Below are 288,358 nucleotides of genomic sequence, written 5' to 3' on the forward strand. Positions count from 1 at the left end.
GTTTTCCATCTGCTACCAGAAATGCTGTAGCTTTTATCAAAAAAATTAGAGCGTGAAATAAAGCAAGCAATACACACAGGGAACTCAATTTATTGGCAGTAATAAATCATAGCCGAGAAGCTGAGATACAAGCAAAGAGTCAGGGTAGGAAAGGGGATGAGAGGAAGAAGATGAAGGAGAAGGACAACTACGAGTTAGTTAGAAGAAGACGAACGCAGTTTCCTGTTTGATAACTTCAACGCTCCGAGTGGTTTTGTATTAATGAAATTTGTATTTAAAGGTATCCCAAAGAGTTTTGCGCCTCACGTTGTTTCATTCATAAAATCCAAGCGAGTATTTTAAAATTTGAGGCACGTGCAACGTCGCGCTATTTGCTATGGAAGTTGATAGCATCTCAGAAATAACAACAGAAAAAAAAAGTCAAATAAAAAACGCAGAGAGAAAGACGCATCATAAATGAAACAGAATTTAAGATAGAAATTAAGAGAAGGAGTCGAAAAAGGTGCGGGAGTAATTGAAATCTCGAGAAAAGTGAATGAAAAACTTTTTTTTTTCTCGTTTCTTTGGTTTTTTCGGTAGGTGAAATTCAGAGCGCGTGCTGAGACAAGATTGAAATCAAAGTGGAATCAACATGAAACCATCATCGTTAGCCAAGAGAGCTGAGCTGTTCCCTAGACTTGTTAATTGTCGCGCCCAAAAGAGATGTTTTCATTCATCAGAAATTTGCTTGCAGGCAGGTAAAAGATCTCTGATATATGTTACCAAAGTTTAGATCATCAACAGTGGCAGCGGAAACGGAGTTAATAAAACACTATCGAAGTGTGATTTAGGTGAACGAATCTTCAGATATGAAGTTAAAGTAACTATCTGCTGAATTTAAAGGAAATTCATAGTGAGGTTCAGGATGTGGCTTTAGTATGATGAGGTTAGTTTTGGGAAATTGAATGGAGTGGAAGATATAACTTAATAATAAATTGTAATGATAGTTCATTCTTTTATTGCCGATTTCAATGGAAACGTGTCAACAAAACCCTATCGATATGAGATGTAAGTCCATAAGTCTTCCTATATCTTATATCTTAAGGAAAATTCATGGTGAGGTTCTGGATTTGATTTTAGTGTAATGAGGTTAGTTTCGGGAAACTGCATAAGAATTATAAAAAAAAAAACAAAATACACTTTACAAGGCTATAATGTAATTTGATTTCATGATAGTTTACAGATATGCTATGCATAATGAACTGATCCTGCAAACGCTGAGTTCAACGAAAGCTGCTTAAAAACACACTATCGATATTGGATTCAGATGCACGGATCTTGAGATATAACTCCATAGGAACTATCTACTTAATTTAAGCAAAATTCATAGTCAGGTTCAGGATGTGGTTTTCGCCTAATGAGTCTATTATGGAGAAACTTCCTTAAAGAGCGAGAATGCAGAACGCATTCTACATTCTCTTGATATCTTGTATAGATAAGCTAAACAGCAAACTTTAATGAGCAGATCCTACAAGATAACTCTTCAGAGTTATCAATCACGATCTGCATCGTAACATCGAAGTAGCTCCATTTCAATTGTTGGCCAAATTGGGCTGAAAGTGCGTACGTTGGGGCGGCTAGAGAGTTTCCATAAATTAAAATAGAATTCCACGTATGATCGCTGGCATCCTTATAAGCTGATTGGCGTGATCGAACCATCTAGGGATTCTCTTTGCCAGACCGAGACGGAGACAGAGACAAAGTCGGGAGACAGAGAAGGAGGGATCGTCTAAAACTGGCGTCCAGCGATGGACACGTGCCTAGCCGCAGCTCTGTAATTTAAATTTTAATTTCCTTTTTAATTGCATTCAATTAGTGAGACGAACTGCATTTGGATCGCTATGGATCCAGTCTGACTGCCAATCATCGTCATCATCACCAACAGCGGGGCTAATAAACTGTCATAATGCTTGTCAAATGGCATTAGCTGGATTGTGATCGAGGTGTTTTATCTATGTGATTGGGAAATCATAATCTGAAGAAAATATAGCAGTAAACATTGAGAACTTACTTATATTTGTGAATAGTAGAGAAGTGATATATATGACATATATATATGTACATATATATTTTTATTCTTAAACCTAATTTTCAATATATGAATATTTCGTAAGTGAACTTAACTTATATTACAAAATTTCATAAACAGTTGAAAAAAATGTAGAAAAAAAATGTAAGAAACATGAATTTATCTTTTAAATTTAATTTCAGATTCGGAATTAGGAAATTAATGCAAAAATTTCATTCGTTCTATATTAAAAGTCTAGTTATTAACTGATTATTTTAATATATCTGACAATGCTTTTAAAGACAGCATTCGAAGTATAAATATAAAATGTAGAATTATATTCAATGGAAATTTATTTTACTTTAGTTTTGAAAATAACCCAAAAGTTACATCATTTTTTTAAGAAACTCTTTAGTCCAATGTTAAAAACTTTAACTGAAGTTTTGCCTGTGACTTCTTCTTGCTCTTCACCTTCATGTTCATCTTCAATTCAATCAGTTTTACCTGTGTTTATCTGTTGTTGTTGTTGTCGCTGTTTGCTGTTCGCCGTTTGCTGTGGGTTGTATCATTCTATTGACCATTTATGGTGCGGGACATGTTTTTGCCTTTGGTCGTGTAATGTGACTAATTGGAACTGCTGCAACTGGAATTGTTGCTCATTGTTCAACATAATTACCCAGCACTTGCAACCATCCAACCATCCATCGAACAAGTTTTCCACTGACTTTGACTCTCCACTATCGACTTTGATGTTGTCATCTTGCAAAACTGAATCACAAATGAGATTCAGTTCAGTCGATCAACTTTAATCAACTGCTCAAGGAACTTGTTACCTTGCTGTTCAGGTATATTCTCTTTTCCCCTCTCTCTTCTGTTCCTTTCTCTGGCAGGTGTCTCTGGACATTTCATTTGGACTGAATTTTATGACATTATTTTGTGTGCAGTTGACCTTTCTCAGAAAATCATCATTCGGTGGCTAACTGTACAAGATGTTCTCACAGCATGAGATTCTCAGCCTTATAATAAGTGTCATAATATTAACAATGCCATCATAATAATCGCAACTACACAGATCTTAACTGTTCCAGTAGGCGCCATAAGAAAGACCTTTTTTGGATAAGAAATCTTTATTTTCTTGTGCCATATTCACAAGTCTCAATTGTGCAATATGTTTTGGGAAAATTCGTTTTAAATTAAGTATTTGAATAATTTGGAAATTTATGAACAGGTTGCGGACTCAGCTGTAGTTGAGTTACGGCCGAATTGCGTGCAAAACCTTTTTTCTGGGCCCTGGAAAGTAAGCTGAGGCAATTGAAGAGAAAATGAAGTGTACTCAGATCCTTTTGTCAACATTTTAAATGCATTTTTATTGAGATTCATATCGCGAATTCGCAGACTGTGCAAAGAATTCAATGCGACTTTGAATTGACTTCAAATTCCTTAAATTATTGCCTACCCCCAAAAGAATATATACTTCTACTTCTATACTCTAGATTCTAGATCCCTTCCCATAGGAGCACATATGCTCACTACGGTTGTCGATTGTCGTTTTGCGATTCCAATTGCGATTGCCTCTGTTTTCTTTTTCTTTCTATGCCAATTTTCAATCCAAATGCCAAACACTGTCGTCTGTCTACGACGAGTTTAAAATCGCTTTGGCAACTCGCACGTTTTATGCGAATTTGAACGGTAATAATCGATCCCTGCGGCATTTTAAAAAATAAATCCAACTGCGAGACTTTCCTTTGCTCTCTCTCTTCTCTTGAGGGTGGTTGAGACTGTGAAACAAAGAGTGAGGAGGGGAAGCGGAATACTCTTTGAATTATTGCACTTGGCTTAGTTTGGCGAAGCACACATGGAACCCAAGCAAAGTGAAGTCGATACCAAGTCGAAGCGAACTCGAAGTCGAATCGAGTGGAGGCCAAGTTTTATGCGTTTCTTATCGCAATTTGATTTGGCAGCTAAACTGCACTAAATTAAAAAGTGCAAACAAAACACTTTTGATAAGCATGTCCCGAACTTTATGGCGCTCTTAAACCTGAAACCTGAAACTGAATCCGACAACGCCAACACGCAGCTGCTTAATTATGTTAGAGAGAGATGCTAGATACCAAATGTTACACAACTGGGATATAACATACATATTTCGATTTAAAGCCAAAGTGGCATTTTTTATACAGCAGAAATAAATGTTTGAAATAAAAGATTGTACAGCAAAGAATATATTATATGTGGACTTATGTTAAATATAATTTATTTAAGAACATTTATCAAACAATGAAAGAACAATGCGAATTAAATTACAAATATTTAATTAAACACACCTGATTTATACTATTTCTTTCAGCAACTTAAACAAGTAAGAAAGTTACAGTCGAGTGTGCTCGACTGTGAGATACCCGCAACCCATTTTGAATAAAAGAAATATATTTTACGGTATTTTTCCCAAAATATACCTATTATACTGCAAAAATACTAAAAATATACCGAATGGTATATTTGGTATATCGTATTCAAAATATACCATAGACGGCACAATATACCAGATTGCCAGCCAAGGCAACTAAGACCCCTAGTAAGTAGGCGATTTTGCCCATACAAAAGTATTTCTTTAATAACTTCCACAATTTTTATCTGATGGCAACCAAATTTTGAGGAATAATAACTACTGTAGTAGTTATTGTATATACCAAACAACTCTAGCTTTAAAATTACGCTTGTTATTCGATTTTTGATTTACGGGGGCGGAAGTGGGCGTGCCAAAAAATTGAAACAAATTTGATCTGCGTGCAAACATAACAAATACTGTCGAAATTATTATATTATAAAAATAATATATAGCTCTATCTCTTATAGTCTCTGAGATCCAATGTTTCATACGGACGGACGGACAGACACACACACGGACTTGGCTAGATCGTCTCGGCTGTTGACGCTGATCAAGAATATATTTACTTTATAGGGGCGGAGATGCCTCCTTCTACCTGTTACATACGTTTCCTTCCGGCACAAAGTTATAATACCCTTTTACCCTATGGGTACCGGTTATAAAAATGAATGAATTTATATATTTTATCGTAAAACAGAACAAGTTTCTAAAATCAATCTTAACTCTAAATATAGTGCTTATCTAAAGCTTTAAGAATAACATTCATTTATTTTTAAAATTGTTTCAGTTTATGTTATTTTCACTGTAAAGAGCTCGGACGGAATTCATGGAATTACCCATATGTATATTTACATACAGTTCTTTGACTTGACTTACTCACTTACTGACCGAAGTAACAAAGCCCGGTAAATGCTAAGAGGCAGCCATATCTTCATTAGCCGACCATATGCATTGCAATAATTATGTTTATAAGCTGTGGGTCAAGACTGAATATAAATATTATGTATATAGTAAGTATTCAGATAAGTCTCATTTAACTTGCAGTGATAACAGCATCGGGTTGCAGCGCGTGAATCAGTTGGTCACTCGATGTTGTTCTGAATGTTATTCGCATTTCAATTATATACCAGCAGTCGAAGTGACCAGACGTGATTCCAGTTTGGCGCGTTTTTCAATGCGGTTTTACTGATCAGTAAATCAGCAAAAGGGGAAACCATATCACCCCTAAATTTAGAGTGAAGTGATGATTCCCGTGAATACAATTCAATATCTTAACCTTGAAATTTCTATCTAGTGCATTGATACTACAAATTTAAAAACTGTGTAATACTGTGAGTAATCGACAATAAATAACTACCACACACAACAAAAAAAAAACTAGTTAGTTTGCCGGCGTATTACTTTTAACGAGTTTAAACTACTTGCTGAGCACGTTAACTACTTTCCGACAATAATAAATCACTTCATGTAAATCTGTTACTTGAAATTGAAGGTGTTTTTCTTAATATTCGTTAGCTCGAAAGATCAGATAATGTTGGGCATTGGGAAGCGATATAAATCGTTTCCATGTAATTCCGGTCTTAATTTTGTACCCTTCATACCAGTGCGAATTTATAAACAAACAAATTCGCTGGAATAAAATTGCATATGGGAAAAAAAGATAAACTGATACAATGTTAACAAGTAAGAAAGTTACAGTCGAGTGTGCTCGACTGTGAGATACCCGCTACCCATTTTTAATAAAGGTAAAATATTGCGGTATTATTTTAAAAATATACCGAAAATACCAAAAATACTAATAATATACCAAATGGTATGTTTGGTATTTCGATATAGTGCACCATTCAAAATACACCATAGACGGCACAATATACCAGATTGTCGGCCAAAGCAACTAAGACCCCTAGTAAGAAGGCGTGTTTGCCCATACAAACGTATTTCTTTAATAGTAGTTATTGTATATACCAAAATTTTTTTGATTTGCGGGGACGGAAGTGGGCGTGGCAAAGATTTGAAACAAACTTGTTCTGCGTGCAATCATAACAAATGCTGTCGATTGAAAATGTTAGATCTATCTCTTATAGTATCTGAGCCGGGCATGGCTAGATCGTCTCGACTGTTGACGCTGATTAATAATATATATATACTTTATAGGGTCGGAGATGCCTCCTTCTACCTGTTACATACATTTCCTGCCGGCACAAAGCTTCTACCCTATGGGTAGCAGGTATAAAAATAAGAGAAGGTTATTTTTATAGCTCTAGATTAGTACTTTAATTAAAAGTAAGAATGGTTTTGGAATTTTAAGAATAACCTTTAAGAATAACCTTCAATTAATTTTAAAACTGTTTTAGTTCATGTTTTTTTCCGCCATAAAGACGGTCGCATGCGACAAACTCCATCAGAGAATTCCCCATATTTCTATAAATAATCTTTATCTAAAACAAAAACAGAATGGATCAGAATGTCGGTTGAATCACATATCCTCATCCATATATAATTTTGTATTTTCTTAGAAAGTTTATCAACATTTGTTATACTCACTCATGATTTGGTAAATATTCATGTATTTATGATTGCTTATCAATTCTTTTTTGAATCATGCAGCATTGCAGAACAACATTTCGTATACGCCATGTGGATATTATTATTAATGATTGCTCTAACCGGCATCAATGCCGATATACCCGATTGTGATTACTATGACACAGTGAGATTGTCGGAAGACCAGAAGTTACTAAATGGTTCGTACAAGTATCAAAATATCATAATTCCACCGGAACTAACTGGTGAATATGATTACGAGATTCGTATGGACGGAGACTCCGAGAAGGTTTCAAGGCATCTGCGCGGTTGTGCTTGTCGCTTAGGCACTTGCATACGATACTGTTGTCCCAAGAACCAGAAGCTCGTTGTCGAAGAGCGCAGATGCAGCGAGGATATTCCGGAGTTAGATGACTTTGATGGCTTTGTGGATTTCGTTTGGAGGGATGGCACCGAAATGAAGATGCCAGTCTCCGATGACTTAATCATACAAAGAGATCTTCCGGTGCCTTGCTCAGAGCATATCAGTATTAACGGTCAATACACATGGAAACTGCTGGAGGTGTGGTTTAGAAACTGTAAATTGTAAAGCAATGCAATAATAACATTATTTTATTTTAAGAATGGAAATATCTCATACCTATTTGTATCAGATAATTCAAGTAACCACCGATCCAAAAATCAATATTGTCTACAGCCTCAGCGATTTGGTAACGAATCAAGGATCCAACTGATTCCACAATTTTGCCCAGATCCGCGAACTATATGGCCAAGCGTAACGCGTATGCTAATCTCATGTTTGTATTTGATTTTTGTTATTGAAAAGTTTCCTTTTTTTTCAGTGCTTATACTGAGTATTGTTTGCTCCGTTTTTACGATCACTGTCTATATGGGATTGCCAAAATTACGAAATCTTCATGGAATTTGTTTCATTTGTTACTTGTTCATGTTGGTAGTGGCTTTTTTGTTGCTACTTGTCATCAACATTTCGCGTATGTCGCATATGCAATGCAAAGCAATTGGTAAGATATATTTGCATATTTATACTTAAATCATTATTTAGAATAGGATTTTTCGATCAGGTTACGTTGGATACTTTACTGTAATGTCGACATTTCATTGGCTCAGTGTTATAAGCTTCGATTTGTGGAAGAGCTTTCGGGGCACCAACTATAACGAAGATTATACAGTCGCATATCGGTTCACCATCTATAGCATAATTGTCTGGACATCTGCGGCTGCTTTAACCCTAATTATATTTATTATTGATAGCACTTTGGATCCAAATGATATGGATGAACTACCTTGGATGCCAGGAGTGGGAATATACTCCTGCTGGGTCAAAAGTGAGTAGATCAACAACTCTAAATGATTAACTCTGATCTCACTCTGAATCAATAAATAATTCCCCACAGCCCATGATTGGTCTGCAATGCTCTATTATTATGGGCCTATGTCAATACAAATTATTTTCAATACGACAATGTTTGCCATGACGGTGAGTTAATAAGTTATTATTAACGAAATTGAAATAACAAATTCTAATTGACTACTTTTTAGGCGATTAGAATTTTCAAAGTGATGGATGAGATGAAGAATTTTCAAGGGCGACTATCATGCAATCAACGTGTCCAGTCGAGGAAGGAGTAAGAAGAGATGAAAACATCGATCAATTGTAATTGAATTTAATTTGTACATTTTTCCTGTTTTTTTTAGGTATGGTTTATTTTCCCGACTTTTCATTGTTATGGGAGTTCCTTGGACTTTCGAGATACTTTCGTATTTTGCACAATCTGATGGCGTTCTCAAAAGAATATTTTTACTTTTTGATTACATCAATTGTGGTCAGGGTATTCTCATATTCATATTGTTTGTGCTAAAGCGTAGTGTTCTTAAGCAATTAGCAAATAGGTAAGTATTTCTAGAGCTAAAGAAACCGACGAAAGAAACAAAAAACTATTTGAATCTTAAATTTTGTAGCTGGGCTAGGCAATTGTTTTGTTGTTATTATTATTGTTCTTTATTTTTTATACCCGCTACCCATAGGGTAGAATGTATGTAACTGGTAGAAGGAGACCCTATAAAGTATATATATTCCTGATCAGCGTCAACAGCCGAGACGATCTAGCCATGTCCGTCTGTCCGTATGTCCGTCCGTCCGTATGAAACACTGGATCTTAGAGACTATACGAGATAGAGCTATAAGTTTTTTACGACAGCATTTGTTATGTTTGCACGCAGATCAAGTTTGTTTCAAATTTTTGCCACGCCCACTTCAGCCCCCGCAAATCCATAAAAATCAAATAACATGCTAAAGTCGAATTTTGGTATATACAATAACAACTATAGTAGTTACGATTCCTAAAAATTTAGTTGCGATCAGATAAAAATTGTGGAAGTTATTAAAGAATTACTTTTGTATGGGCAAAAACGCCTACTTACTAGGGGTCTTAGTTGCTATGGCTGACAATCTGGTATATTGTGCCGTCTATGGTATATTTTGAATACGGCACTATATCGACATACCAAATATACAATTTGGTATATTTTTTTTAGTATTTTTTGCATTTTTTGTATATTTTGAAAATAAATACCGGAATATTTTGCATATATTCAAAATGGGTAGCGCGCATCTCACAGTCGAGCACACTCGACTTTAGCTTTCTTACTTGTTTAGTATTTTTGTAGTATTTTTGGTATATTTTGAGAATAATTTAGCAAAATATTTTGCTTTTATTCAAAATGCGTAGCGGGTATCTCACAGTCGAGCACACTCGACTGACTTGTTTAGTATTGTTGTAGTATTTTTGGTATATTTTGAGAATAATATTGCAAAATATATTTCTTTTATTCAAAATGGGTAGCGGGTATTTTACAGTCGAGCACACTCGGCTGTAGCTTTCTTACTTGTTTTTAAGTATAAGGGGTATAAAATCATTATCCGATGATGAAATTGAAGAAGTTGGTCTACACGAAGGGGAATATAACTAGCAGAAAAATCCAAATATTTTCACACAAGCAATTGAATCGTTACTGAATTGTTCACGTTCTTTGTTCTTTGGTGTTGGTGTCTGTTGCATATTAATAATACTAACCACATTAGAATGTTTGAGTTAGTTTGGGTTGAAAATTATTAAATATTATATTTTAACTTATTATGAATGTATTTTAAGCTTGTTCTTATAAACATGTGATCTAATAAGTGTGTTCTTTTTTTTAGTGGTTGGAAGCAGCAGAATTCAAAGTCGATGTCATTGAAAGTAACACGATCAACACGGAATTTATCCTCCTCTGTATATAAACAGAAGGAATGCAATTGATTAGTTTTTTATAGTATTAAATTAAATACTATAAATACTCTAAGTATATAAATTAAATAATAACATGTACTATTTACTTTATTTCTTTGAAGACTAAGCATAATAAAATTGTATATTTTTGGAGAATCAGAGATTGTAGAACTTAAAAAAAATGACTGACAGACATCATGTTATACTAAGGAATGATTCATGACCACTTTCAGTGGGCATAATAATAGGCGACACGTCTAAAATAAGTATATATTATAAGGTTAAACATAATCTTGTTAACACATTCGGCCTTCTTGTTATAGGTAAGTACTTCAATTATATGAGCCACAAATGTGATATAATAGCTTTCTTAGACTATTAACTTCTGGTATCACTATGGAAGTCTAAAGGAAATTATACGCAGACTAAGAGTCATAACTCACGTCTGCATTGTAAATATCACATATTCTCTCAGTTGATTAAATATTTGCAGAGCAAAACACTTTCAACGTCTGGCTTTGGATGCAGTTGTAAGTGTAAAAAACTTCTGCTAAAAAAATCTTCAAAATGGATATGCCAAAATAAATCTATATTTGGTATAAAGATATACTATTACATTAAAAACAATTAAGAAAGCTACAGTCGAGTGTGCTCGAATGTGAGATACCCGCTTCCCATTTTTAATAAAAGCAAAAAAATTGTGGCATTATTCTCTAAATATACCAAAATAATATACTGTAAAAAAGCTTAAAAAATAAGCCAAACTGTATATTTTGTATATCGATATAGTACCACATTCAAAATATACCACAGATGACACAATATACCAGATTCTCAGCCAAAGTAACTAAGTAGGCGTTTCTACATAACATAACAAATGCTGTCGAAAAATGTCAAAAAATCGAATAACAAGCGTAATTATAGGGTAGAAGGGTAACTTTGTGCCGGCAGGAAATGTATGTATTTAACAGGTAGAAGGAGGCATCTCCGACCCTAGAAAGTATATATATTCTTGATCAGCGTCAACAGCCGAGACGATCTAGCCATGTCCGTCTGTCCGTCTGTCCGTATGAACACCTAGATCTCAGAGACTATAAGAGATAGAGCTATAATTTTTTTTCGACAGCATTTGTTATGTTTGCACGCAGATCAAGTTTGTTTAAAATTTTTGCCACGCCCACTTCCGCCCCCGCAAATCAAAAAAATCGAATAACAAGCGTAATTGTAAAGCTAGAATTGTGAATTTTGGTATGTACAATAATAACTATAGTATTTATGAATTTGGATGCGATCAGATAAAAATTGTCGAAGTTATTAAAGAAATACTTTTGTATGGGAAAAAACGCCTACTTACTAGGGGTCCAATTTGCTTTGGCCGACAATCTGGTATATTGTGCCGTCTATGGTATATTTTGAATGCGGTACTAAATCGATATACCAAATATACCATTTGGTATATTTTTAGTATTTTTGCAGTATAATCAGTATATTTTGAGAAAAATACCGCAAAATATATTTCTTTTATTCAAAATGGGTAGCGGGTATCTCACAGTCGAGTACAGTCGACTGTAGCTTTCTTACTTGTTTTTTTTTTTAAATCGTATTTACAACAATTATAAATAACAAGTAAGAAAGTTACAGTCGAGTGTACTCGACTGTGAGATACCCGCTACCCATTTTTAATAAAGGCAAAATATTGCGGTATCATTTTCAAAATATACCGAAAATACTAAAAAAATACTAAAAATATACCAAATGGTATATTTGGTATATCGATATAGTACACCATTCAAAATATACCATAAACGGCACAATGTGCCAGATTGTCGGCCAAAGCAACTCAGACCCCTAGTAAGTAGGCGTTTTTCCCATACAAAAGTTTTTCCTAAATAACTTCGACAATTTTTATTTGATCGCAACCAAATTTTCAGAAATCATAACTACTATAGTTATTATTGTATACACCAAAATTCGCAACTCTAGTTTTAAAATTAGGCTTGTTATTCGATTTTTTTGATTTGCGGGGGCGGAAGTGGGCGTGGCAAAAATTTGAAACAAACTTGATCTGCGTGCAAACATAACAAATGCTGTCGAAAAAAAATTATAGCTCTATCTCTTATAGTCTCCGAGATCTAGGTGTTCATACGGACGGACGGACGGACAGACGGACAGACGGACAGACGGACATGGTTATATCGTCTCGGCTGTTGACGCTGATCAAGAATATATATACTTTATAGGGTCGGAGATGCCTCCTTCTACCTGTTACATACATTTCCTGCCGGCACAAAGTTATAATACCCTTCTACCCTATGGGTAGCGGGTATAAAAATTGTGGATTTTATTAAAGAAATATTTTGTATGAGCAAAACCACCTGCTATGTATGTATTGTATGTATGCGTATACGTATATATATGCTCGTCTATATTAGCATCTGTATGCATAGGGTGTTCATAAGCAATGCGATAGCTCAGGTGGTAGAGTGCAAGCCGCGCATGTGGTGAAGTACAAACTTTTTTTTTTTAACCACCCGGTCGGTGGTGCTCGATTTCATTTTCCGATCGAAAATACATGCATATTTATTTTTAATATTTTGAGATTATTACCGTAATATTTTGCTTTTATTCAAAATGGGTAGCGGGTATTTCACAGTCGAGTTGTTTTAAAGCTAGAGTTGCGAATTTTGGTACATACAATAATAACTATAGTAGTTATGATTCCTGCAAATTTAGTTGATCAGAAAAATATTGTGGAAGTTAGTAAAGAAATACTTTTGTATGGGCAAAAACGCCTACTTACTAGGGGTCTTAGTTGCTTTGGCTGACAATCTGGTATATTGTGCCGTCTATGGTATATTTTGAGTGTGGTACTAAATCGATATACCACATATACCATTTGGTAAATTTTTAGTATTTTGCAGTTTATTTGGTATATTTTGAGAATAGTACCGCAAAATATATTGCTTTTATTCAAAATGGGTAGCGGGTATCTCACAGTCGAGTACACTCGAATCAGCTGGTCACTCGATGTTGTTCTGAATGTTATTCGCATTTCAATTATATACCAGCAGTCGAAGTGACCAGACGTGATCCCAGTTTGGCGCGTTTTTTGATTCGGTTTTACTGATTAGTAAATCAGCAAAAGGGAAAACCATATCACCCCTAAATTAAGAGTGAAGTGATGATTCCCGTGAATACAATTCAATATCTTAACCTTGAAATTTAAATGAAAATCTGTCAAGTGCATTGGTAATACTGTAAGTGACAATACAATAACTACCACACACACAAAAAAAAAAAAAACTAGTTAGTTTGCCGGCGTATTAATTTTAATGAGTTCAAACTACTTGATGAGCACGTTAACTAGTTTCCGAGAATAATAAATCACTTCCTTGAAATTGAAGGTGTTTACTTAACATTAGTTAGCTCGAAAGATCAGATAATGTTGTGCATTGGGAAGCGATATAAGTCGTTTCCATGTAATTCCGGTATTAATTTTTTACCCTTCAGACTAGTGCGAATTCATATCCAAACAAATTCACTGGAATAAGATTGCATATGGGAAAAAAAAACATAAACTGACACAATTTAAAAAAAAAGAAAAGGTTATTCTTATAACTTTGGATTACTTCTTTAATTAGAGCTAAGATTTGTTTTTGAATTTCTTTTTTCTGTTCTGATAAATGTAAGAATTAACAAATTCGTACGCAAACCAAGAAATGAACGAATTTATATATTTTATCGTAAAACAGAACAAGTTTCAAAAATTAATCTTAGCTCTAAATTTAGTACTAATCTAAAGCTTTAAGAATAACCTTCACTTATTTTTAAAATCGTTTTAATTTATGTTTTTTTCACCATAAACTCGGTCGCACTATAATTTTGTATATTCTTAGAAAGTTTCTCAACATTTGTTATACTCACTCATAATTTGGTAAACAATTATGTATTTATGATTGCTTATCGATGGTTTCTTTTTTGAATCATTCAGCATTGCAGAACAACATTTCGTATACGCCATGTGGTTATTATTATTCATGGTTGCTTTAAGCGGCATCAATGCCGATATACCCAATTGTGATTACTATGACACAGTGAGATTGTCGGAAGACCAAAAGTTACTAAATGGTTCGTACAAGTACCAGAATATCATAATTCCACCGGAACTAACTGGTGAATATGATTACGAGATTCGTATGGACGGAGACTCCGAGAAGGTTTCAAGGCATCTGCGCGGTTGTGCTTGTCGCTTAGGCACTTGCATACGATACTGTTGTCCCAAGAACCAGAAGCTCGTTGTCGAAGAGCGCAGATGCAGCGAGGATATTCAGGACTTAGATGACTTTGATGGCCTTGTGGATTTCGTTTGGACGAATGGCACCGAAATGAAGATACACGTCCCCGATGACTTGATCATACAAAGAGATCTTCCGGTGCCTTGCTCAGAGCATATCAGTATTATCGCTGATTATAAATGGAAACTGCTGGAGGTGTAGTTTAGAAACTGTAAATTGTAAAGCAATGCAATAATAACATTATTTTATTTTAAGAATGGAAATATCGCATACCTATTTGTGTCAGATAATTCAAGTAACCAACGATCCAAAAATCAATATTGTCTACAGCCTCAGCGATTTGATAACGAATCAAGGGTCGAACTGATTCCACAATTTTGCGAAGATCCTCAAACTATATGGCCAACCATAACGCGTATGCTAATCTGATGTTTGTATTTCATTTTTATTTTTGAAAAGTTTTCTTCTTTTCAGTGCTTATACTGAGTATTGTTTGCTCCGTTCTTACGATCGCTGTCTACATGGGATTGCCAAAACTACGAAATCTTCATGGAATTTGTTTCATTTGTTACTTGTTCATGTTGGTAGTGACTTTTTTGTTGCTACTTTTAATCAACATTTATAATTCGTTTATGTCGGAAAATCAATGCAAAGCAATTGGTAAGATATATTTGCATATTTATACTTAAATCATTATTTAGAATAGAATTTTTTGATCAGGTTACGTTGGATACTTTGCTGAAATGTCGAGATTTCATTGGCTCAGTGTTATAAGCTTCGATTTGTGGAAGAGCTTTCGGGGCACCAACTATAACGAAGATTATACAATCGCATATCGGTTCACCATCTATAGCATAATTGTCTGGACATCTGCGGCTGCTTTAACCCTAATTATATTTATTATTGATAGCACTTTGGATCCAAATGATATAGATCAACTACCTTGGATGCCAGGAGTGGGAATATACTCCTGCTGGGTCAAAAGTGAGTAGATCAGCAACTCTAAACTCTGATATGACTCTGAATCAATGAATAATTCCCCACAGCCCATGATTGGTCTGCAATGCTCTATTATGTTGGGCCTATGTCAATACAAATTATATTCAATACGATAATGTGTGTCATGACGGTGAGATAAAAGTTATTATTGTTATTATTGGAATTGATATATTAAATTCTAATTGAATACTTTTTAGGCGATTCGAATTTTCAATGGGATGGGTGAAATGAGGAATTTTCAAGGGCGACAAAAACGTCATCAACGTGTCCAGTCGTGTATAAAGAAGTAAGAAGTTATGAAAACATCAATCAATTGTAATTGAATTTTAATTTGTTTCTTTTTCCTGTTTTTTTAGGTGTGGTATATTTGCCCGACTTACCATTATTATGGGAGTTCCTTGGACTTTCGAGATACTTGCGTATTTTGCACAATCTTATCGCATTCTCAACAGAATATTTTTATTTTTTTATTACATCATTTTTGGTGAGGGTATTCTCATATTCATATTGTTTGTGCTAAAGCGTAGTGTTTTTAAGCAAATAGCTAATAGGTAAGTATTTCTAGAGCTAAAGAAACCGAAGGAGGAAACAAAACACTATTTGAACCTTAAATTTTGTAACTGGGTTAGACAATTTTGTTGTTATTATTATTGTTATTTATTTTTGATACCCGCTACCCATAGGGTAGGGCATTATAACTTTGGAAATGTATTAACACTAGGAATTGTATGTAACAGGTAGAAGGAGGCATCGCCGACCTCATAAAGTACATATATTCTTGATCAGCGTCAACAGCCGAGACGATCTAGCCATGTCCGTCTGACTGTCTGTCCGTCTGTCCTTATGAAACAGTGGATCTCAGAGACTATAAGAGATAGTTGTTAGATGTTATGTTTGCACGCAGATCACGTTTGTTTCAAATTTTTTCGCCCCCGCAAATCAAAAAAATCGAATAGCAAGCTAGAGTCGCGAATTTTGGTGTATACAATAATAACTATAGTAGTTATGATTCCTGAAAATTTAGTTGCGATCAGATAAAAATTGTCGAAGTTAGCTTTCCTACTTGTTTTTAAGAATAAGGGGTATTAAATCATTATTCGATGATGATATTGAAGATGTTGGTCTACACGGAGGGGAATATGTAACTAGAAGAGAAATCCTTCCAAATATTTTCACACAGGTAAAACAATTGGATCGTTACTGAATTGTTCATGTTCTTTCTTCTTTGGTGTTGGTGTCCGTTGCATTTAATATTAATAATACTAACTATATTGTCTATTTTTAATTGGTTTGAGTTGAAAAAAAATTATTAAATATATTAACTTTTTTATGAATGTACAATATTTTAAGCTTGTTGTTATAAACATTTGATCTAATAAGTGTTTTCTTTTTTTTAACGGACGGAAGCAGCAGAATTCAAAGTCGATGGAATTTATCCTCCTCTGTATTTAAACAGAAGGAATACAATTGACTAATTCCTTATAGTATTAAATTAAATACTATAAATACTATATGTATATAAATTAAATACTAACATGTACTGTTTACTTTATTTTATTGAAGACTAAAAATAATAAAATTGTATATTTTTGGAGAATCAGAGATTGTAGAACTTAAAAAAAATGACTGACAGACATCATTTTATACTAGGGAATGATTCATGAGCACTTTCAGTGGGCTTAATAATAGGTCACAAGTCTAAAATAAGGTTACACAGCATCTGGTTATGACATTAACACATTCGGCCTTCTTGTTAAAGGTAAGTACTTCAATTATATGAGCCACAAATGTGATATATAAGATTGTCAAAAAAGTCTTGCTGTATTTTTATTGAATTTTCAATTGTTCATAAAATTGGTTATAATAATTCGATTTAAGTCAAATATGCGCCGTTTTGTTCGATGACGAGTTCCCAACGAGATGCCAACTTCATAATGCCCCTCTTATAGAAGCTCGCTATATATTGCCTATTGGCAAAAAACTCGAAGTGCCAATTTTCACAGGACTCTCTTGTGGCCAACTTCCGACTACCAAGCTCGTGCGCCATGGACAGAAATAGGTGGTAATCACTTGGTGTGAGATCCGGACTATACGGTGGATGCAAAAGAACCTCCTATACGAGCTCCTGGAGCTTCTGGCGCGTCACCAAAGATGTGTGTGGCCTGGCGTTGTCCTTATGGAAGACAATTCGGCCTCTGTTGATCAAAGATGGACTCTTCTGCATGAGTGCTGCATTCAAGCGGTCCAGTACAGGTCCGAATTGAGCGTTTGGCCATAGGGGAGCAGCTCATAGTGGATGATTCCCTGCTAATCCCACCAAACACACAGATGACCTTCCTGGCCGTCAATCCAGGCTTGGCCACCGTCTGGGCAGCTTCACCGCTTTTCGACCACAACTGTTTGCGCTTCACGTTGTCGTAAGTGATCCACTTTTCATCGCCAGTCACCATCCGCTTCAAAATCGGGTCGATTTTGTTGCGATTCAGAAGCGATTCGCATGCATCCATACGGTCAAAAATGTTTTTTTGCGTCAAGTCGTGTGGCACCCATACATCGACCTTTTTTTTAATCCAAGCTTCTTCAAATGGTTTAAAACGGTTTGATGACTCATGCCAAGCTCTTGGCCGATGGTACGGGTGCTACTATGCCGATCTCTTTCGATCAATTCGGCGATTTTATCGCAATTTTCGACGACAGGCCTTCCGGACCGTGGCGCATCTTCGACCACCTCCGCACCAGAACGAAAACGTTGAAACCATCGTTGTGCGGTGGAAATGGAAACTGTATTGGGTCCATAAAGTGCACAAATTTTATTGGCAGCATGAGTTGCATTTTTGCCTTTATCGTAGTAGTACTGTAAAATATGCCAAAATGGCAAAAATGTGAAACAAAAAGACAGACGGAAAGACGGAAATCGTTATATCGTCTCGGTTGTTGACTCTAATCAAGAATATATATAGTTTTTGGGGTCGGAGTTGCACCCTTCTACATGTTATATGCATACCCTGCAAGAACACAGTTATAATATCCTTTTACCTTATGGGTAGCACGTATAAGAAGGATATTTAATAATAATTTTGAATCTGAATATCCATTTAATTTAAACATTTTGAATATTATTCGGCGAGTTGATTTCGTTGTTTAGTTTCAAGTTAGCAAATATTTATATCACACTGGTATTTACAAAGTAAATCTTGTCCGGATTGTGGCCAATCAATGCATTTGTTTCTGCTGAATTTCAATTGAATCACCACTTCAGTTGCCTTAATTCGATTGCAGCAATGTTTGTCTAGGTAATTAGTACAAAATCCAATCACAATACTACACGAAAGTCAAAGCTAATGAATGCCAAGCAATGTTGTCAACTTCTGTTGCCTGCTTCCTGATTGTCCTTGCTTTCCTCTGACATGCAAATTCGGCATTGTTCACATATTGACACCCGGAACTCAACCCTTGAGGCAAAGTCAACCCTTTTTTAACAATCGAATCGAAGATAAAGGGAACTTTTCTTTGCATAACTGTGAAGAGTGTGTGTAAACAATAATTTAATTTTGCACTAATGCAACAAATTAGTGGTTTCTTCTCTGAAAAGGGAAAAAGTATTCTCAGAGATCCCCAACTGAATGCAAATGAAATCGCAAGAGAGAATTTCCAGTCTCATTAATGTCTTCGATGCGGCAATTAAAATACTTTTTGCATACAAATTGATCACGTTCGATGAAAATGTGTGTGTTGCAATCATATTGAAGATGATGTCGGGATGTAAATCATGATTATCATTTTATTGCCGACACATGTTTTCATTAACAGTCCCAAAGAATGGGGTCAATAGCATCATCATCATCATCATCGTCATCGTCATCCACCAAGCAAAAGCCGATGACAAATGATGTCCTCTCGGCCAGTTGCCAATTTTCCATAATTCCGCAATTCTGCACACTTGCTGCAACAATCGGTGGAGGGTCAAAGGTCAGACTTGATTTACATAATCTGCTTATGGCTGCCATCAATCACATATTGCACTATGGAGACTCATAACAGAGCAAAGCAGAGCAGAGCAGAAAAGAAAGTGCTGAAAAATAAAGGAAATGCCATAAAAATCGTGTTGTCCGTTGTGCTAATTAAACAGCAGGCAAGAGTTGCCACCAAATGTTGCAAGTGTTCAATGCGGCGCAACGAAAGGGTTGTTGTCATTAGCATTAATTGGCAATTGGAAAGGTGAAATCGGGACAGTGGCTGCCAACAAAATGTTGCCCCAGGGACAAAATAAAAACTAAAGTTGAATGCTTTAAGGACGAATCTTTGAAGTGATAGTACACAATAATATGACAAGTCATAATATTGATTACATGCGGCCAACAAGATTTATGCTTCACATATGTGTTCTTGAGGTCCTTTTTTTCTATTCGACGGGGTTTTTAGCCTGCGATTATGGCTTGTAATCGAACTGTTCGACAATGTTCGCCCATAAATCTTCGACTGCGGCCTGTTACATTTTAAATCGAAATGGAGGAAGATTTATTTCCAGCCACAAGTGCAACCCCTGCCCCCATTCCCCTATCTCAAGTAGTAGCATATGTGCGGCTTTTCATTTCTCTTTTTTTTTCTCTTTCTTTTTTTCTAGCCTCACCCTTGACTATAGGAAAAGGGTTGCTTGAGGAGATTTTCGCTTTAGTTGAACTAATTTCGTGCATTTTTTAACAGTTTTCATTTGCTGCCTTTCACAGACGATAAATTTAACGCAATTTCTCAACAATTGTTTGCTTCGCTTTTTTATTCCTTTTACCATTTCTTTTTTTTGGTATAAAACGCCTTGGAATTTATGCAAATGGGCGTGAAATAGTCGTGGAAATGCTCAAAATAAAAGAAATTAACAAACATAAAATTAATGTTTGCACCCAACAAATTTTTTTCTGGCCAGGACTCGCCGTGTCCTGCGAGTGTTGCACGTGTTCGATTCCATTTCCAGCATTTTTGGCATTAGCTGAAATTGTTTGCTGCTTCTTGCTGCATATCTCCATCTCTCTCTAGCTCGTTCTCTTTCTGAGTTAAACTGTCAACGATGTGTGATAGAAATCAGTGAAATGCTTGCTCTAGAGTCCTTGCTACCTGTGTGGCATGCACATCGCAATGCGCAGATTGTGGCCAAGTGCCAATAAGAGCGTCAGCTGAATTGGCCAAATGTTCAGATAACTAGAAAATGTCCAGACGATGCAGCAACACATACATATAAATAAACACACATACATATAGAGATACAACTGTAATGGCGTTGATGGGATTAGCTCGATGACTGCTGACAATCGATAAATTTGAGCGCTATAATCGAAATTCAGCAGTTACTTTAATTGCTGTTAGATTGAACGGGGGTCAATCTTCCTCTCTCTCTTCCCGCTCCCTCTCTTAATGACCACGCAAACAGGAAGTTCGTTAGTCCTGAGCCAAAGCGTTGAATTTTTCTTTATTAAATTTTGACTTGCAGACAAAAGGAAAATTGTTGGTCGGAAAAACGAAATGAGGAAAAATGTGTGAAGGCGTGCAATGAATAATGCATGAAATTGTTTCAACAAAGCCTTTTAAATGTCTATAGACATAGTTGGTTGTGTGTGCGTGTGTGTGTGGAGGGGAGTGAGAGGGCGACTGGCAGTGATTATCTGTCTACAAATGTGCGTAAATGAGTTTACATGTGTGAGTGTATGCGTGTGTGTGTCATTAAGCGTACCTCTCTATTACTCACATTCCCTGTTATTGCTCTATGTGTGTGTGTGGGTGTCGTTCCTATGTCCACATTTACCCAGTCGAAAGTGTGGTATGCATGCGCTCATTTACAAAGTACAAATGTGATGTAGCTTGAAAGAGAGCAGAAGTGGATCGTAAGCATGTTGATCTTACAGACGGTCTGTCTGCAAGTATTTGCATTTAACTCTCCCACCCTACTTCTGCTGTCTCAGACACACAGTCACATTGCATTAGCACTGTCTTCTAACTCACTCGCTTTCACACTCTCTCTGCATGCACATTCGTACATATATATCACCTTACAAACCCACAAATAGAAGTATTTGTGCTTTGTATGGGCGTCCACATCTAATTTGCGCTCTTTTCTTTCATGCTCTCCTTATGCGCGCTTCAAATTTTAGCATGCGTATTATTGTGATCCACACTTCACACCTACGTACATGCATATGCTTTGTATTAGCACCCATAACTAAATTGCATTGCCGCTCTCTCGTACTCTGCACTCTACTCTCTCGTTCCCCAAAGCTGTTATTGTATTTGCCTGCGCACTCTCTCATTCCATATGACACTTGCTTTTGAATAGTACCTTCCAAAAGCGTCCACATCTCTGCTCTCTTCTTTCACGCATGCACATTATTGTGATCCACACCTCACACCCACGTATTTGCATATGCTTTGCATTGCCGCTCTCTCGTACTCTGCACTCTGCTCTCTCGATCGCTGTTGTTGTATTTGCCTGCGCTCTCTCTCATTCCATATGACACATGCTTTCGACTAGTACCTTCCATTAGCATTGTTATTGCTGCCTCTCCCTTCAATTAGCCACAGAGCAGGTTCCGCTCATCAGCTGAGCGCGCGCTTTGTTTGCACAAATTGACTGACACTGATGTTTCCCTTACCTTCCCCTTCCACCCACAAAGCTAACTGACAGCAAACTGACACCAGTCGAACTTGAGTTCCCCGCCCCCTCACGCACACACACAGATAGACAAACACACACATGTTGCCATCTTTGTACGTGGCACGCAACTTGCAACTTGGCGTTTGGCTCCCCATCTACATATGCTTTATTAGTTTATCCAAGTTGAGGGTTGCTCGCAACATTTCTGTTGTTGTTGTTGTTGCGGCTAATATTAATTTATTGTCAATGTTGCCAGCTGCCCCTGCCACTTGCTACTCGCCACACACACACATCCAGTGATATGCATCAAAATGAAAAAGGACAATTTAATTTCATTTACCAACGTAACCACACAAGGCGAATTGGTGGAAGGGAGCGTGTGGCAGGACAAATGTGCCATTATTAACACTTGCGACCACAGAAAGTCGGTCAAAAATGTGGCAACAGTTTTTGTGGAGCCCGAAAACTCTAATTATGAAATGATGAATCTCGTCTCGAGGCGGCTGCACATGTGGCGCCATCTACCAACAACCCCTCGAGGTGACTGCGGCCAGTTTCATAATTCATTTTGAATACTTTTTTGCGCTTATCGCTGAGGGAAAGATTTATGTCCTGGCAGCCAAGAGAGGTAACCCGATCTACCTGGGGGCAAGTCTCAACTCCTTATCCGCTCGGCAAATGATTTAATGCTCACTTACAGCATCAGCTACTGTGACTGCTCCCGTTTTGTGCTTCCGCTCTTCGTTCGCTGCTTTCTGTTCTCTTCCCTTGGCGCTCTCTTCTTGTTCGTTTGCCATTCCCTGCGGCGCCATTAAATCTCATTAAAAAGTTGGAGCTGAAGTTGAAGCTGAAGTATGCAAATTATAAATGTTTGCCGCATTTCGTTGACACTGCAACAAAGCGAAGAAAAACTTGCACTACTTTTCACGCTTTTCATGGCACGCTCACAATTGATGTTGCCATATGTGAGTGTGTATTGTAAGCAATGGAGTGTGGACTTCATTAGCTATGCATGAAATTCAAATGGTGTGGAACGAGAAACATCATTGATTTGCAAGTGACGAATGAGCTTTCCATTACAATGTGCGTGTGTGTGAGGGAGAGGGGGCGCAAATGACAATGGAATTGCGGAATTGAAACATGCGTCACTGTAATTGGAAATGAAACTGACTCAGCGTCAACGTCAGCGTCAAAGTCAACGTCAATTCTGTTGTTTGCTGCCGTCCGGCTTTATTAATCATTAATAAATGTTTTCTTTATTATTAAAAACGCAGCGACAGCACATAAAATCAGCATAATAAATCCACGCACGTTGCCCCCACCTGCCCCTCTCTCTATGCCAAAGACAAAGACAAAAGCAATGCAGAATACGCATACGAAAGTCGTGTGTGAAAGTATGTGTAAGTATGTGTGCATGGCCACAAAGAGAGAGCGCACTTTGCTGATAAGCAGCAAGAGAGCATTTTGCATTAAAATTTCAGTCACATTTCAAACGAAGAACACAGCAACACCAACAACAACATAAAAAAAGGCAGACGAGCATACATAGAAAGGCAGAAAGGCTGACAGACAAACAGACCGCCCAAAAGTAAATAAGTAAACAACAAGGAGCAGCCAGAACACACAGCATAATAGTGCAAGAGAGTGTGGGAGAGAGCGAGAGAGAGAAGTGAATGGAGAGTATGAACTGTGAGCGACGTGGGAGCCATGTTAACGCTACGTTTTACATAAGCAAATAGAATACAAACTTTATGCGCATTCCAGCGAGGGGCAAAACGGGCGAGAAAAGGACGGCGCATACATTACATACCATCCCAATGCTTATATACACCAACACACTCCTAAATATGTATGCACGTATGTATGTGTGTATGTACAAAGCTCAGTCACGTCCCGCCCATTCACTTGGAAAGTCGATGCTCGATGTGACTGATTACTGCGTCGCCAGTCGCTCTGTTGTTGTTGCTTCTGCTGCTGTTGCTGCTACTGCGAATGTTATTGGGCTGCTGTTGCTGTTAATGACAAACAATGTCTGCCATTTTGCCAATAGATCGAAACTTTGCCAGGGGAAAAAGTCCTTTTCAGCTTGTCATAAGTAAAAGTGGAAGGTCAAGTATAAAACTTATAACAATGTAGGGGAGAGAGAGTGAGGGTATAAATAAGCGCTTTAAGATTTATTTAAAGCTTAACATTTTTGGAACATTTTAAATATATTTTCAATACCAAAGATTTTCAAAACCAGAAATAAGTGTTCTCAGAGGTTTCTAAAAAGTGTTGTTTTAAAAAAGATTTTACATTTTATTTTACGACCTAACAAATGTTTGACTTCTAGTACTAAAACGATGAGTATCATAATATTGTTTAACATTTTAAGCCTTAAAATTATTCCTTATACCCCTAACATAATAATTTCTATAATTTTAAATCATATTTTCACATTTTGTTATTTTCATTAAAACAATTTAATGAGTTAAACTCAAAATGAGAATAAAACGTTTGTTTTCTTTTTCACATATATAAAAGTAGATTCATTTAAAAATTCATATTTCATTTCAATTGGATAAAATCAATATAAAATTATATAAATATTGCCAACTTTTTCCAAGAACTTTTCTCTTCCTTATAATTTCTATTTCTATTCAAATTTCTGAAAAAGCAAAAACAAAACCAGAGTTTTCTATTATTCACCTGACAATCAGACTATTTACCCAGAAATATATTTTCCATAGCTTATTTTGAGACTGTTTTCAGAGGTTCAATAGCAAACTTTGGATTATTTCTTGAGAAATAATTGTTGCTTTTTAATATGTAGGATGCGTGCGTCGCTTTTTTCTCTTTTTTTTTTGGGTCTTCATTTGAATAACTACCTTTTGCTTTGTTCCCTGATTCTCAGTACATTGCGGTAATTTGTCTGCGGATCAAACAATTGTTGAATCAAACACCGAAAGCAGTCAGAACTTTTACGAAAAAGGTTTATGTAAATGTGGCATGGAAAAAAAAGAAGACAAAAAAAAATGAGGCCAAAAGCAGGTGGATACAACCGCAGCTACAATTGTGTTAATGTTAATGCTTGTTGTTGTTGTAGTTGCTGATTTATTCAGCAGGCACTCGACACTAATCAAGTAAAGTAACTTGCCTAGAAGTTGCCAACGAAGGAAGGATGCGTGCAGTCCTTGTACAAAAAAGGAATTATGCACTTGGCCCGACGCAAAGCGAAAGCACATAAAACATTCCGTTGCATAATTGAGCAAGTTGGCAGCACTGCCGCCACACTGCGGCAGCCCAAAACGAATTTATGGCAGCACCCGACCATATGTCTTGGGAGACTTATTTGTTTTTGCCGGGGAGGGGGTGTGAGAGGGGAAGGGAGGGAGGGGGAGAGACAATTGTCATCCCAGTGGCAGCTCCATGACAAGTTCCCTTTGCATTAAATATTTTTATGGCCCTTGCCACTTGAGCTTCATTGTTTTATTGTCCTGCTGCTCATCAGCGGCATGAATATTTCAAAAATCTAGCCAACGACTCAACTCAAACTCAAACTCCACTCGCATTTTTTGCATAGAAAAACTTAATCTTTTTAAGTAAATTCCTTGCTGAAATTAAAGTACAAGCTGAGCCGGATGAGACTGATGAAGGGGGCGGAGTGCTTGTAGTTGTATTACACACACACACACGCACACTTGCTACGCACTTTGAGTGCTGCATGCAACGCTCGTAGACAACATTGATGGCGGCAGCAACAGCAACAGCAACAGAGGCAGCGGCAGCTCCTTTTGCCAAGAGAGACAGAGACTAACGTTCCGCGCACGTGACGCGCATTTCCAATTAGATTTATGATTTTAATACTTCGTATTTTTTCATAAAGTCTTTGGAAAAACACCAGCAGCAGCTCCAAGAGTTCCTCCAACAACAAACAGCAGCCAACAGCAAAAGTCTTTGGCTTGAAAATTATGGCTGCTGCTTCTGGCGATAGCATGAAATTTCCTAGTTAAGCCAAGCGCGCGAGCAAAAGTATTCATTTAATGCGAATGTGAATGCGAATACGTATGCGAATGTGAATACGAATGGGTTAGCTGTAAGTAAAGACGCTTGAGTTTAAGGGTATTTCTCTCATATATGATCAACGCGCGTCTAAAGAACACTTCGTATATGGTCACACTTATTATTTACAATCCCCATTTGTCATATTAAAAACTGTTTAAGCTCGGCTTTAAAGGCATTTTGAGCGTTAGCTCACTGAATTCCGCTTCGATTATTAACCTCCATAAGTATAAGTGGCTAATTGATTAAACACTTAACTCATAAAAGTATGAAATTCTTCACTAAGTCATAATTTCACACAAGAAAATTGATAATGGCAGAAATTTATTTGTTGTCTCTTGTTGTAAAATATAATAACAACAAAAATAAAGTACTTCTTCCTATTAAGTTAGGGAAAACGGTTCTCAGAGTGTTATCCATGTATTGGAATTTGTTTACAAAATAGAATTCGACATTTTTAAGTTCATATTTCAAATTTTTTAACAGTCTGAGCAATTTTTAAGTTAAAAATCTCTTTTAAATTAGTACTCTAATCTTTGTTCATCGAAAAAATAAGTTAATTTATAAATAATTTAATGAAAATCCATCAAATTTGCTGTTATTATATTACGAGTTGGACAAAAATAGTTCTTAGTTTGACTCTTTCTTATAAACTATACTATTGAATATTCTAAAATAAGAAAAAAAGTCTGGAAATTGTTGTGACAAAACATTCCTATAACTAAGAAGTTAAAATTCTTAAATTTATTCCTAGAGAAAAGTTAATTCCAATGATTTCTTTGATATCAATAATAAATTGGTCAACAACGAAGTTTATTAAAGTTTGAAATAGATCTAAATAATTTTTGAACTGATTTTAGTTTTTAAAAATTAATATTCAAAATGCCAAAAACGAGAATAATAGTAAGAAAATGTTTGAAATCTAAACCTTAAACTAAAATATACGAATTTTTATATAATTTAAGGATTGAAATTTATCTTTAAAACTAAGATTTACGAACTTAAGGATTAACTTAATTAAATTTAAAAAATTTAAACTAATGTTAAGTTGCAAAAGATCATTAAATTTAAAAAAAAATCGAATTCTAATAAAGTTTGTCATCATCTACTATTAATTTATTTCAAAAATCATTGCTTCAATTAAATCAGTTCACAGCGTCTTAGAAAATTTCCACTTCTCAAGAATTAGTGTTATTCAAACACTTCTTTCGTACTCCATTAGAAATCCGTCATCTAATAGTTCTCTTTGCGACTTCATTAAGTTCAGTTGCGAGCGATGTTAATCTCGAAGAAACAGTTCACATAAGTGCTTTACCTATTTTGGAGTTTAGTATTGTTCAGCAAAAAGATTCAAGATCGCTTCAACGTACTTGATATCTGTCCCCGTCCGACCCTCTTTAATCATTGGCCTCACATCGAAGGGGTCATAAAATTTGTTAATTTTCCACAGCAGAAAAAAACCCCGAAAACTGAAACTCGAAAAAAGAGAAGAGATAAAAATAATAAAACAGAAACAAAAAGTCAAAAAATCAGGGCAAATCTAAACGAGAGCAACTTTAGAGTCTGTCGTCTCTCGGTCAGTTGTTGGAGGTTTCTCGATGGGTTTTTAACGGCGAAACAGAAGCACGAGCACAGTGGGTAAAGTAAGTTATACCGCACCTTATCTCAAATGGGAAATCATTACCGCGTTTTTATTGTTTTACAGTTGGCCAGACAACAACAAGAAATCGGAGCATTTGTTGTTGCTGTATTTGCTTTTTTTTTTTTTGTTTTAATGTCGCAACTTTTGCTGTAAAAATATTTTTAACAGCATTTCACGTAATTTCAACAACAAAATAATTACATTTTTAAGTGCACTTATTGTACAAAGTATTTCTCACATTTGGAATGTTAACGTGAAGAAATCAAACAACCAAAAACCAAAGTAAAGATTGTCCGACCTGAAGATATCCTAGAGAGAACTCTCTGCTAAATGTTAAATGTTAATCGTATAACATCAAATCTAAATTTCCTAGAAAATCAAAAAGAGAAAGAACTCTCTGCTAAATGTTAATAATCGCATAACATCAAATTAACATGATTCGAGTTCAAAGTATTTCTCACATTTGGAATGTTAACGTGAAGAAATCAAGCAACCAAAAACAATGTAAGGATTGTCCGACCTGAAGATATCCTAGAGAGAACTCTCTGCTAAATGTTAATAGCATCAAATCTAGATATCCTAGAATATCAAAAAGAGAAAGAACTCTCTGCTAAATGTTAATAATCGCATAACATCAAATTAACATGATTCGAGCTCGAGAGGGGAAAACTGTAGGCAAATTGCAGTTTTATTTAAATATCTCAACGACGCCCCGAAATTGCCAAAAACTGAATAATACGCCGTGAAATTGTCATTGCTGTGGGTGGTTCAATTTTGTCTCGAGCCGATTCGCGACTTGATAAATTTGCAACAATTTCGCACACTCGCGACAATTTTTTTTTGCTCTTGTTTCCGCTTTTTTTTGTCAACAGTTGCCCGGCGGAAATTGGTGACAGTTGTTGTTTATTGACATGCCCGCAGCCACCGTGAAAACATTTTAAAATTTGTAAAACATAAAATCAAATCACAGTGCGCTCAAAATAAAAACACATCCCTCCCTACAAAGCGCCCCCAACAACAACATCAAAAATTTCGCATAATATTTCACACCATTTATTTTTGTAGAGCTCGAGGCGTGTTTTTTGTGTTCCTTCTAAGTGGCAAGGAATTGGGGGGGGATGAAGGACGAGGACGAGGAAGGAAGTGCCGCATAGATAGATCGAGGCATATGTTCCTGATGTGTAGCATGCCGCAAATTGTGGCAGAGTGTTTGACAATTTATGGTCGAATATTTGATATTTTATTGGTTTCTATTCCGAAATACAAAAAAGTGGTTTTCCTTTTATTAATTTTTGAGTGATTTTCAATGCAATTGTGATTTGGATTTTATGAAAATTGTTATCTAATAAATAGATACAGTTAATATTAAAATTTTAGTATTATATCTATTACAATTCTTGAGTTATATCAGAACAGAAATTATTAATATTGTAGTAAAGGGATATACTTGAGTTTTTTTTGTTAAATTTAAATTTACATTCTGGAATTGTAAACAAATACATTTATATATATTTCACCATACTTAAAATGGAAATATAATCTAAAAATATAATCTAAAATTAAAATTCTAATAAATCTAATAAATAAATTTAGTTATATGTATATTAAAATTTCACTATCATATCTGCTTTAACTACTGAGTTCTCTCAGAGCAGAAAATACTAATATTTTATTTTTAGCAATTTTTAAATGGATTTATTCAAAAGTTAAGAAGACTCCAATCAAAATGATTTTCATTTATTTTTCTGTATTCTTCAGAATATTTTACTTGATCATTGCCATTTATAGCTGTACATATGATATTTTATTAATCTTGTATTCTAATACATTGATTTAGTGATAAATAAAAGATTCGCAATCCTGTGTTTAAAAATTATTCAGTTATTACAGCAAAGAAATTATTCCTTTTGCAATATTCTCATATTTCATGTTTCGGTAAATTTTAATATGTATTAATTTATAAATATTTATTTAATATTTCCTTCTGAGCTTTTTAAATAAATATTTCTACAAAACCATTAATGATATTTCCTTATTAAAATCTACACACTTTCAAGGGGTTGACATCTCAAGCATATTAAAGTCTCCAAAATATCTCGAAATATTTTGCTTTTAAGCTCGAAATATTTTGTGAGCCATAAAAAAGTCATTAAACGTATGAGAGAAGCAGCAGCATGAAATTCTTTCGTCTAATGGAAAGCGAATTGCGCTTCTCACTTACCTAGCTCACATTATGCTTAGTCTTAGGAAAACTTTCATCAAAGATGTGCATGTCTTACGCTCACATGTTGTTTTTGGGGGGAAGCCTTTCAATTAGAAATTTGCGCAGAGTCAGCACTAAAGGGACATCGAGTCCTTGCTGATGCTGATGCTGCTGCTTCTCATCAGACTCATCACTCGGACTCATAAAGCGTCAAGAGAGAGGGGAAGAAGGCGTACAATGTTTTTGGCCTCAAAGTGCGTGACGAGTTGAATTCAGTTTCGGAGGAGCTATGAAACAATTCCCTCGGGCTCTCAGCTGTGACAAAAGCAAACTAATGGTCAGGGACAGGCCAGGGAAAGCGGGGTGGCTTTTGGGTCAGCAGAAGAGTAAGACAGAAATACAATTTATATAAGAAAGAAACTATCCCAGCACAACTCTATTACTAGACTCTTCGAAATCGAAGTTATAAATCGCTTCAACTTGCTTGAAATAATTGCCCTACAAATTTTCGGTTCTTCTGAATAATTAATTTCAATGGTCCGCTTAAGGTTTACATCCTGGTCAAGTTATTTATGTGCGAAGTCACAGCACTGATTTGTGGTTTACAGTGACAAACAAAAGTCAGTGTACCGTGTGACCGCAGAGGTCATTTAGATGCAAGATTAGTTTTATTGCCCAACTTCTTGCAAATTGTTCGCATAATATGTAAATCGTGCGTACGCAACTTTGAATTATTTTAAACTACAAATAGAAGATGATTTACGATCTTGAAACTAGAAATATTTAATCCCCCCAAGATCCTAGACCGATTTCTCAACCATGTTTTTCTTAGCTTGAGTCGCACATAAGAAAAATTTGCATACGTTGGCAAATCAACTCGCCGCACTTTGATGTTGTTTGTTTTTGATGTGGAACGCATCACGAATCTATAACTAGCTCCGCCTCACTTATTATCTCTCAACTGTCTCCGCCTTATCTCTAGAGAGACAGCCTTAGCTTCGGCTTCGACTTCAGATTTGAGTTTTGTTTATTCGCCTCTTTTTTATTGCTGCAGATTAGCTCGATTATTGGCCGCAAATCCGACAGCTAGCCTTTTACATTGATTGACCCCTGACCCCATCTAACACAACAAAAATGGAGAAAAAACTCATATATGCCAGCGGCAAGGAAGCGTGTGCGGACAAGTGAAGGTAATTTGCTGCCTTCGAGTGCCTCTGGCCAAAAACTCTCCATGAAGCAAAGTCTAATGAAGCGGAAGACATCAGGGCAGGGGCTGAAAATCCGGCAAATCTCGCTCTCAATTCACCCGAGGCAACAATAACATTATTGAGAAACAGTTTGACAGGCTGTTGATTAAATAAGCACATACCCTATACTCGGAAAAAGGGGTAAGCTCAACTGAGATATGCTCTAAGATTCTCTTTACTTATTGTTTTAATTGCTGAAAAGGTATGGAAAAGTGACAGCATATCTCTCTCAATTTACTCGATAACATAAGTGAGAAACAGTTTGACAAGCTGTTGATTAAATAAACATATACCCTGTAATCAGGAAAAGGGGTAAGCTCGACTGAGATATGCTCTAAGTTTCTCTATTCTTACCGTTGCTGTTCAGCATTGGAAAGTACCTGCATAACTGAGAATGCAAATCTTTTTCAATTTACCCAATACAGGCTGTTCATTAAATATACACATACCCTGTAATCAGGTAAAGGGGTAAACACGACTGAAATATGCTCTAAGGTTATCTTTACTTATTGCTTTAATTGCTGAAAAGGATTGTAAAAGTGACTGAATAACTGAAAATGCAAATCTCTCTCAATTTACCCAAAAACATTAATGATAATCACATTGAAATGCTGTTAATTAAATAAGCACATATCCTGTAATCCGAAAAACGAATAAACACGACTGAGATATACTCTAAAGTTTTCTTTTCTCATTGCTTTAACTGCTCTAAAGAATTTCAATATTGACTGCCAAACTTTGACTGCAACTGCTTCTCAAACTGTGACTGCTTTGCAAACTGTGACTGCTTCTCCAACTGCAACTGTGTCTGTCAGTTGCTCTGGCAATATGACAAATTGAGTTATTCGCATCTACATACAATGTACAAGACAAAGAGCGTGAGAGGAAGAGAGTGAGGAAGGGGCACTCGAACTCGTAGCGAATATATTTCATTAGTATTCTTGACGCTGATTGCATTTTAATTAACACGGCGCCAGTCCATGGACCCTGCCCCCTTTTGTGAGGGGGAGGAGGAGGAGGAGGAGGCGGAGCACAACCCGTTTGATTCAATTCAAAATCCGAGAAGCGAGCACACGAAAAATTGAAAGAATCTCTTAATAACTTAATTTGCCGCATTTTGTGGCTGTGTAGCTGGTTATTAAATTGCTGGCGAAACTAGCTAACAATTTGTTTATGAAGTGCGCTTTAAACATGTTCTGAGATATTCAACTTTATGATAATGAGTTTAATCAGTGAACTCCGGCTAAAGAACTACGCTAAGAATAACTTGCAATTCCCAACAGCTTAAAGCATCAAAGGTATGATGATGATGATGATGTCGATGATGTCGATTCCTCTTCACTGTTTATTGTTATTGAACATTCACAGTTTGGACGATGACCACCAAGTGAGCGAAAGAGAGCGAAAAAAAGAACATCATCGGGTATTCGAAATGTTCGAACTGGGAATTTCATCGATCATAAAAATAAAATGGAAATTGCTACTTCAATTTATTTGCGGCATTGCCACAGCCACATAAAACAGTCATGAATTATTAACAGGTATGTGTTAAGGAGTGTCCGAGTGTCTCGTTGGTCATTGAACCGGTCAAGATGAAGCTCTCTTTCAAAAGTAGGCAACAACAAAGGGAAAATGGAAATGAAAAGAAAACTTAAATGAGTCATTTATATCGATTTATTGACAAAAGAAATTGTATTGATATTTAAGGAAGAACAAAAAACAAACTTTATATTATTCAATTGGAAAAATTCTTTATTCAGTTAGATTTTATAAACCACTGAGTTTCATCTACAATCTTAATGAATGATGATTTGAATACCATTATAAAAAAAGCTTCAATTATAATATTTATTAGCGATTTTTCGTACCTACAATAATAACTACAGTTCGTATGTTTCCTGAAAATTTGGTTGAGATATGATAAAAATTGTAGAAGTTATTTCACAAATAACTTTTGAAAAACGCCACTAGGATCTTAACTGATTTGTCTGACTATCTGGTATATTTATGGTATATTTTCGATATTCAAAATAAGGACTTATGTTTACAATTATGTTAATTTTATTAACAAACAACTAAAAAAATTCGTTATTTGGTAAGATATTTCATACATGACAGATTCTTGGTTTAACTTTTATTCAATATTTATTATTATTCAACATTTAGCGATTATAAATGTAATTCCTTTATTCTCTTTAATAAAAGAACTCTATATTCAATGTGGTTTATCTTTTGTATTCCATTTATACCATTATTTCCTTTATAGGCCACTTAAAAATCGTGTTTGTTTTACATTAAGTACTTCCCAGGACCTTCCATCTCGTTGCCTGCTAGAAACAACCGTTTATCATGCTGAAGAGCGAACCATTCTGATTGTTGTTCGATAAAGGGCAAACGCCCCTATGGACAATGCCCAAAACCGAGACGGAGACGGAGACGAAGACAGGATCGGGATCGAGATCTAGTAAAATGCTGTGTGTTCGTTTCAGGTGTTCCTTTTGACACTTTATGAAATTTATGACATTATTGGCCTTGTTTATTGCTGCTTTCCCTAGAAAGTGAATCTCTTCGGCTAACTGTAAAAACCTGCTCAAGGACACACTGGCAGGACACTCTCAGGACAACGCATTTGAAAGGTCAGGCAGTCAACGATTGTGTACGGCGATAAGCGATGGAACTCTACCTTCTGTCTAAATACGAGCATTATGCCGAGTGATATATTTCTCTATTACAAACGACAACCGCAACCGTTTTGGCAGCTGGCAACTGGAACTGAAACTGAGCTGGAGTTGGAGTTGGAGTTGAAGCTAAAGTTGAGGCTGAAGAGATCGGAGATCGCTGATCCGAGATGTGGATGGACACTCGAAGCTCTCAGCTCTCAGCTCTCGGTTCGCGGTCTCAAAGTCGCCGCTCGTCGCCAGATTTGTTATCTACAAAAGCGCGCCCGCTTTACGAGCATATGACAACCCTAAATCAAAAGCGCCGTCGGCAACTTTCATGCAAAAAAGCCTCTTCGTCTGGAGCCTGGCATGAGGCGGAAACCGTTGAGAAGCCGCATAAATTATCAGGCGGCATGAATCTAAATTAAATATAAACAAAAAACAACGGCAACAACTGCAAAGAAACAACATTTGACATTTGCCAACGCAAATCCTTTAAACACAAACAAAAAACAATCAAAAACGCAGTGTCTCGATTTTCAATTTTGCCCTGCCGAAGGACGCCCGTTGTTGTGGCAAGGTGGAAAGGTGGCAAGGTGTGTGTGGCGGAGGCAAATTGGGGAGAGGCAGAAAGGTTGCGACAGCAGACTTTGGCCTGACGATTGCCACTGTGCTGCGTCTTACAAGGATTCACCATTAAAAATGTTAATTAGTTGCGCAAACATTGCAAACATTTGCGATTGAGCATCATCCGCAACTGTTGCGACCCAAGCACAGTGGTACGGAATCTAGTGAAAATTTGAGAATAATATTTGATAATCGGTAAAATAAATTAGGAACATCTGCAACAGATTTGAGTTATTATTTACAGGGAAAATAATTTGATAATCAATGAAATATGTAGATTACGTACAGCTGAGTGCGAATTAAGTAATACTTTAAGAAATATATAATGGGACGTTACTTCTTTAACTAATATAATATGCTGATATGGAAACTATATTGAAAAATATACAAATAAAATGATTGGGAAGTTTATTAAATTTTGTAATTTTTTTATAGTAAATAGTAAATTGGAAATAAATTTTATTTTCACCTACAAGAAGCTCAAAATAAACATTTTATTGAATAAGGAATATGTCCCTTTTCTTGAATAAATAAAGTTGCTATATTCATAACTGAAAATACTTTAATTACTATATACACTAAACATAAATCCATGTAAAATTTGGAGCTATATTTAAAATTTTGACAGTTGTATTATATTCCAAATCTATTCTTTTTAAATCCTAAAATATTTCTCAATTACAGTTCTTCTAAAATGTAAATTAGGAATAAAATATTTAATTTTTTTAATAATATTAATGCATGAAATGTATGAAAATATTAAAATTAAAAATATACTTAATTGACTCAATAACAAACGTCGGAAAAAACAAAGAAAGTAAATAAATGATTTTGCTTAGAATCTCAAAGTACAATTTAAATATGATTTAACATACTAAATTTTTTATATCAATGTTACATTATTAATACAACAATAATTTCTACACAATTTATAATATTATGTTATGTTTTTAAAAGATGTTATAGAACAATTAGTTACATATGTTATTTGAACTAAAAGTTAATTTTGACAAACACTCTAGACTTTTGTTTAATTTAGATTATTATTCTCATCCTTCTTGAACCACTGTGCAAGAATTTAAGAACGTGGCTACGAGTGCGAGTGCGATGAGAGCATCGCGTGCATGCAAATCGCAGGCGGGATACAAAGATTGAACGCCAATTAGGATGAATGTTTTGGCTTTTGGCGCACGCCGCTCTCTGCGAAGTCAGAGTTGGAGTTGGAGTGGAGAACGCCCCACAGTTCCAGACTGCATGACGCCTCGTGCCGCAGTTGAGGAGACGCAAGAGGAGGTGGAGCAGAGAAAAGGGAAGCTGCTCTGAAGAAGAAGAAGTGGCTCCCTGTCTTGCACGCCCAAGTTAATTGCTAAAAACTGTTCACACGTTCCGCAAACGCGACTTTTGCATACAACACCTGAGACGACAGTCATGAGAAGGGGAGAAGAGAAGCGAAGAAGATGGGAAGCTGCGAGGACCAAACGTTGACCATCTGATGGTCACACTTTGGCCATTGGCCAGTTTCAAATGCTGGTCACGTACTCATCAAGTCGCTGGACTCTCTTTCGGAGCAGGAAATCAATATCAAGGGGCCTGGTTCGCAGCCATCAGCTTACCTTTCCTCCCCTTCCCTTCCCAACCCCTCCGCTGAGTTCACGATTTCCGTTGCATCCCTTACAGATTAAAGGCGCATTTCTTTTTATATATTTTCGTGTTTGGGAAAGTTTCTCGCATTAAGCATGTATGGTATGTCTGAGACCCAGTTATGCAAATCCAAACAACACTCATAAATATCGGCAATTCTACGAAATTTTTATATTGTCACCGACTCCAAGAGAGTCGAAGTCGAAAACGACATCGAAGACGAAGTCGGAGTCCAAATTCAAAGTCGCTGTCTCAGGGCCTCAGTCTGTGGTCAGGTGTGCGCTTTAAATGCACGGCATCAACTACCGAAATTGTAGGCCCAACTTAGCAAGTACCGAACACTGAGCACCGAGAGTATTATCCAAGTCACCAAGGCGGTATTTAATATGATAGACACGTCGAACACAATCCAACGGTTAGGTCGTTAAAGCCGCGACAACGATTCGACTTATTTGTTTGTTTCTCTCCGTCTCCGTCTGTCTGTCCGTCCATTTTAATTTCCATTCGACTTTCAGGCGAATCAATCAGGGAAGGTCTTACAGTTGCCTGATCCCAAAGATAAAGCTGTCAAGCTCGACAGGTGAATAAATCAAGTTCGTAAGTTTCGTCGCATAGTTTTAAAGTTTCCAAATGAAAATCGCCATACACGAGATTTCATTAAACTTTTGTGCAAAGAGAAAATCAATACGAGAAATTGTAATCCTGACGTGAAGCTCTCGTCTCACGGCTCACGGTTCACGGCTTTCAGTTCTCTCTCTCTCTCTCCCTCTGTCTCTCTCAGTAGCTTTTCACACACAGAGTTTTCCATCCAGTATGCTTATCACGTGCCAGCGACAACGTTGGCAAAGTTCCCAGCAAATATCCCATCAAGAAGTTTTGTGTACTTTTTAGCACATATTTCGAGAGTTTGTCTACTGCTCGTCGTTACTTCACAGCCGATATGCCAAGCATATCCATCTATATATTCATATACTATATATAACATATAGTATGTCTGTGTGTGTGTATTATGGCTTATGTATTTCACTTACATGCAACCATAACTTAATCGCCCTTTGAAAGTTGCGCTTGCAGTTCCTGCTTTTGAGTTAGTTCTTAAACTAATCATTGAGCAAAGGAAATGAAAAAGAGTTACTTATTAAAACCAACTAAAAGCATTGGGATGAAAGTTGTTACAAATTTTCCGGAAAGTCCATCGAATATTATTGAAAAATATGCTGTAGAATGATTAAAATTTTGATATATTAATAAATCTGTTTAATCAAGGATTAGAAAATGTATTGAGTACACGATAATTTTTAGCTTCAAACCTGCAGAACTTTTTGAGTTTGAAAAGATCTTAAATCAAGATGTGCATTCTTTTTTTTAATCTAGAATAAAACTTTTTTGAATCAAGATTTTAAGGTTGTATTAAAATGTTTTTAATCTTAAAATGCAAATTTGGCATTAAAATCTTGATTTGAGATTTGTTCAAACTTGTTTTGAAGATCGAAAAAATCTTAAATCAAGATTCTATTTATTTTTCATTCCAGATTCTTTCTCTCTGTGTACTTGTTAATTCTAGTATTTTTTATAATATTATATATAAATGATATATAAAATAAATACAATCAAACATTTGATTATCTAATTTACATCTTCCCATGAAATACTACTCTTCAATCAATTAAATTATATGAATAAAATGAGTGAAACATATGAAAAACATTGAATAAAGTGTAAACGGCTGTTGCAGTTGCGTCTTAGTTGCTTTGGTATATATGGTATATTTTGTGATATATGGTATATTTCGAGTATTGTGGTATATCGATGTGTATGTGTATATATAATATTTTGTATATTAGGGAATAATACCGCACTGTTTTGCTTACCAGATAACAATCTGGTACATTTTACACTATATGGTATAATATGAATATATTAGTATTTTGCATATTTAAGAATAAAACCGCACTGTTTTGCTGTTATTGAAAATGGATGACGGGTATCTCACATTTTTCTTATTTGTTTTGTAATTAATTTATTTATTTTGTTACAACAGCTTATATTATAGAAAATATTTTGATATTTTGCTATTTACTTTATAAGAACAACGAGAGGCAAATGTTGTTTAACTTAAAAAGTGTAAATTTCAGGACAAATAAAAACATGAATACGATAATTTAATACTACTTAGAGCAACAAGTATTTAACTCGACAAACTTAAAACTTATTGATCGTTTATATACTCGACAATAAGTTTGCTCAATTATATATCTAACATTTCCACTACTTATACTACACAACACTTGATTTGATTTCACTAAGCGAACCGTTTAAAATTCCTTACATAATTGAAACTGATATTGCACTGGCATTTCATACTGACACCCAGAGGCAACTAAATGCCTATTAAGATCTTAACATTTTTATGTGCCAACACTTTGATATGCGACATTAAGAATCGCGTCGAGTCGATGTCGATGTCGATGCCGATTAATGGTAACCCGGGTTGACTTTACAGTCGAGTAGCTAAAGTAGATATCATTTTCATTACAATAAAAGGTCAGCAACGATTCGTATGCCGGGGGCAAGGCCTCATTTTGTGCTCTGAGGCGCAGCCACAGTCGAGAGCTAAAGTTGGGGCAGCAGCACGCTCCAAGTACATTTGCCATGTTTAGAATTAAGACTTTAGCATCGTTGAGCTGAACTCAAATGAAATGAAACTGGCGACAAACAATTCGAGCCAAACCCAAGGCGAAGTCGCAGCCAAGTCAAAACAAAACAAAACTAAAAGCAAACTACCAAATGCAAGTCGCAAGTTCTCGATACTCAGTTGTTGTTATTGTTGTTGGAGCGAGCCTCAGGCCGAGTCATGTTACTCACGTTCCAAACGAGCTTTTGTCAACTTGTCTAAATGATTTTTGCACACTGTAAACAAGCCAAGACAGTGGGACAACAGAGCCAAGCGGACAGGGGACAGACGGACGGACGGACGGACAGACAGACGGACAGAGGGAACGACGTTCAGTATTGACGTTGACCCTGCACGACTCACATACAGAAGTTTCTCCCTCTTTATCTGTGTGTTTGTGCCACAAGGATTCTCGATGCTGGAGTCGTGTGCGATTTTGCCGTGGCAAGTTAAGGTAGAAGCTGCTGAATCAGAATCAGAAGAGGCAAAGAAACTGCTGCGACTTTGGTTCAGTCCTCCTCAGTTCAGTTTGTTCCCCGTGGGAGTCTTTTGTTATTGTTGTGGTTGTTGTTGTTGGCTGATCTTCGATTTTTCGTCGACGATATTGTCGTGTAATCACGAATTTATTTTTATTGAAAATCACTTGACAGGTGGCGCCTTATTTAACTAAGTTGTCAGCAGATTGGCCCCTCAGCGGGAGCAACAACTGAAACAACTCTGAGCGGGGAAAGAGAGGCAACTGCAGAGGCAACTCCGCAGCCTGAGAGCCGGAATTGAAAGGAGCTTGGATTTCATTATTATGAATATATAAATGCGGTGTTCGAGGCTGTTGTTTGATTATGGCAGCTATGGGAAAGCTATAAGAATTGCTTCAATTGTGTTAATGCATCGCTTAGGAATTTGATGAGAACAACAAACATACAAATAATAATAAAAATAAACATATTTGAGCAGCAAATAAATAGAGACACCGGAACAATCAGGATAAAGACAATTCATATTTGAAGAGCTCGCCAAATATTATAATTATTTTTTAAATCCCAAAAATAAGATGAGAAGTAGGGATAACAAGTTTTAAGCTCAGAAAGAATATACAAATTAATGAATTAAGCAATAATATTTAATTTCAGAATTAACGTTGCTTTTAACGCAACAATATTATTTCAAAATAACCATCAATCCTATTAAGCAATTTCAATTTTTTACAGAATATAATAATTAAAAATGAATGTTTTCTCTTTACTTAGACAATTCTTAAAATCGTAAATGATTACTATTATTATTATTTACAGTCTTTAATTTTACATAAGATTGCTATAAGATTCTTAAAAGTTGCTAATATTATGTAGTTTAATTCAATTTATAAAATCAATTTTTTAAAATGTCAACATCTCATAGTCAACATTCAATAAACAAAATAAAAAATAAAAAAAATACACATCATAAAACTTGTTTTAAACTACTTACTTTTTATTTTTCCTTTCACTCTAAATATATAATTTTGTATTTTTTAGATGCTATTGAAAGACTGCATTTTTCTTTAATTGGCACCGACAAAAGTTTCTTCATTTTAGATCATCCATATCCATATATAAATTATGGTATAACAGTAGAAACACTTTTAAGCTAAGCAAATATAAATAACGTAAGAATTTCATTGATTTCGTCTATTATTTATTATTTCAATATTACATATTCTGTTAAAAAATAACAAAATACAATACAATTGAATTCGAAATGAGGAAGCGAGAATAATATTAAAATTCACGATAAAAATAAGAATTCAAAGCTTTCTTTTTATGCATATTAAATATGAAATTGGCCTTAAAGTAAAATATAACGAATGATGTTATATAAAAGATATATAGATAGCTCATATATCGTTTATAGAAGTACATATATTGGAAAAATGCTAATCAACTACATTTTAATCATAATCGACAAGAGAATTGAATAAAAGGAGACGTCGCAAAGAGTTTCTTACTAAATGCCACAATCGATTAAATAGATAAATTAAACTACGATCGCAATAGTTAAAGACCAATAAAAAACACAATTTTTCATCTCCCGTTGCGGTGGCTACTGCGAAAAGCCGGCATAATATTTTATTAAGATGCCATATTGAACAATTTAGCAAATTTCAGCAATAATGCAATTCCCACAAAACCCAAAAAAAATACTCGTAATATAAGAGGAGCGAGAAAAAAAGAACCGCAATCGTTGAAATGACTCCCCAATAGGTTTGCTTATCGCCAAGAACACAACTCAATGTTTGCTGTATCGAGGAGGCAGCGAAATCTCCAGAGGATGCCTGCTGCGGCATCCTTGGCTACCTGAGAGTCACACACAGAGAGAGAGAGAGAGGGAGAGAGACAAAGCGAGAGAGAGAGAGCAGGTAAGCAAAGGTAAGCAAGAGGGAGCTCTGAGAAGAGGGGAGAACAAGCTGCGAATGCGTTTAAGCTGCAGAGTTGTTGTGGCCATAAACATGTGGCAAGTGTTGTCGTTGTTGTTGTTGTTGCTGTTGTTGCCGGGAGAGTGTCTGCCGATTTGTGCAACACTTTGATGGCAAAAACAGCAAACGCAAAAACAATAAACAAAGCCAAAAAGGCAAGGCTTCAACTGAGTTTGAGTTTGAGTGTGTGTGTTGGATGCTGCTGGGATGTTGCTGTTGCTGTTGTGGTTGCTGCTGCCTCTGTCGCTGTCGAGGTCGACGCAGCGGGGCCGGCCTGCGAGATTGCTCTCTGAGGCTCTGATGCTCCGATGCTCCGATGCTCGGTTGCTCTGAGGCTGTTGGCTGCGCTCACTTGGGGGCTACGACACAAAACCTGCTCCACCACCATTTGCAGCTTGCAATCGTTGTTGCAGCCGCAGCAGCAGCAGCAGAGAGATGACGATGAGGCAGTAGCAACAGCAGCAGCAGCAACAGCAGCAGCAGAGGCTGAGACAGAGACTGAAGGCAGAGACTGAGACTGAGAGGCTGAGGCAACAAACCCGCAGACCAAAACGACCAAACCGTCCAAGCGACCAAGCGACCATGTTTCCTGATGCGAGGCGATAGTTTATCGCCAATTTTCGTGCCGTGCAGAGGTGAACGCGGACCAACAACGTGCGAAAAAGCCCAAAGCCGAAACCGAGAGTCGAAACGAGTCGAAGCGCAAATTCGTGTCGAGTGTCGAGTGCCGAGTTCGACTTTCGTCCTGTTAGCAGGAACCTACTTTATATATACATATATACATATACTGCATGTGTATTTCTCGCTGTGCGAATTCGCCGTCGGTTCATCGTCGTCGTCGTTGTCCTCGTCCTTTTGTCGCGGCCATGCGCGTTAACGGTAAATAATGGCCGCCATCTTGGCGCGAGTTGAATCAAATCACAGCCGGCTATATAGCCCACAATAATACATAAGATCTCTCTTTCACTATAAAGTATATATATTGCATATCGTATCGTATATTTATTGCAATTCTTGTGTGCAGTGTGAAACGATAAACCGATAAACGATATCGATAACAAGCGCGCATCAGCATCATGGAGCATCACGGCAGCGGTTTCGTCGCCTCCCCCTGGGCAGCGGTCCTCGGGCATCATTCGATGGCTTCGGATGCGGGCTTTGCAGCGGCTGCGGCTGCGGCGCATGTCCAGAATGTGGCAGCTGCCGCACATCATACGCATGCCATGCATCCCGGCCATCCGCATCATCATCCGCACTCGCATCCGCATCCACATTCGCATTCGCATGCACATTCGCATCCGCATTCGCATCATCATCATCATTTGGCGGCGGCAGCGGCGAGCGGCGGCATGCCAATGGATTTGCATGTGCCCCAGGGATTCCCCTACTATAGGTAAATACCTCTAGCTAGCCACCACACAAGGATACTCTATCAATACACACACATTTACACATACACAGGTGCACTCTCCATCTCTCTGAGTTTGTCGCCTTTTGTTTTGGGGGCGTTGCCGTATTCAAATTGTCCTGCCAATGGCACTGAATCAACTTGTCCCTCTTCCTTCCTTCCCCTGAGCTGCCTGCACTCTGCATTGCACATAGGAAATTATACCACTTAAATCTTTATATACCAAAACTAACGGCTTCCAGTTCAACTCTATGTGTGTGAGCATTATATCAAGAGAATGAGAGAGAACGAACCCAAAATAAGTGCAAATTGCATATTGATTGGGCTTTAATTGCTAGTAAATAAATTTTGCAAACTATGTGCACAATATAATATAATATAATCATTGAATATAATATACCAACTGAGTTGAGGAAGTGTCAAGTCATAACCCTGATAGGATTTATAAAGGGATGCATAAAAACTGTCATATGCCTGACATTTTAAATTTATTTTGGAAGTTTATTTTGACAGTATTATCTAAGCTATATTCACATCCAAAGTATCTAAGTCTTATCTTTCAAAACTGTCTCATGTTAAAATACTAATATCACAGCAATATACTGTATATGCTAATTTGGGAAATACATTGGGGAAACTTAAATTAAAAGAACTCAGCGCTTCAAAGTATAAGAATTACAGATATTATGTAATATTTAAGTACTTACATTTTAGTAGACATTAAAATATATGATATATTTATTATATAGATTTCATTTTTATAGATTATGCAAATAAAAATATATAATTTGCAATAAATTAATTTTGCTAATAGAAAACCAAACCTATTTAAATATCCGATTCTTACAATCGAAATCTAAAAAGTCATAATATCCTATAGTGTCCAGTATTTAAAAAAAAAGTATCAATCTAAAATTATTGTGGAAAATTGATCTTAATTTAAGACCTCGTTTCTTGCGTTCAATTTGAGCATCATACATAGCATTGTGATTATTGATTTTAGCGCTTTTCTTCTCTGGAAGAGTGATATATTTAATATTTAAAAATACATTATTTCTATATACTGATTTCTACTATAGTATATATATATACTATATTATTTATTGCAAATATTTTGCCAGCTGTATACCTAACATATTTGATGACATTATATATTTCTAAACAGAATCTATAGACTGAAAACCCTCTTTATATATACAGTATAATCCCTAGAGATTAAATAGATTTGGGATTTTATGGTAGTATACAAAGCTTATTAGATGAAAAAGAAATCTTTTCTTATTACTATTCTATACTTTACTTTATTCTGTAAAGATTAAGAATGGAATTTTTCATCATTTAAAATAAATTATTTTTATTTAAATATAACAGAGTATAAATATATCGTTCGTAGTATACAAAAATTCTTTTAGATGCAAGTTAAAAGAGAATAAGAGTCTTCAGATTCATATTTTGCTGTAGCTTCGAATATTATATTGAATTCTTTCTTATTATGCTCTATTTTCTATGAAAATCATACCGTACATTAATTAGACATCACAAAGTGCAATCTTTGTTAATCTTTAAGCATAAATTATATCGATTTAATTTTAATTATTTTCCGATCCTCGCTGAGCGTAACCCGTAACCTCTTGCTGATTGGAATATGTTGAGTCGAGGCAATTTCTCAATTTACAGTTCAATTTAATGGGCTGTCGAGTTTGGCCAGAAAGAGAGAGAGAGAGTTTATAAAACATTTAGCTTAACTGGCTGGCCATCGTGACCATCAAGTTACCTCACCCACATAATCATAATCAGCCAAGCACTTTTCCTCAACTAAAAGAGGAAAGCCACCCAAGACCAATTTTGTAGGATGGCGATAAACTTAAAAATGAGTTCAGAAACTGCGATTGAATTGCAAATTGCCCCCCAAAAAAAAGGAGGTGAAAGGCAGAGTGAGAAAAGAAGGGGAGAGAGGAAGAGAGGATGAGGAAGCGAGACCGTTACAGAGGTGCCAACATCGATGAAACTTGTAATTAAACTAATTGAATTTACGTGACAATAACACTTTCAACGATGTACTTGAAGCACACAGATTGTCACGAGATGATAACTTGAACTCTTCTCTCACAATGTTCTCTCTCTCTCGCTCACTCTCTCGTTCTGTCTCGTTGGGTGTTTCTCTGTGAGCATGATTCAGTTAGGTTGAAGCTCGGCTTAATGCATGGTTATTTTCAATATCGAAAAATGAAATCGGCATCAAAGAACATTTTGCCGCAGTCGAGAGTCGAAGTCAAAGTCAAAGTCGAGAGTCGAAGCTCTTTGCAGAAGACATTCCCATAACAATATGGCGATGGCGATGTAATTCATGAACTGTGATTGGTGGCGCGTCCATTAACTCAGGGCCAGCTTGAACACCGAAGACGGAGACGGAGAGCTACCAAAACCGAAACGAACCGAATCCGGACTGGACTGGACTGGACAGTTAGTCAATCTGCCGCCGCTCGACTCGAAGTCGACTCGAAGTCGCCTCTCAACTCAACTCTTGAGTCTCAACTCTGAAGTCGACTCTTGACTCCAGTCGACACAATAAGCGTCTATCAGCATTTTTCAATTATATCGAAATAGCGTTATCCGTGGCTGGATCGCGTCAGAACGCATAATTACTATAATCACCTGAGTTATTACCTTGGCGAATATTGGCGAAGACATACGAAAAGCGCCAAAGTAATATTAAAAGCAACAACAACAAAGACTTGACTCGACTTGAGTTGAGAGACTTGAGTCGACTCTGAATACAGAAATCTAAACTGTGATTGTTTGTGCCCCTCCGTTTGTGGCTGCCTCAATTTCATTTTACTCTTTTTTTTCCCATTATTTTCATACAGTTCTTCTTCTTCTTCATCAGTTCGTCTCCTTTAACTTTTCTCTCTTTGCACAATTCGTTAAAGCCGCGCGTATTTTAAAATTACACTCAGCGAAAAAGATTCTGTGTGTTGTGTTCTAACTGGAAAATTGCTGCGACGTTTGTTTTTCATTAAGAGTTGCAACGCCGCGACTGCGGCTCTGCCCCTTGTGGCAGCAGCACGAACGGCATTTTCATTCCGTAAAGCGATCGCCGTAGAGCAACAACAGAAAAAACAAAAAGCGACAGCGCCACGCAATTTTCCACGGCGTTGCCCCCAAAAAGATGGTCAGCAGCATATTTTGCGGTTTCGAGGTCGACTTAACCATCAGCAGTTGGACCCAGGGGAAGCTAAGAGAGAGGAGCAAGAGGGAAGACTGCAGCAACTGCAGCAGAAAAACCATCATTTCCACAATTTATATTTCGAACGTGATTGGTGGAGTTGCATTGTTTGTGGGGGGAAAGAGAGGCAGGGGGGTGGAGAGACAGTGCAAGTCGGCCATTAAGAAATTGCAGCAAAGCATAAAGAGCAAAATGAAACCGAACAGCGACCGAAAAGCAACAACAACAACAACAACGCGAGAAAATGAAATAAAATGCTGAAGATTATGATTGCGATTATGTTGGAAGCTCAGCGAAATGAGCTTTTCAAAGGAGCAAGCGAGAGAGAAGGGAGTGAGCATTGAAGGGGAAGAGCTGGCTTCCACATATGCTGGGAATGAATGTGTGTGAATGTGTGAGTGTGCGAGTGTGAGTGGGAATTGACCTCATGGGAAGCGTTCACAATCGATTCGAGTGTTGCGGCCTATTCACAACTGAGCAACGAATATTCGATTTTGTATTTGGTTGTTGACTACTTTTATGTAGCTAGATTGAAGTGCTAAAAATTGCAGTACTTTTGGCTAACTAATTGCTATATCAGTCTGTGGGGATGCTGCGGTGAACATACCAAATAAATTTAAGCAAAAACTTGCATACCTCTAGTCAACCTCAAAATTGTAAATGAATGCTTGTGCTAACAATTCATCTTCAGATTTTTTAATGAATACTTAAAATGCAATTGTGAAAGACCCATAGAGTAGAAGAGTATTATAAATTTGTGTCTGCAGGAGATTTATGTAACAAGCAAAAGGAGGCATCTCCAACCCTAGAAAGTATATATATTCTTGATCAACGTCAACAGCCGAGACAATATTTTAAGGTATTCAAAGTTTAAAATATTTGACGCAAGAATAGCATATCATAACATATAATAATCAATGTTCTGATATATCATCGAATGATGTGCTTCTGGCTTGTCATATATTTAACAACAAAAAATTGATTCGAATTTTTCGAATTTATTTATGACTTGAATGAAATCTAAAACGCAATAGTTAGATCGATCGATAAATAATAGTTAGCGAACAAACGAACACATAAGCAATATTAAGTATGAATAAATTATTTTATTTAAATGTGATGACCAAATAAAAATTTCGGAATATTTGTATTTGCCATATTAACTATACAATAACAAACCATAACAAATAGTAATAACTGCCAGCAATTGAAAGTAAACTAACTTTAAAGCCTTCGTCGGAGTATTATAAAACATATAAAAAAAAATATTAATTAATAATTCATACCTTTAAATACTCACTTAGTAAAGTACATTTGTGTTATTTACTATCTGCACATAAATCTTATAATATAAAAATTTCTTGTAAAACATAATCAAAAGTGCATTAAGCTCGCCTTTGACTTTTTACTGAACTCCAACAAAAATTATTCATCTTATGGAAACTATTATAATTATATTATATATTATATATATATTATTATTATATTAATTTTTGTTGTTTCTCAAAAATCAAATTAAGTCAATATCGATTGCTTAACTCCAACTAAAATGATTTATCTTAAAGAAAATTTGAATTTTTTTGTTTCTTAAGAGTCAAATTTAAGCAATTCCTTTTCAATATCGATTGCTTAGGTTTATATCAGGATCAATGTCCTCTGCGATTTTGCTGTTGTAAAAATTTTAAATATAATAGTAATAAAATGATAAATTTCAAAAATATATAAATAATTTTCTGCAAAACTTTCGCCAGCTAACGGTGCAGCCCTTTTCCATTTTCCATTTGCCCTTTGCCCATGTTGCAGCTTCGCTCATAAAATTAAAGGTGTTACAAGAGTCCCACCCCAAATGCATTACCAGCTACACTTGTTTCAGCTGCAAGTGCTGAAGAGAGACTCGATCTGAGTCGAAGTCTCAGTCGCTGTCTCAGTAAAAGTCTCTTAGCTCGGGGTCCAGCCTACGTCACATTCAATTAAATTATGTAAATGAAGCGCAACACTTGAGCCAGGACAAAAGTCCGGCACTGCAAATTGAGTTTGCCGAAAGATCTTGGCCAAGACAAGAGTAGAGGAAAGATGGAAGAGAGAGAGAGAGAGAGTGAGAGAAAGAGAAGGAGAGAAGAGGAGAGCAGACCGATACTAAAGCCAATGCCGAAAGCAAAGGCAAGACACTCCACCCACTCCGCCAGAGGCTGTCTTGACTTGCAGGTTGCCATCAAGTAGAGTAAATTACAGCTTTGTTGTTGCTGTTGCGGTTGTTTGTGTTGCATTTACCGCGGCTGCCGTGGCGGGTTTGCAGCTTGATGAGCTTGATGTTCACACAGCCGCCAGGCATGAAGCTATTACACACACACACTCACATACTCAGACTCACTCTCAGTCTGTTCACTTACATGTAGACAAGCTGGCTGGATGATGTCCTTGCTGCCGGCAAATTCAAAGTGAGCCAACAATTTCATCAACGCCAAGCGACGACGGCGACGATGGCAACGTCACCAGGCAACTTCTCCTCCTCTTGTTTGCTGCCTTTACTGCCTTTACTGTCTTCTGGTAGCGCGTAAAATTAATTGAAATTCATGCCGTGTTACAATAACAATGATTAAACGGCACACACATGACTTCCAAGTCTCAGTGCCAGGGCTGGCCCTTGGCTCTGAACAACTCCTCCTTTCTGCTGCCGCCCCCCCCCCCCCCCCCCCTTTTTGGTCTACAAAGTTGCGACCGCCACCTGACCACCACCTGGCCTCCAGTTGCACTTTTTCTAACTGCAACTGGCAACTGTTGCCACCGCAATGGCAACCGCAACGGCAACAGCAACACACACCCAAAGTGCAAAAGTACAAATCCCTGTTTGGAATACAAAAATATTCAATTACATTGCCTATACGTTAATACTTACTATAAGTTCACTGTGATTAGCGCTGATTCATAAATCGCATTCAACGCACATTGAACACACTCGAAAAATACAATTTTCCTTATCTTTTCTCTCTCTTATTCTACCGACAAAAAGGAAAGTTCGCGATCAAATAATTGAGATAAGTATTGAAACAACCCAAAAATGAAGACGAATATAAACTAGCTAAAGCTCAATCGATTTATGAATACTCTATATACAGATATACTCTTTAAAGTTAGTCTTTAAGGAGCATCAATGAAGTAAAAGAATACATCTTGTATATTTTTATTAGTTATTGAAAAGATTATCTACATAGTCTCATTATGGCTTATGAATATGCGATTAAGCACTTATCTTATTTTGAGGAAGAGAAAATGCATCTTTGTATTTAATAGATTATCTACTGTAACACTAAGACTTGAATATTTGATTATAGCATATATTTATTCAAATATGGGGATTTGAAAGTAATTGAAGAGTAATGTTATTTCGTATTTTTCTAAAATACATTCCTCAAACATATGTTTACTTTAAAATAGTTGGCCACCTAAAGATATCAAAGGAATATGCTAGTATATTATTCAATAAATATTTTAAAATTGATTTACTAATTAAAAATGTATTTAAAATACCATTTTTTAATCATTCTTTTTTTAGTATTAAAAATATGCTCTAAATTATAGTTAGACAAATTTAAGTCTATTATAAAATTTGCAAACTATAAAGGATAATTGATAACTTACCGATTAACATATCATTCTATTCTTATTTGATTGTCAATATCCGTTTCCAAGTAAAATACACAATATCAATTTAGTTTTAAATATTTATAATGAACTTAATTTTCGTTACGCGCTGCGCAGTTAAAATCAAGTGTGACTATACAACAAGTGAAGGATATTTTAAACTAAATACGGTAACAATTCTTTTAACAGAATTAATATAATTTGTTGAATTATATTATAATTTATTACTTAAAAGATAATGAAATATTTCTGCGGATAATCTCTGAGTCTATGAAATAATCAAATGGAAATATCAACTAATGTTTAATAGTAAAAAAATTGCATAGATACGAAGTTTAAAAGAAAATCTCATAAAAAGAAACTTTGAAAGATTCTAAAATTTTTTCCTTTATGTACTAAAAATGATAGATAAATATTTTTTGATTTGTTGAGTATAAGTATTAAAGTATTCAATGTTCGGCTGACGAATACTTCAAGCAACCCCATGCGACCTTAGCAGCAGGGTATAACCGCAGAGTTGTGGGCAGAGCTTTACGCTTTTCGCAAAACTTTGCCAACTTATAAATATGTATGAGAAGTTTCGAAATTGTTGGAATCCCTGCCGACAAGCCACAGACAAAAAAAAAACAGCAACAAAAACCAAAGAGCAATAACACAAGGTCGGTAAGAAGACAGGCGGCGATCGGTCGATGATCGTCAGAGTCGATCAGTCGATCAGAGCAGCAGCAGCAGCAGTTCGTCAGTCAGTCAACGACTCGGACTTCAACTTCAAAAGCCAAAACGACAGACAGACTCGAATGTTTCCAAAGAGAGGGAGGGGGAAAGACACTTCGAGTTGAAAGAGGGGAAGGCGAAAGAGGTTCGCGAGGAGTGTCGATGCAGGAAGGCAAAAGGCAATCATTGATCAGCGGAATTTAGAGCGAAAATTTGATATTAAGGCCAAGAACCAAAAACGAAAAAAACAACAACAACACAACACAACAAAAATTACGGCAAAGAGGAAGCTAAAAACAGAAACAAAAAAAAATCGAAATTGTTAAAATAAAATTAAGCAGAAATAAACGCCCCAATATATAAAGCATGAGAGCATGAGACTTTGCCGCAATTGATTGCAGCTGGAATTGCACTTGAACTCGAGTGCCACAAGTTGCCAATTCCCCTTTCTCCCATCTCCCCTCTCCCCGCAAGTTCCCTTAACTTTATCTAGGTTCTCTACGTGTATCGAAGAGCTATTCCCTGATCGCGCAGCGTCTTTCGCTTTAATATAAATAATTGTTTACGGCAACCGCAAGTGGATCTGTGGCAGCCACAAAGTGGATCTGCGACACACACTGCATCTCTTTTGGGCACAATCAATAATGATAGATCAGCCAATTGGTTTCCCTCTCGCTTCCCCCAAGGGAAGACGACTCGAAAGAGAGAGAGGAGAGGAGATCGTTGCTGTCAACAAAGGGACAGCGCGTGCGATCAACGTCTGACCGCAAATCGCTTTGGGTGCTTTGACAGCATCATTCAAAAAGTGGAGAAGAGCTGTTGAGCTCCCTGTTTTTGTTCATACAACAAGTACACACAGTGGAGCTAGTTAACAGAACATTGATATTTAATTATCACACTTAACTTCTTAAACAAATTAGAAATGCTGCATATCGAGCACAGATTCACAACTTTCGTTGGCTCCAATGATTTTTTAATAAATATTGAACTAAAGAAAGAAACACTTACTTGCCTTTTTATACAATGAGAATACTTAATCACAATAATTCAATATTACTAAGGGAAACATTACTTAAATATAATATAATAATAAATTCATTGACTCTGGAAATATTTTAATAAAACTCTTCTCTTTTGATATGTGTACTTTTTATTAGATTCTTTTCATATCTTAGTCATTCTCCGTATTTCATAGCAATCAGATCATAAATATAGTGCATATTTAAGAATGAAATACCAACAAAATATTTCAAGACAAAACTCGTAGTTTTAATATTTTTAACTAAGAATAGAAACATATAATTATGAAGAATTAAATCCCCAATTTCTTTAGAACAAGATAATAACACAAAACGTTTTTTCAAAATGTAATTTAAATAAGTTAAGATGAAAAATACTCCTTTATAAATAAAATTTTTCAGACTTAAGAAAAATGTATTACAATTAGTTTTAGCAGTAATATAATGAAAAAGATATACTACTAGGCAAAATTTTATATTTTAGATAAAAACGAAAACTTATACTTATGCATAAAATAAATTCCTGATTTCTTTCTATAAAGACAATTATAAAGTATTTAACTATTTTCTCGAAATAGAATCAACATTATAATACCTCATAGCATAAAATATTATGAAGCTTTACAATAAATCAGTACTTCATATATGTACATACTATATTTTCTATATTAGTCATAGTTTTGTTCAATGAATGAGTAACCATTTTATGCAGATATAATAAATAATACACCTCTTTGTATATCTTACAAATTATATCTTCTCTTATAAATGAGTATTAATACTACGTAGATATAGAAAATAATAGACTTCATCGCATATTTTTCAAATTATAACTACATTATAATGCCCCTTAACTTGACTTTATGAATGTGGTTGACTGTAGTTCATTTGGCTGCCTTTTGATTACTCGGCACATGAAATGTTCTTCATCTCGATGATAACTTCTCGCATAACTGCTCTAAAGTATCCTCAACAATTTCAGTAATCAGAGGAGAGGAGGCAACTGCATATGGATGGTTAGTTAATTGGTTGCACATTTCGTAGCCTAGTTAAATGTGGAGATTACACACCTTATTATTATGAAATATGTTCCATAATTATGGCCACTTTGGCTGTGCGCCGTGTTTGTGCAGCGACTCTGGGACAACCTCTTAATAGTCAGTTGGTAGCCCCCTTATGTAATTTTAACTGCCGACTGCTGACTACCGAAGAGCCCTCTAGCCCTCTGCAGAGGCAAGGTGGCAAAGGGGCATGTGGCAAGCAGACTGTGCGCCATATATTGACAATGCCCGGCGTCTTGTGGCTTGGCGACAACGTCTCAACGACGTCGCAAAGCTGTCGATGAAGACGATGACGATGACGTTGTTGTCTCCTGCTCACTCTCTCTCTCTCTCAATCTCTCTTCTCTCTTTGTCTCTCGGAAGTCTCTCCTGTCGCTGGACTTTGTCTCTGTGACTCTGGCTCCTGTTTTCCTCATGCCAATTTATTTATGGTGCGGTACAAGTTTTTACGCACTCAAGTGCTCTGAGACTAATTGGGCACGAAACGCAATCAAAGTGACGACGACAACGTTCAGCTCCACACAGAGAGAGAGAGAGGATGACTGAGAGACAGAGAGAGAGCGAGAGCGATGTAGAACCTGAAGAAATACAGACAAAAAGCCAAGCGATCGACGCGGTATCGCGAATCGATCACTTGAACTTTATAACGCTGATGAGGCTTTGATTTGTGGCTCGTTTCCAAGATCGCATTCAGTCTCCAGCCCCAACAAACTCCACATAGTTGTGGCAAAATAGTTGGGCCATGTTCTACACAATTATCTGTTATTATCAGCGTTTTCAGTGGTCTCTCTCATCTTTGTTTTGTGCACAGCGACAATGACATCTCATTGTTGACTGCTGTCCTGCCTCCTCTTCCCTCCTCCTTTTGCCCATCCCAAGTAAGCCGTTTAGGCCAACTCTTAAAAATAGCTGCCTCTGGAGATGCAATTGCTGCTCTAAACATTCGAGAGATCGATCTGTTGTTGAGGGAGAACACGTGTCTTGGTCAAACTCAACTGCCACTTACAGCTTACAAGGACTGCAAGGACAGAAGCTGTTCACTCTGTTTCGACAAGGTCCAAAACATTGTAAACTCAAGCGAAGGAACTGAAGAGTCTGTTGCTGCTTTCAAATTTAATTAACTTATGAGGAAATTGAAAACCAAAGGCAGCTATAATTATCGCAGATCAATTGTAGAAACGAGAACTTGAACTAAACATCAAATTAAGTGAATGATATGAAATTGAATAAACTATGGGAATATCACTCAGTTTGAAAACCTAAACGATGTGAGAATGAAGAATAATGCCAAGAAGCTTCGAAACCAAAGCAAAGAATACAGTAATTTAGTATTATATATTGACATTAAAGAATATAGTAACATAGAATGATAGGGAAATAAAGTTTTCAGCAAAAAATGTTATTAAACTCTTTCTATACTAACTTAATGCTAGACATTATTCCAATTATGATATACATTTCCATATATTAAGGCACTTCTTGATTTATAGAATTTTAAATTATAAAAGAAATCATGCGAATATTAAAATTTACTTAAAAGGCATTTCTTAAATTCAGGAAAAATTTATTCTTGCAAATTCAAATCAAAGATCAAGATTCTTCTTTGAAAAACCATTTATATATAACACATTTATTTTTTGGAATCAAAATCTATGTTAAAGTAAATATTAAATATTGAAACAGTTATAATTTACTTAAGTAATAATAATAAATGATTAAAAACTTTGGTACTTTATGTTTTCTTTGTAGCTGTTACTTACAGTCAGACACAACAGTAATGATCAGTACCAATATATAATTAACAGATATTTATATTTTGAACATATCGTTGTGGCTTTTACTATGCAATTTCAAACATTGAACAACTTCATTTGAGAAAGTGAGCGAAAAATTTTAATACAAACTAAAAAGTACAAACGAATTATTTCTTATTTGCTTAATAGATTAAACTAAAGAGTCTTTAGTAAAGACAGACAAAGCACAGAACTGAACAGTATAGATTGTTAGAAAGTATTTACTAAAAGCCCCAATAAGAAAATCTATTATTGATATCTGTACAATAACATAATATTTGATGTCTTTTCGAGTTTTCTTTAGTATAACAATATGTATTCTCATTTTCACTTCCGAAACAATTTAAGATAACTGTTCTAACATCGTAAATCACTAAAGCTACTTATTAAACCTTTGCAACAGTTCTCCAGAAACTTGAATATTTTGTTAATACTTAATTGATGGCGATGAATGAAACAGCTTCTTTGTTGGGCAAGTGCTTCCGCTTTTGAACCTAATAAAAAATAACAGCAGAAGAATCTTAGCCAAAAAAGCAGTTGGCAATAATTGTTTAAAGCTAAACGGACTTGACCTAGGATTGATAAACTGCAACCAACAAAAAAGGGAAAAAGCAAAACAAAAACGAAAAGCGAAAAGCAGACGAAACTTATGAATATTATTACAATTTTGATAATTGGCATGGAGCGTTGAAGCAAAAGGTTTCCCCCCTTTGTCCAGCTCCTCCTCCGATGCTCAATCACTGTATCGATCAGAGGGCGATCGATTTAGGGTCAGAGAATTCGCGGTTTCGCGACTCCAAAACGGGACAACTTAAAAGGATCGAAAGTCTGGCACAGATTTTGGTTTTTTTTTTGGGGCAATGATTTACGGGCTGTTCGACGGCTATGACGAAAATTGTCTGGCGCTGTGCGGAGAGAGGAAAGACAGCGGTAAAAATCAATAAATTTTATATACTCATGATGCACTTGATTATTAAAGCTTTTGGTCGATAATGCGCAGTTCTGTGGCAACTTTGAAGTGCAATTTGCCACAGATTGTTGTTTATTAGACGATCACAACTTCCTGTTGACCTTCTCAAAACAGAGAGAGAGACAGACAGAGAGAGTGTGAGAAAGAGAGAGAAACTAATCGCTTAAATTTCTGTTTGGTTTTTATTCGCAGGTATCGCGAGGATGCGCTTTGCTGGGGCGACAGGTGAGTTTTCTGCCACGGCTGCGAACGCCGATAGCCGACACATTTATCGGCTAATTTAATTTATTTAGAAAATGTCAACTTTTTCCTCGACGCGCTCGCTTAATCGAATATTCAACAGGCTCGCAAGCGAAATGTATCTCTGTGTATATCTCTCTGTATCTTTGTATCTGTAGCTGTATCTCTTCTTCTTCTTGTGTTTCTCTTCGCAGAAAGTCCATGGAGGAGATCGGTGCTGCACAATCCTCGGTGAATGCGCGGTAAGTGTTAATGTTACCGTAAACGATTCTCTGCCCCCTTTTTCCCTCCCTTCGGGCTCTCTCTCTCTCTCTGTGGCAGCTTCTCAAGCAGCGCCACTTGGCGACGCATTTGTTAGCATAAAATTATTGAATGCCAAACCAAAGACGTCGTCGTCGACGTCGCCAACATCGCCGCCAGACGTCAAAGGCGCATGTCGCATCTATGAGATACTCAAACTCAGTCTCTGACTGAAGCTCAGACTCCGACTTCGACTGCGACTTGGACTTGAGACTAAGACTGAGATGTGTTGTTGTAGCCGCAGCTTAGTGGAAAACCGTTGCTGTCAACGTTAATGTGATGATCTAACTGCAAGTGTTGAAACTTTGCTGTTCACTTTGCAATCGCAGTTGGATTAAACAGCGACAACTTTTCAGTCTGCAACTGAATTTGTATAAAAAGTAGAAAAAGTATTAAGCAGAAAAGTTTAGATTTTATCTTTAAAATTTTTGCAAAATAGTATTAAGAATAAATCTCAAATATTTTTAGAGAAAACGAAGCAGATTTATTGAAGATTGAATTGTAACAAATACAAAATATTGTAATGTATTAATGAAATACTTTTAATATTTATAAATATTTCAAATGTGTTACTAAAATCCAATCGAAATATAAAATATTGATCTCTATAAATGAAATACTTTTAATAACTATTTCGAATTAGTTACTAAAATCTAAGCAAATGCAAACTTCTCATGTAGTAAACAAATTTTTTGTCAACACAAACTTCTCATATATAAGAAAAATGTTGTCAATACTGATATTTTACAATTGAAATTCCATAGAGATAACTTTAGGTTACAAATTTAGTGAAGGTACATTTATGGAAACAATTAAAATAATTAGTTTATTTAAAAATAAACAATAACAATAAATTAAAAAAAACAAAAATAAAGTAAATAGTCAATAACAACAATAAAATTGTTAAATACAAATATTTTAGAGCAGTCAGTTTTATTCTGCTGCACCAATTTTTAATTTAAAATGTCATATCTTCGTAAAGACTGCAGCTAACTCGTTTAAATTTTGCATACATATTTTTTAGCTACTGTTTAATCAGCATACTAAATTTCAACAAAATCGTTCGACGTGTTCACAAAGCTTACACCTATTACTCGGTTATTTAAGCGTATTATACGCTTCGGCTAAGCTCAGAGCTAGTCATAATAGCTACTGCTGTTGCTGTTGTTGTTGTTGTCGCTGTCGCTGTCAGTTGCTGCTGCTGTTTGTCTGTTGTCTTGTTCTCGTTGTTATGACATTTTACATTTTTAATGGGAATTCTCACATAAAAAGTACAAATATCAGACTAATTGGATTTATCTCGAGGCTGTCGCGCGTTGTCACACTCTTTTTGCCATGCTTGGAGCTACTTGCCGGAAGATGTTGCAAAGGCATCAAACGAATCCTAAGACATGTTTCTAGCCTTAACTCGCAACTCTCTTCGCTTCTTTAGCTTGTTGGCAATTAGCACAAAACAGGGGGAACGAATGGAGGAGAACGCACCCAGCGAAAGCCAGACTCAAAACCCAAAGGCACATTTCCAATGAATCGATCAACAACAACATTAACAACAACAGCAATGACAGAAACAACTGAGCAATGTCACAATGAGGCAAACTTGCATTGCTTAAATTAATTTCTGCAATTAATTGAACAACGCAAATGACAAACTGAAAGCAACTAAACAACAACAAAAACTTTAGCAAAATAAACAAAACAAAAAAAAAACACTGCACCATTTTCCACCACCATCATCAACAGCAGCAACAAAAACAGCAACAACAACAACTATGCGAGGAATGCACTTTGCTCCCGAACACGCTTCCAGCTCGCTTCTGCAGCAGACATGCCACATGCGGCAAGAGAGCAAGAGCAGCAGTAGGCAAGCAGCCGCTTCCTTGCAACCTTTTTTCCTCTCGCCAACTTTTTTGTTGTTGTTCATCCTTCGATTTTTGTTAAAGTTTTGCTTTTTTTGCCAACAGCTGTCACGGTCATGTCTGGGGGCTGTTGACTCGACTCAACTCGATTCGACTTGACTCGACTCGACTTGGTTCTTCTCCAACTTAAATTACACTGATTCAATCAATTCACTCAATACTTAAGCTAACTGCCAATTTTAATTCAATTAAAAATTTGATTAGTTTGGTAGATAAAATGCTTTCTCTAGGAAATATAGTATTTATTTTATATAATGAAATATGTTAAAACAACGATATTAAAACAAATTGCTAAGAGTTTTGTCGACACTGACATTAAATTGCCAAATTCGAATGCGAAATTTGCAGAGTATCAAATTAGCTCATATATAATATGATTTTAATTTTAGAGAGAGCTATTTGAGTACTTGTTATTTTTTCGTTATCAAATGTAAATATTGTAAGAGCCATAATCACATAAATTACAATATTATAAATTGATTTGTTTAAATAGCGCATTTTTCATGTGTCCAAAATTAGCAATTACTTTTAGAGTTTACAATTTTTTATTCAACTCGAATATCTGAAGTTCATCATCAATATTTAAAGTGATATATTAAAACGAATAAATCAATTTTCTGGTCTCGAAATACTAATTTTTTTTAATGTATGTTATTAGAAAAGAAAATTTTTTATATTCGTTTTTTAAATATATATAAGAATATAATTTATTATTTATTTATACACATATATGACGTTCAAATTGAGCATAACTGAGTACATGCGAGTTTATTTGCTTTTTTATTTCCTAATGAGACCAATTAGTTTATTTTCTTATATTTTGTATAAGAATTTGTTAATAAATATTCAACAAATTTGGGTTCATTTACTTTAATAATAACTTTTTTATACGGACCCAAAGACAATAGACTATATGTACTCATCCTTACACGCCACTGTATATATAAATCTATTATATTTTCATTATCGTATTTAATAATATTTTATAATATTTTTAATGCTTCAATTCTTTCATTAAACTCTCATATTTAAACGTTATTGAAATATTAATTTTAGCGAAAATGTATTTGGAGCTATTCAATTTTATTAAAACAAGAATACGCTTAATGATTATCATATTTTTCTACTTTTCAATTTGTCCAAGTTTATTACAAATCCTTTAGTCATGTAATTTTGAAACTACCAAAAAATAAACTTTTTTTTTTAATGCATACATTAAATGTATACATTAAACTTTTATATCTGTATTTAAGAATTTATTTAACTAAACATATATTTAGTTTGAATTATTTGTTACAATTATTTTGAATGAAATACTTATTCAGCTGGGACCAATGTGCAGGTTGGCCTCGATGCCTCTTCATCGTCATGGGCACGGACTGAGTTCTGAACTAGATTTACGAGTGAAGTAGAATGAAGTCGAGTCGAGGTGACGATGGCGAAGACGACGGCACAGTTTCGGAAGGTGCAAGAATATTAATTAATAATTCCGATCACAACTGCGCACTTTGTGTCGCCGCAGTTAACGGCTACGGTTTGGCATGCGAATTATTTGCTAAATACCAGAAAAGTGAACGACAAACAAGCAGATCGCCACTTGCAAGGAGGGGCAACTACAAGTGGAAGCAACAACCACAACAACAACTCCGCCTCTGCCTCCTCCTCCTCCTTCATCTCTTGTGTATTTTGTGTGCCGCAAACTTGAAGTTTGTTTTGACTTTTCAAAGCTAATTTATGGCTCACATAACGGCCAAGTAAATAATAAACAGAGAGTCAACGATCGCATCTGATCGCTTTCAATCAGGCGATCAATCAATCAATCGACCCAAAATGGCACATCTAAATTTATGCTCAGCTTCTAGAATAACGCAAAATAAACAATTAAAGTTGATTGGCTCATTTTGGGCATTAAATTTGCTTCGGAATGTGCTAAAAATAAATTATTTCATTATAAAAATTTAGCTATTATATTGAAGAATTTGTGCGCACAATTATTCTGATCGTGGTGGAATTTTTAAGTTGCAATACACATTTTGTTATGAAACCAATAATAATGTTATGAAATCGGAAATAATGGACATAGTTGCTTTGAATTAATATTATATGAATATGAATTTCAATATTTTTTGAATAGTCTTTAAAAATGCAAAAACTATTCGGTAAATTTTCATTGATCTTTTTCAATTCAGTATTTTATTTTTTAGGTTTCTGACTTATACAATTAATTTCTATTAGGTTTAAAGACATGTCTGCATTTGAATAAACTTAATATGAAAATAAATGTTTATACTTTTTGCAATGAATTTTAAAATGCAAATAATATTCAATTTATTTAACTTTTTTATTATATAGCTTTCTGTCTGTTACATTAATTTCAAAATTCTTTATGTAATAGTCTTGTGATATATTGTTTTTATATTCTTTTGTATTAATTGTAATATTTGATTAGCATTTCCGAGATGATATAGTCATATCTGTCTGTCCGTCTGTCTGTATGTCCGTCAGAGACTATACGAGATAAAGCTGTACTTTTTTTCGAATTTATTGTAGAAGTTATAAATACTTCTGTCTAAGTCTACTGAAATCTGTTATATTTTGATCTCTATGGTATATTTCGAATGAAATACTTCATCGATATACCAAATATGGCCTTCGGTGTATTTTAGTATTTATGAGGTATATTATTTAGTATATTTTAATATCAATACTACATTGTTTTGCTATTATTCAAAATGTACAGTGCACTGTATTTATATTTATTTGGGATGTCTATTAATCAAAATTTTGTTCATATTCCAAAAATAGTTTCATAATTTTTTCGATTTTATGCCGCACTCGGGGCCAGAGTGCATTGGGTAAATATCTTTTTTACTTGTTAAACATTAATTTTTATTCTTCTTTATATTCAAACACTTTTACTACCCATTCCACAAATATTCAGTTTCAAAATGATTGATTTATTATTTCGTTCATTCTTAAAATCCACAAAACATATTCCATTTTAATATCCCAACCCCTAAAATTTCATTCAATTCTCTAAAAATGGTCATAAAAGTAGAAAAAAAAATTCTATTCCTTGAAACTCCTTAACTCCTGGCTGTAACACAAGTGAAACTGATTCATTTCAGACTAAGATCTGTGTAGTAGTTAATCATAAATGTGGAATAAAAATAATTACGCCCCTTTTGCTGGAGTCATCAAATTTGTTGTGGTAGCTGCTGACCAAACGGGGGAAAATGTGTTTCATCAGAAGCACGCACAAGGCGATAATAATCTAACTGCTCCTCAGCTCCCGAGCTGCACAGTCTCCGATTACAGCAGTATTATTGCCATCTCACTCTCACGTAGTCTATTGCTGTCCTTGTCTCGCTTTTATTGCTTAATTGTTTGTTTGGGTTCTGTGGTCTTGTTGTTGTTGTGAATTATGAATCGTTTTGTGTGTGTTTCGATTGTGTAACAGTGCCCAAGAACAGTTATGCTACCTTTCACTGCGCCATAAAAACAACCAAAACAAATAATACATCCCTGACAGATCCTACACGCTGATAACTCCCATTTCTCTGCTACTCGAATAAAAAGAAAGAGATGACCAAAGAGAAATAAACGAATCATCTCGTTGTGTTATTTTATCACCTGTGTCACTTTTATTGCTTTCTCCTGTGGGCAACCAGACAACTGGCAACTGATCGTGACAGATCAGCGATCGCGGTTAGTTTATTGCTTCCTCTAAGCAAACTGTCTCCTCAACTGGCGCTTCAAATCGGAGCTGCAACTGGAAATGAAACTGACACTGGAATTGGAATTGAAATTGGGATTGAAATTGGGATTGAGATTGCGATGGGATACGAACATTTCAGATAAATGTTTTATGGCTTCCTACTGACGAAAACGAATCAATCGATTATCGAGAATATTTATCTAATATCCTTTTCAGTATTTTTCTAAAAATTGTGTACAAAATTCTTTGCTGTAAGTTGCTTTGGCTGACAAAATGATATATTTTGCACTCTATGGTATATTTTGAATGTAGTACAGTATCAATATACCTAAAATAGCTTTTGGTATGTATTTAGTATTTTAGTGGTATTAATATCGGTATATTTCTGATTTAATACCGCAATATTATTATTTATTCAAAATGGGAATTTCAGTGAAATGTTTTATGGCTTCCTCCAGACGCATACGAATCAATCGATTATCGAGAATATTATTAAATCCTTTGCTCTAAGTTGATTTGGCTGACAAAATGGTATATTTTGCACTCTGTGGTATATTTTGAATGTACTAGTACTGTAAAAATATACCAAAAATAGCTTTCGGTATATTTTTGGTTTCTTCGGTATATTTTGAATGCAGTAATACTGTAGCAATATACCTAAAACACTCTTCGGTATATTTGTAGTATTTTTGTGGTATATTGAATCGGTATATTTTAAATTGAATACCAAATTTGTTGATGTTTATTCAAAATGGGTAGCTGGTATCTCATAGTCAAAGTTTCTTAATTGTTTTTATCAAGAATAGAAAAATCCTTCGCTATATCTAATCTACAAATCTACAAACATTTTAAATAGAATTACAAAAAAAAAAACACACAAATGATGATGAGGAAGTGTAATGTATTGATCTGAAGTTTTTTTTTTCGTTATTTTGCTTAACTAATTTAATAATCATTCGAATTATTAAAGATTTCACTAACAATTATTTTCTAATGAAGTTCTTCAAAGTAGTTTAAGAATATTTGAGGAAGCCCTTAGTTTATTAAGTTATTTTTTCAAGCTGTGGATTATGATTTTCAATTGCTTTTTGTACTTCTGTATTGTAAAACTTAAAAATACGCTTCAAATAGCATAAACAAGAAATTTATATTTAAAATGTTTATATATTTTGTATAAAAATTTAGAATACAAAACATAATATATTTCATGTTGATTTCCTCGTCATATTGTTTTAAGCTACTTATCAATCGAAATAGTTGCTTGTATAGTATCTGATTCATCAATAAAGTTGGAAGTTGTAATTCAAATATCAAGATTTTTGTGTGCATAGCATCTTTATTAAAAATCTTAATAATATTATATTGTGACTTGAGATAAGTATACATAGAAATAAACTCATCATACTTGTACATTTGATGCCGATTTCTGGATGTACTTTAATATATTTATACACAGAAAAACTTTAATCACGATTTTATTATATCAAAATTAAACCAAGGAGAGAGTATAGTGTTTTAAACTGCAGATTCATTAAACTTTCTGGTCTAGAGGTATATTTATTTAATATTTCTTCCAAACATAATCGTTCTACCACAATTAATTAGTTAATTTAATGCCAATTTAAGAAACATGACATCGATCTTTCGTCACGTGTCTAATAAATTAATTTGCTGATATGCATGGCTATTATAGAAGCTAAAACTTGAGCTGCAGCTGTTGCATTCTTGCACACGCTTCGCTGAGAACAAACGTGTTATCGCTTTTGGTTTATCGATCGATCGTGGGCGTCTTCAAGTTGGCCTAAAGCGTTCAGCGGCCTTTTCGTATTTGTTTTGATTTTTCGCAAATCACGTTGTTTTGCTGCTGCTGCTGTTGCTTCGGCTATTTGAAATGGACGCCTCGTGTGTCCGAGAAAACGTGATGGATAACAGGCAAGTGTTGTCTCCTTCCCTCTCCCCTCCCTCTCTCCCTCTTTCTTCCTCACTCAGTTGTGTGTTGTCTCTTGACCAGTTCACTCTCTTTGCGGTTCTTCCTGTGTGTGTGTGTGTGTGTGTGGCAGGAGGAGGCATAAGAAGCAAGTGGGGGAGAAGCAAGGGGGGGGGAAGTGGGTGGCCAACTGATTAGAGAGAGGCACTTGCATACGTGCCGGCGACTGCGAAACATTCCATTCATAAACTCATGCAACAATTGGCAGTCGACTCCTGACTGGAATACACATTTTGTGTGTTGTGTGTGTGTGCGATATATTTTTTTGAAAAACCGAAACCAAAACAGAAACCGAAACAGAAACAGCAACTGAAACTGAAACCGAAATGAAAACTCAAACTCATGTCGAATATAGTAGAAGTAAGTTGTAGGTCCATCAACAGCCGCAGCACGCACTCGACTCGACTCGGCTCACGCACCTTTATATGGCAATGCCTGACTGACTGACTGACGGACTCGACTGTCTGTGACTCCAAAGTGGTATGCTTAGAGGGGGGTTGGCACTGTGGCGCTCCGCACGCAGCGCATTGCATGTCCACGTCGCAGTCGCAGTCGCCACGTCCACGTCCACATCCATGGCCATTGTCCTCGAGGCATCCACACGCATCAATTTCCGACCTACGCTCGCCATCAACAGCAACAACAGCAGCTTCAGTCACCAGACCCAATTTCAATGTCTGGCCGGTGTCTGCACGTGGAAAACGGGGGAAACGTGGCAGCGTGGAAATGTGCTACCCGAAAAAAAGAAGAAGAAGAACAAACCGGAAACGGCTCAGCGTTTCACGTTCACGTTCGATTTTTATGGCGACGCTGGCGACTCTCAAACTGGCAACTGGCGTTGAATTTTAGTTCCTCATTCATTGTCTACGCCTTCACCTACAGTCCACCCACACACACACACACACACACACTCACATCCCGCGGTTGCCACTTGGCACGTTTCCTTTTTAAAATTCACAATTGCCGCCAGCGACGCGTAATTGTGGGAGAATTCGCTACGCCAACTTGTCTGCTTCTGCCTCGCTCTCACTCGCTCCCTCTCTCTGCATCTATCTCTTTCGCTCGCATCCCTCGACTGTCCACGAACTCTACAAGAAATCGATCACGTTTCTACACATGTTCCAGTTACGTTACGTTGCGCTTACGTAATGTCTTTATACCAACCGCGAGAGACTCGAGACGCGACTCGAGGATGTGGCGACAAAACAAACAAACGAAGCCAGTCATTGGGTGCTCCAATTAGAGCTCCACAGCAGTCAATCGATAACCAAGCAAGCTCCCCAACTCAACTTGCAACTTGCAACTGGCAACTTGCAACTGGGAACTTGCAACTGCAATTTAGCGAAAGTGCTGCAATTACCTTTAAATTCCCATTAGCTTACGACTGCTCCAGCTTACAGTTGCTTCATTTTCCACATTGTTAGTTTTTCACATGTTTTCCACATTAATCGAACATTGCTGGGAAAATGGCTGGGAAAATCGTGAATTTAGTACGCAGGATATTGCGTCAAGTTAACGTATAAATTAAGAGATTATGAGCACAGGATATTGTGATGAATTTACTTAGTAAATTTTACCATAAAAATGATGAACTTATGAGACGCGATTCAACGGAAGTAATATATATATGACCATATTTTAGCATAGGTTCGCTTCATACATAATGATAATTAATGGAACCTTACGATTTTACCATGAACGATACGTATGCGTAATATATATTTAACATTAACATCCAATTGACAAAATGGTTAATATTCATATTTATATTCATATTAATGTATCAATTACAATATAATATGAAAATAATATTTATATAAATTTTAGCCTCAAGATCTAATGTACTTCAATATATAAAATATATTTTATTTACACAATCCTCAGTCTTAATTCAACATGTGTTCTATTTATTCGCTACAAATCTGTTAATGTGGAAGATAAATTATAGGAATTTTTAGAAAATAATATTTTCTATAATTGTTTCTCATATTTAAAAAGATTCTTTTGAATTTAAAAAGCTAAAATCTCTGATGCATAATATAATATGAATCAAAAATACAATATATATGACTTAAACTTTATTCTTAAGCAGTCATATTTATAATACAGGTAAACAATATATTTAAAATGAATTCCTGCTAAGCACAGGCATTAAAAAGTAATTTCTTTGTACACAAAAATCTAATTAAAGCGAGTGAAACAAAGCATTTCCAAAGGAATCCAACGTAGAAAGCATATTTAAGTCATTCAGGACATTCAGGACACTTGCCAAACACTCTGCGACATTTTATTAAGTGTGTGCGATGCTGCCTTTTGAAGGTGACAGACATGTTCGAAGCGAATTGAAGCTTTCGCCAGCTGCAGAACAAAATGGCTGCCGACCGAAAGACTTTCACAATTTTGCGGTCGCCCTTTAGGCCATTGATGAAATTAAACAATTTCTGGGATTGCTTGAAAATTATTATAAACGCATAATAAAAGCGAGGCGAAAAAGTAAAACTCGTCGGTCTGCTCGGTCGCTGTCTGTGCGGGTTCGGAATATTAAAACGCCCCCTTCTACTACGCTACGGTAGAAACCGATTTGTTGGAAGGCAGAAGAAAAAGCCCTGATATACAGGTACCCAAGTGCCACTCCCCCTCTCTGTCCCAAGTCCACAAGCTGCTGCTCCTGGCAAAGGTTCGGGTTCGCTGTCTCTGCCGCTGCTTTGGGGCTCAGTTTGTTGGCTTTGGCCTGTTCCACCATTGGCATTTTGTCATTGGCATTTCGGTCACATACACAAACACACATAAAAAGCGAACGACAGACAAAACTCCCACATATACATGCAGACACATAAGCATTGCGCGAGAGCGAGAGACAAAAGCAGCTGAAAGAGCCGCTAAACAAATTCCCAAATGTGTAAAGAAGTAAACTAATTGCTGCGCGTGACGCAGCTCCAACAACAAAGCTGGGTATCCACTAAGTATATAATAGAGTGAGAACGAGAGAACAACGCAAGCAATGCAAAGCAAATGCTGCATGCGCAAGCGAGAAAGCAAGCGAAACCAGTTTTAGTTTACGTCTGCACGTCCACACATACACACACACGCCGACAGACATTTATAGAGTTGCGCTCTTTTGCTCAGCGTATGCTGCTCTTTCGCTCGCACACACAGTCGGGCTCATTTGGTATGCGCGCTATGTTGATTCCGATTCGACGGCAGTCACGTCCCGCCCATTTGCACGCACACACACTCAACACACACACACACAGGCATATACAGACACCCGCACAGCAACGGCGAAGCGAGAGAGCTTGCGGCGAATTGGAGCGTGAGGCTGCTTAAAATGCTACTGGTGCGCCCAGTACATGACCAGGCGTAGTGTCAGGTGCTCACACACACACACATACACACAGAAAGACACGCATGATGCTGGCGCCGCTGCTGCTCACGTTCGTTTAGCCGACGTCGTCGTCGTCGTTTTCGTCGTTGTCGTTGTCGTTGCTCGTTCGCTTCACTTCGTGTCGAGTCAAAGATGTCACCCCCAAAAATTGTCTAGCTGTGTGCGTGACAAGCTCGCTCGCTCTCTCGCTCACACTCGCTCACTCTCTCCGACTTGCTGGCTCGCTCTCTGCTGCGAGTGTGTTTATTGTAAGGGGCAGCGCTGCCTTTTTTTGCCTTACTTTGGTTTTGTTCGTGACGTGAACGTGACTCTGAATTATTCTGCACGTATTCGTCGCCCGCAACGGACGTACAACGTACAACGTAAGCACATCACATCACATCACAGCACTCTCGTGTGGCGCGCTTCGTTCTAGTTCTTCACGTTACTTTCCCATCGTCATCGTCGTCATCATCATCAGCGCTGCAGTTTTCACGTACGCTGCCCGGCCGTGCAACTGTAACAACCCGTATCCCGTATCCGTATCCGTGTGTGTGTGTGTTTGTGTGCGTGGCACCGTGGACGCCCTGTGCGTGCGTAATTGGCGCCCATTTGTTTGCAGGCCGCGACGCGCCACGACGTAACGCAACCCGTACCCGTAACCGTATTCCGTATCCGTTTTGCCGGATTCCCAAATCGCAATCGCAATCACAGTGCCAACTGCTCAGTTGGAAGCTGCAATTTTCGCCGAGCGACGTGCCAAACGCGTCTGACGTGATCCGTGCTCGACCAAAATAACAAAAAAAAAAAAAAAACGAAGAGAGAGAGAAAAGAATTAACTGGCCAAAAGTCGATAGCTCGCTAATTTGAATGCCAATCGAAGCGCTGTCTGCTGTCTGACTGACGCTTCCCGACGTTAGTTTTCCGTGCGTGTTACGCCCACGCTCCGTGACTTTGTCTACGTGTGTGTGCCTGTGTGTCTGTGTGTGTGTGTCTGTGTCCAAGGATAATTGAAGACAGCAACTGACACGTACGCGTGCTCCAATTGCCAGACACACAACAAAAGGATGCGTCGTTGACCCCCAAGAAAAAGTGTGCCAAAAAAAACCCAAAACCAAAACCAAAACAAAACCCAATCTCTAAAGTGCAATATTGGATGAGAAAATGTGCCAGTTCTAAAAGTTAAAGTCTTCCAAGTGTTACACGCACAACATTTTTCCACTTTTGGCAACCGAGTCGAGAGCACTTTTGTGAAGCACAGACATGATGCCCTATCAGGCGGTGGCCATGGACTATGCCGGCTATCAGCGGCAGCCAACGCCAGGTCATCCGGGCAGTCACATGATCGGCTCCCTGGGCATGTCAGCGGTCCCATTCACGCCCTCGTGGATGGTCCCCGCCCAGGACCTTTGCGGCATGTCCCCGTACAACAAAATGCCCAACCAACATCAGCCGGGCGCACCCGGAATGCACTCACAACAGCAACCCATCGAACCGGGGTTAGTTGACACGGGGTAAATTACAAACCATACTCGTATATAGCAAATCAAGTGTCGTAACTAACAATGGTAGCATTAAATAGGTATAGGTAGCATTAAGGGCAGCTCTCAATATTGATAAGTTTATAAGAATTCTACTAAGAAGCGAATCATCATCTATCTTAAAGCACCCAAATAAATAGTTCAAAGACTTAACTTCCAGGAAACAAATATTTTCATATTTTCTTCTCACACTCTCTATATTTTATTTTCTATGTAAACTTATTAAATTAATTTAACGGAAAGGCTTAACAATTGACGAAAAGTCTTTTCCAAAGTCGCCTTCAAAAGTCTACAATAACTTTTAAAAGATTTGAAAATCGTCTCTCTACTTTATTTCCGCACCTTATAAGAATGTTATTACTATCTTGTACCAACATTGTTTATGAATATTATAATATCTTCTTTAAAAAAATATCGATATTTTGACATTTTTTTATAAAAATCACTTTCAATTAATGCTAATTATTAAAAATTTATATTTAGTTCAAAATCTTTGCCACTTTTTTTATTTAAAGTTTATATCGTATCAAAACTTCTTTGTACTTATTATAATACTTAAGAAAATTTGGAAAATTTCTAAAGAAACATATTGAATTCTTGCTAATTATCATATAATAATAACACATTGCATTTTTTCAACATCTTTGTCATAACAAAGATTTTATATTTAAAATTTCAGTTGATATTTATCATGTTTTATTTTTCGCTCATCTTTCGCTTTCAATTTGACACATTTTGGAACACTTTTTATGAGTGTTTTGTCAACATTTTTTATTTGACTTTTTTCTGGGAATTACGATTACATAATATCAGCTCTACAGACAACAGTTAGAGTCATCCCGCTGCGTCTTGTGTGTGTCTTGGCAACAAAGAAGAACTGATAAAGCCATAACGGTACTGCACACAGACCATAAACAATGGCCTGCTAGGAGCACAGTTCTTATCCTTTTATGTTGACAGTCTTTCTTGTGTGTGTGTGGGAAAACAAAAAGAAAATCACTGCAGTCGCAGTTTTCTTTTCACTTTCTTACCCTCGTATCTTGATCGAATGATTTTTGCGTTTGATTGGCAAAAAATCATGTGCCAAAAAACCGCAATATTAGGGAACTTGTAATCCGCTTTGGTTCTTAATGCGATCAGACGACAATATCAAGCGCTAATCCCCAAAATACCTTTACAATTCAATAACATTCCCAGCCAATCAAGTGGAAACAAAACAGAAGCTTTCACACAGACACGTCGCATGCATAAGAACAACTTTTACCTCCACCGCAGTCAGACAAGCAGAAGCTTTGAAAGCTCACCAATACACAGACATCTGGTCAATTTGCTAATGACGAGCAATTTATACGCCCGTTAGCGGTAAAATTGCAATTTGTGTTTTTTTTTTCTGTTTTCTGTTTGTGTGTGCGAAATTAAAAAGAGCACAAGAATCATTTATCAAGGCGACACCTTTGACATCGCCTTTGACTGACGACAGTTAAGGGATATCACGTCTTCGGGGCTAATTTGAATGCTGTTTATATTGATGTCCGGAAGATTGATGCTTTCGAATGTTTTTTTTAGAGAAAAATGTCATGTAATTTCGCACAGCGGAACGTGTAGCGAATTATTTGGCAAATTGCTATGCGTCTATGTACATACATAGTGTAGATTCGTTTGGGTTCTAACAGTTTCCACGCACATTTCCATAGGTTCTTTGAACCAGGCATTTTTATGTGGAAACCAGAGCCAGGTACTTAATAATTTCATGGGCAACACACACTCATCTCAGATTTAAACAAACTAATTAAAGTTTTGTTATTCGGAAAGCAAGTGGAGTCTAAGCTTGTAAAGAAGTAAAGGCAAACAACACAATAATAACAAAAAAACACACAAAAAAGGCAAAAAACTGGCTTGGCCCGTGGCAGACGCATGTTGTACGGGTTTCAAGTCGCGCTCTTTACGCCGGTTTCATTTTAATTATCCAAAATATTTTTATAACCCAACGACGTAGTCTCAGATAAGCATCAGAGATGAGCAGCAGCTCTCGAGTAATCCCCACCAGAAATGCGTTGAGCGCGCAGAAGCCGCCGCGACTCAAATAAAGTTACACAAAACGAGGCTCGACGCTTGTGATGAGCACATTTACAGATGCCCCACAGACATAAAAATAAATTTAAAAGCCCACAAAATGTTGCCAAGCCAACGCAAAGATCACTTAGGGCATGGGAGCAGCCTTAATACTCTGTAAATTTGCGTAGGCAGCGGCTTCAAGCTGATGGGAAATATCTGCAAAATGCTAAGGGAAATTTTCGAGGGAAATTTATATTTTGGAAGTAAAACGTAAAATACTCTGTAGAACGAAAATGAAAATTCCCAATTAACAGTGATTCTTAGAGATAAATTATTAAAAATTTAGGAATTTGCATTAAGTAAATACAAATACAATATTCAAAAGAATGAAAATTTAAATTTCCTATTAACAGCATAATTTAATAGGAGTGATTCTTAGACATAAGTTATCTTGTCGTAAATTTTCTAATAATTTGCCTATCATTTTTTTTATAGAGCTAAAGCTTTTTCTGTAGTTTCTATTAAAAATATATATTCATCAACTACTCATTTCTGTATTTAAGATTTTGTATACTTTCCCAAGTTATTCAAGTTATAATACATTTAATACTCAACCAACAAGTTATTTTTGTTACCAAGAATATTTAAGAAAAACTTCTTGGTTCAACTTCTTTAAACAATAATTGATAAGATAAGAATATGTAAAGAAAACTTCCAAGTTCGACTTCTTTAAGCAAAAATTGAAAAGTTCATTAAAAAAAACACACAACTTGTTACAAAATCAATGAGCTTCAAACATTGTAGAGCACTTATAAATTTCACTACAATAACGAAACGTAAAATTAAAAAATGAAATGGGGGAAAACAACGAAAACAAGAACTGAGCGAACGAAAAAGCCGACGACAACTGAAGATGACAACAAACTTAAATTATGAACGCTTAAAGCACAAGTTTCTGACGAAGATGATGGCCAGATGCTTGTGATCAGATAGCAGACGAACTGACTCCAAGCTAAAAGAGACTTGGCGGTGTTTTTGGCCTTTTGTGGCTTGTTGCAGCAACAGTTTTGCTGAATGAAAAGTCTGTGCATTAAAGGGAAATAAAAACGCAGACCGCGACCTCAAGTCTGAGATCGAAATCAGAGTATCTGAGAGTCGGCATCTGTAATGCAACTTTGTGAGGGAATTGAGAAAGAGACAAAGTCTGTTCGGAGACAATAATACAAATATCAACTTGGCAACTAAATGGACAATGGAAAATCTGTAGCGCATTGAAAATGAGGCAATTTTTCTTTAGCTGGTGGCTAGAACCGATCGTCAACTTGACTGTGAGAACAATATTGTCATAGCAAAGACAGAAAGAGAGAGATAGAGACTCGACTCTAGGGTTCGCCCTCGTTCCACTGACTGTTGAAAGACTGACAAATGTGCGGCAATTTGTTTGGACTGACACCATTTCATCACAATGAAGCATAGCGGATGGGGCAACAGTCAAACAAATTGCCAAATTGTCTACGCTGACAGCTCGCACGACAGGTGAGAGTTGACAAAGCGAGGGAGAGAGAGAGACAGGGGGGGAAAAAGAGAGGGAACTTTGTAGGATCCTCTTCGGCCATTCGTCAGTGTCTACTTACAGCTTATATCAATATTTATTGCCACAAATTGTTGTTAATGTGTCCATTTGTTTGCCTCTCTTCGCTTCTTCTTCTTGCAGCATTCTTGAGCTGCGCAAGGAAAAGTCACGAGATGCTGCACGCTCGCGACGTGGCAAGGAGAACTATGAGTTCTATGAGCTGGCCAAGATGCTGCCCCTGCCGGCAGCCATAACCAGCCAGCTGGACAAGGCTTCCATTATAAGACTGACCATAAGCTATTTGAAATTGAGAGACTTTTCCGGTCACGGAGATCCGCCATGGACCCGCGAGGCATCGAGCAGCAGCAAACTCAAAAGTAAGTAACGAAGTTATATTCTTAATTTTCAAATAAATAATCTAAGTAGTACATTAAATAAGTTATAACTTAAAATTGAAGAGGAATAAGCTTACATATAATTTTCCTCTTTACTTACCATATACACATGTTTTGAATTTATATAAATAAATTAACAAATTTATAAATATAAATATAAAATAAATAATAAAAGAATATTATAATTAGTGAAATATAAAAGAAGGATAAAATAATATAAGAACATAAAACTATCTTTTCATAAATAACTTAGCAAACTACTAATAGTAATACTTATAAAGTCAATAGATCGATTCCTTAAGAAGGTATTAAGAATATACATAATTATCTTTAAAATGAGAATCAATAGTTTATACATCATTTTCAAATTAAGTTTTAAGTCAATTTTTCGCTTTAAACATAAGATCGTTACCAAAAAAATGTATTAATTATGTAATCATCCTTAAATTAAAGATCAATATCTTATTCTTCTTTTTCCAATTAGGGTTTAAATCATTTTTCGGCTTGAACATAAGATCTACCTTATTATTAATAATACAATTATCTATAAACTTAGAATCATTAGAGCATATTTTATTTTCCAATTAACTTTTAAATACATTTTTCGGTTTCAACATAATATAAAGCAATTCAAGTGACTTATACCATACAAAATACTCATAAAGTTATTTAATTGTTTTACCAATGTTAATAGTTATTTCTATTTTTATGAATATTTGTTATAAGCTTCAAATTTATTAAGTATACTTTTTATATATTTTTGATGATTTACTAGTTTTATAGGCTCAAGTTGAAATCAGTTTGAAATATAAGTAAATTTTGCTTATTTATATTTATCAATTTTTACTGATTCAAAATTGACATATTTTAATTTTACTTGAAAATGCTTCAACAACTTGAAATAGTTTCGATGATATAGTGACAGATAATTGATCTCATTTTTTACTTTTTTTTTAAATCAATTCATAATATAAAAACCAGTAATAGAAATAGGTTTGTTGTAGTCAAATATAAATATTAAATATTCTATTAGTGTTAATATATTTTATTATATTATTTGTTAGTCTTCTTTCCTCAATTTTGGAATACCTCAATTCTCTTTTCATTCACAATATTCATGATCTAATGAGTCTTTCCTCTACACAAAATATACAAAAAAGTTATTGTCTCTGTTGCCAAGTGAATAAGTTGGCTGTCTTATCAAGTTTGCTCAGCGAAGTGAGGCCAAAATTGTAAGTGCAGTGAAATTTCCGAGCTAATTTGCATTGACGACTGTACTTATCATATATTATACGTAGTACAGTAGTGTGCGTAGGTGAGGCAGCCATATTGGAAGCCATTGGCGAAGCGGGGAGCAAAGTGAACGGCAAAGAATGAGCAATAAAACCGAAAGCAGGAAACACATTCAATAAGCGGGGAGCTTTACTTTTCGGATGCCTTCAGTGAAATCAAAATTTGTCAACTTTTCTATGCCAAAGCAAAAAACAAAAATGAAAAATACAAAATACAAAATACAAAAAATATGCGCGCGCACCTTAAAAACTGTTTAAGCCAAGTTGACAAGCGACCAGCAATTTATTGGTATTATTTTGTTTTGGGCTTTAGGACTGACGAGAAGGTGTAGGAGGAGGAGAAGAGATGGAGGAGGGGGTGGAGGTAGGGACGTAAGCCATGACGATGGGGGCCTCGAGTTGCCGATTTGCATAAAATATCGCTATTAAGCGTAATTTATTTTATTTGTCGCGCATGCGCAGCCATTTTTTTTTTATTTTGTATTTTGTTTTTTTATTATTTGTTGTTGTCGTTGTTGTTGTTGGTTTTGCTCACGTCACTGGAGCATTTTTATTGTCATAGTCGCAATTGTTATTGTTGTCATTCATTTATTTATTTACTTTGTAGATTTTTTTTGGCTGTAGTTGTCGCTGTCGTTGCTTTGGCTGTTGCTGTTGCTTTGGCTGTTGCTGTGTCATGCGAGTGGCTGCCATTGTGGAATTTCAGAAGGCCAATCAAAGGGGCCACACAAATAGTTAGCCAGGTAGACAGTTGGCCAGCTAACGCAGCCAATTTCAGACGTAGAGCCCATTAAATTTAACTAAATGCGGTTCTACGATTAACCCATTTCGGCAGCTATCGATTAAAGTCGCTGACAATCGCAAATGGTCAACAGCTTTCACAATTTGTCGAGGAAATTAACAGTTTACGATGATGTGATACAAAGTTGTTTAGTGGGAAGACTTGGAGTGTACATAACTATTTTTTGAAAGAAGTTTAATCCTAATGTAATTCAATGTTTGGATTTACCTTATTTATTTTTTTCGTAACGTTAATAAAATTTAGTATTTACCTTAAATACTGTATATATCTTTTGGAACAGAAGTAACTAAAGGTTAAGATTCGATTTTAAGTTCAGAATCAACAATATTTCATAAAATATGACAAAATACAAACAAATTTGATCTTTACTCATATCAAAACCACAAAATGGCATTACATTTCAAACAATCAAACACTTTTTTCTAAGATAGAAAGAACGACATATAGATCTTATTGATGTTAAAAGAACGAATATAAAAAAAAATACTCAAAAAGTTATTTAATTTTTGGGCACTCTCCTTTCTGTAAATTAAATGTAGTATTTAATACTTTATTTAATATAGTAGCCTATCGCATTAATTCCTATAGATGTCAAAGAAAAGCTCTACTTTTGAAAGAAATATAATGCATATTTAAACAGTCCTTTCCAAAGTTTTAAATATCGGTATAGTTCAAAAAATATAAAAATCTTGAATTTTAAAATTCTGTAGAAAGTTTGTTCAAGTGTTTATATTAACTCTAATTTATTTTAAAACTAGCTTAATTTTAAAAACTATATTTACTAGAAAAGATTTTTCATTACATGCTTTTCCGATTTTTATCTCTTTAAAATCAGTAAAAGGATTGTTTCAGATATCATATATCAAATATTAAGACTATGTTGATCTAATCAATATTTTTCATTACAAGTATATGTGAAATATTTCTGAGACTCCTCAAATTCTGTTAATATTTGAAGTGTTTTTATAATGTTTTTTCTAAAATCCAAGATTAATCATATCGTTTATGCCAAACTCTTTAAAAAACCGAAATTCAAAAAGCCAATAACAATTTCTTGCCCAATTTCCGCTGTCGCTATGCTTTTAAGTTAACTTTTGCAATTTTACCTTTAAGACTAAACATGGAAAACCCAAGCAAAGTGTTCGCCAGTGAAAAGTGCCAAATGTTTGTGGAAGACAGCTTGAGGTGGCAGGCAGCATTGTCAGCGATTGTCGATTGTCGCGTCATGGATTGTGCATCGTTGGCCACGTCAACAACAGCAAGTTATTGTCACGTCAAAAGCTTTCCAAGTAAAGTGAAGGCAACAGCCAAAAGCATGACCAGGGCTACCACTTGCAGTATTATATATATATGTATATAGTGCTATAGTCTGGCAAGAGAAGCTATTGAATGGCAGCTGGCAGAGGCCAAAAAGGTAGACAAGGCACTAAAAAATAATCCAAAATCAATGGGGCGTTATGGCAATAGGGGAGGCGTATAAGAAGAAGAAGAGAAGCGGGGGATTGGCTTCCACTGAATTGGATTATTATGCGAAACTAAACCCAAAAAAAAGGCAGCAACAAGCTGCGGGCAATAAAAAGCACTTCAATTTGACCACAGCCACACAAAAAATAAATATTAAGCCAGCAAAAAAAAAATATCAAATATATATACATATATGAGTATTTGAAACCAAGAAAGGGGGCAGCTCCGAAGGTCATTAAAGAGTGAGAAAGAGAGAGAGAGAGAGAGAGAGAAACCCCTCCCACAATGGGCAACACATATGGTCAGCGGAAGCGGAAACTGTTTGCCAACTTAGCAGGCATTGAAATCGCTGGGGATTTGCCACTCGCAATGGAACAAGAGAAGGGTATGAGGAGGGCATGAGGGGGAGGCATAGAACGAGACTAAAGCGATTTGCACTTGTGCGAATTATGACCTGAAGTTGGTCAGCAGCTAGCTCAGGGTTGCTCTCGCTTCCTCACCCTTCACTCCCTTTCCCCTGCTCTCAGTCTGGTTATAATCGTAAAATTCAATAATTGAATTAAATAAATATGCTCAAATGGGCATCAGCTGAGAAAATATTGAACTCAGTCTCCAGCTTTATGACTCTCTCTCTCTCTCTCTATGACACTGCGGTTCTTCGCATTTTATCCTCGCCATCATTTATGGCTTTCCGCCCAGTAATAACAACATTCCATCCACTGGTCAGTGAGCAGTAAGAAGTGAGCATCCATGACTAGCTAATGAAGCTGCAAGGATGCGCATCAGCTTGATTGTTTCTTGGCGGGTTACGAACACCAACAGCGTCAAGATTTATTGCTCAAACTTGTAGCAGGTTTTAACAACTTATGAGAATATAATATTAAACATATTGAATTGACTATTTTATTGTAGAAACATCTTTGATATGGTTTCACAAAAACTCTTCATTTTCGATAGAATATATAATGCTTAAAAGCTTAGAATTAGTTATTGGTTATCAGTTATTTTCTTTTCAAATTTACTTAAAATCTCTAATCAGTAAGTAACTTTTTTATTTTAGAAAAGCTAGTTTGATACAAAAACTAAATACTCTTCAGTTTCTATAGAATACATCTTGCTTAAATCTTAAATATAAGAGTTGAAATTTTCCGAGATCTCTTTAGAAATTTACTTAAAAATTCTACTCAATATTGTTTCGATATTTTCCCAAATTTATATTATTTATTCCAAGATTGCAATCCCTTCCTGAATTGCCTCGAAAGTTTAATACATTTATAGTAAATAATATTAATATTTTAATTATAGTTCTCTTGTGTAAAGTTATATTTATTTACATAAATAACTTAAAAAAATGTCAATATTTTCAATGTGCCTTTATTATAATATTTCATTTATTTGTTTATGGTTTTGTTAAAGTTGACAGGTTGTCAGTTCTCAAAATGAGGTCCAATTCTATCAAAACTAGGATCAACTTACCCAGCTATAGCTGATCATTATAATGTTGCATACCAAACATTTCAATGCATTACATATTCACCAAAAATCTAAAAAAGTTGTATTTTAGACGATTCTTATAAGCATAAGTATTAATACCATGAACTAACTTATTTGGCAAAAAATACAACATATATCAACGAACAAATCTGCAAACTTTCCTTTTATATAATGGCAGTTTTTATAAGCATACTTTTTTATAGAAGTAAGATTATAAAGAACCTCATCTAGCAATACTTACAATAATATTCTTAATAGAAGTTAGTTTACTTTTATTCATAAGATTATTCATAATATTAAATTAAATATATTTCCAAATATTTTCATTTTTAGAATATTTATTCTAGAAATTAAAATTATATTCATAATACACAATACGTATTTACACATTTATAATACAGGTTACAAATATACACAATTACTTACTTACTTACTTACTTACTTACTTAGTTACTTACTTAGTTACTTACTTCCTTAATGATAGAGTATTTGAAATGCGGACAAGCCACGCAAATTCTTTCAGCTTGTGTTCACAAGAATATTTCTCGGTTGTTTGCCCAACACTCATCAGCATTCGTTTTGTGCTCATTTCCAGGTGCAGCCATTCGACGCAGTCCCGCCGTTGATTTGTTCGAGCAACATCAGGGCACCCACATACTACAGGTAAGCAAAAGAAGAAGAAGAAGAGAGGGAAAGAGAGTATTGAAAAGAGAAAGACAGAGGGAGATAGCGAGTTGCAGCCATGTTTAGACTGTTTATGCAAATGTCTGTTTAAAAATGGAATTTATTTTACTTTCAGTCGCTGGATGGCTTCGCTTTGGCAGTGGCAGCGGATGGTCGCTTCCTGTACATATCGGAAACGGTGTCCATCTATCTGGGACTGTCGCAGGTGGAGATGACCGGCAGCAGCATATTCGACTACATCCATCAGGCGGATCATGCGGAAATCGCCGAGCAGCTGGGTTTGAGTTTAACCAGCGGCGGGGGCGGAGGAGGAGGCGGTGGCGGTGGCGGTGGCAGCAGCGGTAGCGGTGCAGCAGGCTTGGCATCGCCAACATCGGGCGCCTCCGATGATGGCAGTGGCACACACGGTACGAACAATCCTGATGGTGAGTCGAGTCCGAGTTGTTGTTCCGTCTAAACCTAAACTGATCTTTAGTCAACCTATGATCAGCCAGTTACCCAAGACTTCATCACTCCACTATCAATCCATAGAATCTTTTAACTAACTTTTCAATATCTTTACAGTTGCTGCCTCAATGACGCAGGCTTCCACCAGCGGCTACAAAGGCTATGATCGCAGCTTCTGTGTGCGCATGAAATCGACGCTGACAAAACGTGGCTGTCACTTTAAATCCTCTGGCTATCGGGTGAGTCTCGTTTATCCTTCCTTCGTTCCTTCCTTCCTTTTACATAGTATTTCCCCACTCACTCAGTTTGTAAGCTCTTAACGGTGCCATGTAGTGTAGTGTAATATAATGCGACGTTTATCGTAGATCCACGCACGGTTTTACTTTTTATTCTTTTTTTTTTGTTTTCTATGATTTTTTTGTTTTTGTTAACATTTGTTATCATTTCGACTTTTGAGTTCGTAGTGCTGCTAACCTTGTTGACATTTTGTTAGCTCGTCGGGGCGTTAGACTAAACTAACCTGTTCTGTTTTGGTTGAATTCAGTCAGTAAGCGATAATTGTGCTTTTATTACGTATACGTATTACCATCCCATCCACTGCTTATCTACAGGCCAGCGATGCAACGAGCAATTGCAACGGTAACAATAACAATGGTAAAAATGTTAAGAACCCGGCCTCAAACTATTCGGTACGTATCAATTGAAATCAGTACGACAAATGCAAATGCAAGGCAAACAAAAATTTATCATTTTTATCAAATTTTGGGGAGCAGCTGCCCCCGCCAAAAAAAAAAGAAAAAGAAAAAAGAAAACGCAGTCTTTTATTTTGAACAATTTCGGCCATATTCAGTTTGATCCCAAGTATCGTAAGGCAATGCAAATAAAACTGATTTTAGATTGATCAGTATCGAATATGAACACGGCACTCAGACACACTCACGACTCTCTCAGGCGCAAAGGGTCCAAGCTTTTTGAATTTAAGGCCAACTTCATCATCAACTGCAGCCTCGCTTCATTATCAGCAATCGTCAATCATCATTATCAACTTCATGTTCATCATTAAACATCAGCTGCCAGCAGACAGCGCTTTTGTCAGTTTACCGAGAGAGAGAAAGCTTTCCAAAGCTAGCAGCTGCAGCTAAGCTGTCTTTAAGCTGGCTGCTATAACTAAGAGTGCACTTACAAAGCTTACAAATGGCAACCACCTCCCCGTAAGCTGACAAAAGCTGCTTGATAGCCGCCATTTATCCTAGCTCTTAAGCTCTTATTTCTTTCTCTTTTCCACTCGATCGTTTGCATTTGTGCTAAATTGCGAGCTTTTCTTTTTGTTCCCTTTGCAGGTTGTGCTACTTCTCTGCAAGCTGCGTCCCCAGTACACCTTCTCGCACACCCGCAAATCGCAGCCGCCCCTTCTGGGCATGGTCGCATTGGCGATTGCGCTGCCGCCGCCCTCAGTCCATGAGATTCGTCTCGAGTGCGATATGTTTGTCACCCGCGTAAACTTTGATCTGCGCGTTGCGCACTGCGAACCAAGGTAAGTCAAGAGAGAGTAAAGCTATTCCTCAACGATCTTTATTCATTCCGTTACCTACTTTACAGAGTTTCGGATTTGCTGGACTATTCACCCGAGGATCTCGTCAACAAGAGCATGTATTCGCTATGTCATGCTGAGGATGCCAATCGCCTGCGTAAAAGTCACACAGATTGTAAGTAGCCACTTTGCAGGGCATTTTATATAGGAATTGTTATCCGTCTGCCCGTCTGTCCGTGTATTTCTACTTCAATTATACACTCATTTTTTAAGCTATCTTTGTTAAACTTGACAGAGAAGCGTATTCTTTATGTAGGCACTATATATGTTAAAATTAAGGAGATTTAACAATTATATCTTATAGATAATATAGGAATGATCGCTAGAAGGTCAAGTTTCTTTATGAAAAGCTTAAGCTACATTTTAAACTTACTTATATTACCCAAAAAGTGATAATATTGCTACTAACAATTTTGCAAATCATTTTATAAAGCAATCGCATTCCGCCTGCCTGTCTGTCCATCTGTTTCTATTCCAGTTAAACACTCATTTCTGAAGCTATCATAGTGAAACTTGGTAGAGATGCGTATTACTTATGTGGGAACAATATATGTTAGAATCGAGTAAATTGAGCAAGTTTATCTTAAATTAAGTTTCATTATAAAAACCCCAATTTTAAACTAACTTATGTTAATAAAAAAGTGATATTGTCTTTACCCAACTTGCTTTAATCCAGATTATGAAAAGTGATAAAATAAGAAAGATAAAATACTTAAAAAAACAATTGAATTGAAAAAAAATAGAATTGACTAGATTAGGAAGATAGGAAGATTAGGAAGATGTCTATATAAAAAACGATATTAACTTCTGATATATTTATTTATATATATTTATTTATTTCTTTATTTCAATATTAATTGTGATTTTCCTCAATTCCTGTAGTGATCGAAAAGGGTCAAGTGCTGACTGGCTATTATCGACTGATGAACAAGAACGGCGGCTACACTTGGCTTCAAACTTGCGCCACAGTTGTTTGCAGCACTAAGAACGCCGATGAGCAGAACATCATTTGCGTTAACTATGTCATCAGGTAAGACTCGATGGATAACTCATTTAAACAGTAACTAATCCTATACTAATTCCTTCAGCAATCGAGAGAACGAGAACCTTATACTGGACTGTTGTCAGCTGGAGCCGAGTGTGGACAGCATTAAGCACGAAGAGGGACTGGGAAATGATAAGAGCAGCGGTTCACCTGGAGGTGATGCTAATGTCGATGGCAACACGCATCTCAGTGCTGGGGATATGAAGCTGGGACTCGGTTCCCCCAAGACCGATCCCGAGGGACACACGCAACGCGGTCGGGGACGCAATGCGACGACGGCGCATGGAAGTCTCAATAGTTTGGCACTGATCAAGGACAGTCCGACGCCGCTGGGCGTGGAAGTCGATGGCGTGCTGCCCGCCACAGTGGCCACGCCCGTGCCCACGCCCACGCCCACCACGAGCGGCACAACGAAGCGCAAGCGGAAGAGCAAGGCGGCACAGCAGGCGGAGGAGCAAGCGGAGCAACAGCAGCAGGCGGAGCAGCAACCGCTGAGCAAGTTGCCAGCACTCGAGCAACGAGATGCAGTGCAGCAGCCAAGGAGTCGCCTGCCCTCGATTGTGGACGAACAGCCGACAGCTGGAGCTGCGGACTCGGCTGTCAAGGATCTGGAACATGCCATGTCCAAGCATCTACCTTCACCCTCAGCCAACAACAACAACAACAGCAACCAGCCCAACACAGACTTCAGTGCGGATACGCTGCTCAAGCAACAACAGCAGCAGCAACAACAACAGCAACAACAACAGCAGCATGATCCCAACGAGAAGAGCAGCACCATCCAGTGGATAGGTGCTCCGTATCAGCAGCCACCGCACATGCCGGCCACAGCGTTGCTCCGTCAGCTGCACGCCGTGAATCGCGAGAGCGTCATCCGGGCTACGGCCAGGCAAACGCCCACCGGAGTGGGCGTGTTCTATGGGGAGCAGCAGGGTGGACCGCTGCCCACGCCTCCGGGCAGTGAATCCTCGTATGAGAATCAATATCTGCAACTGCATTCGGCGGCAGCGGCGCCGTCGGTGGCACGTCCTGGGAGCCAGAAGGGCGCCAATCTCTCGGATGCGTTCACCAATCTGGTGTCCACCTACGGTGGCTATCACAGCTCCATTGACTACCACAACGCAATGACGCCGCCCAGTTCGGTGTCTCCACGCGATAGCAACAACTCCGCCAAGGCGCCTCCTTCGGCTGCTCTGGTCGTCAACGGTGGCTACGATTATGCTGATCCTCTGCGGGGTCAATATGCCACTCCGGTGGATGCCTCCTCGGCGACTACGTTGCCATTGAAGCCTCAGGCGTATACGGCGGCAATGCATCCGCATGCGGGGCATGCCACAACGACAACGGAGGGCGGCGTCACCTACAGCAATCTGGATCAGCCGCAGTACTTTGCACCGCACTCGAGCTTCCATCTCTATCACAAGGGCAGCCCCGCCAGCGGCTGGTACTCCACACCCTCCTAGGCTCTGGATGAATCATCGGGCCAGCAGTTGCCCGATTGTCAGCATCAACATCAGCATCAGGAGCGTTGGGACTTCGTGGGCGCTCTTGGCAAAGTGGCGCGAATGTTCTTCAGCGCACGCAAGAGTAATTAGCGCCATCTAACGGCGGGGTGTGGCACACAAGTTAACGTCATTTAACGGCGAGTGCGGCAGCCAAGCTAGCGCCATCTAGCGTTCGATTGTAAATATCACTCACATTTTCAAACCTAATTTAAAGCTTAATTTAAAAAGAAAACAGCAAAAAAACGGAAAAAAGAAAATTCTATAAAATTGTTTAGTAATTTTTATATACTATTTTTTGGCTAAATGCAAAATGTTAAAACATTCAATGTTGTTAAATAATTTGTAAGCTTGTACATGAAACATAAGAAGAGAAGCGAAGGAAAAAAAAAACAAAAAAAAACTCACACCCATTGAAATTCTATTTAAAATACTCGGCATAATTGCAATTAACTAATTAAATTAAATTAAATTAAAGTAAATTAATATACTCTTGCATAAGACTTGGATAGTGTGCCAACAACAACAACAAAAAAAGCAACCACAACATTATATAATAATATATAATTATAACTATAAACTATAATGAGATTAATTAAATAAATTAACTTTAGCATTAAATTTAAAGCACTCGTAAATCAAAACCGAAAAAGCAACAAACAAAAAAATCAAATGCTTATTCCCATAATTCTAATTCTTATGCTAATTGTTATTAATTATTTAAATTAATTGTATTGTACATTTCTTAATAATTACCTAATAACTATGGGCATATACTTATTATAATTAACAACACATTTTTACAACATATCAAATGCTTCCTCTTCTAGATTACACCTACGATTACGATTATGATAACGATCAAGCATTAAAAAAAAAAACAAAAACCAAACCCAAAAACTTGATTCTTTTTGTACAACTCCAAAAACATAAAGCACATTTCTACTTTTCCCCTCAGAAGAGAGTTAATTAAATTAATTTTACTACACACTACAAGTAAAATAAAGTAATGAGAAAATAAAATACCTCTAAGAGTTTTGCTAAAGTTTTTGGTTTTGTGTTTTCTGTTTTTGCCTCTATGAAAAATAAATGAAGGATAAATCTAATATATTGTATGTATTATATTTAAAACGAGTCTATCAAATTTTTAGCTATAATGTGTAATTAAATTTTGTATAAACAAATTCCATCAAAGGCTTAAATATTAAATATGATGATAAACAAAACTCGTCTTATGATATGGGTTGGGTCTATGACATCTCTAAACTGGATTTCTATATCTTTTATATATATATTTTTTACTTTCATTTACATATATAACTAAACAGATAAAAATTCCATTAAATCCCATTACATATATTCATATATTAAAAGTATATGCTATCTATTCTTAAATTGATCTTAAAGATCAAGCTTTTAGCTCGCACGATTACCAAAGCTTTAAGCTTTTCAGTTTTTACGCTCACGAGAGCGCAACTCTTTCTGTTTCTGGTTCCTTCTCTCAAGAGCGTAAAAATAGCAAAGCTTACGCTCTCGAGAGAAGGAACCAGAAACAGAACTCTTTTCGTTTCTGCTTCCCACGCTATTCTTCAACGTTTTAACTACAACAGAAACAGAAAATCGCCTTCCATCAAGGTGGGATTAATGCAATAAACTAACCACATGTCCCATTCTGACAGTCGCACATCAGGCGCAATGTCCATTAGGTTCGTTTTTGATTAACATAAAAAACGCATAAAATTCCAATTTACCACATTTGCTGCGCTCAATTCCCGTGTCCGGTTGTTTCCTTTATTCGGGTTTTTTGCACAAGGACTAACCCTGAATGCTGCACTTGGGGATAGACTGAATGTCACATTTTTGTGATGGCTTTTTAAGCGAACCGATTGGCTGACCACAGGCAATTAATCATCATTCAAGAATGAAAAAGGAATCATAACTCAATTTATTGCAGCAGACGAGATGAACCAAAACATTTATCATTGACTTTAGTCAGAGTGTGCGTATATATTGGCAGTCAGTGTAGACAACTTCCGGCTGACATTTCGCAGGACATCTCACTTGCCGCCCTTTTTACTGGACTTTTGTGTCACCTTCTGCTTGGCCGCCTCGAGAGCCTTTTGTTGCTCCTTCTGCTTCTGCTTGTGGGCCACATCCTGTTCGTCCAACTCCTTGGCCTCCTTTTTGGGCGCCTTAAGAGGTTTCTTCTTGCCACCTTCACGACTCGCCATCTAGATGAGATTTAATTTAAATTGAATGTGGATGTTGAATCTTCAAAGTGTGATTACTAAACATAAGTTTCTAATACAAGTGAAGTTTTAAAATAAGTTTACTCTGTACAAATAAATTGACTCTTTAAACTAAGGTTACTTACTAAACATAGTGATATCAATATTATTATTTTATTATTTCAATGTCATTTATAAAATTCATGCAACACCTGTTTCATTATGTGCTGAGCAACTGTTCCCAAAAACTCGACATGTTTACTTGTGAATGGCTTTCTCGAAGTGAACTTGATACGTTCTTAAGATTAATATAAATTTTTTAATCCAATGTAAGTTATTATAAATTATGAATATAATTCTAGAATCTTTTTATTATTAATTAGAATGTTTTAGTAAAAGCATTCAGGATTTTTTTCTAATGTATATGTATAATAAAATACTAATCTGTTTATCCCGATATTTTTACCAGAAACCTTATCTATATTTATTTTCCTAGTGCATTCGTATTGTCAATATTAAAATAAGTTTATTTATTGATCGATTTACAAAGTAAAGCCATTTTCGAATGTTATTTTAAATTATTTCTTCTTTAAATTTCTTCAATTTGAATTATATATTAAAGTAATGAAATATTAAAATTAGTTATTTGCACTCAGAGTCAATCTCTCCTCTCGCACTTTCGTTGGCAATCGTTCAAATTGCAATATCTATTCATATTGCCTCCACATCCAAAATAAACCATTTCCTGGCAGGTTCCATTTCTCTGCTCATAATACCACATTCCGTTATTAGAATTCTGATTACAAACGGTGCCAAACCAATGTCCTTCATCCTTTGATCCTTCACAAGTCTGATGAACTATAGATAACCCATTTATAGACCTTTAATATAATTCTAATTAATATTATAAATGGAAGTATTACCAGATCGAACATATCCACGACAAACACTCTGAGCACAAATTTGTATTAAGCAAAGTATTACTGAAATCCCGAAAATTATATATTTCATGATGGAGAAAACTTTTTAACTGCAGAGTGTAACCTGATTTACTGAAATATTACTGATGTTATAGCTGTTTATATAGAAGAGTCTCGGGAAATTTATTGATACAGCTGTTTGGAATCCATTCAAAAAATTAATGAATGAAATATGTTTAATACTTATTTATTATATACTACAGTAACATATCGAAAGAAATAATTTTATTTTATTTATACAAATTTGCCTTTAAATTGAAGTAAGCAATTTCCAATCCAAATCCTATCTCTTTTTCAAATCCAGTTTTTGATCAAGGAATTCTTTCCTTGGATTTCTGCACTATCTAAAAAATTGAAGTATACTTTGGGGCGCTTTCAGTAAATGTCTATTGTGAACGTTTATATCAGGCAGCTTTTGTCAGCAAACTTGCATGCCGCTAACCTTTTGGCTGCTATAAAAACAAATTATTAATTTTAAATAAAAAGCATAACAATTATTTATGTATATGCATAAATCTCAATATTATAGTTTTTAATATTTTGCATATCATGTTTAAATAAGATATGTCGCTATTTAAATCACTATTTCTGAGAAATTGCCTTGATTGGAATATGACCAGTGTGCTAGTAATAAAAGCAAAATACTGAAATTTCTAGAAAGCATTTACTCACGGTATATTTGTAAATACAACTTGCGGTCACATAATAATTTTCACTAGTATATTTTGAAATTCAGCTTGCGGTCACGCTGCTCGTTCGGTTTCGGAGAAGAGAAAAATTAAATTTATTTTAATTTTTTGTTAATTTTGTTCGTTATCGAGTGCATAATTTTGCTTGCGGTATAACAATCTTAAGATTTCGTTTCAAGTGCGGCTACATTGTTGGACAGTTCTATACATACTTTTTTTGTTTTATTGTTTTCCTTCCAACTCGCGTCCCTGTTGTGCGTGTGTGCGTGAGCAGCGGTGTTTTTGGTGACCAGTCAATGAGTATGTGTGTGTGCGTATGCGTGCGTTTTTACTTATTTTTGTCAAGTTAACGAACGAATGAAGGAGAATTGTAATTTACATGTGTTTTTACTGCCCCATTGGCAAACAGTGAAATAACGAAAGTGCATCAACAAAATATACATACATAAATCCATACATACATATTTACATATATGTGTACAAAAGATACCAGCGCAACAAGGTGAGCACAGAGATCTCTGTCAAAAGCGGTTCATTTAACTCTTTGCTGTGAGCGTAATTGTATATATATATATGTGTGAGTTTGTGTTTCTGTGTGTATGTGCATGCTTATCTGCAGCCGCAGGCAGAATCAACGCCACCGCACTGCTGCCCTTTGATTATTATTATTATGCTGTTCTCCTTATGCTCGCTCCAGTCTCAGTCTGCTGTCGTTCTTGCTCCCTCTAACACTCCCGCTCCCCTATTTGAAGCATGGACATCTCAAGCTGCCGCCTACTCAACAGCATCGTCTCTGTTCTGCTTGAAAATCACAGAGCGAAAGAAAGAGAGTGCGAGAGCGAACTCACACACACAGTTGCACAAGTGCATCCTACATTAATGCAACGTAGAGGAAGAAGAGAAGCAATGCAATGAAGAAACAGATAGCCTGCATAAACACACAAACACAGCCACAGTCACATATGCATACAGTACTCTTTGTATGTATGCGCAATTAATCATTGCATTGTGTTTACAAATCGTTTAATTAATTAAACTAGTTTTGTTCTCGCTCTCAATCCGTCTCCTTCTCCTCTTTCGGCGCATTAAGCTTAGCACAGTTTCGAACCAGGTGTATGTGGTGGTTGACCCTGCTTAATCCCCACAGGGTGAGTTAGTGGGGCAAAAACCATTAACTAGTCTTGAATTTCGTTAGACCAAAGAGCATTAAGAATATCGCAAGAGCAAGAGCAAGTGTGCGTGTGTGAGTTTTTGTATATGTGTATGTGTGTGCGTGCCGCCCGGGGCTGCCTTGGGTCTCTGAGCCTGGGGGCTGTTGTCGCAGCCGTCGCAGCCTGTGCATGTGAAATGAACACAAAAATAGCATAAGAATTTTCGTCGTTGTCGGGGTGCGCAACGGCAATAAAAATTAAAAGGCAAACAACGATAAGCGGGGACGCTGCTCTTCTTCCACTTTGTTGCCCACCTAAGCTCTACTCGACTCGACTCGACTCGACCCGACTGTGCGTGCACATGGCAACCCTGAAAGCATAACGATAAAGCACCATAAAACCAAACAAATGCAAATGCATGGGGCAACAACATTATTGATGCGTCGCTGGCACGACAAATTCAATTGCACTCCTCCTGCTCTGCTCCCACATTCACCCCTCTCTGTCTTACTTACTCTTTGAGCTTTGACTTTGATTAGGGTTGCCAAGTGCTGTTGCTGCTAGCTCCTGTAAGCTTTTTGATGGACATCATTGAGTGATGTGCCCTAATTGAAATTGAGTGGCAGGCCTGCCTCCTCACTTCCCCCTCCTTCCCTCCCTTCGCTTACCTGTCCCCATTTGTTGGCCCCTCATTTAGTTGGCAGCTGTGTCACCTTTTTTTTGCGCTGTTTGTGTTTGGTTTATGCGGTTTGCAATATCATATTACGCTTCCTATCGCGATGTTTGACAAGTTCAACGCCTGCGGTTTCAATTACGAGCAACGAGTTCCGAGTACAAAGCTCATTCCATTGGATATCGCGACAAGCCTTACTCCTCCAACAAAAACACACATTTCTTCTTCTTGTTTCGCTTTAAAGCAAAACGAACAAAAAATTGTTAGGAATGAGCACTGTGACCTCTTGAGAGTTTGACAATTGCCGTTTCCATGCCGCCCGTTACCTCGTTACCTATCAAGTTGACTCATCTCCATCTTCCAACTTCCCATCGCCATCGCCGTCATCATTATCATCTTTCACATCTACGCGTATCTGCACCAAATCTACGTGACTGACCAACAAACTGGCTGACTGACTGAATGACTGGCTGCCCAGTTATACAGACATCAAAGCACAGTTTTGCTAGATGGCAAATTCTCAACCGGTTCACTTCGAGAGCTTCCACCACCTCCACTCTCTCTGCTCTGCTCTGCTCTACACTCTACACTTCACTTAAGTTTGGAGAGCATCAAGCCAAGCCAAATTGGATTTGCTTACGTTCCCATTTCCCCCATTTACTCAGCGGGTCACGCGAACAAAGAAAAATCACAAGTCGCACATTGGTTTGCCACCTGCTTAAAATGCAATTTCATTCCACTTAAATGCTAAATATATTTGCATACTTCAATTACATATAATTATGGATTATTAATTGCTTGTAAGTAATGCAATTATTCACGCTTCCTATTCAACACTTTTTACAGTAAAGTTCTTTCTAGTGAAGCTTCTTCATTAATTAATTTAATGAGGTTTTACATAATGAATTCTATTCATTATTTAATTTGTATTTATTACATATCACATATTTCAAACAACACCAAATGTGAGCAAATTTCTTTTGAATTAATAAATTTCAATTATTTATAATTGTGAATTATAAATTTCCTATAATTAATGTGATTATTCACGCTTCGCATTAAACACTACTGATAGTAAATTTCTTCGAAAAGAATTCTGATAGTAAATTTAATACAATCTTCAAATTTTAGAATACTTTTTATTCCTTCTTTCTTTTTCTTTATTCTTTATATGAACATAGATCACTATTAATTCTATTGATAATATTCACATTTTGTAATCTCAATATTTTCAAATGTAAATGCCAATTTAGCTTCGATATTTGTATTTATCACTCCGAATTCATATTGAGCTGTGTTTTATCTTTAATGTTTTTACACATTCCTATTGTAATTTGAATAAAATACTTGTTTTTGTACCACAGTTGCTGGTAACGGAAGCTGCTCCAAAAGCATTTCCAGTTTCAGAAGTGCTCGAATAAACAAAAGCAAATCAAATCTGCATACAAAAACATAAACATATATACACATAATGTACAAATATATATACACATATGCATATAGCTAAACATAATAAACAAATTGGCACCATGGTTCCCTTTTTTGGTGAAATGGCTAGGGGAAGGGAAGGGAAAAGGTGCGGGGAGCAAACAGCAACCAAAAAGTCGGTCAACGAACCAAAAAGTTTTGCTGTTGTTGTCAGGAGAATGCAATTTAGATAGAATTCTCTCTGTGTGTGTGTGTGTGTGTGTGTGTGTACTTGGCTTTGTTTATGCAATTTAAACAATACAACTGAGGCTTTGTTGTTGCTGCTGCTCATTTCGTTTTCAATTAATGACAAAACAAATAAATAAATATGTAATAAATACAAACAAATAAAGTTGCTTCCCTCTCTTTCTCTATATCTCTCTCACTGTCCTCTTTCTCTGTCTGCCTCCCTTGCTATCAACCGCTCATTGACTTGCATTGTCCATATAGAGAAAAAGGTAACTAATTGACTCGACGGCGTATTACAAAAGTACAAAAGCCGTCATAACCACAACGCCAGTCTATAAGGCTTCCGTTCGAATATGGCCAACAGTCGATTCGTCGATTCCCTGAATCAGTTGACAACTTACCCAGTTAGTCGAGGTAATACTACCAGAGGGATTGTGGAGAGTGGAGAGGTGTGGAAAGGTGTGGAGACTTGGCCTCGTGGGCGTCAGCGACACAAAATGACGCAACCTCATTTTTCTGTTCACTCGTTCTTCAACCTGTTGAGCGCAATCTACAAAATTATCGACCCATTACAAAACGAGGTTGGGGGGCATTAATACAAATGCTTCTTCTTCTCAGTATGTGTATGTGTGTGTTTAACAAATTTGCATTAATTTGCTGATAACGAAAACAGTGCGGCATAAAAAGCCTTCAAATGCTGTCTAAGCAGCTTAACCCACTGTGCCTCCAACTGAGCTCAAAGCTGTTCTATCGATTGTAATGATAGTTAAGAGATATTGTAAAATGGTAGGTTTATATCTAATTGCATTCCTAGGTTAACGTGAAAGTTGGAATATCGATTACTCGAATTCTTTTGTGATCTACATTCGTTAAATGTTTAATAACTGATCTAGCTCACAGTTCTTTACTGATAATTGTAAATAACACATGGGCTGAAAAGTCCCGGGCCTGACAAAGAAAACTTGCTTTTTTTGGATCAAAATTGGCGTTACTCATCAATTTAATCTTTATCAAGAGCATCGCAATCATTCCAGAGCCGCTGTAACATTTCAATATAAATTTTTTAGAACGATTTATTTTTTGCCTCAAAATAGGCTTCAATTTCAGTGATAATCGTATGAAATTTTTTAACGGCGAGCATTTTTCCAGGACTGCTAACCTCCAGAAGTCGCTGGGAGCCTAATCTGGCGAATTAGTGGATGTGGGCGCAATTCGAATTTAAATTCATGTAGTTTTTTCACTGTCATTGAATCATGAACACATTCTTGTTGTTGGTCAAAAGTGAGCAAACGCGGCAGCCATTTTGAAGAGATTTTCTGATAGTCAAATGCTCATGCAATATTAAGCCAACATGTTCTTTTGATATCTTTACGATGTTAGCTAACTCACGCAAATTTAATTTTCGATCATTCAAAACGATTTTCTGGATTTTTTTGATGTTTTCTGGTGTGACCTCCCCATTTGGACGTCCACTGGGTTCTGCATCATCGGTGTCTCTACGACCATGTTTGATGTCAGCAAATCAACGTTTTCTTGTTGTTTCTAATGGAGAGGAGTCCCCATAACACTTTTCAAGCCAAAGCTTTGCTTGAACGGTATTTTTTCCCATCAAGAAGCATTGTAAGATTAGAAGACGAAATTGCATTTGATCCATTGTTGTGAAAATAGAAAAAGTAGTGTCACTTTTGGCTCAATAACTTACAAAACTAATGAATAGAATATCATGAAATTTTAGCAGCTGTCTTCTGAAGGATTGTATTAACTGAAAAAAAGGTGACTGCAATAAAACTAGCACAATCTATGTGTAAGGCCCGGGACTTTTCAGCCCACGTGTTATAACTTCAGATCCTCTTTTTGTATAAATCCAGATCGCATTATTTTCTTCTCCACTATTGGGTTTAACTTTTTGCTAAACTTTGCAACTGCATCATTTCTTTAGAGTGATTTCGTCATTCTATATTGCAGGAAATAATAATAATATCTGATTATTTGAATTGTTTGCTTCCCCGTTTTGCGATAGCAATCAACAAAGCAGAGGTTGAGCCCTATAAATATTACTTATAGTATATGCAAAGTTTTGTTATTGCGCAGAAATTTATGTACTTGACTTTTTTCCCCCGATTGAATTTGTTGGTTTTGTGGTTCGGTTCAGTTCAGTTCAATTTGGCTGCCAGCCGGAAATTGTGTATTAATATAGAACAGAGAAACAAAAATATCTTTATCTGTCACATGTACACGCGAGTGTAGTACGTATAGCAACATTTGTATTTGCTATAACTAATAGCATGTATATTCACACACACACTAGCACACAGGCCTAAGTAGCTGAGTGTAAGTGTGTGTGGGTGTTTATATTGCTGTTCAATACAAAGAAAGAGTGCAGAAGAAAGCACAGACTAACAAAGAGCGTGAGTTGCAGCCTAAGCACAGTGGTTAAGGCTGGGAATGAATCAATCAATTTAATTTAAAATAATATTACAAAATTTATCAAGAATGTGTCATCGAATTCTTTACTAGACATCAGTTGAAAGAAATATTTTGTGACCGAACATTTTATGTTTCATTAAAAGATGATACATAAAATACAATTACAAAATATTAGAATGAAATGAGAAATGAAGTGAAAGAAACTTTGTTGCATTTGATCGATATATTTGGCGATCGATCAGCAGATATTTCAGCTATAAATTAGTATTATTATTATGTGTCATTAAAGTCTTATTAGTAACTAAATGAACTAAAAAAGAAAAGGTTCAACAGAGTTCTTTTTTGATCGATCTACAGATATTTCATATTTCGAAAATTAAAATGATGTTTATTATAACATATTACAACAATGTGTAATCAAATGCTTAACTAGAAATGAGTTGAAAGAAACTTTGTTGCCTTTGATCGAGATATTTTGCGATCAATCAGCAGCAAACGATAAAAGAAGATGCTATTTAATATAAAATATTACTATTATGTGACATTATCAGTAACTAAATGAGCTAAATTATGTTGAACAGTGTAACTTGTTGATAGATCTGCAGACATTTCATATTTCGAAAAAATAATATATAAAATATTATTACGAATGAGTTCCATGGAACTTTTCTGCATTTAACCCAAATATGTTTTAATAGATCAACAAATCTTTCATATTTCGACAAAAGATGATATTTACGATAAATATTATTACAAAATATAAGCATGTGTCATCGAATGGTTATTAGTAACTATAAATAAGCTGAAAGATGTCTTTCAGCATTGACCAAAGATGCTTTATAATCGATCAACAATAGAAGATGATAAACGATGACAATAGATAATGCAGATAAATAAGAGAGAATGCCGTAAAAGGCAAACTAAAGCAAAAGGTGACTGTGAACACAAACATAATTCGATATTTATAACTAGTTCGTATATCATTTGAAAAAAGCTCTTAAGCCAATTACACGGTGCATCAATCATCAATGAAGAAAGGTCTCTATGTATGTATGTGTGTGTGTAGGTTTGTATGTGGGCCAGTGTCTTATCTACACACAAACACACTCACACACATTCATGTATGCTTGGCTTTGACAGCGTTCCGCTGATTCAATTGCGGGGAAAAGTCAAAAAGGAAGTCGACAAAGACGTCGCGACTTCGAAGACGATATTAGTCACTCTGCACTTGTCGATGGCTTCTCCACACCAGCCATATAACTGTGTGTGTGCGTGTGTGTGTGTGTGAGTATCTTGCTCGCTAGCGCGTGAAGCTATGCGCCCAGTTGAAGACCTTTAGGCCAAACGTTGTCATGTGAAGTGTTTTTCCCGCACTCGCACACACCTGAGCAATAACCGAACAAAGGTAAACAATGGCCATAGACAAGTCAAAGGGAATATACTAACAAGTTTACAACTCTGCAACGACCAACAGATACTCTTAAAAACGGTGTTAGATACTAGCCTAGGCTAGGAGATCATTTTACACGAGAAGCTACCTCAATAACCAAGAGATAAGGAATGATAGAGTATCAGGTTGGAACTCAAAGTGATCGATGACGTTTCGTTAACAGTTTTGTAAGCATAGCTTTAAACATCTAACAGTTGACGGTTTACATTCAGGAGAATAATATAGTAAAATAGTGACGTCAAATTTATGAATGTGGTTCATTATTTACGCCAATCTTCCCACATTGTTGCTATTCATAAGAAGTTGTACAGCTTTGTTTTCTATCTAAATTATTTCTCAGTGGAACCCGCATATTCGCGTGCCAAATTGCGTATTTCAATAATGTTTAATTAGCTACAACTAATTCGTGTTCTAGATAAGCAGTGGTTGAAAAACTTGCTATGATTTGTGACATGAATTAATGAAGAAATAATACCCATTGAAAACTGTTTTGTATAATTAAAATGTCTTTCTTGGAAATACTTGTCATTGAAATTTTTATTGAATGATTAGGTGCATTTTATTATCGTAGTCTTATGGTCTTTTGGACTGTGTCTTGATAGTTTAGTCTATTTGGACATTAAGTTTAATATTTATTTTATTAGTAACTCAGATAAACTACATACAATACTTTAAAGATGTAAACTTTAAAATAACAGTGCCACCAAAAAAAAAAAATTAAATGGTTTTTTTGCATTTTCCTATTTGTTAGTTCATCCCTGGCACTTCATTTTTGAAAAATGGAACATAGAGATAGGAAACAATCAAAAACCCCGTTAAATTTGTTCAGTTTTAATAATTGACTTATTTAATGTTTATTTTATGTGTGACTCACAGATTAATAAACTACATACAATATTTTAATAATGATATTAATATTAATATTTATTTTATTTGAAACTTAGATTAACAATCTGCATATAAGTCTTTAATATTGATAGTTTATTGATTTAATAATGTTTCATCTTAAACAACATTTAACATCTTTTCTATTCTTTTTGCAGAGCGAACACAGCCAGCAACTAAAGCAAATTGCAGGAAAGAGCATTATCCATCCAAAGTCTTAGCCATAACGTGAACGAGACACGTCCAAAGTCAAAGTCTTGCCATTTTATCGAATAAACAATCTCAACTGCCAGCCAAGGGAAAGAAGAAGAAGTCTTTCATCAAAAAGGAACCACAACAACAGCAACAGCAACATAATAAAACAACGTACAGAACACATAACACGAATACGTTTAGAAATTAATTGGGGGCAGTATGGAGCTGGGCCATGTTTGAACGCTTTCGTTTAGGCAACCTGAGCAGAAACTACCGATTACGCGGAGCGTCCTCAGAACTGGCGCGCGACAAGAAACAACAGCGGCAGCAATGCGTCACCGTCCTGTTCCTAGATGACATCACGCACACCTTTCGGATCGAGGTGAGTCCTACTTTCTTCTTCTTCCATTGGCCTGCCTCATTTTATTCACGTTCACGTTGCATATTCAATAGTTTTGCTAGTTTGCTCATTGAAATGCGCATAATCAAAGCAACATCAGCCATAATAATAATCGCACAAAATGTGTAAGCGAATCAAAGACCCCACAAACAATGATGCGATGCATAGAAAGTGTGAGTCGTAGTCTTCGTCATTATTGTCGTGCATTGCGTGTATATTATCCAGCCATTGTTTGTTGTCTACTCATCTTTCAATTCAAAGCTGCCATGGCATTGCACATCTTCATCTGAATCTCACTTTCATCTTTTTGGGCGGCACAAAGCAGACACAACACGCACTTGTCCAAAATGCCAAAAACATGATTCGTTCGTTTCGCTTTTCCAGCCGCAGCTTGCCAAGTTGATGATGAGATTTGTCTACCAAAATTTGCAAGCAAATTGCCATCATTTCATGCCATGGGCATTTAGTCAACTGAAATTTGAAAAACTGAGGGAAATTTAAGAAATCGTAGCAAATTTAAGGCAATTAAGGTGACAGAAAAGAAAAGAAACTAAAAGATAATAATAATAATCTTGTGAATATGCTTTAGATATTCTTTTAAACAACGTTTCATTAACTTCATCTATTAAAAAAGAAAAATCTACAATTTATAGGCCAATCCCCGTTTATTTGATTTCGAAATTATATTATCTATATGTATTTAATGATAGTAAAACTTTGAAATAAATACGCATTCAAACATCGTTTCTTTAAGGTAATCTAAATTCTTCATTAGTAAAGACATATATACAAGTTATTGTCCAATCCCGGCACCTTTAATTTCGAAATTATATAGTTCTCTTTATGTAGTTTATGTTGGTAAGACTTGTAAATGAACTTTTCATATTCTGTAATTTTAATTGTTTACTAGATAAGAAAGATCTAAAATCCATAGGCCAATCTAGTTAGAAATTATATATTCATCGGACTCTAAATAACGCACTCTCATTTCTTCCAGAAACGTGCGAAAGGCTCTGAACTCTTAGATCAGGTCTTCCAGTATCTCGAGTTATCCGAAAGGGACTATTTTGGTCTATTGTTTCCACAGAAGCCAGGCGACGTTGTGGTAAGTGAATGAATGCATAAGTTCTGAAATTCATAATTGATTTAATATTTTATTATGACATACATATGTTCTTATCTTTATAATTGCTTTAATGCTTCATTTTCAGAGATGGGTTGACGCACAGAAGCAATTCAAGAAGCAATGCAGCAGCGTCTCGCTCGACAATGATGCCGTTCCATTATTAGAGTTTAGAGTTAAGGTGGGTGAATAATCTTTAGTATTTAAGCTCTCCCTTATACTTATTAACACCATTTTCTATTGCAGTTTTTTGTAAGCGATCCTAGCCGCTTGCAGGAGGAGTTCACACGCTACCAGTTCTATCTGCAGATCAAGCGCCACATTCTGCTGGGCCAATTGCCCTGCTCCAGCAATACCCAGTGCCTGCTTGCCAGCTACACAGTGCAGTGTAAGTAGCTTAATTAATCTAACTAATCACATCTATTAATAGAGGGCTTTTTATCTTTAATAGCGGAGCTGGGCGACTTCAATGCCGTGGAGCATCAGCCGGGCTATTTGAGTGGCCTGCAGTTGCTGGCAGAGCAAACGCCGGAGGCGGAACGCAAGGTCTGCGAGTTACACAAGCTGCATCGCGGACAGTTGCCAGCTGATGCAGAATACAATTATCTGGAGCATGGCAAACGCTTGGAACTGTATGGCATTGATTTGCACAAGGCCACGGACTCCAATGGCAAGGAATTGCAGCTGGGCGTCTCGGCGATTGGTTTGCTAGTGTTTCAGCATGCGTTGCGCATCAACACCTTCTCGTGGAGCAAAATGGTCAAGGTGTCGTTCAAGCGCAAGGATTTCTTCATCCAGTTGCGTCGCGAGCCCAGCGAAAGCTACGACACTTTGCTGGGTTTCGGCATGAGCAGCCACAAGCATGCGAAAGCGCTGTGGAAATCGTGTGTGGAGCATCACAGTTTCTTCCGGCTGAAGCGGCCGCATCGACTCTCGCGTTTCCTCAACATCAGTCTGGGCAGCAAGTTCTACTACTCGGGTCGCACCGAGTTGCAGGCAGTGCAAGAGTCCAAGCAACGCGGTCGCATACACAAGGTGTTTGTGCGTTCGCCTAGCAAGCGTTTGTTGGCCGGTGGCTCAGGAGCAGGCGGCGGCAGCTCGGCGGATGGCACTCCACAGCTGTTGCATAATGGCACGGGAAGTGGCTCCGACAGCGCTGCCTCGCACAATGGCAAACCGTCCGCATCCACCATACTGACCATCACAAAAACAAGCCGTCCACAAGACAAGTCTAAGGTGACATCGAAGCAGGCCGACGCTATGCCTCGCAAGGCCTGGGAGCAGCACAGCGACGAATACGACATTCAACTGTAAGTGACGCTTAAAATGAAGTTCTGTAAATTAAATTGTAATCTGACTATGCTTTGCAGCGATGTGGGCTTCATCGAGCAGTGCACGCGACGGTTTGAGTCGGGCACACCATCACCGATGCCTCCTGCTTACAGCTCGGGTCAGCACAGTCCGGTGCTGCTGCCAACGACCATTGCTGACGCAGTGGGTCAACAGCAGCCGGATAGTGGCAGCGATTTGATCACCATGCGACTGCTCGCTGACGATCAGGGTCGCTATGGCTTCAATGTGAAGGGCGGCGTAGATCTTGGCCTGCCCGTGCAGGTGTCCAAGGTTGTGCCGCACACCCCCGCCGATCGCTGTTCGCCGCGTGTCTGCGAGGGCGACGAGGTGCTCATGATCAATGGTCGCGACGTGCACGGACTGCGGCACGAGCAGGTGGTGGCCATGATACGCGACTGCCGGCATCAGTCGAGTGGCGAACTGTTGCTCACCGTGCGGCCAAAGCGCTCGGCGCCGCTGCTGCTCGAGGAGGAGCCGCTGTATCAATATGTGCCCGAGAGCGATGAGATTGGTTCGCACTCGAATCTGCTCGATGGCGATGCGCTCTTCACGCAGAGTCTGTTGTTGCTCAGCGATGGTCTTGCCTCGGGTGCTCTGCTTGCCCAGTACGAGCTGATGTATCGCAAGAATCCCGATCTGGCAATCACAGAAGCTCGCAAGCCAGCGAATGCGCCCAAGAATCGTTATCGCGACATTTCTCCCTGTAAGTTCGTGACACATTTCGACATTGCTCAGCTAGATTAATTTATTATTCCATATTTCAGATGACTGCACGCGCGTTTCTCTTGTTAACTCGCTAACTGGCGACTACATCAATGCCAACTATGTAAACATGGAAATACCAGGCGGCGTTGTGAATCGTTATATTGCCACACAGGGACCGCTGGCCAGCACTACAACCGACTTTTGGCGAATGGTGCAGCAGGAAAGCAGCCATCTGCTTGTGATGCTGACAACTGTCATGGAGGCCGGACGCCAGAAGTGTCATCAGTATTGGCCTGTGACTGGCGATGAGCTGCAGTTGGGCGATGGCTTTTCGGTGCGTTGTCTGAGCGAGAAACCCGACGAGACGGGCAGCTTTGTCTTTCGTGAGTTTGTGCTGCGGGATAAGCACGAACAGCGGCACATACATCACATGCAGTATCTCGCCTGGCCCGATCACTGCGTTCCCTCCGATCCCAATCTGTTTCTCGAGTTCACAGAGCGCGTGCGTGCCGCCCGCAATCGCACGCTGCTCCAGGAGATTGAAGAGAGTCTGAAACAGGTGCGTCTGCTTGACGCCGATGCCGATGAGAACGGCGGACTGATGAGCGAACGGAAATGCGCGGCTAGCAATGGTGCCACACCCGAGGACGAGACACCCGTATCCACCAGCGTGCATCAGTGAGTTATTTGCGATCTATTCCAAGTGACGAGATATTAATGTGTTGTTTTAGATGCATCAGCGCTGCGAATCCGCCAGTGATTGTGCACTGCTCTGCGGGTATTGGACGGACTGGAGTGCTCATACTCATGGACACGGCTCTGGCGCTAATGGAGGCACGTGAGCCCGTCTATCCCCTAGATATTGTGCGGACCATGCGCGATCAACGCGCCTGCATGGTGCAGAATGTGGTAAGTACTTGGAGCTCTACTTTTGCTATCTTCATTCTAATGCACCTCGTAATATTTTCAGAGTCAATATCGCTTTGTCTGCGAATGCATTTGTGCAGCGTACATGAAAATATCAAGAAGCAGCGCTGCCATCAATGACGACGACGATTAACCAGCCGCCAGACCCACATTCTTCCATCCCCTTCCCCTCCAAGTTCTACTAGTGGACAATCTATTACACACATCTTCCTGTCTATAGATATTTATATAAACACAAACATATATACCTACAATATATCCCGTCTAACAATGAGACGTCTTTGATTATTCTCAATCAACCAATCAATGAACCTTTATCAATTATTATACTATATACAAAAAAAAATACTTATGAAATCAATCTTATTGTTAGTAAAACCCGTAGACTTATGTATGCTTGCAACCATTATGTATATCATTACGATTATAATTATATTCTTATTATGATTATCATTATTGTGTCTATACTACCGTACTCTATATATAATAATCAACTGATAACTCTGTATATGTCTGTCGCAAATGGGCAATAATCCACGCAAGTGCTGCTGAAGAAACTCTAAGGAATCAATTCTAAATTTTACACAATACAACAAAGTGAACAAAACTACCTAATTCAAACGTATACAAAACAAGCTGAAGCTAAACGCGATTGCTATTACGAATTAAATGAATTGCATTATTTATTAATCCCCCAAGTGGAAATTACAGAGAATATATTCGAAAACAAAACAAATAAACAACCAACAACAATAATAAATTCGTGCTTAGATTTAAAAATAAAAACTAAAAGGAAAATGAGAAAGTAAAAACTGTTAGTATTTTAGCACCAAATTCAAATCGTATATGTATATGTATTTATGCTGAAAACAGAATTAAATAAATATATTAAAAATGAGAAAACAATGTATTAACTTTATTCAATCTTATTGTTTCGAATTCAGCTAATGATTTTGAATCAATCTTAACTTATTTTAATTGTAAGATGGAAAACGAACCATTACATTTTTTAAAAATACACTGATTCAAATGTTTCGGTGGTCTCAGTTTTTACTGGGTGGCTTCTTCTTCGGAAAACTCTTTTCTTTTGTCTCTGTAATGCCCTGCGCAACTGATCTTCCGAAGATCCGGTTCCACATGTTGCGTCAATTGCCTCTGAAAATGTATTTTAATAAAATATGAAGAAATATTATAAATTCAATATGGTCATACCAATAAGAACGTCATATATATTTTTATACGACTTAATCGATAATTTTCCCTGGAGCCCATCTACATTATGCTCCATCACAAAATCATCAGATAGAACGTTTCTCAGTTGTTTCTCAACTCCATCTGGTTGGAGTAAACACGTTATAATTGAAGTCTGTAACGAAATATAATTATGAATTATTTAAACTTTTTTTCTTTTCAGTTATGCTTACATATTGATTTTTATTTTGGCTGTTTATTCCCATATCAATTTTTGTCATATCTTCTGCAGATTTTATAGGAAACATGGTAAACACAGGAATATCATCACGTTGCTGAAGAGTCATTTTAGACTCCTTTTCCTCTACCACTGCTTGAAGAAGAGCTGAGATTTGCGGTTGCATTTCATTATTTTGTTCTGAAAATATAGATTTGTATAAATTGAAATGCAGTTATATACGTATCGATATCAAATCGAGTTCCATACCTTGAACGCTATCTATTTTGTTGGATATATTAACCACCAGATCAGTCAATATTTTAAAACGATCCTCCAAATTTTTAGCTGCTTTTGCACAATCGCAATCACAATTGCATTGACGATCTATGGTACGTAAGATATGTATATTGTAGATACATAATCAAATGTATGCATCTGTATTTTTACTGTATGTTAAATCAATATAACTTACCATTAGTAGCCTGGAATCTTCGTTTTGCAGCTCTGTCCGACATAATGATATAAATGACAATTCTGATACACAAAAAAACAAACGCAATCCCAAGATATTGTCTGGTAAATAAAATAATAAATATATTATTTATCAAAGATTTATAAAAAAAATTCAATGCGATCGCACATGAACTTTAAATGTAGTTCCACAACTTAGTTGTCACTCCTTATTGTTTTGAAACCCGATTCGGGCACACTGGACTATAGCTTTCACAGTTATTTTTATTTATTGCTGACTAGCTAATCAATTCAGCAATACTGATTAACTAAGCAAAGTGAAGTTTTAAAAAGTACTTACTAATTACGCAGGAATAGTTGTAATCAACACAATCACAATACTGTACACAAACGGTGTAGCCCACAACTGTATACAAAGAAGATAGTGCGTGGCTAGTCCAATGAAAACAATGCTTACTGGCGCACTAGAGAAGGTATTAAGTTGTTATCGATGCAAATATCATTTCGCAAATATCGATTAATACATTATCGATGTTTGCATAATATGCCGCTTTCTTTTAAACTGTGACAAGCAGTTTCTTCTAATCAATCTAAACATGAAGAACCTGCAGCAATAAATAATCTTGTAAGATATTAGTAATAACTTTTAGTATTGTATTTAGTATCAAATTGGTTTGACACTGAATTAAATAAATAAGTAGAAAATAAAAAGCAACTTGTGAATTATATTCAATTTAGCTCTGCTGATAAATGCACATACTATCTTCATACATTCAAAAGAGACGTAGGGTTTGAGTTCACTGGGGATAAGCTTTTATGTTTATTTATAATGAGATTGTATAACAATTATGGAATTATTTAAAAATAATCTGATGAAAAACTGTCTGACATTTTCTGTTTTTTTAAGTCGCAGCTCCTCTTTTTGAAAACTCTCTTTTTCTGGAGTTGTAACGCCCTGCGCAGTTGATCTTCTGCTGAGTCGGCTCCACCGGTTGCTTTAATGGCTTCTGAAAATGTATTTAAATAAAATATAACCTCAAAATGCAATTCAAATAAATTGGTACATACCAATAAGAACTTCACAAAAATTTTTATAAGACCTAATCGCCAATTTGCCATGAACGCCATCTAAATTATGGGCCATAACAAAATCATCAGTAAAAATGTTTCGCAGTTGTTTCTCAACTCCATGCGGTTGTAGTAAACGCGCCATAGTTGACGCCTGTAACGAAATACAATTTATAAATTGTTTGACTGAGGAGATTAGTTTTGTTTTTAAATATAAATACTTACAATATTTTCTACATCTAACATATCTATGTTCTTATCAATCATCTCCATTTCTTCTGCAGAATTAATGGGAAACTTGGGTTTCGTAAAGACTTTATCATATTGCTTGTCCGCGATACTTTCTATGAAGTTGTCCTTCTCAGCTTTTTGATTCTGCAGCGCTTGAAATACAGCTGTGAGTTGCGATTGCATTTCGTTATTTATTTCTGAAAGAATTTAAGTATGTATGTAAATATGAGTTTATATCAAAAACGATTTGTGTTCCTTACCTTGGAGAGAATCTATTTTATGGGATACAGTAACCACCAAATCCGTCAATAATTTAAAGTGATCCTCCAAATTCTTGACCGTTTTAGCACAATCGCAATCGCATTGAGGAGCTATAAATAAAATATGTTATACGTATGTACTTTATATTAAATAAGTATGACTTACCGCTTGTTCTGCGAGATCGTTTTGCGGGCTTGTCCGACATGATGGTACAAAGATATTTCTAGTGAATTACACACAAACTAATCCAATTCAAATGGAAAGTTATTTTAAATCGTAACAAAATTAAACTTTATTTTTGACGATTTTATGGGACTTGTTACATTTAATGGGAACTTATAAAGTAACTGATTGAAATCGAAAGTTCCGTTAGCCGGCTTGATTGTTTTGACCATATCTTTGCCTTGCTTTCCTAATCGGGCACAATGGATTCCTTCTGAATTTCTTTTTATTTACTTTTTAAGTAAGTAAATTTACATTTATTTGCTATCTTTGATTACATAGACCATTTAACTTACATGGATTTACAGTAATCAACGTTATCTGTAATTAATGTAATTCACCAAACTCACTAATATACTCTACACCGCAGCTATCTACAAAGCAGCTAGTGAGTGGCTAGTCCAAAGAGAACAATGTTCACTGGCTGCGTTTGTTTTGGTCACACTATTGCTTTCCCAATCGGGCACACTGGACTATTGTCATCTGAATTTGTTTTTGTTTACTTCTTACATACTTGTTTATTGCTGTAAAATTGATCTCTGATCTATCTATCTATCTCTGATTACACTGAATACTTTACTTACATGCGTTTACAGTAACCAGTGTCAGCTGTAACGAACACAATTGCCCACACGAAAACTCTACTCCGCAGCTGTCTACGAAGCAGCTAGTGCGTGGCTAGTACAATGAAAACAATGTTTACTGGCGCAAGAGATGGTATTATGTTGTTATCGATGTTTAGATAATTATCGATATTTTTCGTTACACAGTGCCGCGTTAACTCAAAAGTAAACTATTGTACTATCTACATATGTGTTTAAATTTAAAGGAGTTCTTTCAACGCGTTTTTACAAAGATAGATTAGTTAATATCTTCCTAACTGATTTAATACAGTTTTAGATTCACAGGATAATATTTTTGTATTATTAATAAATACTACACACATTATTTATTATATCCACAATGGGATATAATTACTTCGTAGATCATGTTGGCTTGGGAATTTCTATCTCTACCTAGTTTAAATTATTATTAAACAAATGTTCGAAGCTAATATATTTTAAATCACTAGTAAAAGATTAAAAAAAAAAAATGGAGACTCCTAGTAAAAATGGATCCACAACCGAGGAAGTTGAAGTTGAGGAAACAGAGGACTTTCATGATCTGGAGGAGTTCAACGAGGACGACATCGCCTCCGGCAGCAATGGTCAAAAGAAGGGCGAACGTTTTGTGGTTAAGAAGTGGGTGGCACATGCCAACTGGTCGTGGGATGTGGCGGTGGATAACTGCGCCATCTGTCGCAATCATATCATGAATCTGTGCATCGAGTGTCAGGCAGATCCCAATGCCAACAAGGACGAGTGCACCGTGGCCTGGGGTGAGTGCAATCATGCGTTCCATTATCACTGCATTGCACGCTGGTTGAAGACGCGTCATGTCTGTCCATTGGACAACAAGGAGTGGGTCTACCAAAAATATGGCCATTAGATAAAATTCCGGTTCGATTGAAGTGAATAAAATTATGTATTTGTATTGAACTTTTTTTTGGATTAATTGTTGAAAGTTGTAGTCAATAATGAAAATGATGATGGCGCTGTTGACTGTATTCCTAGGCCTGCTGTGGCTGCATTTCCTGATCCGTACCGAGCAGCTGCTGAGCTGTGGGTCGCACACCAGATAACAGCTCAATTTGACTAAACAAAGTTTCGCGCTGCTCGGCCAGATTGGCGTATTTCTGTTGCAGCTCCTTCTCACGCTCCATTTGGCGACGCACATCTTCCTGCAACGCTTCGAGACGTCGTGGCACCGCAATGGCTTCCTGTTCGCCCAGAAACCGGAATGTGGACAACGACAGCGAGTTCTGTTCGATCTGCGCATACGTGTCCTGCAGCTGCTTGATCAGTACCTGTGCACGTGCCTGATATCCACCCGTTAGGATCTTCAGTTTCTTCTCAATCTTGCCACAACGCTTCGCCTCCTTCGCCATGTGACGACGATTCTGTTCGAGTCGCTTCTCTGCCGACTCCAGACGATCCTTTTTACTGGCCAAATTGGCCCGCGTATAGCGATGCTGTGAGGGCAAATAGAGCACCTGACCCAGACACTCTTGCCACACCTGAGCATAGACATCCAACGGAAGTTCGCCGTGTGACATGCGCTCTTTAACCACTTCCATTTCATCGGCAAGCATTTTCTTGGCATCGGCCAGTTCCTCCGGTGTAATCTCTTCATAGGGATTCGCTTTGAAGTAGCTCTGCAGCTGCTCCAGCTTGTGCTGCGACTGTCCGGGCACCGGATCCTTCACAGAGTCGTACACTAAAAGGAAAAGGGATTAAAAATTTCGATTTTTGGCAGAATGTTATGCCTAGACTCACGCTGCATGGTGATCATTTCATGCTTGATCAGCTCTTCTGCCTGCTGCTGCTCTGTGAGATTCTGTTTCTCGGATTGCGGTCGCAAAATCTTGGTGTTCACTTCTGTGGGACGCGGCAAACTCCGTTGTATGACCTGCGAGCGTTTGGCAAGCTCGCGTTTACGTTGCGCCTCCTGTTCGGCAAGCAGACGTGCATCCACATCCGCCTGATCCTCAATCGCCGGCTCTGTACCTGTTTCTATGGGCTCGCTGTCATCCTGCTCCGGCACCACAATCTCGTAATCGTTGCGTGGCGCTGGCAGCGTTGATAAACCTTCGCGCAGCGATGACTTTAGTTGCTTCTGATAGTTCTTGTAGAGTGCTGGCGTCTCTGTGACACTCATGCTCTCCTCGGCATTGATGCTCAGCTTGTCGCGCACAAACGCCGGTGTGTTGGCGCTGCCCACGGCACCGGTTTTGTGCACCGGCACCAAAGCACCCGATGCTGGCGTGAGGAAGCCAGCAGGCGTGGCTGCACCGCCGCCCTCGCGTTGTGTGCGAAAAGGCGTGGCAATGACCGTGTTAGGCGTAGCAATGGCCGCCGCCTTAGGCAGCACACCCGAGAAGTCCGATTCGTGCAGCGGCGTATTGAGACCACCTTTGAGCGGCGTCTCTGTGTGCGTCAGTGCCATCATGTTCTGCGCCTCCTGCATTATGCGATCTGTGTATGGAGCCGGTGTGCGTGGCGTGGCCACCACTTGGGGCGTAATAGAATAATCCGCCAGCAACGCATCTGTTGTCTCAATGCCGCTCTCGCCGGCAATCTCCTTAGCCATCTCGCTGGCACGTCCCAGCTTCACGACCTGCTGCAGCTCCATGTCCGATATTTGTGGCGTGGGCAGCACCAGTTTAGAACGCTTACGCTCTGGCTCCGCCGCCTGCAACATGGCCGTTGGCACCTCGTTCTCCTTGCGCTGTTTCAGCTTTTGTTTGTCTCGTTTGCGTTCACGTTCCTCCTTTTCAGAGCGCAGTTCCCCGTCGAGATCCTGTTGACGCATCTTATTAAAGTCGGGATCCTGCTTTTGCAGATGCTCCTCCGAGGTGTCATAGAAACCAGCAGCTGGCCGCTTTTCAAAGGGAATCTCTGCATTGTAATCGATGCCCTTGATGCGTTTGCGATTCCCGCTGCCAATGCCAGCGGCACGCAGTTCACGACGCTTCTGGAGCGTGGCCAGGCGACGTGCTTCCTCCAGCTGCTTCTCGCGTGCCTTGCGTTTTGCCTTCTTACCTTGCGTGTTGGCGAGACGGGCACGCGCCTCCGACAGCATTTCCAACTCATCCTCGTCCATGTCTTTGGGATCCGGTCGTGCTGGCTTAGTCTCAGGATTGGGATCGATTTCTCCAGGCTTCAATTTGCGTGGATCGTCCATGGCATCTTCGCCATCCTCCTTGCGTTGTGCCTGATCACTGTTAAAGATTGCCAAGTGAATTTAGGTCATAGATGGAAGGATTGATGTTTACTTACAGCAGATACTCGTAGCGCTCCAAGCATTGTGCTGCAGTGCGCCCAATGATGGGTGCTATGGTGCGCCACTGCGTCGGCATCAGTTTGGCCAGATGCAGCAGTTTCTCGTCCTCCTCGCGAGACCATTCCGTTTTCTTGATGCTCGGATCCAGCCACTCGTACCAACGTGCCTTGCACTGCTTGGCCGACTTTCGATGCAGCAGCGACGCAATACGGCTCCATTGATTTTTGCCATATTTCATGACAGCCGCTTTGAGGATTTCATCCTGAAAAAAAACATGGAACGCGTGGTTTTGATTCCAGGCTGTTATTCATCTTTTTAAACTCACCTCAGTGTTGCGCCAGACGCCGCCTTTGATCATTATACGCGGCATGTTGTCGCTTTATTTGTTATTACACTTTAATTACAAGAAAAACACATAAAAGTCATTAAACAAATTTTCTGCAGTTCTTTTGCACCGTCGGCGGCCGCTATAAACAAGTCAGTGTGACCGCTCGTCCGGTAAAATACTGTGAATGTTACATGCTCAGCAACCCTGCGATTGATGACCAGCGTGCTTGTGACGTCATAGTTGATGTTTGGTATTTTAAAACAATTATGCAGCTGTTTTCAACGATAGTATATTTTTGTATCGATGCTGTGCAATTGTTTCATTGTTGTTGTTGTTGTTATCAGATGTTTTGATATGATATCAGAAGATCAGTTTTCGCCATTGCTTTTTGTCAGCGAAATGCGAAGTTAACACAAAATGCAACAATAAACAAGCTGCTTCCAAAATGCATTACACGATGAATGATGCGGATGTGGCCTTCTCGAGCTTCTACAGCACCGTTGGCAACCAGGTGAGCACACTTTGTTCAGTTTTGTTTGGTTTTGCTGTCGTTTGGCTGTGTCGTATGAATTGTAATTGTTATTGTTGTCATTGTCGCTGCCAAGCAGCTGCAATTACAGCATGCGGAACTCTCGCTGTCCACACCTATTCACTCGCTGGATCACGACAATTTCACCGGTTTATTCGATGACGACCAAGCGCTTCTCTCGCTTTCCTTGCCCACTACAACAACAACAGCAGCAGCTACAGTGTGCGCACCATCAACACACAAAGGCGACATTGAGACCCCCGCCTGCATTCCCTTTGTGCAGATTCACACGACGGATTTACAACAACAATCGGAGCAATCGGGTCGCAGCTATCGCAATGGCTTTCGACGCAAGACCGCTGAAATCAAATCGGAGGCGGAGCTCATTAAATCCGAATTAGCCGAAGCTGCAAAGGAACGCACCAATGCCACACCCACACCGCCTACGGCCAAAAACATAGCTGGCGAGTTGCACAAGTGTCCCAACTGCCCGTTTCTGAGCTTGTGTCATGTGAAGGTACAAAATCACATCAGCAGCTGCTTTGGCCTCGATGTGCAGCGACGTCTGCAGTGTCCAGGTAAGCTACAAGTCTATGTTCAGCAATCCCTTTGTAATGTTATTCCTCTTGCAGGCTGTGCAAATATATTCTATAGCTTAGATGTGCTGCATTTGCATCTTGGAGAGGACCATGAACTGGAGCAGCAGGAGATAGAGACGCTGCTGCAGGCGTTGAAGCTCACGGACAAAGCGAAGAAGACACAGCCGCCTGAAAAGAGTCGCATCTACATAAAGAACGTCGATTGTTTGCGGGAACCGTTGCGTGAGCAAGTGGACAATCAATTATCCGACTTTCTGCCGCTGTTGACATCGCCGCCAGACAGCACCGCTGGCAATATTCTCGATCTGTTAGACGATGTAACCGATGTGACGGCGGAGACAACGCCGCAGCCAATGCAAAAACCTCCTGGCCAAAAAATATCCATTAAAAGTGTCGATGTGCTCAGAGAGCCTGCCCTGCTGCCCTTTGACTTTCAGCTCCCGAGCGCTGTGGAACATCAGCAGCAACAGCAACAACAGTTGCCGCCGCTGTTGCTGCCCAGCAACATGCTTGATGTGGAGCCCGCGAAGCCGCGTCAGCCAAAGATCTACATACGCAACGTGGACATTCTAAAGGAGCCCATGTTGCTGCCGGGCATGGGCTTCAGTGATGTGCCCAGCTCAACAGTGGCCAGTCCGGCCGTTGAGATATTCCCTGCGGAAACGCTGCTAACGCCCACGGGTCCCAGTGGTCCGCTGCCGAGCTTTGAGCCCGCTCTGGCTCCACTGGCCAACATGTGTAGTGAAGCCTTCAACTTTGAGTCGGTGTTAAGTGCTGCAGGCAGCGCGAGCAGCGGCGGCATTGCCACCAACAATTTCAGCGCACTCGACCTCGACTTTGGCGTAGACTTTGAGCACAGTGTGCCGCTGGTAACGGAGCCAACACCGCCACCAGCACCGCCTCCGCCACCGCCACCTTCGTTGCCTCCAGCCCCAATGTCTGGCAATGCGCAACTGGCCGAATTGTCCACAATTCCCCAAGACGAACTGTGCAACACACAGCTGGCCAACTACTTGCCCGTGAACAACACAGCTGCAACGGCAGCGACGTCCAAGCAAAAGATCTTCATCAAGAACGTGGACATCCTGAAGGCGCCACAACGTGGCACGCTGCATCTGCGCACTGTGGATGAGCTGAATCTGATGAACCGCAACGAGGTGGAGCATCTCATTGTGCCGAATCGTGAGCCGCTGCCCCTGGAGTTGCCACTGAATGCGGCACCAGCTGGAGCTGGTGCAATGCAACCAACGCTGCTGGACTTCCATCAGCAGCCACAGGCCACGGCGCCAGCGGCCACATTGAGCTACGACGATAGCTACGACTTGGCTGAGGATCTGGAGTGTTGGCCCTGGATGGAAGAAGCTGGCGCAGCCATGAGCAGCACAGTTGGCGTCGAGTCGGAGCAGGAGAGCACACAGCTCGAGTTGCCGCACAATGCAGAGGACATACTCATCAAGGACTTTCCACAGTTGTATGCGCCACAGACGCCAGAGGTGGTCACGGTGCCCCCGCTGGTTCCGGTGACAACGACGCCGGGCACAGCAGCCACTGCAACAGCTGCAACTGATAATCTGAGTGCGCTGCCCGTGCCGCCTTTGGTGCCGCTGGCAACTGAAGCGGCGACAGCTGTCACTGCTTCGGCACCGGGTCCAGCTCCAACTGCAGCTGCAGCTCCCATTACTGCTGGCACTGAGAAGCCAGCACGCATTTATGTGGCCAACAATCTGTTGCCCGCTGCCGTGGAGCCGCCGCTGGCTGGTGGCACCTCAGTTCGTGGTCGTCCCTATGGCGCCAAGCAGGCTGGCGCCCAAGGCAAACGTCGTCCCGCCCAGGGTGCTGCACAGCCGCTCGAGGGCGGGAAGTGTACCGTGGAGGGTTGCATGTTCCGCTTTAAGTCGCCATCGACGCTGGAGTATCATGGACGGTGTCACAACGGAGCGCTGGGCTCGGCACAACCGATGATCTGTCCGGAGTGCCGATCGACGCAGTTCAGCAACTGGAACTGTTTGCATACACATCTGTGGCGCACACACGAGATCGACATGGAGCTGTACTGCTGCCAATTGTGCAGCTTCAAGACACCCATCTATTCGCGGCTGGTAAACACGCATGCCAAGATCCATTCGGAGGAGCGTAACTACAAGTGCGAGCAGTGTGGCAAAGGGTTCAAGAACACCAAGCAGCTGAAGAATCATCGACGATTGCATCGCACCCAGGGTCTGGGCATGGCCAAGCCAAACAATAACACCTTGAGTGAAGAGCAGGCAGCGACGCCAACGCTGCATCGTTGCGAGGATTGTGGAGCTGCTTTTAAGCATCGGAAGACTCTGCGCGAACATCTCTGCAAGCAGCGCAATGAGCAGCCACAGTGCAGCAGCTGTCAGGTAATGTCTGAGATCCCATCGAGCAATTCAATGTGTCATCCCTTGATTGTTACAGCGTGTGTTCAGCTCCAAGAGCAGCCTCAAGTTGCACATGCGCAGCCATCAGGCGAACAAGCGCTTCAAGTGCGACAAGTGCGAGTACGAGGCAAATGATCACAACTCCTTTCGACGTCATCTTGCCACACATCGGGAGCCCAAGCGTTATGCGTGTCCGCATTGCGACTTCCGCGCTATTCAGAGCACCGCCTATCGGGTAGGTTCAAGTCTTGGCTTGCTTGGGTTCAGGTCTTGATTTCAAACTTCTGTCTTTCCGTCCGTCCGACACTAAAAACGCTTCAATTTTAAATAGTATAAGAGCTAGAGCTGCTGAATTTGGCATGTGAGCAGACTTGGTTGTATTTTATTGCTTCACATATTAATTAATAACTTATCCTAAAAGAAAATCATTCAAACTTAAATTTTTTGTTCTGCCCACAGATACATCTGCAGAAACGGCATCCGGAGCAGGAGCTCTCGAGCATCATCTACAAATGCAATGAATGCAACTTTTCTAGCATCAATCGCGGCCTGTTGCTGGTCCATCAGGCCAAACATGACGCAATTCCTCCAGTCGAATCCTCAAAAATCAAAGTGAAGAGCAACCTTCTGCTCGCACATTCCAGATCAAATGCCAAGGAACATAATGAAGTGGCTTTTATGCCACCGGACAACGCTCTGAATACCTAGAAGTTCCGATATATGCGCATATTACAAGTTTTAAGATATGGTTTTGTACAAAAAGAAAAAAAAAAAACAAGAAAAAGAAAACAGAAACACACAAAGTGCCGTCGTGTCACGAGGTTGTCACAACTTGAGTGTAGTTTGTAGATAATTTTATACCAAAATTTCATATACCAATGTTAGTTATGTTTAAAAAACTTGTACAATCTTTTCAAACAATGTTTGTTTTTTTTTTTTATCCACATTTGTTCAATCTTTTCCAAGCTCAACTCTTAATTTTGTTAAACTACTATAAGGTGCAGCAAATTTCTTTATGATTTCCATTTATATTTCATTTCAATTAATGTTTGAAAAGATTCTTTCGATCTTCGGACAGCACCGAAGCTAATTTCGTTTTTATTTGATTTTCAAAATCTTTTGAGTTTCCTCTGAACCATCTCTATATGTAAACATGCATTAATGTGTGTATATGATTTGGTGTTGTTATTGTAAATATGTATATCGAACAAACAAAAAAATGTAACATAAATTTCTTAAGATTAAAAAATGCATTTTTAAATGGAAAAACTCTGTAATTTCTTTCTTGTATTAATAGGGTTGCAAATTTCATATTTTTCATTGTAGATATGTTTATGCTATAATGGGTTTATTGGAAGCGAAGATTTTCTTTCATTTCTACGTATTTTACAGCTTAGTATTCTGGAGTATTTCCCATCTTACAGCTTATTAATATATGTATGTATAGCCAACCTCAAGTTTGCTTGCGTTTAAAATGAAAATAAGAAATAAAAATTGCAGATTTGTAAAATAAAAATTGAATATTTATTTAAGATTTTCATCGTTAAAATAAAATGTATTAATTAAAAATCCCTTTTTCCAATGTTTATTGCATTTCTGAATGAGAGCTTGTTTGTGGTTTTTGTTTAATCTTAAAATTGTGGTCCCTGAATGGAATAAATGAATGAATTAATATGCAATACATTAATAAATTTTCCTTTCGTTTCTTGGGTCAGTTGTTTATTTATTTATATATGTATGTACATATATATAGACAGTTCCTTGACTTGACTGACTCACTCACTGATCGAAGTAACAAAGCCCGGTAAATGCTAAGATGCAGCTATATCTTCATTATGCATTGCAATAATTATGTTTATAAGCTGTGGGTCAAGACTGAATATAAATATTATGTATATAGTAAGTATTCAGATAAGTCTCATTTAACTTGCAGTGATAACAGCATCGGGTGGCAGCGTGAATCAGCTGGTCACTGGATGTTGTTCTGAATGTTATTCGCAATTCAATTATATACCAGCAGTCGAAGTGACCAGACGTGATCGGAGTTTGTCGCGTTTTCAATGCGGCTTTACTGATCAGTAAATCAACAAAAGGGGAAACCTTATCACCCCCAAATTTAGAGTGAAGTGATGATTCCCGTGAATACAATTCAATATCTTAACCTTGACATTTAAATGTGAATATCTATCTATTTATCTAGTGCATTGATACTACAAAATTGAAAACTGGGTAATACTGTGAGTAATCGACAATAAATAACTACCACATACAACAAAAAAAAAAAAAACTAGTTAGTTTGCCGGCTTATTACTTTTAACGAGTTTAAACTACTTGCTGAGCACGTTAACTACTTTCCGACAATAATAAATCACTTCATGTAAATCTGTTACTTGAAATTGAAGGTGTTTGGCTTAACATTAGTTAGCTCGAAATATCAGATAATGTTGTGCATTGGGAAGTGAAATAAGTTATTTCCATCTAATTCCGGTATTAATGTTTTACCCTTCATACCAGTGCGAATTTATATCCAAACAAATTCACTGGAATAAGATTACATATGGGTAATTCTCTGACGGATGTCGCGTGCGATCATCTTTACAGTGAAAAAAAAACATAAACTGAAATAATTTTAGAAATAAGAAAAGGTTATTCTTATCACTCTAGATTAGTACTTTATTTAGAGCTAGAAATGGTTTTAGAATTTTTTTTCTGTTTTGTTTTCTGTTCTGATAAATGCAAATTTTAACAAATTCGTACGCAAACCAAACAAGTAAGAAAGTTACAATCGAGTGTGCTCGACTGTGAGATACCCGCTACCCATTTTGAATAAAAGCAAAATATTGCGGTATTTTTTTTGTATAAATATTCTAGATTCTCAACCAAAGTAACTAAGACCCACATTAAGTAGGCGTCTTTGCCCATACAAAACTATTTCTTTAATAACTTCCATAATTTTTATCTGATCGCAACCAAATTTTCAGGAATCACAATTACTATAGTTTTTATTGTACATACCAAGCAGCTCTAGCTTTAAAATTACCTTTGTTATTTGATTTTTTTTTAATTTGCGGGGGCGGAAGGGGGCGTGGCAAAAATTTGAAACAAACTTGATCTGCGTGCAAACATAACAAATGCTGTCGAAAAAAATTATAGCTCTATCTCTTATAGTCTCTGAGCTCCAGTGTTTCAAAAGGACGGACGGACAGACGGACATGGCTAGATCGTCTCGCCTATTGACGCTGATTAATAATATGGTCGGAGATGCCTCCTTCTACCTGTTACATACATTTTCTGCCGGCACAAAGTTATAATTCCCTTCTACCCTATGGGTAGCGGGTATAAAAATTATAAAAATTTATATATTTTATCGTAAAACACAACAAGTTCCTAAAATCAATCTTAGCTCTTAATTTGGAGCTTTATTTCAAAGCTTTAAGAATAACCTTCACTTATTTTTAAAATTATTTTAGTTTATGTTTTTTTCACCATAAAGTCGGTCGCAAGCAACAAATTCCATCAGAGAATTACCCATATTTCTATAAATAAGCTTCATATGTCGGTTGAATCACATATCCTCATATGTACATATATAATTTTGTATTTTCTTAGAAAGTTTATCAACATTTGTTATACTCACTCATAATTTGGTAAATAATTATGTATTTATGATTGCTTATCGATGGTTTCTTTTTTGAATCATTCAGCATTGCAGAACAACATTTCGTATACGCCATGTGGTTATTATTATTCATGGTTGCTTTAGCCGGCATCAATGCCGATATACCCAATTGTGATTACTATGACACAGTGAGATTGTCGGAAGACCAAAAGTTACCAAATGGTTCGTACAAGTACCAGAATATCATAATTCCACCGGAACTAACTGGTGAATATGATTACGAGATTCTTATGAACGGAGACTCCGAGAAGGTTCCAAGGCATCTGCGAGGTTGTGCTTGTCGGTTAGGCCCTTGCATACGATACTGTTGTCCCAAGAACCAGAAGCTCGTTGCCCAAGAGCGCAGATGCGGCGAGGACACGAGTATTCAGGACTTAGATGACTTTGATGGCTTTGTGGATTTCGTTTGGAAGGATGGCACCGAAGGGAATATACACGTCTCCGATGACTTAATCATACAAAGAGATCTTCCAGTGCCTTGCTCAGAGCATATGAGTATTATCGATGAATACAAATGGAAACTACTGGAGGTGTGGTTTGAAAACTGTATTGTAAAGCAATGCAATAATAACATTATTTTATTTTAAGAATGGAAGTATCGCATACCTATTTGTGTCAGATAATTCAAGTAACCACCGATCCAAAAATCAATATTGTCTACAGCCTCAGCGATTTGGTAACGAATCAAGGGTCGAACTGATTCCACAATTTTGCGAAGATCCTCAAACTACATGGCCAACCCTAATGCGTATGCTAATCTCATGTTTGATTATGAGATTATTTTTATTTTTGAAAATTTTTTCTTTTTTTTCAGTGCTTATACTGAGTATTGTTTGCTCCGTTCTTACGATCGCTGTCTATATGGGATTGCCAAAATTACGAAATCTTCATGGAATTTGTTTCATTTGTTACTTGTTCATGTTGATAGTGGCTTTTTTGTTGCTACTTTTCGACAAATTTTATGCTTTGTTTGTGTCGGAAAATCAATGCAAAGCAATTGGTAAGATATACTTGCATATTTATACTTACATCATTATTTAGAATAGGATTTTTCGATCAGGTTACGTTGGATACTTTGCTGTAATGTCGATATTTCATTGGCTCAGTGTTATAAGCTTCGATTTGTGGAAGAGCTTTCGGGGCACCAACTATAACGAAGATTATACAATCGCATATCGTTTCACCATCTATAGCATAATTGTCTGGACATCTGCGGCTGTTTTAACCCTCATTATATTTATTATTGATAGCACTTTGGATCCATATGATATAGATCAACTACCTTGGATGCCAGGAGTAGGAATATACTCCTGCTGGGTCAAAAGTGAGTAGATCAACAACTCTAAATCATTAACTCTGATATGATTCTGAATCAATGAATAATTATCCACAGCCCATGATTGGTCTGCAATGCTCTATTATTATGGGCCTATGTCAATACAAATTATATTCAATACGACAATGTTTATTATGACGGTGAGATAAAAGGTTATTAATGGAATTGAAATAACAAATTCTAATTGACTTCTACTTAGGCGATTAGAATTTTCAAAGTGATGGATGAGATGAAGAATTTCCAAGGGCGACTAGAACGCAATCAACGTGTCCAGTCGAGGAAGGAGTAAGAAGAGATGAAAACATCAACCAATTGTAATTGAATTTAATTTGTACCTTTTTCTTTTAGGTATGGTTTATTTGCTCGACTTATCATTATAATGGGAGTTCCTTGGACTTTTGAGATACTTTCGTATTTTGCACAATCTGATAGCGTTCTCCAAAGAATATTTTTAATTTTTGATTACATCAATAGTGGTCAGGGTATTCTCATATTCATATTGTTTGTGCTAAAGCGTAGTGTTCTTAAGCAAATAGCTAATAGGTAAGTATTTCTAAAGTTAAAGAAACCGAAGAAAGAAACAAAAAACTATTTGAATCTTAAATTTTGTAACTGGGCTAGACAATTGTTTTGTTGTTATTATTATTATTATTATTTTTTTTTTTTTAAGTATAAGGGGTATAAAATCATTATCCGATGATGATATTGAAGAAGTTGGTCTACACGAAGGGGAATATGTAACTAGAAGAGAAATCCTTCCAAATATTTTGACATAGGTAAAGCAATTGGATCGTTACTTGAATTGTTCATGTTCTTTGTTCTTTGGTGTTGGTGTCTGTTGCATTTAATATTAATAATACTAACCATATTAGAATGTCTATGTTTCGTTGGTTTGGGTTGAAAATTAGTAAATATAATAACTTGTTTATGAATGTATTTTAAGCTTGTTCTTATAAACATGTGATTTAATAAGTGTGTTCTTTTTTTCAGTGTGCGGAAGCAGCAGGATTCAAAATCGATGTCATTGAACGTAACACGATCAACACGGAATTTATCCTCCTCTGTATTTAAACAGAAGGAATGCAATTGATTAGTTCTTTATAGTATTAAGATAAATACTTAGGAACATGTACAATTTACTTTTATTTTGTTGAATGTTGTCGAAACTAAAAACAATAAATTTGTATATTTTTAAAGAACTTCAAGAAAAATGACTGACGAACATCACTTTATACTAAGGAATGATTCATGAGCACTTTCAGTGGACATATGAATAGGTGATAAGTCTAAAATAAGTATATATTATTAGTAGTCAAAATTGGCTGTCGAGTATTTATTCAGTTATACAATGATTACATGAATTAAATGCCACAACACTTTCAATGAATTACTTATTCAAAAAAGGGATGGCGAGAAGCTCACGAAATACCAATTTGGCGTCTATAAAAGGACTTCTTTGTGGTAAGGACTCACATTGAAAACTGAGCATGTTGCTGCGAGCAACTCAACTTATTTCGCCCTCAAATGCGGCTGAGGGTAAATTGGGATCCATCGAGTTGAATTTGCGGTTGGCCCATTTGGTCGGTTTGCCTTTGCTAGGTCTGAAGAATGAGACGCGTATCGAAAGGATATTGGTGACATTAAATGGAGCATTAATACTTTTTGGGCTCTATTTGTATGTGATTTTTGAGATATACGATCTCTCTCTGAACTTCCAGGATCTCGATAAAGTTACACAGAATCTTGTTATGACATTAACACATTCCGCCTATTTGTTAAAGGTAAGTACTTCAATTATGTCAGCCACAAATATGATATTATAATAGCTTTCCTAGACTATCAACATCTGGTATCACTATGGAAGTCTAAAGGACATTATGAGCAGATTAAAAGTCATCACTCGCGCCTGTGTTTTATCCGCGAAGCAGGTGGAAACATTTCATAAGGCTGAAATGGAAGGCAAGTTGGTGCTCCTCTTGTATTTTCTGCTGGTGTTAGTATCGGGTACTTTGGGATTAGTTTCGATTCTTACTTGTAAGTTGCTCAGATTTCATTTTTATTCACTATTCTGTTTTATTTAAAATATGCTTTAGTTCCAGGTGATTTCGAGGGAAGTCGATTTCCGTATTCGGCGAAATTACCCAACTTTCTAAGCCCGTTAATAAAACATTTATATATGGGACTAAGTGTTGCGATCTTGGCATTGGCCGTTTCCCAAATTGATTGTCTCACCGTGTTGATAATGAATCAGATATGTATGCATCTGAAGGTCCTAAACTTGGCCTTTGAGGAACTCTATGCACCGTCGGACCAGAAACTTAAAGTGGATCCATATAACTGGCTGCTGTCGATCGTCAAATATCACTGCGAATTGATTGAGTAACTTTATATTTCCAGAGTTTTGATGAATGATTTTCATTTGTGTTTGTTTTCATTATAGACTCCGTCAGAAAGTGGAGCTTATCTTTAAAATGCCAGTCTTGCTACAATTTGTCAGCTCTTTGGTGATTGTTGCCATGACAGCATTTCAAGTGATCGTTGGAGATGGTTCGAAAAGTTCAATTCTAATGGACTTTTTGCTATGTTGTGTGCTCTGTCAGCTCTTCGTTTATTGTTGGTTTGGCAATGAGGTCTACGAGCAGGTTAGCATCACATATTCTCTCAGTTGATTAAATATTTGCAGTTCATATTATTGCAGAGCAAAACACTTTCAACGTCTGGCTTTGGCTGCAGTTGGCATGACTTTGATGGCAAATGTAAAAAACTTCTGCTGATCTTCATGATAAATGCAGATCGTCCATTCCTGTTCACGGCTGGAGGATTCATGGGTCTTACATTACCCAGCTTCACATACATCATGGGCAAGTCGTATTCCATTGTTGCGGTGCTCAGGCAAATGTACAGCCGAAGCTAAAATCTGTCAGTCAAATATGAACATATAAATTTCGTTTAACGTTTCGCCTACGCCCCTCGATTATTGTATACATATATGTACTTACGTATTGTTTACCAATAAATATCTGACATCATAATATTATTGTGCATTTGAAAAGCAATCTCATTTTGTGTTAGTTCTCTCTAAACCATTAGGGAGATTGCTGCATTTTCAAAGTAATTTTTTGCTCTTGTGATTTAACAATATTAAAAAAAAAAACAAGTAAGAAAGCTACAGTCGAGTGTGCTCGACTGTGAGATACCCGCTACCCATTTTGAATGAAAGCAAAATATTGCGGTATTATTTTCAAAATATACCAAAATACTACAAAATACTAAAAATATACTAAGTGGTATATTTGGTATATCGATATAGTACCACATCCAAAATATACCGTAGACGGAACAATATACCAGATAGTCAGCCAAAGCAACTAAGACCCCCAGTAAGTAGGCGTTTTTGCCCATACAAAAGTATTTCTTTAATAACTTCGACAATTTTTAATTTCGCAACTAAATTTTCAGGAATCATAACTACTATAGTTATTATTGTATATACCAAAATTCGCAGCTTTAAAATTACGCTTGTTATTCGATTTTTTTGATTTGCGGGGGCGGAAGTGGGCGTGGCAAAAATTTGAAACAAACTTGATCTGCGTGCAAACATAACAAATGCTGTCGAAAAAAAATTATAGCTCTATCTCTTATAGTCTCTGAGATCTAGGTGTTCATACGGACGGACGGACAGACGGACAGACACACACACGGACAGACGGACATGGCTAGATCGTCTCGGCTGTTGACGTTGATCAATAATATATATACTTTATAGGGTCGGAGATGCCTCCTTCTACCTGTTACATACATTTCCTGCCGGCACAAAGTTATAATAACCTTCTAGCGAGTATAAAAATTGTGTAAAACAAAATTATTGTATATCGATATAGTACTACATTAAAACAAGAAAGAAAGTTACAGTCGAGTGTGCTCGACTGTGAGATACCCTCTACCCATTTTTAATAAAAGCAAAATATTGCGGTATTACTTTCAAAATATACCAAAAATACTTTAAAAACTAAAAATATACCAAATGGTATGTTTGTATAGTACACAATTTAAAATATACCATAGACGGCACAATGTACCAGATTGTCGGCAAAAGCAACTAAGAGCCCTAGTAAGTAGGCGCTTTTGCCCATACAAAAGTAATTCTTTAATAACTTCCCCAATTTTTATCTTATCTCAACCAAATTTTCAGGAATAACAACTACTGTTGTTATTATTGTATATTGTAAATTCACAGCTCTAGCTTTATTCGCTTGTTATTCGATTTTTGATTTGCCGGGGCAGAAGTGGGCGTGGCAAAATTTTGAAACAAACTTGATCTGCGTGCAAACATAACAAATACTGTCGAAACAAAATTATAGCTCTATCTCTTATAGTCTCTGAGATCCAGTGTTTCATACGGACAGACGGACAGACTGACAGACGGCAGACGGACAAGGCTAGATCGTTTCGGCTGTTGACGCTGATCAAGAATATATACACTTTATTGGGTCGGAGATGCCTGCTTCTACCTGTTACATACATTTCCTGCCGGCACAAAGTTATAACACCCTTCTACCCTATGACTGACAAACATCACTTTATAAGGAATGATGAGCACTTTCAGTGGACATATGAATAGGTGATAAGTCTAAAATAAGTATATATTATTAGAAGTCAAAATTGGCTGTCGAGTATTTATTCAGTTATACAATGATTACATGAATTAAATGCCACAACACTTTCAATGAATTACTTATTCAAAAAAGGGATGGCGAGAAGCTCACGAAATACCAATTTGGCGTCTATAAAAGGACTTCTTTGTGGTAAGGACTCACATTGAAAACTGAGCATGTTGCTGCGAGCAACTCAACTTATTTCGCCCTCAAATGCGGCTGAGGGTAAATTGGGATCCATCGAGTTGAATTTGCGGTTGGCCCATTTGGTCGGTTTGCCTTTGCTAGGTCTGAAGAATGAGACGCGTATCGAAAGGATATTGGTGACATTAAATGGAGCAATAATACTTTTTGGGCTCTATTGGTATGTGATTTTTGAGATATACGATCTCTCCCTGAACTTTCAGGATCTCGATAAGATTACACAGAATCTTGTTATGACATTAACACATTCCGCCTACTTGTTAAAGGTAAGTACTTCAATTGTATGAGCCACGAATGTGATATAATAACTTTCTTAGACTATTAACATCTGGTATCACTATGGAAGTCTAAAGGACATTATGCGCAGATTAAAAGTCATCACTCGCGCCTGTGTTTTATCCGCGAAGCAGGTGGAAACATTTCATAAGGCTGAAATGGAAGGCAAGTTGGTGCTCCTCATGTATTTTCAGCTAGTGTTAGTGCCAGGTACTATGGGATTAGTTTCGATTCTTACGTGTAAGTTGAGCAGATTTCAGTTCCATTTACCACACATTATTTAAAATATGATTTAGTTCCAGGTGATTTCGAGGGCAGTCGTTTTCCGTATTCGGCGAAATTACCCAACTTTCTAAGCCCCTTCGCACAACATTTATATAAGGGACTAAGTGTTGCGATCTTGGCATTGGCCATTTCACAAATTGATTGTCTCACCGTGTTGATAATGAATCAGATATGTATGCATCTCAAGGTTCTCAACTTGGCCTTTGATGAACTCTATGTGCCGTCGGATCAGAAACTTAGTGTGGATCCATATAACTGGCTGCTATCGATCGTCAAATATCACTGCGAATTGATTGAGTAACTTTATATTTCCAGAGTTTTGATGAATGATTTTCATTTGTGTTTGTTTTCATTATAGACTGCGTCAGAAAGTGGAGCTTATCTTTAAAATGCCAGTATTGCTACAATTTGTCAGCTCTTTGGTGATTGTTGCCATGACAGCATTTCAAGTGATCGTTGGAGATGGTTCGAAAAGTTCAATTTTAATGGACTTGTTGCTATGTTGTGTGCTTTGTCAGCTCTTCGTTTATTGTTGGTTTGGCAATGAAGTCTACGAGCAAGTAAATATCGCATATTCTCTCAGTTGATTAAATATTTGGAGTTCATATTATTGCAGAGTAAAACACTTTCAACGTCGGGCTTTGGCTGCAGTTGGCATGACTTTGATGGCAAATGTAAAAAACTTCTGCTGATCTTCATGATAAATGCAGATCGTCCATTCCTGTTCACGGCGGGTGGATTCATGGGTCTTACATTACCCAGCTTCACATACATCATGGGCAAGTCGTATTCCATTGTTGCGGTGCTCAGGCAAATGTACAGTCGAAGCTAAAATCTGTCAGTCAAATATGAACATATAAATTTCGTTTAACGTTTCGCCTACGCCCCTCGATTATTGTATACATAACATATACATATGTATGAACGTATTGTTTACCAATAAATATCTGACATCATAATATTATTGTGCATTTGAAAAGCAATCTCATTTTGTGTTAGTTCTCTCTAAACCATTAGGGGGATTGCTGCATTTTCAAAGTAATTTTTTGCTCTTGTGTTTCAACAATATTACAAAAAAAAAACTTGCTGCTTACTACAGACACGCGTTCCACCTAAAAACAAATTGTGTAAAACAAAATTAATGTACATCGATATAGTACCACATTCAAAATAAACCATAGATGCCACAATATACCAGATTCTCAGCCAAAGTAACTAAGAACCCTAGTAAGTTGGGTTTTTGCCCATACAAAAGTATTTCCTTAATAATTTAATTTTTATCTAATCGCAGCGAAATTTTCAGGAATCACAATTACTATAATTTTCATTGTATGTACCAAAATTCGTGTCTCTAGCTTAAAAATTACGCTTGTTATTCGATTTTTGTTGATTTGCGGGGCGGAAGTGGGCGGGGTAAGAATTTGAAGCAAACCTGATCTGTGTGCAAACATAACAAATGCAGTCGAAAATTATAGCTCTATCTGTTATAGTCTCTGAGCTCCAGTGTTTCAAACGGACGGACGGATAGACTGACAGACAGCAGACGGACATGGCTAGATCGTCTCGGCTGTTGACGCTGATCACGAATATATATACTTTATAGGGTCGGAGACGCCTCCTTTTACCTGTTACATACATTTCCTGCCGGCACACAGTTATAATACCCTTCTACCCTATACCCATAGGGTATAAATGTACACTTTATGGTATACAAAATATACTTGATTGTTAACCAGTGCAATTAAGTCAATACATCTGTAGACGTTTCTCGCGTTTTTTATCAGATTGATTGAGACTTCAGTCGTAAAATAAAGTAAAGACCTTTTTAATTTTTTTTATTTCGTTATTAAAAAATTGCACATATATTTCTCTGGACGAGCGCGAATATAAGCTGTCGTTAAAAAATTCTGAGTATTCGTTCTGAAGTTATCTCAAACACACACTAAACGGAGAACACACAAAAAATCATTTTTAAACTGAAGCGGCTGATCGTATTGAAGCAACGAAAATGAACTACAATTACTTTTTTTGGCAGTTGGCTAAGAGCGAGCAAATATAACTTACACTCTTTAATGCTCCGCTCTTAAAATCTGATATGCTGTACCGTTCTTAACAGGCAAGCGAACAGACAAGTTGCATTGTGATGTTCTCTTTAATCAGACGTTGCCCTTTGTCGAATGCGTGAAGCAACTGAAGAATATTGCGGATTGCTTGCTACATTTATTACTTACTTTTTGTTATGACCGTATAAACAAATAGGAGTATACTTGATTTTTTTCAGTTTATACAAAAATGAACAGCTCTGATAAAAAATTTAGTGTTGATGAGGCATCACAAAAGTTAAGATAATGATATTAAGGTAGCAAATACCATATATATGTATGTGTCAATAATAATCATATATATGTACATATGTATTATCTTTGATAATTTATTGGAAAGTCACAAAGGTTTGCGGTAGTTAAATATTCAACATTTTTTATTATTATTTTTATTTAAATAAAAATAAAAAATTATATATTCTCTGAGATACATACGTGTTCATACTACCCTATAGGTAGTGAGTATATAAACGTTGGATAACAATAGCAGGAGCTTTTAAATTGGCATATGTGCATATGTACATACGTGGGAGCGATCATGGAATCGTGCAACTCAGTATTTTAGTACTTGTTCGTTTCTTCCAAATGCCAGACGGTTTTTATTCTGAGTATTACAAATTATACATTCTAAGTTTGTTTATATTTATTGGTGTATGATGATTATTCAGTCGTAGTTCTTGGATTGGATTCAATTGTTGTATGAAAAAAATCGAAGTGAGAAGCACAAGACTGCGAGGTGAGAATTTGCAATAAAAATTCGCGTATTTATACATGAAAGTCGTTGACATTTCCAATCGAACATCTTTAACGCAACATGTTCGAAAATGCATGTTCATCTCAAGAACCAATGTTTTTTTTTTTTTTTTTTTTTTTTACATTTGGTCACGTCTGAATATATTGCTCTCTTCCATTCTTCTACCATCCAACTTTTGTGCTCTTTGGAAAATTTCGGACGCTGCTGCAACATTTCTCTCAGAGAGCAGGTTTCTTCTTTTTAAGTGACGATGACAGTCAGATTCTGATCTCTGATCTGATCTCTGCGTGCTGTTGATTACTTATGAGTTTGTTTACGGCAGAAGGAAGCTCCCTTAGGGGTTGTATGTTATTCTACTTGTTGGCCAAGAGATGCTCCATAGCTCCTATAGGGGCGTGTTCATTATATAGTCGGCACTTTGCGTCTTTTTTCTGACTTGGAGAACAGTTCGGTTCCAAGTTTGGTGAAATTTCTCTCATTTTATCGAAATTAGAGAAATATCGCATTGTTGGCACATAAGATGATCAATATGAGCTAAGTTCGTCCACTTTCAATAGCTAAATTGTGTTCAATACAAAGTAACATAACAACAGTATCGAAATTTTTATGATTCCATTACTTATCAAAAGTTAAAATTTTATTTGAAAAACATGAAAAAACCCAAACTTGCAAAAGTGGATGGAATCATCAGATTCTGTCTTATTTTCAAAGAACACTAATCTTTTGAGTTAAAAAAGTCATAGAAACGTTTGGGATCACGCTGAAAACTTATTATGCACTTCATAAACACAGTTTTCAAAATAGAGAGTTACATTTTGAAACATTTTGAGTCAGACGATGTGGTAGATGTGCGATATAGAATACTATATGATGATTTAAATGTTGTATATTACGAATTATTTAAGATGATCAGAAACTGTTTGCCAAAATTCAAAGGAATTTGTCCTGAACTATGTATAGGTATACGAAGTATATTTTAATATGCAATATTAATATTTATGTCCTTTCTCTCTGAACTTCATCAAAAACAAAAATTTATAATTTTTAATTTAGAATTCCTGTTTCAAGAATTGGTCATACCCGCTCGTTCAAAGACTATGCACAAATATAAAGGACTTGTCTTGATAGTGCTGCTTATCAACAGTATTAAGGCTGACATTCCAGGATGCGATTATTTTGATACAGTAAAATTGTTGCCAACTCAAAAGCTGGCAAATGGATCGTATAAATATGAGAACATCATTATTCCCCCAGAACAAACTGGGGAATATGATTACGAGATTCTTCAGGAAGGAGACAGAGAGGAAGTAGAAAAACATCTGCGTGGATGTGCCTGCCATTTGGGCACCTGCATAAGATTCTGTTGCCAGAAGAATGCTCTGCTCGTGGAAGATGAACGTAAGTGCAGCGAAGATATTACAGAAGAGTTGCAATACGATCCCATGGTGAACATAACGCTAAACAATGGCACAGTGGTCAGAAGACATGTACTTAATGAGTTCATAGTTCAGCATGATTTGCCAGTTCCCTGCAGTGCTCACTTTCATCTGGATGCCTTGAATGAAGCCAACGAAGGTTGGACATTGTTTGAGGTAATCTAGTGAATATATATTTTAATAGAAATAAAGGATTTTAATATTGTTCATAGAATGGAACTCTATTGAGACACTATGGTTCAAAGAGTCTGAGCAAACAGGATTATTGCCTGCAGCCTCATCAAATAAGGGATCCTCTCACAAATGGCACAATTATCAGCCTGGTACCGCACAATTGCTTCGACAAGCAACCAAGTCAAACGGCTTTTAATCTACGTAAGCGAAGAAAGGATAAATTCTTTTAAAATATTATATATGAATAAATTGTATCTCTACTTTCAGTTCGTATTCTTTCGATGATCTTTTTGGTACTAACTATTATTGTTTATCTTTCCTTTGATAAACTTCGAAATCTGCATGGATTGTGTTTCGTAAATTATATGATTTGCATCTTTGTGGTATTTGCCGCCCTAATGCTCGAACCGAAAGTTAGGATGTTTCTCAGACCTTGTCAGCTGATTGGTATGGTATAAATTGGTTTTTTAACAAAAAATGTAATTTAAATTCGTTCAGGCTATTTGGGATATTTCGCTGTTATGGCCGGATTCAACTGGTTAACTGTGATCAGCTATGATCTGTGGATCAGTTTCAAGGGTAACAATTACAATGTTGAACGCAGAGCTTGGAAAATGTTATTCTGCAAGTACAATATGTACGCCTGGGGAGTTGCTGTGATTCTAACCCTTATCGTAATGATACTTGATGGTACTTTAGATTGGGACGACGAAAGTCTCTTAAATTTTATACCAGGAGTTTCATTCTACAGTTGTTGGATTAAGAGTGAGTAATTTAACTGGATCTTTTCTATCGAACAAAAGTTTCTATCATTCAAATCTGTAATATTCGTATCTTATAGCTTTTGACTGGTCATCGATGTTATACTTTCATGGAATCATTTCAGTTCAGCTCATCTTCAACATTATAATGTTTACACTGACGGTAAGCAAAGCTAATGTATAGTTAATTTACAAAATACACTTAATACATAAGTCGATACTTCAATACATAATGTGTTGGAATTTGTATACTGCTGATATTCGATAGGTTCGACAATTTAGACAATCATTTCGATCAATTGTCATCTTTTTCAGGCCATTCGAATTGTGCAAGTTAAGAACGAATTAAAGAACCTGACATTACCCGAGGAGCGTGCAAAACACATCCATTTAAATAAGCAATCGTAAGACTCTTGACAAACTTAAGACACTTGAAGATAGATATTGTTATCCCATTATACAGGTTTGGTATGTTCTCACGACTGTTTGTGATCATGGGAATTATGTGGACTTTCGAAGTATTCGGCTATTTGTCGATTGGACACCCATGGGAAGCATTCTTCTCGATCTTTGATTACGTTAATTGCGCTCAGGGCATCATAATATTCATTCTCTTTGTCTTCAAGCGCAGTGTGCTGAAACTTATCTGGAATCGGTAAATATTTCAAGGATATTAACATTGCATAAATTAAGTATTATACATATTTGTGATTTAAACTTTCTTTACCCAGTTGTCGTGGAATTCGTTCAACAAATGATGAGGATAGTTCCGAAGAAGAGATTGCGTTGCAAAATAGAAATGGCGCATCTAAAAACGTTGGCCCAAACATATTGAAATAGGCGATGGATTGGATTTCTCAATATATTTTCTAAGTTTCTCGAAATTTAAGAGCATTTTAATAGGTTTTAAAGAGCTTACACTATAAGTCAAAGCTATGATCAATCCGGCAGCTAATATGCTTAAATAATTCTACTAATGTTTGAACTCAGGAATGGACAATTTGAATTTTTAATAAAAGCATATGAAACTACTATAATGTTATGTGGTAAATAAAAAGTAAATGTTAACCTAAAACTTAACTTACAGAAAATGTAATTTGAAATGCAATTAATAAATTTTGTTTAATACTGTTTTCAAGTTCATACAAATAGTTTTGGTTTTTGTAATAAAGTATAAGTGTTAATACTTGCTATTTCAAATAAACGAACCCGACATAAGTTAAAGTAACTCTTACACTCTTTTTACAACAACGGAAAACTTAAAACTTAAGAGGATTGCGGCTCTTAATGTTGATCTATCTCTTATAGTCTCTGAGATATAGGTGTTGATTCGGACAGACGGACAGACAGACGGACACGGCTATATCGTCTCGGCTGTTGACGCTGATCAAGAATATATGTATATACTTTATAAGAAGTCTTCTTCTGCCTGTTACCTACATTGCCTGCCGGCACAAAGTTAGAATACTCTTTTACCCTATTGGTAGCGGGTATAAAAACAAAGAGAAAGCCAAAAGAGCGGATGAATACGTATTTGTCATCCAATTGTGTTTCTTATCCAGTAGAACGCTAGATGACTCGTTATGCCAGACAGTGTCCACCAGCGTGACTACGCCTACTTTTCTAAAAAATAATGTGAATTATTATAATTGTATTTAGTGTTAACAACTCATTGTAATTTATGAAAGAAGATTACATTCATTTGTAGAGTATGCCGTGTAGTGATTAACCTGTTGAGTTAGTGGCAGCAAAACACTTTCAGAGAAACAAAATAAACAATGAAGAAAGAATACATGCCGATTCTCTTAAGGAAATTATAATTATCACGTTGTTGTTGCTTAGAATATTCCTTTGTTATCAAAAGTGGTTTTAATAAATAAAAAACTATTATAGATTCTATATGGAAAGTGTTTTCCCTTTGTGGTAAACGATAATAGCACTCGAATTATTACAATTGTAACTTTGAATTCTTCATTTATCATGTTTCTATAGCGAATTCCTTTTGTTTATTGAGCTGAGATAATTATGTGTAACTATTAAAAATTAGTGCAACTCATCAAATACATAATATAAATTAACGCGTTGTGAAACTTTAAAGATCACCAACGAACTGCCGATACATCAAACTATTTCATATATTCAAAAACAGTTGAAATTTGAATGGATTGGTCGAATTTATTTCATTAATTGTGATTACTTAAACTCGAATAGCTCTCGAAGGAGCGTTTCCGGTCCCGAAAAGGCAAAGGCAAAAAAGGCTTGAGTATGACCAGCACACCAGAGAACGGCTTCGGGTGAATGAAAAAAATTCGTACGCGCTCAACAGCCGAATAATCACACTGTTCGGATCAGCCGATCAAACTTGCATGCGCTCACATTTTCGTTGTAGATTTTAAATCCACTCGGGTGCGAGCTATTTTTTGTTTCACTCCAAATTGTTCGGCTCGTGTTCAGCATAATGATTTCGGGCGCTACTCATTCGGTTCAATAATCATTTTTTTTTAACAAGAATAGCACTCAACTCACAAAAATCAACTCGTATGATTTTACTCATGCGCGCAGCAAACGGTACTTTTTTCCACAGATGAAATGTGCGAAGACAAAAAAAAAGAAGCAACAACAACAAGCTTCTTGAAGCTCGCATAGAAATTGTTATTGTACATACTCATTTCGTCTCGTCGTGTCGCTAATCGTTTACTCATACACGATCAACTCGAATTGATCCGAATGATGCTTTCGTCAAACATGCTCATTTTTATACCCGCTACCCATATGGTAAAAGGGTATTATAACTTTGTGCCGGCAGGAAATGTATGTAACAGGTAGAAGGAGGCATCTCCGACCCTATAAAGTATATATATTCTTGATCAGCGTCAACAGCCGAGACGATATAGCCATGTCCGTCTGTCCGTCTGTCCGTATGAACACCTAGATCTCAGAGACTATAAGAGATAGAGCTATAATTTTTTTTCGACAGCATTTGTTATGTTTGCACGCAGATCAAGTTTGTTTCAAATTTTTGCCACGCCCCCTTCCGCCCCTGCAAATTAAAAAAATCGAATAACAAGCGTAATTTTGAAGCTAGAGTTATATACAGTTATATATTATATATATACAGTAATAACTATAGTAGCTATAATTCCTGAAAATTTAGTTGCGATCAGATAAAAATTGTCGAAATTATTAAAGAAATACTTTTGTATGGGCAAAAACGCCTACTTACTAGGGGTCGTAGTTGCTTTGGCTGACAATCTGGTATATTGTGCCGTCTATGGTATATTTTGAATGTGGCACTATATCGATATACCACATATACCATTTGGTATATTTTCAGTATTTTTGCAGTATATTTTGAGATTAATACCGCAAAATATATTGCTTTTTTTCAAAATGGGTAGCGGGTATCTCACAGTCGAGCTTTCTTACTTGTTACTCATCACTGTGAGTTGAGTTGATTAAACAAGTTCGCGTATGATTAAATCATGAAACACTTTTTCATTTTAGCAGTTCTCTGAAGCACACACACTCGCAGTACTTCCACTAGCGATAAGCCCAAGCCTCTATCAAGTACATAAGTACTTATACACCCTCGCTAAGAATAGCTTAAAAATAATTTTAAGTTTCAATTAAACGAGAAGAATCTCTGCACTTCAGTTTGTTTTGCTGATCCGCCTTGTGCTCATCATTTTTTCGTTTGTCGCCGATTATTTACCAGAATGTGCGTTTATACGTTAAAAATGAAAGGCAACTTACAGTGATATTCCACGTCTGTGAATGAAAATTAGTAGTTTTACATTTTACTTAAAAAAAAAAATTTGAATTTATCCGTTATCTACCCGAAAATTCTGCGTCGAAAAAGTTTCACTAAAACTGAAATTAAAACTAAAAAAAAACCTCCTATTATTTAATTATCCATTTGTCAAAGTATCAACTCGCCAAAATCATTCATAGTCATAAAATCTAATCGCGAGCCGCAGCGACATACAACCATCTAAAGAGGAGGTGAGGGAGTGAAGTGATTGACTGTTACATAATATGCGCTTAACCAACAACAAACAAACTTGATCTTGCATAGCTCCATCTCTTATAGTCTCTATCTAGGTGTTCATATGGACAGGCGGACATGGCTGAATCGTCTCGGCGGTTGACGCTAATCAAGAATATATAAACATACTTTAAAGAATGGTTTTCAATTTCCCTGAAAAGTATTAACATGCGATGTGCTACATTTAAAATTTTAGTTTTGTTAACATAATTTATTAGCTGCCGGATTGATCACTGCATCGAATTCAAAATGTCAGCTTATTAAATGCATTTTAATTTCGGGAAAGAACTTCAAGAGATTGACAATTCCTCTTGCCTAATTTAACATATGTCAATAAATTCGGACCATTTTTTTTTGAATCGCCATTTCTATTATTATGATACCCTGACTGCTATTAACGTAATCAAAGATCGAGAAGAATGCGTGAAATTTCCCTTCAGGTCATCTTTAACGTAATCATGTTTACACTGACGGTAAGTCTTGAAGTTCTTAAAACAAAAACGAAGCGAGCAGATAGATTAATTTAATTATTTTGTTCAAATATGTTTGGAGTCTTGGCATGACCGAGACTTTCCTGATCAAGAATATATTTACTTTATAGCATAGGATTGGAGAAGTCTTCTTCTGCCTGTTACCTATGTATGTAAGTACATACATATTCTGCCGGCTAGACTACTCTTTTACCTTATTGGTAGCGGGTAGAAAAATAAAGAGAACGTCAAAAGAGCGGATGAATATACATTCGAAATATACACACATACATACACACGAAATGAGTTCATTCGCTTACGTCAGCCTGTTTGGGACTGTCTGGTTAGCACCGCGAATTTAGTTCACATTTGTTGCTCTCATATGCTAGACGCTTATCTATAGTTTTACGTTTACGTTTTACGGTATATATATATATATGTTACACATATTGTAATAGTATTTAGTGTTAACAACTGATTGTAATTCATGAATGAAGTTTACATTCATTAATCGTGTATGCCGGTTGTTCTCGTGTATTTCGTGTAATGATTTGCCTGTTGAGCTAGTGACAGAAAAACACTCTCAGAGAAACAAAATAAACAAAGAAGAACGGAAGAAATAGAGTACAAGCCGATTCTCTTATTATAAATTATAATTATCACTTTGTTGTTGTTTAGTATGTTTAAATACAACAGTTTTATGTATATACGTATATACATGTTTTCTTCACGCTTTAAATGATAAGCAGTTGCTAACCCGCTTCACCACACTTGTTGATTATGTGTGTTTATAAAATATATGTAAATAACTTCATTCTTCATTACTTCTTCTTCATTTATAAAGTTGTTGTAGTGAAGACTACAGTGAATTCCGAGCTGAGATAATTAATTGTGACTGTTTAAAATTAGTGCAACCCATCAAATATATAAATTAACGCGTTGTAAACTTTTAAAGATTATCAACGAATTGCCGAAACATCGCACTATTTCACATATTCAAATACAGTTGAAATTAGATGGATCGATCGAATTTTTTTCCATTGATTGTGATGACTAAAACTCGAATGGTTATCGTCACAGTAATTAATCGAGGGGACTATAAAAATGTTTGCGAGCGTTTCGCTCAACTTCCGAATTATAACTAATTTACTTAATTCTGACCACACTCTGCTGAGAAGATAATGAAACAACTGTTGCTGGTTGTATGAAATAATGAAACAAGTATGAAGCGAGCAAACGTTCATTCCTATACGATCGATGTGTCTCTCAATTTCGATGTGACATTGCCTCTCAGCTCTCAACAACCAAAACATAGATACATACACATATTTACTGCTCATGAATATTTTGTGAATTCCTAGAAAAGAATTAAAACTTAAACTTTTTTTACGAGCACCAAATGCTTATGGTAAATTGGTGATGAATTCGAGATGTTTTAATTGACGTATGTAGAACATATGTACATATGTATGGGCATATATGTATATCGAACGTGGCTTTTGATTGAGTTTTATAGTTTTGAATCTATACGCATGTGGAGAATTATATACAGTGCATCACAACTTATTTCAACAACCACCACCAACCGACAATTTTGAATCAGTATACTGGCCAAACTAAAAAATGTGTTAAATTTATTTAAACTCAGTATTTTAAGTTAATGTTAACATAAGCGTTATTTGTTCATTTTGCACCGTCATAACACTCAGATGCTCCATTTCATCAATTCATTCTTCAAATGAACTATGACGTAATTTTGCTCTTTAATTGTGGTTCACTGACAAATTTTATAAAATACGCGTGACTCTTAAAATCTAAAGCTTGAAATGTCGAAAATTGAACTTTTAAACATTGAAAATACTATACACAAAGCAATAGATCAATAAGGAACTGTTATTTTCCTAGGAAACTGATCTTTGCACAGCTGATTGAAATAATAATAGTGGTTGAAATAATAATAATAAAGGTTTTTCAATCATTTTATATTGTAAACATCTTTTATGTTAAAACATTAAAGTAAAATCCTGCTCTTATAAAAATTGAATACCTCTTTTAGTTTGGCCAGTATACTGATTCAAAGTTGTCGGTTGGTGGTGGCTGAAATAATCTGTGATCCACTGTATTTATCTTTGCGTATGTGCGATATTCGCCCTGCGAATTTAAAAGAATTTCTGTTTTTTGTTTCTTTTTCAATTTCAGTTTTAGCGAAACTTTTTCGGCGCACACACGTTCCTAGAATTTTCGGGTCGATAACGCATAAATTGAAATTCTTTGCTTTTTTAAGTAGAATATAAAACTACTTTTCATTCACAGACTTGGAATATCACTGTAAGTTTCCTTTCCTCTTCAAGATGGTGTCTAAATTCGACTGAAGCGCAGAGATTCTTCTCGTTTAATTGAAACTAAAAATTATCTTTAAGCTATTCTTAGCGAACGTGAACATGTATGAATGTAACATACATACATTTGTATCATGTTAGTGGCTTGTGCTTATCTCCAGTAGGGTTTTGCCTTTCCGGCACCGGATCATTTTAGACACTCGTGCCTTTCTGTCTGTCCGTCTGTCCGTATGAAACACTGGATCTCAGAGACTATAAGAGATAGAGCTATAATTTTTCGACAGCATTTTTTATGTTTGCACGCAGATCAAGTTTGTTTCAAATTTTGCCACGCCCACTTCCGCCCCTGCAAAAAAAAAAAAAAAAAATCGAATAACAAGCGTAATTTTTAAGCTACAGCTCGGCTGTTGATGATGATCAAGAATATATGTATATACTTTATAGGGTCGGAGATGCCTCCTTCTACCTGTTACATACATTTCCTGCCAGCACAAAGTTATAATACCCTTCTACCCTATGGGTAGCGGGTATAAAAATTATAGCTCTATCTGTTATAGTCTCTGAGCTCCAGTGTTTCATACGGACGGACGGACAGACGGAAAGAGAGCAGACGGACATGGCTAGATCGTCTCGGCTGTTGACGCTGATCACGAATATATATACTTTATAGGGTCGGAGACGCCTCCTGCCGGCACAAAGTTATAATACCCTTCTACCCTATGGGTAGCGGGTATAAACAGACATATTTGCAAGTTCTTTAAAAATTGGGATTTTCTTCTAGAAGGTAACATATTAAAAGTACTTTAAAATGTAATTTTAATTAATTATTCAAATAGGCGATTCCATAAGTCATCATGCAAACGCCAAGCAATAGTTGTATAATTTAAATTGTATAGAAATAAATATATACATATGTATGTAGTTCTTAATCCCCGTACTCATGAGTAGAAATGTGTCAAAAAGGGACATGAATACCCGGTGCACCGGTTGAGTGTGTACGATATTTGGGATTGAGTAGAAAGGAGATAAGATCGTGATGCGAAAGAACAAAAAGAAGGTACACTACTAAAGGGAAGACTAACCTGCATCACTTCCCTGATCTTCCCTTATCTTATATATTTATGTAACAAGAACCGATACTAAACTGAATAACTAAACCAATTTTGGTGTATATTTTCAGGTGCTCCTCATGCAACAAACATGCAACAATATACAAAACTTGTGTTGCTAGTGCTCCTTATCAGCAGTATTAAGGCTGACATTCCAGGATGCGATTATTTTGATACAGTAAAATTGTTGCCAACCCAAAAGCTGGCAAATGGATCGTATAAATATGAGAACATCATTATTCCCCCAGAACAAACTGGGGAATATGATTACGAGATTCTTCAGGAGGGAGACAGAGAGGAAGTAGAAAAACATCTGCGTGGATGTGCCTGTCACTTGGGCACCTGCATAAGATTCTGTTGCCAGAAGAATGCTCTGCTCGTGGAAGATGAACGTAAATGCAGCGAAGATATTACAGGAGAGTTGCAATTCGATCCCATGGTGAACATAACGCTAAACAATGGCACAGTGGTCAGAAGACATGTACTTAATGAGTTCATAGTTCAGCATGATTTGCCAGTCCCCTGCAGTGCTCACTTTCATCTGGATGCTTTGAATGAAGCCAACGCAGGATGGACACTGTTTGAGGTAATCTGTGAATATATGATATATTTTAATAGAAATACAGGATTTAAATATTGTTCATAGAATGGAACTCTATTGAGACACTATGGTTTGGTTAGTCTGAGCAAACAGGATTATTGTCTGCAACCTCATCCAATTTGGAATCCTCTCACAAATGAAACGATTTTAAGCCTGGTCCCGCACAATTGCTACGACAAGCAGCCAAGTCAACTGATTTATAATCTACGTAAGCGAAGAAAGAAAATATTCTTCTAGAATATATGAATAATTTGTATCTCTACTTTCAGTTCGGTTTCTTTCGATCATCTTTTTGGTAATAACTATTATCGTTTATCTTTACTTTGATAAACTTCGAAATCTGCAGGGATTGTGTTTCGTAAATTATATGATTTGCATCAGTGTGGCATTCGCTGGGTTGCTGCTCGATAAGCATGTCTCGTCACTTTCATTAATAATCTGTCAGTTGAATGGTATGTTGAATTGATATTATCTGTTAAAAATTACATTAAATTTAAATCGCATTCTTGTCTAGGCTATTTGGGATACTTCGCTGTTATGGCGGGATTCAACTGGTTAACAATCATCAGCTATGATTTATGGGCCAGCTCCAAGGTCAACAATTACAATGTTCAACGCAACGATTTGAGGTTGAAGTTTTGCAAATACAATAAGTATGCCTGGGGAGTTGCAGCGCTTCTAACCCTAATCATAATGATACTGGATGGCGTTTTAAGTACAGAAGACAACAGATATTTGGCTGTTCTACCAGGAGTTGCACTCTACAATTGTTGGGTTAAAGGTAAGTTAATTAACTGGACGAAAACGTTTCTTACTTTTATGTTATATTGATGACAGTTGATGACTGGTCTGCGATGATATACTACTTTGGAATCATTACCCTTCAGCTCATTTTTAACCTAATCATGTTTACACTGACGGTAAGTCTTGAAGTTCTTAAATCAAAAACGAAGCGTGTAAATAGATTCATTTTATTATTTTGTTGATATCATGGATGTAACGCAATTACACCTATCGACATTTCAATAGATAAAAATTATGGTTTCAATTGTGTGTCGAGTCTTGGCATGACCGAGGCTAGTGTACTGTCAGGTCACGACATCTTGTGACTTTGTCCGCTAAAGTGTCCACTGCTTATGGCGTCTTAGCTCAAGGCTGAACTTCTGAACTTTTTCTCAAAACCCCTGCTGATTTAATTTATTACGGAATATTCTGACCTTCTAGTCGAAACTCTTTCCAAATTCTTTATAAACTATGTATACTAAATACAAGAAAATTTAGAAAGTTCATTTTTCCTTTGCGTGTTTTATATAAAGAAGACATTCAATTCTTTGTTGATAGTAAAATCGATAACATCGATAAATTATACTATTATTTCAATAATTCTTTGTTGATATTTAAATCGATTCAATCGATATATTAAACTCTTTTTTCGATTATTCTTTGTTGTTAGTAAAATTGATGACATCTATCAATTAGACTATTATTTTGATAATTCCTTGTTGATATTCAAATCGATTCAATCGATAAATTAAACTCTTATTTCTTTGTTGTTAATAAAATCGATAACATCGATAAATTATACTATTATTTCGATAATTCTTTGTTGATATTCAAATCGATTCAATCGATATATTAAACTCTTTTTTCGATTATTCTTTGTTGTTAATAACATCGATAAATTAGACTATTATTTCGATATGGTACAATCGATACTATCGATAAATTTGTCTCTCATTTCGATACATTTTTTTCAGGCCATTCGTCTTGTGCAATTGAAGAAGGAATTGAGATGCCAAACGTTACCCGAGGATCGCGTTAAACACGTCTATTTAAATAAACAAACGTAAGATTTTCTACACACTTGAGACGATTAAAGATGGATAATTTGTATTATTATTCTCACCCTACAGGTTTGGCATGTTCGCACGTCTGTTCGTCCTCATGGGAATTGTGTGGTTCTTTGAAATCTTCTCATATTTATCGACCGATCATCCATCGAATGCATTCTTCTCGCTCTTTGACTACGTTAATTGCGCCCAGGGAATCATAATCTTTATTCTCTTTGTCCTCAAGCGCAGTGTGTTGAATCTTATCTGGAATCGGTAAATATTTTAAAAATTTTAAGATTGTATAAATTAAATACTAAATATTTTTGTAATTAGGTGTCGTGGCATTCAATCAACAAATGATGAGGATGCTTCCGAAGAAGGAATCGCGTTGCAAGATAGAAATGGCGATTCCAAGAAAATTGGTCCGAATATATTGACATAAATTATGCAAGAGGAATTGTCAATCTCTTGAAGTTCTTTCCCGAAATTAAAATGCATTTAATAAACTGACATTTTAAATTTGAAGCAGTGATCGAACCAGCAGCTAATCATGTTAATCATACTAATATTTTAATTATAGCACAGTGCATGTTAATACTTTTCAGGGAAATTAAAAACATTCTCAATTGCTAATCTCGGAGCTATTTAATGTTGTAATAAGTAATTAATATAATTAATACTTTTTTATGTTGTATCAAAGCAAGCATTAAAATGCATTAAAAGAAATCCATTAACAATTTGTGTTTGTCTAGAAAACTGTGAAAATAAAATTAAATGAAATGCTATTATTCTGTTTTACAATTAACACAATCTTAAGATTACAAGACCAGCAAAATGTTCATAGACTATTTGTATCCATTTAGAATCAAATCACATGCTTTATATAATATATTGTATATGCCATTATCAGATCCACCTAATTTATATATTTACTTCTGTTTAAGCACAGCTTTTGTAACAGTCGATATCTTCCCGCCGATATTATAATTTTTTAAATATGTAAATAATTAAAAATATAAATAAAATGAAAGTTTTGCAAAAGTTGTTGACATTTTCTATTTATATATTTAGAACATCTGACCACGTAAGTAAAAGAAAACACTAAAGTAAACCTATTAAGACTTGCTTTATTTATATGGAATACAATGTTCCAATCAGCATTTAATTGATTTATTCAGCGTGTGGCTTTTATTAAGCACGTTTCACCAACATCTGTTTAATAACTTGATACTTTTTATCAGATTTTCGTATATAAGCTCAATTAATTTCCATAAAAATCATTCAGTTCGTTTAAAGTGTTCTTTTGTAAAAATGAAATTGATTTTATTGTTCGCTTGCTTCGCCCTCTTGGTGGTCTATAATGAGGCGCAGCGTTGTCGTGGACGAGTTGCCCGCGGTGAGCAATTAAAATAGAAAAAACAACATTGAAATTATCATTTACATTCTATAAATTCTATTTTTTTGTTATAGATGAACGTAACTGTCTTGGCGGCAGAGACTCTGGCACTAGGCGAGGCGACAACTGTCACAGAAATTCCAATGATGAAATGTGGTACTTTAGCCGCAGGACACGATCCTGTAGGAGAATGTCCTATCGCGGCTGTGGGGGCAACAAGAATCGCTACTGCTCCTTGGAATCCTGTGAAAGGAAATGTGTTCGTCCTCGACCCGTTGACCCAATCACACCTCAACCCAACAATCCAACTACAGCTGCTCCTGCTGACCCAACTCCTGCTCCAGCTGCTGATTAAATACTTACTTTCAAAAATATATAATGCACAAATCTGATTGATGAATTATTTTTGATTTAACAGTTTAGTACTTGCAATCATTTAAAATACTTATTTTAAATAACAATTTTATGAGAAATATTTTAAGAAAATTAATTATATCCGCTACCCATAGGGTGGAAGTATATTATAACTTTTTGTGGTGGCAAATCCAACCCTTTAATAATATATATATATTCTTGATATAGAGACGATATAGCCATATGTCTGACTGTCTGTCCGTTTGTCCGTTTGAAACACTGAATCTCAGAGACTATAAGAGATGCAAATATAATTTTTATTCGACTCACAGTCGAGCATACTCGACTGAAGCTTTCTTATTTGTTTTAATTTTAATTTTGAATAGGTATTATTATATTAGACAATAGATAATAAGTTGCAGTAAATTCGTTTCCAAAATTAAATTTAAATATAAGTAAATAAATTAGATTTGTTATATTTTCGTTACTAGCGATTAAGTTACGTGCAGTCCTTATATAAACTACGCCATAAGTTCAGTTTTTAGTACAACTTAATTCAATTATGAGTTAGCTTGAAATAATTTTGGGCTCTTATGTCACTTTTACGTATTCAATTGTGTTAGGCTGGGTCTAATGACTTAATTGAATAAAAGTATAGTATGTCTTTGGACGAGCCTTTTAATGATATGTTTTCATGACACAATTATTGGTTGGACTAAAAAAATTTGACTACAAATTCAGAAATTTAATTTGGGGATAGGCGTTTGTAAGAACTTTTAATGGTGTTAACTATTTTGAAATGCTTGACCATTGATGTTTTAATAATGCAATAAAGTGTAAAGAAGTTAGACATATAATTTACGAAGTGAAATTCATTGTATTATAAATTATTATAAATTGTATAATCTGTCAAGTCTTTTGCATTCTGTTGCACAATGAGATGTTTAACCATGCTTGAGTCATTTATGTTTTAATAATGCAATAAAGTGTAAAAAGGTACGAATATAATTTACGATGTGAAATTCTTTATACTTAATTCAAGCTTTGTCAAATCTTTTGCATTCCGTTACACAATCCTCCCAAGTACAGAAACGATTCTTATTGCCACCACAGCCTTTATAGGCGAAAGTTCTGCAGGATCCGCTAGACGAGTCGTAATACCACATGACATTATTGGCATTCCTGCTGCAGTATGATCTTTTAGTATGTCCTACATCTCTATCTGGAAAACACTTCGGATCAGCTGAAGAAAGATTGTTATAAGACAAGATGGTTTGGTTTTCGATTCGATTACTTACCGGGACTGACAGTACCAAGGCAATCACCCTGCGCTTGACTGTGAACTGCACAAAGTATTAAGAAAATCCAGACTAAAGTGTAGTTCATTGCAAAGTTAATTTTCTGACGCTACTCTAGATAAAAGGTTGTTTATATAGCAAGCTGATAATGATAAAAGTCGTTAAATAAATAACAAATACTCGACAGGTGTTCGTAAACAATTCAACCTGGCATCCAATTCAGAAATTTCAATGTATCATCAGCTGCAACTGTACATGAAGTTACTACTATCGCATGATAGATGGCGCTAGTAATGCTTAAACTGCTTTAATGAGAAATTTTATTTATTGGTTTTGAATGTACTTTTTTTGAAAATCATAGAGCACTTTATAAAATAAATGCTTTTTTTGCATTTATGGACATTTTTGCGAGGTTCTACTGTAATTTATTGCTACGAACAGCTGTCGTTTAATCAATGAACTGTATTTTTTCGTTGGCATTGCCGCTATATAAGCAAATTCATTAAAAGTAGCGCCTTAGTTTCAACTTTCAACTGAACAGCATTGCAAAGTTTATTCTAAATGCAGTTTTTGGTATTTCTAATGCTCTTTTCCGGAGCTTATACTCAACACTTTATGCATTGTCATGGAGGCCAAGGTTGGTCAAATTATATGAACTCTCGAACTTTAACTTATCTTTACTGAAATATCTAGAGGAATTCACTTGTAACGAGCACAAAGATATTGGACACGCTGATGTGGAAGGTTGTTCTCGAAATGCAAATCCCGAAATGTATTATTTTGCCAGTGGAAACTGCAATAAAATGCAATATCTTGGCTGTGGCGGCAACAGAAATCGATTTTGTAGTAAGTTTGATTGCACATTATTGTGCAAACGCAATTATAAGGAAGATGACGATGAAATGGATTATAATAATGAATGAATGAAATATTAAAACTAATAACTAAATATAAATGTAGAGTGTGTTTCTCACATAAAGCTCCATTGAAAAATTGTTTCATTTAGGAACAGCTGTCGAAAAACATTATTAAATTTACCTCAACAAATTTCAATATAAATGCTGACAAATCACAATTTGAACTCAGTTCAAACTAGACTTTCGTAATGAAATTTCTTCTATACTTGGTTTGTCTAGCAATTTTCCTGGTCAACAGTCAGGCCACCAATTGTTTGGGACGTGCTCGTAAGTTATGAAAGATTTTGTGTAATTGAAATATGTTTAAACTATATTTTAATTGAAGTCAGACCGAGCTGCAATGAAACTAAGGATGAGGGTCATAATCAAATGAGTTGGTGTGCTGGGAAAAGCCAAAAACTAATGTGGTATTACGATAAGACCCGACTAGGCTGTAAAGCTTTCAAATTCAAAGGATGTGGTGGCAATAATAATCGCTTTTGCACTTCATATGATTGTGCTAAAAAGTGCGTAATACGTATACTTTAATGGATATATGGTATAAAAATCCACTCATTTTGTTAAATTAAAAGGAAACAATAAAACTTTAATTTTTGCAGCATAATTTTGAATGCTCCTTTTCATTAAGAAAACAAATAAAAAAGTTCCAGTCGAGTGTGCTCGACTGTGAGATACCCGCTATCCATTTTGAATAAAAGCAAAATATTGCGGTAGTTTTTCAAAATACACCAAAAATACAAATATACTAAAAATATACTAAACGGTATATTTGTTATATCGATATAGAACTACAATAACAAATGCTGTCGAAAAAATATAGCTCTATCTCTTATAGTCTCTGAGATCTAGGTGTTCATACGGACAGACGGACAGACGGACATGGCTAGATCGTCTCGTTTGTTGACGCTGATCAAGAATATATATACTTTATAGGGTCGGAGATGCCTCCTTCTACCTGTTACATACATTTCCTGCCGGCACAAAGTTATAATATTATATAATTACAATTACAAATTTATGAATGCGAATGAAGCAGTGACACAATAATATTACTTAAATCAGAACACTCAACTAATTTAATGAAAAATATGTTAATGTTGAAAAGTTATTACAAATAATAGAAATTCTTTGAAATAGTTTATATTATTTATTCGAAGCTAAGTACACTTACAATATGTGCAATAGTTGATTAGTTTCCACGCACATTTGGTTGAATCATAATAAATTTCTACTGCATACTTTAAGGCTGCTGCTGCTCGAAAGCTGTTAAGTTCGCCTCTGTTAATTAACAGCGCTCGCTTGAGTCTCGCTTTGCAGCTGGTCCAACAAATTTGATCGCTTAGAAGTTGTGTAGCGGTTAAACAAACAAGTTAACAACCGAAAAGGCGAAATACTAAATAATTAATAATATGTTTTATTTAAAGATATAAGCTGAAAGCTTATATTAATGTAAATTAAAACCAAGCATCGTGAGTGAACTGCTTTTAGTTATGTTTATCAAATTTTCGACTATAAGGTCCATTTGGAATGCATTAAAAATGAAATTAATATTGTTGTTGGCTTGCCTGGCGCTCATGTTGATCCACAACGAGGCGCAATTCTGTCGTGGACGAGTTCGGCCGTGTGAGTAATTGAAATTGAAAAACAACTCTGAAATTATCAATGTATATTTTTATAGCTGAACGAAACTGTGTTGGTGGCAGGGACTCTGGCACAAGGCGTGCCAACCACTGTCACAGGACAGCCAATGACCATATGTGGTATTACAGCAACAGGACACGATCCTGTAGGAGAATGTCCTATCACGGCTGTGGAGGCAACAAAAATCGCTTCTGCTCCTTGGCATCGTGTGAAATGAAATGCGAACCACGAAATATTAAAACAACTATAACTAATACAACTGAAATGATGAACACAAATTTAGCTGCATTCGACAATCCAACTTTGGCTGGAGTTGACAACGCAACTTTAGCTGAATTCGGTAATCCAACTTTAGCTGAATTCGACAATACAACCCAAGTTGAGGCTGTTGACCAAGCTGCAGCTCCACTTGCAAAGTTTGGAGTATTTTAAATCTTAGTTCTTATATACATATGTACCATATGTATTAAAATTATTGTATCTAGAATGCTACGCTTTGTACTTAAGTTTAATAATACTCAGCCTTAAAAGGTATCCCAAATTTCAACCTTAACTAAAGTTGATATAAAAGTCTTCAATATTGAAACAAATAGCCAAAAAAAACGTAAAAACAACTTGGATATATACGCAAAATAAAACCAAAAAGTTTCAGTTCAATACGAAACAAAATATTCAGCTCCAAATTGAATATTAATCCAGTCGAGGAGCCGCTGCATAAATCCTGAAAGCAATTAAAGACTTCTACACAAAAATATTGTTACCAGAACTACAAAGCAGTTGAACAACAACTGCTTTAGAACCAATGCCAAATACAGTAATATTTGATTTTTATATCTAAATGACATCATTTTCTTAGCAATATTTTTGGAAACACTAAGACTTTGAATAAAGGAATTTTAAATATACAATTGACATTTGCATTTGCATTTACTTTAGTATTGCCTGATTGCTTTTTTTGCGTCTTAAGAATTCCTAATACAGATTATGCTAATCAGTTGAAACAGTTTAATGAATGAATTAATTTTTTTTAATTAATAAATGTCGCTAAAATTAAAATTTTGTACTATTTTTAAATGAACATTACCAGTTATAGCCCAGTTGCATTGATTAACTTGCGAGTTGTCCTTACCTCAACTATTAAATTAAGCTTTTAGCATATCATTATTTATTTATCATCACCTAGGACATTTTTAGGACTCCTTAGTATTCATTAGTTCTAGCTTAGGCCTAATTATGTACTGAAATAATAATATAGTGAGGATGAGCCTTTTAATGATATGTTTGTCTATCACTAAAGACTTGTGTCATAATCAGCCGAAGCGATGTTTTAGGCACAGTAACAAGTGTTTGTTTGTTTACTATATTACGATCTTTAAAATTTGCAGTAAGCAAGGCAGCAACAAAATTTGCTTTTGTATTGTTTATGAGGGTGTTAAAATATGCAGAATATTTATACGTATATAAATGAGTCTATAATATAATATAAATGATAAAGAAATATAATAACTGCACTATACGTAATCATTAAAAGAAGAGGTGAATCGAAAAAAAAAAATGTTGTTTTTATTCAAGCCAATATTCTCATAACCATTTAAATTTGAATTATGCAATTAATGAGCTCAAGACAAGAATACATTAAATTTAATCCAGCTTTGAATTAATTCTATAGAATCAGTTTGCTTGACTCACTTAAATAAATAAATATGTCAAAGGTGAATAATTCGTATGTTCCTAGTTCCCACGCACATTTGAAATTTTTGCTGCATACTTTTAGGCTGGCGTTGTACAAAAGCTCTGAAGCTCGCTTCTGTTAGTTAACAGTGCTTGACAGCGGCTCATTTTGTCGATGGTGCAATGAATTCGTCGGTTCAGAAGTTCGGTAGCGGTTAAGCAAACAAGCAACGGAAAAGCGGAAAACTAATTAAGTAAAAATACGTTAGGTTTAAAAGTGCAAGTTGAATGTAAAAGATAAACACCGAAATAATAATAAAGTGAGTGTATAATCAACGCTGAAGGCATAAATATTTGCTGTGTGTGAACTGTGAACTTCGGCCCTTGAAGAGCGTGTCTCGACATCTGTTTGCTAGTCGGGAATTTGATTACAAGGTCAGTCCAGGCCTCTGTTGCATCCGTTGTTCAGTGATCAGAGTCAGAGCCTTGGATGCGTAGACTCTGCTCTCTTCTCTCTTCGCCTCGCTTCGCTTCGCATTTGCCTTGTCTCTGGGCTGGCAATTAAAATGTGATTTTTATGGTTCGCAAAGAGAGCAACAGCTGCCCACAACATTGTCTGTTGTATGAGTGTTGTTGTTGTTGGTGTTGCTGTTGTTTCGTGTTTATTTTTTAGTTTGTTTTTGCATTGAATATACGTATTACCGAATCTCTGAATCTTTTGACAATATGTGTAGTTACCGGCACTTGAAGCCAATGTTAAGCGAAAAACCAGTTTTGTATCGTGAACTCTCGCCTTCAACCAAGTCGAATATAATTCGGGAATACCATGGAATAAGTTTCCCCTACCGACGGGACGGGAAGGGTAAAGACAAATCGGGCGGGGCACGTCTCATGTGATGGGCTTATTATTAAAATAATACTGCGCACTTTAACTGCTTTCAAATCAGACATAAACAAAAAACAAATCAAATTAATTGGCAATTGATTTGTTTTTGTTTCTTTGTAGGACAAATCTGCACTTATCGGTTTTCATAATTCATAATTTTTAATTTTTTTGGATCGATCCAAAAATTAAAATTATCGAATTAACCTATTATATCATAATGATGATTGCCATTTGTCAGCGCTGACTTTGAACACGTACTCCAATGGGACACAAGGCAAAACTGTAATATATTAGCTACATTTATTTCAAAAATAATACGTGACATTGGACAGCAAAACATTCGAATATCCCCATTTTAAAGCAATTTGTTTCCACTGATTCTTTCATTTAAATTGGACAATTCTTACATACATAACTGTAAATAAAGCAGTCGTAAACAGAGAATACAAAGAATACAAAGAATGTGCAGATCAAAACAATTACAAAAGCTTTTGTGTAAGTCCAACTTGATTAATAAATAGAAAATTACTACAAAAATCATAGACAATTGCTTTGAAATTCTCAGTAGCTATAAAAAAATGAATAAATATTTCTGTTTATTAAGAAAATGTGTAAAACTGATAATTGTGAGTGATTCAATCAAGATGCCAAGTGCAATTAATAACACCATGAGAATTTCTCTGAGAGCGCAACAAAGCTACACAGAATTACAGTTAATGCCGAGCTTACAAGAAAAGCTTAATTGTTACGTGTTGATTTTTATCTCTATGTGCAAATTCGTTTGTTATTGGTTGAGCTTTCGGTCAGTAGTCAGCTGGCTAATTGAATTGCAAGCGGTGGCAATTAAATTGATTAATAAACATATTCAAAACACTTTGAATCACAGCTTGAAACAGTTTTTGCCAGAGGGCAAACCGTTTTGTTTGAGAGCAAATCGGCAGGTCTTTGTTTTTTGTTTCTTTGACCATTTAAAGCATCCATTCACGATCCACTTGTCTGTTTGTTTACATTTCAACTGCTGGCAAACTGCTGGCGATCGTCTATCAATTGCCATGTGGCTTTTGTTTCGCCACCTACGCGATATGATGAAGGAATTTTAACAGTGAAGCACAAGTCTGTTAACAGGGCGGAATTTGCAACCAATTCGATCAACACCTCCAATGACTGAGTTACATTGCTTCACTTAACAGACGCATAATTAACAGGGTTGTAAACTTAGCATTCAATAGTTACACACTTAACAGTGCGGTAGCAGTTGATCAGTTTTGACGACTGATCTACGCCTGCGTGCACCCACAACTACATAACAGGAGGAGCTTCGTTAACAGCTTGTGGGCATTAACATTCGACAGCACTTAACAGCGCTCGCTGTAACATATCCCCACACACGCACAGAGCTCGGAAGTTTATTTCCCATCTCCCATGACTTAACAGCTGCTAACAGCACTGCCGCCTGCACTACGCTTGCGTGCACCCACAACTATGTACATAGCAGGAGAAGCTTTATTAACAGCGTGCCAGCATTAACATTCGGCAGCACTTAACAGCGCTCGCTGTAACATATCCCCACACACATTCGCAGAGCACGGAAGTTTATCTCCCATTTGTGTGGTGTTCAGTCAGTTCGTTTGAGTTCGTCGCGCGTTGCGGCAGCGTCGCGGAATTGAGAAAGAAAGAAACAACGTGTGGGATATTAGCAGCCATGGAGTTGATGATAATTCATTAATGAATTCAAATCAGTTTTTGCTTTCTTAATTGCTATGATAATCTAACCGGTTGAAACGAACGTCGCCCAACACGCAAACTAGACTCGGACTCAGTGTAAACGGTGCTGCACGGGAATTCCCTGTAAACCACAATATGAAATGTTTTGTGTATTTTTGTTGATCTTTTCGTAATATTGGTCATTGTGAACATCCCCCCATAAAGTTGTGCATTGTGTAATTAAACGCTCGGTTGACCAGTTCCAGTTTTGTTCAAGTGAGTTAACTTACAAGAGAGTTTGCAAAAAAAAAAAATCATATTTGTGACAACATTCACGGGTACTTGTCATTCGATGTTTATCAACGTCCACAACAACAACAACAACTCCAATAACATCGACAACGACAACAGCGAATATCAAGTTTGCGAAGTGTTTAAACAAAAATAAAAAAAAGCCCCAAGTCAGCAAAATTACTTTAAAAAGAACCGCGAATCAATGCGTTCAACTGTTGAGGCTGACTTGCATACTGAACACTGGAGGGGTTAATGTGATTAGCTATATATGTTATATGTGTGTTAATATGTTTATGTAGATACCTCCAGCTATAAAGGTGCTCGAATATACATACCATATTCTATACTATACACAAAAACCTATTCAAATAGAAGGTTTTCAGCTTGCAAAGTGACAAAAGATTTACTACGGAGAAGTCGTCGAGACAGGAACAAACAACTTGATTGAAGCAAATATTTTACATATATAAATATATATATATAGTGTATATATACTATATAGATCGACACATATAGCCTGCAAGTTGGTAAGTGCAAATGGAAGAGAAGATAACGCTTTGTTGAAGTACTATAGCTAATATTTATAGACGACGACGCAGTCTAAATAGTCCAGATGCCATTCGAGTGGGCGTCGATTTTCTATACTATGTTATGTTATATATACACATGCATATATAATTCTAATTGATAGCACATGTATGGCAGACTCGAAAGATTTTAGCTTCAGTTTAAACCCTTTTTAATCCCCTTCTAAATGCTTTTATTTTTGGAATCTTCTTTAAACTTTTAATTGCTTGAACTTACGATTTTAAAATGTACATATACTATATATCTTAAATATATGTATTGTATTATTGATGTTATATCAATAATTATACTTGATAATATATGTTTGTTAGATTCCAAATATATTCAGTTTAATCCCATATCCAAGTGGTATTATTTTTTAAATTTTCTAAAGACAATTAATTGCTCAAATTTACTATTTTATAATGTATATATAATGTGTCCCTGATTCGAAATACTTTAGTTTCAGTTTAAATCCTTTTTATCCCTTTCTGAGAGCTTTCATTTTTAGAATCTTCTTTAATCTATTAATTACTTGAATTATAAATTTCAAAATGTACTTTTGTTATATATAACATATGCAATTATAATTCATAAGATGTGTTTGCCAATTATTTTAGCTTCAGTTTAATCCCTTTTAAATCCTCTTCTAGATGATTTTATTTTTGGAAGCTTCTTTAAACTTTTATTCGCTTGAATTATGAAGTTTAAAATGTATATATATGAAATATAACATTAACAATAATACTTGATGATATTTCATATATTATATGTTTGCCAAATATATGTTTTTCTAGATTCCAAATATTTTCAGTTTAAACCCATATGAAAGTGATTTTAATTTCTTTATTTTCTAAAGACAATTAATTGCTCAAACTTACTATTTTATAATATATACATATGTATAATGTGTGCAAGATTCGAAATACTTTAGCTGCAGTTTAAACCTTTTTCTTATCCCCTTCTAAGCGCTTTTATTAGTGGAATCTTCTTTAATCTATTAATCATTTATTAAATATATAACATATGTAATTAAAATTCATAACATATGTTTGCCAGATAACAAATATTTTAGCTTCAGTTTAATCCCTTTCGAATCCCCTTCTAAGTGCTTTTATTTCTTGAATATTCTTCAAATCATTAAATAAATTTCCAATTTTGAAATGTATCTACACAGTATAATATATATAATTATACTTGATAATTGATAACACATGTTTGCCAGACTCCAAATATTTCAGCCTCAGTTTAATCCCTTTTCTAAGTGCTTTTATTTTTAGACTTTTTTAACAGCAATTAAGTGCACGAATTTACAATTTAAATATATATTATATTTTTTTATGTGTACATTATAATTTGTTTAGGTTGTGTATCAGATTCAAAATACATTTGAGATTTAGTTTAATCGCTTTTTAAGTTAAGTGCCGTTATTTTTGAAATCTGTTGAAAGCCATTGATTAATCGAGTTTATATCTTTAAAATTTTTTTCTTTGCTATTTTTATATCATGTTTCTAAAATACAAAAGTGTTGGGGAATTTATTTATAATATTTTGTATGTGGGGTCATTAATTTCTAATTTTTCAATGGCGACGCAAAACATTTTCTGTACACATGCAAAGCCATCTACTTAAATTGCTGTAAATAATTGGAACAGTCTTGTTTCGTTCTCATAAATAAATTGGGAAATTCATTGAAATTGTGCTGCAAGTGTAACTATTTTTAGTATTTCTGTGTGTTTCAATTGAAATGTTTAGTTTATTTAAAGATGTAAGATTAATCTTTTGAAATAACAACAACAATTTTCAACAAGCAATTCAGTTTAAAATATCCGTATTTCCCCAAAAATATTTCTCAAGCGAATTCTGTTTAAAATGTTGTCATATATTTTGCTGAATTTTATTTCTCATTAAGTTTTTAGGAAAGTGTTTTTGAAAGTGTTCTTTTGTAAATAATCTAATAAAATTTAGGTGATTTAAAGAAAATTCATATCTCAACCAATGATTTTATTTCTCATTCTGTAGAGAAATTAGTTTTGAGGAATTATTAATATTTATATTAATATATAGCTAATAATTTCATATCTCATTTCGTTGAGGAATGAGTTTTAAATGAGTCTTTAGAAACTGAGTAAAGAATGCAATAAAATTCTGCTAATTTAAGTATAATTTATATTTCAACCAATAATTTTATTTTTCATTTTGTAGAGGAATGAGTTCCTATTAAGTTTTTAGAAACTGAAATTGTTTTCAGTAAATAATTTAATAAAATTTCGCTAATTTAAAGCATATTCAATTCTTATTCCGTTGAGAGATTAGTCTTATTAAGTTTTTAGGAACTGAGATTGTTTAAATCCAATAAAATTTCGCTTATTTAAAGAATATTCAGTTCTCATTTCTTATTCTGTTGAGGAATTAGTTCTTATTAAGTTTTTAGGAATTGAGATTGCTTAAAGTAAATAATCCAATAAAATTGAGCTAATTTAAAGAATATTCAGTTCTCATTTCGTTAAGGGATTAGTTTTTATTAGGTTTTTAGGATCAGCAACTATTTTTAGTAAGTAATACAATAAAAATGACCCTAATTTAAAATAAATTCAGTTCTGGGCTCATCTTCTGATAATCCCTCACAATCCCTCGCCGGGTGTGACATTTAATTTCACCTAATTGGCGATTCAATCTATATTTAATTTTTATGACCCATAAACATTAATTAATTGTGGCTGATATGGCACTCAAATGTCAGATTTTGGCCTAGATACGATAGAGAGTGCATTTGTTTACTGACTCAGTTGGGAATTTCTAGGCAGCTGTGATAAAGTTAACTGCATGACAAATACTGTTTATTGCGGCTGTCTTTCAAAACTGTTTTTCCAACTGGAATCACTTGTTGCACTTTTGAGTCACCTCAAGTGGCTAACAAACTAAGTTGGTGGGTGGGAAAACGACCTTGGCAATGCTAACATATCATTTCCCGCATTTCCATTCCCACTCTCCTACTACTTTATCTTTCTCTCTCTCTCTGTTTTTACCCCACACACGTTTGTTTTTCACCTGTTTTGGGAACACTTTCAAGTCTTTGCTATGCACATTTGTTTACACATTTGCACATTTGTTCATATGTTTTCTTATATTGTTTATTGTTTGCCTTCAGCTTTCAGTTTTTCCTACATTTGTTTATTTTATTTCACCCCCCGCCCAGAAGCATTCGGCATGGCAATGAATATTATTCGTACGATTCGCACGATTTATTCATATATATACATATATATAAAGAATAAAACCAACTCTGGCGTCAAACGACACGTCGTGTTGTTTTGGCAAACAAAACTACATCAGGATCACATTCGATATAATAACACTTTGAGTACTGAATAATATTATTCAATGCTTTTTTTTCGTATTATCCGGATTAGCTATAATCATAATTTAGCTGCAAGCAACTGCTGTTTATCACGCAGGTGCAGTCCTTGATAAGCGTAATGAAATTACATTTTAATTAGCTAAATGCACATAGACATCAGACTCTCTTTCCCTTTCGCTGTTTTGTTCACTTTCACTATCGAACACTGGGGAATAATAAGTTTCGCAATTCTTTTACATGTTATGTCTAAAGTCCTCTGCCATATCTAATGTGTATCAAAGTTGTATTTATTGCCAACTACTGAGGTAATTAACTTATACTTTATCCTCTACGATATCAAAGTTTTATTTATGGCTAAGTAGCTAACCAAGTGACACATGAATTTCAATACAGTTGCTATGCTGGTTTTTCTAAGGATTACAATTTTCATGACTAATAACAGTATTTAATATATGTTTCTGAAATGAAATGATCAAAATAAGATGATAAACATGCTTTGAAAATGCAAGTTTATATTTAACTTTTTAACTTTTCATTTTTAAGCATCTTACTTGCGAAAATAATCTTGTATTACAAATATTTCTAACATAAAACAAAGTTTTTTAGAATGTTCGAAATAGTTTTGATTATGATAATTTTGTTTATGTTATTTTTAAGCTTATTTAATAAGAACTTTTCATATTTAAAATTAGTTTTCGTATTAACAAATTCTAAAAATGAAATTTATAGGCTTTTCCAGTGAAAAGAAAATAAAAACGTAGCTTTCATTTCCCAAAAATTATTTAAATATTATAATTTCATCAGATAATCATAAATAAGCAGTTGGTAAGCTAGTTCAATGTATATATAATAGAGCAGGTACTTTTACTTTAGAACAAGTTTTTATGAAAACAAATTACAAATATTTCATTTTTAAGCATATTTAATGAGTGCCGATTTCAACACTTTCAGATTTTAAAGTAGTTTTCGTATCAATAATGAAAAATATGTAATTTATGGGCTTTTCCAATGTAAACATGTTCATTTTAGAACATGTTTTTATTTCGATAATTACACATAATTGGAATTTTTTTTTAATGAGAGCAACTTTCAACATTTGCAGATTCTGAAGCAGTTTTCGTATTCATAATTATAAATAGTTTGTAATTTATAGGTGCATCCATTCTAAATAAAAATTTGTACATTTTTAACATGTTTGCTATAATCTAATAAAGTATTATTTACAATAATCAAACGATCTAAAAAGAACAAACATTAAAAAAATTAGTTTTCTAAATTTAAGAATTGTAAAAACTCTGTAATTGGTAAAATGATTTACCAATCTAATAAAATATTATTTATAATTTTAGTATTAGTTACAAACCATTAGAGAATCAAAAACTTCAAAAGTTCTTTTCATAATCAACATTTATAAAATCATAATCAACATTTTTAAACATGTTTTGTACTTGTTCCACAAAACACTAATCTAATTAAATATTATTTAGAACTTTAGCATTATTTACAAACACAAACATTTAAAAAAATAAATTTAGAAGGTAGTAAAATAGACAATTTTATTGCACATAAGCGATGAGCAAAAAGGAAATGCGGCAATAGGAAATTGAATTGTATAAAAACGTCTCGTTTTTAATGGTTTGTTTTTTGCCTGTTTCCACATGATTGATTTAGGGGGCTGGTCGGGGGCAGAGTGGGCAAGCAACACATGGATAGATAGATAGATGGATGGATAGATGTGTGGTTAAGGTGCGTTTATGTGTTTAATCCGTCTTGCTCGATGATGACCTTAAATAATATTTGGCAAGTTGCAAATTACCACAGAAATTTTGGGGGTTGCCTCTTATACGAATAACCAATCAATTTGCTGCGCAGGGCTTGGCACAAAGTGCTTAAAGAGGGGAGAGATAAAGCGAGGGGTGGGGAGGGGAAACAGAATGTTTGTGTGGCGCTAAAAATACTTAAAATACTAGGAATCGTATTAATGTTTGTGGAATTTTCGTACGAATGAAAAGCATTGCGGGAAAACATACTCGCGCAGTCGGAAAACCGTCAATGGCCCAGACCATAACAATTAAAAATGTTTTTGTTGAATTTGAAAATAATCGCAAGCACTCACACAAACAAATATTTTGTGTTTATACCCTCTACCCAAAAGGTAGAAGGCTAAGAACGGCTGCTGTTGTGAGCTCTTAATTGGTTTCATTGAAAAACTGAAATATTTTTATATATATTATTTCATCGATATACCAAATATGGTTTTCGGTATGTGTTTGTTTTGCTTTATATTTATTATTAATAAATATTAATGTACCAAATTTTCGATATATGGTATTTTAGTATTTTGAGTATATTTTAAGAATAATGCCGCAATGCTTTGCTCTCATTGAAGTAGTAGTTTAATGATATACTAAATATATCTGTATCTTTCAGTCTTTCTCGGTTTATTATTTTGGCATATTTTAGGAATAATACCGCAATGTTTTGATTTAATTAAAGTATTAGTATATTTTGCTTTTTTGTAGTATATAGATATTCCGATATATTTGAGTATATTAATTTGGAATATTTTAGGAATACTATCGCAATGTTGCTCTTATTAAGGTATAAGTATATCGATATACCGAATATACCGTTTGGTATATTTCAGTATTTTTCCGTATGTTAATTTAGTGTATTTGAAGAATAATACTACTATATTTTAGTCTTATTGAAAATGGGGACCGGGTATCTCACAGTCGAGTCCACTCGCCTCAAGCTTTCTCACTAGCTTCATTCTTTTTTTGTGGAAGGTGTTGTTTATCTTTCTCACCCCATTGTGGTGGATTCGCATTTTCAAGTTTGAAGTTCGCTGTCTTTGCGGCTACGTTTGCGATTAGTTTGCCGCGGTTCCGACTCTCGCCCTGACCACAAAGCGTTCCGACTGATAATGGCAGCCACACACATAATTCAACAATAAAGCATTAAGAAACGCTATCTCTATATTTTTTATTCAACTTTGATACGCACAAACAAAATTGTTATTTCAATTTAAAATTCTCTATTCATAACTGTGAGTTGAGTTGATGTGTTTTAATTGTTGCGTGCAATTCATATGTTATATTTGTGGAAATTAGCATAGGGAAACGTTGTACATAAATATATTGCGCATACGCCGCGTGACACGTTCGCGACTCGTTTCGTTTCAAATCGTATCGTATCGTATCGTATCGCATTGCTTTATCAGCAGCCGTGTCGATAAATCTTGCGACCGGGGGCTTTATGCACTTTAGCATACATAATTGTTAAATGCGTCGTCGTGCCTCCATTAGTCGCTGCCTCCCAACCCCCTCCCCTGGTCAAAAATACATAAATGATATTTGTTTTGATCGAAATCGTTGCTGAGAATCAAGTTAAGTAAGTGCATGAATCACATTGTTGCGCCTCGTTATCGATCGATATTTTAAATGTGTTTTGCCAACGGAAGTGACAATTTAATAGCATTAATAATTAATCATCATCAACATCAGCAGCCTGCTCCGAATAAATTGTAATCGTTCGCTGTTCAGTTCTGAGAAGTTCAATAAATATCTGGTAAATAGTCTTTGTCTTGGGCTTTATCTTATCGATAAGTCCGAGTGTTCTCTTAGTCTTTTTCACTCTCTTTTTATACCCGCTACCCATAGGGTAGAAGGGTATTATAACTGTGTGCCGACAGGAAATGTATGTAATAAGTAGAAGGAGGCATCTCCGACCCTATAAAGTATATATATTCTTAGTCAGCGTCAACAGCCGAGACGATCTAGCCATGTCCGTCTGTCCGTCCGTCCGTATGAACACCTAGATCTCAGAGACTATAAGAGATAGAGCTATAATTTTTCTCGACCGCATTTGTTATGTTTGAACGAAGATCAAGTTTGTTTAAAAATTTTGCCACGCCCACTTCCGCCCCCGCAAATCAAAAAAATTCGAATACCAAGCGTAATTTTAAAGCTAGAGTTGCGAATTCCGGTATCAGATATTGATTGCGGAAGTTATTAAAGAAATGCTTTTGTATGGTCAAAAACTCATACTTACTAGACCCCTAGTTGCTTTGGCCGACAATCTGGTATATTGTACCGGTTATGGTATATTTTCAATGTGGTACTATATCGATATACCAAATATACAATTTGGTATATTTCAGTATTTTTGCATTTTTTGTATATTTTGAAAAAATATCGCAATATTTTGCTTCTATTTAAAATAAGCAGCGGGTATCTCACAGTCGAGCACACTCGACTGTAACTTTCTTACTTGTTCATTCTCTCTTTTGTGTCAACTTAAAGCGTAAATAGTAATATTAACATGTTGATACTATTGACAGTTGGCTGACATTAACTGATCAAATACCTCTACAATTAATATTCTGCTGGGAGTTCTTGACACACCCATGATTCAGAGGTTGATAATCGCAATCATAAGCTATGATCAGCATTATTAATACGATCGGTAGCAGAAATCAAAGCTGAGCACAACAAGTGCTTTGAATCATTAAATAAACAACTGAATTACACATGAGAACCAATTCTAGTGATTGCCATAAAAACTTTCAACTGGAAATGCGGAAAATCGCATCATCAATGGCTGCAAATGTCGGCTGTAAATCAATTTAATAGCCACATTTCGGGCAGTTTTTCTTTAGCAGACTGCAGGAGGCAGCTGCCAAGAAGGCGGAACAATTATTTTGATTGGAGTCGAATGGTTTTCGGCTGTTGAAAATTTCAATTGCATGCGAGGCAATTAATTATGTTAATTTTTCGCAAAATACTTGTCGTTATTAAATAACTGTTTACCCCATTTGGGGTCATAAATTCAACAATATTTTCAAGGTGTGCATAGCTTCATTCCCCTTTTCAGTCTCCCCTGCTCTTCCCCTCTTTTCCCCTCAGACAATGTCCACAACAAATGCAAATACATTGCGATCAATGTGTTGAGCCAAATTTGACTTTTGTTTGGCCTCTAATGATGTTGGCTTGATAAGATAGTGATAGCCCATGAGGGATGGAGATAATGATGAACTTGGGGGGTTGGTGGTGGGGGGTTGGGGCAGACTTTTCGCATTTGTAATGAATTTATGGCGAAACGGGAGACCAGAAGTGGGAGTTGTTAAGCCAACTAACTAACGACTGACGCAAAGCGACAACTAGGAAATGTGGAAGTGGGAAGTGGGCGGGGAGGTGGGCGGGGCTGCGTCGCTTCGACTAGCGATATTGACAGTTGCTGGCACTTAGTATCAATTTAATGGAAATTCATAAACGCTTTCGATGTGTGCACGTTATTTTTTCTGTTCTCAGATGATTAATGCCCCGCTGTGTGTGTTGGAACGCCCATTGCGTGTATTCTGTGTATCCTGTATATCCTGTTTGTCCTGTATTAGTTCGTTCTGTCCTTGCGACCGTTTAAACATGACCTCAAAGACTTGTTGCCCTAATTGAAACTGACGCAACAAGTCCCCATGACCTTTCTTTTCACCAGACGCTGCAAAAACCTGTTGAAAAGGTTTGCGTGCGTTTCAGAGAGATTTCCATAACGATGAGCTCACGCATATATAGTGTTTGACGCTTAAGAGTGTTGTCCATCAAGTTAAAGCTGATTTACATAAATTAGTATACATTAAAAAGAATGCTTATAAAGAATGCTTATAACGATTTTTTCTGCTATAATTTAAGCAATACTGTATGTTATATGCCTTTGAAAAGAAATGACCTCAAAAGAGTTTAGATATCAACACAGATTAAATTACTTTATTTTATTTCTTGCTTGTATTTTACTTCTTCTTAAAACTCTGAACTACAGAACTTAAAAAAATGTGAGCACTTTCTTCTGGGTTTCATATTGAGAGAATAGAATACTTGAAATGTAAAAAATTTAGATTTATATTAATTTAAAAATAATTTAAATTACTTATTTTAAATACATTTTGATTTATATTTCAATTTGTCCTTTTATGTGTTTTACTTGTTCTTATATATTTGCTGAATTCTTAAATTATATCAGTTATACAATTTTCCCATTTTTAATAAACTCAAATTAAAAGCATATAACTTTTCTCATATAACATAATTCAAGATGCAATTTTTTGTTTTTCCGTATTCCGTTTTCTACCGATCGGGTATTTAAAATTTTCTTAAATCCATACTGAGTTATTCAAGTAATTAAATGTTTGTCACTTATGCAATTATTATCTCAAGATATTCTAAATATAATTTGATATTCAGTTACTTCGTTTAATTTCTTTTTGTATTTTAAATCGTTCTCAACATTTACAGACTTATTAAATTAAATCAACTTTAACTTTCATTATATAAAAAAAAATTTTAAATATCAATTCAGAATACTGTATTCAATTTAATTTCTTTCCTGTAAATCTTCTTCATTATGCACTCAGTTAATAAATTAAATGAATTTTAGTACTTGTAAAATGTAAATGTCAATTAATTTTTGAACATATTTTCATAATGCCTTACACAATTTTATTTCTTTCTTGAAATTTAAAATTTGTTCATATATTTGCTGCTTTTATTCGATTAAATACAATTCATGACAAAGCTTAATTTATTCTAAATATATTATTTTATATAATTTAGTTACTAAATTATTGAAATTTCATTTCCTTCTCTCTTGTTCCAAAATATATTCTGAGGATATTGAATTAAATACATTTTAGAACTTGCTTCTCTGAAAGAGTAAATAAAACCGCACAAAACAACATTTGTGTATATGCTCTCTGTTTGTTTTTAATTTAAATAATGTGTGACTAACTTTTAAAGGCGTTCTGGGAAAACAAAACAAATTAGTTCGCTGTTGAGAATCTCGACGTGTATAATTTAATTCAAATTAAGTCGTGTTGGCTTAGGCATGACTCATATTGCTGAATAGTTTATTGTTGCATGTGCTTCGGACTTGAATATTATTATTAGAATTAATTGTTGAATTTCCTCTGTTATATTTTTGCAGAGAGCACAAAATGCAGAAGCCTGTTCACCACAGAAGTGGTCCACTCTACTGTGGCGTCACCTTGGTTGGCGTCGTCTTCCTCGTGCTCTTCCGCCTCCTCCCCGGCAGTCCCTTTGGTGTCCATGCTCTGGGTGATGAGGGCAACTTTCATGAGAGAAATGGCATCCACACACAGTGTAGTTTCTTCGACACGGTGAATGTGACGGGATATCCTTCGTATCCCAATGGCAGCTACAATTATGAAGGAGTCTTGATACCCAGTCATTATGTGGGCACATATGATTACATCTACAAGGATCTCGTGGATCGCATTGATGTTGCTCCTCACGTGCGTGGTTGCGTCTGCAAGCTGAAGCCGTGCATCAACATCTGTTGTCCTTGGGGATACATCTTCAACAACAGCGAGTGCGCCAAGGATACGAGCAACAAAACCTGGCCAGAAGCAACGATAAATGTAACGATGCGCAATCAGAGCGTATACAATGTGAATATCTATAAACAGTTTGTGGTGCAGAGCTTTAGACCATGTAACCAAATGTTCTCGCTGCTGCCTGAAGCCAATTACTATGACACCTATCAGCTGCATGAGAATGGAACTTTGTTGCGCGAGGATGACATGTTGTACATCTACAAGAATGAGTTCTGTTTGGTGCCCACTTATGTGAATGAATCCGACACTTATTATACTCTTAATCCCGCCAACTGCGACATGAGCAACGAGAAGACTACGGTAAAGATCATCAATGGATTCGGTGAGTGGTAAACACACAATTTTATGTCCAGCTGCTGACAGTAAAAAATCAATCAAAATAGCATAAAAATGTTATGAACGAACATAATTCGAATACTTATACCCAAGCACTTAATTCAAGTGAATTTCGGAAGCTATTGATCTTTATTTTAGTTTTTGATTTTTGCTAAATAATGATTTCCATACGTATACTTAATTTAAGTAAATTGCCATTTATTTTACTTTATTTTTGTCTTATAGTACTTGACAAAAATAAATTTAAACATAATTCAAATTGCTTAAATTTGTATATCCATAATAAATCTTTATATTAGTTTTAGATTCTTTTAATAAGCTCGATGATGATTCAGTTACGTATACTTAATTTAAGTAAATTTCAATTTATTTTTCTTAAAATATGCATACTAATTTATATACCACAAAAATACTAAAAATACTATTACAAGCGGTATATTTAATATATTAATATACCATATACCCAATGGATATACCACAAAAATACTAAAAATACGTTGTCAGTATCAACATACCAAATATAACATTTTTTTTAGAATTTTTTTTTATATTTTTAGTATTTTTGGTATATTAATTAGGTATATTTTTAAATAAATACCGCACATTTTTGCTTTTATCTAAATCTTACTTCTTTTCCTATTTGCTCTTGTATTGATTATTTCATTCATTATTTCATTTCCTTTGCAAAATAGCATTTTTAGTATTTAGTATACTAAAAATACTTTGCCAGTATATTTTTTAGTATATTGGCATACTGCATCAACATACCAAATATAGCATTTTCAGTATTTTTATACTTTTAGTATTTTTAGTATATTAAGTAGGTATATTTTTAAATTAATACCGCACACTTTTGCTTTTATTTAAAATCGGTATCTCACAGTCAAGCACACTCGCTTTCTTACTTGTTTTCCTATTTGCTTTTGTATTGATTATTTCATTCATTATTTCATTTCAATTGCCTTGATTATCAAGTGTATTTTATTAATTCCCAAAGCGCATTTAATCCTGAAGCGATCTTATGCATTTGAATTTATTATCAAACTATTTATTTATCAAACTATAATTTACTGCAGCGTAAATTAGCCTTGAATTTGTTGTTGATTACTTCAAGAAATGTTCGTTTAATTGCATTTTTCAATTGCAGCTAATATTGAGGAATCAATAAACATTTAAAACCAGAATTCTACGATTGAAGAATGCACTGAAATAATATCGAAGTGAAAAATATTTTAAATTTCTAATTTCGTGTTCGATTTCTTCTTTTTTAGCCATGCTCTTCTCCATTCCCTTCATGCTGCTGACCATTGCAGTGTATTTGTTAATTCCGGAGCTGCGGAATCAGCATGGAAAATCGTTGGTCTGCTATCTGCTCGATCTGAGCATAGGTTATATGACGTTATCATGTTTGCTGCTTGAGCGCGACATTCATCCCTCTAGCACCCTTTGCAAGTCAATCGGCTATACCGCATACTTCTTCTTCATGTCCTCATTCTTCTGGCTGAACGTGATCAGCTTCGATCTGTGGCACAATTTCCGTGGCACACGTGGCGTCAATCGATTCCACGAGAAGAAGCGTTTTCTGCTCTATTCGCTGTACTCTTGGGGATCGGCTTTGGTCTTCCTCATCTTTACGTTCTCGGCGCAGGAATATTCGGATTGGCCCCTCGAAGTCAAGCCGGGCATTGGCGGTGGTGAGTACTGTTGGTTGGATATGACCAATTGGTCGGCGATGATCTACTTCTTTGGACCCATAATCATCATCATTGGAGCGAACACGACGATGTTTGTGATGACCGCCTTTAAAATACACGGCGTACAGCGAGAGATGGCACGAATAATTGCCCGGGAGGACAGCACAAAGAATCTGCGCACCGAAAAAGACAAGTAAGTATAAGGATTGTGTGTGGAGTTCAAAAACACATCAATTGATTCAGCAATCCCATCAGATTCGGACTCTTTCTGCGACTGTTTATCATCATGGGCGTCACTTGGTCGTCGGAGATCATCTCGTATTTCGTGGGCAACGACAAGCAGTTTTCAAAGATCTTTTACGTCTCGGATCTGTGCAATGCGATGCAGGGTTTCCTCATCTTTATGCTCTTCGTGCTGAAGAAGAAGGTCAAGCATCTGATATCGAACAGGTGAGTGTTTTGTTGCGATTTCCCAAAAAATTGCACAATTAATGTACAGTCCTTGGGTGTAAGTTCATCACAAAAACAAAAACAACTGTGTAAGTCCTGTCTCTGACTCAATTGTTCTTCTGTGACCTACAATCAAATCTATTAGAACGGTGCGAGTACGCAGTCTGCATCAGACGGAGAGCGTAACTGTCGCTGGAAGCAGTTACTCGATGCGTCAGCGTTTCATGGATGCCTCCAACCAGATACGTAAGCTGGTCGTCATACGCAACGCGTTTGCGAATCCCCCGAGCGGCGTTCATTCCCACACCGGTTAGGGAATTAGTCCTGTGACTACCCTGTCCAGTAAGCAGCGTTTGGAAACGCTCTTTCTACTTTCCTCTTTGTCTGTTGTTTGCTCCTTGCTTTTAAGTGTTGTACAGCGTGATAATACTAACGATGAAACGTTTAGAGTGTCGTAGCTGCCAGCTATGCTGAGTAGGAAAATATCCCTTTTAGTTTATCCTTCCTCTTCGCTTTTGAGTGTTGTACAACGTGATAATACTAACGATAAAACGCTTGGAGTGTCGTAGCTGCCAGCTATGCTGAGTAGGCAAAATATCCCTTTTAGTTCCTCCTTTCTCTTCGCTTTTGATTGTTGTACAACGTGATAATACTAACGATGAAACGCGTAGTGTCGTAGCTGCCAGCTATGCTGAGTAGGCGAACTTTCCCTTTAAGTTCCTGCCTCCGCTTCGCCTTTAAGTGTTGTACAACGTGATAATATTAACGATAAAACGCTTGGAGTGTCGTAGCTGCCAGCTATGCTGCGTTGACAAAATATCCCTTTTAGTTCCTCCATACTCTTCGCTTTTGAGTGGTGTACAAAGTGGTACTAATAATAAAGAAGTTCTTAATAATAAGTGTCATAGCTGTCAGCTAGAAGGATGCCGAATGAAGCAGACAAAGTGTCACAGCTGCCAGCTATAAAGAAGTTGATGTTTATGCAACGGTCTCTTTTCCGCTTCACGTGTAATAATAATAAAATGTGGAGTGTCGCAGCTGCCAGCTAAGCATTCGTTCTTAGCTCCTGCTTCCTCTTTGCTTTTAAGTGGTGAACAACGTTGTAATACTAACTACGAAACGAGTGAAGTTTCATAAGAAGAAAGTCGAACGAATGAAGTGTCGTAGCTACCAGCTATAGAGAAGTGGATATCTTTGCAAAGGTCTCTGTAATGATAAAACGCGTAGTGTAATGATAAGTGCCGTAGCTGACAGCTATAAAGGAGTCGATGACTGCAACTATTCGTCTTCACTTTTCAGTTTTGTAATATTGATGAAACGCGTGGAGTCTCGTAGCTGCCAGCTGTATTGCATGCAACTTTAGAAACTTAGCGAGCACACACATAAAAGTACCTGTATTTAGTCCTTATTCTCCTCTCTAAATTATTCTCTTGTATCTCGTTGTCAGAATGCTTTCGATATCGCTAAACCGCCACAACAATACAAATACCAATTCCAACATCAACAACAATAACAAGACACCCGACACACGTCCAACAATGCCCACTGTGTCCTGATCTAAATATCGCTAAAAAAAAAATTAAAGAAAAAAAAAACGCAAGAGGCTAAACTCACGAAAACCAAAACAAACCAAAACAAAATTACATAAAATCGAGTCTAACGAATCCGTCCATTTGTTGTACAAAGTAGCCTAAAAACCATGTAACAAAATTAAATAATAATCAAATAAAAACAAATGCAAAATGCCAGTGTAAACTAAGTATCCATATCCTCAATGTATCGTCGTCAGACTCTTGAAGCAAAAGTCACCCGGGTCGAGTCAATCGACCTCAACGAACTCCACATCGACCGAGATATCTGCGAATACGCAACAGGATAAGTTTAAGATGAAGACCTCCCAGCAAGCCAACGGTAATGCCAAGAGGCCGCCAACAGCTGTGGCCAAGACCAGCTCAAAATAATGATATCGAACTAATACAAGGCAAGGTAAAATGATCGAAAGGTGCTACGAGAAATTCCCCCCACCGAAGTGATTAACCAATCAATCAAACCAAATCGATTCGAATCGATTCGAGATATTTATTTCCCCCGCATTTAACGCTAACTATCGCTCAACTGCTATCTACGCTATATATGAATCTAATCGCATGTAAATCAATTCCAATTGTATTACTAAAACAAATAGCGCTGATTGGTGTGATTGCTGAATTCTGTGAATAACAATTAACCCCCCCAAAGCTCCCTTCTAACCCCTGTTTATGCATATTTCCAGCTAACCCTCGAGAATAGAACTTGATGTATCATCATACTCATATCGCTAATTATCGGTGTATCGGTTTCTCTGTTTAACTGTTATCAATATTGCCACTCCATTAACTAATCTCGCTCTGTATCTCTCTCTCTCCATCCCCCTCTTTAACTCCTTTAGATGCTCGAGTGGACGCGAGGGCAGCAATCAACGTCAAAGCCAGTACTCCACAAAGACCACATCCAGCAGTGTGGCCAATCTCTCGCTGCAGGAGAAATCCTCATCGGAAAAACCTCTCGTCGAACAACAACAACAGCGCACCACCAACATCCGTTGAGGAGGAGAATCAACAGCGTCTCCCGTCAGTTTTCCTCTACCTCTATCTTCTACTGCGTTGCGGTCTAGTCCATGATGACGATGACACTGCGTCGTGTGCTTATCATCGAATAGCTGGGATCGAGTGCCACTCCCAAGCAGCCATATTATATCGTAGACTTAAAAAAAGACACTACTTCTACTACTCTTACTCCCCCCTCTCCCTCACACACAAAATACATGTCATGCATGTCCCCACATATCTGTATCTCCATTTGTGTGTGCGTGTGTGAATGTATGTGTGTGTGTGTGCGTGTGTGCGTGTGCATTGTGATGAACGTTATCCATAGTATGTCTCATTTGCCATTTTGATAGTGATTATCTGAAATTATTTTACCACTCTCGCCCTCATGGGATCAGTTTACACTTTCCTCTAAATACGAAAAAACAAACAACATAAACTTTATTAGTCACATACTCACGCACATGTGTACTATATATACCTAAATATATATAATAATGTATGAATTGTGTATTTACGTAAATTAAACAAAAAGTACTATTTTATGTCAATTTTAAATAAAAGCCAAAGAAAACCAGAAGATTGCAGTGTGTATTTTATTTTATGCAGGAGATATTGAAACTGTTCCTAAATTATACTCTGCACATAACCCGCAAAAGTTTAAAACTGTTCAAATTTTCAACTCTTCTCACAACACAACCGGCAAAGCATTACAACTGTTCCTAATTTATACTCTTCACAAAACCGGCAAAACTGTTCCTCTGTTTACAAAAGGCATTCTACTGTTCCCTATTGTAACAGAAGTAAAACATTTTCTGTTCATCGTGAATTACACAAATTCCTCATCAACTTATAAATATAATGTTGATTATATATTCGTTATGATTTAGCGCTAAATCTTTACTTACAATATTTTCTCATTTTATTTTAATGGCGCTTTAACTGTACTCATTCAGCTCAACTGAGTCATTTCATTCAATAGCAGCAGCAAAGTGAACAGTTGTTTCGCTTTTCTGTTCCCAAGCCACGCCACGTTAGTCAAGTGCACAACCAAGGTGTTGGCACTCGCTGTGGGCGAGAGAGCGAGCGAGAGCATAAAAGCTCTGAACTGCGCATACAACTTAAAGTTTAGCAAAGCCAGCTGAGCTGTCTGTTTGTTGTTTTTATTTGATTCTCGCGGCTCGCCGCAGCTGTCGCTGTCGCCATTGTTGTTGTTGCTGTTTAACTACTACCAACAATGGTAGCAACAACAACGGAGCGAATGAATTTTGAATGAGGTTCGCGCTGCGATGGCTGATGCCGATGGCTGAGATTCCAATTCGACACACAATCGAAATCGGTTGGGCTATTGGATATGCGATGTATGAACACTGCGTGCATGTGTCTGTGTGTGTGTGTGTGTCTGTTTGTATTTCTGTTTTTATGTGATTGTGTAGGGCTGTGGTGCCGGTTGTTGGGGCTTTGCTTTTGCTGACAGACTGGCTAATCAGTTAGTCTGTTTTTTATTCTTGGCCGGCATGGAGCGTTGACGCTTTATGCCGCAAGAAAAGCCAACAACGCATCGCAAAGTTCGCTTTACCCCTCGCGTGCTCCACCGCACCGCTGCTCCTCACTAAGTGTTGTCGCAATCGTAGCCGTTTTTAGACGCGTCGCGACTCGCGCGTATTCTGCGTCAGCGTCGCCGCTGGCAGCGACGTCAGCGTCAACGTCCGCTTCCCATTGTCGCTGTCGAATTTGATTGTTGTTCTTTGCGGTGACTGTGCGTGTGTGTGTGTGTGTAGAATACTGTGAGCATCTGAGACGATCGCAACTTGTGCGAGTGTTTATCTATTTAATAAAGCTGACGCCGCCTTGGACTGTGACGTCACACACGCTTGGAATTAAGATTTCAGTCCTAAGAATTTACTTACCACACCTTACTCGAAACTTTAACTCCCTCGCCTTTTACAAGCGTAGCGTATTTAATTGTGCAATTAGCAAAAGAGCAACAAAATGTGGGCGACGCTCGTGGGGATCATTGCCGCCATTAGCGTAGTAGGAACAGTTGTTGGTGTGACAGAAACAACAACAACAGCGGGAACAACAGCGAAGACACCAACCAACACCAGCTCAACTGTTCCTGCCAAATACCCTTGCGCCTTTTCGGACACTGTGAACGTAACGGACTCGCAGCGTCTTCAAGATGGCTCCTATGCCCATGAAGGCATCGTGATACCCGCTCACCTGGTTGCCATCTACAATTTCAAGGTGATCGATGGTGTCGAATATCGTGCCCCAAAGCATGTGCGTGGTTGCATTTGCCTCATCAAACCCTGCATCACCTTCTGCTGTCCCTTGGGAGAGCATTTCAATGCCAAGAGTGGGAACTGCACAGCTCCATTGCAACCCAGACCATCGAGCACACTCGTCGAGTTAACCGACTCCTCTGGGAACATCAGTCACGTGAAGATCATCGATCAATTTGTGGTTCGCACTCAGCTGGGATGTCGCAACAAGTTTGTGGACAAGAAGCACGATTCCTTCTGGCAGTGGAATCTCTTTGAGAATGGCACTTTGTTGAGGGATGATCGATTGTGGAGCACCGATGAATATTGCTTCACTTCGTTGGAGCATCAACCAGCTGCCTGGGAGTTGGTTCCCCTCAACTGTGAGCGTTTTCAACGTGGCTATCGCGTTTGGATTTATGCCATCTGTAAGCTTTCAATTCTGATTGGTTTGTTTCTCTGCTAATCTGATCATTTTTTGCAGGCAGCATTATTGCTATACTGATCAACATTTTTATACTCTCGCTGCTGGGTTGCATTAATACAGCAAGGAAAAGTCACTATGGCCAGCTGATTATCTACTATCTGCTTTCGGTGATTGCGGGTTATTCGCTTTTAGTCTACTTAACTTTAAAGAATCCCGTGAAATTATCCCATGAAGCGTGTCGCAATATTGGTGAGTCTTGAGTTTGACTATTATTTTCTTTATTCGTGCTGATTTGTTGCTTTTCTTCGCAGGTTTCTTGGCCTACTTCTTCATCATGTTGTCCTTTGTCTACTTGGCCATCTGCAGCTTTGATTTCATGCTCAAGTTCCGCAAGAAATCAATGCGCAATTGGGTTCGCGCTTTGATCTACTTTTTAGCCATAGTCTTCGTGATTATTCTTAGGTTTGCAGTGTCCTTTGCACAGGACTCTAATTTACCAAAGCATTTTAAACCCGGTATTGGTGAGGATTATTGCTGGTTCGATGGTAAGTTTTGAAACACTAATTTGTATTTCTATAACGTATTGCTAATAATTAAAATCTTCTTTTAAGAATTTCTTATATTTGCAACCTAATTTAAAGCATTTCTTCTTAATTAAAAAGTTCTCAAAGTTAAGATTTATAATGCAACTTTTTGTCTGTGTCATACCTTTTTCTGTTTCATAAATATTTAATAGTTTTACTTTAATATAAGTTAATATATTAAACTTGTATTTTAGAGCATGCATTTATATTTCATATTTTGTAGATCATTTTGTATCAAAAATCGAGTTTTTCCACCTTATAAAATTTGTTAATGAATTTATTGCGTTGATCGTGTGACTATTTGCTCGACATTTATTGAACGATTTATGACTTCATATAGCATCAATTAATTTGATGATGTGTATAACATTTTGTTAAATGGTCAACAAGCTGATGTGCAACATATTTCATTTCTTTTTTGCGCAAAATTTTAATTTATTATATCTATTCTGGTTTTTTATCTTTTGATCTTTGACGTTGTTTCTTATTGTTTGTTATGATATATCGATATTTAGATATACAATTAATTAGCATGTTTCTTTAGATGTCTCAACTGTGAAATTATTTATTTTGCTTCTCACTTTCGATGTAGGAATTTCATTTATTTTTAAATCATGTGACTTGGATATACTAAAATGATATTTTTTGTATAATTGTAAATATTTGTTAGATAATTACCAAATTATTCCAAAGAATTATAAAAAAGAATTTCAGTATTATATACATTTTTTCTTCAGATGTTAAACAGGTTTATATTTTTGTTTGTTTGTTCGTTTCAATGTAGAAATTTATTTTTTTTTTAATTGTTTAAATTGTCTTTAATTTAAATGCAATGCTTGGTATAGAGATCAGTAGTATATTTAATGATAAATATTATTCATTTTCTAAGCTAACATTTCTCAGATTTACAATTTAAATATTTCATAATAAATTACCACATTTCAACAAATATCTTACGTTCTGTTATGTTATGTTCTTAAGTTTGATATGATTGATATAGAAATTGAATTTATCTCGAAATTGCAATGCAAAGCTTTGTTAAATGGATCAGTTATATAAATTTTAATAATTTCATTTATTTATACATATGTATATACAATTTTTTTTTAGATCTTAATTTATGATTTTATTTTCATAATATTTTCTCTCTTTTTTCCAGTGCGTCTCTGGGGCATATTGATCTATTATTATGTGCCCATTTTGCTGCTGCTGATCTTCAGTCTATACTGCTGTTTCCAGACGTACTCTGCGACCTTCGAGTTGGACCCTGACACACTATATCTTGAGGGAGTCCAACTGCGCATCATGAAAATTCAGTAAGTTATAGAAAGAAAGATCAAGAAACAAAATCTTTATCTTTTTTTGCATCTTCCTTAGTTTCTACGCCTTCACTGGTTATTTGGTTGGCGTCTTTGCCGTTTGGTTGCGTGAGATGATCGTCTATATCTTGGCTCGAGTCAGGGAACATTTCTTCATCATCGATTTCTGGAGTGGCATTTGCATTCTGGTTCTGGCCATAGCTGGCTTTATACTGCTGCTGGGCAAGAATATGCACGTCAAGACTTGGTGGTCCATCAATGTGTAAGTTTTTATACCGGCTATTCGTAGAAAGGTATTATAACTTTATGACTAGAGGAAATGTATGCAACAGGCATAATGAGATAGCTTATTGTAATAGTATATTAATATACTAAATATTGAATTAGGTATATTTAAGTATTATTTCGTTATATTGATTTGGTATGCAGCAGGCAGAATAAGACAGCCTAATGTAATAGAATATCGATATACTAAATAACCTTTTTTTGGTCTTATTTAATAATTTAGTATATATTTATTTATATATAATATTTATTTTATTATTTTAATTTAGTATTTTTCGGTACATTAATATGGAATATACTTTAGAATATTTTAGTATTTTAGGTATAATTACTTGGTATCCAATGAGACAGTGAACGTAATAGTAGATTAATATACCATATATGAATTCGGTATATTTTAGTATTTGCTCGATATATATTGATTATGTATGGAACAGGTAAAATGAGACCGCGTTACGGAATATACCAAATATGGAATTAGGTATATATTTTAGTATTTTTTGTATATTGATTTGGTATGCAAAAGGCAGAATGAGACAGTGTATCTTAAGATTATATCGATGTACCAAATATGTAATTCGGCATATCTTAGTACTTTTTCGGTATATTGATTTGGTATATTTTACCGCAATGTTTCGTTCATAGTCGAGTACAGCTTACTTATTACTAATTCGATTATTTATTTATAATTCAATCAAACTAATCTCAACTTGCAGCGAATCCAGTCAAACCGATTTGAGCATTATAAATGCGCGTGTTTACAAATTCGACGAGAAGGGCGATCTGAAGAATCCAGGTAAGTGAGGGGAGAGAATTCATGGCAAATGTATTTTAACTTGTGCTAATTGTATTCGAAATTGTTTATGCTAATTATAGATTCGCCTTATCGACCGACGGTGACATCACTTTAAAATGACACACACAAACAAACAACTGCCTCAAACTGAATGATTCATGTCGTGTTTTGAATCATGCTCAATGTTTGCAATTATCTTACGATACGATGTATTCAATATATTAAGCAATATTTTAAGACTTGTTATATTACATTACCTAATCTAATAATTAAACAAACAGTTTCATTCTCGAAATTATTCCTTAAGTTCCGTATCCATCAACAGAATTCCAGCTACAGAGTAAATATAAACACATTCAGACTTCACAATGAAATATTCAATAAATGTCGATGAAATGAATATTAAATCAATTCATATATCTCTATATATAGTAGACAATGAATGCAGTCGCAATTGCATTTTGCATTCTGCATTTTCAATGTTGTATTCGAAAATGCTGAACACAAAGCGCAGTTCACAAGCCAAATAAATACTTAATTCAACTGAAATGTTAAACACAATTTGTACACCAACCTTTTTGACCTCAACTCGAGCTAACCCTTTATTATTTTCATTAACAACTCTATTAAGTTAGCTCTTAGCTGTTGTATAGATAGTAAGGGGTATGCACAATTTGGGAAAGAAAGCAATATTTTTACGATAGAAATACTGAACTTTATTCCCTTCAATGTGGTTTAACCCTTTTTATAGAACAACAACAACAAACCGCAAAGAGTCTTGGTTATGGCATGAATTATTTCCTTAACTGAATAATCCATTCACTAACAGCTGACCAGCCCCCAAAATTCAGAGTCAAGTTCCAGCCAAAGGACACAAATGGCAGCCAAACACTGAACAAAAGGCCAACAAAAAGCGTATTGGCCTAAACAGGTGGGAGGTCGTAGGTCGCGTGTCTGGGTTGGGTTAGTTGCTGGTTGCTTGCTTTACTCAGTTTACCTGATTCACCTGCTGAATGGAGGCGCCAAGTCGCCAGTCAAGTGGCACGCAACAAATGCGCTTCTAATGACGCAATTGTCCGTCTCCGTTTAGTCCAATTGACGACCTCACTACTCAACATTCTCCATTCTTTTGTGCTCTGCGCTCTTTGAACTGTGTCTTATTATGGTTCTCTACGGGAAATTATGTGCTCCCGCTCCCTGAAAATTTGAACTTAGGCGAACTGTGAAGACGCTTCCAGTCTAGAAATTTTGGATGAAATGATTTCCCACCAAAGAATTTTTGATTGAAAACTTTTAGCAATAGAATTGTAAAGCAGACAATAGAAAGATTGAAGAGTCTATAGAAAGATTGAAATGTTGTTTTATGTTATGAAGCAATGTAAAAATTTAAAGCACCTGTTTCTGAAGAATTTGGGCAATAAAAGTTGAATAGTTTAAACTACTTATTTCATTAAAAAATTCATGATTGCGATTATATCATATTGAGTTCCGGTAAACAACTAACGTAATCCCTTTTCTGATAAGAATGGAACTTAAAAGAACTTTAGATTGAGGAGAGTTGCAAAAAATTTAAATCAGGCTATTATATTAAAATATTTATGGCATTAGACAAAAATTATATTGGGAGAGTCCAGGAAAGTAATTTATTGTTAGAAAGGTAAAATAACATTGTATTGAAAATTCAAATATAAGGATGAAAAGAGGTACTGAAAGCAATTGAACAGATTACATTATTATAGGTTTATAAAATATTGTTGAAATTGTGGTTTGTTGAGGTTGAGCTGAGGGAGAAAAGGATAATACGTAATTACTTGTCAGTGCAGTCAAAGAAAACATGTTTTCTTAATGTTTTATGTTTTATTATTTATTCAACATGTTATTTTAAGCATCAAAAACTACAGCATGCAGTATTTATAATTAAGAAGTTTAGGTCATTAAGTGGTTAAAGATTCAATGAATTAATTGTGAATACCAAAAGTTAAGAGTAGTGTAAACTAATTGTTATCCTTTTAGCTCATATATAGTAAATATGGTATATTTTATATTGCATAGTATATTTTGAACGAAAAAAGAAATCAATGCAGTATTTTGTATTCTTCTTAAAATATATTAACTTAATATACCAAAAGAATACTAAAATATATCACGTTTATATACCAAATATACCAAAAATACCAAAATATGCATAATTAATATACCAAAGGTTTACTAAAACTTATCAAATTAATATACCAAAAGAATACTAAAATATACCATATTATACTCGTCAACTGTAGAGCATTCAGTGAGTCAGTGTGTCACGATAATGTTGATGTTGTATGCTCAGTTTCAGTTGGTCTGCTGCTTGATGTTTATGCTGTTGTTGTTGTAAACAAATAGGCGAGAAATCGCTAATGTGTTGCGCTCTATAATAGCATTGTGGGTGTGTGTCCAGTCAGACATTTATTCCATTTTGATTTGATTTTAGGTTGCTGGCAGAGCAGCAAAACATCCAGTTCAAGTTGAACCTGTGCCAGGTGCGGATGGGAACAGATCTGAACCGACTCAGTTCGATTCGCTTTTGTGTAATTTAGTCGCAGATTCGACGTCATCGAGACAGTGCATTAGGATTCTTTCACCATTTCGCTATTTGGTATTCGATAATTCGAGATAAACACGCATAAATTGGCATAAACATAAACAAAAGCGCGGTGAATGTGAGAGAGTGGGTGAAAAGGCTGCTGAAGGAGTAGTGAAAAGGGGAGTGGGAAGGCAAGCAAGAATGTTTGTGGCCACGACGCAGTTGCGTCGCTTTTTGCTTTGCGTCTTCCTCTGGCTGTTGACTCAGCGTGGCACGTGTGGCGCCTACCACGAAGAGGGGCGCTATCCGTGCGCCTTCATCGACACCGTGAATATCACGGGCAGCTACAGCATGGGGAGCAACATGAATGGATCGTATCTACACAACTGGACAGTGATTCCTCGTGAGCTGGTGACACCCTACGACTTTGTCATCGAGAATGGCATTCGAGTGCCTGCTGTGCGACATTTGCGTGCCTGCGTCTGTCGCCTTCGTCCCTGTGTCCGCTTCTGTTGTCCTGCGGGGCAATTCTATCAGCTGGAGACGCGTCGCTGTGTGGATCACCCCGAGGTGCCTGGCCATAGTCACATGACTGTACAGCTGCAGAATGGCACCCAATTGCATCAGGAACTGGGTACTTGGTTCTCCGTTCATGTGGAATCTCCTTGCGATCACATGCGAGCGGTGACCAAGGACTCGGAATATCTCCACTGGACCCTACATGAGGTATACTTGATTTGAGAGTTGAAGAGTTCAATCTGATTTAAAGAACTTTTTCTTAGAACGGTTCGATCACTCATCGCGAGCATCATTTCACCAAACACTATTGCTTCACCCCGCTCCTCTTCGGCAACAGCAGCTGGAGCTGGCAACCTCTTGCCTGCGAACCCGAGAAACTACATTTTGTGCTCGGCGTGCGCGAATGGACTTATGCTATATGTGAGTACGCTAATTATACCCGCTACCTATAGGGTAGAAGGGTATTATAACTTTGTGCTGGCAGGAAATGAATGTAAGAGGTAGAAGGAGGCATCTCCGACCCAATAAAGTATATATTCTTGATCAGCGTCAACAACCGAGACGATTTAGCCATGTCCGTCTGTCTGTCTGTCCGTGTATCCGTATGAACAGCTAGATCTCAGAGACTATAAGAGATAGACAGCGTTTGTCATGTTTGCACGCAGATCAAGTTTGTTTCAAATTTTTGCCACGCCCACTTCCGGCCCCACAAATTAACAAAACTCGAATAACAAGCGTAATTTCAAAACTAGAGTCGCGAATTAGTGTATTCAATAATAATTATAGTCTGCAATTCCTGAAAATTTGGTTACGATCAGATAAAAATTGTCGAAGTTATTAAAGAAATACTTTTGGGTAAAAACGCCTATTTACTGAGGGTCTCTATGGTATATTTTGAATGTAGTACCATATCAACATACTAAATATACAATCTGGCAAATTTTGTAATTCTGCAATACTTTGCTTTTATTCAAAATGGGTAGCGGGTATCTCACAGTCGAGCCCACTCGACGCTAGCTTACTTACTTGTTTCTTTAAATATGCGATTCGCGAAGAGAGATCAGAAATAGACAGAGATTGCTAATAAAAATAATTCGTATCGATTCGATCAATCGATTCCCGAGTGGCAGCTCATTATCAGCCACGATTTATGGTTGGCTATTGGAATTCGATAGAATAAAAGAAAACATAAGCATGCTGTGTTCAGGCAGCTTATTGGATAAATAAATAATTTTGATTCTTTGAAGGGATGGATCCGATTGTTTAAGGGTCTGAAGTTTAATGCTATCAATTCAACAGGTTTATTTGAACATTTTTGTATACACAAAATTGATAATTGCGAAATTTTGTTCAGAAACTTTTTTAATTATATTGAAAGATGTTTTTTTAACAGAAAAAAATATATGAACCGCTAGTTTTGTAGGTACGTGAAAATTATAGTAAACACAGAATTGATAATTGTTTAATTTTAAATTCAAACTTTTTAATAGTATGAGTTTTAGATTAGTTTTCAAGAGACAAAAGTTATTTTCAAATACAGAATTGATAATTGTTCAATTTTATACTGAAGTATTTTACTATAGTTGTAGTGATAAAGGAGAAAAAATTTAAATAATTGAAATGGCATCAGCGAAATAATAATTTTTTTGAAGCAACGAAAGTTTATTTCACAAATCATTCCAGAAAATAAATTTAAAATTTGTATATAATTTTTTAATTCATATTTTACTATACAAAAGTTTTAATGCAATTGAAGAAATAAATGAATTCGTAGTAATTCTTTGTCAGTAATTGTTTTCAGCTCTCGACAAAAAAACTTGCAAATGAGTTTTCATGTAGTTCTTCATTTAGTTTTAAATAAGCCTTTAAATATAAGGTCATCTTTCAGTCTTCAAAATGAAGAAAACTAAAATGAGTTGGTTCAGCTCTCCACAAAATGAGTCTAGAGCATCTCTCAGTCCTCATATTGTTCAAACAAAATTTCCGGTCTTATAAAATGTGCGTAATTTAAAAATCTTTCGATTTTCTAAAGAAAAGAAACTGTATTCAAAGATCAGAAATCTACTCTTCTTCTAAACATTTTTGAATCTCTCATCATATGCATAAAATAAATTGAATTTCATTCTTGACCGATCGCAATATCTTTTTAACATCTCTAGCTTTCATCATGGTTCCTCCTTACTTCTCTTTCAGGTCTCTTGATCTGCATTATCTCGATGTTCATTGTGCTGATGGTGCATCTGACGTGCTCGGATATGCGCAATAGTTTCTACGGCGTTGCTGTCAAAGCCTATATGATCTGTGTTATCTTTGGCTATGCGCTTTTGGCACATCTTACGCTCCACGATCCCGCAAATCTGTCATCGGCCGCTTGTCGCATCATACGTAAGTCTATTTCCGTAATAAATGATTGATCAATGATGCAACTTTAATGTTTAGCCAGCTTCGCGTTGCTCTTCCTGGTTTTGTCCTTTTACATATTGAGTTTCATCTCGTTCAAATTATATCTGAGCTTCCATGGCGTGGTGTTGACTAAACTGATGTTTTGGCTGATCTTGATACCAATTGTCATCATCGCCATTGGCTGGTCTTTCTATGTGGGTTTCAGTTATCATGGCGCTAAGTTAGTGCTTGGAGGCGATACTTGTTGGTTCGATCGTGAGTATTTAAAGCACCTTCCCTTTCACTTTCCTCATACATATTTCCTTTCTTCTCCTTAGCTCGCAACTGGACTGTGATGATCTATTTCTTTGCTCCCATTTTCATTGCCTGTGCCATCAGCTGCTTCTTTTATATTCTCACTTTGATTTGCATCAGCGAAGAGCCCGATGTTGATTCAGAGAAGAGCTTTGAGTCCTTGGAGCGAAATCGTTTGAAGTCCTTTTGGAAATTCTTTTCCTACACTGCACTCATTTGGTTCATTTACATCTGTTCCTTTGCTGTCAACTATTATCGTGAAGAGCGATCTCATTTGAACTATGCAGTTTGTCTCTGCACCGCTTTTCATGGCTTTGCTGCGCTTTATGCGCTTGTTGGCAAAAATCAACAAATACAAAACTTTTTACGGCGCATTGAGGATAATAAGTGAGTTCCAAGTTAATTAAATTTTGTTATTCTACTAACACTTTCTTCTCACAGCGATGAGGACACCGGTGAAAACTCTGTGCACATGTACATTTATTGATGTCAGCACAGTTTTGTTGCCGCTGCACAGTTTTAGAGCGACTGTTCGCAATGTAGAGCGAGCAATTAGTCGTGACAAACACTTTTTAACAGCAGCTAACCAACGTGACTCTAGCGGAGACTTGAACCTAGTGCAGCTTTTGCATTGACTGAAAAGCTTTTTTTGAAACTAACGGAAATTATGAAGATGTATTTGAATTTAATGTTGAATATTGTTTTGAAAAGAAAAACATGAATAAAAATTTTTTTAAAAATAATTGTACTACATTTCTTTTTGTAAGGTTTTAAATTATGAAATTTAATGTTGAACGTTTTTTTGAAAACAAAACATGAATAAAGAAAACTGTTGAAAAGTGTGCTACATTTTTTTTATGATATTTTAATTTAATGTTGATCATTTTTCTGAGGTCGAAATATGAATACAAATTTTCAAAAGTGTGTTCTACTTTTTTGTAGGGTTTTAAATTATTAAAGATGTAAAATAACCATATTCAAATTAAGTTTTTAATTTATTGAAAATGTTCTTAATAAACTTGAAATTATTTCATAATCGTAGAACATTAAGTCCCTCATTAAACTCATTATTTAAACTATATTTGCTTCATTAGGATAATTTAACTGAAATCAGCTTCAAAGAACCAAAGCAACTTAATTAAAAAAGGACTAAAAACTGTCCACAGCAGCTTAACAGGACTAAGTCCTTGTAAGCAGCTCTCTCTCTCTGTCTCTTAAAGCCGTAGACAAAAACGTATCTATGGCAGATGCAATCAAAAATGCACTCCACACAAAGAAGAGCTTTAATTGCAGATGCTCGAATTACATGGCGTATACGTAATACACACACACAAAGAGGAGGGAACAAACAATTAGCTGTTCTTAAAATAGAATGACAACTGCGAGAGCAGTTCGTGGTTAGCATTCAACAGATTTCAACAGGATAACAGAATCAGTGCAGGATAAATTAAGCATGTTTAAAGTGTTCATTCGGTGGTCAGACCGGTGAGGGGCGGGGGACGGTTGGAATACCTCCCACAAAAACAAATACAACAACCCGATTGTGTTTTATTCGTAGACAATATACAAGTTTTCTTCCAGTCCCGTCATGTGTAGACACAAGATGCGAAAAGACTTACTCACTTCGTTTTGCCGTATATGCGGAACTGATTATCTACAAGACTCGTCGAGTATAAATTCTTGCCAAAGGGAAATTTAAATTTCCCTCGGCTGCGCTGGCAGAATTTGTACTCGACGTTTCTTGTAGAAAATATGCGGTGCAGCTCTTGCCGAAAATCTGTGCTTAGATTCTAGTGCGTAGTTCGGAATATGCAAAATAAAAATACGCTCAAAAATATATGCAGTAAATAAAATGTTTATTATACTTGAAATTAAATTTATTAAAACTAATACAATGAGTACTTAAATATATATATATAATATTATCTAAACAGTTTTACTTATAACTAAATAATATAATAGCTAAAAGAAAAAATTAATTTATTTCGCCGTTTTCAATATTCTTCGCCCTGAACAATGCCTTGTAGTTTCTATTTTTATCATCCAACGTAGCTCTTTCGTGGTCCTCAAAACTGTAAATATAAATACAAATACAAATATATTTTTTAATTTAAATCAGATTAGAATAGTAGTTTAATAATATTAACAACTTACCTTTTATTGTTTTATAAAAGACGCGCAGGAAAAAAACAACTTTCTTGTACAGCACTCACAAAACAAATGACGCATGATACACAAAATTGCACATGTTCGAGAAAAGTAGGCGTTAGGGAAATTACGCGTTGCGCTAAGAGGGCGCGTACACCAGACTCAATGCAAGAAGCATTCTACAAGACGATTCATCTAACGATCTACAGAAAATTCTTGCAGTCTCCGTCTTGGCATGACACGAAACACAATTGGGAAATCGTATCGAGTTTAGCATGCCGAGAGCAAACCCCAAAAAGTATACACAATACATAACGTAATTTACACAACAAAAGCAAACTGCCGCTGGCCAGAGCAACTAGCTAACGTCCCCCCTCCCCCTAGTTCCCCCCTCGAGGAAGGAATGAACCTTTATGGAGTAGGGGATGTTTTAAACTCCGGACTGGCATCGTTTTTCAACTCTGCTCGCTGAAGTTGCCACTAAAGTTGCGAGAGGGTTTTTTTTTCGACGTTGCTGTTGTTGTTGTTGTTTTGGACCGTGGCCGAGAGTTTGAAACTTGCTGCTCAACGATGCTCGCTTGGATGCTGCTGCTGCCTTTCCATTTCCCTTTCCCTTTCCCTGGACCACTATCACTGCAGCATATAATAAGTGCACGCCGATTTTGTTTGACATCAGAGGTCAATGGCCGACAGAGCGAGAGAGAGAGAGGTATATAGAGAGTTGCCGCAAGGGAATGCCAAGCACAGAGCTCTTGCCACAGCAGCCCTGCCACATGCAGTACAGTGCAGCAACAGCGACAGTTGCTGCCACCCATCCAATCAGCCGCCCACTGTCGACTCTGTGTTTGGCTGTCAAGCGCAAGGAATCAAGTGGAAAGTGAAACGAGAGCATCCCAGAGCTAGCCAGAGTTAGCCTCCCTCTAACTCATGCTTGCCTCTCTCTCGCAGTCTCCCGCTCCTACTCCCTCTCTCTAGTGTTTCCCCCCTTCCAGTTGTCCCTCTCTTTGCGCTGCTGCTGCGGTGGTGCTCTTTTGATGTGGCCTCGCCCTCGGCCTCGCTACTGCTAACCAGACTCCCTCGCTCCCAGTCCCTACTTTCTCGCTCTCTCTCTTTTTCACTTCTTTCCTCTCTGTCAGGACTCGTTTCGTTTCGCTCTGTTCTGCTCTTTTGGCTGGGCATACAGCAGCTTCTCGCTGTGTATCCATAGAATACACACACGTGCATATACACTCACACACACACACACACACTCACTCGCCGCATGCACAATTCGGATCGATAAAACGTAGTAAAAATTCGTAGTATTGGAAGCTGGAAAAGGCGGCATCCTTTTTTGCCGCTGCATTCTCTTCTCGACGTCGACAGCGACAGCGACTGCGACTGCGACAGCAGCAGTGAATGAAGGAGGCAGCGAATGAAGCAACTGAAGCAACGGCATCGGCATTTTGCTGAACTGACGTGCGCACTGGAAATTCATGCGAGGTAGGACATGTTTGGCGCGTTTTTCGAGTGCACACAGTACACACGTGTATGTGTGTGTAGAGAGTGTATTCGAAAATGTGTGTGTGTGTAGAAGGTGTATTGTATATGTGTGTGTAGAGTATGCCTTGGCTTGCTGTATGTTTGTGTGTAGAGTATGCATTGCCTGCATGTGCGAGTATGTGTGTAGAGTATGCATTGCCTATGTTTGTGTGTAGAGTACGAGTATGCATTGCCTATGTGAGTTTGTGTGTAGAGTACGGCTTGTGTTTATGTGTAGAGTATGCATCGGCACTGTTTGTATGTATATCTATGGAGTATGCATGGACTGTGTGTAGAGTATGCATTGACTGTACGTATGTCGATGTGTATATGAGTTGTGGAGGCTGCAAATGCAAAATGTTGCGCTACAGTTTGAAAGGCAGGCACAGGAGCAGCAACGACAGCAGCGACAGCTACTCATAGATGCATATCTCTGCATGCGTGTGTGTTGCTTTAATATCACTATCGGTTACTCACACACACATGCTCAGTTAAGGGAGTGTGTGTGTGTGTGGGGAACCGCGCCCCATTTTGCGCTAAGCTGCCCTAGGCACGAGCATGTCCTGCTTTCTGCTCCTGGCTGTTTGGCTGTTGGCTCTGCCAGTCGACAGAACATGAAAATTAATTACTAAATGACTTTATGCTTTTTAATGGCTTGCCAGGCAGTTAAAAGATATTAGACAAGCCATTTAATGGCTACAGCTATCTCCTTAGCCACGGCAACTACAACTACAACTCTCCACACTTCGACCACGCCTTCTTTCTGCCTTCCTTCTTCAATGCTAAGCGGGAAACTGTTTTGATTGGGAATTTCTGTATTTTCTAGTTTCTGTTTTTGTTTTTGTTGTTTTCCTCTCCATTTTGCACAGTTTGTCAACGAGGGAATCGAAATTGCATCGCATCCAAGTTGATGCTTCTTCTTCTCCTTCGCTCTCTCTCAATGTGTGTTGGGAATCAATTCACTTTGGGGCGAACCACAGCTAAAAACTTCAACACACAAAAACGAGTAATTAAAGTGCTAATAGTAAAAGTAATAGTAATAGTTATTGCTGCAGTTACACTTTGCAGTTAAGGGCAACATTTGCAGTTATACGAATTTCGGGGAGGAGAACTATTCGTATTCGTATTCGTATAGCACAATTTTATTTACATTTACATTTACATTTGCATTTACCATTTCATTTGCTTTTAGTACTATGTTTGCAGTTTAATTAATAATTATGAGTTGACTATTATTTACTTTTCCCTTACATTCGTTTATTTATTACATTAAAAGCTGCAATGCAGTTCTTAATAATCATTCAAGTTTTACTATATATGTGGACATCTCATCTTCTAATAAAACTTATTCATCATTATATTTAATACTTTTGATTTAGCTTCTTTTCAATATATGGAAGCTGCAGTATTATCATTAGATATAACAAATATTTAGTAAGTAAATAAAAAAAATAATAATATTTTTTCATAAAATAAAACAATAACATTTAATTTCATTTTTGAGCTTATTATTTTTGTCAGGAATATTATATTTTAATAAAAATTTCGAGAAATTAAGATAAAATCATTAATAATTTTTCATATATTTATATAACAAATTTTAATTTAATTTAGCTAACGATTATATCTGGAAAATTACATTTTATCATAAAAACTTTGAAAAGTTGAGGTTAAAACATGAATGTGAAACTCATGCGGATATTATTATAACAAAATCGACTAAGAAAAATTGAGAAATTTGAAATGATATAAATTAACGTAAAAATATGTCGATTATTTGTTGTTTAAAAAAAAGAAATTTATATTTAAATGAAAAATGAAATGAAAAATAAAATGAAAAGAGAATACTAGTGCGGATTAAAACAAGTAAGAAAGCTACAGTCGAGTGTGCTCGACTGTGAGATACCCGTTTCTCATTGTGAATACAAAAGAGGTATTAATTACTATTAAAAAGAGGTATTAATATTATTAATTACAAAAATTCTAAAAATATGCCAAAATATACATATTTGGTATATTTATGTAGTACTGCATTCAAAGTATATCAGATTATTAGATATATTATTGTATAGTCTATATATTCTCTTATAGTCTCTGAGATCGTCTCGGCTGTTGAAACTGGGATCCTTCTACATACATATTCTGCCCTCATAAAAGACTTAAAAAGACTTATATAAATGTGTCAAATAAATTGTTTGTTAAGAATTCAATCATCAATATCATATTTATATGATTAAGTGAGACTCTTTACGGGAAAGTTAGAACATGAAATCCATGCTACTCTTATTAACATACATCAACTATAATTCTTTTTATGAAATTTAGGGTAGTATTTTGTATGCTAATGATACGGAAGTTGAAATTAAAAAATTTTTCATATTTACATCGAGCTAGAGCAAGCCTATAAGCAATTATACAGTATTATTCATTCCTTCCGGAAATGAAAAATTCGTTAACGAAACTATTAAAGCAGAAGGAAGGGAACTATGACTGTAAGCTATCGATATATCCCCCAAAACTAGACCATAAACATTTGTAGCTCAATTAAAAACATCCGAATGGGCTGTGAGACATTTTCATTTTGGGAAAAATCGAGACGCTGATAGAACAATATTGTGTTATTGTAATGAAATGTATTTAGTTAAATGTTCCGGTCGATTTCACATCGTGAGAAGCTCGCTCGATTGTCAAGTTGAGTTTTCGTATTGTATTTTTTGTTGTTGACGTTTTTAACTTGGCCCATTTCCGGTCACATCTATGGCTAATGACTTGTTTAGCACTCGACTCGACTGGGATCGGAATGGAATGGAATGGAGGGAGTTTCCAGCTGGCGATTGAGAATGCGAAGCACGCACCTCAAATCAAATGCAATAAATAATTTATAATTAAACATTTCGAAAAATTTACAACTCGAATAATTTATGTTCATAAAATGTTCAACGAGCAATTGACCAGAATTCTATATAGCTTTTTTTATAATTTATGAATAAAGACAACAACAACAACAATGACGACAGTAGCAAGTGAAACGTGGAATGAGAAAATTAAACAACAAGAGAGGTGTGAGGTGAGTCTACGTGTTTGATAATAAGTCACAAAAAACACAAAAAGAGCCTCAACGGAGAGCCCAAGGCAGAGCCTAGACAGGGGACGATAGACACGAAGAGAGAGATAGGAAAGGGGACAGGGAAAGGGAGAAGGGGGCACCCGTGGGGCCATCATAAATTCATTCATGAAAACGCAGCGTGGTCGGTAAACAAAACGTTGCTTTTGCCTCTGAAACCGATTGAGCCCAACGGGGGAAATACTTAAGTTACTCGCTTTTGACGTAGCGCCATGAAAATTGTTAATAACAGAAAACACAGCGAAAGCGACACGATTTTAGAGCTAACATACACGATCCTCAGCACGTAATCAGCTGGCTTTATTTCCCAATAGAGATTCTTTTAATTAATAAAAAAAAAGCCATAAATTTAGAAGAATAAATACTCTGGAAAATGTTTTATGTTTTGGATAAGCAGCAGTCTTATTTAAGCTTTGAATTAAAAGCACATTAATACAAAAATATTTTGAAAACCTAAAAATATTGGAGACACTTTTTTTTGATTTCAGTCCAAATCATATTAGGAAGCTTTGCGATTAGTTAAAAGCACATTATGAAGCTTTGAGCTTCTCTAATATTTGCATATCTTTAAGCGCAAGCTTGAAATCACTTGATTTTCAAAATCTTTTAACTTTAAGCTCTCATATATTTCATTATAATAGAAAGCTTTTTTCTTAAATAATTCTCAATGTACTTTCAATTGCTTTAATACTTGTACAGCTCAGACAACTGCATATTATAAGAAAGTTTCATTAAGCGAAAGCTGGCAGTTTTCTAAATTTTAATAATTATGTGTGTTTTAATTGCAAGATTATTGAAACACAGCTCTTGATAGGGAAGCTGTTATATATCTATATCATTCTATTAAAAACTTTTATCTTGAGATTTTTCAATGATATGCACTTCCCTGAGCTTTACTACTATTAAAGCTCATTTTAATGTCAAATAAATCATAAGAAGCTTTGGAATATTAAACGGCTTTCAAGAATGCTTTAAATATTTTTTACTTAAAATGGACTTTTATTAAAGTAAAAATTAAATTTTTTTTTCAATTAGCTTTGAGTTTTTCAAAAATTGCGTTCATATCCGTTATTATTATCGATATAGTATTTAATCTTGAAGCATTTATTTAGAATATTCTAATATTGGAGCTAAGATTTTGTTCTTAAGGCACTTTAGCAAAATCGTTTTTTATAATATTTAAACCCAATTCAAATTTCGTTTATGAAGCTTTTGAAAATTAATCAGGTTTTGACTTAAGATTGATCTTTTAATGTTTAATCTGAATTGTATTTTCTTAACCAAATTGAGCGTTTCATTGATCACATCAATTAATGCTGCCAACACTCTTGTTATCATGCCCTTTCTCCACTTGAAGTATTTTACAGGGTATGCAAACACTTTTCACTTTTACACATGTCGCTCTTTGAGCTTGTACTCGTAATTTTTTGTTCCTACAATGCACAGTGGTTGGGCTTGTATGGAGCCGCGGCCATAAATACTTTCCCTTGAGATATCAATGTGAAATTTTTTCCAAAATTCTAAAAAAATATTTGAAATGCATAGTAAAAAAATTGGCCATATCGTACGTCTATATCATATAGCTACCATAGGAACGATAGGATAGAAATAAATATGTAGTATGAAAAACTTTTTTGTTTTTCAAGATATTTAAACCAAACTTACAGATTGTATGCTTGGACCAGTTTTATATATGCTTGCCAAATATAGTCCAAATCGGAAAACTATATCATACAGCTACCATAGCAAAAATTGTAAACACTAATAAGTACTAGTTTCAAGTAATATTCAAATACTTTAATAATTAGACAATTTTGTAAACAAATTAGGGGCCATAACAAAAAAATTAAAAAAAAATAAGAAAACATCAATGAAATCAAAAAACATAGAAAAACCAAACAGTCAATCAAATTCTTTTAGCAAATCTAACGTTTATATCATTAAATTGGATTTAAATTTGCAAGGTAATTTCCTTACTCCTGTATTAAAAGGATCAGAAGACAAAAGTAGTCTATTAATTAAATCCGTATTTGTGGCAATTCGAGATATTTTTCGTGAGGTCTGCTTTCTATATAGTTTCTTTGTTTCGCGACTCTGCTGCTTCTTCCGATAATTCTCCAATTGAAACAAGAGCAAGATTAACTAAAAAGTGAATTTCTATGAAATAAATAAATACAAATATGTTATTTAAAAAAAACATTACAAACACGAGCGACGAGGACAAAACAAAAGCACAATAAAGAAAAACTTTCCCTTGGCAAACGCTAGATGGCATCAGTATTTTTCCGATTATATTAACATCGGCAAACTACTGCATCTGATTTTAGGCATACAGTACCCTAAAAGTCAGACGAACAAATTAACATACATATTATTTGTGGCATTTTGTGGCATCACAATTAAAACTTTAACTAAACATGAAAAAGACGTTCACAAAATAGACAAAAAAAGGTTAATCGCTATAAAATACACAAATAAAATTTGATTAGTCAGATAAATTTCATAAAACCAAATTATTAAAGTTAATACCTTCAACTTTAAAATGCATTTTAAATAATTAAATTTGGTGAATATTTGCGAACGTCCGACCACTTTAAACTTCACTTTTGTTTTGACGAAAAGCTCACTAAACGCAGCTGCAGCAGCAGAATTGAAGACGTGTTCACACTTTGCATTCTATTTTTAGAATGTTCCGTTAGAATTCCGGAAAAAACTAGTTTGCAATGACAAAATTTGGACAATTTAGAGACAAATTCTTTACATTTTGACTAATTATTTTCAACTCGAATTTTCGATTTATGGCCTATGGGCGCAACCACTGTGCAATGCCAAGTGACAACCCAAGTGATTTCCTCTTCGTCTTCGTCTTCGTCTTCAGCTTCGGCTTCGGCTTTTGTGGTTCGGCTTCGTTTTTTATTTGTGTGCGCTGTGTTTGGGTTTTGGTTTTGGTTTTTAGTGTTTGTCTTTGGCTTTTGGCTTGCCGTTTGCAATTGGAGTTGGGGTTCGAGCTTGGGTTTTGGGCTTTTGGTTTTCGGTTGGGGTCTGGGTCGGGGTCGGGGTCGGGGTTGGACTTTGGGGCCATACGCGTGTGCTCCCATTTCTCACCTTCAATGACACCTTACTGTAATAATCATGAATTTTATATATGACTTTGCTTTTCTTTTCTTTTCGTTGCTTTGCTTTGCTTTACTTTACTTTTTTCACATATTTTCTTTTTGTATTTTATTTTATTTCACATTTTATCGCTTATTATTTGTTGTGGTTACTGTTGTTGTTTGTCTTCTCATTGCTCGAGTTTTTACTCTTTTCTTTCTTCTTTTTTTTGTGTTTGGTATTTTTGTGTGTTTTTTTATTTATTTCGTGCCTTGCTTAAATGTTTCGTTTGTCCAATTTAAGCTACGAAAATTGAAGCTTCAAACTGTAGCTGTTACTTTAGCTCTCCCACCAGTTGCGTTTTGACGGAGAAATGCTTGAGAATGCGGTTTGTGGAATGCTCTAACTGAAGCTTTATTGGCAGCGGGGATTCAAGGTAAAAGATATCAGTTATTTCAAAAAGATTCTACACATAAAATTCTAACGATGTGAAGTATTAATAGTTTGAAGCTTTTAGTATACGTTTTTATTTGAAAAGTAGTTTTTCAATTAACAATTCTTATTCATATTAAGCAGAACTGTCTGAATAAAATTATATATTATATATTTATATTTAATTTAAGGTATAAGATATCATTTATTTTAAAAAGATACTACATATAAAATTCTTACAATTTCAAGTCTTTGTGATTTGGAACATTTAGAATTAGTTTTCATTTAAAAAGAAATTTTACAATTACCAATTCTTAAAGCAAAACTATCTGAATATAAAGTTTTCACTTTATTCTGTAATAGAAGGAGATTTTGCTTGAATAATAAAAATACAATTGACTCATAAATATACCATAAATAATATAGATTTAGCTTTTCTATATTAAACTAGAGTAAATATGTAAGTAGATCGAAAATATTTTCAATTGATTCCCGATAATTTGGTTGCAGACAGATAGAAATTATATAAATTATTTAAAAAATACTTACTAACTAAGTTTTTTAAAGAAGAAAATACCAAAATACTATTCGCCCAAAAATATACCATTTATTATAATCATCAAGCATTCCTATATGAAACTATAGTAAAAATGTAAGTAATTCGATCATTTCACTATTATATATCACTATTATATTTTAATTGATTATTGACAGTGATGATCAACTATATATCAGTTATTAATCAATGACCACTTAATTGATTTATAGAAGCAAAGCTTACCTAAAAAATTAAGTATTAAATTTCCTATTCATCTAACGGCATTAATAAAATGTTTATTAGAGCAGCTGTAAATGATGATGGACAGTTAGAACTGTTTATGGATATATTTCGATCTTTATCCGAGCTTAGATCAGTTGAAATGATCAAAGAAAGTTGTAGGCTGGGAAAATGGCATTTCCACCTCCATTTCTTTTGTTGAACGATGATTGACAGATCTGTTTATGGATCGTCTATATCTGTTTGATTGTAGGGCAACTGTGTTTTAGCCTTCAACTCTTGTTGGCTGTCATTTATGGCCAACGCGCGTGTAAATACTTAACACAATTTTCGTGGCCGTTGCTTTTGGCTTTTTGATTTTTGGCTGTTTGTTTTGTGTCTCTTTTTTTTTGGGAGGTCGCTTCGTTGTTGTTGTTGTTGTTTGTGTTGTGTTTTGATGTTTGTGTTGCTTTCGTTTTGCTTTCTATGACAATGCGCGATAATCGTTTTAACTGTAGAAATTATGTGTGAGAGCAATTAAATGCCACTAACCGGGCCATGATGATGATCGACTATTGAGTGTTTGGCAAATCTGATTTTGATTCTCTATCTCAATCTGAATCTGATTCTGAAATCGTATAACTAGCACTCAATTAAAATACTCGAATGCCTGATATGGCTTAAGAGTAACTTCAACTGGAACTCGAAGTTCGGAGTGCTTCAGCCTCAGCTTGCCGCATTCCCATGCAACATTGTTGCAGCCGCATATCTGCACACATCTCAGAATGAAGACGACGACATTTTTATACCCGCTACCCATAGGGTAGAAGGGTATTATAACTTTGTGGCGGCAGGAAATGTATCTAACAGGTAGAAGGAGGCATCTCCGACCCTATAAAGTGTATATATTCTTGATCAGCGTCAACAGTTGAGACGATCTAGCCATGTCCGTCTGTCCGTCTGTCCGTCTGTCCGTATGAACACCTAGATCTCCGAGACTATGAGAGATAGAGCTATAATTTTTTTTCGACAGCATTTACTATGTTTGCACGCACATCAAGTTTATTTCAAATTTTGCCACGCCCACCTCCGCCCCCGCAAATCATAAAAATCGAATAACAAGCGTAACTTAAGAGCTAGAGCTGCGAATTTTGGTATATACAATAATAACTGAAGTAATTGTTATTCCTGAAAATTTGGTTGCGATCAGATAAAAATTGTGGAAGTTATTAAAAACATAAATTACATGGGTATATTATGCCGTTTATGGTATATTTTTAATGTAATACTATATCGATATAACAAATATACCATTTGGTATATTTTTAGTATTTTTACAGTATATTGGGTATATTAAAAAAAATACCGAAATATTTTCCTTTTATTCAAAATGGGTAGCGGGTATCTCACAGTCGAGCACACTCGACTGTAGCTTTCGTACTTGTTGTTGTTGTTTTCGAACTTTTTGCGGGTCAACGCAAAAGAAGCAACTTTTTTTTTCGTAGTCGATGAAGTTGCTGTTGCTGTCATTGTTGTTGTTGTTCTCGTTGTTGTTGTTGCTGTGGATCCATTAAGCCAAATGATGTGCAGCCTAAACTTGAAGCCTTGCGCAACAAAGTTGCAACTCGGAGACGAATTCGCTACATGGGGCAAGACAGTCAGCGTGGCTGCCACAACGAGTGGGGGGTCGCCTTTGCTTTGCTTTGCTTTGCTTTGTTGCTCTCTCTCGCACACACACGCTTTCTGTTGCACTTTTGCAATGCATTAATGAAGTGATTTGCACTTTTTAGTCGAGCTCCTTTTGACCACCAAGAAGAGCTGTTTTCCCGTCTGACCGTCTGAGCAACTAAAAAGCAAGCGTAAGCCACCAAAGCGATTCCGGGAACAATCCCATCAAGTGGCAAGCCAAAGGTAGGTGAGATTTATGACAGCCGTTGTGGATCATGTCACTGTCACTGCACTCCACAAAACATCCCCACAATCTTCTCCTTCCCCCCTCTAGAGATACTCAAGTGCCTTCACACACACACACACACCGATTAAAGCCAGAGACGAGTGCAAAACTCAAAACTCAAACTGAATCTGAGAGAACCTTGGCTAATTGAAGTGATCGCATTGCATTTGCAACTGATCTTGATGAGGGAATTTACGGTAAACTTTTTATTAATTTGCAAGCTTTTGATTAATGTGGGAATCAAAATATACCACAAAAAAGAAACATCCAAAATGAAACACGAAATTATTCTCCAATTGAAATATCGAGAGCAACGGAAGATCAGTTCAGAAAGCAGATCAATGAATGAGTTGAAATATAAAATCAATTAGGAAAAAGATAATTCAAATAAAAATAAAAGTAAGTTTAAATAAAATCTATATTTAACATTTTATTAACAGATTTAATATTAATAAGGAAAACGAACATTATGATAAGGCAATACAAATAAAAATTAAATAATATTATAATGATAAATAAAGTTGAAGTTGAAAATTTTGTAAGCTAAAAAGTGTACTAAAATTAAATAAATTATGATAATATACAATGAATGATAATAATTAAATAAAATGATAATTAAAATAAAATATAGAAATTTTTGTAAAAAAAATTTTTCAATTTTTTAGATTTTATATTTCATTTCATAATAAATTTAATTCTGGGACTTATATATAATGTTAGTAAAGTAACATAAATAGTCGAATGATAAAAGAAAATTTTCGCATTGAACTAGCGAATTAAATTAAATAGTTAAAATAACAAAATAATAAAATAACGTCAAATAAAATAAGTTATAAAAAAAAATAATTAATGGAGAACCAACTCAAATAACTTAAACAAAGAATCATTTAATGAAAAATATATTCATTTTCAAAATAAATTCTCTCAACTATTGAACAAAATAATATAATACGTAATAGTAACTATAAAATAAAAAAAGGTATTATTTCAATAAAATGAAAAGGAAACAGCAAATTAAACTTAATTTATTTTAGTAGTTCATGAGTAATTTTCAATTATCATTTCGGTAATAAAAGTTACATTCAAAAAATATTTGTACCACATTTTATGCATCTTAAGTTTGATTTACCATTTATTATTTTTTGTATTTCCATAATTCGAAACATTAAAGTTTAATAAATGCATATCAGCATATCATATATTATACCTGTTGACTGACTTAGTTAATGTGTGTTTCATTTATTAAGAAAACTTAATTTGAACTATACTATTCTAAAAGAAACGATAAATGAAAGTGATGATAAATGAAGTGATAAATGAAATGATGATCGATTTACTCATCTTTCCAGCATACATTTTAATCGATTTTAGTTAAACTAAATTGATCATTTAATGTGGAAGCTTGAAGTAGATCGATTTACTCATCTTTCCAGCATTCACTTTAATCGATTTTAGTTAGTCTAAATTGATCATTTAATGTGGAAGCTTGAAGAAGATCGATTTACTCATCTTTCCAGCATTCACTTTAATCCACTTTAGTTGCATATGCGGTTCAGTTGCATTTAAGATATCTTTTAAGATGTGCAAAATCGATCGTGATCTATTGATCTCACATAATGCATTGTTTTAGCTTCTGGCACACGATCTTTCGTGCGATCTCGATTCTTGGGCTGACTGGATGACTGGATGACTTGTTGTCCTGTCATCACCAGCAGCAGACCGAAACCACATTGTGCGCATAATTCACATTTTCATTTCCAATGGCGTTTCCTATTGCCAGTTCTCTCCACTCCGCACTCCGCACTCTCCACGCTTCTCTGATCTGTCTTCGGTCTCTTGTGGGCAAAGTGGACATTGACCGTCTGCAAGGCGAGTCAATGATCTTCAAACGTGTCAACATTAAAAATAGCAAGCAAATGCTCCTCCAATGTCTGTCCACATGTACCCAAAGTGTACCCAGTCGATGTCTCGCTCCCAGCCGCTGCTCCAATCCCCATTCTCAGACCCTGCCCCCAGTCTTTGTGGCAGTCGCAGTCGCAGTCGCAGTCGCAGTCTGTGCCCCATGCCACTCAGATATGTAGACGGGCAGACGTTTGCGAAATGCCAAACCAAAGACCAAAGACACAATCGAGCCAACAACAACAACTACAACAACAGCAACAACAATCGCAGACATAGCAACAACAACAACAACAACAACAGGATGTTTGGCGGCGCTATCAACGAAATTCCAGCATTTGATCGGGGCAAAAGAACAGCGCGGATCGAGAGGATCGCAGACAAAATGCAAAGAATCAAAAATTATATACATATGCTTGTAAATACATTTTATATATACCATCACCACTATAAGATATATTTAATACAGTCCATTGACTAAAGAGCACATTTACAATTAGATTTGATTTTTGATTACCAACTTAAATGATTTATATTCTTATAAGATATGAATGTTATGAATGTTAAAGGAATATAAATCTGTTATGTTAAAAGATAAAAATATAATATATTAAAGGAATAAAAAAACTCTCTTATCTTAAAATATGTATATTCCCTTAATATACATCTTAAATTTAATATACTTATAATATATTTTAACTTAAAAATTGTATATACTTTAATACACATATATATGAATGCTCAAGGAATATACATCTTTTATGTTGGTCAAGTAATCAATCTATTAATATATACTTTATATATATGAATGTTGTAAAATTGAGTTAAATTATTATTATGAATTTCCTATGATATCACATTCACAATTTAAGTAACAAAAACTTGGCTTTAAAAGAACGTTAATTTTTTTTATAGATCTAAACAAACCAATATAAACAAAACAATATTTAAATTCATACACAACAATCATTTAAACAATTTACTACATATGAATCATGTATCTATAAATGAATTCTATTTCAATAAACGTTCACTTTATGTTGTACAGCATTTAAGACTTTCTAAATTAAAATCATTATCTAAATAGTCAAGAATAAAACGTGTCTTGAGTCTACAAAAAAAGTGATCTTAAATTCTTTAAAAAGTTGGAAGTTAAAGATGTTTCCATTTTTGTTATTTTAGTCTTTAGGCTAATATGAAAAAATCAATAATTTATGGCGTTAATTTAAGAAATATTGACAAAATAGTAAGAAGATAATATTTAGTAAAGTCAGGAAATAAATTAATAAGTGAATAAGCTTAATAAAACTTTACATTCCAGTAAATAATATATTTTTTGTCTTAAAATATTAAATACAAAATATTTGAAAACCTAATGAAAGCATGAAATTATTTCTTGAATAATATATAATCAATAATATAAAACTCAGTATTTAGTAAAGAAGTCAAGAGTGAGTAAAGTCAACACATAAATAAGTCTATAAACCTCTTGAAAAGTAAAGTCGAGACCGGAAAAAGAAATCCAAACATATAGAGGGGAACCCCAAAATTTGATGACCTCACAAAAAACATTGCCTGAAGACATTTCGAGATTTTTGTTGAATCAGCAAATAATGAAGAGCATTATGTAAAACAAAAGAGCTGAATTATGAATATTGAAGTTTCACTTTCAGAAATAAAGTTTGACATAGGCAAAATTCGCTATAGAGAAGAACAACTGTGATGGAGAAGTATAGCGATATATATTTAGCCGATATACACATGTTGTGCAGACTGACAAAGCCATTAATTACTGATTGCCGATACTCGACGCTTGGCGCTCAATGAAATTTGCAGACACACTGTCCCAGGGGGCAAGGAAGGGTTGAGAAGGGGAGTCTGTGTGTGTGTGAGTCAAGGGGGCATGTTCATAAAGTGGAAGTGGCAGCAGACGCCCAACTTTTGTGGCGCTAAGCGAAGCAGAAAGGCGCAAGAAGAAAGAACCGCAACATTCGAGTTGAGAGCTGCACACAAAATACGCATATTCGCATACATAAATCACAGTTGTTGTTCTTGTTCACCGTCTTCTTCTACTTCTTCTTATTCCACACTCTCTCTCTGGCACTCTCTGGCGCTCTCTTCAGTCTTAAGTTCTCTCTCTGTCGTCTGCCTAATCGCAGTGTTGGCTCTCTGACCGTTATGACTTCCGCTCGAGTTGAGAGATGAGCTCAGCTTCAAAGTCAACGATCTGCACACACACACACACACAAAATATTTTCGAGGCTTTGCTTCGTTTTGTGCACTTTGCGCCTTAGTATGTGTGTGAGTGAGTATGCACAAACAAACGGCAGTTAAAGAGGGAGCAAGAGTGAGAGAGAGCAAGAGGGGAACAACAACGACTTCCCGTGGTATATTCGATACCGACGCATTGTCCTTGAGCGTTTAGTCGAAATTTATGAAATACATTGAACTCCGGCCACTAAATTAGTCAGTTAAGGCATGAACAACCAGCCAGCAACAACAACAACAACTTGCACAACAACACAAACAAGCCGAAAAAACAACAAGAAGCGAAAAAAATATGATATACAACATGACAAAAGTTTTGCCGCGCGTCGCATTAACAAAAAAATTTCGTTGTGTTGCAAGTTCTGTTTTTTTTTTGTCTTCTTTTGATTTTGATTTTTGAATTTGTTGTGTAGACACACACACACACACACACACACATACGACAACAAATCACTCGTGGTGTGTGTGTGTGTGTGTGTGTGTGCTGCCTGCAATCGCTCAATCAAGTCGTTGAGCGTTTGTTCATTTCTGACGCTGCTGTCAGAGGCCAATTCAAAACTTTCAAATGCAACGGTCATCAGCCTTTTGCTTTTGCTCTTTCCATTCCTTTGCCTTTGCCTCTGCTTCGCCTTGGCCTCTGATCATCTCTGGTGGGAAACGGACACAATTGAGATATCATCGGCAGAGCAAATACTCGCTATACTCTTCATAAACGTTTCTTATGTAACTCTCGGGTGGTCCGATGAAAGACTGCTGTCAGATGCTTCCTTAAGTGGAATATTTAATTCAATTGATGTTGTAGCAAAGATTTTTGTATGAACTTATTACTTGAAATTGTATGGCTTATTCTCTATGATATATCAAAAATTGTTGCATGAATATTACGCATTACTTTAAAATAATATCTATAAATTCTTCATCATGTATGACAGAATGTTACAATATTGAATCTCTTGAATCGTGGAAAACATTCTTCAAAAATTTCTGAATTTGACTTCTTCCATAAAATGAAGAAATTAAAAAACAATGATAAAGTCATTAGCAAAAAGTTATTGAAATTTAATCTATATGAAAAGTTTGTTATAAAAACTAATAATCTATCTATAAAGTAAATTTTGTTAAATTTCAGAATTATTAAGTTCACAATTTTGAAGGTATTCGAGAAGTTATGATCTACAAATTCTTATCTTTTTATTCGATATGATCTTATATAATTAAGGGTTTTAATTCAATTTTATATATTTGAACAACAATTATTGTTCTTTTATTTCTCAGAAACTTTTATCAAAGACAAATAGAATGCTTAACTTTGTAGAACTTAAGTGAAAGAAGTTGTTGTAAAAAACTGATGAAAATATAATCTATTTATCTACCATACATACATAATAGTAAATTTCTTAAAATTTCAGAAATATTAAAATCACAATTTTTAAAGTATTGAAAAAGAAAAAAATTACAAATTCTTATATTTATTTTTTCGATAATGTAATATGTATTATAAGAGATTTTAATTTAATTTTATTTATAATAAAAATTCTTGTTCTTTAATTTTGCAAATATTTGTATCCAAAATTAGTAGTTTATTTTAACTTTGAATGCTGGTAAGGTTTCAGAACTTAATTGAGAATCCTTTAAAAATATTGTACGAAAATACTTATAATGTACAATTGTGTCATTTAATATTTCACATGTATTACATTAAGGTATTGAGTTTTATATGAAAGAACAAATTTTAAATCATAAAATCCTTACAAAATATTGTCGCCAGTACAAAATGTTATTGGAAATCAAAGCAACAAAGTGCTTTGCTTACTTAAATAAATTTTGAAATATAATTTTAAAATTTGTCACTACCTTTTATATCATAGTTTTAGTTGTGATTCAGATATGAACTGGCATTTATTTAATATGGTATTTATTAAAGTCAAACAATTTCAATTCAATGTATATTTAGTAACAGTCAACAAAAGTTGTTTAACTTAAAACTATAATTTTTATTTTTAATTGTATTTAAAAAATAAAATAGCAGGGCTCATTGCAAAAGAGATATATTTGTTAATTTAATGATAATTAATTATACAATATACTTATTGTTCAACTTATTGTAAATAAAGAAGAAGAGAGTGAAAAAAATAGTATTTTATCAATGTGTCAAAATAACGCAGCGTGTGCTTTTATTCAAAAGTGAAAAGAAGAGTTTGGATCTATCATTGGTTTATTAAAGAACTTTTCAATACCATCTTGAGTTCTTCTTTGCTAGCAAAGATCAATTTCTACATTTCTCGAAGTGTTTTGCTAAACTTCAGCTGTGTTTAATATTAAGTCGAATGAGTTGAAGACGCAGCTAAATTGCAGTTGTTATATCAACTCGATTCAGTGCTCGGCGGTCGCTTTATGGCCGATCCCCCGCTGCCATAACATTTAATATGTTCAGTGTTCATTTAACTAGACGAGTTGCTGTTGTTGTTGCTGCTGCTGTTGCTGGTTGCTGGTGTTGCAACAACGGGGCGACAATTGTGCTACGAATACACGGCTCTAACCTCTCCCATGTTGCCAATTTCGTTCCGCTGCAATAAAAATCTCATCAAAGTTAATGCGCCAGTTCATAAGCTCCCAAAACTGCAGTTTTGTATTGGCCACCTGGGCTGAAGCCAAAACCGAAAGCAAAGCAAAGCAAAGCAGAGCGAAGAGAAGCGAGGATAAGGATAAGCAGGCATGTGGCATGCTTCATGCGGCACGTGGCACGCCCCTAAATAAGAGTATGATGCTGGTCTAAGCTAAGCGGGCTTGGTAAACTTCGTCCGGGGCTGGACTAACAAGGACTCGCAAGTAAATCCTTTGCTTTTGTTTGCGCAAAAAATTGCATTAAACTTTTGCGCAAATTTCTTTCTTTTTCTCTCCCGTCTTTAGCTTTCTTTTTTTGCGCTCCTTATTGTTGTCCATATTGTTTTGCAGCAGTGCAGCAGCATTTTTCTACACGTAATTCATATTTATGATGCTGTGGCAGCTTCTTCATCGAGTTGCCCAGGATGCGAGTTACGCGCCTTCGCCCCAAAGTATGCAGCGGTTTCTTTCCTAAAGGAAACGTGAAACGCCCGGAATGGCAATGAAGTTGGTGGGAGAGCTGAAGGAGAGATGAAGGAGAGAGCGAGAGGGTACGACGACGACAGGTTGAAGGAGAACTTTGCTCAATTTAAAGTCAAGTGTCAACGCAAACTCCTCAAAGGGGCTCAACAGCTATCGACTCTTCAGGACCTCTTCGTTTTTTGTTTTTTTTTTTTTCTGTTTTTAGCTAGCAATCTTCACCTTCTTCTTCTTCTTCTTGGCTATTTGCCCGCTTTGACATGCAAAACGCGCGCTTCATTTGACATTTTTCTTACCATTTTCTTTTCGTTTTTTTTTTTCATTTCAGCTTTTTCACAGTTTATTTTTTGTTCAGGGATCGAGTTCCAGCTTCATGCCAACCAATTTGCTACCCCTCGAATATGTTTTTTTCCCTCTCTTGCTGCTGTTTGCTTTCTAAAACCCTTTCATCAAAGGCGCCACGGCATTTTTTGCGGTTGCTGTTAATATGATTTTCCGCCTGCGCTTTTCCATTTTCCGTTCCGTCTTCTATGCCTTAGCCGTAACATTATTGTTGTTGTTGTTCTTGTTGCTGTTCTTGTTCGTCTCCCATTTTTATTTCTTTTTCATTCTTAGTTAGCTTCATCGCAGTTTTTTTTGTTTATTGTTGATTTTTTTTGGTTTTTGATTCGGTAGCTTGTTCAAATATTTAAGCGCGACATCTTTTACGGTGAAACGAGTGGAATGGAACATAAAAAGGAGTCAACTTACAATTTCAGTGTTGTTTGTTGAAATCTCGTTGTTTGTAGAAATAATATAAAATTAAATTTGCATGTCAAGTATTTAGCTACCGTTTTATGTTAATTTTAGCTAATTAATTGCTTGTAATTGTTAAGAGCGGAATTCTGGGAATGGAACAGTAAAGTCTAAGCACCGTTTTTTAAGGAATCCTTAAAAGTTATTTCCAGTTTTATGACCTATAATAGTTATAATTAAAAACTTTGAACATTCACCTTTTAGATTCTTTTAAGATTTTTGATTGATTGCTTGAAGATTGAAGCTAGAGTCCTTTTACATTCAAAGGACTCAGAATAGAACAGAATGGTGTAAAAGGATTCGGTCACAGATTTATGGAGTACTGTGAAATTTCAGTTTAGAGAATAGAATGAACTTAAACATTGTGATCAGATAAATTAAATCTCTTTCTTTCTGTATTTGTTATCATTTTAATATTTCCAAATTTATCAAGAACCTAATGTCCATATGAAAGAATTAAGTTTCAGCTAACTTTATTTAAAGAATGTACAAAAGTCAGTTCTATAAATAATAATTAGTTTACTATTAATATCTTTTACTTTTTGCAACAAGTTATAAACATGGAGTAATGCTAATAATAAAATCTTAAAGTTTCAGCAAAGTATATTAAAGGAGTATACAAAAACTATAATAATAACTTAATTTTAAATATGAAATATCTTTCTTTCCTTATTTCTCCTTAATTTCTAGCAATTATAAATTGCGGAATGCTTAAAAATAAAATGGTGAGGTTTCAGTAACGTTTATTATGACCAAACTTTTACCATACTAAAACGAACTAAAAACTGTCAAATTTCTTTTCAAAAAATATAACAAAAAACAAAAACTATTGACACTTTTCTAAATTATAATAGTTAGCAATAAAACCTGTCTTTATTTTTCTAGGAATCTCCACACACAACTCTTTTTCTAATCCGAAACATTAAAAAAGGAAACACTTGAGTGTTGTCAGGACAACGATCCCTCAATTGTTTTTAATTATAAGCTGTCAATTACGTTGTCGTTGGTTTAATATTTTTTTTTTGCGAATCCTTGCACCTTGATGTTGTCTAGAGTTACGCGAGACACGAGACAAGTTGAGAGCGGCTGACAGGTGTGTGTGTGTCAGGGCAACCCTGTCAAAGGCAGTCCGGAAATTGTCGCCTCGCCTCGCCTCTCAACCCCTTATCAACTAACTCACTCATAACTCGAAACGGGGTCTCTAAGTAATTGCAGATGCCCCATCGATGGAAACGCGAGAGGACCTACAAAAAAAAAACACAGTCAGAGGGATTAACTGTCACGGCAACAACTTGTCAACGCACAAAGTGAAGTAAGGGAAAGAGACAGGGAGAAAGGGAGAAAGGGAAAATAGAGAAGAACAGTCTGTATAAATAAGGAAATCAATTGTTGTGCCGCCCAATTGGCATTAATCTTAGCTCAAATGCAGTCGAAGTTTTAAGGCGTGGCACAGAGAGTGAACTGAGAGCTGAGCACAATGCAAATCTAAAAGGCAGAAGCAGCAGCATCGCCTTGTAAAAGCACAACAGAAGCGTAAGGAAAGCAGCAGCAGTAGCAGCAGGACGAAGGACTCAAACAACGATTGTACAAAGTACAGTCAGCGCGAGCGTGGAAAACAACGGCGGCGGGCCATAAAGACGTCTGCTGCAGCAGAAGCAGAAGCCAGAGCAGCAGCTGGGAGCGAGCGGGAGCCCAAGAGCCCAAGGGTGTGGCTCTATGCCAAAGCTGCCGCTGCCGTTGCCGTTGATGTAAACAGCTGCCCTCCCTGCTTCTCCTCCCTTTGCTGCTCCCACGCAGACGACATCCTTGTGACTCGACATCTGCCCTAATCATCAGTGCTCAGTCCCCTTCCCTCTGCTCCCCTCTTCAACCCACCAAAAAGCAAAGCCACCCAACGAACGTTAGTTTCATGAAAGCTTTTAGTTGTCTGCAAAATTTTCGGCGCCCTTTTTTTTGTTGTTTTTTTTTTTGTGCTGCGTGTGTGTTTGCACTCTGTATGTGTGTGTGTATTTTTGGGGGTTGAATTTTTAGGTTTTGTGATAAGCACCAAGACAGGCGCACAGACGACAAGGAGAGCGTGCTCTCTATGGCTGTTGTTATTGTTGTTGCTATTGCTGTTGCTGTCTCTCGTATCTGCTGTGAGAGCCGTAAGCAGGGCATTGCACTCGCAGCTCCCCCGCGCTGCTCACACTCCTCACGCTATACACCTTCCTCTCGCTCTCGCACACACTTTCACCTCCTCTTCGCAAAGAGTTGCAAAAGCTCTTTTGTTACTTTATGTTATGTTGTTCTTTGCCTCTTTTTCTCTACTTGTTTCAGTTCATGTTTTTTTTCGGGTGGAGGAGGGAAGTTTCTTTGAGCATCGCTTAGTTTGCTTTTTTTGGGCAGTGCAAATTGATGCCTTGATGTAATTACAAGATAAGCTTGGCAAGTCATCGGCGCTCAGCATTGACACGCAGGTGTCGATGTTCGACGCTCTGCTTTGGTATTACATCTTTTTCTACGACTAACACTCGCCACATTTTGCTGGCTTTGCCTTGTGAATGAATCTTAGAGTTACGACTGGGCAATAGAGTATACTACTATGAGTTGTAGTATTCTTTTATGGGTTGTAGTTGTTTACGAGGTGTTAGAAGGGATAAAAGAGCGAAACGACAGACTGGGAGTTGAGAAATGGGACAATAACTTATGGAATGCAGCTTTTAGGGCAATGTTTTAAACCACATTCATATTACAAAAAGTTCAATAATTTTGGGAGCTAAATAAAATAAAATTAATAATTCCGAATTAGTCAATAAAATAGAGAATAATATCATACTATGAGTTGTAGTATTCTTTTATGAGCGAAAAGACAGACTGGGAGTTGAGAAATGGGACAATAATTTTTGGAATGCAGCTTTTAGGATTTATAGGGAGTCTTTGAGAGGAAATATTTGTAAAATACAATTATTACAAGGTAGAGAAAATATTCTGAAATAATGGAATCTATAATAAAAATAAATAAGAATCATTCAAAATAAAATATCAGTTGCAAATTCTAAAGCAAGCGTAATTTTGAAACTAAAGTCGCTATTTTTGGTTCATACAAAACCAACCACAGTATTAAAGATTCCTGCTTTGGCTTCAAATTTGGTATATTTTGTACTCTATGGTATATTTTAAATGTATCACTATGTTGATATACCGAATGAAGTCCGTTGAGTATTTTAGTATTTTGAGTATTAATTTAGTATATTTTAATATTAATACAGTTTTGCTTTGCGTTTAATACTGTTTTGCTTTTATTCAAAATGGAACGCATGTATTTTACTGTCGAGCACACTCGAGTTTAGCTTTCTTACTTGTTTTATTCTTAAATAAACAATAAAATAAAACAATAAATAAACAGTGGAAAAGCATAAAGTAGTTTAATGTTTTAAGTCTTATATTAAATCTTTTATAAATTTGGCATCTTATGATAATACAAACATATTCAAAAGTGCGAAATAGAATTTTACGAAATGTGATATAATTTTTTTAAAATTAATAAAAAGTTGTTTTTAGTAAAAAGTTGTTAAGAAATATATCATATATTTCAAGCTTTGAAAAAGACAATACTGGTATTTATTTTTGGTAAATTTAAATAGAATCGAATGAAATGAATGAAATTTTAACGTGATTACAAATTTTAAATAATTTAGTACAATGTTGTCAGTAAAAAGTTAAATAAAGGATGCCATTGCATAACAACTTAAAGCAATAATTGAATCTGCTAACAAATTGTTATTTCTCGTATTTTAATATAAGATTTAAAATTAGTTTTTAGTAAAAAGTAAAAAAGAAATATATTATATTATTATGCATTGATTCTCATAACAACATTCTTATTTATTAATATAAGAAATAAAGGAAAATATTAATAATAATAGATTAAATTTGATTTAATAATATATTAATGTGATTAAATATTTTTAATAATTTATATATACAAGAAATAAAAATGTATACCAACCAAAATCGAGCTATGAATCTGCCTGAGGAATTGTTATTTCTCATAGTTTAATATCAAATGTTATTATATTTTTATGCTTCTATTCTCATAACAGCACTGTTATTTATTGATGTAGAAAATAAATGAATAGATTGATATATTAAATTTCATTGAATAATATTTTAATGTGATTAAATGTATTTATAATTTAGAAAACGTTGTAAGTAGAGTTTTTAGTTACACAAAAGATACAATTTAATATCAACCAAAATCGAGCTTTGGATCTGCTGAGGAATTGTTATTTCTCATCATTTTTTGCGTTGCGAATGTTTTTGCAATGTTTTTATGGGAGCTCATGCAGTATTCAGAAATCGTTGTCTCCTGTTACTTTGGCTTTTCAAACTGTTAACTTCTGAGCACAGTGTGCAACAGTGGGCGACAAAAGAAAGCAACTTGTGAATCTAAAAAAATCCGGTTTCATTGAGAGCTATCTCATTACAATTGTAGTTGCAGTTGCAATCGAAGTTGCAGTTGCAGTGGCAGCAAGTGTTATGCGGACATTTACAGTTACATGGCCACGCCAAGGATTCAGGATAAACGGCGCTCAGAAACGCGGGCAAAGCAGAAGTAGAAGCTGGCGCCAACCCAAAAGCAAATGGAGTGGGAATTGTGGCAAGTGAGGCAGGAATGTTGTGGATAGAGAAATGGGAAACAGAGGGATGTGAGTGTGTGTGTGTGTGTGTGTGTGTGTGTGTGTGTGGAGCCGAGAAGCCGAGCGATTTGCCGCGCAGCAGCAGCAGCTGAAAATTGTTGTGCAAGAGCGAGGGAGCAAAAAAGGCGGTGGAAAAATATCGATTGGTTTTTCCTTTTTATGTTTTGTTTTGTTTGGTTATTTTTTTTTTGTTGCTCATTGGAAAGAGGCCCATTGGAATTTCAGTGTTGTGTTTGCTTTGTGGCAGCAAGTTTGTGGAGAGAGAGTGAGAGAGAGGGAGAGAAATGGACTGGGGACTACGTTGCGTATACGTTGCGTTGACTTTGGCGCGAATTTTCGATTAATGAAAACGCGCGCGCTCAGCGTTTCCATCATGTTGCAAGCCATGGGGCAGGCAATAACAAAAGCAACGCACACGGGATTGCATGTCCATCAAAAGGAGGGGAGAAGGAAGAGGAAGAGGATGAGGAGGAAGGTGGACATTGGGCGCATTCCAACTGCGCTTTCGACTGCCAACGATGCGAGCCCGGCGTGCAGAGAAATCACACAGACGCGAGCATAAAGAAGCCGCGAATTGAACAGCAACAACAACGGGGAACAACAACAGGCAGGACAACAGGCAGGACAACGAACACAGGACACAGGACAACGACAACGACAACAAGAACGAAAATCTGGCAGTCAGAAATGCTGACATTTTGCACAGCGACAGCTGTCAGAAGGACGAAGCACACAATTCGATATGGTTTGAGGATGTGTGTGTGGAGGATGTGTAAATCCTGAATGAGGAGGCGGGAGACAGGAGGCGGATGTGGCCACCACTTCTGGCTACTTTAATGTCTTGCGGTAGGTTTCGACTTTCGTCTCGACTCTCGTTATGCAAATTTTATTGATATGCCATGGCAAACGATTATGTAAAAGTTTTTGCATGGTTAAAACGATTTTAATACTCGCAGTTTATGTGATGCTGCCCCTACTCCTTCCTCCCTTCCCCCTCTCCTCTGTGACTTTGCCTTTGTGTTACACATGGGAGCAATCCTCGTTATCCTCGAAGCTGGACCCTTCCACCACTTTTGCCACTCGACGTCGAGTGAGGACTTTTCATGGTAGCTGATTATGACATGCCTAGGCACGGCCCCTCTTGCCACCACGTGTGGCATGCAAAGAGTATGGGGACAGGGGGGAGAAGAGGGAGAGAAAGGGAGCTTGGCTTCTGCGAGCTTCACTTAAATTGTTTGTTTATAAATAAAGCAGGCGGCTATTGATTAAAATTGCGCTTTAAAAATTCATTAAATGGTCGCTTAGTTCAAATTGTACACCAGACACACACACACATATACAACTCACACAACACACACACACCCAGCACACACACACACTTGGCACACACACTTTTGCATACATAGATGATGAGAGCCTCTAGCCTAAGATGAGCTTTGTGGCTGCCTCATTCATTTGCGGTTCTCCAACTGCACATGTTGAATGTGCTGAAGGCTTTAAGAACCACAACAAAATGAAGAAATTATAAGAGAAATATATAAAGAAATAAAATACAAAGAATTTAACTATGTTAATTTAACACATTATGAAGAACTTTGCTATATATTATAAAATCTGTGTCTCGGAGCTGAGCTCACTTTTAGCTTTAAACTAGACAGACTTCCTCCATAAAGTACATTTTATTTAATGAAATACGTGTTGTTTTATTTATATTTTTCGATTGAACACTTTATTAAAAAATAAAGGGATATTTTCAAGTGCACTTGTTTTAACTAAGAGAAAAAAGATGATGTAATACCGATATAATCTCTTAATGAAAATAAACCATGGAAGGAACATAATATTCAAATTAATACATACAAACAAAACGTATATTTTTTTCTCAGTCATTTGAATTATGAGCTCCTGAAGAACTGTTAAGTAGAAGTTTTCCAATAGTAAACTCCGTTTATTTTCCTTTTATAATTAATTACTTGCTAAAAGCTAAAATAAATTTGCTTAGCTTCAAATATTTCCTCCATTAAACTTTCATTTTCTGTATTTTGTCATCAACTTATGTATGTTAATGATTAATATAAAAACTATTAAAACTCTATTTATTTTATGTTAAATTATATTTTAAAAGTTTTCTTATAAAATCAATTACAAGTTTTTTGTTGATTTCATTAAATAATAAAATATTATTTCTCTATAATAATTAACATCTTGTGGAAAACAATATATATCTATATAATATTTCATATATATAATATAATAGCTTGAGACTTAACTAAAGCTACTCCAAATTGTATTTTAAGAATAAAGTGTTTGCTTACCTTTTCATTTAATACTATAGTATTATTGTAATTCCAATTAATTACATTTCTTTATTTTGTTATGTTAGTTAACTTCTCTTAACTCTTACTTTATATGAGTTTTTTCTTAATATTTTGCACTAATTTTTATAATATAAACTCAATATTTTCGAATTTCTTCTCACTCAATTCAGTATTCATCATCCAAAATTGTTATCTTTGCTCGACTGAGAGATATCTGCTACCCATTGTAAATAAAAGTACGAGTAGTGAGGTATTATTCGTGAAATATTCCAAATTAATGTACCGCAAAAATACTACAATAAACTAGAGTCTGGTATACCAAACATATTCAAACATAACATATACCATTCAAAATATACCATAGAGTAAAAAAAATAAAATTATATTTAAAACTATTCAAGTACAAAATTTCTTCAAAAATTGCGTCGTAAATTTTAATACAACTTCTTTAAGGCTATTCACCTTTAGAGTGCTTGTTTACAACTTTTGTATTTCATACTATAAATTAACCAGAAACAGATTTTTTATTTATTAGTGAAATTATTATATCTCTGACTACACATCACACTTGATGCCATATTTTACTCTTTCTCTCTCTCTCTTCCCTCTTTTTCTCTATCCACTTTTCGAGCAATAGTTTTTCCCCTTCATAGTTGACTTATTGCTTAACAATTTGATCAATGTCTAGTGATTTACTCAATGAAAATAGTGCTTCAATGAAAACGTTTTCCCCGCCTCCACTGACAAAAAAAAACTGAAATGTAATTTCCACAGGGTTTGCTTATCAGCGTTTTCAGTTGCGTTGCTTATCACTGATAAGTGAAATTCCCCAAATGCCAAAGTGGAGATATCACGAAGAATTTGTTTTTTTTCTTCTTCATTTTTTTCAGAGAATTTCATTGAGGAAAAAACTTTTGGAAATTACGAAAAAAAAAACGAAAGAAAAAAAAATGTCTATAATCAATTTGTGGATGATAAGTTATCGCAGACGAAATTGTAGAGAAGTTTAGCCAGTAACTGTAACTGTTACTGTAACAGTTACTGCAACGGCGACGGACACACAGCTCATCCAGAGGGGGAGGTGGAGGAGGAGAGGGGAATTGTGGCAAGTGGATGGATTTGACATTATCTGCAATAAAGATTACAAGTTGACTTCTTGTTTGGCTTTGGCTTTGCCTTTTTGACTGCATGTCATAAAAAGGTTTTATGGATGCCGACGACAATGGCAGGAGGAGTCACGAAGAGGGAGAGGAAGGGAAGGGGGAGCGCCTGCAGGTGCCCCAAGTTGAAGCCAAAGTCGAAGGCAGCTGTTTTGTTGCATGTCTTTCGCTCGATTCGTTTTAGAGCTGTGATTATATTATCTTGATTTACGTTTACCATTTTTTTAGTGGCATTTTTCTCCCACTCTCTTCGCTCTCCTCCCTCTCTGCCACTCCCCTCTCATCCAGTGAAGTGAAAGTGCAACGTCATGCCACTAGACAAATGAAGTGAGGAGCATTTGCGATGTGGGAGTTGCTTTTCAGAGTTTTCTGGGCTTATCTTTTATTTGCATTAAAAAATATTTACACAGCACTGTGAATGAAATAAAACTCTGCTGGAGGAGGAAGACTATCGAAAAATGTAGCAACGTCAGGTTGTTGTTGTTGTTGTTGGTGAAGATAAAGCAAAGGTTTCATAAAAAAGAAAAAATGATGCTAACTCGAAGCGAGGATAACCGAGCGGAAAAAGTTAAGAAGTGCCCAGTTGGAGGGTTACTCAAATGAACAAAAAAGTTCACAACAATCAACAAAATACAACACAAAAAAAAAACATAAATAAATATACAAGTATTTGTATAGAAAAAAGGCGGTTTCATACAATATTGAATTTTACCAAGTGAAAGAAAAACAATTTCACACTTTTCTTTCCACTTGCAACACCTCAAGAAAACACAAATCATTTAGGCAGCAGAATGATTTTCTATTCAATATAACAGCTGATGTTATGAGGCTTTTATGAGGTCAGCAGAACAGGTGTTTGATAAAAGAATAACTAAACAACGGATTGTAAGGAAACCATCTAAAGGGAGAATGAGGAATAGAAATTCCTGTCGAATAGAACTTTTCTTATAACATTTGGCTATACTTAACAGTAATTAAGACTGTTAAGTTAACAGCAACTTAGCATATGTTAATAATAAAATATTTAATATGAGCTTCTTTTATTCAGCGTTTGGTTTTAAATGCCATAAGGTATAATTAAGCAATTTAAATAAAAAGAAGATTTCAAATGTTTGTTTAATGTTATAATCTGTCTAATTGATATAAGACTGTTAACTGAAGAGAGTAAAAAAAATGTATTATGTTGTTACAATGTTATACCGATAAGAGAAATGTTAACTTAACAAACTGTTAACTTAACAGATTAGAAAGAAGAATTTTTTATGTTATTATAATGTAATAAGTTTAATAAAATATATGCAGACTATTAATTAGTAGAAGAAAGAGAAAAAATATGAATTTATTATGTTGTTATAATGTTATAAGTTAAAAGAATATGTTAACTTAACAGAGTAGAAAGAACAATTTTTTATGTTGATGCAATGTTATACGTATTAGGAAAAATTTTAAGTTAACAGATTGGAAAGAAGAATATTAAATGTTACTATATAATAAAAGTTTAGTAAAAAGTATGTTAACTTAACACGACTATTAACTTAACATTGTAAAAAGAAAAATTGATGATGTTATTATAATGTTATAAGTTTACGAAAATATGCTAACTTAAAAAACTATAATTTAATTAATCATTTACTTAAGCAATCAATATTGTATGCAAATACTAGCTACTTAATATAACAAGCTGATGAAAATACTTAAATCAAAATGTCAATCTAATGTAATGTTAATATTTTAACATAAGTTTAACAGCCGCTTAACTTACAGCTAGTATAAGAATAATCTTTTACAACAAAAATTAACAGACCCTTAATATCGAACTACAAAGAAAACTCCTTTAGCGGAACCCTCTATAAAGTAAACCTCTCTTAGGCGGACACTTTACCCATAACATCTGTTTTTATAGACTTTACAGAACAATTTAGTATGTTTTAATATTTTTTCAAACAAAATCCAACTACGGCCCTTTATTGAACGGACAACTTTGTGAAAATTTTGAGAAATTAAATTTTATTCATTGCAAATAAATGAATACTATAATTTTTGTATATTTACAATTAATTTGAATTTAAACTACCACCTTTATAGTATAAATATTAAAGTTCTATAATAAGATTTTAACAAAATTATTGTTTTCTTTTAACTCAACACTCCCCTTGGACGGACGAACGTCGTCTAAGAATAAGTGTCCTCTCAAGTGAGTTTTCACTGTGTGTGCAACAGCATGATGCTTGATTCCTTGGCATTCGCTTGCTCAATTAAATTTGATAGCTTGCAGCAATCTTGCGGTATAATTCGATTACCTATTCGCAAATAAAATTGCGTGAGTGTTGCGTTAGCTCCGTTTTCTCACTTACTTTCAGCCAGCCAATTAAAATATTGCCCTCCTTCGTCCTTCCATTTCCATTTTCAATCATTAAAATCGCCCAGATGTCGGAGCAAAATGTAAACTGGGGAAAACTCTCGATATGGAACCCCTTGAGGGCAGCCAAGACAATGACAGCACTTAGAGACATCAAAAAGCGATGCAAAAGACTCTCAAAGGCAACCAGTTGGCATTGCCTTCGCTTTCCCCATTCCCCTTCGTTCTCCCTCATTTTCCTTGCCCCTCATTGTTGTACTACTCCGCTCTTAACCATAATGCCAAATGCGTCGCCCTTTTCATTTAATATAAAGCAATTTTCCTCTCAAATTCACTTCAATAAACAATTTTAGGCAGACACACACACACACACTAACACACACATACTCGCACAGATCAAAAGCAAACAAAAGCGCGACTTTTGAAAGGTCCCACCGCGTATTTTCCTGTCGTAGTTTTCCCCTCACCACAGCATCACATCACAGCACCAACCGAGAGCTCATTGACTGCACCACAATTGAACCGAAAGTAGGCGGAATAGTTTAACAGAAATAATTAGACGCAACCGAGGCAATCATTTTCCTATTTTCCTATCATTTCCCCAATTTTCATTGACTAAGCTAAGCACTTGAAATAGTTTTGCAAATCCATGCGAAAATTCCCTGAAGGAAGTAAGATCAATAAGTCAGCTGAGAAATTTAATCAACATTTAGTAATAATTAAGAATTAGTTAAGCATTTAATCTTTTAAAGTTAAGCCATGTAACTTCATTTAGACAAGATAAATTCTTTTTATAATTCCATTCTTTGCTACACATATTTATTAAAGGCTAAATAGAAATAAAACTAATTTAAGGAAAGAATTTACGTTAGTTTTCTTTAAATTCAACTTGCTTTTTTAATGCTTACTGGAAATAAATTTTCCTCGAATAAAGAGGTGATCGCCGAAAATGAGCCGTATTTTGGTATCGAAAAGTTGGCGGGTCGCTTTAATCAGTGAATCACACTTGAAGGGAATTATGTTATGTTCAATAACAAAAAAGCAATTTAATGAAGAATTTAGTTTTACTATGGTAGACCAAAGACTTTTCAATTGGTCTTTAATATTATTAGATTGTCATTTGTATTTAATACATAATCCTTACTCAAATACTTAATGAATGCTTAAAATGTTACGTGGCGTTTAACATCTTGAGGATATGTAATGTAGCGAAAGTATCCCTTTATTTTATGTGAACCAACACTAATCGTTTGTGTCTATAATGTAACTTAAATATTCCTTAATTTCATGTTATCCAACACTAATCGTTAGTGTCTGTAATTAATCTTTTATTTTATGTAAAACTTTATCGAAAGATCAATTCGATTATATAGCGACGAAAAAACTATTTTTTTAAGCTCTCGCTTTTTCTTTCTCTTGCAATTAATGAACTTATTACGAAAATAATATAGGGAGTTTGTGTTTTATTGTTATAATCGTGTGTTTATTTTTGGTATCTCAAATCCTTTTACTCAAACAATTTTTGTATAGCTTGCTCTATTTATTATACTCTTATTTCTTAGAAGGAATTTGCTTACTATTTTTTCTGTCTTTAAGTATGCTTAACTTAAACTCATTCATTTACATATATGTTATAATTGATTAGGAAGGATTATAAAGTCAAGAAATTTTTTATTTTTAAACTCCTTGTTCTACATATTTTTTTAAAGTCTTTTCAACTTGAAATTTATATAAGAATTGCACTAATAGTCCTTTCAATTTGAATTCTAGATACAAATTTTACTGATTGGATTACACAGGATTGATTAGGATTATAAAAGTAAATTTTATTAAGCAATTTTGAATATTTAATTTCTTTATTCTTTTCTATCAGTCCACTAAATTTGACCGGCAAATACAAATTTCATCAGCTTTTCTTTTAATTTTTCAAGTCGTTTTACTTGATCTCATAAACGTTCATAATTATCTCTTAAGTTCACTTAGCACCGAAAAGAAAGTTATTCAAATCGATATAAGATTTTTTAGATATAGAATAAATTTCCCATTAACATCTTCATTGGAAGTTAGCTATATGAAATCCTCAAGAATATTAAATTTTATTCTCATGTAGCATACTTTCAACTCTCGTTGCTGCATCTTGGCTTTCATTTCCTTTCGCTGTCGCCTTCTCAACTTACGCCGCTTACAATTGACAAGCTGACCCAGTCTTAAGCTTACAGGGTATTTGATTAAGTGACAGATTGTCCATACACTCAATTGTGCCTTCGTCCTGATGTCCCGATGTCCTGACGTCCTGACTGTTCCCTCCTCACGTCCTTCTTCTTTTCCCTGCTCCTTCGGCATGCTGTCATCTCTCTCTTGGTGCTCGTGGCAATTATTGAAAATTGTCAACTGTGAAAACAACGCATGATTCACAGGATGCGATGCTGCGACAGGCGAATTGACAGGCGAGGACAAAGCGCCACAGAGCGGGTTGTCTAGGGAGGGGATCGAAGAGGAGAGTAAGGGGAGGGAATAGTTATGGTTGTGGAACTGGCGCAAAAATCGTCAGACAAGTGGCAACTGCTTGGCCTCGACATGACTAACAAGAAAGACGTCCTTAGTCCTTAGTCCTACATCGCTGTAGTCCTGGCCACTCTCAGCTCTGAGTCCTTGGTCCTTGTTCCTTCTTGTGTGTGTATGTGTGTGTGGGCTTCATTGTCTGCTGCCTCGTTGTCTGTCTCAAGTGGCAAAAACTGCGAACCGTTTATAAAGCACACACACACACACGCACTCACACACACACTTGCACAAACTTGACCCAATTGCTGTGCGTGTGTTTATCCTTGACGCTGGTGAAAAATGGCGTTTATGAAGCGCTTATTGTGTTTGGATTGTGGCGCTCGTCCGGCGCCCGCTTTTCGAGCTGCTTCCGTTTCCGCACTTCAATGGCGTGCGCCACAATGGACAGTTACCTCCCCTCCCCTTGCCACTCCTACCCTTATCCCCCTACCTCCATTCCCCCCACCATTTGTTGCTGCTGCTGTTGTTTGGCATGCGCCGATGCCTTTGTCCAGTTTTGTCGCACGCTCTCATTCCCCACACTCACTCACTCCACTTGGCATCCGAAACATTTTACGCATCTATGGGCAGAGGCGTGCCTGCCTCCCCCTCCCCCTTCCCTTCCCTCCCACTCCTGGGCACTTTGACAGCAACGGGAAACGGAAGCGGAAATTTCGTGCCCATGCGTTTTCATTTTTCGTGTTGACGACTGCCGGAGACACCCTCAGGGTGGTGGTGGGGAGGAGAAAGGGAACTCATGTGTGCGGTGGTTATTTGTGGTGTAGTTTGACCAGCCTCCCCTCAGCCCCCATCTCTCCTCCCTCTCTCTCCATTCTTAGCTAGTCCTAACAAGCCATTGAAAAGCAACCGCAAGTGAAAACTGTGAGAAGCTTCTCAAGACGCAACTTGTGGGTGAGTTTTCCTTTTCTTTTCTTTTTCTCTCTCTTCCTCTTGCCTCTGCATCATCTTTCCTTTTTGAGTGGCGTATTTTGATGGTAGAGGGGGATAGAGGAGGGTTCCCTTTTAGAAATTCCTAACACGACCAGGTTCTTGTTCCTCTTCCAATCTTCCTTCTTTTTTTTGAAATTTTTGTAAACTTTTGTTTCGATCTATTTCGTTTGATTTGTGGCCCTGTCGCGTGGCAGGACAACAACAGCTTCAGCAACAGGAGCAGGAGAGCTTAGAATGAGAGCGAATCTTGTCTTGGGGATACCCTGCACTACAAATGTGGAGCATGTGAGTTGAATGGGAATGGGAGAACCTGGAAGGAGAAGTGAAACTGGGAAGAGATGTTGTCATATGTAAGTGGGAATAAATATGATTCTGCGAAAAGAATGTATACTATATATCGTATATTAAGTATATCACAAGTTGTTTCCTTTTCAAGAACAACTATATTAAAAAACATGCCTAAGGAAATAATATTATTATACTTTTATCTAAGTAATGTTTTAGGCTATTCTATAAAGCTTTCAATATGTAAAGTTATACTATATTTCTTTCATATTACTGAAGTTTTGATAAAGGTTCAAATCTTAACATGCATCGATTTTAAAGAACATATAACAAATGTGACGGAGACCGAGAAATTTCTGCATTTCTACGATTTAAGATGAATAGACATAGATTCCCATATACAGAAAACAACAGATTATGTATGATCAAAATTATAAGTTGGCTCTTAGGGTCACTTTGATATTTTTTTGAGATAGTATTTTAATTATCATATGTATCTTCTCAGAAATTTCTACGTATTTATTGAGATTTTATGATCAAAATAATAAATTTGTTCTTAGAGTAACTTTGATATTTTTTTGAGATATTTTTTTTAGATTGAGCCTATTTTCATTTATTATCCAGTTAAGTATGCTTTTCTAAATATCCCTACACATTTTAATATTGTTGAATATAATATTTGCTAAAACTGTTTTCCTAGAACAAATTCTTGTTTATTTTGTTATTTCTTCTGAGGAATTTCTACATATTAATTGAGATTGATTGAACTTAATTTTAAGTTATTATAAGTGTGATTTTCTTCAACTTCTTTTAATATTGTTTAATATCATATACATATGCTACAATTTTCGAACTTTTTTTCTCGAAAAATTCTTACCTATTTTGTTATTTCTTTGAATTAATTTGTATGTACATAAGATTAATTTATGTTCTCCTTTTTTTATTGTAGGGTAAAATATATTCAGTTGAAAATTTTTGTTAATATACTTTATAGGAAAATATTAAAAAAGAAATGTTCAAGTGAATCTATTTAATATTTAAAAAGAAAAGAGTTTGAATAGTTATTATATATATCATTATAATCATTATTAACATTTACTTTATTACAATGAATATTTTCTTATGCCATATTAAAGTTTTTTCAGTTCTAACTTTTCATAGTATATCTCAGCTTATACTCTCGTTCTTCTTTTACTTCAATTTTATTCAATTAAATTAAATATTTAAGTTTTTCAGTTCGAACTTTTCATAGTATCATATATCTCAGCTCATAATCTCGTTCTCTTTTACTTCAATTTCTAGTTCCGCGCTCCCAAAATTCCTCAATAGTTGTTCTCTTCCTGATTATAGCTCATTCCCAGTCTGCGGCTTGCCGATTCCTTTATCATCTATGCATGTGTCTCCTCCTAAATCAGCTTTACATCCTCCCTTCTCCCCTTCTTTTCTCTCTCCACTCGTTGCCATTACAAGAAATTTTTTAATAAAATGTAAATTATGCGTCCTCGTTTGATAAATGTCCATTGAAAAGTTTTTTAGTTCAATGTGTTGCCTTTGTTTTTGCCTTTTTCTCCAGCCGTGTGTGCGAGTGTGTGTGTGTGTGTAAGTGTGTGTGTGTGCTTTTCTGTGGCTTTTCAGTGGCTCCAATATTTTATGCATAGTTGACACGAAATGCGTAACAAATCGTTTCAAAGTCGATGCTTCTGCCACGACATTAAATTTATAGTTCTTGCCCCTGCACACGTCAGCGACATCAGTGGAGTGGGCAAAGGGGAAGAGGGGTGGGTAAGGGGATAGAGGGGGGATGCTGCTTGGTCTGATCTGATGGCCATTGGCATTGTCGTTGCTGCTTCTGCTTCTGCTGCTGGCGCTCAAATCAAAAATAAATAAATATAAAACCAGTGACAGGCAGCTAGAAAGCTTCTACATGCCACAAAGCGGGGCGGGGGGCAAGTGGGGGTGATATCCGAGGGGATGTTGTGAGGGAGGGGAAAGTGGACGGGGAGCAGCTTGAATAACTAGAAGCAGCTGGGCTAATAAAAAGCGAATTTGCATTGAATTTCCACGCACGTCTCGCATGAGAAAAATGCAGAAAAAAGCAACGAAGCTGTTTGTGGGTGAGCAGCTGTGATCGACTACTAAATACCCTGCAAATAACTATTTGAAAATGTCTGAATTTTTTAACCATTGTTTTGAAATTAATCTTTTGAAGGAAATCATCTGAAAATATGCAGGTTTTGATTTTTGAAGGCTTCACAAAAATTGCGAATTGTGCTAAAGGATAAACTAGATAAGATTATAAAGAATTTGTCTTAAGTTCTAAAAGATAAACAAGTTTAGATTATAATACATTTGTTCTAGGTTTAAAATATAATGAGTTAGGTTATCAAGTATTTATTTAACGTCTTCACAGCTAAGTATATTTATTAATTTATGTTCATAATATAGTATTATAGATTTCTTATTTTACTTCTTTTACAACATTTTTAACATTTGCAATTTTTTCTTTAAATTCATTCTTTATTATGTTTATAAGGTTTTCTGTTTATGAAAACTTGATATATTAATGTTTGCAGTACATTTTTAGGATCTAAAACTTTTTTTTTCAAATTGACTTATTTTGCTTCGCTTAAAACAAATTTTAGATTTTAAGTAATACCTTTTCAAAATATAAGAAATTATAAAAAATTTTTAAATTTACAAATAAAAAAGTATTTTTTTAAATATAATATTTAAAATTTTTCTTTAACTTTATTCTTAATTATGTTTATAGAGGTTTCTTCTATTCATGAAAACTTGACAAATAAATATTTGCTGTATATATTTGTAGGATCTAAAACTTTTTTTTTAATTGACTTAATTTTTTTTGCCTAAGGCAAATTTTAAGTTCTAAGCTTTATTTTTTCAAAAGATATGAAATTTAATAACTTTTTTAAATTCAGAAATAAAAACGCATTGCTTTAAATATCATACTTACTTTTTTGTATTATAGTTATCTTCAGATTTACGCGCAAATATATTACGTTCTTTATTTTAAATACTAACTTCAATTCATTATCCTAAACCTTTCTTGTTATTATTGTATGTTACTTTATAAGCAAACCTTATATCCTTATTATGTCCCAATCTCTTATTATTTTTTATTTTAGATTTTAATTCAATTTAAACCCGATTTTATCTCCCATATTTTTAGATCCTGTTTCTTACTTATGTCCTCAATAAATATTCGTCTCTCATCTATTTAAATTTTCGAATTTATTTCAATTTAAACCCAAATCTTCTGCTCTTTAATTTTAAAATGCAATCTCCTATATATTTTTCTCCTTATAGGATAAATCATGTTTCTTACTTATGTCCCCAATAATTATTCGTCTTCCATCTATTTTTATTGTAGATTTCAATTCAATTAAAATTCGAACCTTCTCACCTTTACTTTTTAAAGCAATCTCCTACATATTTTTCTCCTTATAGGATAAATCCTCCTATATATTTTTCTCCTTACTTATGTCACCAATAATTATACGTCTCCTATTTTTTCTCCTCTCATTTCTCTTTATCCTGTTTGGTCACTTGAATACACCTCATTTGCCGCCTTTGTTATCCAATTATTGAGGGAATCTCGTCTAATGCAATCTCATCTGACTTTTGAGCTCTCCTTGTTCCTCTCCCCTCTTCCCTGAGCTGTTGCAACTCTTCACCGCAACTGAGGTTCCCCACGGAACGGAAAAAAAACGGGGAAGAACAAGAACAAAATGGGCCATCAGCAAAGTTGCTTTCATTGCGCTTGTTTACAAACAAAACGTTGCGACAAAACAAAAGCAAACAAATCTGCTCCAAGTGAGCTGCCAGTCTTCCACTCCCCTCCCCTCTCTCTTCACCCCTTTCAGCTGTGTGTTGCACGCGCAGCGCCAACCGCAAATCGAGTTGGCCAAACAAAAAACCAAACACAAAAAAAAGAAGAGGAAAAAATGCAACTCTGCATTTGTCTGCGCGCCTTTGTGGGGCGTTCAAAATTTTGCGCGCCAAATGCAGATAAGGCAGAGACAACGAGAGCTACGATGGAGAGAGGGGGAAGAGGAGAGGGAGGTAGGGAGCCGGAGAGCAACAGCGTTGGCCTCGCTGCTGGGTATCGGGTTACAGCGCCAGATTCCTCCGCCTCCTCCTGCTCCGCCTTCGTCTCCATCTGGAATCCTCTCGAGCTCGCTTTTTAATTGAAAATGCCCGTGCGAGGCGTCGTCGTCGTCGTTTGGAGCTCGTAACTTGACATCGAAGTAGGCGACACTCAGAAGAGAAGGGAGGAGGGGTCCACTTGGTGTAACTGTGGCATCTGTGGCAGCGCACGTGCAACGGCTTTTTGTCAAAGTGTCGCCAGGCGACGTTGCAAATTTCGCGCTTTTGGCGGGAACTTTTGTAAACAGGCCGCAGCCCAAAAAGTTTCCACTCTCCCCTACATACATATATATTTATACAACGTGGACAAATGAAGCGAGGCAGACAGCAGAGCGAGAGAGAGAGGGAGAGAAGGGGAGAGGGAAAGGAAAAACATGTCAGATTTTATGAAACCCAAACATTTGGTCGGTTCATGTGAACCCACGCTAATCCATTTTCGCAAACAGACGGAGCGAGGACAGCCAACCGAGAAGAGTGGAGAGGGGAGAGAGTGGAGACTGGGAAGAGAGGGGAGAGAGCGTGGAGACTGGGGAGACTGGCAATGCAAACAGATCTGGCGTTATCATCCAGCTACGGGGTCTGCCATGGGATCTCTGCTCTGACTTTTGGGAAACAGGGAACTAGTCGGGTACTGAGGGGAGTAGTCAGGGAACTAGTTGGGGAGTAGTCAGGGGAGTAGACAGGAGAGTAGGGGAGTAGTTAGGGGACTAGTTGAGGAGTAGGGGAGTAGTTAGGGGACTAGTTGAGGAGTAGGGGAGTAGGGGAGTAGTTAGGGGACTAGTTGGCTGTCTGGCCTGTCTGGGTGGCGACCGGTTATGTAAGCCGACCATTTGCCATCTTGTCGGCTCTTGTTCGCATTCGGCATTCGGTAAAATTAGTTTTATGCAAATGCTGAGCACATAAATTTGCTCTATAAAAACGCAGCTCGAGGACATCGAAGAGGAGGAGGAGGAGGGTGGGCAGGGAAAACTCTGTGAGTCTGCAATTGGTGACCAATTCGACTTGGACTTCCACTTTCGCCTTGATGTCTTATAGATTGTGCATTACAATGCCCCAAACAGCGCCAACCAGGTGGGCAGCAAATTCAACCTGGGCGTCTCTGGGGAGTCTCTTGGAGTCTGGCAGCCAGGTGTGGAGAGCTTTTCATGGGTCGGAAAAAAGAAACCCGATGAAGATGATAGGATTGCATGGGATAATACTTTTTTGGCTGGCGGCAAAAGTGAAATTAACTCAGCGCAGTTCACTAAATCTGCTTGATTATGCAATAATGCAAATGACTTGAGGAGGGAATTAACGGGATCCAACACTTTTATTGCTTAGGGATAACTAAAAAGAATGGAGAACTGAGCTAAATGAAATATTGAATAGTTTATTCGAGTTTACAGCTTAGTAGTTATTTGTATTTCTAGTATACTTCTTAAATTTAGTATTAATTTGGAAGAGAACTACAATAGAACTAGAGAAATAGATTTGATTTATCTAAAAGACTTCATAAAAGAATTATAATTATTTAATAGATTCTTTACAATTTGTCCATTTTAACAATAAGTAAATTGTATAATTAATATTAAATTAACAGAAAAAGCAGTTATTCAATGGGCCGTTCTATTATATCATATGTAACATCTTTTCAGTTCTTTATTTGATAACTAAAAATCTATCATAATAGTATTATAAACCCTACTCTTGAGATGTATACTATAAAGTATCCCCTTGCTAATTTTAAGTATTTTGCAGACTGATTTACGTTATTCTTCTTGAATGTTAAATACTTTGCTTACTTCATCAAATTTTGAAATAAAATTATAATATTGCTTTTGAATATGTGAATTACTTCATACTTTTAACTTTCTCAACTTTGAATTATTTACTAAAAAGTGATTATTTTTGAAATCATTTTATTTTCTCATTGTCTTAAGTTTAGAGTATTTACTAAAATGTGATATTCTTTTCGGAATCAATTTATTTCCTACTCGGATAGGCAAATTTCATTGCTAGTTTAAGACTTTAAAATATCAACTTATTTTCTAAAACATTTTATTTCCTATACGGATATGCAAGTTTCTTTGGTATTATAGACTTTTCTTCATTTTAAAATTATCTAATAATTTCCATTATAATTTATATTTTATAATGTTCGTTGGGTTCAGTTTCATCTTACATTTAGCTCTGAAACTCTGAAAAATTTTTGTTAAATTTCTTATCAATCGTGTCTACATTTTAATTAAACGATTTTTTAATTTGTTTTTGTTATTCTTATTCTTATTCTTATGTCTGAAGTTTCAAGTTGCTTATAAAACCCCTGAAATATGCTTAAAGACTCAACTATCCGGAAGACTTATTATCCCATCACACTCCCCTCTGCCACTCCTACGAACTGTGTTGCTTGGCTTCCGCTTACTTACAGCTGCGGCAGAGTAAACTCACTGACTACGCTGTCATCATAAACTGCTCAAAGTCCAATTCGAAGCCAATTGGAATTGGAATTCCCATTTGAATTCCTTTTAAGGCGGCACTAAATCCACCATCCTCCGACAGATGGCGACACTCAAGCCAAGGCGACTAACCCAGTTGGAAGTAAGATATCAGAAATCTAAACAGGCAACGAGACTCATAAATCAGCTGATGTCTCATAACTCAACGAAGGAGCGAGAGAGTGAGAGAAGGAGAAGGAGAGAACAGTGAGTCAAAGTCGAAGTTGGAACGCATTTGGAATTCCATTGCTAAACGATCGTTTAGCGAGTGCCAAAGCGTGGGGGGGAAAGGAAGGAATTGAAGGAACTGTAGGACACACGCACACACGTGCAATCGCAGATAATAATTCAACGGAACTGAAGAAGGAGAGGAGGAGGAGGAGGCGAAGTTAAAGGAGCCGTTGGCAGTTGGTCACCTTGCGAAGTCAATAATAGCCAAAGAAGCGAAGAGTGTGCGTGTGTGTGTTAGTGTATGTGTGTGTGTGTGGCAAGCAGCCTGTCGACAGCTGAGTTATCGCTTTGTTTACATGATAATGAAAATGCAGCGCGGAGTGTGAAACACAAATCGGAGTGAGGCACGCAACGAGTGTCACGTACGCACTTCAAGACGTCTGAGTGGGTAGAGGGGGGTGGAGGGTGTTGCGACATTCCGATGGGGTGGGGAGGCGTGGCACGCCTCAGCTCACCTGCCTTTTGGGGGGATTAACACGTCGTCCACCTGGAGCGCATCCATCAATTGGATTAATGCGGCGATTTGACATCAAAATTAGGGCGACCAAAACGGAACTGAAATTCGAACTAGAAGGGGAACTAACACTGGAACTGAAACTGGAATGGGAATTGGAATGGGAACTGGTTAAAGAACTTCCCATAGAAGTATATTTGTTGTACTTTCCCTTTCCCTTTCTCCCATTTGATTGTGCTATCAGTATTTGTTTTCATTCTTTTTGTTTGTAATTTACTTTTGGTGGCATTTTCAAAATTTTCCACACGAAAACGGGGAAAATTGTTTACTAATCTATATCCCAACAGAAAAATTAAAAAGAAAAAAAAAACTCTTTTGTGTTTAAACGCATGATTGACAGAGTGACGAACTCTTTGGTCACACAACGGAAAACTATTAAGCAAGTACAGTGGAACATCATCAAATAGAACCACTTTAATTAACTATTACATTCTGTATGATGAAATTGAATTTCTAAATATATAATTTAAATTTTTAAAAAATAATATTTCTAAATAAATTGAATATTTTAAAACTTAAAGTAGGCAAACTATTAAGATAGTAAAGTAGACACTCGTTAATTAGAACCACTTTGTATTTAAATAACTTTTAATTTCTGTATGTAGAAAAAATTAAAGTTTTAAGAAATTAATATTTCTAAAAAATTTAAATTTATTAAAAATTAAAGTAGAAAAATTATTAAGCAAGTAGAAAAGACACTCGTATTTAAATAACTTTTAGTTGCTGTTTGTATAAAAAAATTAAAGTTTGACATTTTTAAAAAAATTAATATTTCTAAATAATTTCAATTTATTAAAAATTAAAGTAGGAAAACTATTAAACAATAACAGTAGAAACTTGTAAATTGGATCCACTTTGTATTTAAATAACTTTTAATTTCTGTATGCAGATAAAAATTCAAATTTATAAATAATTTAAATTTTTTAAAAATTAAAATAAAAAAATTTACTTAATAAAAATAAAAAATTATTTGAACTTATACTTAATTTAATTAAATAATTTAAATTTAAATTTAAAGAAAGGAAAGAATACTTAACAGAAAATTAAAAATAAGGTACTATTTCTTAAAATAAATAAGCCAAGTAATGCTTGAATTTTTTACCTATTTTATTTGCTACAAAGAATAAAGATTTACCCAAATTACTTTAACAACTTTAAATTCCAATTTGTGAAAGATAAGAATTTCGGAGAATTCTTACTTGTCAGTCTCCACTGTAATTTCTAGTTGCAACAAGAATTTTTGGGGAATTTCCACCCTATTGGGAAAAACTATGTGATAGCGAAAGAGAGCGTGAAACTACTTATCGCTGGAAGTTTCTGCGAAATCTTTCTGAAATATTTTTAGAAAACGCCGACGTCCGAGATTTTTAGAAGGTAACTCAGAAAGTTCAACGTTCAGCACGAGTTCTTGTAAATTTATGCCTATAATAAATGTTAGACAAAGATTAGATGATAGAAAAAATATGTGATTGACTAGATTGGTAAAAGGTTTAAGCTAGATTGTAAAGGTTTCGAATTTAATAGCGATCAATCTGAAACATATAACTCTAAATCCATCCAGCACTTAAGGAAATTTCTTAAAAATACAAAACTCCATAAATAAATAAAGGCCTTTCTTATCGAAGATCGTGGAATTCATGTGAATTCTTTTCTAAGCATTTGATGACTATGCTAAAATTGAATTCGTACAGAATGTGGACCCAAAGTAAATATGTTACATAGATTCAGAGATCTGTTAAAAAAAAAATATAATACAACATTTTTGATTGATAAAAATATTAAATTTTCCGAGTAAATAAATTTATACATAGAAAACATTAACTTTTAGATCAAAGATTAACAAAAAATCAATTGCTCTTATAAAATGAATATTAGTTTAATTGTATCAGGCTAGATACAAAATATATTTTATTTTATTATTTCCAAATTTTATCAAAATCAATAATATCAGAAAACATCCAGTTATTTTCTTGTTATAATAAAGCAAATCAAAAAAAATAAATAATAATTTAAAAATGATCATCGAATATCAATTTACAAAGCGATTAACTGATTAAACCCTCGAACAAAATAACTGTGAAAACTGTACTTATCGAGCCATCTGTGGAATCAATAATCTACTAGCTGCCCATTTACATACAAATATACAATCATCCAAAACGTGGAAATTTTCCAAAAAGGAAAACACTGTCCAGATGTTGCACGTGAAGTTAAATTAGTCCCAAAAGGGACTGCCTATCGGACTATCGACCTATCGAGTTTGATTCGGAAACAGCACGCGCACTCACACACACACAATCACGCATCGAACGCATGCACACACACACACACGTTTACGCACCCACATTTGAGACCGCAGTAGCAATCTGCACAACAACAAAATAGGCAAGGCATCTGCTGCTTCTTCTGTTTTAGCAGAATAAATAACAGTCGAGTTGATGCACGTGAAGTTGAAATAAGTCCCAAAAGGGACTGACTATCGGACTATCGGCCTATCCAGTTTGATCCAGAAGCAGCACACGCACGCATACACACATTTACGCACCCGCATTTCAGAGCGCAGTGGCAATCTGCACAACAACAAAGCAGGCAAAGCGTCTGCTGCTTCTTCTGCTTCAGCTTCGTCTTCTTCTTGTCTTCAGTTTTTGTTTTTATTTCGTTTTTCGTTACGAGACCTTTTACACGCGCGACGTCTGCTGTCGCTGCCGCTGCCTCTGCAACCAACCCACCCTGTGGCCACTGCTCATACACACACACGCTTGCAACACTACCACGCACATGCACATGCATACATGGACAACCATTAAAACGTTGTAAAATTACAACAGCAACGAAACGACGCGAAGCACAAGTGAAATTGGCACGAGGCGCTGCGTCGCTGTCGCAGTCGCCGTCGCGTTGTTGTGAAATTCCCATTCCACGCACACACAAGCATACACACACAATGCTAGAGCAGTGCAGCGCGAGACAGAGAAAGAGAGAGCAGCACTCGCTCAGACGCACACAATTTATAATTGTTTGTTATTCTTTTGTCTCGCTCGCACGCTGGTTATCGGATTTCAGAAAGGCGCAGAAGAAGCAGCAGCAGCGGCAGCACAACTCAAATACCAAATACTACTGCATACTACGACGACAACAACAACAGCACCAACAACAACAACCACCATTGAGTTCAGTTCAGTTCGTTCTCTTTTGGCGCTCGCTCTCGCTCTCTCGCCTCGCAGCACAAAACGAAACGAAACGAGGCCCCAACCATTCCCATTCATACAAAACGACGTTGTTGGGGCATCGCGTAGTAGAGCGAGATGGCACACCATAACAGAGAGACAGAGCGAGAGCTGCGAGTGCAAGTACAGACGCCGCAACGAAGAAGAAGAAGGAAAACAAAATTATTTACGATTTATTTTGATCCACGGTGTGTTGGCGAGGGGTTTTTATGTCAGCGGCAAGTCGGGGCGGGTTTCTCTCTGGTGTGCGTGCGTGTGTGTGTGTGAGTCGAATGGGAATGGAAATGGAAACACAACGCGGGTACAGTTGGTAATGGCACGACAGAGAGTGCGCGCTCTGCGCTAGCTAAGAGAAACGCATCGACCGATGAACTGTGGAACGTAAGTGTTCATTTTCCAAGTGCGCTCTTTTGGCCCATTGTCGTTCCATTCCTATGGGCGAAACGAAATGGCAAGCGAACGCGCGCCGTTAGTGTTCTCTTTACCATGCATACACTTTCGTAACAAAGCGCCAGTGAGAGAGCGGCGCTCTTGCGCTTGCTTGCTCTGTTTTTGCTGGCATTCTGCCTCTCCCCACTCTAGTTCGTTACAAACTGAATTTGTCTTGCGCCGTCGCTGTCGCTGCTGCTGTCGCTGCCACTGCTGGTGTTGTTGTTTTTTGTTGTAAACTGTACGCGAATGGTGTTTGTTTTTGTTATTGTCGGTCGTACGCTTTACGTAGCGTTTGTAAATTGATCAAATGTCGTCTCCCCCTTGTTCCTCTCGCTTTACATCTAGCACATTCTAAATTCCCCCCAGCAGTCGTGCATCCCGCTCGCACTCGCTGTCATTCCATCACGACGACGACGACGACGAGTTCATAAAATTAGAAATGTAAAGTTTATTGGCGCGCTTTTTGTCCCCACCAAAGGTGTGTACACACTGTTGATGGGGAGTCTTTTGTCTTTGCTGCTGCTCTCAAAATGCACTACAAATCAAAATAAACAATTTCTGTGCCTATTTTCTTCTTACGGCGAGTTGAATGAACCCCACAACAATCGCTTTAGGGGGGAAAAATCTTCCAGAACCTATCGATAGATAATGACAAAGACAACGCAGCAGATGATGATGATGATGATGATGGTGAAACTCTGCTCGTTTTTGGACTCTCTAAATATTGCCCATTTACGACGCAATTTAATACCAGAGTGGGAGCAAGGGAGGGAGGCGTGGCATGTGTAAAGGTAAGCGAACGTTATCTATTTATATAAACAACAATAATAAATGCGATACGATTTGAATAACACAACGCGAAACGTGAATAAACTCATGACAATCTGCCAAGAGGAGACAGAGAGAGGGAGAGAGAGTGAGATGCCCCATTCAAAAGGGGGGATGGGGGTTGATAAGATAGCATTACAAGCATAACTTGACTCATAACTCAGGCCAAGTGACTTCTAGTTTATTATAAACAAAATCGTTTGAATATTTATTAGCACTAAAAGGCAACAAACAACAACAAAAAAACACTAAAAGAAATCAATCAAAAACAACCCTGAACAAAAGGAATAAAGAAGAACAATAATACGTACACTATATCGAAGAGAGAAAGCAGCAACAACAACAACAACAACAACAACAGTGACAACAATGACAATGGGAAATATAAATACAATATAAAAAAAAAAGAAATACCCAAATGAAATGAAATGAAATGAAAGCAATGAAATGTGCGTGATGATTGGGGAGTTCACAGAAAAAGTAAGGCAACTGGAATTGCAACTGGAATGGGAAGTGGAACTGGAATGGGAACAACAAATGTCTCTGTCACTGGAGGAAGCTCAAGTCTCGTGGGGCGTCGTTTCCTTCAATTATCCTCACACATATTTTTTAAACATCTACTTTTTGAAATATTATTCCGGATATCATATAAGAATATTTTGAAAAATTACTTTGAAAAAAGAATAAAATATATTTACTAAACAATTTTTTACGCTCTATAAAAATAATAATATAATTACATACATAACTATGTCATTTTATCGTTTGAGTAAACTTTATCAGAAAATTGAGTTGAAGTGCTTAAACAGATAATACAGATCACATAATAAGAAAAAAATATATTTACTCAACGATTTTTTACACTTTGTGAGATATATTCAATAATTCTATAATAATAATACTTTACTTATTTCATTTTAGTCTTTGATTTCTCTTCACATATAATTTTAAACATCTTTTGAAACTATTTTTTGAAATATTAATGCGGATATCACATAAGAATATTTTGGAAAAAGAATAAATATAGTTAATAAACAATTTTTTATAATCTCTGTGAGATATACATATATATTCTATAAAAATAATAATATAATTTCAGAACTTTTTCATTTCAGTGTTTCACTTTATCAGAAAATTGAGTTGAAGTGCTTAAACAGATAATACAGATCACATAATAAGAAAAAAGGAAAAATATATTTACTATATTTTATATTCAATAATTATAAAACGCAAATAATAATATAATTTCGAATTTATTTCTATATATAAATTTACTATATTTTATATTCAATAATTATAGAACGCAAATAATAATATACATAATTTTATAATTATTTCATATTACCCTTGACTTTACTTTACAGATAATACAGATCACATAATTCGTTAGCATCCACATTATGCATGTAAATTCCGTTTAGCTCTATTGTATAATCGCTTCTCATTTACACTTTAAAGATTCTTGGAATTCACAATTCTTGTTAATTCCAATCAATGGAAATAAAAGTTTATGATGAACAACTTCTGCATTTCATTTATTGTGAAATATACAGTATAAGTATTTTGCCATATAATAATTTCTATACAGTTCTCAAATTATTTTTGCCTTGGGATGTTTTGTTCTTAAATTGTTTGCATTTGGGGGAATTCCTTTTATTTTTTTGTAATATTTTATTCTCAACTTATATATTTTTTATTTGTTTATTTTTATTTATATTTTTACATTCTTAAGTTTTCTCTATAAACATGCTTTATTTTTTTGACTATTCCCAATAAATCGATACACTTTCTCTGCTTGTATATCGTATTATATATAGTATTGACATTCACATTTTGTTGTTGTATTTGGTATTTGCTTATCTATGTAGCTATCGATCAATATTTCTCACTTTCTACCTATTCACATTCTAAACTCGTCTCCTTTCCATTAATCCATCTATCTGTCTTTATCCACCCTACGCATCACCCCACAGTAACTTCCCACTCTCACTTCCATCACACACACACATACATACGTACACTCAGTCACTTAAATCACACACCAACACACCAACACAGACGCAGCCATACAATGCGAACAGTTCCAAAGTCCAAATTGCGACTTGGCGCGTTTTTTGCCTTCCATTCATTTCCAGCTGCAGCTTCAGTTACAATTTGCAGCTGTTGTTGTTGACGTTGTTGGTGTTGTTTCTTGTCTGCTTTGTTATCTGCTTTGGCACATTGCATAACGGTTTATTAGTGAAGGCTGTTAATACAACTACAACAACAACCACAAGAATAACAAGCAAAGCGACAATAATAAGCAAACAAATGCCGAAGCACGTCTCCAACAAAATTTCCAATGCCAAATTTAGTTTTTGTTTTGATTTTCTGCTTTGTTGTTGTTGTTGTTGTTGTCATTGTTTTTGTTTATCTTTGTTTTTTTTTTTACCTTTTGTTTACATTTTGCACGCAACTGCTTTTCCACTGCAATTGCGTTGTTTAACGACCTTCGCTTAAGACCAAAATAAATAAAACAAAAAAAAAAAATCAGTTTCATAAAATTCTTTAATTATTTTTTTTTGTGTTTGCTGCGATAGTTATCGAAAACGATTTCTGCAACTTTATATGCAAAAATTTAGTGTTGTTTTATGGTAGTTTCTGTATTTTTAGTAATTTCCAGCGCTTCCAGTTAACAGAAATCCATTAAAAGCGCCAACTTTCTGTATTCTCAATTACAGCGAAAAATGTATAAAAATAAATCATCAACGAAATTCGCAGAAATTCACTCGGACGAAACAGCAACAAAAACAACAGTAACAACAACAACAATAACAATAACAAGTCATTTGGGAAAAGCCAAATCACAATCAGTAACTGGTACTGACTTTAAGAGCGAGACGGCGCCATCAGCAGCAGCTGCAAGAGCGTGACAGCGCACTCGATGTGGGTGTGTGTGAGGGAGAGGGAGCGAGAGGTCGAAGAATCGAACGGAGATTTGCAGCTGTATTTTTAGCTTGAAAAGTGATTAACTATACACACTCATAACATAAACTAATTCCGCATGCAATTGCATAACTGCAGTTGAGCATATTATTGAATTTCAACTAAAATCTCCACTATCGAAATGAGATCGAAAACTATAGCTAAGCTAAATCTAAATATTTATGAATGTTAGCTGAAATTAAACTTGAAATTTATCACTTTCTATAACATACTTACTAGATCGATAAATGTTTATCTTATTATATTAATCTTAACAAATTTATTTCTTTTATTGAATATTATTTAATATCACTTAAAAATCTTATATATTCACTTTTGCTATATTTACTTGATCGGAATCTATTAGAGGTGGAAAACTATCGATAGTCTGAGCCATCGATAGTGATTGACAGTTTCCATAAACTATCGACGATAGCAAGGAAAATTTATCATCGATAGTTGTCGATAGTGCAATAAAAGAAAATAATTTAATTAGTTTTTAAAATAATCCATATGTGTTTAAAGTATGATAGTATGAAATTGGTTTACAATCTTTATCTAAAAATATTAAATAATTATAATAATTCAAATAATCGAGAGCGTGTCGATAGTAACTAACCATCGATAGTTCCGATAGAGCCATCGATAGTTCTCTTCACCTCTACTTGCTATACTTACTAAATCGTTAATATTTATCTATCTTTACTAAGAAAATATACATATGGCAATTATCTTAATTCTAACAAGTTTATTCCTTTTAATGAATATTATTGAATATCACTTAAAATTCTTATGTATATTTACTTATTCGGAAACTATAATATATATTCAATGTGCTTGACCGATAAGTGAAAATAGACATATTTTAGGAATTATCTTCATTTTGCATACTGAAACTTTTTCTATTTAACAAAGTAGTATATAAAATACTATACTTAAAAGAAACTTTATGGTTTTCTATCGAGAAGTGAATCTATGCAGATAATTTAGTATATTAATCTTAAAGATCAACTGAAACTCTTCCTTTCCTAAGTAATAAAATATGATTAGACTTCCATTGCTTTGATGCACACTTTTCCAAACTTATTCTATAGATCTATATTATTAACATTATCAATTATATATTATATATTAACTATAGCAATTACTTTAATACTTTAATACTTCATTATAAATTGAAATTTCATTGCGTAAACAAACTTTTTTCTATCATATCAAAATCTTTAGCTTTATCATTCTCGATCGCCAATTACTAGAGCAATTATCAGTCAGTTTACATTTCAATGAATTGACTTTACTTTCAAAAGTCAGTATATTCGATTTAATACAGTATTTAATTGCGGCACGTGTTTCGCTTGTACTAAATTTAGACACAACTTGTTTTCGAAGAGTAGTTAAATCTAGCATGTCGTAAATTAATCCCACGAATTCCAATCGATCTATGCAAAATGTGTGATCTCACTTTCAAAATCTTCAGCAAAAGTATTTTTAGTCACCATCATCAGCTTCAGATAGTGTTTTGTTTTGGTATTTGCATTTGATGCCATTAAAACAGATATTTAATTATTTTGCATTTACTTTCGTTTTTATGTGTTTGTTTTAATTAAACCGCGCACGTGCCGAGATATTTCATAATCATTTCAAAAGAGTCGAAACCACAAATGGCAAACACCAAACAAAGCATTAAATTCATGGACCAAAAATAGCAAAACTTAAGTGGGCATTAAATCGGAGGTGAATAATATCGTATGATTTATTTTAGTTATAAAAATAAACTATATATATTTTTATAATAATAAGAATATAATAATAAGGTTGCAATCGTTTATTGAAAGTCCTATAAATTCTGATTATTAAATAAAGAAAGAATTCTTAGTGATTTAAATTACATTATTTTCTAAGACTTTAATGATTTCATATTATTCAATGAACTCAATTTTGCAATTTAATATTTTTCACTAAAACATAGTAAATTGTTTTGTTCACCCGTTACGCATTTTGAATAAAAGTTTATAATTGCAGGATTATTTTTAAAATATACCAAATATGGTATATTACCACAGAAATATTAAAATATACACAATGTGGTATATTACCACAAAAATACTAAAATATACCGAAATGTAATATGTGATTTCAGTAATTTCATATAATTTGTGGAATCAAATTTAAAAATATGAAATTTCTTAATTAATTATATTGATTTTTTTTCTTAATTAAAAATCAAAATTTACAATACTCTTTTATAATGTTATGAACACAATTTCAGAATTTAATATTACTTAATAAGTTATAATAAATATATAAAAACAATATGATAATTATAGTTCTTTATAATTATAATAAATAAAGTAAAAACTAGACTTAACAGTTGAAATATTTGATATAATTAATTCGTAGATATTCACTGATAAATTTTTATATAATGAATAGAATGGAACTACAAATAATTACATTATTTTCTCAACTCAAAATCAAAACATAAATACAAATTTAATATTTAATGAACTTCATTTTTAAATTTCATATTTTTCAATAGATTGTAATAAATATATATTCAAATCTTACTATTTGATTTAATGAATTTCTAAGTATTCATAGAATAATAGTTAAGAATTTAGAATTTAAAGTTAAATTTGAAATTTTCTAATATTTCAGTGAGTCAAATTTAGGAATATTGAATTCATTTCTTTAATAAAAATCGAAATTTAAAACTAAGAATTCCAAATTCTATACAATTCTATAATTTAAAATTTCTAAATAAATTATCCAGACTTTTATTACATACATTTTTAGTATTTCATATTTTAAAATTTAAATATATGATTTCATTAATACCTAAGTATTTAATGCAATATTTAAAAATTGAATATGTCATTTTAAAATATTTCAGTGAAAATATTCAGTGAACAAAATTTAGGAATATTGAATTCTTATATTAAATACAAATAAATCCCAAAATTTCCGATTATTTATTGTGTATAATTTTAGAATTCTATATTTTTCAAAAAGTTGTAGTTTCTAAAATTCCAAATAAAATTAAAAATTATATGCTTAATATTCGATTTCAATTCCATTGATTTCTAATTATTCCCTGAAACTTCTAATATTTAATTACAATTCCATTGATTTCTAATTATTCTCTAAAATATTTTTCAGAATTTGACATTATTCGAAATATTTTCTTTACTAGAATTCAAATAATAATTTTCGTATTTCTATTTGTTTAGATCGTATTTCATTTCTGAAAATCTCTGCAAATTCGCCAGCTAAATTTATTTGAAAGTTGCTTGAAATAGTTTTGCAGAAAAGTGATTCATTTGGATGCCAGCATCGGATGCAGCAATTAAGCAAAAGTCAGAAAACATTTGACTTGAATACTTTTGTGTGTTTTCTCATCTCAAAGAGGCACTCAAGAGGGGGAGGAGGAAGAGGAGGAGGGGAATTTGTCGGTGCATTGAGACTTCCGGGTTTATTAAGACAGATGACAAAAGATGACATGAGAATTTCTTGGCAAAGTGAAATTGACAGCTGAAGGGTGAGAGTCAAAATACATAGAAAACAATAAATACCGAAAAATACTAGGAAAATGTGGCTCTCCCTAGTCCGCCTCTCCCTCTCTTCGCCCCCCTCTTTTGAGCTGCCTGTCAGTCTTTTGAGGCGAATGGCAAAATGTTGACCAATTACTTGGAAAATGCAACAATGTTGCAGCCAAAATGCCCAAGTTGAGTGGGGCACAAATGTCAACCATTAAGTGACAACTCAACCGAGGAGGGGGAGGGAGGAGGAAGAGGGGAAAGGGGGCAGCAATGAGTGGCGGAGATTGTCGCAAATTCAATTTCCGCAACAAGAACAACAAACCGTGACACTCTGACTGGCAACAACTGTGGCAACAACCGAGTGTGGCAGCCACTAAATTCCCCCCTTCTCCGCCTCTGCCACACGTTGCACGCTCTCTTTCTCTCTGTGTGTGTGTTTGTGCATCTTCCATCTCCATTTTAGCTTTGGTGTTAATTGCTGTCACATGGCAAGCGACAAGCAAAAGGATGCAGATCCATGCGGGCTGCCTGCCTGCCTCTCTCCTCTCTCCCCTCCTTCCCCTCTCCCTTCTTTCTTCCCCTTCATTCGCTTCATTTTTGTGGCCATTCTCCGGTTGATGATTCAATTGCTCGAGCAAGTGCAGCACTCGCCACCAGTTGACACTTGTCACAGACTGCGATTCATGTGCCTCTCTATCTCTTCCTCTTCCTCTCTTTCTCTCTGTTTCACACTTTTGCTGCCTCTTCTCTCTTTCCCTTTCGCCTGTCATAAGTGATTTTTACAAAGTGTTTGCCTGCGTGAATTGTTGCGCTTTTTCGGTTTTACACCGTTTGCCACGTGACATTCGCTTGACACTTAACGGACACTTGTCAGTCAGACCTTCTCCCTCTCCCCTTTTCTCTCTCTCTCTCTCTCCCTCTCTCTCTCTCTGCTAGCTTGTCCTCCTTCCTAGCTTTTCGCTAGCGACCTCAGCGCAAAGAACTGCGACAATATTGCGCATACGCCCCGTTACGTTGTGTTCACCTGCAAACTGAGCGACTGTGACGTCTTCATTTGACTTGTTAATACCCTGCAATGCACTTTTTCAAGTCTAACGAATATATATATTATATATATATTACAAAATTGATATTTTCTGCAAATTTAGTGGTGATTATATTAATGTTGTACAATATACTTAAAACATAATTCTGTATGTCGAAACCTCAATCGGGTCTTAGTTGCATTGTCTGACAATCTGGTATATTTGGAATGTATAACATTGAACATAGCAAATACAGTGTTTGGTATACTTAAGTATTTTTGGTATTTTAACTTGTATGTAGTTGCTTTGTCTGAGACTTTGGTATATTTTGTAGTCTATGGCATATTTTAAATGTATAACAATATGGATATACCAAATACAGTCTTCGGTATATTAAAGTATTTTTTCGGTATTTTAATTTTGTCTTAGTTACTTTGACTGACAATCTAGAATAATTTTAGTGTAAAATCAGTATATTTTTTTTAGTATTCTATGGTATTTTAATTTTGTCTTAGTTACTTGACTGACAATCTAGAATATTTTTAGTGTAAAACTACATCGAGATACCAAATACAGTCTTCGGTATATTTGGAGTATTTTAGGGTATTTTAATTCAGCCTTAGTTGCTTTGCCTGACAGTCTAGTATATGTTTTCAATATACATCGAGGTAGAAAATACAGCTTACAGGTATGTATATTTATGATTTTTTTTTTTTTTTTGTATTTTAATTTTGTCTGAGAATATAGTACATTTTGTGCACTATGGTATTTTTTGAATGTACATCGAGATACTAAATACAGACTTCGGTATATTTATGTACTTTTTCGGTATTTTAATGTTGCTTTAGGTACTTTGAGTGTCAATCTGATATATTTTTAATGTATAACTACATCGAGATATCAAATACAGCCTTCGGTATATTTGTATTTTTCAGTATTTAAATTTTGATTTACGTTACTTTGTCTGATAATCTGGTATGTTTTGAATGTAGAACTATATCGAGATACCAAATGCAGCTTTCGGTATATTTAAGTAATTTTCCTGTATTTAAAATTGTCAGTAGTTATTATCCGTCAATCTAATATATTTTGAATGCAGAACAGCTTTCGGTATGTATGCATTTATGTATTTTTTGGTATTTTAATTTGGTATATTTTTATCAAATTTGTCTTTATTAAAATTGAATAGTTGCTAGTCGATCACACTCGACTGTAGCTTTCTTGCTTGTTATATTTTACATATCTATTATATGTCCCAAAACATGTTTTTTAAAGTATTTTATACTCCTAGGTAATATAGTTATTTTTATGATGGATGCAGAACAACATTTTGAAATATTATACATTCTTTGAAAGTAATAGTTCTAAATGTTTTATTGTGTCTCCTTTTAAATAGAGCAAATATTTCTAATAAAATAAATTAAATTTATAAACTAATTTCTTTAACTTTAATAATTTAATTACCTTAATTCCCTATTTTAATTTTTATTTTCTAAAGACTATTCTTTATTATTCTTTTTAAATCAAATTTGTTTAGCTTTAATATTTTGATTACCTTAAGTCAAAATTGTCTTATTCATTATTATTCTTTTGAAAATCAATTCAGATAAGTTTCAGTTACCTTCCTTCCACTTCTTTTCATTCCCATTGTCTAACGCATATACCCAATCTGTATTGATTGCGCAGTATGCATGCAAATAATGATTGGACAATGCAAATGCTGTCAGATCCATTTCGTGGACTTTGTTGCTTTTGTATGTGCAACATTTGTGTGCCGTTAGTTGCGGCATTCGATTGTTGCAGTTGTCGTTGCTCTCGTTGTTGTTGTTGTTCGTTGCTGGCAAACATTGTCGCCAGCTGTAAAGCTGTAAAAACCATGAAAAGTGCAACGCGGCGTATGAGTAACGATAACGGCCGCAACTACCTCGGGGATTATATCACCATGACGCCGACTGTGGCGCCAGCATCGCAGCCAGCGACGACGTCGTCGTCGTCGTCGTCGTCGTTGTTGCTGGCAATAACGAGCGCAAATGTTTACGAGCTTAAAAATAAAAATTCACCGAATGGTAATAAAAGAAATAAATATGCGGTAGAACCTCGCGATACGGAGGTGGGCGAATCTTAATGGGAAAACCCCAAAGAAGGGGGAAGGGAAAGGGAAAAGAGGAAGAGGAAGACTGCTGAGATTTGAGTTTAGGGTGAAGGTTAAGGTGACCATGCAAATAACTTAAGCTGACTGCAGCAAATATTTACAAGCGCCAGACGGAAGTAAAGCAACACAGAATAGAAGCAGTGAGGAAAGTGCAGGATGTGCAGAAAAGTAAGAAAAAGAGAAGCGAAAGCGAAGGAATGGAATGTAAATTTAAGGAAGTAGCATGTAATATGAATAAAAAAGTAATAATCATAATAATAATAATAATAATAAAAATAATAATAATAATAATAATAATAATAATAATAATAATAATAATAATAATAATAATAATAATAATAATAATAATAATAATAATAATAATAATAATAATAATAATAATAATAATAATAATAATAATAATAATAATAATAATAATAATAATAATAATAATAATAATAATAATAATAATAATAATAATAATAATAATAATAATAATAATAATAATAATAATAATAATATATAATAATAATAATAATAATAATAATAATAATAATAATAATCATCATCATCATCATCATCATAAAATAGCATTGATAAATTGATTAAATGATAATTTTACGAAAGATCTTACTTTTTCAGGTAATCTTTAAAGATGAAAATTAAAAAAATATGGAATAAAACTTAAAAATGTTGTATTATTTTTTTGTATTAATCAAGTTCACACTGCAGAAAAAAATGCATTATATGCAAATGCAAATAAAAATAAAATAAATGTAAGGAAGTATTTTTTTTCAAAAAGAGCTTAATATACAAATTATGTAAAAATGCACTAAGAAATATTACTTGTTCAAGTTTTGTTTCGTAATAAAATAGTATATTTTATATTATTTGTATTATAAATGTGAATAAACAAACATGCATTATTGCAATACACATTTATATAAACCAAACTGAGTTTTAGCAAATAAATTTCAAGTTGCAAGTGTTCGTTCTTTGAACCTTACAAAATTGCAATTACGTTGCTTAATTGCATAATAGTTTCGCATTTAATTTAGAACTCGAATCGTAGAACTGGAAATATCCGACTTGCAGTTGTTCTAAAGCATATTGAATACATTTTGAGTACATTCTAAGGCGATTAAGCTATTCAAACATGAAATTAATCTACTCAGGTCAATGATCTTTGACTGATCAAAATGTTTGCTGATAAGAAGGATTAAATTTTCCATTTCCAGTTTGAATAAAAGTTATAGCCAAAGCGAGTCGAGCACACCTGTCCGATTTGCAGCTATAGATAATGCTATATGAATATATATTCACAGTTGCATTCACCTCATGGAAATGGGAATCGCGTCAGTTTTTGTTTTTGTTTTTAGTTTGTGCATGGCGGAGAATAGATTGCAAATAAACTATGAAAAATGTGTGCGGCAAGTGCAGCTCGTAAGTTTCGCTCTATCTCGCTGTCTCCCTCTATTTCCGCCACCCCTCCTTTCTCCCTCTCGCCACTCTCTTTCTCCCTCTCATTTCGCCACTGTGCTAATGTTTATGTACTTGAGATACTTCGAGGTACTTCAGTTGTCTACACGCGCATTGCAGCCAATGCACTGTGCACCGCACTCGCTTCCCCCTCTCCCCTCTCCCTTTCTCCATCACCCTCAAATGCGCGCCAACTTCCCTTCGTTGCCACTGCCCCTTGCAGCCTTTTCGCCGAGTCAAACACGCGCCTCTTTTTTTTACGAGCAACGCGCAAAACTAACACAAAAACAAAATACAGCAAAAAACAAAAATAAATAATTGAACTACCTAATAACTAAAAGTGATCGACGGATTGATACCCTTTAGATAAGGCATTAGTGAAGAATACCTAAAAATACTGTTTTAGTATTTATAACTAACTTGTATCTAAAACACTTTTCAAAAATGAAATCACTGAATTGTGAATTGAAAATCTAAAATTGAAAAAAATAGAAGAAAAACAAAATAAATGCTTTACTTTAAAAAGAAATCTATAATTATTTGAAAAGCCAAACCATATACCATATTAGTATACTGCAAAAATACTGAAAGTAGATTAAATGCTATATTCGGTATACATTCAAAATATACCATATAGTGCAAAATATACCAGATTGTCAGCCAAAGCAACTAAGCCCTGAGTTAAGTAAGCGTTTTTCCCCATACAAAAGTATTTATTTCGAGAATGTAGATTCGTAATTCCATATCTCTTATTATTAAAATTTCATGGGTGTGGCAAAAATTTTAAGCAAACTTGATCTTTATTATTATATCTTGATTATATATTTATATCTTAAAGATTCTGAGATCTAAGTGTTCATACGGACTTTATAGGGTCGGAGATGCCTCCTTCTAACTGTTACACAAACTTCCAGTAGGCACAATGTTATAATACCATTTCATTCTAAAGATTTTGTATAAAAAATAGTTTTTGACTCTTTCATACTTAAGCAGGTTAATCATATAAAAGCAAATTAATGTAAGCAACTTGATTGAATACTATATTTTGATGACAAAATGGAATTATTGAAAAACTTCATAATTAGTATAAATCAGTTAATAGAAATACTTTAAATTTATGAAGATTTTATGAATATTTTTTAGCTGAATTGAAAAATTTTGTTCATGAATAAGAATTATAACTTGCGTTGTAGCAGTTTTCAATTTGGTTTTGAATTAGGAATGCAAATTTCGAAAGTGGTGCTAAACAAAAAAAAAAAAAATAAAAAAGTAAAAAGTAATTTCAGTTATAAAACATTAGTTCTCCTTAAACTAATATGAGGTTTGGCCCAAATGAATTCATTTTTTACCTGTGTTGTTATAGTACTATTTTCTTCCTGCTGTACTGGTTCGATACTTAAAGAAATTAATTATTTAAAAAAAAAATATATTAGCGGACAACTACAGTATATAAAAAGAAATGTTTTGAACCAAAATGGTTCCTTAAGCATTAGTCAAAAATATAAAAAAATATTCTTAATTTCGTAACTGTATGTCGAAAATATTTATTCACATAAGGCAACCTACTTTATAGTCTGTCATAGCCGATTTTAGTTTTGTGTTGAATACTCTAACGCATAAAAACAAAACTACGATAATGGCAAATGGCAGATAGAAAGAAGAAGCAGCAGAGGCAGCGGCAGCGGCAGAGGCAGCGGAGACCCCAAACGGAAAGAGCGTCCCACAGTCGCAGACCTGGAACCCATTTTCAACAAAGTTGTTGTTGTTTGCGTTGCTGTTGTTGTTGTTGTTGTTGTTGTTGTTGTTTGTGTAGTTGTTAGTGTATTTGTTGCTGTTGACGTTTTTACGCGAGTTTGGTTTTTGTTTTTGTTTTTTACTACAAAGTAAATGTCAAGTGCGAATCAGTGAGCGAGTGAATGACTGACTGCGAGTGAGTGTGTGAGTGTGAGTTAGTGTGTGTGAGTGTAGTGAGTAGTGAGTGTTTAGTGTAGTGAGTGTGTGTGCGTAATAAGCATTACACCCGACGCTCTGTATTATAGTAAATGGCCTTGGGAACGTTTGTTAACCTCATTTTGATAACCAAAACAAAAAAATCGTCGCTCGGCACGCAGGCAACAGGGGCGTGATAGTGAGCGAAAGAGAGCGATAGATAGAGGAAGAGAGAGGGGGCGTGCCGCAGTGTAGAGGGTGCGGTCAGGGTTACGAATGCAAAAAGCGAATCGCGTAATATTCGACGACCAGGAAAACATGTAACGCCAATAAGCGTGTCACGAAGTTAATATTCGAAAAACAGAAAGCGCAAAAGGAAAACACACACAAAATGTGAAAGAAAACAAATAACATACTATGAGCAAATTGGGAAATGGGAAACAGCAGAGAAATGAAATGAAAACTAAAGCAAAAACATAAACAAATAATGGCTTGCCCAATATTTGAACCATTCTCTAGGCCATCAATGCTACCCAAAAAAAAAAGGCACGTGTCGCTTTTCTACTATAAAAGGAAAACAAGGAAATGTATTCGAGGAAAGTTGGCGCGGGAAATTATACAAAAATATGGCACATTGGCTGCGAAGCATGAAATGGCAACATTTTTTAAAACTAAAGAGCACGATACAATATAACTTACAAAAATAAAATCTTTATTTGTCAACATAAATTTAAAAACTTACTTCAAACTGAAAAATTGAATAAGGTAAAATATAATTTCAATGAGGCAATTCAATTTTATATTCGAGTATACATAATTATAGTAAATTGGGGAACCTTTTATTAAGTTTGAATACAAAATAAATGTAAAACAAAGTATATGAAAAGTATATATTAATAAGTAAAAAAAAATAATACGATAAAAATGATGTATAAAATCAAATGATGTTTTAAATAACTTGGTTATTACTTAGTTTTATTTTTCTGATAATTGAAAGCAGATAATTAAATTCATAGATTAAGTATTCGACCATAAAGTGCAAAAAAGTTTTTTTTAGGTGAATTAGAGTTTAATAAAAATTATTTTAATATTGAAAATAAAAATTGTATTACATCAAAATTATTATTATTATTATTAATCAAATATTAATTTCAAAAAATAAAATTGAAATTACTTGGGATCTGTTCACTAAATTTTGCAATTATAAAAAAAAGTTTTTTATCAAGTATACGACATTATATTATGTGTAACCTTTTTTAGTTTAAAATGTTAAGTGAATAAATTGACTATAAATTCAATGCAAATTAAAGCTTGTTGCATTAAATATTAATCAAATGGCTTTTTCAGAAACTAACAACTTCATTTAAATTAAGTATACGACTTGAAAATTTTGAAAAGTACTTTGAGTTTAAATATAAAAAGAAGTAAGATATAATTTATATACAAATTTGAATTGAAATTACAATTGTTAACAATAATTAATTAAATTTGTATATAAATTATATCTTACTTCTTTTTATGTAATGTAAATTTTAGAACTAAAACGCAATTTTCGATTAGTTTGCTAATATTACGGAGATAATCAACTTGAGTTGCTGACTTGCATTTGGAAACACATTTCATTAAGCAAATTTTCTCATCTCATCTAATTTCTAATTTTCTTAAAATTACCAACTACATCGCATAGGCAATATATTCAGTAGAATAGTGTAGTGTATGCGGCAGTATAATACAATCTAGCGGAAGAATTGATGGCGCAGAGGGAGGAGGAGGCGAAAGTTTCTGGCAACGTTTAATTGCACTCGATAAAAAGCTAAACAAAACGAGAACGTTGATTGCAAGTGGGTGAGAAAGAAAAGAAATAAAGGGGGGTGGGTAGTATGATAAGGGTGGAGTGTGGGGGGGGGAGAGGTGGAGTAGAGTGCTGCTTGGCCACTTGGCTATGCTGGCTAAGCGATTGGCAAATATTTATGATGCCGCCAATTGGCGTGCTATGAATAGCTACAAAGAGGAGGAAAGAGAGGTGAAAAGGCGAGAGAGAGGGGGAGGGGGAGAGAGAGGGGCTGGTAATGCATTCGTAGGTGTTGCTGGGTGTGTTTGCATACATACCGAGGGTGTCAGGTTTTCACGCGCTCTCTGAGATCACGACATTCCCCGAGATCTTGTGACTACCCAAAAACGATTTTCATTAAGTTTGTTTTTGCATTTTTTTTTTGTTTTATTGTCACCCGATTGGCGAGTGGGCGGCACGGCTTTTGTTGTTGTTGTACTTAACACAACTCATTATGCAATGCCAAAAAGCCAACGGCCGTTAAAAAGCCAAAAGATAAGCAGGCACATAAATAAATTACGTATACGCCGCATAGGCGAGGAGTTGACGCTGCTTTTAAAGAGTCGTCGACTCGACACCGAGGCGCCAGTCAGGAGCCAAGCACCTCTGAAAGGTGCTCGGCGCTGTCAAAGCGATTCCCACATTCGACGTGAATCCATCACGGAAAACACCCAAATGCTAATCACTATGCAATTGCACAGAGATCAGAGAGCAGAGAGCGGAGAGCAGTCACAGACATGAATAGAATTTCAATTGCCACTCAAGTGATCAGCTTCTAAATACCTTTAGATTTTCTAAGAATTACGGGGAATACATGAATAAAAGTATATTATGATCATATAAATCAATAAAATATAATTATATAATTAGATGTTAATAAAAATTGATAACTAAAAATATATATTCAAGTTTGGATTGCGTTTACTATATAGTATATTATGTCTAGTTCATAATAATATGAAATACTTTTAAATTTTCTTAAGAATTCAGAGAAGTAATTAGGAAATATTATGAGTTATACTTCAATTCTTGACTTCTTAACTTTAACATTTCTTATTAAATATTTTTAGCAATATGGTTAGCTAAAATGTTTACGAGTATTATTAACTTTTAATTTTAAAAAACATTTTATTCCATTTTTACAAGTTTAAATATTAAACATAAACATACAAGTTATTAATATCAATTACAAAACTATACTATTTCATATTAATAGATAGTAATAAATATTTTATTTTTAGCCCAGATAACCTTAATAAAATATAATATAAAGGTTAATTCATTATTATTGTAAATATAAACTATAAATAAAATATATATATATATATAAATATATATAAAAATATAAATATAAACTATTATTAAAGGAATATAATGAAATGAATAAATTAATACAACATTTTGACTATTAGATGTTAATAAATATCACAAATTTTTAATATTTTTTCTAGTTCAGATAACTTATACATAGAAAATAGTTTTAAAGTATAAATATTAACTACTTTTAAAATATTTTCTTGATCGTCTTTGCCTTATCTTATTTAAGTAATTGCCTTTTGAATTATTCATTGATTTTCCATAATAATGTCAGAAGTTCTGACAGCCTCGTTTAAAAGTTTTCATATATATTTTTTTATTAAGTATACGCACCTTCCTCCTATCTTTTATCTTTTTCCCCTAACTTACTTTTGTAAAATGAACTATATGAATTAACATAAACTCTTTCTCTATTTTAATTCCTTTGAATATTTTATTTACTATTGATATACTCTTTATTTTGCCTTATTTCCATAATTTTTTGTGAGTATCTCTCTTACGTTACATCTTTTTCTTAACTTCTAACTTTAGTACTATGAATTATAATATTTAACATAAATTCTTTCCCTATCTTGATTCCAAAGTATTCATAATTCTTTTGAATATTAAATATCCCATTGATCTACGTTTTATTTTGTCGTATTTCTTTGGCTTAGTTTTCGATTCCTTTTGTGAATTCGTTTCGCAAACGTTCAGGAATGTTGTTTGTTTTGATTTTGTGTCCGCTTGAACTTCCATTCCCCTTTCACTTTCTCTTTCTCAGCTATCTTCAGCTCTGTTTTGTTCGGCTTTCGTAATCGTAGAAGTCACCAACCACATTTTGGTTTGCCATTGATCAAAAAAAGTGTTTCATAATTTTAACTAGAATTATTCTGATGTAATTTAGCAGCTAAAATACCGCGCAAGTTGAGTTGATTGCAGAGTAGCTCCAAAGTTCATTGGCTTCAATTTTTTGGCGCCAAAATTTTGTTTCTGCGACTCATTCAGCATTCAGCTTCGACTTGTTATTGTTGTTGTTATTCTTCTTGCCAGCTCGTGTTTAGTTCTTTATTTTTGTTTTTTTTTTTATACTTTTTTCCTTTCGTTTGCTTTTGGTTGTTGTTTTGTTATTGTTTTGCGACTGAGTTTATTGACTTGGACTCGGCCAAAAAGCAACTCATGAAAAAACGACAGAGAGCATTAGATGGGGAGAGAGGGAGAGAGGGGGAGCAGAGAGACCGGGCCAATAGAGAACTGGCCCCTTTTAATGGGGTAAGCGAACGTTTATGGAATTTACCACCTTCGACGGCATTTTCTCTGCTTCTCGATCGTCTTTTTGACCGCACATGAACTTTTTTTTGGGGAATGTGCTGCGTGTAATGCTTCCCTCCCACCCTTCTCCTGCCGCCCACTTTCCATCCCCTCGGAAAGACATCGAGTGAGAAACGAATGTGAAGCCAAAACAAAACGGGCGCAAATAAAAACAGAAATGGGTAAATACGTGCGAAAAAAAAGCGAAAATTTTTCATCGTCGTTGTTGCTGTTGTTGTTGCTGTTGTTGAGAACCACAACAGAAAATAAAAAATAAAATACAAAGTGCTCGTTTCGTTCCCAGCACCAAGTGGCGGGTTAATGACATCGACAACAACAGCAACAACGACAACGAACAGATAAACAACAACAAGCATAAACAACTGCCGAAAAAAAAAACAAAAACAAAAACAAAATTGCCGCACACGAGAATCCAAAACAAAGCGAATTACAACAACAACAACGAACTGAATGCAAAGTGAAACAAAAAGTGTATTTAATGTCAATGTCTTGGTTTCGTCTACAACAGCAAAAGCTTCCAGCCCTCTATGGCCAAGAACTTCCCCTCAACCTCATCTCCTTCTCTCTCTCACTCTCTCCCTCTCTCACTCCCCATCTCATTCAGTTTCTTACTACCATTTGTGGCTCAGCGTTTTGCTATCTCCCTTGCTCACACACAACACAACGAACTCAGCTCAACAGCCCCTTACGAAGAACCTGTTCGACAAGTCCAAAACGCTACCCATTCTTCCACCCGCTCCTCAATCCAACAGACAATAACTCACAGCAAGCAGCGTTCTTCGACTTTATCCAAAACAAACTAAAATAAAGACGAAGGTTAAACACACTAACTTCACATAGAGTATGGAGTTAGCTAGGGTGAAAGCACAAGCCATGTTATACTACTACATGTTATACTATTATATTTATAGTATTATAATAATATAGAATCATCAGCCAGTACTCTCTTCTCTACTTAAATGTTGTATTAAATACTAGATTTAATATAATAAAATAAAAATAAAAAAATAATATAGAATACATAATATAATGCTGTTGCAAATGATACGTTTTGCTTCAAGAATTGAAGAATCTATATATTATATGGTTACTGGTGAAAGTCTGAAAAAAAGAAGAAGGAATTTAAGGAAAAATTTGTTAGGTACTGTGAAAGTCTTGAAGTAAAAGAAGAAGTTCCTAAGAATAGATTTGAGTTCGAAAAAAAAAACAAAGTGATAAAAATAAGCGTTTGAGAATTTAATTTTCATTATGATTTCATATATTTATAACCTTCATATAAGAGAAAAGGTATGGATTGCAATAAAATACAAAATATATTATAGCATCGTAATACTAATACAATTCTAAGCAACTGAAAAATACCTATGACAGTAAGAAGAACTTCAGGGCTAACACTACTTTAAGCCTTCTTTTCGGAGCGCTTTCTTCCAATTTTGTCTTAAACTAGAAGGAATTGTGGTTAATCATTGAAATCTCAGTATGTTGTGAATGTGAATGTTTTAGAACGTTACCAAAGATGGCAAAATGCATGATAGAATGTGTTATATGAATAAACACTAACACTTTTTGAAAATTTGAAAAGTTTATAAAGTAGGTAGAATATTTTAATAATAAAGTTAAAGCGAAATTACAAATTCTTAGTTCAAAAACGAGCTTGCAATGAAAATTGCATAATAAACAAACTTTGATTAAATATTATAACAATAATAGTTAATTTCATGGAAATAAGAAATACTTAAGATTAGTATACGAAACTAAACTGCTAAAAGTTCACAAGAAATGGTTTAATGCATTATTGAAATATGATCTAAACCATGGATTGAAACATCTTAGCGACCACTCATATTTAAATTTCCAGATCTTCACAAATATATGACATAACTATTCGGGATTCTTAAATTTATTTACAGTACAAGTAGTTAAATTATAAAACTATATATCGAGTTTTTATAAAAAAAATTATAAATAGCACTCAGCTGATTAAATTTAATATAAAACGGAAAAGATATAACAAGCTTGGTAAATATAGTATGTGTAGGTTTATTGACTTTTTATTTACAAGCTTAAAATATATATTTAAAAATAAATGAAACATAACCGAAATTCAAATTATAAATAACTGTGTATTCATTCATGCATTCTCAATAATATTAAGTAATTGTTTTGATAATATAATATTAAATATATTAAGCTGTTCATTAAACTTTTATGAACTTCTAAGCCAGCTTCTATTCTGGGGACTTTGAATAACTAATTTCTAAAGTGTTACAAACCTGATGTAAGCAGCTAAAGCATCCCTTGGGTAAGGGCATCTCTGTGTGGCCCATTGCTTGTAGGCCGGCCTTGGTTCGAGGTTGGCAGTTGGCAGTTGGCAGTTGGCAGTTGATAGTTGGCGGTATCGAGGTTTGTGGTTAAAGATTTCGAGGTTGGCAAAGCAGGGGCAGAGTGGGCGGAGGGGAGGGGTACCACTCGAACTCTCTTTATAAGTAGTTGTTGTTGAACATTATCTATTTTGGCAAGTTCTCGTCTCGTCTATCTGGCCTGTTCCCATTTTAACTGGGCTATTGCGACTTAAACCGAACAACTGAATTGAAGAACTGAAATATCAAAACAGACAACAAAACAGCAAGAAGCAGAAGAGAAGAGAAACGTGGAAGCAGAAGAAGCAAAACTACGAGTACGACAACGCTTCAAGTTTTATTGAACTTTGGCAAGTTCTAGCAAACCGCTTAGCCCACTTCACCCCCCTCTTCCACCCCTCCTTCAATGCTGGAGCAACCCCCTGATGATTGTTGCTGTTGCTGATTTTGCGAAATTTATTTAAATTGTGTTTGCTTGTTTTTTTTTGTTGCTGGCTTTGTTTTTGTTCTTTTTTTTGTAATGAAAAGCGCCAACAAGCTAATGATGAAATATTTGCCAGAGTTTGCACTGCGCAGTTTCTGGCTTTTGTTTTTGTTATTTTTTTTTTGGGGCCAATAATCTTCAACGAGTTGAGTTGAGTTGAGTTCAGTTCAAGCTGGGCTCGAATCTCTATCTCTCTTTCTCTCTTTAACTCTATCTCTTTCTTTCTCTGCGCCGCATTCTTACGATCTATGGGAACGTGCCAGAAATTGAAATTTTTGTTATTGCGCGGAATGTGGGATGAGGTAAAAAACTATACACTACGCAAAAGGTGTCGCCAAAGAATCGAGATTTCCAAAGAGAGCAATAGAAAGATGGTAATAGAAAAGATGGTTTCAGATGGGGGGAGCGTCCCACCGGTCGTATGCGTAATATACGCTATATCGCATATATCGCGGTTATTGACTTGCCTTTGACTTGGCACTTTGCTTCTGCGCTTCTGCTTCCAAGAAATGTGTCCACATGTAAAGTGAGCTCAGCTCGTGAGTCATACAAAGTGATAAAGAATGTTAGTTCATCAGGTGGAACATTGCATATTCGATCTTAACTCTCAACTGTGGCGATTCTTTATTGAATCAGCATCGATGTTGAACTTTAAACTTATCCCTGGACTGTAAACATTGACGTGCTGATAAATTATATTATTTTTTTTTAAGATAAAGCTATAAAAAGAGATACGGGAAGTATTGTTATTATTTATTTTATTACTACGAGCTAAAATTAGAAAAAAAGTTGTTTGCATGTTTTTATTGCCAAATGATTTACAACTTTGAATGGTGCAAACATAGATTGTAAATTGGATAAATACATAGGCAACAATTAGTAACTAAAACTTGGCTAATGACATAACTGAAGTATCGATCTAGTCAACTGGAACTCTAACTCAAAACAAACTAGTAAAAAAATGGAAATTATAGATATATGTATGATCAATTGGCAAATTAAATATTCTTAAAAAAAAAATTTAATAAGTCTCACTTAAAAATGTGAAATTATTAATTAGCAGAAGAATTTGCTAATGAAATAATCTAAACAAAAAAGTAAATGAACAATATTTTTAAATATAAAATCTATAGTTAGTAGAACAAGTTTGCTAATAAAATAATCTTGTTGAAATAGTAAATAATAATGTAAAACAATAATTAGTAGGTCAATTTGATAATTACGTATTCTAAACAAAATAGTAAATAAATTAAAATTAGAAATATAAAATTAATAGAAATATAAAATCAACTTGTTAATAGAATAACATGTTTTGAACTAAATGGTAACCAATTCAAATTTAGATAAAAATTTCGTATAGCGAAATCTTATAATTCGTAGGTCTACATTAAGAAAAATGGTAAATAAATAAAAATTGCAAATGGAAAATAAAATAAATAAAAACTTGTTAGTAAAATAATCGAAACAATTTGGTATAAATTTACAATTTAAAATCAAAAATCTGTAAGTCGACTTACTAAAGAAATAATTTATGTTTCATGACCATTTATTCTCATTTCATTTTTATTTAAAATTTTATTTTAGCTGTCAAACAAATCAAATTTAAATAGAAACTTTTTTATTAAAGCAATTTTTTTATACCAAGAAACAACACCCAAATTCTTATTCTAGATATTCTATTTAAGGAATTGTGGTTTAAAAAAAAATTACTTTCGCTAATAGTAAACAACACTGAAAAAAGTAAGGTATCTATAAGTGGTCTTGGTCCACTGTCGAGTTTTGTACAACTGCCACATTTATTTGCATGATTAATTTCTCGAGTGAGTTGGAAACTTATGACCACATTCTATTTCTGGCCTAGTCAAATGACACTTAGTTGTCAGATAGTATGTTGTAGCATAGCTCGTGACTAGTTCCATTTGTGCAATCAAAGCAGTAGTTTGTCTGCCGGATCTATGACACCCCCCGTGAATTGATTGATTGAAGGCGTTTGATTTCGCACTTTGTGTCTATCTCGAAAATAGATACGAAATGAAAATGGAAGTTACGAATGTAGAATGTTTGTTGTTTTTTTCTTTTTTGGCGAAAGGTTAACTCTATTTTTGTGGGTGGTTTTTGTTTGCTAACACGTCTGGCAATTGCCTCAGTGTGATAAAAATAGATGGAGCTTCATATTTCGCAGTTTATTTGGTTGGTTTAACTGATTAGGAGAATGACGCTGTCTGCGAAGTCACATTGGAGTTCCCATGAGTAAAAACCAACCTGAAATTGCGAAATCAGTTGACTACATAAAAAATAAGTGAGAAAGTTATAATCAAGTGTGCTCGATAAAACAGTAGGGTTTTGTATATTCCAAAAATATACCAAACTAAGAAACCAAAAATACTAAAATATACCAAAAGCTTTATTTGGTATATGCGTATCATTATTACACTCAAAATATAACAAATTTATATACCAAAAATACTAATATATACCAAACTAAGATACAAAAATATTCAAATATACCAAACTAAGATACCAACAGTAAAAATACTAAAATATATGAAGATCTTCATTTGGTACTATTCCAAAAATATGCCAAACTAAGATGCAAAAAATACTAAAATATACCAAAAGCTTTATTTGGTATATGCGTATTATTAATACATTCAAATTATATTAATCTAATATACCGAAAGACACTTATATATACCAAGCTAAGATACAACAATATTAAAAAATACTAAACTGAGATAGCGACGATGCTAAAATATACCAAAGCATTATTTGGTATATGCATATCATTATTACATTCAAATAAATATATCGAAAAGTACTCATATATACCATATGATACTATGATGAAAATAACTAAAATATACAAAACTAAGATACCAACAATACTAATATGTACCAAACTAAGACACCAAGTATACTAAAATATACCAACCGCTTAACTTTGTATATGTTTAGCAAACTGTTATATTAAATGTTTTATTTTGTAAATAAATATCATTATTACATTCAAATAATATACCATACTTATTTATCAGAAAGTACAAATAGATACCAAGGGCTTAATTTTGGTATACTAATATACTGTTACATATAAAATATAACATTCTATACAAATTATACCAGATTCACAACCAAAGCAACTAAGAATCGACATAAACAGGAAAGGGGAATGATTGCGGAATGATCGGGCGATAATCACGTGGGCAATTGTGGAAGGATCGCGAAACAATCGCTGTAGGCAATAATCATGAAACAATCGCGAAATAGTCACGTTAAAAACGCGCAGCAATCGCGAAATCTATACAATGTAGTACAGAAATTCGTGGAAAACCAAAGTCAGTTGACTCGTTTTATTTTGATTTTGTTGCGCGTGCCGCAATTGGAAACTTTAACATACTCATCGTAAGCGAGTCATTTTCGAACTCTGTCAATTCACAGGCTGACGCTAATCAAGTTGTTTGCCCAATAGTTTTTACACACGTAATTAACGCGATCGAAATACCCGAAAACAAACGAATCATAATAGAGACTCATGAATATGATCTTTTTGGGGGCAGGTTGGTGGGATCATGACTCGACGGAATTTGACATTTCTTTTGTTGTTAGTTGTGTTTTTTTTTTTCATTTTTTTTTGTGGGGCGCGAAAATTTCAAAGATCGAACTGCGAAAATCGTCGCAGACCAACAATAAACAACACAATATTTTTGTGTAAAAAAATGATTTTGTTGTCGCAGTATTTTGCAGTTTTCACATTGTGCGGGGGATTTTTGTTGTTGTTGTTGTTGTTGTTTTGACGTGTGTTCGAATTGCGGTTGCTGCTTCTGCGAATTGCGAAACGATGAGTTTATTTGTTATTGTCGCCTCGGCGCAATAAATAAGTAAATTTACATTCAGCGCAAATACAAAAACAAATGCATAAATAAATAAAAGCAATTCCAAAAATTCGCACACGACCTCAATGAGTCACCACACACACAAAATGAGTCGCAAAACAGTCGCGTTAAAAAAAGAAAGAGACAGAGAGAGATAGAGTGCCACAACAAACAGCACTCAGTGCGCTGTCATCGTCCCCTCTCACTCCCTCTCACTCTCGGATTCTCACCTGCCTCACTCCTTGGCTGCAGCTGCAGAGCAAAAAACCAAAATAACATTTTAGGCAGTGAGTAAAAAAAAATCAATTGATGTAAACAATTTCTGAATGCCAACAAAAAAATAAAAACAAGAAAGAAAGCTATAGTCGAGTGGTATCGACTGTGAGATACCCGATACTCATTTTGAATAAGAGCAAAACAGAGCGGTATTCATTTTAAAATATACCAAAATAATATACCACAAAATACTAAAATATACCAAAATAATATACCAAAAATACTAAATTATACCAGAATAGTATATAAAAAATGTTAAAAATGTGCTAAATGATATATTTGGTATATTTCTATAGTACTAGATGCAAAATATACCAAAGAATGTAAAATATACCAGTATGCGTTTTTACGCATCCAAGAAAATTCTTTAATACCTTTCATAGTTTTTATCTTATCACAATACAATTTTCAGGAATCATAATTACTATAGTTATTATTATCTGTACCAAAATTCTTAAATATAGTTTTTAAATTACGTTTTTTATTTGATTCTTGTCGATTAGAGAAGGCGGAAGTGGGCGTGGAAAAAATTTGAAACAAACTTGATCTGCGTGCAAACATAACAAATGCTGTCGAAAAAAAATTATAGCTCTATCTCTTATAGTTTCTGAGATCTAGGTATTCATACAGACGGACGGACAGACAGACAGACAGACAGACGGATATGTGTCTATCGCCGCTGATCAAGAATATATGTACTTTATAGAATCGGAGATGTTTCTTACTACCTGTTATACACATTTGCTACCGGCACAAACTTATAATACCCTTCTATCCTATGGGTACCGGGTATAATCAAAACAAGTTGGCAGCACAATTGGCTTCCCTTAACTCTCAGTGCCTCCATCTCTTTCGCACACTCCATATCTCCCTCTCGTAATTGGCAATGATCAGTTTTTAATTGACCGAAATATACGAGCGAGTGTTTATTCATCCACTCAGAGAGTAGGCTATAAATATGGGCAATTTGTTTCCAAAGTTCATTCAACTGTCTCTATTCCGATATATTACGTGTGATTGCGATTCTGATTCTGATTCCGATTCTAATTCCTATTCCTATGATTGTTATTATTATCGTGGCAATCAATCACATCAGTTCTATAATTAGATCTATTAAGTGCACGTTGTTCGCATAACTGATCTTTGACAGCAACTCAATTCCTTATATTATATTTTAAGAGCAAATCTTTTTTCTCACTTCTATCGTTCTGCTCTAAAAAAAAGAAGTCGCATGATCTTGAAATGCGTAGATTAATTTTATGTGTATTATCTATTATTAACTCGGCTATTTATGGCTCATATTCATCATTTAATCTTTCAATAAAAGACAAAAATAAAATGATTTGATTTATGCGGATGTTTAACAAAAAGATTGTTGATCTTGGTTTGTATTATTTTGGGGCAGATACTTTATCTCAAGGTGCAGATACTTTTATCTCTACAGTGAATATGATTGATTATTGAAAGGCTGTTAAATTATCGTTCAACAATTAAATTTTTTGGTTTACACTTTGATTGACCTAAGATACTTAACGACAATAATTTGACTAAAGTACCTTTGTTTTAACAATGTATGTATGAGCCACAAAATTAAATTGTTAAACTATTATTTAACTGACTTTCAATAATCAATCAATATCTATAATATTATATCTTATTTAATCTTCTAATCATTTCAAAGAGTTTGATTTCCGGATTGCTTAATTATCTGACGTAATGCAGTGTTTCCTTATTGTATACGATATCTTACTATTATTATATATTATCTTCACTTATATAATGTCTTTATTCTAATAACATATTAAATATATCCATATAAAATATGGAATTTAAAAATTATTTCCCCAATCTTTCTTGATTTTTGGCTTTACTATACATATATTAAAGAATGATTTAAGAAATGCAACCTAATATATATGTATATTGTCTTTCTTTTATAAATATCTTTAATTGATAATTTATTTCCCAATCTTCTATATTCATATATGCAAAGAGTTCTTAGATTAAACTCTTATCTTCTGCTAATTTATATGTAGTTACACTTTCGATGAGTTATTTCCTTATATTAAATATAAAATAATCTTTTAAGAAAGGTATTTTAATTTGCGATATATTTAACATCTTACCTGTAGAAATATCTTGAAATATTCTTTTTAAAAAATATTTTCCCCAGACTTAAAATTTCTTGTTTTGGACTATGCTGATTAAACTGTTCTAACATACATCTTCACAGATAGATATTTCAACTCTGTCAAACACTTTCTTTCCCACAGTCTGAACAGTATTTAGTTGGATTAGTGAACAATTGTAGCTGCGATCCTTGCCACATCTGCTCAGCGGGAAAGTAGCTGAGTACCTTTCCATCACCCGCTGAGATAGTTTTCTTTTTGCAATTCCCGCAAACACACACAAAACTGAGTGAGTGTGCACTTAAGCTGGGCAAACACACCCAGATTTGTGTGTGTATTTCAGGCTTAGCCTTTGACAGGAGATCTCTTGGTTGTTATCCTTTCCATTAGCAGCAACAGGCGAGTGCCTCAAATGCCAATTTCTGTCGGCCTCATGCCGTTGCATACATAATTACAAATTACAGCTGCAGCGACTCGAGTCTGGACATTATGCATTATGTCTTCAGGTAGACAGATGCATGCGAAGCGACCACCGCGAGTGCAACAACGACAGCAGCAAGGACTCAAAGGAAGGACAACAGCAAACGGCAAACAGCATTAAGCTGCGGCAGGTGCGCGAAATTTTGTTGTTATTTGAAGACAAATCGAAGCGAGATAAACCCAAGCAGCAAATGCTCATTATACGCTGTAAGGGTGAAGTGAAAATGGGGTGTGATGGACTTTAGAAAGGATGATTAAAGTTTAGAATTTCATTATTATTTTATATATTTTTCATATTCTAAAAGTAATGCTTAAAATTTTACTATTAAAAACATTCTCTTTCAACTTTTACTTTAACTTCCTTTCTCCACTTTTAACAGGGTATTTTAGCCTGCTTCAACTGCATTGTAATTCGACTACTGCTGCTGCTTGTCAGCGCAAATAAAGTGGAAGTAAGTGGAAGTAAACATTGGCCAGGTTGCAGCCATGTAATTTGGCTGTTGCTGCCACACAACAACAACAGCAACATCAAAAAAAGGGATGCATTGAACTCGAGAACTGTGAACTGCGTTCAACTTCGTCTCTTTTTGTGTTTTGTTTTTTGGGGAGAACTGGCAATCAACAGTCAGTCAGCAGTTGCCAGCTGTTGTTGTTTCTTTGATGCAACACGTGGCAGGTGTGGCAGCCGCTACCTTGACGTCTGCAGCTGCTGTCGATGTTGTTGCTGCTGCTGCTTTTGTTCTCCACTTTATTGTTGTTGCTGTAGCTGCTGCAGCTGCCGACGCATTTGGCAATTATGAAGTTGAGAGAGAGAGCGAACGAGCCTCGAGACTCAACGTGGCACAAGGATAAAAGTCAAAGCAGCGCCTCCTTAAGTTGCACCTGTCCTGTTGCTATTGTTGTTGCTGCTGTCGCGTGTTAAGTTGTTGTTGCTGTTGCCAGAGTTGTGATTGTTGAAAAGGAAAACTGAGTTGGCTTATGGTTAGCAAAGATGGTTAGTTGGTGGGCTGCTGCTGTGCTGGGCCAGCCAATTAGCACAGCTTGTTGCGGCAGCTTCGTTATAACTCATTTGCAGCAATAAATGTCGAAAGCGGCAACGAGCAACAAGCAACTAGTAAGGCAGCCAACTAGCAACGTGCAACGGGTGACTTGCAACGGGCAACAACAACAACAACAACGCTAAACAAACTGTTGATGGGCTCCGACTGCAGCCGAAGAGTGTGGCAAAGAATTGATTGCACTTTGGCGTGTTTGTTAAGTTGCAGCAGCAACAACAACATCGACAACGACAACAACAACATCGACAACTACAATGTTGCAGTTTGGCCATTTGTAGTTTGGCTTTTCATTGTTGGAATGTTGCACTTAGCGCACGCCAGCAACAATGTTGCCCACAACAACGACAGCAACATGATTGACTTCCGCATTCCACTTTAATAAGTCAGTCGACTCAATGGAACAACAACAACAACAACAGTAGAGAAACAAATACAACTAACGACAACAACAGCAACAATTGTAGTCATGCAAAAGAGAGTTTTGAGATCTGCGCAATATTTCGTCTCTGATCTTTTGGCTTGTAGTTCAGGAATGCGGCAAGTGGCAAGTGTGGCAAGCTTGTGAACAAATACTCACAGTTATTTGTAACATATACAGCATTCTTTTATCTTTTTGTTGGGACATTGGAGAAAGTCGACAAGGGATTTCCCGCTGCGACATTCCGGAAGAAAGTTCCACAGAAAATGCTTAAAAAGATTTTGCTTCAAATTGCGTCATTTAGTCTTTAAAGTTTTCTGTTGTGTTCTGCATAGTTTACTTGAAATATTTTGCAATATTTTTGACTTACTTTTATTGCTAAACATAAACTCTTTTCTCTAGAAAGTTCAATTTAATAAGAAATTGAGAAACTTATAGCTTAATCATTTTAAAAAGATTTCTTTTGAAAGATTCAAGATGAAAGATTCCATCCAATTATGTTTATTAATGGTAAGTCTATTGCAAATTTAATAATTTCAATTCTAATTGTTCGATATTCTTTTAAACATTTACATTAGTCTTCATATCTCCAATAGCATTTATAAATAAATCAACTTAGACTTGACAAACCTTAGATCGTAGCTCATTATATTTATATTCCAATGAATTGAAATACTATTGCAATATTCAGAGCTATCTTATTTTAAATAATGAATAAATTTCTTCCTTTTCCTTACAAGTTTAGATATACATTTCTTCTAGAATTTTACTCCACAGAAATCTTAATTTTCAAAATTTTTTACATAGAACTCAACAAGTTTTCTGCAAGTTAAGAATTTATAAGAACTTCTATTTTAGAACTATTCCAAATAACTTTCATTATTCAAAACTGCTGAGAACTATATCACTGTACTTTTATATCCGATTCAAATTCTTTGACAATAATCAGTTCTGTTTAAAAATTTGTTAATTAATTTTTTGTTCAACTACATTTCCTATAACGTTCCACTCGATATCATTCACAGCTTTCGACAACTATTTTAAATACATAATACCATCCACGTTCCCCTTGATATCAGACACAGCTTGAGGCTCTTCTGCGAATCACTTGAGCACGCAAATACCCAATGATCTATGAAGAAAGAACGATTATATCATAGCCTGCAGAGATGATGTGTCATGATGTCATCCTATGCGACTGATGTGCAATTATTTCATTCAGTAGCCAGTGGCCATTCATAAGTCCATTGTGATTGTCAGAAGAGCTTCGAAAACAGAAATGACAACGATTGCATTTTGACTGATTTGCTTGCTGGCCAAGAGCCCAAATGACTCAACACTCAACAAATGTGAATACAATTTCAATGAACGTATTTCATGGTGAAAAAAACAATCCATCAAACAAAAAAGAATTCGCGACAAACGTCACGAAAAGTCGAACTAAATTCGCAAAATATTAGCAGGGGAATTTTTTAGTTGTGCTTTGTTGTTGATGTTGATGTTGATTTGTTTTTGTGCCATTTCGTTGTTGTTCGTCATTAAGTTCCGGCCATGTGACTGCAGATATGCAAAAAGCTTTGCTAAAATAACAAGGCTAAATTTGGCCATACACTCAAACGTAGGTGGGCGGATTGACGCCAGAAACTATTTCGCCATCTGATAGCTTGAAATCGTCAGAGAAAGGTCATGTGTGTGTTGTGGCCCAATACTGAGTATAGTTTGATGCCCAAGTAAAAGTTTTAGACAAACATAATCCACACGATGAGTTGAGGATAATATTTCCAAGAATTTCAAAATTGTTAGTCAAACAAAGTTTAAAGAATATTTTGACAAGAGTTTCTCCGAAAGCCTTTTCGTTGCATCTCCTCAATTTCGAAAGGTCAAGTTCTGGGAATGAAAGTAAAAGTGTAAAATTTAAAGCTACATTAAAGAAACATTTTGCTGTTATTGTGAATAGCATAGGAATGAGTGTGAATTGCGAGTTCTTGTGATGTATTTTAAATCGTTTGCCAATCAAAGTTTAAAGAATATTTAGACAAGAGTCTCACGAAGCCTTTTCATTGGATTTCCGCAATTTGAAAGGTCAAGTTCTGGGAATAAAACTGAAAGTAACAGAGTAAAATTTAAAGCAACATTAATGAATAATATAGGAATGAGTGTGAATTATGAGATTTTGTGATGTTTTTAAATCGTTTGCCAATCAGAGTTTAAAGAATATTGTGATAAGAGTCTATCCAAAACCTTTTCTTGTTTTTTCCTCAATTTTATAGATATTAACTTGAAAGGCAAAGTTCTGAGAATGAAATTAAAATTAAAAGTGTAACATTTAAAGCAACATTAAAGAGACGACTTGCTGATCAAAGTTTAAAGAATATTTAGACGAAAGTTTGATATACATTATTTTGAAAGGTCAAGTTCCGGGATTGAAAGTAAAAGTTAAAGTGTTAAATTTTTATAGAAAAGATTTGAATAATTGTGAATATGAGTTCTTGTGATGTGTTTCAATCAAAATTTAAACAATATTTTGACAATAGTTTCTCTAAAGCTTTTTTATTGTTTTTGCTCAATTTGACATTATTTTGAAAGCTAAATTTCCCAGAATGCCAAACAAAGTTTAAAGAAAATCTCGTCTCTCTAAAGTATTTTCTTTGTTTTTGCTCAATTTGATAGACACTAATTTGAAAGGTCAAGTTCCGGGAATGAAAGTAAAAGTAAAAGTTTAAAATTCAAGGCGACATTAAAGAGACGACTTGCTGTAATTGTGAATAGCAGAATGAGTATAGGAATGAGTGTGAATTATGAGTTCTTGTGATGTGTTATGATGTGTATGCGTGTGTGAGTTGGGTGAGTGTTGTGTTGTGTTGTGTTGTGTGTGTGTGTGTGTGTGTGTTTTTTTGGGGGGCCCTTGTGAAATCTTATGAATATTTTGCTCACGCGCTGCCAACAATCACTCATTTTGTTGAGGCGACAACAGCGATGACGACGACGACAGCAACAGCAATGGAATACATCCCCTGTCCCCTGCTACCATCCCCCTCCTCCATGCCCCTCCTCCCTCTTGTAGTGTGCCACCCCCATCTATCGTCGCAAAGAAGTCACGTTTGTTGCCTCCCCCGGTTTTTGCCACAAAAACCTCGCATACAAAGTCAATTAGTTGTGATGCCCCGACGAAGGCTTTTTGCTTCAGCTTTTGCTTTCGCTTCTGTTTCTGCTTCTGCTTCTGCTTCTCTTGCTGTTGCTTCTGCTTCGACTGTTGTTGTTGAGATTTAGGCCAACAATGACGCACAACAGAACACAGAATAGAACAGCATTGGACTATTTTTTATGATGTTGCCACCACCATCAGCCAGTCAGCCACGCTGCTGCCACGCTGATGCCACGCTGTTGCCACTAAAAAAAAAAAAAAAATGAGAAAAAAACCACCGTCTGCCCCACTCGGCACTCAGACAGTGTCGCGAAAACAATATTTGTGGTTGCATAAAGGCAAAGCAGAAGAATAATCTTAGAGCATAGAACAAACATCAATTGTCTAAAGCATTAGGCCTAAGTCATCTGGATAGATTTTAAACAAATAGTTTAGATATTTGAACTGACATGACTACAAAATACCTGTTCAACAAAATACGTAGACTTTGAGTCATTGAATAGTTTTTAATATACGAAAATACCATTTTAAAAGTCTGAGTAAAATTTGTATCATATAATAGTTTTTAGTGTTACACAGAAAAAAAACATGCTAAAATAAGATATAAAATCTTGAATCAAATTTGTTTGAAGGCAAAATTAAGCCAAGAAGCTTTAATCTGAAATCAAGATTGAAAATCTACAAAATATCTAGACTTCCTTATCTTGAAACTCAAGATTATAATCTTCAATTTAGATTTGTTCTTTCTGTGTAGAAAACATATTTCTAATCTGCATAATATTTTGATTTTTATAAAAATATCTTAAATGATTCAATGCATCTGAAAAACCAAAAGATTGTGACCACAAAAATATGATGATTCAATATGATCAATTTAAATTTCATGACTAATCATCTTTAATATGACAATAAATCTTTTTTTTTTATTAACAAAACAATACTTATCACGAAAGTAATAAACTTTTAAAGTCTATATAATAAAATACCAATAAAAAAAAAACAAATACTTTATTAGATTCCAAATTCTTTATTTTACAGTATTAAGAGAAATATGGATATTCATATTATAATATAGACCTAATACATGATCTTAAATGTCTATAAAAAAGCATCTTATTTTAGCATTATTAATTTATTTTTAACTTGCTTTGTTTTCTACATGATCTTAAAATCTTCCTAAAATGCCAAAAATATAACTTGCTTTACATTTGATGTGGCATAAATTACTTCTATTAGATTTAAAGTTATTTTATTTTAAATAATTTAATTTTATTTTAGATTGTTTTTGTTTTTTAATAATAAAAAGATTAATGAAATAAAAAAGAAAATCTTTATTATATTTGACTTTACTTTATCTTCATTTCTTATTTCGATTGAATTTATTTTCTTAGTTGCAAGTTTAATTATTTTACATGATGTTATTTCATGTTGAATTTGATTTTGTTTGTTTGTTTTTTTTTTTAATTCAAAAATGAAAAAAAAGAAAATAATTTTTATTTTTTATCATATCTTGCTTAATTTTTTTTTATTTTGATTGAATTTATTTTACTGTGTTCGCAGCATTACTTTAATATTTTAATTGACACAAAGTTCTCACATCAAGTGTTTTGTAAATAATACGCAAAGTTTTCTCCTGCCTAATTTGTGACTAATTAGTAAAAAAACATGTTTAGTCTGTCTCTTTGTTTAGTATTTGCAAACAATTAGCCAAAGTACTTGTATACGGTGATCTACATTTCTTAATGATTTTTGAAATATTCGTACAAAGTCTAAATTTGATTGTGCCTCGTTTTGTTGATGTTCTTTTTGCTGCTGTCTTTTCTGTTTCTGTTGTTGCAGCAGTCGCTCAAAAGACGTCAACATATTTTTAGCTGGCGCCGGAAATGCGAAAGCCTTTTGAATGTTTTCATTTTATTTTCCTTTTCTCTGTTTCATTTTTCTTTTTTTTTTTTGTTTGGCTGGTATTTGCCTTTGTTGTTATTTTTATTGTTGTTGTTGTGCCTATTGTTGCTGTGGCCTTCGCTCTTGGACATCATCAAGACGCGTTTGCATAAGAGACAGCAGGAGAAAGATGGTCTTCGGGATGAGGTTGAGATGAATGGGGGAGGCGGATGTGATTGGTTTGGCAGTACCAAACGGCGTGTACCTTGTATTTTTAGCTAATCACGCGGATAAGCCGAACACAAACTTTGTTGCGTATTTATGAGGCAAAATATTAAAGGCATATAAATAACACTCAAACGATTTGGCGGTGAGATTAACGACTAAGAGATGCCCTACAAATGTTTGTGGGGACACAAAAATGAGATGACAAAAAAATGCCTCTTTACACAGTTATTAGTTTCTGTTGTCTCTTTTAAAAATGATAAATTTATGACTGATTAATAATAATAAATACAAAATAAGTGAATTCTGTATGTGGAAATAGTAGAAAATATATCAAATGTATGTGTAAGTATTTTTTAAATACTAAGTATTTTTTGTTGTACTATTTAAAACATATTCTTAAGTATTTTTAAAAGATTGAGTATTTTTTCTGCACTTTTCAAATATACTTTAGGTATTTTAAAAATACCGAAATACGTTTTTAAATATATTTTTAAGTATTTTTTGAATACTAAGTACTATTCTGTACTAGTTTAAATTTGTTTTAAGTATACTTTTATACTAACTATTTTTCTGAATTATTTTAAATATATTTCCAAGCATTTTTTAAATATTTTTCTTTACCATTTCAAATATATTTTTAGGAATTTTTAAAATACTCAGTATTTTTCTGTACATGTTTAAACATATTTTGAAGTATCTTTAAAATACTAAATATTTTTTTCCGCGCAATTTCAATTATATTTTTAAGTGTTTTTTCTGTACTTGTAATAGTAAAAATATAATTAAAATTGCTCAGAAAAATACTTAGTATTTTAAACAGAAATTAAATTCAAATTCTGTCAATTGATTTACAATAAATTAAATTGAAGTTAAATAATATCTTTAATTTCTCTGCCAGGTTCACCCTCCCACGCTAAGTAGTTACAGGGTATACTCGTAAAAATAAACTTTACGTTTGGGGAAAACTTTTTTTTTGTGAATTATTCTTAAATTTAATGTGCGGCAAAGTAAACAAGCGATACTTATGTAGTACCCAAATAGGTCCATAATCTGGGCAACACTCGTAAAAGTTAGTGTGCGTGTTCGTTTGAGTGTGTGTGTGTATATGTTTTGGGGTGTATGGATTAAGTGAATGATTATTATTAGAATGCGAATGCTCATTAGAGATGCTTGGGCTTAGCTGGGATTTGTTTAAAACAAATACAAAATATTTAAATATTTATAAATCAATTCGAAATGCTGTTACTCGACTTTAAGCACAGGGATAAATATAGCCAAGAATGAGACTGAGCATATCGATGGATGGATGGATAGCTTTCCGGGTTGATTAATAATACATTTGCCAAACAATCGACTTTGCCCTCATTTGTACTTAGTTCCACATAAAAATTACAGCAAATTCGCTTAGAACTCGTTCCGTTTCTGCACTTTTTGAACTTGTGTCCTGAACTGAACGTGAGTGGATAACCCAATGACAGGGCAGCTGGCTGGTCAAAAAAGCAAATCGATGTGCCAAAAAACTAGAATAGAAAAGGGAAAAATGCTGCAATTGGAGTTGCTCGATGACAACTCTATTCTGACAATGCTCTGTGGCCATAAGTCACCCTTCAATTTGCCAGTTTGCCACATGTCGCATGGAAAGTTGCTTGCTGCTGGAGTTAAGCGATGACAGCGCACAGGATGAGAAAGACTGAGGGGGATGGGGAATGAGGACTCTAAGCTGACTACGTGCGTTGCGTTAAGTGAAAAATACATACAAGAAAATTGAGGCACGCGACGAATTACTGCTAAAACTGAGGCATGGAAATGGAGCTGAAGCTGAAGCTGATGCTGAAGCTGCTGAAGATGGAGTTAAAGTTAAAGTTGAGTTCGGGGAGCTTAGAATTAGGCGCCCGAGTGTGTGGCACGATGTATGTGTTGAGTGTGTTGTGTGTGCGTCAAATGTGAAAAACTGTACGTTGATAAGATTTATGTGGCAAGCGGCAGGGGCAGCTGACAAATGGGCGAAGCCAGCAGAGGGGGAAGTAGAATGATATAGAGTCTGAGGCAGAGGCTGAGAGACTTGCCACTAAGCTGCAGCATGGCTTTTTTGATGCCACATCCACAAGCACAAATGAGCGCAGGAGACGAGGACGAGAGGACGAGGACAATGGCAAATAAAAGATTTTTATTATCACATTATGCGGCAGCAGATTTTGCCCTTAGTTTGTCGCTTGCTATCGCCCTTGTTGACTAGTTTACTTTTTGCCTTACGCGCCACGCCCCAAACCAGTGTCGCATTTGGATTTAGGCCAAGTTGTTAAGTTGGCAGGCCCCAAAAAAAGGCAAAGGCAATGGCAACGGCAAAAGGCAGGTTGGCCAAATTCAATTTGCCAAATGAAATTTCTAGACACGGGTCCAAAGAGCAAGCATTAACTAAGGAGATTCAAGTAAGGGGTGGACAACAAGAGAGATACCCTAGAAAACTATAGACAAGTAAGAAAGTTATAGTCGCGAGAGCTCAATTTTAAGATACTTGCTAACCATTTTAAATAAAAGCAGCACAGTGCCGTATTGTTCTTAAAGTATACCAACGAAATATACTACAGAAAACTTAAATATTTAATATACTAAATTAATATACTACCCATTTTGCCTGTTATATTTTAGTATATTATTGCTCAAGAAATATTTAGATATACCGAAAGCTATATTTGTTAAATGAATATAATATTTGGTATTTTAATCTACTGTTATCATTATATATAGCATAATTAAGAATACTAAAATATACCGGTGGCTATATTTGGTATACTATTATACTACATCTTCTGCAGGAGACTTAAAGTTATTCCTAAAATATATCAAATTAATATACTAAGAAATACAAATATATATTAATGGGTATACTTGGTATATTAATATACTGTAATAAACATAATTCATATACTGAAAAGTGCTAAAATATACCGAAGGATAAGTTCGATATATTACTATACTATTATCAGTATAATTAATATACTGAAAAATTCCAAAATATACCGAAGATCATATTTGGTATATCAATATACTATTATCAATGTAATTAATGTACTGAAACGAATACTAAAATATACAAACTGCAATATTTATTATATCGATATACTATTATCAATCAATACGTTAATATACTACTGCTCAGAGTTATAATTTTGCATAATTATTTGAGGTAATACAACTTAAAAGCCAAAACATTCATTTTACACCATGACAAGTGTGGACAACCCGCTTTGTACTCCACTTTTACAGGGTATAAATGGAGCATTAACAACGACGTCAGCATTGCAGACATCGTGAGTTCTACTTGGCTGCCACTTCGCTCGTCTATTTTCGTTTACCGCCTCGACAGGGAGTATTACTAATTTGGATGTTATGCTCCCGGATTTGTTGCTGCATCACATGCTAATTATACAAAAATAGATCACGTGAGCTTGGGAGGGGTGCGCGTTGCGTTAGTGTCACTTTGGATTGGGGATTATGGAGGAGGGGTGGGTGTCAACTGTTGCATGTCGTCGCCTGCTTAGAGTGAACGTGGAACGAGGGGCGAGTGTCTAGAACATTTTTGCGCCTCGTGTCGCATCAGTCAAGCACGCAGCTTGAAGATTGATGCGACGCCACCTGAAGAGCCCCCCAAAAGCGAACTGACAGCAGGAAGGCAGGAAGGTGGAAGCCAAAAACAGCTGAGGAGCTGAACGCGCTGAGGAACACAACTATTTGGGTCAGACTTGGATGCACAACTGAGTTGGCCACTCGAGCGCGGTGTGACTCGCCATGGAGCAAAGCTAATGACGAAATTCTTCAGAGACGGATGGGGAGGGGAAGAGATGATGTTATTCTTAGAGTGAAGCAAAGTGAGAGGTCGCAGTTAGGGAAATTAATAAAATTTTGCGAGCAATTGCAAAAAATTAGCCATGGCCGATGATTGTTGATGTTGCAATCATTAATAATGTAGAAGCAGCATGCATACGAAGTGGAGCCAAGTGTGGGAGTGAGGAATGGGGAAGCAGAGCTTTGCTTTGACATGATTAATGTTGGAATTGTGTGAGTGGCATACCTACTTATAAAGGCACAAGGTAATAGCGAGCCATGCATTGGCTGCCCCCAAGGTTACGCGTCATTTGGAACGGGAATGAAACCGAAAAGTAAAACAAGTCACAAAAATATACATACATATACTATTTGCAAGAGTCCAGGAATTACAGGCCAAAAAGGCCATCAAACATTTATGGAAATATTTATGGATTCTACTATAAATAAGCGACAATAATTATTCATAATGTTGTTCTCGACTAATAATAGAAACCTCATTTTAAGTTGCGCAATAATTGGAAAAGTTTTAGGGGAAGAAAAGAACTAATGTAAATATTATTAGATTCGATATTTATTTGGGAAATTATAGAATCAATTTTAATGTATTGCAATACGTTAAATATGACACGAAATATATTTTATTTTCGTTAGAGAAAAAATAGATGTTATTATAATTTATCAACGAATATTTTAATGTTGTTATGTGTTGTCTTCAATTATAAGTAAAATATAACGTTTTTTTTATTAATACTTGTGCAAATACTTTGGAAAGTGCATTTTTACTTCCTAAACGAATTAAAACAATTTATTTTAATATGTATTTATTTTATTTATGAATTTCAATCCATATGAATTTATAATTAGAAAAAGCCAAATATCTGCAAGAATAGCTAAGTAATATATTTTGTAATATTTAATCAGAATATTTAGAATCTTGCAGTAGTTACAAATTTATGGATAACAAAATAATGTTATGATGTATAAATTTCACAAAGACTTTGTACATTTTAAAGTTTGATTATTATATTTTATAAGCGTTTTCTTAGTAGTTATGATCATTATAAAATTTGTTGTGAATAATAGAATATTTTCAACAATTTATTTATAAGTTACTTTCCTAATATTATTCCTATTATTTTTTAATTCATAACGATAGACATTACCAAAAATACATCGGAGAAGTCTTCTTAGTCAAAATATTTCATTACTTATAATAAATAACGTTTGCTATACAATAAATAATGTAAATTATTTTCATTCATTACATTCCACAAAACAAACTTCTTAAGAGAACTAAAATAATTTAGTATAAGCAACAAAGAATATAATTTATATTATTGATTCCATGGAATTTATTATGAATAATAAAGTATTCTTAAGAAGAGTATAGTATTTTTGATAACTTATAGTCTTAAAATCATTAATTATCATATTTAATCAGCATATCGTACATTCTTGATCTATTGCATTAATTACTAAATTCATTGTGAATAGTCACGAATGTGCGCAGAAATCGTTCTTAATGTTTTAAGACTAACCAAACAACAATTTAAAATAATTGCAAAGCAAACGCTTGTTTATGCACATTATCCATAATTTTGTTATTAATTGTTGTCACTGCGAAAAGTCATTAATATTGCCAAAAGAAAATAATAATTGCATTTATTAACCAGCATTTCTGACAATTACTCGTTATTGATTTGGTGTCAAAAACGCTCCATTGAAAAATGGCATTGCATCAAATTTGATGTGCTGTCATTGTTTTCATTTTGTTAATTATTAAACACAAATAAATGAGCTAACAACAACAAATGTTGCATATTAGGACTGGGCAATTGATATGCTAACCGCCCATATATAGAAAGCGTCTTGTCATTCATGCTAGTTTGCTAGCTAGTACTACATGGCGTATACGCGATATATTATGAGAGTTGCAAAGTTGCATTTAATCAGCTTTATAAATTGTTTTTTAGGCATTTTTATGTGTTGTCTGACAATTTGACAGGCGCAAAACCGGACAATCATCGTTGTCTTAGCCTCCTTGCCCCTCCCTCTTAGTTCCTCTATCTCCTATAGCTGTAAGTGCCCCGCCTCGTCCACCTTCCGTCTGTCAGCTGGCAATCAAAAACAACAAAATAATGTCAGACGGCGACATCCACGAAGTGCTTTGCAACTGCGAATGAAACCGAAACTGAAACAGAAACAGAAACTAAACTCTAGACACTGACTAAGTGAAGTGTTGTTGCACTGAGAGGTGCAGCGGAAGGGGAGGTAACTGCCCAGTGGGGCAACATCAACAGCAACAACAACTAGCAAACAGCTTGCTGTGTAATCCGTCATTTGTTCGCATTCCATTCAAGGCTGCCTGGCCAGATCCGCCTCAGTGGGTCTCGCTCACTCGGCCTACTACCAACGATCTCAGTCTCGCTCTCTCTCTCTCTCTCTCTGCTGCTGCTCTCTCTCTATCTCTCTCTCTCTCTCTGTTGCACCTGGGCAGCAGCAGCTTTGCGGCCATTTGGCAAATTGCAACTTTTCGATAAATTCGAATCATTTGTCATTGACACAAATAGCTTTCAAATTGCACACACAAACACTGATAGAGATAAAGAGAATGAGAGAGAGACAGAGACAGAGACAAAGTGCTGTGTGGCATGAGGGGGGGCAGAAAGGGGGCGAGTGACGTTGCAGCTGTTGTTGTTTCATGTTGCAACTGCTGCAATTGACGACGTTCTCAGCGGAAATTCCCAAATACAGCCAAGCCAAAACACACACACACACACACTCAGAGATATTGCCAGAGATCAGAGACCAACAGCAGAGACTCTTGCAACTTGTTATGCTCTAATGTTTAAAGGTATATTGCACAGGTAAGAAGCTTCAACTTTAGACTAAAAATTAATGTTATCAAATTTTTAATTTGTTTGATCTAAATGAATTTATTTTCACTCGATTTATTTTATAATTTATTTCATTTGTTATTAATTTTAATGTTTAGAAAAAAAGAGTTTAAAATGCAGATTAAAACAATTACAGAAGCGACCTTAAGATACTCGCTACCCATTTTGAATTAAAAGCAAAATAGTGCGGTATTATTTTTCAAGTATACCGAATTATTATACTGAAAAATACTAAAGCACACCATAAGCTATATTTTTGGTAAATCAATATATTTTTACTAATAAAATTAATAAACTTAAAAATACTAAATTTTAACGCAGGCTTTATTATAACAATCAGCTATTATAAATACAATTAATATACTAAAAAATACTAAGATATACCGCTGACTGTATTTCGTTTATCAACAAGCTATTATCAATATAATATTCCTACACAAAGTTTTTACTAAAATATACCAAATTAATATACTAAAAAATTTATATCTATGTACTATTATCACTATATCATAGTACAGAGTTATAATACCCTCCTTCTCCATGGGTAGCAAGTATAAATATATTAAAATGCTGATGAATTATCGCTCTATTCCTTGACAAAACGAACTATTTAAGTTTTAACTAACTTAAAGTTCATTTCGAGTTGTCATTGAATCTAGATCTAAATGACAACTCGATATGAAGTTTAAATAATATTGAAAAATAACTCAGATACCTTTGCAAACATAATCTTAGTAAGGTTATCTAGCCGATTGTATAGACTAACATAGATGTATAGTCTAGAGAGTGCAGAGCTCAGAGTCAGTTCAAATAAAACTACTTAAGTAAAATGCTCCTCAATTTCTCAAGTATGTCGATTGTAAACATTTTTGTAAATATTTTTTTTTAAATATTTTATTTTTTTATTTATAGTTCTTCCCGGACAAACATCAACCAATTGAATCGAACTCTAATCGGAATCCGAATCGAATGACTAAAGATAATAGTCGCCCATAAGAAGGATGAACTGAAGATGTTGCTGCTGTCATAAATGACTATGAGCATCAAGAGAACCCATAAATCAGTTGCTCATTGAGTTTTTTCGTACAGAGTCGGGAAAAGACGCTTATTTGCAGACAACGAGAAACTGTCGAAATTAATCGTCGATTAGAAGAATGTACTGAAGATTACTATTCGTTTCTTACTTCCGTCGAACTGGTGTTACACTATAATTCAGCATTTCGGCTATGATGGCGATTGCAAACTCTTTCAGCTCTCTCGGATCGGTGTAAGTGTCGGAATTCAGGCCAGCGGCTGCGAAAGCCGCCCTGATGGTGCCCTGCATCTGGAGTATGATTTCGTTTCTTCCAAATTATTGAGGTAATTATTCCAAAGGTATCTGAGTTATTGTACATTATTATTTAAGCTTCATTTCGAGTTGTCATTGAATCTAGATCTAAATGAAAACTCGATATGAAGTTTAAATAATATTGTAAAATAACTCAGATTCCTTTGCAAACATAATCTTAGTAAGGTTATCTAGACGATTGTATAGTCTAGAGAGTACAGAGCTCGGAGTCAGTTCAAATAAAATATTTAACTAAAATGCCCCTCAATTTCTCAAGTATGTCGGTTGTGAACATTTTTGTAAATATTTTTTTGAAATATTTTATTTTGTTTATTTATAGTTCTTCCCGGACAAGCATCATCCAGTTGAATCGAACCCTAATCCGAATCAGCATCAATAGAACCCAAAAAAGATACTTATAGTATTTGCAGACAACGAGAAACAGTTATTCGCGAGCTCTGATTTTGATTACAATCTAAAGCAAGCCTCTTCAGAGCTCTGGGAGAATGTGGGGGTCTGAATTGCCAAAAATATACTGTTCCATTCCATCCACTTAAGAGAATATATTATATATTGTTATTATATTATATTATTTTCTTTTTACTTTTTTTTTTAAATTGTTTTAGTTTTGAATCAAAAATAAATAAAAACGTTTTTTCGTAAGTTAAGGGCAGTAAAATTAAAATTTAATAATTCCTATTTTTTTTAAGTAAATATAAAAATATATTGGCGCTATTTCTTGAAGTAATGGCTAAAAAACAAAGTTATATAATATATTCATATTTGTATTTCTCTATTTCCATCTTCAAAATTTTCAACATAAAATGTATATTGAATTTAAAAATGTGTTTAATCAAATACAATTTTCAAATATATTCTGAACATTTTTAACATCATTTTGTGAAAAATATTATGGTGAAAATAAAATAGTTTTTTATTTAATTACATACATTTTTTATTAATTATATTAAATCTGGTATTAAATACTAAATTTAATTTACGGAACAAAATGCTGCCTGCTGCATTTTAATTTGAATTTGTAAATATATATGTTATATTATAGTGAAGTAATGTGGAATTAAATGCAACAATTTATTCACTTAGGGTAATAATAATTTTTAATGAATATTTATTGTGTTCATATTTGTTGCAATTATTTACACAATTTTTTGCACACTTTTATTATTAATCTTTTTGCCAATTTGTTTACAATTTAAGTGCTCATTTATTGCATTTAGATATTAGACGTCGTCGGACATTGTCTTTTTGTCTTGCACTTAGTTCCACAATTGAGAGAATCGTTTTTGTTTTTACCTGTTTTATGGGCCAAGGGTATCTGAAGGCTTTCGCACTTTGCAGTTTTCGTGTTGTACTCGTATTTTCTGTTGCTGTTGCTGTTTCGTTGTTATTATCTTTTGTTGCTGCCAGTTGTTGTTGTTGTTGCTGTTGTCGCTGCTGGTGGCATGCCGCATGTTGCCGTCGTGTTGTTGCCGATTTCAAGCTGCGACGGCGGCAGCAACAATCGCTTAACAATTTCTGCCTCAGTTGTGTCTCTCTCTCTCTCTCTCTCTCACTCGCTCTCTTTCGGTGTTGCTGTCTCTGTTGCACACGCTCACAATGACCCAGTTTCCAAGCGGAATGTAAACAAATTTGACCTGAAAAACAGTTTTGCTGCTGTTGCTTTGTAAACAAAACGCAAAAGCGACTGAGACGTCGACTGCGGCTCAATTTGCGCCAAAGTGTGTGCGAGTGTGTGTGTGTGAGTGTATGTGTGTGTGAATTGCGTTTTCATTTTGGCCTTTAACGTCGTCGTCATCGTCGTCGTCGTCGAACACAACAAAAATTTGCGCTAACACAGTCATTTAGCCCAATCTGAAATAGTTGTGGTAATGAGCGGGTTGCAAGAGGGGCGGGGGGAGGTTCGCAGCTTGGTTGGTTGCATGAACAGCTGCCACAATAACAAAAGATACAAATAATCATTGCACAGCACAAAAATCAAAACAAGTTGCGAACCAGGAGAAAGACAAGCAAAATACCAAAAGCATGAAAAAAAAGAAATCCAAACTTCGAATAGAAATGTGAAGATTGCAATGAATATAAAATTCGAATATGAATATGAATTATGAACGCTGAGTAAGAGATTAAAGCAACAGAAAAAATAACAACAATGGATCATTAGCATTAACAATGCGGCATAATATTTTGTGCCAAAAAAAAAAAATATATATATTTTTTAGTGCAAATTTGTGATTGCCACAGGCGCCGCCATTGCAAAAAGAGAGGCAAGAGGCATGCGGCAAGAGGCAGCCACAAGTTTAGGACACCTTTCGAATTGGCCCCAGGATTGTTAATGGACAGCCACGCCCTGCTGCTGTCTCCTTTCCTTACTTTTGACAAATAAACAGTTCAATTCCGAGTTGAAATTGAAAGGCCTTCGAGTGGCTCAATTTGCAAGTTGAAAGTTGGCTAAAGTAGCGAAAGGTTGGCCAGAAAAAATGCCACATCAAGTGACTGCTGGGAAAGCAGCAGTCAGGGTGGTCTTATTTTAATTGATTCAGACTGAGATTGAATAAAGGAAGAAGTGGTAGAATAATATTTAATAATTATTATATTGGAAGAGTAGAAAATCTCATAATTATTAGAAATACTTTTCGAAAATAATTTAAATTAAGGCTAATTGATTTAGATGAATTTTAAATTAAAGAAGTGGAAGAAATATATTTAAATAATTTAAAATATCATATATCAAATCGTAAAACATACCTTTGAAATAAGCTAATAAGTCCCAAAGCTGTTGATCATAATAAGTATAATTGTGTTCAAAGTAGTAACTGATCTTGGTTGGCCAACGAAATACCACATCAAGTGGCTGATTTAAAAGAAGATTTAAATAGGGAAGAAGTAGTAGAATAATATTTTATAATTATTAGAAATTCTCTGGCAAAATAGCTGAATATACGAAGAAAGAATTTAAATCAAGGAAGAAGTATTCGAGAATTATAAGAATTACTTCTGCTAAATAATTTAATGTATTGTAAATTGTAAGACTTATTTATGAGATAAGGTAAAAAGTTCCGAAATTACCTACCATACGAGTAATAGTTATGATTATGTTTAAAGTAATAACTCAGCTACTATTAAACATTTGTTATATGTATATGAAAATTGTGATATTGAATTTTTGTGATATGGAAATGTGAACTTTAAATTACATCAACAATTTCAACGATTTTGAAAATTTGAAGATCAAATTGGAATAAAATTTAAGATTTACCAAAAATTTAAGTTAGAAATGATATAACTAATTTGAAATTTAGGAAACTATTGAGTTAAAATTGTTACACATAATTTTTAATGTGAATATAAAATTGAATTTTTCTTATGAAAATAAAAATAAAGCTAAAATTGGAATCCACGATTTAGAAACACGTTCAGGCAAAAATGATATTCTAGATGATGAATTTAAGAAGTGTAATTTACAATTTAGAATGTTGTAAATGTTAAATTAATATGAATACTAATTATCTTTAATAAAATTAATGAAGTAAAGTTGAAATTCAAACCTAAAGCTAAGTTGAAATTGGAAGTAATAATTTGAAGCTTAGATAAATATTGAGCTTAAACTTATAAGAAAGATTTTCGGAACTATTGATTTGACTTGTTAAATATTTTTGATTTATTTATTTATAATTTCATAAGGTTGATTGAAATTAAAATATATCATATTATTTTTTAGAGTTCAGAGACTTTTAGAGTCGAAAATCTTTAATTTTGATTTGAGAAAATGTGAAGTGGAAATGTGCATTTAAAATTTTAGATTTATGAAAACGTAAAATGAAAGTTGACAATCAGGCAAGGAATAACTTTTTCAATTAAGTAATTTCAACAGTATTTCGCGCATTAAAATTTTAACGACTTCCTAGCTAGCTTATTGCTTATACTAAAATTTAATATTTCAATTCAGACTTTAACTATTAAATGGATAAATTGCGACTAATATTTTAATCAGTTGTCCCCCTGAAAGTGGCTGTCGTACACATCATTTGAATGCATTAAAAGAAACCGTTTAAGAAATAACAATTGCTTAAAGTGCCAGCAAACTTTTTCTATAATGTTTTCTGCAATGATTATTTTCAATGCTTCACTTTCACAGCGTCGCGTTTTGCGGCACATCTCACAGTTCCTGCTTCTTCTTCTTCATCTTCTTCTTCTTCTTCGGCTTCGTCTGGGGGTTTTTCCCATAATTCCTCATTTCGTGATTGCAAAAATTTTCACCCATGTGTCTGTCTTTCACTCTCCGTATCTCTTTCTCTCTCTCTCTCTTTCTCGCTTCCATAATGCGCTGTTGTTATTTTTCTATTTCTTTTTTATTTGTTTGCATAAAAAATGAAATTTCAAAAGCGTTTCATTAATTTTTTTCCATCTTGTGTTTTGTTTTGTTTTGTGTTCGCTGCTCTCTGTAGTTTCGTTTGTTGTGATTTTTTTTGCTGTTGCTGCTGTTGTTGTCTATTTTGTGGCCACGCCCCCCGCTTCGCCGCCGCCCCCGTCCGAAGCGCCATTGTGGCGATCTGTTGGCAAATTTTTGCGAATGGCTCACGTAATAAATTCCATAAATTGCGTTTTACTTTGACACACATAACTACTCTCAGTGTCTCAGTGTCGAGAGTGGTTGTTGTTGTTGTTATTGCTGTGATTGTTGTAGTATTTGTTGTTGTTGTAGCTGTCAGTTGTTGCTGTTTTTGTGGCATGTAGTTCACAGTTAGTTGACGCTCGCCGTTGTTGTTATTATTGCTGTTTTCACTTGAGTTTCATGTTCAGCGGTTTATTTTTCTACATAAGTGAAGTGCGAGTGTATGTGAGTGTGTGTGTGTGTGTGTGTGTGTGTGTGTGAGTGTGTGTGTGTGTGTGCTTCTCGCATTCTCTGTTTTTATCTGCAAATTTTGCTGTTGTTTTTGTGGTTCGCTTTCGCTCGAACACATTGCGTAGCCCAACAACAACAACAACAAGATCATAACAAACAAACAATAACAAGGGCAATGACAACAATAACAGCTGCCAAATTGCAAGCCAATTGTCAACATTTATCGTGACAGTCACCAAATGGCATCATCATCATCATCACCATTGTTGAGATTATGATCATCATCATTAGCATCATTAGCTGGCGGCAACATTGTCAACATGCAACGTGGGCGGTCAGAAGGTCAAAATTCGCAGCTTTTCTTTTGCCAGCCAACGGCAACAAAACAAAGCCAAAACACACAACTGAAAAACAAATGCGACACAACACAACACAACACAAAAAAAACAAAAAAACAGACTCATTGAAATTTGTTTTGGCTTCACGTGGCGTATGAGTAATTTCTGTACCGTTTTGCTTATTGAAAAATTTGCGTTTTGCCAAATTGGTTTGGCGCGCGCAAAACGATCCAAAATGGGGAGGCAAAACGTCAGGAACACTTGAAACCCAACCGTGTTGACACCAAAAAAAAAACTAACAACAACAACAACAACCAAAATCCGAAAAGGAGGCAACACGTGGAAAAGTATGAAGCGGAGGCAAATCGACTGAAAAACGCTAAAAATAACAAAGTGGCAAAAAATGTTGACAGGCCGTGGCACCAAACACAAAAAATAAACTGTGTGGAAAAAAGTAGAGACAACAAAAAACTACAACAACAACAATCGTGTCTGCTTCGCGGTTTTGTTTGTGTGTTGCCGTTGTGTACACAACATTTGCAACATTGTTGCAGACGAAGCAAATGGAAATGGATGAATTGCATTAATAATGCACCCAGACGAGACTTGTCGAGGCCGCGCCACAGACAACAACACAGGCAACACAGGCAAGTGGCATGCCGCAGAAAGTGAAAGAAGATCGTGCATCGAACAAGCGAGCGAGCGAAATAGAAGATCGTCTGCAAGCTTTGCATTCTCGTCTCTCTCTCGAAGACAGCGGAGCAATGGGAGCGTGAGTTGGCAACATTTGCAGACAGTTATCGTTATCCTCGTTGTTGTTGTGGTTGCTGCTGCTCAAGTTGCTATCGTTGCCGAAGTCTATGCAAAAATATTTCACTTTTCAAGTGCGCACAATGCAAAATAATAAATAAGAAATGCTCAGCACAGAAAAAAATCTAAAAGAAAAATACAAAAAGAGCAACGCGAAGAACGCAGACAAAGTTGCGCTTTAAAGCTTAGAGAGCAGCGTGGAGCAACTCTTTTTTTCAGAGGGGAGGAAAGACAAACAGTTGCAAGGCACTCAGAAGATTTGCATAAATGCAAATAATGCAGTTACTCCTCAATTGAACCGCATTCGATTTGTGAACTTTATTTTACTTGGCTTTCCTCCCTTTCTTCTCCTCTCCCCTCGACAGTTTTGCATCGCTTTAACAGCAACTTGAACACTTTGTGAGTGATTTGCACTTTGATAATGTGGCAAAGTGTGGCAAAATAATATAGAAAGAATGTTAACTTCAGAAAGTTGATGCTTCAATACCCATTAGTATAATAAAAGTATCTACATCAAATTTGATATTTATTTATTATATTAAATCAAGTATTAAATACTAAAATAAAAACAGAGTGCTGGGTGCTAGGACCTTTGACTGATATTTTATTTATATTCTTATAGAAATGATATTGTTTAAATTATAATAATAGCAAAAGTACTGTATTAAAAATATAAAGAAAACAAATTTAACTGGAGATTGTATTTACATTACAAAAAAGTATAAGAAAATATACTAAATTTTTCATTTTAATTAGTTGCAGACTTGATTAAAAATAGGAAATTTTTTATAAGATTATTGAAGGAAATGAGAAGTAAGTATCTATTTAGATTAAAGTCAACTTATATAAATTAAGGTAAACAAAATGAATTGAACGTAATATGTAATTTGTTTGGACCAAAAAATAATTACAAAAACCTCATTAATGTACGATTATACCGATGAAGTTAAGTTTGATTTTCAAAGTTTGATTTTCAAAGAGTTTGAGTTTCAAAACTAAAACGAATAGAGAGCTGAGCATTGTAATATCACTTCAAAGGCATTCTTAACCTCTACTAGGCTCTACTATGAAGAACCGACCTACCCCAAAGTCAAAGCTTAACTGACACATTTACACACACACGCACACACACACACACACACACTATCCATACACTTCCATTCAATCAGACTCACGCACAGCAAAAACAGCTTTCACACGCCATCATCAACTCTCACTCTCACTTTGCTTGTTTCTATCTCTGTCTCGCCGTCTTTCTCTCTCTCTTTTTCTTTCTCAATCTTTCTTGTTTACATTCGTCACTCATCTGCTTTGCTTAAATGACTTTTTCAATTGATTTACGCTTTTACAGCTTATCAAAAGTTAAGCTTTAATGAGCGTATAATTATTAATGAATTGAGACAACTATTGAAGATAAATTTTCTCAGCTTTTCAAAATTATTTTGCTATCAGTTTTCTCTTTGCTTTTCGCGCATTCGTGAACGTTACAAGCAAATTTAAAATGCAAGTAAATGTGATTCGGATATTGACATTAGATATAAAAAATATATTGAATTTGAAGAGAAATAGTCGCATTCTTGCAGGATTTTTCATTTCTCTTTTGGAGCATCATTCGTAAACGTTACATCCGCCATAAAAGCTTAAAGCTTTGTAAAGTTTGTAAATTTGATTGAAGAAATGAACATAATTCAAGAAGATAGAAATAGAAACTCAGATTCCTACATTTACAAATGATTTATTTTGATTTGAATTTCTCCTTTGAATCATTATTCGTAAACGTAACCACCGCTTCAAAGCTTTCCAAAGTTTGTGCACATGATCCTGTGGATACAATATTATATGATATATACAAATTACTATAATGTAAAATTAAATATTAGTTGAATAAAAATTAGTCACATTATTAATGTTCTGAAAATTGTTCGTTTCTCTTATAGAGCATCATTCGTAAACGTTACATCCGCCTTGGAGCATATAACAAGCAAGCTTTGAAAGCTAGTACATAAGAATTCTACTATGCTGTTATAGATAATGCGGTATCAAATAAAATGTGTAATATATTTCAGGTTCTGGATAGCGACAGCGTGATGAAGAGCGATGCTCATGTCGTGTGCGAGCGAGACAGCAAGCATTGAGCGTTACAATAGTCCTTGCCTGACTGTAATTTCTTTGTTAATGGTACAACGATTATTCAGCTACTTTTTGTTTGTAATTTGCTGCTGCCGTCAGCGTCGTGTTGTGGTAGAAGGGGCAAGGAGGGGCAGCTGCCAACTGTTGCAAGTGGGGATGAGGAGACACAACAACACACACGCACACACAACACACACATGGACGTATGTGAGTGTGAGTGCGAGTGAGAGGCTCGTTAAGAGCATCATTAAGCCTTCGTCTCGTCATTACAATATGCACTCGAGGGGCAGGCGGCAAGTGGCAAGTGGCAAGCGCAGAGTAAGCGGCAAGTGGCAAGTGGCAGGCAGGAAGCGGGGCGCAGACTTAAAATAAATAAAAACTTCAACTTCAAGTTAAGCGTTTAAGTTGTTTGTTCCTCCGCCTCTTGAGCATTTCTCAACTGCAACATTGTTGCATGTGGCAGACATAATGAACGTAGCCCAAGTCACTTCACTCGTAATATCTTTTCTCCCTCTCTCTCTGTCTCTCTTTCTTTTTCACTGACTACAAATCGCCTGTTAATAGATCAACCAAACAGTGTGAACTCCCTGACATCGAAGCTGATGCTCTGACTGACTGTCAGACTGTCAGACTGACTGAACAGACAAATGGACAACAATGCTTTTTGTCTGGCGCGATGAGCAAGTTCTCTTTAAATGTAACCGCAGATTCGAAGGCTCTGCTAATTTGATTTGTGTTCGTTCGTTCGGGGCTTTTGCACTGGTTTCCCGGTTCCCTTTCAGCGCACATTTTTCTCTCAATTATGCTGATTACTTTATTGCCGCTGTCCCCTTTTTCCCTTCCCCCTTCTGCAATAGCCATCCATGTTCTTCTTTATGATAATTACCTCCGGCCGCGAGGATTAGCCTTCAAAATGGATACTTTTAACTTCATCTGCAAAGTGATAATTTCAAATGCATTAGAGGAAGTTTGTCTTTACTCGAAATTATATTATATTACGCGTATATTGTTAAATCATTATCATTGAATATCAACAGCAACTAGTTTAAGTAATCTCTTTAACATAAGTGCTCTTTTCCGTTGGCTTTAATCATAAGTGTTTTATGTAATTAGTTTTATAATAAGCAGAGGCTAAGCAAAAGTCTTTCACTTGGCTTTGATTTATTTTATCTCAGTTGAGATATGATAACTTCACCATTGTAAATCAATATTTTACCACTGAAATTAATTAACCAAATAAATATATATTTCTCTTTAAGCAAACTCCTTAATTAAAAACAAAAATTTTAAAGCTTTTATTTTTTTATGTTTTTCTTTTTTTTTATTCTTGCTACCCAAGAGTATTATAACTTTGGTATATTTGGTATATGCTGTGCTTTTTGGTATATTTTGAATATACTATATCATTATGTTATATTTGGTATATTTTAGTATATAATACTGCATTATATTGGTATTATTAAAAAATATACCGCAAAAATATTAAAAATATGTCGAATGCTAAATTTGGTATATCGATGAAGTTTTATATTATATTTGAAATATACCATAGTGGTCGAAAAATACTAGATTGTCATACAGACGGACATGGCTAAATCGTTTCGGCTGTCGACGCTGGATATGAATAAATATTCTTTATGGGGTCGGAGAACTTATAATTTCTAAAATATTTTGTCGCAATTCATTAACTAATATAAAATATCGTAGGTCTATGCATTTCCTTCCTTCCCTAAATAATCTTCTAAATTTATATATACATTTGAAGTAACCACTACTAGTTACAAGTTTGGATATTATCTTATAGGAATCACCAACTGCTGTGCATAATTTAGCTTTCCTTCGAAACTGCATTCAGCAAATAAATCTGTCATTAGTTTTCCATTTCCTCAATGCAGTATCTTAAGTAAGAGGCCTCAACTTTGAACTCTAGTGACTCTTTAGTTGGCTTTTCGTGATTACCAATATTGTAATTATCATAAATTATGATTGGAGCTCGAATAGAGCAGGTAACAAACACTTCTCCCCCTCTTGCTCTCTTTTGCTGTCGTGTTTTTTTTTGTAGCTGTCACATAAAGCATTCAAACTTTTACCAAATTTTCGTTGTCTGTTTTGTGAATTATGCCAAAGCTTTTGCTTTGTTTTGTTTTGTTGTTTTTTGTGTGTCGAGTATCGATAAACTGGTCGAGCGACCACACAAGCAGTTGCACTTAGAGTTCGAATATTTTGAGATATACGACCGCAAGCCGATGACACGCCTCCCATTCACTGCACACGATTCAGCACGGGGGCGGGGAAAACACCAACAACAAAAGCAAAACACAAAAAAGCTATTCATAATTCAAACGCTGGCGAAAAGAAAGAGTATGCTTAAGTGGAACCAAGTTTAGATAACTCTGTCGAAAGGTCTCAATAATAAATGTCAATCTTTGAGTTAGAGTTTTACAGGATATCAACTAGTCGTTGCATGCCACACAAACAATGCAACAGCGTGGAGCAACTGCAACATTGCTTGCCACATTTCTAAGTCGCACATTTCAGCGATTTTCATGCACAATGAAAATTTAGTCAGCTGTAAATATTTTATGAGCCAAAGGGAAAAACGCGAGAGCGCATTCCGGAAGTCACACAGACTGCACGCCCAATAATTATTTATTTTAATCTGCACCCAAAAGCGAAGTAAAAATGTTAATTAAAATGTCACTCGAATTAAATACATTTCCCTTCCCCTTTCCCCACTCTCTAGGCGTGGATAATCAAAAACCAATATCAAAGCTGATTTGTAGCTACATCTCGACTTCATCGGATATTCATGAGACTCACAGCTTCTTGTGCTCTTTGGTCACGTGCTGTTGACTCCCCGCAATGTCGAAATTTAAATAAATACTCCGCGTTATCCTCTCAATTTTACTTATATACATAACGCTTTTTTTTGTATTCCTTATTTCTATTTTTTCGCAGTCTCTTTTTATACCCGGTACTCATAGGGTAGAAGAGTATTATAAGTTTGTGCCGGTAGGAAATGTATATAACAGGCAGAAGAAGGTACTTTCCACCCCATAAAATATATATATTCTTGATCTTGATCCGTCTGTCTGTCTGTCCGTCCGTATGAACACCTATATAGATCTCAAGGACTATGAGAAATAGTGATACAATTTTTTACGACACTAACAACTACAATATTTATAAATCCTAAAAATTTGGTTGAGATCAGATAAAAATGTTAGAAGTTATTTAACAAAATACTTAAGTAACGGAAAAAACGGTTACTTACTATGGGTCTTTGTCGCATTGGCTGATAGACCTAGTATATTTCGTACTCTATTGTATATTTTAAGTGTAGTACTGTATCAACTTACATAAAATAGATTTTGGTATATTTTTTCGGTATATCTATTTAGTATATTTTGAAATTAATACCGCCCTATTTTGATTTCCTTATTGTTTTTTTCTTCAACATGGGTAGTAGACATAAATTATATTCTTTGGTAAATTTTTAGTATTTTTGCAGTATGTTTATTTAGTATATTTAAAAAAAATACAGATATATTTTGATTTTTAAATGAGAAGCGGGTATAAATATATACATTCGGTATATTTTAGTATTTTTGTGGTATATTAATTCGGTATATTTTACTGCATTGCTTTCCCCTTACTCAAGATGGGTAGCGAGTATCTCACAGTCGAGCATACTCGACTGTCCTTGTTTTTTTTTAGGGGATGCCGCACACACAGCATATTCGGAGTCCATTAACGCGTCCAGGGGAACTCGTGTCATAATCACCTTGTTTGTCGGGCGGAACACCTATAATGGCACAGCTGGATGAGGAGGGGTCGTGAAAGGAGGCGGAATAGGGGGGCGTGGCTGTCGCAATCGCAGTCGTTATGTCGGATAATCATTTTCGACGGCAGCTCGAGCAGCCAACGAGCCCAAGAGCAGCCATCAAATAAACGTAATTCAATGCACAAAATGACAACATTTTCATTTTGAATTTTGAAGCAGAAGCTTCTCCCCTCCACCCCCTCTTCCTCTCTTGTGGAGGAGGGGACATCGTATACCCTAGCGGCAAATGGAATTTGGCAGCTGTCCGGGGTTTTGGCAGCTTTGAGAGCAACTTTGTCTGCCATTTGCATATGGCCAATTGGGCAAATGTTGACAAGAAGCTGCTGATGTTGTTTTTGCTTCAAGGTTCAAGCGGTGACAAAGGGGGCGGTGACAGAGGGCAAGTGGGCATCAGCTGAAGTCAGCAAAGGACCCAAATGATTACGAATTATGCTTATGGCCAGGCTCATTACATACGTAACTCTCGGCCAAATTAAGTGTCTATTTGAACTGTCAGTAATTTGGCCCCAGCCATAAGAATTTACAATACGACTCGAAGGAAAATCATATGGTGTGAGCATCAGCATAATTTCCACATCACTTACTGCCCATCCACAATTGTTTGTGCTAAAAATAGAAAACTGTGTCAATTATTCAAATTTTATTAAACGAGATAGAATACTGACTTTTAGTCAAGATTTTGTAAATGAATTCTATTTGTATTGTTCTTAAATCTATTATTTTGCATTCTATGGTATATTTTGAATGTATGCAGTAGTATATCAATATACCAAATATAAGTTATAAAATATATAAGTTATTTTAGTGACGCTTTTAGAGCTCTATAAATAAATTGGGATATACTTAAATTGTGATTTAATAAATATATACATTTAAGCATACCAATTTTGAAGTTTCTGCAAGCCCAAGAAATTTAAAAATGTGTATTTTATTATACTTCAAATGCATGAAGTTTTGATATTATCAGTTTATTATTGATATCCGGAAAGCTTCATAAGATTCAAAAACATTTAAATAGAAAGTCGAGTGTACTCGACTGTGGGATATCCGCTACTCATTATCTATAAATATAAAGCAAAAATAGTAAAAATATATCAAAGGTATAGTTTGGTATGTTGGTATAGTACTATACTATACTATTCTAAATATACCTTAGAGGGCAAAATATACTAGATATCAACCAAAACAGCTTAGATCCGTATTTCATGTTTTGGAAATTTTATATATGAAACCCATAAAATCTTGACATTGTCAGTTTGATTTGAAAGCTTTGAATTGAAATTTTGAAACAATTATGTTATATTACTTATTTGTTAATTATAAAATAAGAATTTTATCAGCAAGTGAAAAGACTGTAATTTTGGGTATTTGGCTAATAAATTGATTGTAGTTAAAGAAAAATTTGTCATTGAGTTTGTTATTTACAATATTCTACGAATTTGCTTTCTATTTCAAGCAGAATGTATTATTAGAATATGATGTCCCCCGAAAAACATTCGTTTTCATTAAGTGGACACCACTTGATAGACTAAACTTCACTTGATTTCCTCGAAGTTTAGTTGAGCGTTTGTTCCCATCTAAATGTAATTTATGACCTTTGTATTTCAATGAATTATTGGTAAATATGTGTGAATTTCTTAGAATATGCGTAGGCATTCCGTAATAATAATTTGCAGAGCATCATCAATCGATAACCATTAGTGAGTGCTGTCGACCACCTGAAAACCTGAAAAGCTTTCACGCAAAAATAATTGATAATTATTGTAGTCATTATCGAAGAGAGAAATGCATTTTTGATTTTTCGTGTTGTTGGTGTTGGATTAAAACTTTATTTATTGGAGTTGTTGTTGTTGTTGTTAATGTTTCAAACCGTTACAAATATGGCAAAAATTTCGTCATCGAATATGAGAAGATTGAACATTCGAATCGATAACTATAACTAACATTTATCGTGTGTGTTTTAAACTTATGTTAAACAGTGATGTGTATTTATGTGTGTTGTTAGAGTGTGTGTGTGTTGTTCTCTATATATAATATAGTTTTGTTAGGTAGACGAGTATGTTGGATTATACATGGTGAGTTTTTAGTTAAAATGATTTAGTTTTAGTTTTTGTTTAACGAGAGAATTCTGCACCAAATTTGCAGTCGCAGATTCATAACAAGTTGGCCACATCGCTTCTTCTACTTCAACTTCTTCTTCTTCTTCTTTTATTGACATTCGCACACATACTCACACACTCACCCAGTCAACTGAAAACGTTGCACATACGACCCGTATGCACGCTAGTTGCTATCGTCGCAATCGCACCCAACACAGAAAAAACACATCCATCCATCCAAACAAAACGATGCAGCCAAGTGTTATGCAACTACTTAAAGGACTTTATCATTTTGCATTTGCTTTTTGCTTTTGCTGATTTGCATTGTTTGAGTTGTGATTTTTAATGGTGCTGTCATCCTCCTTTCCTCTTCTTTTCTTTTCCACTCCTCTCTGTCTGCATTGTTTATCTCTCTTGTGACTCCATCGCTGACTCCTTAGAGCAGATAACATTTTCGTCGCCAACAGGAGCAGGTGCAGTGCACATGGCGATAATAGCGACACAGGCACTTCAGATACTTGTATCCGGCACAGCAGTGATGCGAATGCGAATGATAATGCGAATGCGAGTAGCAGGAGAGATCATGCGAGCAATACGAGTAGCAGCCACAGTCGCACATCTTGCTGGGAGACTTCCGAAATGTGTGTCACCAATGAAAAGTGTTTCCAATCGAGTTGAAGTCTTCTTTTGTTGTTTTGTTGTATCCTTCCTGGCGCTTTGCTGGTTTCGGCTGAACTGATTTCTGGCCAACGCTTTGGCTTTCAACTTGGCTTAGGTTAGTGGCGTCCTCCAATATTTAGCCCGTTGCCCATTGCAACCGACAAAGTTCGTTTGATCGATGCAATTGTTTTGCGTATTTGGGTGGCCAACATTCGTACCACGCCCCAAATTCACCGAATACGAGTAACCGAATTCGAAATACTCGCTGCTGATTATTACCATATTATTATTATTATTATTATTATATTGTGGAAATCATGTCAATTGATTTTGGGGGCAAGCAGCAAAAAAGTTTGCTTTGCTTGTGGTTTGCCTGGCACGACGGCACTCGACTTCTTATTATGATTAATTCACAATGTTGTCGCTGATTTTATGACCGAAAAGAAATATGTGTTTTATTTCTATCCGACGACTGCCCAAAATAGACGCCGTCATCGTCGCAGTCGCAATCGCAGTCGCAGTCGCTAGGCAAATGCAAATTCATGCCTGACCCACATTCGGCGCACATTTGATTCTATTAGTCACACAGCTGCCGCCAAAAACAGATGCAGACACAGACACACACACATAGAGATACTTGTATCTTATAGATACATTTTGCATTTACAGATGCAGCTGGGGGATCGTGATGCAATCGATTTGGCGACTGCAACACAAACATATACGAAAAATCGATGACACATGCCATGACGGCGACATTCGCACGCGCCAATTGCCAGATGCGAGTTCCAATCCGCTGACGTCATTTGCCCAGGTAACACGCTGCGTATACGTCATATCTTTCGCCCATCATTCTCATACATCGATTCACTCGTCGCGTATGCTGGGCGCGTCTCGTCGACTGACATCAACTGAACGATCGCCACATCCATTTAGAACAGTTAACAAATTTCAATTTAACGTCTCCCACAACATGAGATCATTTTGAATTTTTGAGAAGATTTCTTCATCGCTGATTGCAACCTTTTAAAATAGTTTATGACAGTTGCAGCTCTGAGAGCAACAAACAATTTGATTGAAGATTTTTCTTTGGAAAGAATTGTTACTTTATTGGTTATTATTTTTGAATATTCATTCTTAGTTTGTTTACATTTAATCATCACTTTCATCTTAATTATATATATTATATAAGTTTCTTTTTTGTGAGGTTTAAGTGGATCTACGCTTACACTCTACATAATTTTTTAAAATTGTAAATTTATTTCAATTGCTTATATTTAAGAGCAAGAAGCTTAAGCAATACTTGAATAATATGTAATAAAATTTGAATACATTTATATCGCTTTGTTTGAACAAGGTAAAATCCCAATATTATTTTTCATTAACTTCAAATTTCAAAAATGTAAAAAATCCTAATATAAATGTTCATTAACTTTCAATTTTCGTGCTATATTCACTTACATTTTAATGAAGTGTAATTTGATTTTAATATTAATTTTCTCCGTATGAAGCCATTTTAAGTTATATTTAATAGGAGTGTTATTAAAATGTAATTCTCATTGCTTAAATTTTAAGCGATCTTCAGCTCAAACTCAACGAACTCAATAAATTTAATTTGCTTCAAAGTTAATTTTCACTTTCTTCAAAGCCTAAAACGATTTTTTAACGAAATGCAATAAAAAGCAGCCCTTAGCTGCTTTTAAAAGTAAAGTGATTAAATTTTCATGTAGATTTCAATTATTTTATTTAGTTGATATTTCGCAGTCCATATAAATAGAATTCTATCTTCAGTTGCATTTTAACGAAGTGCAATTAAATTGGGATATTCATTTTCACTTTCTTGACTGTTGAAGCGATCTTCATAATTTTAACGAAGTGTAATTAACTTTTAATATTCAATTTCACTTTGTTGAATTTTAAAAAGATCTTCACTTAAAATTTAAGCAAGTGTAATTAAATGTTAAAGAAAGTTCTGCCGACTATTTGTTGTAGTTGTTGCGATGAGCAGCTGCAACAGGTGCAACAGATCATTGCAACGGTTGCATTTAACAAATTCTGCTGGTTATCATTTAATAGTTTGTGTAGCCCTCTTTTAATGAGTTTTTATTGGGTTAATTTACTGGACAGTTGCAGTGGCAGTCGATGTTGCAGTTGCAGTTGCAGTTGCAGCAGGTGCGTGTCGCTTATCTACTTTGTGCGGCTGCGTTGCTTTGTAACCGTGTTGTAAGCTCATTAAAGTCACCGATTGCGATTCGAGGACACGTAAGACCAGCTTTAAGGCCAGGGCCAGAGACACAAACACATCTCTTTGGGGTTAGGGTAGCTCTTTAGGGAAGGGGGAAGGGGTAAGAGACAGCGGGGCAAGGGCAAGGGGCAGGAACCGTGTGCTGCCGCTTGAAGTGTCCTTGTGCGCTTAAAAGTCTTTCGACACGTATTCGCATTGGCAAAAAGTTTTTGTCAGCCAAAGCCAAAGCTGGTTAAAATGAAGAGCGCAGATGGTGGGAGAGAGGAATGGAGAAGGGGGCGGGGGGCAGGGGGCAGGGCAGGTAAAGTGTAAGGGTCGCCTTCGTATGGAGTGCAAGTGCATGGCTTTCAGCAGTTTAGTTCAAGTTGTTTCAAGTAACACTTGAAGGACAGAACAGGGCGACCGAAAATTCAACTTCGACCATATGCACTAGAAATTCGACTAGGAACCGGAAGAAGAAGGAGCTAAAGAGGGAAAGAGAGGGGGAAGCAGGAAACGCCGGCTGTCAGTGTGTGGCAAATAATGGTGTTGCGTGTCGTATTGGCCACCACACAAATGATAACCAACTAAATTGTAACAAGAGCAACAATAACGACAGCTGACTTTTGCCCATTTCCAACGAGCTGTGTAAAAGTCCAAAACGAGCTAAACAAAACACTACAAAATACAAACTCCAGTGTTCTCAGAGTTGGAGAGACGTCGTCGTCGACGTTGTGAAAAGCGTAACTGACACTTAAATTAAATTTGTTTTCATTTTGGCTCGGGCAGAAAGTCAACGCGACACTTTCGGGTTCGGGGCCAAGAAATCAGCGCAAAACGCAAAACACAAAACCGAAAATGCATTTCGCAATAAAATAAATTAAAACGAAAGCAAAGCAAATTTTTCCGTACTCTACTCTCTACACTCTGAAAGTTACCCAAACTCAACGGGGCGTGCGATGGGAACTCGCTGGCAAGCAAACAACAACAACAGCAACAACAACAACGACTGTGCATAGTCCACTGATGACTTCTTTGGCTCCCCTTTCCTCTCTCTCACCACTCTTCTGTCTCCCTCTCTCCTCAGCGTAGCCAAAGCCAAAGTGAAACGACTAACCGAAACTGCTTGTGACGCGCTCTGCTGTTTGCTGTGAATGTGAACCTTAACGCCCTCTGGCGGACAGAGTTGTCGACAAACACACACACACTTGTACACACACTTGCACACACTCACACTGACTCACACAAACAATTGCGAATACTTGGAGAACAGTTGGAACGAATGCCAGATAATCCGCATAGAATACTCGACATTTTAGAAGCTGCTTTTCGGGGATTTGCATAGCAACAGTATTTCTCTCTCTTTCTTTCACTTTCCATCCATCTCTTGTACTCTCTGCCTTATGCGATTTTACATCCGATATAATTACGTAATCAATTGATTTATGTTCTCCAGAATCTCTTAAGCCTTTGAGCTTCAAACATTCGATAAATTATCGATGTAATGGAGCACAATTCGAATTCAATTCGCAAATTGATAGAAATTGATGTCTGATTTATTTGTAGTTGAAGTTCAGTTAGATTGACCAGCTATAAGGAAAGCGAAGAGTATTATTGTTTTTTTTATGCAATATTGTGAACGATTACGTAAAATATTCAAATTTCAATTCGTGGCAAGAGGATAATTTGTATTTTATTTTAATCTATATTCTTTAACATAGCTACTTTCTTGATTTATTTTATAATATTTTCTATCCTTAACTTTATTTTGATTACTGTAAGATGCTATACTTCATTTTATGATTTAAAATAGTTGCCGTATTAAAACTATATATCAATTTTCTTTTCTTGAATATTAAAAAATAAATATTGAGCTTACAGTATCCCAAATAATTTTATAAAATGAGTTCAGTACAATATTATCGTTTGAGAAGCAGTCCAAAATAAATTAATGAAATTTCATCAACATAAAATATTTTATTTATAATATTTAAAATAAAAAAACAAAATGTTTTATATATTTACTTTTGAATTTGGAACTTGCTTTATCAAATATCATGTAATAGTATTGATTCTACAAAACATTATGGTTTAGTTTAATATTTTTAATACTAGTATATGTGGTAAGTTTTTTTTTCCATTGTCCATTTAAAAAAGTTCACTTAAAGAAAAAACAAGAAACTTATATCTTCTTTTTAGGTTTATTAATTTTTTTCAAAATAGAATTTCGGTATCATAATATGATGTTAAAGAATTAATGTCATACAATACTCAGTTTTAGAAACTATGTTCTCTTAATTTAATATTTCAATTCATTCACAACTATTAAAATTAATTACATTTTACTTGCCAATGTTTCAATTATGTTTTTTTAAATTAAGAGATTACAATATACAAACACTGATTATATAGTATTGTAACTCTCATGAAGGAGTTTGTTCTCCACAGTTGCGTTGCTATTCGATTTATTATGCTCCGCTAGCAAAGTCACCGCAAATATTGCAACAATTGTTGCTGTCGTTGTTGTTGTTATTGCTGTTGCTGCTGTTGTTATTGTATGTGTGTGTTGAGCAATTGTTGTGCTGCTTCGTTGGAGGTTGCAACACTAAATGCTTGACAACGTAAACATCGCTGCCAAGAGGGACACAAACACACAGAAAAACACACACACAGAGATGTGTGTAACATCTCATCGGAAAATCCCTGCGTAGCCTCCATGCAATTGCACTTTGGAGTCGGGAGGAGTCTCGATCTCTTTCTATGTCCATCCATATTCCGTTCTCCGTTCTCCGTTTTCATATTGCGTTCGTGCCAAAGCGATTGCCAAGCGCGCTTAGCTCAGAACTGTGAAATGAATTGGGGTCCGAAATTGGAGTTGGAAACGGGAGTTGGGGGGCTTAAGGTGGCGTTGTTGGATTTTCCCTCGTTTATTCTTGTTTCCTCTCTCTCTCTCTCGCATTTATTGTTTTTTACCCCCTTTCCCTTCTCGATGAAAAACATCAGCAAAAGCCGCAGCCAAACAAACACATTTCAATCAAAACGCTTGACGGCTCGACGAGCAATAGCAGCAAGTGCAACAGCAGCAGCAGCAGCAACAGCATTTGCCACGTGGGTGGCCACGTTTTGTGCCACGGCCACAACAAAGTCCAAAAAGTTGTGTGTGTGGCACGGGGAAATGGGCAACGTCAGCTGCCAACAGGGAACTGCAAACTGCGAACTGGGATCTGGAGACTGGGAACTGGGAACTGCGAATTGCGAACTGTGAATTGCGCTTGCCGTGCCTCTGAGCCAAGAAGAAGCAATGAAGAGTGAGATCTAGGGGAGTCTAGGGGAGTCAAGGGATCGGGGGAACGGGGGAACGAGGGACTGCCTATTTGCACTGCACTGCGGTTCGCTAAAGGCATCGCACTCTGGAGCGACCCTATGCGAAAAGTGTGACCAAAATAGAAGACATTAAAAAGGCAAAATTACGATAAACAAATGATGGAGTTACACAGAAAATGGTTGGGCGGCAAAGGCATAAAAGTCTATTTAATTTACGAGCTATGTTCGTCAAACTATGTGGCATTTAAGACAAATAGTTGACAGTTTGTAAAGAACATTTTATGCTTAGTTTTTTTGTAAAATCAAGTGAATTTATGAATGACAGAAGAAGCTATTAAATTATAATATTGTAAATATGAGTCAGAGAAGAACCTATTAGATTGAAATATATTTACAATGTTGAATATTGTTGAGTGATGTTTAAATTTGTGATTTCTTCCTCAGAAAAGATCTTGGTGGAAGCGTAAGTAAAACACGTCCCATCTGCTTTAACTACGCAGAGAAAAAAAAATCTTAAATCAATATCTTTTCGATCTTAAAAGCAACAGTTTTGAAATAAGATTTTTAAGTTTAAATCTTATATCAAGATTTATATGCTAAATTTGCAGTCTCAAAATGAATTTGAATTTAAAATAATTTCGACATATTGTCATTGCAATATTTTTATTATTTATAGACTTTAAAGAAGTCATTAACTCTCTTGGTACTTTTAGAGTTGTTTTTAGAACTTAAGCTAAACTTACTATGTTGGTAAATTATGAATGTAGAATAACTTTATTTCAATTGAATCTTAAAAATTATTGGTATTTACTTGTATTTCCATTTTTCCAATCACAGCATTAAATTATTGTAAAGGTTGTGTTACTTATTTTTAATGATGACTGTATTAAGTTCGATATTAGTTTTAAGACTTTAATCTTATTTCTTATTTGCTCAGAAGTTCTAACCGTGGATTATCTTAATATCTGTAGAATCTGTACATTATTTGTATCTATGTATATTTCCTTTTTAAAAAGATGTTCCTGAAAGCAAATTACATATTACAATCATTGCATTATTTGAAGACACTAATCAAATCATCAATTCTCTGGTAAGTTCAAGGGTCATTTTTAGTTATTAAACAGTAGCAATTGCTTAAGTGTCGACAAAGTTTTTATCTGTAAAATCTTGAAATTCGTTCTTCTCTTTAATTGAATTTAATGGTCGCATAAAAATTCTATTAACTTGGCACCAATGTGCGTTGCCTGCATAACTGTTGCTGTCGTAGTTGTCGTTGTTGTTGTTGTTACTGTTGCTGCTGCTACTGTTGTTGTTGTTGGTATTTGTTGTTGGCCATGGCCATTGCCACAACTACCGCAAAATGGCACTTGCCTGGTTTTTGACACAAGTTGACGCGCATGCTGCTAGGACTGCGACTGCGACAGCGATTCTTGTTGTTATTGCTGCTGGTTGCTGGCTGCTGCCATTGTCAGTGCCACATGCCGCATGCCACATGCCAGAACAGAATTTTCGTGTGCACATGTTTCAGTTGAAGCAGCTCAGTCTCCGTCTCCATCTCCATCTCCGTCTACATCTTTGTTGCCATCTCAGTTCGAGCTTCAACTTCTGTCGCTGTCCACGCGCCATCGCCCAACTGATTTTGGCTAAACAAAATGAAGACATTCTCTTGCTCGTTCCGTATAAAATAGAAAATGGCAAATGGCAAATGTGGCAGAGCAGAGCAGAGCAGAGTTTGAACCTGGCCACCGCCAGCGGCAACTTTGTTCTCAATGGCACTCAGAGTAAAACGGCTAAAACGGAGCAGAGAATGCAAGCTAAAGAATGCCAACCAAAGGGGAAGTAGGAGGAAGAGGAAAAACATTGCTAAAAAGGACTGACAGCTGAACAGTTGACTGGAAGCAGTTGAAGCTTAGAGTGCGAGAAGTATTTGAAACAATCATGTACTGAAGTGCTGACACCGCATAAAGTGCAGGAGCCAACAGAGAGAGAAAATCAGTCAAGTTTCATTTGTTTGTGAGGCGAAACCATTTGATTAGCACTCGCAAAGCAGCAATTTACTTGGAAGCCAACACTCAATTAGTATTATGCTTAAGCACTTTCATAACTGTAATAATTCTAGTTATCAAATCATAAAGCTTAACTGTCAACAGCAAATATGATTAAATATTTTGGGTAATTTGGGTAGTTGGTGTAATTTCATCTAAGGCTGCTTCATTTATTTTGCGTTTTCTAGTTTCTATTTCAACTGATTTTTAAAAAGTTTGAAGTGTAATTACCTAGTTATTTATTTATTATTTAAGAGACAACTACTTACCGAACTTTTGTTAACCTCTTTGACATACTAAAGCTCTTTATTGATGCAGGAAGTAATTTTAGTTCCCAAATAATGAAGCTTAGCATTTCAGCATTTCAGATTATTATGGACAATTTCTCTTTGGGTAATTGAAGTAGCATATTCATTTATTTTATGTTTTCTGCATCTTATTAATTTAAAGTAAAACCTCGAAGAAGTATTATTTTCTATTTAAAAGTCATACAGAACCCTTGTTAACATTTTCGTAATTCTAAAGTATTTTTCTAAGGTAAGGAATAATTATATTTAAGGAATAATTTGATCAAATCCAAATTGAGATGTTTATGTAGTTTGTGGAATTTTATCTGAGACTGCTTCATTTATTTTTCGTATTGTAGTTTCCATTTCAAACTATTTTTCCAAAATTTTAAGTATTAGTATATTGTTATTTATTTATTATTTCAAAGTCTACATCTTATTAAACTTCTCGTAATCCCTTCGTATATTTTAAGCACCATTATAAGTATAAAGCAATACAATAATTTTAGTTACCAAATCACAATGCTTAACTGTTAACTACTATAAATTGTAGAGGGTCATATGTTTAGTTTAAAGTACTGAGATTTCTTAATTGAGTTTTAACGTTTTTCATACTCAACATTCTTTTGAGGTTTCTGACCTGCTTTGTGTGTTGGCTTAACTGCAGCTCTATTAGCTAGATTACCAAGTCCGGAGTACATTGCAGTCTCTGAAGTTTTGGTCACGCCATGTCATGATCTCGTGAATGTGACTTAAGGATTTTGTACAACAACGTCATTAAGAAAATAACAAACCGAATCGCTTAGTATGCAATCAAAAAACACACATAGGAAAAAAAGAACTTAATTTATTTTATACTGCAATTATTTTTTGGGCCAAAGCAAGCGCAGCAATTTGGTGCAACACTTCTGCTTCCTCTCACCCGGCTTAATTTATTTAAATAAATTTCGAAAAAATATAAAAGATTTCAGACATTTCCATGCTTGATTCTGCATACTCTAAGTAGCAATAAATACTTGCTGCATGTGGCACGCAAGAACTCATTAAGAGGCACGAAAACACGAGGGTCGCTCCAACTCTTTTCGTGTGTGTGTGTGTGTGTGTAAAGTGCAGACTACTTTTCACTGAATGATGCAGCAAACCATAAAGAACGAAACCGGGAAAAATGCAAACAAAACAAAAACACACGAAACACACAGAATGACAACAATTTTTGGCATACGAAGAAGAAAAACAAAAATACTGAGACTTGAAGTAAATTAAATGGAATTTCACTTCGCTGACGATCGAACTTAACCAAAAGAAGTAAGAAAGCTAAAGTCGAGTGTGCTCGACTGTGAGATACCCGCAACTTATGATCAATAAAACCATATTCTAAAAAAATACCAAAAATATACCACATAAATACTAAAATATACCTCTTGATATATTTGGTATATTGATATTGTACTACATATATACCATAGAGTAAAATTACCATATAGCACAAAATATACCAAGAATGTACCATAGGAATACTAAAATATGCCAATGGCTATATAATGTATTTATATCGATATTGCACTAATTCAAAATATACTAAGAATATACCATAGAAATAATAAAATATTTCAATGGATATATTTGGTATATCGA

At 35.5% G+C, this 288,358-nt stretch overlaps 19 protein-coding genes and 1 long non-coding RNA gene across 51 annotated transcripts; 15 read left to right on the top strand and 5 right to left on the bottom strand.

Moving 5' to 3' along the window:
- The first annotated feature begins 5,618 nt into the window (after positions 1-5,618).
- On the top strand, positions 5,619-10,416 carry LOC117572328 (G-protein coupled receptor Mth-like). Its single transcript, XM_052003513.1, has 10 exons — positions 5,619-5,671; positions 5,731-5,767; positions 7,044-7,542; positions 7,603-7,762; positions 7,823-8,002; positions 8,063-8,326; positions 8,396-8,478; positions 8,541-8,626; positions 8,697-8,891; positions 10,201-10,416. Exons 3-10 carry the CDS (start codon positions 7,072-7,074, stop codon positions 10,298-10,300), a joined length of 1,539 nt encoding a protein of 512 aa, XP_051859473.1. The 5' UTR covers positions 5,619-5,671; positions 5,731-5,767; positions 7,044-7,071; the 3' UTR covers positions 10,301-10,416.
- A 3,016-nt stretch (positions 10,417-13,432) lies between these two features.
- Positions 13,433-15,557, top strand: LOC117572327 (probable G-protein coupled receptor Mth-like 11). The gene is made up of 5 exons (XM_034255062.2): positions 13,433-13,527; positions 14,262-14,760; positions 14,821-14,980; positions 15,040-15,225; positions 15,286-15,557. The coding sequence occupies exons 2-5, from the start codon at positions 14,290-14,292 to the stop codon at positions 15,555-15,557; spliced, it is 1,089 nt and encodes a 362-aa protein (XP_034110953.2). The 5' UTR covers positions 13,433-13,527; positions 14,262-14,289.
- A 2,175-nt stretch (positions 15,558-17,732) lies between these two features.
- LOC127565408 (uncharacterized) lies at positions 17,733-23,016 on the bottom strand. Its single transcript, XM_052003584.1, has 2 exons — positions 22,903-23,016; positions 17,733-18,122 (listed from the first exon to the last, which is right to left on the bottom strand). Exons 1-2 carry the CDS (start codon positions 23,014-23,016, stop codon positions 17,739-17,741), a joined length of 498 nt encoding a protein of 165 aa, XP_051859544.1. The 3' UTR covers positions 17,733-17,738.
- A 19,216-nt stretch (positions 23,017-42,232) lies between these two features.
- On the top strand, positions 42,233-83,521 carry LOC117567048 (protein trachealess). Of its 2 annotated transcripts, XM_034246766.2 has the most exons (11): positions 42,233-42,784; positions 55,417-55,449; positions 55,659-55,706; positions 72,060-72,295; positions 77,961-78,028; positions 78,165-78,474; positions 78,614-78,735; positions 79,837-80,030; positions 80,096-80,202; positions 80,970-81,117; positions 81,176-83,521. In XM_034246766.2, the coding sequence occupies exons 1-11, from the start codon at positions 42,468-42,470 to the stop codon at positions 82,593-82,595; spliced, it is 3,003 nt and encodes a 1,000-aa protein (XP_034102657.1). In that variant the 5' UTR covers positions 42,233-42,467; the 3' UTR covers positions 82,596-83,521. The 2 variants fall into 2 exon arrangements, with proteins under 2 accessions (XP_034102657.1, XP_034102661.1); XM_034246770.2 differs by lacking the exons at positions 42,233-42,784; positions 55,417-55,449; positions 55,659-55,706 and adding an exon at positions 67,061-68,248 and having other exon boundaries at positions 78,165-78,456.
- A 1,035-nt stretch (positions 83,522-84,556) lies between these two features.
- Positions 84,557-86,840, bottom strand: LOC117567052 (translation machinery-associated protein 7 homolog). Of its 5 annotated transcripts, none has more exons than XR_007954710.1 (3): positions 86,744-86,840; positions 86,515-86,590; positions 85,472-85,743 (listed from the first exon to the last, which is right to left on the bottom strand). XR_007954710.1 is itself a non-coding variant. In XM_034246780.2 (2 exons), the coding sequence occupies exon 2, from the start codon at positions 84,863-84,865 to the stop codon at positions 84,692-84,694; it is 174 nt and encodes a 57-aa protein (XP_034102671.1). In that variant the 5' UTR covers positions 86,744-86,835; the 3' UTR covers positions 84,557-84,691. The 5 variants fall into 5 exon arrangements, 1 of the variants encoding a protein (XP_034102671.1); XR_007954711.1 differs by having other exon boundaries at positions 85,472-85,756; XM_034246780.2 differs by lacking the exons at positions 85,472-85,743; positions 86,515-86,590 and adding an exon at positions 84,557-84,865 and having other exon boundaries at positions 86,744-86,835.
- LOC117567049 (tyrosine-protein phosphatase non-receptor type 4) lies at positions 86,743-100,240 on the top strand. 2 transcript variants are annotated; one of them, XM_052003508.1, is made up of 10 exons: positions 86,743-86,831; positions 94,932-95,350; positions 96,366-96,473; positions 96,580-96,672; positions 96,738-96,879; positions 96,943-97,801; positions 97,862-98,547; positions 98,609-99,227; positions 99,281-99,458; positions 99,520-100,240. In XM_052003508.1, exons 2-10 carry the CDS (start codon positions 95,201-95,203, stop codon positions 99,607-99,609), a joined length of 2,925 nt encoding a protein of 974 aa, XP_051859468.1. In that variant the 5' UTR covers positions 86,743-86,831; positions 94,932-95,200; the 3' UTR covers positions 99,610-100,240. The 2 variants fall into 2 exon arrangements, with proteins under 2 accessions (XP_051859468.1, XP_034102662.1); XM_034246771.2 differs by lacking the exon at positions 86,743-86,831 and adding an exon at positions 86,895-87,033.
- A 144-nt stretch (positions 100,241-100,384) lies between these two features.
- Positions 100,385-103,938, bottom strand: LOC117567050 (uncharacterized). Of its 5 annotated transcripts, none has more exons than XM_052003515.1 (6): positions 103,725-103,936; positions 103,084-103,182; positions 102,918-103,028; positions 102,652-102,854; positions 102,427-102,580; positions 100,385-100,631 (listed from the first exon to the last, which is right to left on the bottom strand). In XM_052003515.1, exons 2-6 carry the CDS (start codon positions 103,121-103,123, stop codon positions 100,486-100,488), a joined length of 654 nt encoding a protein of 217 aa, XP_051859475.1. In that variant the 5' UTR covers positions 103,124-103,182; positions 103,725-103,936; the 3' UTR covers positions 100,385-100,485. The 5 variants fall into 5 exon arrangements, with proteins under 5 accessions (XP_051859475.1, XP_051859476.1, XP_034102670.1 ...); XM_052003516.1 differs by lacking the exons at positions 102,427-102,580; positions 102,652-102,854; positions 102,918-103,028; positions 103,084-103,182; positions 103,725-103,936 and adding exons at positions 100,689-100,842; positions 100,901-101,085; positions 101,155-101,271; positions 101,360-101,460; positions 101,528-101,545 and having other exon boundaries at positions 100,391-100,631; XM_034246779.2 differs by lacking the exons at positions 102,427-102,580; positions 102,652-102,854; positions 102,918-103,028; positions 103,084-103,182; positions 103,725-103,936 and adding exons at positions 100,689-100,842; positions 100,901-101,085; positions 101,155-101,271; positions 101,360-101,460; positions 101,699-101,834 and having other exon boundaries at positions 100,392-100,631.
- A 196-nt stretch (positions 103,939-104,134) lies between these two features.
- LOC117569372 (RING-box protein 1B) lies at positions 104,135-104,678 on the top strand. The gene has a single exon (XM_034250503.2). The coding sequence runs from the start codon at positions 104,233-104,235 to the stop codon at positions 104,626-104,628; it is 396 nt and encodes a 131-aa protein (XP_034106394.1). The 5' UTR covers positions 104,135-104,232; the 3' UTR covers positions 104,629-104,678.
- On the bottom strand, positions 104,661-107,508 carry LOC117569371 (cell division cycle 5-like protein). The gene is made up of 4 exons (XM_034250502.2): positions 107,348-107,508; positions 107,019-107,284; positions 105,516-106,960; positions 104,661-105,456 (listed from the first exon to the last, which is right to left on the bottom strand). Exons 1-4 carry the CDS (start codon positions 107,390-107,392, stop codon positions 104,750-104,752), a joined length of 2,463 nt encoding a protein of 820 aa, XP_034106393.1. The 5' UTR covers positions 107,393-107,508; the 3' UTR covers positions 104,661-104,749.
- A 158-nt stretch (positions 107,509-107,666) lies between these two features.
- On the top strand, positions 107,667-111,675 carry LOC117569687 (uncharacterized). 2 transcript variants are annotated; one of them, XM_034250936.2, is made up of 5 exons: positions 107,667-107,861; positions 107,956-108,457; positions 108,512-110,862; positions 110,918-111,115; positions 111,340-111,675. In XM_034250936.2, the coding sequence occupies exons 1-5, from the start codon at positions 107,796-107,798 to the stop codon at positions 111,586-111,588; spliced, it is 3,366 nt and encodes a 1,121-aa protein (XP_034106827.1). In that variant the 5' UTR covers positions 107,667-107,795; the 3' UTR covers positions 111,589-111,675. The 2 variants fall into 2 exon arrangements, with proteins under 2 accessions (XP_034106827.1, XP_034106828.1); XM_034250937.2 differs by having other exon boundaries at positions 107,959-108,457.
- Positions 111,676-113,027: 1,352 nt separating this feature from the next.
- Positions 113,028-117,094, top strand: LOC117572258 (G-protein coupled receptor Mth-like). 2 transcript variants are annotated; one of them, XM_034254957.2, is made up of 10 exons: positions 113,028-113,117; positions 114,585-115,089; positions 115,148-115,307; positions 115,374-115,559; positions 115,620-115,883; positions 115,953-116,035; positions 116,095-116,180; positions 116,244-116,438; positions 116,566-116,671; positions 116,886-116,982. In XM_034254957.2, the coding sequence occupies exons 2-9, from the start codon at positions 114,613-114,615 to the stop codon at positions 116,669-116,671; spliced, it is 1,557 nt and encodes a 518-aa protein (XP_034110848.1). In that variant the 5' UTR covers positions 113,028-113,117; positions 114,585-114,612; the 3' UTR covers positions 116,886-116,982. The 2 variants fall into 2 exon arrangements, with proteins under 2 accessions (XP_034110848.1, XP_034110849.1); XM_034254958.2 differs by lacking the exon at positions 116,566-116,671 and having other exon boundaries at positions 116,886-117,094.
- A 4-nt stretch (positions 117,095-117,098) lies between these two features.
- Positions 117,099-118,877, top strand: LOC117572260 (odorant receptor 94b-like). The gene is made up of 5 exons (XM_034254960.2): positions 117,099-117,676; positions 117,731-117,929; positions 117,989-118,274; positions 118,336-118,537; positions 118,594-118,877. Exons 1-5 carry the CDS (start codon positions 117,383-117,385, stop codon positions 118,807-118,809), a joined length of 1,197 nt encoding a protein of 398 aa, XP_034110851.1. The 5' UTR covers positions 117,099-117,382; the 3' UTR covers positions 118,810-118,877.
- Positions 118,878-120,566: 1,689 nt separating this feature from the next.
- Positions 120,567-122,271, top strand: LOC117572261 (odorant receptor 94b-like). Its single transcript, XM_034254962.2, has 5 exons — positions 120,567-121,020; positions 121,072-121,270; positions 121,327-121,612; positions 121,674-121,875; positions 121,932-122,271. The coding sequence occupies exons 1-5, from the start codon at positions 120,727-120,729 to the stop codon at positions 122,145-122,147; spliced, it is 1,197 nt and encodes a 398-aa protein (XP_034110853.1). The 5' UTR covers positions 120,567-120,726; the 3' UTR covers positions 122,148-122,271.
- A 73-nt stretch (positions 122,272-122,344) lies between these two features.
- Positions 122,345-137,946, top strand: LOC117572257 (G-protein coupled receptor Mth-like). Of its 5 annotated transcripts, none has more exons than XM_034254955.2 (9): positions 122,357-122,542; positions 125,240-125,763; positions 135,152-135,314; positions 135,376-135,558; positions 135,621-135,887; positions 135,944-136,026; positions 136,864-136,952; positions 137,020-137,211; positions 137,272-137,946. In XM_034254955.2, exons 1-9 carry the CDS (start codon positions 122,497-122,499, stop codon positions 137,378-137,380), a joined length of 1,656 nt encoding a protein of 551 aa, XP_034110846.2. In that variant the 5' UTR covers positions 122,357-122,496; the 3' UTR covers positions 137,381-137,946. The 5 variants fall into 5 exon arrangements, with proteins under 5 accessions (XP_051859472.1, XP_034110846.2, XP_051859469.1 ...); XM_052003509.1 differs by lacking the exon at positions 122,357-122,542 and adding an exon at positions 123,838-124,114 and having other exon boundaries at positions 137,272-137,942; XM_052003511.1 differs by lacking the exons at positions 122,357-122,542; positions 125,240-125,763 and adding exons at positions 131,395-131,480; positions 134,577-135,091 and having other exon boundaries at positions 137,272-137,937.
- Positions 137,947-138,214: 268 nt separating this feature from the next.
- Positions 138,215-138,726, top strand: LOC127565638 (tissue factor pathway inhibitor 2). Its single transcript, XM_052005106.1, has 2 exons — positions 138,215-138,334; positions 138,409-138,726. Exons 1-2 carry the CDS (start codon positions 138,250-138,252, stop codon positions 138,687-138,689), a joined length of 366 nt encoding a protein of 121 aa, XP_051861066.1. The 5' UTR covers positions 138,215-138,249; the 3' UTR covers positions 138,690-138,726.
- Positions 138,727-144,412: 5,686 nt separating this feature from the next.
- On the top strand, positions 144,413-164,071 carry LOC117572254 (G-protein coupled receptor Mth2). Of its 14 annotated transcripts, none has more exons than XM_034254948.2 (7): positions 144,419-144,535; positions 147,399-147,626; positions 158,003-158,754; positions 160,040-160,655; positions 160,706-160,912; positions 162,702-162,898; positions 163,341-163,479. In XM_034254948.2, exons 3-6 carry the CDS (start codon positions 158,013-158,015, stop codon positions 162,871-162,873), a joined length of 1,737 nt encoding a protein of 578 aa, XP_034110839.1. In that variant the 5' UTR covers positions 144,419-144,535; positions 147,399-147,626; positions 158,003-158,012; the 3' UTR covers positions 162,874-162,898; positions 163,341-163,479. The 14 variants fall into 14 exon arrangements, with proteins under 14 accessions (XP_034110840.1, XP_034110839.1, XP_034110841.1 ...); XM_034254950.2 differs by lacking the exon at positions 144,419-144,535 and adding an exon at positions 146,715-147,081; XM_052004343.1 differs by lacking the exon at positions 144,419-144,535 and adding an exon at positions 146,715-147,081 and having other exon boundaries at positions 147,483-147,626.
- Positions 164,072-164,985: 914 nt separating this feature from the next.
- Positions 164,986-169,298, top strand: LOC117572256 (probable G-protein coupled receptor Mth-like 9). Its single transcript, XM_034254954.2, has 7 exons — positions 164,986-166,189; positions 166,246-166,437; positions 166,500-166,733; positions 167,932-168,088; positions 168,150-168,353; positions 169,093-169,172; positions 169,253-169,298. Exons 1-7 carry the CDS (start codon positions 165,490-165,492, stop codon positions 169,285-169,287), a joined length of 1,602 nt encoding a protein of 533 aa, XP_034110845.1. The 5' UTR covers positions 164,986-165,489; the 3' UTR covers positions 169,288-169,298.
- A 2,385-nt stretch (positions 169,299-171,683) lies between these two features.
- On the top strand, positions 171,684-175,628 carry LOC117572259 (probable G-protein coupled receptor Mth-like 8). Of its 2 annotated transcripts, XM_034254959.2 has the most exons (6): positions 171,684-172,458; positions 172,515-172,671; positions 174,445-174,636; positions 174,691-174,909; positions 174,972-175,335; positions 175,390-175,628. In XM_034254959.2, exons 1-6 carry the CDS (start codon positions 171,934-171,936, stop codon positions 175,433-175,435), a joined length of 1,503 nt encoding a protein of 500 aa, XP_034110850.1. In that variant the 5' UTR covers positions 171,684-171,933; the 3' UTR covers positions 175,436-175,628. The 2 variants fall into 2 exon arrangements, with proteins under 2 accessions (XP_034110850.1, XP_051859840.1); XM_052003880.1 differs by lacking the exons at positions 174,972-175,335; positions 175,390-175,628 and having other exon boundaries at positions 174,695-174,847.
- Positions 175,629-263,521: 87,893 nt separating this feature from the next.
- LOC127565491 (uncharacterized) lies at positions 263,522-264,688 on the top strand. 2 transcript variants are annotated; one of them, XR_007954791.1, is made up of 4 exons: positions 263,522-263,622; positions 263,687-264,133; positions 264,284-264,377; positions 264,442-264,688. It is a non-coding gene; the product is annotated as an uncharacterized LOC127565491 (long non-coding RNA). The 2 variants fall into 2 exon arrangements; XR_007954790.1 differs by lacking the exon at positions 264,284-264,377.
- Positions 264,689-277,890: 13,202 nt separating this feature from the next.
- LOC117569115 (uncharacterized) lies at positions 277,891-279,041 on the bottom strand. Its single transcript, XM_034250135.2, has one exon. The coding sequence runs from the start codon at positions 278,800-278,802 to the stop codon at positions 278,620-278,622; it is 183 nt and encodes a 60-aa protein (XP_034106026.1). The 5' UTR covers positions 278,803-279,041; the 3' UTR covers positions 277,891-278,619.
- Positions 279,042-288,358: the final 9,317 nt, after the last annotated feature.

Source organism: Drosophila albomicans, chromosome 3 (genome assembly GCF_009650485.2).
Source record: "Drosophila albomicans strain 15112-1751.03 chromosome 3, ASM965048v2, whole genome shotgun sequence".
Classification (NCBI taxonomy): domain Eukaryota; kingdom Metazoa; phylum Arthropoda; class Insecta; order Diptera; family Drosophilidae; genus Drosophila; species Drosophila albomicans.

Excerpts from the sequence above, each read along its gene's own strand:
- LOC127565638 (XM_052005106.1), top strand. The coding sequence starts at position 138,250 with ATGAAATTGATTTTATTGTTCGCTTGCTTCGCCCTCTTGGTGGTCTAT. Across the intron at positions 138,335-138,408 it reads TCGTGGACGAGTTGCCCGCG|ATGAACGTAACTGTCTTGGC; the intron begins GTGAGCAATTAA and ends TTTTTGTTATAG.
- LOC117572327 (XM_034255062.2), top strand. The coding sequence starts at position 14,290 with ATGTGGTTATTATTATTCATGGTTGCTTTAAGCGGCATCAATGCCGAT. Across the intron at positions 14,981-15,039 it reads TATATGGCCAACCATAACGC|TGCTTATACTGAGTATTGTT; the intron begins GTATGCTAATCT and ends TCTTCTTTTCAG. Across the intron at positions 15,226-15,285 it reads AAATCAATGCAAAGCAATTG|GTTACGTTGGATACTTTGCT; the intron begins GTAAGATATATT and ends TTTTTTGATCAG.
- LOC117572257 (XM_034254955.2), top strand. The coding sequence starts at position 122,497 with ATGCCACAATATACCAGATTCTCAGCCAAAGTAACTAAGAACCCTA. Across the intron at positions 122,543-125,239 it reads CAAAGTAACTAAGAACCCTA|AATTGGTCATACCCGCTCGT; the intron begins GTAAGTTGGGTT and ends TCCTGTTTCAAG. Across the intron at positions 135,888-135,943 it reads CTACAATTGTTGGGTTAAAG|TTGATGACTGGTCTGCGATG; the intron begins GTAAGTTAATTA and ends TATTGATGACAG.
- LOC117572256 (XM_034254954.2), top strand. The coding sequence starts at position 165,490 with ATGTGGGCGACGCTCGTGGGGATCATTGCCGCCATTAGCGTAGTAGGA. Across the intron at positions 166,438-166,499 it reads TGAAGCGTGTCGCAATATTG|GTTTCTTGGCCTACTTCTTC; the intron begins GTGAGTCTTGAG and ends TTTTCTTCGCAG. Across the intron at positions 168,354-169,092 it reads ACTTGGTGGTCCATCAATGT|CGAATCCAGTCAAACCGATT; the intron begins GTAAGTTTTTAT and ends CTCAACTTGCAG.
- LOC117567049 (XM_052003508.1), top strand. The coding sequence starts at position 95,201 with ATGTTTGAACGCTTTCGTTTAGGCAACCTGAGCAGAAACTACCGATTA. Across the intron at positions 96,474-96,579 it reads AGAAGCCAGGCGACGTTGTG|AGATGGGTTGACGCACAGAA; the intron begins GTAAGTGAATGA and ends CTTCATTTTCAG. Across the intron at positions 97,802-97,861 it reads GACGAATACGACATTCAACT|CGATGTGGGCTTCATCGAGC; the intron begins GTAAGTGACGCT and ends TATGCTTTGCAG.
- LOC117572261 (XM_034254962.2), top strand. The coding sequence starts at position 120,727 with ATGTTGCTGCGAGCAACTCAACTTATTTCGCCCTCAAATGCGGCTGAG. Across the intron at positions 121,613-121,673 it reads TATCACTGCGAATTGATTGA|ACTGCGTCAGAAAGTGGAGC; the intron begins GTAACTTTATAT and ends TTTTCATTATAG. Across the intron at positions 121,876-121,931 it reads GCAATGAAGTCTACGAGCAA|AGTAAAACACTTTCAACGTC; the intron begins GTAAATATCGCA and ends ATATTATTGCAG.
- LOC117569371 (XM_034250502.2), bottom strand. The coding sequence starts at position 107,392 with ATGCCGCGTATAATGATCAAAGGCGGCGTCTGGCGCAACACTGAG. Across the intron at positions 107,285-107,347 it reads GCGTCTGGCGCAACACTGAG|GATGAAATCCTCAAAGCGGC; the intron begins GTGAGTTTAAAA and ends GTTTTTTTTCAG. Across the intron at positions 105,457-105,515 it reads TGAAATGATCACCATGCAGC|TGTACGACTCTGTGAAGGAT; the intron begins GTGAGTCTAGGC and ends TTTTCCTTTTAG.
- LOC117572254 (XM_034254943.2), top strand. The coding sequence starts at position 154,377 with ATGATATTTGTTTTGATCGAAATCGTTGCTGAGAATCAAGTTAA. Across the intron at positions 158,755-160,039 it reads AAAGATCATCAATGGATTCG|CCATGCTCTTCTCCATTCCC; the intron begins GTGAGTGGTAAA and ends CTTCTTTTTTAG. Across the intron at positions 160,656-160,705 it reads CTGCGCACCGAAAAAGACAA|CAATCCCATCAGATTCGGAC; the intron begins GTAAGTATAAGG and ends CAATTGATTCAG.
- LOC127565408 (XM_052003584.1), bottom strand. The coding sequence starts at position 23,016 with ATGGCGCCGCAGGGAATGGCAAACGAACAAGAAGAGAGCGCCAAGGGA. Across the intron at positions 18,123-22,902 it reads CAGTCACAGTAGCTGATGCT|GTCGATGTATGGGTGCCACA; the intron begins GTAAGTGAGCAT and ends ATTAAAAAAAAG.
- LOC117572258 (XM_034254957.2), top strand. The coding sequence starts at position 114,613 with ATGTGGTTATTATTATTCATGGTTGCTTTAGCCGGCATCAATGCCGAT. Across the intron at positions 116,036-116,094 it reads CGACAATGTTTATTATGACG|GCGATTAGAATTTTCAAAGT; the intron begins GTGAGATAAAAG and ends ACTTCTACTTAG. Across the intron at positions 116,439-116,565 it reads CTTAAGCAAATAGCTAATAG|TATAAGGGGTATAAAATCAT; the intron begins GTAAGTATTTCT and ends TTTTTTTTTAAG.
- LOC117567050 (XM_034246775.2), bottom strand. The coding sequence starts at position 103,123 with ATGTCGGACAAGCCCGCAAAACGATCTCGCAGAACAAGCG. Across the intron at positions 103,029-103,083 it reads ACGATCTCGCAGAACAAGCG|CTCCTCAATGCGATTGCGAT; the intron begins GTAAGTCATACT and ends TTTTATTTATAG. Across the intron at positions 102,855-102,917 it reads TAAAATAGATTCTCTCCAAG|AAATAAATAACGAAATGCAA; the intron begins GTAAGGAACACA and ends AAATTCTTTCAG.
- LOC117572260 (XM_034254960.2), top strand. The coding sequence starts at position 117,383 with ATGTTGCTGCGAGCAACTCAACTTATTTCGCCCTCAAATGCGGCTGAG. Across the intron at positions 117,677-117,730 it reads ATTCCGCCTATTTGTTAAAG|ACTATCAACATCTGGTATCA; the intron begins GTAAGTACTTCA and ends TAGCTTTCCTAG. Across the intron at positions 118,275-118,335 it reads TATCACTGCGAATTGATTGA|ACTCCGTCAGAAAGTGGAGC; the intron begins GTAACTTTATAT and ends TTTTCATTATAG.
- LOC117567052 (XM_034246780.2), bottom strand. The coding sequence starts at position 84,865 with ATGGCGAGTCGTGAAGGTGGCAAGAAGAAACCTCTTAAGGCGCCCAAA.
- LOC117569687 (XM_034250936.2), top strand. The coding sequence starts at position 107,796 with ATGCATTACACGATGAATGATGCGGATGTGGCCTTCTCGAGCTTCTAC. Across the intron at positions 107,862-107,955 it reads ACAGCACCGTTGGCAACCAG|CAGCTGCAATTACAGCATGC; the intron begins GTGAGCACACTT and ends GTCGCTGCCAAG. Across the intron at positions 108,458-108,511 it reads GCGACGTCTGCAGTGTCCAG|GCTGTGCAAATATATTCTAT; the intron begins GTAAGCTACAAG and ends TTCCTCTTGCAG.
- LOC117572328 (XM_052003513.1), top strand. The coding sequence starts at position 7,072 with ATGTGGATATTATTATTAATGATTGCTCTAACCGGCATCAATGCCGAT. Across the intron at positions 8,327-8,395 it reads ATACTCCTGCTGGGTCAAAA|CCCATGATTGGTCTGCAATG; the intron begins GTGAGTAGATCA and ends AATTCCCCACAG. Across the intron at positions 8,892-10,200 it reads CTTAAGCAATTAGCAAATAG|TGGTTGGAAGCAGCAGAATT; the intron begins GTAAGTATTTCT and ends TCTTTTTTTTAG.
- LOC117567048 (XM_034246766.2), top strand. The coding sequence starts at position 42,468 with ATGGAGCATCACGGCAGCGGTTTCGTCGCCTCCCCCTGGGCAGCGGTC. Across the intron at positions 42,785-55,416 it reads CAGGGATTCCCCTACTATAG|GTATCGCGAGGATGCGCTTT; the intron begins GTAAATACCTCT and ends TTTTATTCGCAG. Across the intron at positions 78,736-79,836 it reads TTAAATCCTCTGGCTATCGG|GTTGTGCTACTTCTCTGCAA; the intron begins GTGAGTCTCGTT and ends TTCCCTTTGCAG.
- LOC117572259 (XM_034254959.2), top strand. The coding sequence starts at position 171,934 with ATGTTTGTGGCCACGACGCAGTTGCGTCGCTTTTTGCTTTGCGTCTTC. Across the intron at positions 172,459-172,514 it reads TCCACTGGACCCTACATGAG|AACGGTTCGATCACTCATCG; the intron begins GTATACTTGATT and ends ACTTTTTCTTAG. Across the intron at positions 175,336-175,389 it reads CGGCGCATTGAGGATAATAA|CGATGAGGACACCGGTGAAA; the intron begins GTGAGTTCCAAG and ends TTCTTCTCACAG.
- LOC117569115 (XM_034250135.2), bottom strand. The coding sequence starts at position 278,802 with ATGTGCGACTGTGGCTGCTACTCGTATTGCTCGCATGATCTCTCCTGC.
- LOC117569372 (XM_034250503.2), top strand. The coding sequence starts at position 104,233 with ATGGAGACTCCTAGTAAAAATGGATCCACAACCGAGGAAGTTGAAGTT.